General features: G+C 34.8%; 22 protein-coding genes across 35 annotated transcripts; 10 read left to right on the forward strand and 12 right to left on the reverse strand.

Moving 5' to 3' along the window:
* Positions 1 to 293: 293 nt before the first annotated feature.
* On the reverse strand, positions 294 to 17,012 carry LOC126746468 (guanylate cyclase 32E). Its single transcript, XM_050454746.1, has 22 exons — positions 16,944 to 17,012; positions 15,740 to 15,859; positions 15,416 to 15,678; positions 14,051 to 14,173; positions 13,811 to 13,997; positions 13,598 to 13,675; positions 11,536 to 11,810; positions 11,274 to 11,419; positions 11,006 to 11,150; positions 7,935 to 8,025; positions 7,707 to 7,876; positions 6,155 to 6,334; positions 5,997 to 6,101; positions 5,077 to 5,148; positions 4,802 to 4,979; positions 4,532 to 4,748; positions 4,355 to 4,483; positions 3,044 to 3,308; positions 2,889 to 2,987; positions 2,525 to 2,771; positions 2,071 to 2,474; positions 294 to 668 (listed from the first exon to the last, which is right to left on the reverse strand). Exons 2-22 carry the CDS (start codon positions 15,834 to 15,836, stop codon positions 393 to 395), a joined length of 3,747 nt encoding a protein of 1,248 aa, XP_050310703.1. The 5' UTR covers positions 15,837 to 15,859; positions 16,944 to 17,012; the 3' UTR covers positions 294 to 392.
* Positions 8,035 to 9,240, forward strand: LOC126746466 (uncharacterized). The gene is made up of 4 exons (XM_050454744.1): positions 8,035 to 8,191; positions 8,477 to 8,687; positions 8,738 to 8,842; positions 8,897 to 9,240. Exons 1-4 carry the CDS (start codon positions 8,141 to 8,143, stop codon positions 9,217 to 9,219), a joined length of 690 nt encoding a protein of 229 aa, XP_050310701.1. The 5' UTR covers positions 8,035 to 8,140; the 3' UTR covers positions 9,220 to 9,240.
* A 97-nt stretch (positions 17,013 to 17,109) lies between the features above and the next one.
* LOC126746467 (DNA polymerase epsilon subunit 4) lies at positions 17,110 to 17,864 on the reverse strand. The gene is made up of 2 exons (XM_050454745.1): positions 17,385 to 17,864; positions 17,110 to 17,327 (listed from the first exon to the last, which is right to left on the reverse strand). The coding sequence occupies exons 1-2, from the start codon at positions 17,640 to 17,642 to the stop codon at positions 17,187 to 17,189; spliced, it is 399 nt and encodes a 132-aa protein (XP_050310702.1). The 5' UTR covers positions 17,643 to 17,864; the 3' UTR covers positions 17,110 to 17,186.
* Positions 17,865 to 18,226: 362 nt separating this feature from the next.
* On the forward strand, positions 18,227 to 21,788 carry LOC126746457 (uncharacterized). Its single transcript, XM_050454717.1, has 6 exons — positions 18,227 to 19,446; positions 20,163 to 20,289; positions 20,346 to 20,576; positions 20,627 to 20,838; positions 20,893 to 21,096; positions 21,277 to 21,788. Exons 1-6 carry the CDS (start codon positions 18,372 to 18,374, stop codon positions 21,597 to 21,599), a joined length of 2,172 nt encoding a protein of 723 aa, XP_050310674.1. The 5' UTR covers positions 18,227 to 18,371; the 3' UTR covers positions 21,600 to 21,788.
* Positions 21,789 to 25,386: 3,598 nt separating this feature from the next.
* LOC126746116 (receptor-type guanylate cyclase Gyc76C-like) lies at positions 25,387 to 43,758 on the forward strand. Its single transcript, XM_050454221.1, has 21 exons — positions 25,387 to 25,962; positions 33,768 to 34,202; positions 34,261 to 34,458; positions 34,537 to 34,602; positions 34,704 to 34,944; positions 35,661 to 35,807; positions 35,871 to 36,076; positions 36,160 to 36,331; positions 36,391 to 36,569; positions 36,651 to 36,941; positions 36,996 to 37,262; positions 37,323 to 37,394; positions 37,459 to 37,627; positions 37,693 to 38,038; positions 39,328 to 39,468; positions 39,525 to 39,747; positions 39,804 to 39,948; positions 40,098 to 40,490; positions 40,915 to 41,139; positions 41,199 to 41,493; positions 41,562 to 43,758. Exons 2-21 carry the CDS (start codon positions 33,804 to 33,806, stop codon positions 41,752 to 41,754), a joined length of 4,368 nt encoding a protein of 1,455 aa, XP_050310178.1. The 5' UTR covers positions 25,387 to 25,962; positions 33,768 to 33,803; the 3' UTR covers positions 41,755 to 43,758.
* A 112-nt stretch (positions 43,759 to 43,870) lies between these two features.
* Positions 43,871 to 45,582, reverse strand: LOC126746118 (solute carrier family 25 member 35-like). 2 transcript variants are annotated; one of them, XM_050454224.1, is made up of 4 exons: positions 45,267 to 45,582; positions 44,502 to 44,999; positions 44,218 to 44,443; positions 43,871 to 44,161 (listed from the first exon to the last, which is right to left on the reverse strand). In XM_050454224.1, exons 2-4 carry the CDS (start codon positions 44,982 to 44,984, stop codon positions 43,962 to 43,964), a joined length of 909 nt encoding a protein of 302 aa, XP_050310181.1. In that variant the 5' UTR covers positions 44,985 to 44,999; positions 45,267 to 45,582; the 3' UTR covers positions 43,871 to 43,961. The 2 variants fall into 2 exon arrangements, with proteins under 2 accessions (XP_050310181.1, XP_050310180.1); XM_050454223.1 differs by having other exon boundaries at positions 44,502 to 45,014; positions 45,267 to 45,581.
* A 72-nt stretch (positions 45,583 to 45,654) lies between these two features.
* On the forward strand, positions 45,655 to 47,130 carry LOC126746119 (ras-related protein M-Ras-like). The gene is made up of 5 exons (XM_050454225.1): positions 45,655 to 45,821; positions 45,964 to 46,204; positions 46,255 to 46,408; positions 46,470 to 46,632; positions 46,684 to 47,130. Exons 2-5 carry the CDS (start codon positions 46,009 to 46,011, stop codon positions 46,774 to 46,776), a joined length of 606 nt encoding a protein of 201 aa, XP_050310182.1. The 5' UTR covers positions 45,655 to 45,821; positions 45,964 to 46,008; the 3' UTR covers positions 46,777 to 47,130.
* LOC126746117 (uncharacterized) lies at positions 47,122 to 48,368 on the reverse strand. Its single transcript, XM_050454222.1, has one exon. It carries the CDS (start codon positions 48,321 to 48,323, stop codon positions 47,139 to 47,141), a length of 1,185 nt encoding a protein of 394 aa, XP_050310179.1. The 5' UTR covers positions 48,324 to 48,368; the 3' UTR covers positions 47,122 to 47,138.
* A 469-nt stretch (positions 48,369 to 48,837) lies between these two features.
* Positions 48,838 to 54,845, reverse strand: LOC126746127 (ABC transporter G family member 23-like). 4 transcript variants are annotated; one of them, XM_050454239.1, is made up of 13 exons: positions 54,698 to 54,845; positions 54,025 to 54,127; positions 53,813 to 53,972; positions 52,878 to 53,014; positions 52,690 to 52,815; positions 52,541 to 52,634; positions 52,252 to 52,488; positions 50,375 to 50,490; positions 50,086 to 50,320; positions 49,643 to 50,004; positions 49,296 to 49,561; positions 49,150 to 49,236; positions 48,838 to 49,098 (listed from the first exon to the last, which is right to left on the reverse strand). In XM_050454239.1, the coding sequence occupies exons 2-13, from the start codon at positions 54,123 to 54,125 to the stop codon at positions 48,887 to 48,889; spliced, it is 2,133 nt and encodes a 710-aa protein (XP_050310196.1). In that variant the 5' UTR covers positions 54,126 to 54,127; positions 54,698 to 54,845; the 3' UTR covers positions 48,838 to 48,886. The 4 variants fall into 4 exon arrangements, with proteins under 4 accessions (XP_050310196.1, XP_050310195.1, XP_050310194.1 ...); XM_050454238.1 differs by having other exon boundaries at positions 54,025 to 54,131; positions 54,698 to 54,832; XM_050454237.1 differs by lacking the exon at positions 54,698 to 54,845 and adding an exon at positions 54,201 to 54,284 and having other exon boundaries at positions 54,025 to 54,131.
* LOC126746125 (uncharacterized) lies at positions 54,804 to 66,805 on the forward strand. Of its 3 annotated transcripts, none has more exons than XM_050454234.1 (11): positions 54,804 to 54,954; positions 56,058 to 56,233; positions 57,847 to 58,038; positions 58,093 to 58,215; positions 58,268 to 58,384; positions 58,438 to 58,632; positions 60,036 to 60,296; positions 60,353 to 60,598; positions 62,498 to 62,778; positions 62,834 to 63,103; positions 65,513 to 66,805. In XM_050454234.1, exons 1-11 carry the CDS (start codon positions 54,941 to 54,943, stop codon positions 65,939 to 65,941), a joined length of 2,304 nt encoding a protein of 767 aa, XP_050310191.1. In that variant the 5' UTR covers positions 54,804 to 54,940; the 3' UTR covers positions 65,942 to 66,805. The 3 variants fall into 3 exon arrangements, with proteins under 3 accessions (XP_050310191.1, XP_050310193.1, XP_050310192.1); XM_050454236.1 differs by lacking the exon at positions 54,804 to 54,954 and adding an exon at positions 54,990 to 55,285; XM_050454235.1 differs by lacking the exon at positions 54,804 to 54,954 and adding an exon at positions 54,991 to 55,289.
* A 52-nt stretch (positions 66,806 to 66,857) lies between these two features.
* Positions 66,858 to 81,259, reverse strand: LOC126746130 (G-protein coupled receptor dmsr-1-like). The gene is made up of 3 exons (XM_050454248.1): positions 75,491 to 81,259; positions 68,476 to 68,725; positions 66,858 to 66,998 (listed from the first exon to the last, which is right to left on the reverse strand). Exons 1-2 carry the CDS (start codon positions 76,440 to 76,442, stop codon positions 68,532 to 68,534), a joined length of 1,146 nt encoding a protein of 381 aa, XP_050310205.1. The 5' UTR covers positions 76,443 to 81,259; the 3' UTR covers positions 66,858 to 66,998; positions 68,476 to 68,531.
* Positions 81,260 to 84,148: 2,889 nt separating this feature from the next.
* Positions 84,149 to 95,432, reverse strand: LOC126746128 (fibroblast growth factor receptor 1). Of its 6 annotated transcripts, none has more exons than XM_050454247.1 (15): positions 95,252 to 95,432; positions 92,611 to 92,694; positions 92,440 to 92,544; positions 92,307 to 92,383; positions 92,100 to 92,253; positions 91,878 to 92,037; positions 91,640 to 91,812; positions 91,345 to 91,592; positions 89,526 to 89,673; positions 89,225 to 89,465; positions 89,077 to 89,169; positions 88,839 to 89,023; positions 88,627 to 88,783; positions 88,357 to 88,568; positions 84,149 to 84,446 (listed from the first exon to the last, which is right to left on the reverse strand). In XM_050454247.1, the coding sequence occupies exons 4-15, from the start codon at positions 92,361 to 92,363 to the stop codon at positions 84,193 to 84,195; spliced, it is 2,082 nt and encodes a 693-aa protein (XP_050310204.1). In that variant the 5' UTR covers positions 92,364 to 92,383; positions 92,440 to 92,544; positions 92,611 to 92,694; positions 95,252 to 95,432; the 3' UTR covers positions 84,149 to 84,192. The 6 variants fall into 6 exon arrangements, with proteins under 6 accessions (XP_050310204.1, XP_050310201.1, XP_050310203.1 ...); XM_050454244.1 differs by having other exon boundaries at positions 92,440 to 92,557; XM_050454246.1 differs by having other exon boundaries at positions 92,611 to 92,731.
* Positions 95,433 to 96,956: 1,524 nt separating this feature from the next.
* Positions 96,957 to 99,667, reverse strand: LOC126746154 (DDB1- and CUL4-associated factor 7). Its single transcript, XM_050454282.1, has 4 exons — positions 99,098 to 99,667; positions 98,638 to 99,039; positions 97,359 to 97,537; positions 96,957 to 97,295 (listed from the first exon to the last, which is right to left on the reverse strand). The coding sequence occupies exons 1-4, from the start codon at positions 99,379 to 99,381 to the stop codon at positions 97,120 to 97,122; spliced, it is 1,041 nt and encodes a 346-aa protein (XP_050310239.1). The 5' UTR covers positions 99,382 to 99,667; the 3' UTR covers positions 96,957 to 97,119.
* An 878-nt stretch (positions 99,668 to 100,545) lies between these two features.
* Positions 100,546 to 102,837, reverse strand: LOC126746291 (methionine--tRNA ligase, mitochondrial). Its single transcript, XM_050454466.1, has 7 exons — positions 102,453 to 102,837; positions 102,109 to 102,389; positions 101,822 to 102,053; positions 101,505 to 101,772; positions 101,237 to 101,448; positions 101,001 to 101,186; positions 100,546 to 100,949 (listed from the first exon to the last, which is right to left on the reverse strand). Exons 1-7 carry the CDS (start codon positions 102,544 to 102,546, stop codon positions 100,552 to 100,554), a joined length of 1,671 nt encoding a protein of 556 aa, XP_050310423.1. The 5' UTR covers positions 102,547 to 102,837; the 3' UTR covers positions 100,546 to 100,551.
* A 548-nt stretch (positions 102,838 to 103,385) lies between these two features.
* On the forward strand, positions 103,386 to 105,340 carry LOC126746292 (L-asparaginase-like). The gene is made up of 9 exons (XM_050454467.1): positions 103,386 to 103,837; positions 103,893 to 104,004; positions 104,061 to 104,172; positions 104,226 to 104,351; positions 104,408 to 104,618; positions 104,675 to 104,787; positions 104,841 to 105,026; positions 105,086 to 105,196; positions 105,250 to 105,340. Exons 1-9 carry the CDS (start codon positions 103,756 to 103,758, stop codon positions 105,289 to 105,291), a joined length of 1,095 nt encoding a protein of 364 aa, XP_050310424.1. The 5' UTR covers positions 103,386 to 103,755; the 3' UTR covers positions 105,292 to 105,340.
* A 36-nt stretch (positions 105,341 to 105,376) lies between these two features.
* On the forward strand, positions 105,377 to 107,047 carry LOC126746293 (glycoprotein-N-acetylgalactosamine 3-beta-galactosyltransferase 1-like). Its single transcript, XM_050454468.1, has 4 exons — positions 105,377 to 106,191; positions 106,244 to 106,413; positions 106,619 to 106,732; positions 106,790 to 107,047. The coding sequence occupies exons 1-4, from the start codon at positions 105,531 to 105,533 to the stop codon at positions 106,937 to 106,939; spliced, it is 1,095 nt and encodes a 364-aa protein (XP_050310425.1). The 5' UTR covers positions 105,377 to 105,530; the 3' UTR covers positions 106,940 to 107,047.
* Positions 107,044 to 113,082, reverse strand: LOC126746290 (uncharacterized). 2 transcript variants are annotated; one of them, XM_050454465.1, is made up of 12 exons: positions 112,805 to 113,082; positions 112,505 to 112,746; positions 112,249 to 112,448; positions 112,004 to 112,190; positions 111,763 to 111,927; positions 110,860 to 111,066; positions 110,609 to 110,728; positions 110,442 to 110,552; positions 110,280 to 110,384; positions 110,091 to 110,220; positions 109,858 to 110,030; positions 107,044 to 107,307 (listed from the first exon to the last, which is right to left on the reverse strand). In XM_050454465.1, exons 1-12 carry the CDS (start codon positions 113,044 to 113,046, stop codon positions 107,063 to 107,065), a joined length of 2,127 nt encoding a protein of 708 aa, XP_050310422.1. In that variant the 5' UTR covers positions 113,047 to 113,082; the 3' UTR covers positions 107,044 to 107,062. The 2 variants fall into 2 exon arrangements, with proteins under 2 accessions (XP_050310422.1, XP_050310420.1); XM_050454463.1 differs by having other exon boundaries at positions 110,280 to 110,390.
* Positions 113,083 to 114,479: 1,397 nt separating this feature from the next.
* On the forward strand, positions 114,480 to 175,117 carry LOC126746325 (dopamine receptor 1). Its single transcript, XM_050454523.1, has 8 exons — positions 114,480 to 114,681; positions 118,561 to 118,658; positions 167,735 to 167,807; positions 168,043 to 168,188; positions 168,505 to 168,668; positions 171,303 to 171,535; positions 173,045 to 173,274; positions 173,388 to 175,117. Exons 2-8 carry the CDS (start codon positions 118,587 to 118,589, stop codon positions 173,802 to 173,804), a joined length of 1,335 nt encoding a protein of 444 aa, XP_050310480.1. The 5' UTR covers positions 114,480 to 114,681; positions 118,561 to 118,586; the 3' UTR covers positions 173,805 to 175,117.
* LOC126746324 (facilitated trehalose transporter Tret1-2 homolog) lies at positions 150,100 to 152,153 on the forward strand. Its single transcript, XM_050454522.1, has 5 exons — positions 150,100 to 150,291; positions 150,425 to 150,557; positions 150,797 to 150,973; positions 151,029 to 151,308; positions 151,362 to 152,153. The coding sequence occupies exons 1-5, from the start codon at positions 150,238 to 150,240 to the stop codon at positions 152,131 to 152,133; spliced, it is 1,416 nt and encodes a 471-aa protein (XP_050310479.1). The 5' UTR covers positions 150,100 to 150,237; the 3' UTR covers positions 152,134 to 152,153.
* Positions 175,118 to 176,026: 909 nt separating the features above from the next.
* Positions 176,027 to 202,701, reverse strand: LOC126746084 (nuclear receptor-binding protein homolog). 2 transcript variants are annotated; one of them, XM_050454190.1, is made up of 10 exons: positions 202,094 to 202,701; positions 190,378 to 190,602; positions 187,721 to 187,851; positions 187,024 to 187,118; positions 186,222 to 186,305; positions 185,100 to 185,384; positions 182,792 to 182,951; positions 178,976 to 179,282; positions 178,769 to 178,909; positions 176,027 to 176,976 (listed from the first exon to the last, which is right to left on the reverse strand). In XM_050454190.1, the coding sequence occupies exons 1-10, from the start codon at positions 202,220 to 202,222 to the stop codon at positions 176,929 to 176,931; spliced, it is 1,605 nt and encodes a 534-aa protein (XP_050310147.1). In that variant the 5' UTR covers positions 202,223 to 202,701; the 3' UTR covers positions 176,027 to 176,928. The 2 variants fall into 2 exon arrangements, with proteins under 2 accessions (XP_050310147.1, XP_050310146.1); XM_050454189.1 differs by having other exon boundaries at positions 185,091 to 185,384.
* A 356-nt stretch (positions 202,702 to 203,057) lies between these two features.
* On the forward strand, positions 203,058 to 211,445 carry LOC126746087 (kelch-like protein 26). Its single transcript, XM_050454192.1, has 8 exons — positions 203,058 to 203,335; positions 208,995 to 209,481; positions 209,542 to 209,714; positions 209,773 to 209,988; positions 210,243 to 210,635; positions 210,696 to 210,910; positions 210,972 to 211,072; positions 211,130 to 211,445. Exons 2-8 carry the CDS (start codon positions 209,008 to 209,010, stop codon positions 211,397 to 211,399), a joined length of 1,842 nt encoding a protein of 613 aa, XP_050310149.1. The 5' UTR covers positions 203,058 to 203,335; positions 208,995 to 209,007; the 3' UTR covers positions 211,400 to 211,445.
* On the reverse strand, positions 203,864 to 208,709 carry LOC126746086 (IQ and ubiquitin-like domain-containing protein). The gene is made up of 8 exons (XM_050454191.1): positions 208,197 to 208,709; positions 207,874 to 208,037; positions 207,685 to 207,818; positions 207,454 to 207,631; positions 205,366 to 205,819; positions 205,134 to 205,308; positions 204,802 to 205,047; positions 203,864 to 204,717 (listed from the first exon to the last, which is right to left on the reverse strand). Exons 1-8 carry the CDS (start codon positions 208,636 to 208,638, stop codon positions 203,973 to 203,975), a joined length of 2,538 nt encoding a protein of 845 aa, XP_050310148.1. The 5' UTR covers positions 208,639 to 208,709; the 3' UTR covers positions 203,864 to 203,972.
* Positions 211,446 to 220,673: the final 9,228 nt, after the last annotated feature.

Here is a 220,673-nt window from a genome sequence, read left to right on the forward strand (position 1 = left end):
TGATGACGTTGTAAAGTGTCTTACGCCGATTAAAATGAGGCCAAACACTTTGGGGTTACCTCGTTTGGTTTCGGAGATATTTTAGTTCAAAGTGTACCATGTGCGTGTGAGCACCAGATTTCCCTGCATATCTCCGTTAGTATTAAAAATATCGAAAATCACTTAGGGACAAAAAATGTGCCAAATTACCGTGGCCACATAAAAGCTTAATAAAATTTTCCCCTAAAACGTATAGCGAGCAAGCTATCTTAAAATAAAGAATTTGGCGAAGGTACCAGGCAAAAAAAACAACGTTATAGAACTTCATTCATATATTTCCACTAACACAGTAACAAAAAAACTACCTCAAACTCATACACAGACAGTGTTGCCGCCTCATATATATATATAAATTAAACACAAGTTTCCACGTCTTGAGCCTCGGTAATCTTCAATAAGGGAGTGCACTCGGCCCCCCACTCGCCCTTACGAGGACTCACCGGAGCCGACAGCGTGGTCTGAATAATTCCGGGCACGTTGAGGTGACAACGTGGCAACGTCGGCACACTGTGGCAACACTGCTTCTGGTCGTCAGTCAGGACGGTCAGTTGGGACTGGGTCAGTGACGTCGCACAGTTCGCCAGGTTCTCTATGCACGGACAGGAGGTCGACGAGGGTTTAACAAACAGCTGGAAAAAGATAATTAATCTATAACTATTTGACGCAATTTGGGTACCTATCTGGTGTCAAAACTTTCATTGTTTTTTAGTTGAGTAAGCACTTTTATCTGGGATCATAGTTAAGTTCGTAACCGAACATCTCCTCATGCCCGGGTATTTTCTCCTGTCCGGAAACTTTTGCATTTTATGACGAAAAATTATAGAGAATTTTGTGCTGATTAAAATGAGTCCAAACACCATGCAGTTATCTCAATTAATTGCCAAGATATGATTGTTTTAATGTGAAAACCGGCTCGAAGGACCAAATGTTTTTCGCGAATATCTCCTAAATTTTAAGAGATAGCTATAGAGTGTTTGATATCAATATAATCGGGAAAAAAGGGTCTATTCATTTGTTTAAATAAAAAAATCATTTTCCAGGCATTTAAAATCGAGTCCAGGTACCTTAAGTTTAAAAAAATCCTTGGGCTGGATAGATAATTCCATGCTGATTTAAATAAACCCAAACACTATGCAGTTATCTTTATTAGTTCTCAAGATATTGGCACTTTAAGTGTAAGATCCGGCTCGAAGGACCAAATGTTTTTCGTGAATATCTTCTAAACTATTAGAAATAGTTATAGCGTGTTTGGTATCAATGTAATCGGGAAAAAATGCTCTATTTATTTGTTTATATAAAAATAATTTTTCTGATACTTACAATAGAGTCCACATACTTAACTCTAAAAAAATATTAGACTTATTTGCTAATTAAATAGAGAATTTCAAGCTGATTAAAATGAGCCCAAACACCATATAATTATCTGCATTAATTTCCAAGATATTGACCCATAAATTGCAAAATCCGGCTCGAAGGACCAAATGTATTCTGTGAATATCTCTCTAATTAATAGAGATACGAAGATTTTACTGAAGACAAAAAAAGTTTATTTTTAAATATCCTATCCAACCATGGTGCTTTTTTTTTAATTTTTGAAAAAAAAAATTTTAACCATTTTTTGACAAAAAAATTTTAAAATTTTAATAGACAATTTTACGCTAATTAAAATAAGCCCAAGCACTCCAGAGTTATCTTTGACCGTTCCCAAGATATCGCCATTAGAATCCAAAATCCGGCTCGAAGGACCAAATGTTTTTAGCGAATATCTCCTAAACTATTGGAAATTACTATAGAGTGTTTGGTATCAATAAAATCGGAAGAAAAATCTCTATTGATTTGTTTACTTAAAATTTATTTTCCAGACACTTAACCTCTTTATGCCTAATCGATAGTCGAGGGGTTACATTTTAAAACGTATTGTATATGAGGGCTCAAACAAAGTACAAATTGGCGAATGTGCAGGGCAAATCTTCAATCGCCAATAACACGAAATCCACCGAAGATATTTGAAAAATCCCTTCACTAACTTACCGCATCTAAGTTGGACCCCAAATACTCCCTACAAGGGCTACTGCGATCAACGATAGCCTCCAGGTACTGACCCATTTCACCCTCTCCCCCGTTGGCGAACCGTAATCTCTTAGGACTCTCGAAGGAGGAGCACCTAGGAATCGGACTTCGCACGTGTTTACTCTTCAATGAGCTCCTGGTGATCATGTAGTGACCGTTTTCGGTTAAAGTGCGCATGTGCCTGCCCCTCCGGATCTCCCGTAACTCCTTCCGGATTTTCCGGAAGTGCGCGTCTTCCCCTATGAGCCAATAAGTCAGCTGGCGGCCTTTGCCCTTCATGTCCACCATGCCGCGTTCCACCAGATGGTACCCGCCCATTTTCGTGAGCAAATCCTTGCACGTTTTACTGCAATGAATCTTCAGAGCTGCAATGAACTGCATTAGACTTTAAATGGGGTTTAATGGTACCACTTACGTAGTCCAGTGGACTCCATCCTGCTGGCGGTGTTGACTGTATCACCAAAAAGGCAGTACCGAGGCATCTTGTGCCCCACCACACCGGCGCACACCGGTCCAGAATGGATCCCGATGCGCAACATCAACTTGTGCCCCGGCCGGTGTCTTATGGTGAAATTTTTGACTTCGTGGAGCAGATGGAGGGACATGGTGGCCACCTCGGCGGCGTGTTGGTGATGGTCGGTGCGTATGGGCAACCCACTCACCTAAAAACACCCGGGAACTGTGATTCCTGCTGATTAAAATGAACCCAAACACTTTATGCATAGCTCTTATTGAGACTGAGTTATAAGGGTTTAAAGGATAAAGTTTTGTGGCCTTACCACCATATAAGCGTCCCCGATGGTCTCCACCTTATACACGTCATAATTCTCGATAATTGAGTCGAAACAGCTGTACAGATCATTCAAGAAATTCACCACCTAAATAAATCCAATCCAAGTAAATAAATAAATTAATGAATCAATTGTATATGTACTTGTAACGGGGTACTTTCGGCGGACATAGCGGTGAATCCCACGATGTCACTGAAATAAATCGTCACCAGTTCGAAAGACTCCGCCTCCACTTTGTTGCCCTTTTTCAGTTGATCTGCCACCGGTTTCGGGAGCATTTCGTACAAAAGGGCGTCAGTCTTCTTCTTCTCTTCTTGCAACTGATCGGTACGTTCGTCCACCAGCATCTCCAGGTTGTTCGCGTACTTTTCCATCATCGCCATCATGTTATCGAAGATGTTCGGTTTCCTGTTACGATAGAGAATTTCGCGCTGATTAAAATGAGCCCAAACACTTTGCGGTTATCTCTATTGGTTCTCGAGATATGAGGGTTTTTATGTGAAATCCGGCTCGAAGGACCAAATGTTATTTGCGAATATATTCTGAACTATTAGAGGTAGCTTAAAGTGTTTGGTGTCAATTTAATCGGGAGAAAAGGCTCTATTGATTTATTTTTATAAAAGTAATTTTTCAGGCACTTAAAGTAGAGTTCAGGTACTCAAGTTTAAAAAATATTTCGATTATTTGCCGACTAGATAGAAAATTTTATGCTGATTAAAATAAACCAAAACATCATATCGTTACCTGCAATAGTTTCCAAGATATCGCAGCTTAAAGTGCAAAATCCGGCTCGAAGGACCAAATGTTTTTCGCGAATATCTTCTAAAGTATTGAAGATAGATATAGGGTGTTTGATATTAATGGAATCGGAAGTGAAAGCTCTATTGACTTATGCAAAAAAAATTTGTTTTCCAGGCACTTGAAAAAAATTTTTTTTTTATTGTTCAGATTTTTAACTCGTTAGATGGAGAATTTTGTGCTGATTAAAATGAGCCCAAACACCTTGGAATTATCTTCAGTAGTTTCTAAGATATGAGGTTTCCAAGTGCAAAATCCGGCTCGAAGGACCAAATGTTTTTCGCGAATATCTCCTAAACTACGAGATATAGCTATATGATGTTTGGTATCAATTTAATCGGAAGAAAAAGCCCTATTGACCTGTCGACATAAAAATATTTTTTCAAGCACTTAGAATAAAGTCCCATTATTTAAATTTTAAAAAACCTTTCGATTATTGGCTAATTAAATAGGTAATTTCAAGCTGATTAAAATGAACCCAAACACCATATACTTATCTTTATTAGTTCCTAAGATATTGACACTTAAAAGTGCAATATCCGGCTCGAAGGACCAAATGTTTTTTCCAAATATCTCCGTAACCACTAAACTTACGCAAAATTTACAAGATACCAAAAACGCGTAATTTTTTACACTCTATATAACAGACCACTTACATCCCTTTTCTCAACGGTCTCAATTTGCCACGGACACTTTTAAAATCGGGTCGGTCTTCCGGTACCTCCGCCCAACACTCTTTAAGACACTCCTTGACGAAAGTGTTCTCCAGTTTGTCCAGGGGAGGCCTAAAAAATCCCTTAGAATGACCCTTAAGGGTGTGAAAAGGCACGTACCGAAAGGGTTGTTTTGGATCCTTGCAATAAACCACTCGATTTAAAACTTCCGCGGGGTTTAAACCCCCTTGTTCCCCCCACGGCCCTTGACGCACTTGAATCTCATACAAAATCATCCCGAAGGAGTAGACGTCGCCCTTTTGGGTGCCCAAAGGCTGGTCCTTTGTTAATAAGGATTCTTGGAGACGTAACAGTTCAGGAGCCCTATACAGCATTTCTACCAAAAAAAAATTGTAATATTTAAACATTTATGGTTACAAGGGACCTTACTGTAGCATTTGTCCCTAATTTTCGCGGGGTCGTTTACACAGTTTTCCCCCGCACCCCTTTTGAACTCCCTCAGTCCGTAGTCGCTTAGTTTCACCACCCAGCGGGAGTCGATCAAACAATTGCCAGTGTGCAACCCCCCGTGAAATCTTATCGGGGAGTCGTGCAAGTAAATCATCCCCTATAAAAACCGGGATATTTCGAGAAATGTATATAACGGAAAATGCGGACGATAAAACATGGAAATTTACGGGGGTTTCTTGTGTCGCGGCACTTACCCTCAAAATGTCCCCGACTAAGGAAGCCACAAACATATTATCCAGTTTCACGTCGTCGTTTTCCAGCACGTCCTGGAAAGTGAAGTTTTTTCAGTTTTAAAGGAAATTTATGTTTTAACAGTATAACAGGATAGGGAATTTTATGCTGATCAAAATAAACCCAAACACTATATAATTATCTTTATTGGTTCCCAAGATATTGGCTCTTAAAGTTCAAAATCCGGCTCGAAGGACCAAATGTTTTTCGCGAATATCTCCTGAACTATAAGAGATAGCTATAAGGTGTTTGGTATCAATATAATCAGAAAAAAAGGCTTCAATAATCTGTTGAAATATAAGTCATTTTCCAGGCACTAAAATAAAGTCCAGATATTTAAAATTTGAAAATTTTTTTGGGTATTTGCTTATTAGATAGAGAATTTGATGCTGATTAAAATGAACCCAAACACCATATAATTTTCTTTATTAGTTCTCAAGATATTGGCACTTAAAGTGCAAAATCCGGCTCGAAGGACCAAATGTTTTTCGCCTATATCTCCTGAACTATGAGAAATAGTTATAAGGTGCTTGGTATCAATATAATTGGAAGAAAAAGCTCCATTGATCTGTTGAAATAAAAGTCATCTTCCAGGCACTTAAGATAAAGTCCAGATATTTAAAATTTAAAAAAAAATGGGTTATTTGCTCATTGGATAGAGAATTTGATGCTGATTAAAATGAACCCAAACACCATATAATTTTCTTCATTAGTTCTCAAGATATTGGCACTTAAAGTGCAAGATCCGGCTCGAAGGACCAAATGTTTTTCGCGTATATCTCCTGAACTAACAGAGATAGCTATAGTGTGCTTGGTATCAATGTAATCGGAAGGAAAAGACCTATTGATCTCTATACATAAAAATAGTTTTTCAGTCACTTACTTTTAGACTGCCCCTGGTACAGTACTCCGTGACGATACAGATGTTGGGCGGGTCGGTACAGGCCCCGATAAAAGCGTTTAAATTATCATGTCTCAAGTCTCTCATCTAAAAACGAAATGTCAACGAAAATGCCTTTAAGTGATAAAAGGATTTTGGACCATTTTCAGTTCTTTTTTCATCTCCCTGGTAATGTCTATGGTTTTCTTATGGACCTTTTTGACGGCAAATGCTCGTCCCTTATAAATTCCGATTTGGGTGAAGATCGAGGTGTACCGGAAGTCCGCGTCCGGGTTCGAACTTAGGGACACCTGGCTGGTTCTTATAAATGGCTGAGAATTCTTAAAAAAATTAAAATTTAAGGCATTTCCGGCTAAACCGGACGCGAATGGTCAGTTTTAGATTCTATGCGAAATTCCAAGAATTTTGAGGGGTCACATGACCTAGTTTTGATGAACGGTTCTTGAGATATAGAGATTTTTCAGTTCTGAGGCATTTCCGGTTACACCGGAAGTAAATGACAACTTTTTTTGTTATTTTCATATTCTATGAAAAATTCCAAGAATTTTGAGGGGTCACATGACCTACTTTTGATGAACGGTTTTTGAGATATAACGATTTTTCAGTTTTGAGGCATTTCCGGTTACACCGGAAGTAAATGACAACTTTTTTTATTATTTTCATATTCTATGTAAAATTCCAAGAATTTTGAGGGGTCACATGACCTACTTTTGACGAAACGATATCTGTTCAACCAAAGTACGGCATGTGACCCCTCAAAATTCTTGGAATTTTACATAGAATATGAAAATAACAAAAAAAGTTGTCATTTACCTCCGGTGTAACCGGAAATGCCTTAAAACTGAAAAATCTCTATATCTCAAGAACCGTTCATCAAAAGTAGGTCATGTGACTCCTCAAAATTCTTGGAATTTTACATAGAATATGAAAATAACAAAAAAAGTTGTCATTTATTTCCGGTGTAACCGGAAATGCCTCAAAACCGAAAAATCTTTATATCTCAAGAACCGTTTTTCAAAAGTAGGTCATGAGACCCATCAAAATTCTTGAAATTTTACATAGAATATAAAAATAACAAAAAAAGTTGTCATTTACTTCCGGTGTAACCGGAAATGCCTCAAAACCGAAAAATCTTTATATCTCAAAAACCGTTCATCAAAAGTACGGCATATGACCCCTCAAAATTCTTGGAATTTTACATAGAATATGAAAATAACAAAAAAAGTTGTCATTTACTTCCGGTGTAACCGGAAATGCCTCAAAACCGAAAAATCTTTATATCTCAAGAACCGTTTTTCAAAAGTAGGTCATGAGACCCCTCAAAATTCTTGGAATTTTACATAGAATATAAAAATAACAAAAAAAGTTGTCATTTACTTCCGGTGTAACCGGAAATGCCTCAAAACCGAAAAATCTTTATATCTCAAAAACCGTTCATCAAAAGTACGGCATATGACCCCTCAAAATTCTTGGAATTTTATATAGAATATGAAAATAACAAAAAAAGTTGTCATTTACCACCGGTGTAACCGGAAATGCCTTAAAACTGAAAAATCTCTATATCTCAAGAACCGTTAATCAAAAGTAGGTCATGTGACCCCTCAAAATTCTTAGAATTTCTTGTAGAATCCAAAAATGAAATAATATACAGGGCCTTCCATTTAAAATAAAAAAGTTACAAGTTTCACTGACCCTATTTTTACCATTTTCCTCGTTAAACTTGATCTCCTTAAAGTCGATCTTCCACAGCAAACTGTCGAGCTCCTGTTCGTACCTCCAGTTGCGATACAACACCAAAGACACCAACAGGGTGACCAAAATTAGGCCACCCGCCACTCCACCGGTGATTTCCACTGTATAAGCTTCAAAGATATTATTAAAAAGTTGTTTTTAGTGAAGCGAAAACGTGGTGGTACTTACTAATGCATTTTTCGTTCCTAAATCCACACGACGGCACGGCGATGGGAGGATGTCCGGCCACCCAGTCGACGGTACCAGTGAAATGAATTATCTGAGCAAACAAATTAAATATGTTGATGCAATTATTAACACGTAATTAGTTATTAAAGCATTTTTTTGCCCACGTTGCTATGCCCGTGTAAATTATTCATCGTTAGAACGGCTACATGCCTCACTGTGCGTTACAAATGATTTCTGCGTCAATTTTTTTTATACTGGTAAGATTTTATTTTATTTTTTAAATTTGGCAACCCTGTAGGGTTCCACAGTGCCTACCGCGATGTAGGCAACAAAGAGCCGATTTCAATAAGCCCAAACACTTTATAGTTATCTCTTTCCGTTCCGAAGATATTCAATTTTTAAATAATTATTATACAGGGTGAGCAAAAAATGTGAGTAATTTTCAAAAGCGGATATCTCGAGAACGGTAAAAGATATCTATAAAGTGTTTGGTATTTTTGAAATCAGCACAATAAGGCCCACGTAACTGGGTGGTTTCTCAGGTAATTCCATACGCGGGATGCGATCCGGTGTTGCCAACGCGAGAGGAACAAGTCAACCTCCTCACGCAGGTCTATCAACTGCTCGAGCAACTTGGCAACAACTCCCATAAGGAGGCCGAGCTCATCGATAGGTCCGTAAAAATGGACATGGAAAAATACAGTAGAACTTCTCGGGTTTTAATAAGCGTTTCCCAAGAGTTGGCTCTGCTAAGTAAGACCTTCAATTGTTTCTTCAAAAAATTAATAAAAAATTTATGACAGAACTGACTTCCAAGGCCAACTCCGTATGCTCCATAGATGCCAAAGGCAAGATCGAAGACGTGTCTTACGACGCTTTTATCTCACTTAGTCAATGCACCGAAAGGGGTAAATAAATTCAATGATTTTTTTTTTAAGGAAAAATCGTCATTTTCTTTGCAGATTTAAGCGATTTAACCGAAAACAGCATAAACGTGACCGCGGTCATTCAATCGGCCATAAAATCGGGCAAAAGTCTCCTGGAAAAACTGGAACAGTGCAGCGAGAAACGCGGTCTGGGTGTGATCGCTTGCTACAAGAAAATCATCCAGTTTGACGTCGTACCTGTCAAGGAACACCTGTCAAAGGCCATCGAGGACCATGCCCAAGGACAACTGACAACCTTTGGTATTAACGAGCGGTTTTATTCGTGTGTGGATAAGGTTATGGACAGTTTTCGGGATAAACTGGATGCCAACATGGATGCTGGAATGAATTGTAATTGAATAATAGACGTTTTAATTATTCAGGGGTGTTTTATTGGAGTCGGAGTTGATGATACTGGAAAATTGAATGTGTCGTTGTTTTAATTGGGAAATAGTAGCTGAAAATGAGTTGTATGTGAATGAGTCTATTTTAATTTTTAAGAGAATTGTGATTTTTGAGTAAACCGTCAGTGGTACCAAAAATTTGATTGCACTATTAGATTTGTGAGGAAAAATTAGCTGAAAAAGAGTACCATGTCGATAGGTTTATTTTTATTTTTAAGAAAGTTGCGCTTTTTGGGTAAACCGTCAGTGGTACCAAAAATTTGATTGCATCATTAGATTTGTGAGGAAAAATTAGCTGAAAAAGAGTACCATGTCGATAGGTTTACTTTTATTTTTAAGAAAGTTGCGTTTTTTGGGTAAACCGTCAGTGGTACCAAAAATTTGATTACACCATTAGATTTGTGAGGAAAAATTAGCTGAAAAAGAGTACCATGTCGATGGGATTATTTGAATTATTAAAAAAGTTGTAATTTTTGGGTAAACCGTCAGTGGTACCAAAAATCTGATTTGATCATTAGATTTGTGAGGAAAAATTAGCTGAAAAAGAGTACCATGTCGATAGGTTTATTTTAATTATTAAGAAAATTGTAATTTTTGGGTAAACCGTCAGTGGTACCAAAAATTTGATTGCACTATTAGATTTGTGAGAAAAAATTAGCTGAAAAAGAGTACCATGTCGATAAGTTTATTTTAATTATTAAGAAAATTGTCATTTTTGAGTAAACCGTCAGTGGTACCAAAAATCTAATTTGACCATTAGATTTGTGAGGAAAAATTAGCTGAAAAAGAGTACCATGTCGATAAGTTTATTTTAATTATTAAGAAAATTGTCATTTTTGAGTAAACCGTCAGTGGTACCAAACATCTAATTTGACCATTAGATTTGTGAGGAAAAATTAGCTGAAAAAGAGTACCATGACGATAAGTTTATTTTAATTATTAAGAAAATTGTCATTTTTGAGTAAACCGTCAGTGGTACCAAAAATCTAATTTGACCATTAGATTTGTGAGGAAAAATTAGCTAAAAAAGAGTACCATGTCGATAGGTTTATTTTTATTTTTAAGAAAGTTGCGTTTTTTGGGTAAACCGTCAGTGGTACCAAAAATTTGATTGCACTATTAGATTTGTGAGAAAAAATTAGCTGAAAAAGAGTACCATGTCGATAAGTTTATTTTAATTAATAAGAAAATTGTCATTTTTGAGTAAACCGTCAGTGGTACCAAAAATCTAATTTGACCATTAGATTTGTGAGGAAAAATTAGCTGAAAAAGAGTACCATGTCGATAAGTTTATTTTAATTATTAAGAAAATTGTCATTTTTGAGTAAACCGTCAGTGGTACCAAAAATCTAATTTGAGCATTAGATTTGTGAGGAAAAATTAGCTGAAAAAGAGTACCATGTCGATAAGTTTATTTTAGTTATTAAGAAAATTGTCATTTTTGAGTAAACGGTCAGTGGTACCAAAAATCTAATTTGACCATTAGATTTGTGAGGAAAAATTAGCTAAAAAAGAGTACCATGTCGATAAGTTTATTTTAATTAATAATTAAATTGTCATTTTTGGGTAAACAATCAGTGGTACCAAAAATCTGATTTAACCATTAGATTTGGAAGAAAAAAAATAATTGGAAATGAATATCATATAAATAAGTTTATTTTAATTTTAACAAAAAATTTATAATTTTACATACACCCCAAACAAAACCCCTTTGAGCGTAATTGTACGGTCATCGACTTACCGGTAATCCCTTGTTTCCACTCAACCCGAAAACCCCGACCGGAAACAATCCGAACTCGTCCCTATTCTTATATTTCAACGGTTTCCTGGCAATTAGGGTGTAATTCCCTTCGGCATCCCCGTTCTCGTCCATATACACCAAGTAACTATTGAGAGAGTAAAAAGAAAATCTCATTTTATTACCCTCAAGTTAAGTGGGCGAAGATTTAATTTACCCCGCCGAGCAGAGAGGGTTCACTAAACCGTAAGGGGTAAGCGCTACTACTTACCCCATGGCGCTACGGTAATGCGTGGTCTTCATGGCGTTTATTATCGCCGTGCCGTTCCTCGGATTACCTCCGTTATCCATTACTTTTAGTAAGGCTTTCGAGTAGAGATGGACGGCGTCGTATAGGTAAGCCGCCTCGGCACGGATCTGGAAAAACTCCTTATAAGTCAATAAGTATTGGGTTTACAAGAAAAAGTTATTTTATATAATTTTTAAAGAATTCAATTCTCTATAAACGGCTTTTTGTTTCATGAAAATCCCACCAAGGGTTTGGGAGATATTAGCGTTTTTACCCCCCCAAAAAAGGCCAACGGGTTCGGATAATTAAACGGGGGGCGCTCCATGTACTCGTTGACTAAATTTGAAAAATTCTCAAACCCTATTGGGCTGGACGGCACTATTCCTATGTAGTTTCTATAAGCCCTTTGTGCTATTAGGTCGTTCGGTAGGTCAGAGTCCCTTAGCAACCCTCTAAGGTACTTGGAGGGGTTTTTCTGGTCGTACTGCTCTATGTCCACGCCTACCACGAAGTATTCACCTGGAAATTAAGATTTTTTGAGGTTGGAGTTGATGGTATCAAAAAACTGATTTGTTCATTGGCTTAGTTAGGAAAAAGTAGCTGAAAAAGAGTACCATGTCGATGGGGTTATTTTAATTTTCAAGAAAGTTGTGGTTTTTGGTTAAACTGTCAGTGGTACCAAAAATCTGATTTGACCATTGGATTTGTGAGGAAAAATTCGTTGAAAAAGAGTACCATCTCGATTAGTTTATTTTAATTTGTAAGAAAGTTGTGAATTTTGGGTAAACCGTCAGTGGTACCAAAAATTTGATTTGACCATTGGATTAGTGAGGAAAAATTAGCTGAAAAAGAGTATCATGTCGATAGGTTTATTTTAATTTGTCAAAAAAATGCGATTTTTGGGTAAACCGTTAGTGGTACCAAAAATCTGATTTGACCATTCGATTAGTGAGGAAAAATCAGCTGAAAAAGAGTACCATGTCGATAAGTTTATTTTAATTTGTCAAAAAAATGCGATTTTTGGGTAAACTGCCAGTGGTACCAAAAATTTGATTTGACCATTGGATTTGTGAGGAAAAATCAGCTGAAAAAGAGTACCATGTCGATAAGTTTATTTTAATTTTTCAAAAAAATGCGATTTTTGGGTAAACCGCCAGTGGTAACAAAAATCTGATTTGACCATTGGATTTGTGAGGAAAAATTAGCTGAAAAAGAGTATCATGTCGATAGGTTTATTTTAATTTTTCAAAAAAATGCGATTTTTGGGTAAACCGTTAGTGGTACCAAAAATCTGATTTGACCATTGGATTTGTGAGGAAAAATTAGCTGAAAAAGGGTATCATGTCGATAGGTTTATTTTAATTTGTCAAAAAAATGCGATTTTTGGGTAAACCGTTAGTGGTACCAAAAATCTGATTTGACCATTCGATTAGTGAGGAAAAATCAGCTGAAAAAGAGTACCATGTCGATAAGTTTATTTTAATTTTTCAAAAAAATGCGATTTTTGGGTAAACCGCCAGTGGTAACAAAAATCTGATTTGACCATTGGATTTGTGAGGAAAAATTAGCTGAAAAAGAGTATCATGTCGATAGGTTTATTTTAATTTTTCAAAAAAATGCGATTTTTGGGTAAACCGTTAGTGGTACCAAAAATCTGATTTGACCATTGGATTTGTGAGGAAAAATTAGCTGAAAAAGAGTATCATGTCGATAGGTTTATTTTAATTTGTCAAAAAAATGCGATTTTTGGGTAAACCGTTAGTGGTACCAAAAATCTGATTTGACCATTCGATTAGTGAGGAAAAATCAGCTGAAAAAGAGTACCATGTCGATAAGTTTATTTTAATTTGTCAAAAAAATGCGATTTTTGGGTAAACTGCCAGTGGTACCAAAAATTTGATTTGACCATTGGATTTGTGAGGAAAAATCAGCTGAAAAAGAGTACCATGTCGATAGGTTTATTTTAATTTTTCAAAAAAATGCGATTTTTGGGTAAACCGTTAGTGGTACCAAAAATCTGATTTGACCATTGGATTTGTGAGGAAAAATTAGCTGAAAAAGAGTATCATGTCGATAGGTTTATTTTAATTTTTCAAAAAAATGCGATTTTTGGGTAAACCGTTAGTGGTACCAAAAATCTAACTTGACCATTAGATTTGGGAGGAAAAATTACTTGAAAAAGACTATCATATCGATGGGTTTATTTCCATGAAAACAAAAATATTTTTACATTAAAAACGATATGTTTCGTAACTTTATCAGTACTCATCAAGAAACTATTGAATTATAATATAAAATCAACTCACCGGTCTGAAACAATCCCTTCTGTTCCATGGCGACCATCAGTCCCAAATGTTCGTAATAATGGCCCAGGACGACATAAACTGCAAAAGTTTCGAAAACTGCATTAAATCATGGAGACGGTCAACGACTCCTTTTACAACTTTTGAAACAATGAGAGTTTCGCCGTATGATCGATATGCAATTTTAAAGTTTTCGATTTTATTACACGAACTTACTCCTTGTGTCCCTGTAAGTTTCACCCACTAGGGCGGCAAAGGGGTTTTCCATATATCCGTGATGATACGGGGTTGTCCAGTATTTTATTGCGAATACTTCAATACCGGTTTTCGGTAAGGAATCGACGAGGATCTCCGCGATGTTGCCAAATTGGTACTCGGGGGATTTTAGGTATAAGATCACCACCTGAAAGGGTGAAAGTTTAAGGGCAGTTTTGCACCCTGAATAAAATGACTTACGTGCGTCCAGTTGAAGTTATTTAAAACTGATATAACCGATTTGGAAATTTGAGGATCGGGAGGTCTCGTCCTGGCGAAAGTTGGAAATTTCGATTTGTCTGAGGTGGCAGAGTGGGTACAAAACTACAATAAATTGATTATTTCTCAAAAGTGATTTTTGAGTATTGCATTCGCTTAATTGGACAAAAGTAGCTAAAAATGAGTTGTCACTCGATCAGTTTATTTTCAAGATTAAGAAAATTACTGATTTCTCAAAAACCGTTACTCAGAAGTTATTTCTGAGTACTGCATTCGCTTAGTTGGACAAAAGTAGCTGGAAATGAGTCGTCACTCGATCAGTTTATTTTCAAGATTAAGAAAATTACTGATTTCTCAGAAATCGTTACTCAGAAGTTATATCTGAGTACTGGATTCGCTTAGTTGGACTAAAGTAGCTTGAAATGAGTACTCACTCGATGGGTTTATTTTAAAAATTGAAAAAATTGCTGATTTCTCAGCAACCGTTGCTTAGAAGCTATTTCTGAGTAATGCATTGGCTTAGTTGGACAAAAGTAGCTAGAAATGAGTCGTTACTCGATCAGTTTATTTTCAAGACTAAGAAAATTACTGATTTCTCAGAAATTGTTATTCAGAAGTTATTTCTGAGTACTGCATTCGCTTAGTTGGACCAAAGTAGCTAGAAATGAGTACTCACTCGATAAGTTTATTTTCCAGATTAAGAAAATTACTGATTTCTCAGAAACCGTTACTCAGAAGTTATTTCTGAGTACTGCATTCGCTTAATTGGACAAAAGTAGCTAAAAATGAGCCGTCACTCGATCAGTTTATTTTCAAGACTAAGAAAATTACTGATTTCTCAAAAACCGTTACTCAGAAGTTATTTCTGAGTACTGCATTCGCTTAGTTGGACAAAAGTAGCTGGAAATGAGCCGTCACTCGATCAGTTTATTTTCAAGATTAAGAAAATTACTGATTTCTCAAAAACCGTTACTCAGAAGTTATTTCTGAGTACTGCATTCGCTTAGTTGGACAAAAGTAGCTGGAAATGAGTCGTCACTCGATCAGTTTATTTTCAAGATTAAGAAAATTAGTAATTTCTCAAAAACCGTTACTCAGAAGTTATTTCTGAGTACTGTATTCGCTTAGTTGGATAAAAATAGCTGGAAATGAGTCGTCACTCGATCAGTTTATTTTCAAGATTATGAAAATTAATGATTTCTCAAAAACCGTTACTCAGAAATTATTTCAGAGTATTGCATTGGCTTAGTTAGAAAAAAGTAGCTGGAAATGAGTCCCTACTCGATATCTTTATAATTAAACAAATTCCCAATAACTCAGAAACTATTATTATTTCATTACACTTACATAAGAAATCATGGGTACATTGAACGCGGCCGCCATAAAGGCCTCGTGCTCGCAAGTCTCTTGGGGTCCAATAAAAGCGGACACGTTTCGAGTCCATAAGTCGGCGGTTTTCTGGACACTGACGACCTCCTCGCCGTACGTTTCCGCTATGATAAAGTCCAGTTTGTGACCTCGTTTGCCGAAAAGTCCCGCGTTTATTTCCTCGACAGCTAAAGAAATGGCACCGGAGATAGTCAGGCCTGGGCGCGAATATTCTTTATCGCCTTGAGGGTGAAGGTAAACAAATATTATACAGGGTGATATATGGAGGAAATTCCGATTTACCGGGTCTCCTTTGGGATCCCGTTAAATATCCCAAGGTGAATGTGTCGCTGTTGGTTCTTGTAGCCAGCGTGGCGATCAGTAGTAAGAACTTTAGCATTGTAACTGGGATTTTCTCATTACCTGTTAATTTTATAGGAAAAATTGTAGAGAGTAAAAAGATGCGGAATTTTATTCTCTTTAAGAAAGATTTTTTTGTTTTTGCTGTGAAATGTAGTATAAGCGAGTTATTTGAATGACAAGTGATCGGTGCCGTGGAAAAAAAGTTTAATTTCGAATTTTCTTGCTACCTGTCACATTTACGTAAAAGATCATAGAGAGTAAAAAGATGCAGAGTTGTATTCCCTATAAGAAACCTTTATTGACTTTGCACTTACGAAAAATCCCTAAAGTTAAAAAGTAATTTTTCAATTTTGCCTTTTACATGCAATCGTTCCATTTTCCACCGCGGGTTTATTGATGATGTTCTTGCACCCGACGACCCATTTTACATACATACATCCCCTCCCGCCCAACCCGATATTAAATTTATTATACATATGCGCCGCATCCAGATGTAAAATCTGGATAAGGAGGGATTTGAACCAGAAAAGGAACCACCACCGGTGGTGGAAACCTACTGACCTAAATTGGGACTTTTAATTTTGTGAGGAGGAGGAGGAGGTTAATTTTTTAAAAGTGTATATTATTCAGTTCAACTTACTGATATGAACTGAATATTAAGCGGCTCATTACGACCCGGTTTAAAGTGGATTTTAGCGCCCGCATATATCTTTAATTATATAGTAAAAACTGGGTCTATGATAATTTAAAAAAAAAACTTCATTATTCATATATAGGGCATTTTATAGGGTGTATCTCTCCCTCGAGGGACCACAATCCATCAGGATAACGTCCATTAATCCTGGGATACATAAATTAATTCAGCCGGTAAATTATGTGTGGCTTTTAGAGGGAATTTATCCCCTCAGGGGCTCACTTATAAACCACATGTATTGCGAAGAGCTTTTTTTAATTTAGGGCATTGCCCCCCTCCCCACTTTCGAAAAAAAAAGGGTCAAAGTTCCAACTTTTCCCTCTGATTTATTACCCTTACAGTGGAATGTGAATTATCCCCTACAGCTCCGAAAATAGGGACAAAAGGGCAGATTTATGATTGCACAAAGGTCAACATAAAATTTAATAAAAATGTTGTAACAAAACTTACTTGGGACAGTCACAACATGTATTTCCACCGCGAAAATTCGCGCACTACTGTTTTTCCGACCGTTTTACTCGCTTTTCTATAGTTTTCGAGCATGCGCGCTCCCTACCATCTTTTTTTTTAAATCTCCCGCCAATTTTCCTTCATTCGAGTATATTCAACCAGTAATGCACATAACATTTTTTATAAAAATATTTATTTCTTTAAAAGCACCTTATAAACTAATTTACAAACAACAACACCATTTTATTCCAATGCCCCGTCCAAGAAACACAGCTGTGGCAAGGTCTCGATAACCACCTCGACATCATGTTTAGTAATGGTTTTCTTCTTAGTCACATCTAATTGTTTACCAGTCTCTTTTGCTAAGTATTCTATAAACATTTCCTACAAATAAATACCATTTAAAATCCTTTTAAGAAGGTAATTTCATGTGAAACTTACAGTGGCTTTAGCGACTAGGAACACTGCATCGTACTGCACCAGCTCGACATCTGGGTCCATTTTCATCATGTTCTTAATACGTGCAAACTGTAATTTTAAATGTTTCACCGGTTTTAGACCGGGAGACTGTTTTTCATGACCTAATTCTGCTTGGGGCTGCGCTAAAGTCTCTGGGTCACTCTCTATAGAAATGTCCTCGTTTGTTTCTTGCCCCAGCAGAGCCTCTTCTTGCGGCAAAATTAACTCCTCGGTATCCATTTTAGTTTAGACAACATTAACCATTTTATGATGTTTCTATGAAAATTGTATTAAGTTTGGAAAAATAATAATAGCATTATTCTCGGCTCGATACAATATAAACAATTTTTTTTTAGGTTATGACATAACCTAAAAACGACAAAGCAGTGTTGTCAGATGGGTCGCACACTTTCCCACTATAGAGCCTCAAGTTTCTTATTAAAAATTGGTTAAAAAAAAAATATCGCACGTAACTGTATTAAAATGCATGAAACTTTCGGTTTTTAGGCCATGTGTTTAAATAAGAACTTTTTTTATTTCGAAAGAAACGTATACATCCGTTTCTGTCTATCGCGTGGCTCCTTTATCTTGCGTCTTTGTCGCTCTCGAAGAGATTTTCGCTTGCATGACCCACCACTTGACTTTTCGATTCTTACTTTTATATATTATAATTATATTTTTTCCCTCCAAAAAACTGAATCCTAGCACCTAATACTTTATCACCCGATTTATTAAAAAAAAAAACCCTTAAATTTATTAAGACCTTCAATCTTCGGCAACACCGCATTAAACTGACATTGACATGTTATGACGTCTATCAGATTTGACAGCTCGCCTTTGACATTTCCCTACTGTGGATGCAGCAAAAAAAAAAAAAAAACTAATATTATTTAAAATCCTTTATTAGTTACAACTTACAATGCACTAACTCTACTTACCAATTAATCCAGTGCCAAAAACCTTGGGACAATGTCGGACGATAAGAAGCAAATACCCCCGGGGGGAGCTGATCCGGTGGTGATGGACCAACTGCTCGAAAACATCACCTCAGAGGTGCAAACCAACGATTTCGTGCCCCTGGGGGGCTTCGGGCCGCAGTCGAACCTCAACTGGGCCCCCCAGATGCCTTACTACAACTCACCTTATCAAGAGCAACCCTGCAGAACCGGCTACAGCACCATGTTTCAGTCGGTCCCTTTGTACCCCAAAGAGCACTATGGCAGCTTTAACATGAGGGCTCCCCCACTATACACGTTTCCCCAACAAGAGAGTTTGCATGCCCCTCCGCCCCACACGCAAATATTCGAGAATTTAGTGGGTAATTGGGCAGTGCCAAACAAGTCGGGTACATACAGTCCGTTTGGGAACAGTGACACCTTTAAGCAGAGCTTGTTTGAGTTTCACAGCGAAGAGCAGCAGCCCCACGAGGACTTGATATTTCCTGATAATGATAAGTTTAATTTCAATAAGGATTTGAAGAAATCGAGGCCCTTGGCAGAGGTGAAACCCATGCGTCCCAGTTACTCGGACGTTTTGGCCAAAAGTGTGCCACTGAAGTCACCGAAAAGCGAACCGAAAGAGTCCAAGGTAAAGAGGGATGCCAAAAGGAAATCCGACAAGAATAGTCGAGGCGGTATCACGCTAAACCGCAGCAACACCAATAACGAAATTAAGGAGATTCCCTCGGACAAGGGGCTTCCGAAAACCGATAAAAAACAGACAGTGAAAGTGAGCCAGTTGAACAGGAAATGGTCTTCCATGGACAATCTGTCGGCACATAAAAGTGAGGAACCGAAAAAGAAGAGGGAGGAGGCGAAAAATGTGGGAAAAAGCAAAAGTAAGGCAGCAAAAAGTGTCAGTTATGTGGCCGGAGAGGTTTCGGTGGCCTCGGCTAAAGTGGAACCGGTTAGTTCAGGGAAGAACTTGGCGGCTAAGAAAAGTAAGGTTAGTAGACAGCGGCCGAGTGATAATAATGGGGCGGGGGATAGATCTTCGTCTAAACGTGCATATAGAACAAAAAGGAAGGAGGATCAGCCTGCTTTAGGTAAGTTTTTCTATGTGTCTGTATTGATATTTATTTACAAGTAAATCTGTGTAAAATAATTGTTTACTATTGCAAATATTATAGATGATTTTGAACATATGGTATCTAGACTCTATTACTAATTCAATTTTTAAAAAATAATTATTAATTTTGATATTATATACGGGGGGTGTCCCAAAAGTATGGACACACCTGGGAAATATGGGTGCTAGAAAAAATCTTTAAATACAAATGTTTTGGGGACTCAATCGGTGCATCTGATGGTGACCTTAAGTAATCCCAAGAGGTCAAATAATAAGGATTTCCATTTGAAGAAATGAGGTCGACCTTCAAATGACCTTGAAAATGAGGTTCAACATCAGATCCAAGGTCACCATTGGGTTCCTCGTTAAGACTTACCTAGGGTATGACCTTTATTTGTTTTGATTTTTAAGAAGTCATTATTTGACCTCTCGGGATTACTTCAACCTCATACCCGGATATAAAATTTTTCGCTCTTTCAGAATCCGGTGTCAAAAATAGGGGTTCCCATTTAAAAAAATCGCTTTGACCTTCAAATAACCTTGAAGGTCACGCTCAAGGTCACCATTAGATGCACCGATGATTGATTTTTTCAAGTGCCCCATATTTCCCAAGATTTTTGGGTGTGTCCATACTTTTGAGACACCCCTTATATATGTATAAGTATAAAATGTGCAGTCGATAATGTATTGCAGCTTTAGCAGTGGAAAAGATCAAATCGTACACCGAGGAGTGGTGGAAGGTCTCCACCGTCTTCACTCGATGGCTGTTCCATTTGATCTCCGATGTGCTTAGCCTAAGTTTACATTTAGGGAGAGATTTGTAAGTGTGTCATGCTTTTGAGGTTATAATAACATGACTCGTCCTCTTGTTCTTAGTCTGGTAGTGTTGTGGTCGAACTTGTTGCTCGGTTGGAGCACATTCTTTGCTTCTTGCGAGGATCTTTTGAGGCAATGGCGCGTCTCCGCCTGGTTGTGGGAGAAAATCGAGGGCAAGTTTAAAAAGAGGAGCCGCAAACCGAAAATTGAGGAGGAAGCGAAGAATTTCTTGAACAACGGTCTGGACATTAACATTAGTATGCCCGCCACCGGGGAGGAAGCTATGAAAAGGTTTAGAGTCAATTGTTAGTGAGGGTTAAGGTTTATTGGGGCTCGTTTAGGTTGTTGGCGTGCAAAGGAAAAGACCCTTATAGCATCCTGGGGGTGACCCCCAAATGTACCGACGACGATATTAAGAAGTACTACAAAAGACAAGCGTTCCTGGTGCATCCGGATAAAAATAACCAACCGGGGGCAGAGGAGGCCTTCAAGATACTCGTGCATGCTTTCGATATGATTGGTACATCGGAGAGGCGCGCCACCTACGATCGCGGTAAGTAATTGTACTAGATTCAGTACAATTACAGAGGGACGAATTGGTTTTCAGGGGTTGCCGAGTCCGCTTTCGTTGTCCAGAACTTCAGTCAGATGGCGGAACTGTTGCAGCAATTACAGCAAAAAATGGAGATGAACGCGAACACGATTAGGTGCAGCGCGTGCGGAGATCGGCACAAGAGGGTGAAGGTCGATAGGCCCAGTTATGCCGCGCGTAATTGTAAATCTTGTAAGATTCATCATTCTGCAAGAGAAGGTAAGGAAAATTGTACTATTTGAAGGCCCTAATTTGTACAATTGTAGTCAAAAGACCCTTGGGCATGAGGCAATTCCTCCATTGAATAATCTTTAGTAGACCACTCTTACTTTTAGTACAATTTCAATGTAAAACTAGACAAATTGTATAATTTTAAGTACAATTAAAAAATTCCCACAGGCGACATCTGGGCGGAGGGGCGGTACCTGAACGTCCTGTGGCGGTACTACGCGTGCATGGAGGGTCACGTGTACGACATCAGCGAGTGGGCCGCGTGTCAAAAACAAACGCTGAAACATCTGAAACCGGACTCGCACCACGTGCAGTACCGGATCGCGTTGGGAAAACAGCAGCAGCAGCAACAAAATGGCGGAGGCACCAGGAAATCCGGTGCGAAGACGGAAGGGAGGCCCGACTTGGAGAATTTGTTGAACTCTTTGTACGGGGCGGGTGGTACTGAGGGTGGGGCGGCGGCCAAAAGGCGCAACAAGAGCAGGAAGTGATAGAGGGAGAGTTAAAAAAGGACCGCCGCAGTATTTTTTTGTAATAAAGTGAATTAAAAAATGTGCTTTTTTGTGCTTTATATGGTAGTTCTAAGGTACGTCTTGGCCTCTCATTGTTTTTTCGAATTATTTTTAATTTACTCGATTAGTTTTTTTTTAATATATATATATATATTTTTTTTTTTGTGACTATGTGTTTAATTTATCCCCATGTTCCCCTATTATGACTTTTGACTTATTTTCCCTATTATTTATTATTATCTTGCAAGGCATAGTAGAGAAATGCAGAGTAAAACAGGACAAATGTATGTCAAATTAATTATTCAAAAGGTTCCGAGGCTCCACAAGAAGCACTTTAGACCCCGATATCTCCACAACCATAATCGATCGATTAATACTGCTTAGATAGAAAACCTACACGAGCGCTTTTTATGCTTATCTTTGGCTCAACTCGAGAGGTTAAATCAGGAGTGAAATAATGTGCACACACATAGAATTGTATAGTACTCAGCTTTGAAACATATTGGCCCTGTTAATAAGACATGATATCACTGGCTGTCCACGCACTTAACATAGCAGCTTCTTCTTCTCGGAATCCATTCCTCACTCTTCATTTTCACAAAAACCATGTATTGCAATACCTATTTAGGAAAATACCATAACGTCAATGTGTATATCCGATTCAAAGTGTTTACTACTTATTTCCTAGTTCTTATTCACTGCTTTTTTAGAAAATTTCCTTCCTGTCAGAACACCTAAAAAAGAAATCACAGAACACTGCACTGACTACCTGAAAGAATTTTTGAGCAAATTAGAAGAGCCAATCAATTTTTTGACCCAAAAAAGAGAGTCAGTTTGGGTGTAAAAGACTTTCTAAGACAATAATTATTTAGGTGCAAAAGTTTGAGGTTAAGTTCCGATTCATATAATCGCGACGTTGCCGTATTTCATTGAAAACCCTTCAGAACAACGTTGCCGTGGCAACCCGACATGCTGAAACGGCAACACCGGACCCAATTGACAATTAAAACGTCAGTCTTACTGGAGACAACCCCACTGACTTGTGACATCTTTACCCGATTGTGACTAATCAAAAGTCATATTTTGTTTTTATTTGCTTATACTAAAAAAATAAAATGGAAAAAACATGCATATTAACTCGTACATATGTATTTGTATTATATCTAGTCATTATTAATTAACTTATTTACAATGAAAACCCATATTTATTTCAAGAGATAGGTTCAGCTTCTGTCTTTATAAGAGCTTATATTTTGTTTTTTATAATTTGTGGATATATATTATTTTATTGCAATTGTATAGATGGTTAAAAAATATATATGTTTATTTTTTATTTAGGTATGTTTGTTACATATTTCTTATCATGTTTTATACCTGCAACAATTCTATTTTTTACATAAAAAGTGTTATTAATACCATACTTACAGTTTGCAGTATTTCATTTAGAATATATTGTAACTTTTTTATGCATTTTAAAATCCTTTGTTAAATTTATTTTAATTCATCTTAAAATAAAACATTTAAAAAAAAAATTAGCTTTGTTTTTTTTTATTTAAAATTTTGTCCCATATCTATCGGGCCAATTTATAATTCTTGGTAAGTATCTACAGCTAAACATCTTAAATAAGCGATTTCTTAAAAACCAAATTTAAATTAAATAATATTTTAGTTGATGTGTTAATTCTTGATTAAAGTGATGAGGGATGTCTGAGATCCAATATTTTTATTTTTTCTCAACATTTAAAATTAACGATTTTAATTAAATGTGGGTATTTCTAAAATGATAAGCATATTGTTTTTTTTTTAAATAAAATAAAATTCTATTTAAATATATCTCATCACTTGTCAGTTAACGCATCAACTTTGTAATGCAACTGCAAATTACTTGAAATTTAAATATCAGGCAATAGATCAAGCTTAAATTTCCCGCCACATGCCACCCAAGATGGATGCCCCCGTCTTTGTCAACAACGTCAATAAAGCTGTCAACAGAATTTCTGTCTGTTAATTAGGCAACACACATTTCTCTATATTTGTGTTCTGTGACGTCAGTTTTGAATGTAAACAAACCAGCTTTTTCTCACAATAAAAAAACGCAACAATTTCATCGATTAATAAAAGAAAAACACGTTCACTATGTCACCGAATAAGCCCTCGTCCGTATTTAAGCCCTTTTGCTCGCCGATGCTACAAAAGACTCCGGTTAAAAATAATTCAACCACCCCAAATTCCGTTAGGCATAAATTGGACAAGGAGAATGTAAATAATGATACCCCTCAGAAGCCCCAGGAAGAGAATAAGTCAAGATACCACACGCCGTGTAGAAGAATCGGACTGGCGAGGCCTAAAAAGAAACTTCAAAGGCCATTAGAGAGTGATCCGATAAGTTTAGAAAATGATTCATCCGAGGCAAAACCTCTGGAAACATTAGAGGAGGCAACTGTCGATGGAAGTGAAGTGGTAGAGACTGAACCTCATACAGTGAGTCCTGTACACTCTACGTGTGGCTCTTTAGTGGCTGTAAATGACACCAAGTCGTCTCGGAACAAATCTGAAACAATTAATAGTGAAGGTTCTGCAAAAGAATGCAAACCCGAAGCTATCCAATTAGGCAGATTTACAACTGAAGAGTATTTAGCTGAATATAAAAAGGACCCAGTAAGCTTTGCCAAGAGTCTGAACGAGAACAATGATTCAGAAGATGATTTTGTGCCTTTGGCAGAAGTTAAAAATAAATGTAAAAAAAAGAAACGCAAAGAATATACCGCTATCTATTGTCCGGTGTCTAAAGTGAGCAAGAAGCTAACTGTTGTGCTCGATCGTGATGTTATAACCGCCACAGAATCCCACGAGAGTGATGAAGAGATGTTCAGTTGTTCCCCCGAAGACGAGAAGAAACAGAGACAAAATCTGCTGGATTTAGTGAAGAAAATCAAAGAGGAAATTGGGGAAAAGGAAAAACTGCTCGATCGGCTGCAATATTGCGCCATCTACAAGAAGAAGCACGACAAGGAAAAGCTGGAAGGGTGCACGGAAAAATGGCTCAAAGGGTGCAAAATCGGCTTGAAAGAACTGCTGGGGAAAATGCAAGAACTTGGTCCTATCGATATGGGCCAACTCGTTAAGAAGCTGGGAATACCCGAACATATTGTAAATAAATTGAATCTACTTTAATTATTTGTGTGTTATTTATTTTAAATTTCCCTCCCTATGCAGCAAGCAGTTCCCTCTATAAGAACTGATGTTTTTTTTTTCTTACATAATTGGAGAGAACTGTAGTAGTTTCATAGAGGGCGCCACTATGCTAAAATTTCGCAAATATCTTAGCGTAAATATTTGAAATTGGTTTAAAGAAGTCATTTCTACTTATGGGCTTGATCGATTGTCACTTTTCCAGGTAGCCGCTTAATTAATGATCACGGTAATATTATAGACAGCATAAATAATTGCAGGGTTGCCAGACTGTTTTATAAATAGTATCCTTCCATACGATCTTGGGTACGTTTACACGAGTTCGCATTAAATCCTGGTGTAAACGCGCTACAGTCCATATCAAAGCCAACTACAAATATGAGGAAGCAAAAGACAGCACAGAACACAAAGGGGAAAATACTTGGTCTGTTTTCTGTGAAAGACAGCTGATGTGGCTATAAGAGGAGTAGCAACAGTAAGTTGCAAATTAAAAAAAAAAATCATTACGTGTGTCGCCATCTTGGCAACGTCGCAAAACAAAAGAAAACCCAACAGAGGGACACATTCAACAGGCAGGCATCGTCACAATCGGATTTCTCGCACACAGACACACGTAGAGTCAGTTTCGGTGAACGTCGTCGGGGTTTTTTGGTTGGTGATCGACTCACACGTCGAAAGTTTCACGTAAATAAACTTTTACGTGTTGTGACGTGCGTTTGGGTTCGTGTGAGTGCTCGATACAACCCTCCTAGTTCAAAATAAGGGGGGTACCACCTATATAGATCCAATACGTTATTCTAATATATGTTATAAACAGTGTTCTTTGTTGTCGTCTATTTCTGCAACATCGTCGCGGTTTTAACGGAGGAGAGTGCGAGTGAGTGAGTGAGTGCGTTGGAGAGTTGTTTTTTCGTAAATTTCCTCGTTATCACCACAATATATAAGTGCAAATAATAAGAGCGATTAGTAGGATTATAAGCGAGCGAGTGCGCTATTTTTAGCCCGCGCTGGTTTTTTTGATCACGTGAATAAAACGCTCAAATTGCAACAATAAACAAGTGACGAGGATCAGCAGAGGACCGAAAGTAGCGGCAACGATGCGCGCCAATGCCAGGCACCATTTGTTTTTTCGGATTTTTTAATACACATGGTAAGAGTTGCTCTCTCGTACCCACTATGGTTTATTGTACATTTTGGGAATCTATGTGAAATTCCAAGAAATTTGAGGGGTCACATGCCCTACTTTGCTTCAAGGGTTTCTGAGATATGGGCAGTTGAACATCTTCAGGAGTTTCTACTTTTTTAGACTAGCAGGGTAAAAAACGACAATTTTTTATAATTAAAAACGGGTTTCACTTCGTTATTTGATTAATCGGGACCTACTTACTAATACAATGTTTCATTAGTTCAAAAATCATGGTCATGGGTCAAAATTTTTTAATTGAAGTAAATATGTCATTTGATAGAGCCGAAAAAGCTAAGAATAATAGTGAAAACCGTTTCTTTGTACATCAAGTAGCCTTGGCGCTATGACAGTTGAAAGTAAAAAAAATCGGAACTTTCAACTGTTTATATCGTCCAAACGGTTTGCGGAAAATATGGCATGTGACCCCTCAAATTTCTTGGATTTTCATGTAGAATCCAAATATGAAATTATATATAGGTGTCCCGTCTAAATTAACAAAGTTGTTGCTACTTTCATGCTTGATTTTAAGTCAAAGCACACTTGTGATACGTTTTTCTCCGCTCCTATGAGGAATGAAGCTATATGTTATAAGAGTTTTTTTCTTATCTTGACAAGAGGAACCGAAATGGTCCTGTACAGTTTTACTCACAGAGTGACAGGAATCAAGAAAAGGCTCGAAAAAGACCTTTAATGATTGATTTAAGCTCTCCTATGGGAGTAAGAGAATTTTGTCATTAGGCTTTTATGTTTGTTCTTACATTTTACACATATGGAAGAAAAAATTTTTGAAATCGGGTAATTTTTGCATTTTGAGTTATGGTTGATTTTAAGTAAAATTCAAAATTGAAAAATGTTTTTTTCCAGTTTTATGGAAAATAGACTTTTAAATTATTAAAGTTTATTTACATAATTCCAGTCAGAATTTTGTGTATATATAGTAATAAGAAATACGATTATATTTACCATCAAATAGGCCTTAAAAAGTTTCAACTGTTTATATTTTCAAAACGGTTTGAGCAAAGTATGGCATGTGACCCCTCAAATTTCATGGAATTTCAAGTAGAATTCAAAAATATAATAATATCCTATCTTAAGTGAAGCTCATTTTCAGTAATTATCTTCCTTTTTTTCTACTATTAAATTTTATTAATTCAATTTATCTCCTATGCATATCCTCAGTTGATCGTAGGCTACTCGTACAATGTAACGACTGATTTCCCTAAAAAACTCATTAAAACTTTATCTAATGGCGACCGTACCCAGCGCAAATCGTATGCAAATCGACCCATTCAGACGTTAGGTACAACATATAACATAAATTACATCCTAATGTGCCTTAAATAAATATACAAGTTTTCCGAAAGTTTATTTAGCAAAGGCGAACTAGGCTACACACGCCCGCGGTTATTTTCGATTTTAACCGGTCAGAAAATAGCGCAGCATGTTGAGATTTTATGCGAATTTCGTGTATGTTTATTTTATTACAGTGTTAGTTACTATAGAAATGAAAATGCTTATTAGAGCAAAAAGAGAGGGTTGAACGCGAGAGTATAATATGAACCCCTTGGGGTGAAACTAATGGATTTTCACGCGAGGGTTGACTCGTTGATTTGATTTTTAAAAGCAGGAGTTTCTGCTGCTAAACACCTGGGCCATGATAATGTAATTGTTTTATCTTAATACCATATTACCGTAATGGGTTTTTAAATACGGAGACGTACCGTCTAGTAGAATGTCACGCGTGTCAACGATAATGAGAGGGGAAAAAATCACATTAAAAAACAATCGAATCGATGGTGTGTTATTGAAAATAGTTTTTCCAAGATGGCGTCCCTGATTGACAGCTGTCACAGCTGTTCTTTTAACGAGGCCATCTTGATTTTTATTAAAGGATAAAGTGAACGTTTATGTTATTTTTAGAGCGGCCGGGCGTGTAGATAAACAAAATTCTTTTCTATAAATAGAATCATTGTTGGAAGGCGAGTTTAAATTATTTTATTTAACGTCGTAAATGGGCAATAAAAAAAAAATTCCCGTTATTATTATTTTTCTTCTTATATGTATGTATATAATGGGCCGTAAATAAGGAGAGAAAAAAAAATCCAATTAACCGCACGTTTACCTTATTATTACGCTTGTAATTACAGAAATCGGTCATAAATTCATATTTATTGATCAAACATCGTCTCGGTTTGTTTGATCCTGCTCAGGGGCACGCCCTTACGATTTGTTTATTCACATAGCAACCCATGGGATCACACAAATCAAGTTAACTGTGACCTGTCAGATTCCTGGAAGTTTGTTTTGTTGACACATGACGTCACTAAAAACCAACCTACATTAATGTCTTATTAATATAAGGTTTCGGTTTCATATGATTTTGCATAGGCATATTTGAAAAACATCAATATGGCTAATGTCATTTGTCAAACGTCAACGCATTTCACGTATGAAATGCAGTATTGCCAACTGTTTAACAATTCGGCTGTTAAAACCGAAAAATAAAACACCATAGTGGGTATTCTCCTATAGGGAAAACCTTAAAATTTTTGTAACTGTACAAAAAAAAATATAAATTTGAAATATTATACAAATACTATAGTACTCACTTCTAGCATACAGTTGGCAAAGAATTGAAAAGGGTGAACGTTATTACTAATTATTTTTGCCAAGTAACGTCATTGACGTATGTCAAACTAACAAATCACGTTGACAGAACACACTGACGTCCCTTGTCAAAGACAGTTAGTAGTAAGGAGTCGGTTAAACGTCAAATCAAAATAGTAAGGGGCGGAAATATAAGAACTCATTGACGGATGAGATTTGTTTGACTTGCACAAGAGAACGTTAAAAATTGTTCACTTTAAATTTTTAAAATTATAACATTAAAAATTAATTAAATTTAAATAACTAAAGAAGACGAATATCATGCTAACTTTGGGCATTATTACGCATCATAAAAAAAAAACCAACATGGCCGCCCTAATGCCATCCGTCAATCTATTCATACGTCATAACATTTGACGTGACAGTGTTGCCAACTGTTCAACAATTGTCATGAATAAAACCGATAGAAAAAAACAACCTTATATATGAAGGTATTCTCTTCTTGTGGTGAGCTAAAAATAGAACTGCTCTATTTTTAGAACGCGACTGGTGAATACCCAAAGGGCATTAGATCGGGGTGTCCACCCTCTTGACCCCCATTTAACCTTGAAATGTCTAAAAAAGGAACTATAATACCACCGTGCAGACGAATTTATTTTAAAACGAAAAAAAGCGTGTGTGTGTATGTACCTGTTCGACCGGTGTAGTACGTAAAAATGGCATCATCGGTTCTATTTTTAGCCACCGTCCGGGTATTTTTAATCATTATTATCTTCTGGTGGTCGCGTAACTGGTTACTACCACATACATATGTAGGGTTTTCTATGTTGTCTAGGGTTTGTTGATGGTAATGAAAAGTCCGGTGCGGGATTTTCAAAGTATTTAATAAAATAATTAAGAAAACTATTGCACAAAAGAGTTTGGAGTAGACTTTAACTGTTAACTGATATGGTAAATCGCGTTCACATCCCTATGTCGAGCGGCTTTAAAACACTTATAATAACTCGTCTCACGTCTTATAATAGAAAAGGAAAAGGATGCAGCCACGTCTTACTGATCCTGACCTTAACCCGTCTTTACGTCTTTTATACGTCTTTCCGTCTTAATGTTAGGGACACGCCCTACGTCTTTTAAGATTTTCCCGAAAACGCGTCTATTTCGGAACCTTCAAGAAGACTGTCCACCGATGTCCCCTTTCGTCATCGCCGATGTCACCGTTAAAGTAAAAACTGCCACCTAATCATAACACATCGATAAGGGGCGTTCACGGAGCCTGAATGAGATCATTGTTTATTGAAATGGATTTTGAAAGAAAAATAATATTATACGTATAAATTAAATAACTACGAACCTAAAACTAATTTATTCTACACATATTATATACCTTCACTCACCATTTTCATCATTGATAATATAATATACAACTTAACCTTATTGCGCGATTAACACGCGATACAGATCTCGTCAAATATTTGCTCATATACTCCACTCGACGTGTTTTAATAACGGGAGGGCAATTTCGGAGTTGAGTGGGCCCACTTGATGGCACCCTCAAAATGATTTTTTTTTTGTTAGTTCAAAGTGTCGTCAGTACAAAATCCACTTAAACGATCCATTGATAAAATTGAGTTTTATTCAATTGGCCCCCTACGACCGTTCGGTTCAACTCAAACCGGATTAAAATAACGTTTATTAAATTATTAGACGGCGAAATGTAATAATCATTTATTTATTGGGTCTCTCTCTCTCTCGCTCTCTTGAGGAAGTCACCGTCAACGAATTATGATTGTTTAATTTGCATTTTGATTTATTTATGTGACCGAGATGACGAATTACGTCCATTTATTTCGTTTCTTGTTGGGCCCTCCCCATGACAACTGACAAGAAATATTAGATGCTGTCACTTGTCAAATAGAACCAATAGTAGTAAGGGGTGCGTCAAACGTCAAAAAGACGTTAAATAGTAAGGGGGGCGGAACCGTGTCAATTATTCGCGATAAACCACCTCGAAACCGTCGTGCAATGATTTTATATTTAGTAATCTCGTTTCAACATCGCCATAGGTTGGTTCATGGTCAGGGTGCTTCTAAAAATAACACATTCCTTATATTACTTACTACATAATTGTGTATTATGGTTAAAGGAATTATAATTGTACTGTTTCTTGTACCGATATGTTTATTTCATAGACGACGGTTTTGGCTGCACTCCAAAAATCTCTCCGATTTTATTTATTTATCGAAAAGTGTTATTGCGTGCCCCTATTTATTTTATTACACCGGTTATAAATGATTTATTGGATTTATTGGCACGTAGGTATACCTGGTTTCAGCTGCTTCTCCAGCGCGATTAATAATAATAATAATAATAATGATGATTATTTTACAATTTATACAACAGCACACGGTTTTAAATTTAGAATTCGTAGTCGTAACACCACCGCTGCTGATAAGATAAACCGATGTGCAACAGCGCTTAATTATTAATGTTTGTTTTGTATTAAATACGCGTCTGGCAGCAGGGGGCGGGGGGGACAAAGACGTGAATTCGGACAATGTTGCCAAAAAGGTAAAAAATCCCAACGATTGAGACTACAAAATATTTTCACCCTTCTTAGCTCTTTATTTTATTAAAATTTTTTAACCTCAAAAATCAGAAGTTTAACTACCATTCCTCCAAAAAAAAAATTCAATCAAATACCAGAAATTTATTAATGGATCTTTATACTGATTGGCACCTCGTTTCCTTAAAATGCTGTTATTTATTTTAGCCGTTTTATATGTCTCTCTCTCTAAACTAAATGACGTAAATGTCAAGTGGGCCTTGCAGACGGCCATCTTGAAAACAAATGAAGACCAGCATAGTGTACGGAAGACATGTAAATTATAAATACTCTTATGCATGGCATTTGATGTAAACAATGATGACGTGGTTTTCACTCGGCGTTGCCAAGTTCCTCGACTACTTTATCAAAAATATAATTATTAAGGATGGCAAATGAATGATTTGGACTCTCTGGAAAAATTATTTTAAAATTTTCCAGGCAGTTGAAAATCGTTTTTTTTTTTTTTTAATAAACTGGTAATAAAATGCCTGGAACAGTAAAATTATACCCTCAACTGCCTGGAAAAATCTCCTCAATTGCTTGGAAAAATAACAGTAAAGTTAAAATGAAAATAATTACACTAAATCCCGATTATTTTTTTTTTATGTTAATAGGACCCACTGTATCGTAATTTTTGTCCAGTAAAATGCCATAGATCGGTCCACTGTGTCGCATGATTAAATCGATGTGACGTCACGATGACAAAGACGCCATTACCGTACGTAGACGTCAAAATCGACCATTTTCAGATGAAGTTTTAGGGTATAAAGGGGGCATTTTACTTTATGATACCTACATGAAAAAATAGTAAAAAACCTTAGGAAGAGATTAAAATCAATTCCAACCCGATTCCAATAAATTTTCGTATATAAAATTCAATTTTAAATAGGGTCTTTTTTGACGATAATAATCCACGTGTGTATTCGTTGCCATGGAAACGCGACCGCGGTCTGCTTGCTTGGGGAAGTCAGTGGCCTGCACACGGTACTTTTTTGGAAAAAAATTACTTTAAAGGTACTTGCAAAAAAGCTGAAATATTGAGACTTTACTATGTTGTAGTGAAATGAATGAGGCATTTGCCCAAGCGGTTTTGGTTCGTCTATGACGTACTGGGCGGGCACAATTAATTTCCAAAGTGAAAAAATATTCGAACCACTGGTTATAAACTGAAAAAATTGCAAAAACATCTTTATTGTTATTTTTTCGATAAAATGTGTTAAATACTTTTTTGTGTGGCTTTAAAGGGAGCATTTTTTGCAAAAATAAAAAACTCGAAATTTCCCATAGGTCTTGAGAAAATTGCCTTTTTTTAATTCACGTTTTTAATGATTTTTTCGTATTCTATGGGAAATACAACCAAAATTTTTTTTCTCATGATAACTCTTCTTATTTCAAACAACTTTTGTCTTGGTCATATTTGTCTCGGACCCATAGATTTTTAAAAAAATAATAAAAAGTGGATTTTTCGAAGTTAACTTTTTGTGGCTTTCATATAGGAAATAGAGACTTTTGCTATAAGACTTTTTTTATTATTTTTTTATGCTTAATATATAGGAAAAAAAAGAAGAATTTGGTCATACTTTCAAATGTCTCGAACCACTGGTTAAGTGTTGTCGAAAACCCTTCATGATTATTTTATACCAGGATTTCAAAAGGAATTGATTAAATTGTCCAGGCATTTAACACAATAATTATTCATTTTATTCCAGGATTTGCAACTAACCACTTGTATATTCTAGGAATAATTTCTGTGTTTATTCCAGGATTTTCTTCATTATTCCGATAGCTGGATAAGAGTGTCATTTTTGTATTGGTCCTTTTATCCTCCTCCTAGGATCCTGGACTTTTTAGGTCAAATCCAAGCAATTCTGACACTCCTGCAGCAATTTCCTGGACTTGAATTCAATGGTATCCTGTATAGGTCCTGTGTCGACTTCCTAATGTTGCAATTGTAGAGAAGCTTAATTCCAGGAATGAAATGAAAAGTAACTTTTTGTATTCCAAAGATTTAAGTCCAAGGAATAATTTTTCCAGGCACGGGACTCTCTCAATCAATCCTGGAATACAAAATGCCTTCAGATTTCAGGGAAGTCTTCCAGTGATTTCCTGGAATTTTTGCACTAATTTCCTGGACGTACTTCGTGTCGGAATTGTTGAGAATCTTAAATAAATAAACACGAATCTATTTTTATAGTTATTTTAATTTAAGCCAATAGTTTTAATGGGAAAAACTTATTACTATTTTGATAATAACATAACCTAGCCATTAACATTTAATAAGACATTGACATTACTGACAGACATTGCAGAACTCTTAGTTACCGACATGACAGAGTCAAATGATATGCCTTTGTCTTAAACTAGATGGCGCCACCTATATTTTGATACTTCAGAGAATCCCCTCGATTATTTTATTTGTTAATTGTTATGATTGTTGTATGATGAAAAACAAACTCAAATATCAATTAAAAAGAAAAAACGGCCTGGTCCTTAACCTACAGACCGATATGTAGCAAGCACCATAATTGTACTAAAAGTTGTACAATTTATTTTGTAGGTGTCGGAGGCTGTCTAGGGTAGGAGGAGGCCGGCCATGCGCCTCGGCCAGGCTTCTCTCCTAGTCACGCTGCTGTTGTGTCTGTCGCGCATCCCCTCCAACGCAGAATCGGTGCTGCCGCCCGTGAACGTCGACGACGATTGGTCGCGGCCGCCCCCGATCACCGCCCCCACCCCTTATTACGCGGGTCATTTGAACGGCACCGATTACCATGACCTCTATAACCTCATGGAGGACGAGGAGGAGGACAACCGGTTTTCTCCCTCGGCGGGAGGTTTCAAAAGGGAGAACCTCACCGTGGGCGACCTCAAGAAGGAGTCTCTCGATGACCACAAGGTGAAACTGGTGCTCGGGTACCTGACGGCGGTCAAGGGGGTGCTCAAAGAGCGACAGGGTCTGATGATCTCCGGAGCCATATCTATGGCCATCAAAGAGGTTAACACCATAAAATAACGAGCGAATTATGCAACCGTTTATACTGCGAACCTTCTAGATCAATCAAGACGAATCGATTCTGCCCAACGTGACGCTGGTGTTGCGTTGGAACGACACCAGGGGCGACACCGTCGTGGCCACCCGCGCTATGACCGACATGATCTGCGAGGGCGTGGCCGCCTTTTTCGGTCCAGAGGGCGCCTGCTACGTCGAGGCGATCGTCTCTCAGGCCCGAAACATCCCGATGATCAGTTACGTAAGTTGCTTTTTACAATAATAATAATAATAATAATAATAATGTACTAGATTTTGTACAATTAAAGTTTCTCTTCAGAAATGCTCGGATTACAAGGCGTCCGACGTGCCCACCTTTGCCAGAACGGAACCGCCCGACACCCAGGTAAATTTCATGTCCGCCAATAAAATTGTACAATCGCGTTGTACATTTCCGTTTTGGGTGTACCTTCAAATGTGTATTTTAGTCTCCTACGTGGATTTTAGGTGACCAAGTCGATCTTCTCGCTGCTGACTTACTACAACTGGCACAAGTTCTCCATCATTTACGAGGAACGGTGGGACACGGTCGCCCTTTCGCTGGAAAAACAGGCGGCCGCCCTTAACATGTCGGTGCAGCACAAAAAGAACGCGAGGGACAGGCACAGGTGCTGCGAGCAGAATTATAAGTGTTGTCACACGGGGTTTTGGTACGACTTCATTCAGAACTCGAAAAACAAAACTAGGAGTGAGTTTTTAATAATTGTACAATTTTTTTTATTACAGTACAATTATGATGTCTTTAAATATGAATAAAAAATCATTTAGAACTGGAAGAATAACACTAGGAGCGAATTTTTAACAATTGTACAAAATTTTGTACAATTATGTTTTTTTTAAATATGAATAAAAATCATTCAGAACTCAAAAAATAAAACCAGAAGTGAGTGTTTTGCAATTGTACAATACTTTGTACATTTTTTTATTACAGTACAATTATGTATTTTTTTTTTTAAATATGAATTAAAAAATCATTTAGTACTCGAAGAATAACACAGCGAATTTTTAACAAATGTACAAAATTTTGCACAATTATGTTTTTTTAAAAATATGAATGAAAATCACTCAGAACTCAAAAAATAAAACCAGAAGTGAGTTTTTTGCAATTGTACAATTTTTTATTACAGTACAATTATGTAATTTTTTTTAAATATGAATTAAAATATCATTTAGTACTCAAAGAATAACACAGCGAATTTTTAACAAATGTACAAAATTTTGTACAATTATGTTTTTTTAAAAATATGAATGAAAATCATTCAGAACTCAAAAAATAAAACCAGAAGTGAGTTTTTTGCAATTGTACAATACTTTGTACATTTTTTTATTATAGTACAATTATGTTATTTCTTAAATCTGAATAAAAAAAATGATTGTACAATAACATTTTCTTGTTTATTTCAGTTTACGTATTCCTGGGTACCCCATACTCCCTAATAGACTTCATGGACAACATGCAAAGGGCCCAACTGTTCGAAAACGGCGAATACATCGTCATATATGCCGACATGAACACCTATTTGAAAAAAGAGAGCCATCGGTACATTTTCAGTGAGTAATTGTACAATTGCCCAACCATTTGCCGTGTAATTTTTGTTGTACATTTCTTGCTAGAATTCGACGAGATTGAAAAGTATAAGAGTTGCAAAGAGTTTACTGATTACCAAAACTGGCGCAAGAGGGCCAAGTCGTTGTTCGTGGTGGTACCTACCGCCCCCTCGGATAATTATAAGAAATTTTCCGAAGATGTACGACAACATAACGAACTGGATCCCTTTGATTTTCACACTTTTCAATTGTTCGTCAACTATATGCCTGAAGTGAGTACTGTAATAATTGTACAATTGTTCATTTTTTTTTTAGTACAATTCTAAAAAATTTAATTGTACTTCTTTTTGTACAGTTCGTAAGCATTTACGCGGCCTACCTATACGACTCGGTAAAACTATACGCGTCCGCCCTGCACTATTTGTTGGCCCAGGAAACTGTACTAAATGAAAATGTCATACGGGAAATCGCTTCTAACGGTACCAAAATCATCGAGACCATCATCAAAATCAATCAGACCTACAGGAGTGAGTTTATTGAAAATTGTACAATATATTGTACAATTGTTTATTATATATTTTTTAAGGTGTTACGGGGGCGGTGATAAAACTAGACAAAAACGGCGACTCGGAGGGCAATTTTTCGGTGCTGGCGTACAAGGAGTCGGAGCAAGTGAGTTTCCCGGGGCCAAAGTACAATTTTTCATGTCCCTTTCTGATCGGTCCGGTGGGACAGTTTTACCAATCGGACGACGTGGATCTTCCGGTAAGTAAGTACAATTTTTGTTCCCTTTTTTAATTGTACAACAAATTGTACAATGCGGCAACAATACCCGAATGATTTCAGCAATACAAGATCAACCCGAATACGAAAATCTTATGGGCGGGAGGTGACAAACCGAGCGACGAGCCGAGTTGCGGGTTCGACAACGAGTTGTGCCAAAAAACGGACACGCACCGCAACAGCATCATCGCGGCCGGACTGTTGGCCATCACGTTGTTCTGCGCAAGCGTTGTCACCATGAGCATCTACCGCAAGTGGAAAATCGAGCAGGAAATCGAGGGTTTGCTGTGGAAAATCGACCGGGAGGACATCCACAACTACTTGGAACGAGATTTAGTGTCCAGTCCTAGTCGGGTAAGCACTTCAGGGAATTGTACAATTTTTAGTACAATTATTGTTTTTCCACAGTTAAGCTTATGCAGTGCCAGCGTCACTTCTTACGAGTCCCGAGGGGGTCTGCAGGTGTTTACCACCACGGCAACTTATAAAGGAGTAGTGGTACGCATTAAGGAACTGACCTTTTCCCGGAAAAAAGACATCTCCCGGGAGGTGATGAAGGAAATGCGACTTTTACGGGATTTAAGGCACGACAACGTCAATTCGTTCATCGGGGCATGCGTGCAACCGACCTCCTTACTACTAGTCACCGATTACTGCGCCAAAGGCAGCCTGTATGTATGTATTACCTCTCGATTATTCCTCCCCCCGGCCACCACTAATTCAGGTCATTTTAAGGATATTATAGAAAATGAGGACATCAAGCTGGACAAGATGTTCGTTGCCTCCCTGGTGCACGATCTCATCAAGGTAAGCCATGAGTAAAAAAAAAACAAAAGACGCCCCCTTCCGATCGTCGGTTGTTTCTTTCCAGGGCATGCTGTATTTGCACAATTCGTTGTTGGGTTGCCATGGCAACTTGAAGTCGTCGAACTGCGTGGTGACCAGCCGCTGGGTGCTACAAGTGACCGATTTCGGTCTTATTGACCTCCGCCATTACGCCACCCAAGACTATAGCGAGGAGGAGCATCAGATTTATCGAAGTAAGCCTCACTTAACACCGTTCCACTCGCACTCACTCATTGTACAATTGTTTTTTTTCCACAAGACCTCTTATGGAAGGCCCCCGAGCTTCTCAGGTATCCGGACATGTACCCCAGGGGGTCCCAGAAGGGGGATGTGTACGCCTTTGCCCTGATTTTATACGAGATATTGGGGCGCAGAGGTCCGTTCGGTCCGGTACATAACGAACCGAAAGACATCGTTTTATCGATCAAGGAACCGAAAGAGGGTCAACCGTTGGTCAGACCGGATGTGGATCTGCTCTACGACTCAGAAGTGGGATGCGACGGGTACGTGCTGGAGGTGATGCAGGAGTGCTGGGCCGAGAATCCGGATCACCGGCCGGATTTTGCCACTATTAGGACCAAATTGAAAGGCATGAAGGAGGGAAAGTGAGTGGCTTTTATGAGTTAAAATATGCATGAAGAGAGAGGTCTTGGAAAGTTATTACGGAAACGGTTTCTCTCTAGGTTAAGTGGTTTCGATTTTATAGGCGCTGAAACTTGAATAAGTGTCAATGTTTATTTGGAAATATCTTGAAAAGTATTTGACTGAAGTATGGCATGTGACCCCTCAAATTTCTCAGAATGACAGGTAGAATCCAAAAATGTAATAATATATAACATAATGAAATGTACAAAAATTTGTACAATTTTTAAGTAGCTGATATACATCTCATTGCATAGAGATTTTTTTCCTGATTTCAATGATACCACACACTATGGGGCTATTTCCAATCGTTTTCGAGATATTTGCATTTAAATTTGATATTTACATTTACAAAAAACCCTATATTTCATAAAGTAATAGAAATATCTTCATAGTGTTTGGGTTCATTTTAATTCTTATCAAATTCTCTATTAAAATTGTATAAAAATTAAAATGTACAAAATTTTGTACAATTTTGAAACTTTTGATATATAATTCATCAAATAGCAATTTTTTTTCTGATTTCAATGATACCCCACACTATAGGACTATCTTCAACCGTTTGCAAGTTATTTGCATTTAAAATTAATATTTTTATTCACAAAAATGCCTATATCTCCGAAACTAATAGAGATATCTTTATAGTGTTTAGGTTCTTTTTAATCGTTATTAAGTTCTGGATTTAAATGTTCAAAAAAATAAAATGTACTAAATTTAGTACAATAGAGGTTATTTTTTTCAATGCAACGAAACTATGGCGTGTGACCCCTCAAATTTCTCAGAATGACACGTAGAGTCCAAAAATGTAATAATATATAACAAATTGAAATGTACAAAAATTTATACAATTTTTAAGTAGCTGATATACTTTTCACTGCATAGAGATTTTTTTCCTGATTTCAATGATACCACACACTATGGGGCTATTTCCAACTGTTTTCAAGATATTTACATTTAAAATTAATATTTTTATTCACAAAAATGCCTATATCTCCGAAACTAATAGAGATATCTATATAGTTTTTAGGTTCTTTTTAATCGTTATCAAATTCTGGATTTAAATGTTCAAAAAAATAAAATGTACTAAATTTAGTACAATAGGGGTTATTTTTTTCAATGCAACAAAAATATGGCATGTGACCCCTTAAATTTCTTAGAATTTCACGTAGAATCCAAAAATATAATAATATATGAGGTGTCCCATTACCACTCTCTGAACTATTGCCTTTTGCATTAACAAGTTCTTCTATAGGAGTAAGAACATAATGGACCAAATGATGGACATGATGGTAACGTACGCCAATAATTTGGAGGAGCTCGTGAACGAGCGAACCCGACTGTTATACGAGGAAAAGAACAAAACCGAAGACTTACTGCACAGGATGTTACCAAAGTACAACTTATCACTGACATTATTTTAACCCTATCGTGACGTAAACGTATTTCCAGACCGGTCGCTGCAAGACTCACCAAAGGTTACGGGATCGAACCGGAATCCTTCGATCAAGTGACGATTTACTTCAGCGACATCGTGGGCTTCACCGCCATGTCCGCCGAGAGTACCCCACTGCAAGTCGTCGACTTTCTAAACGATCTTTATACAGTATTCGATAGGATTATCAAAGGTTATGACGTGTACAAGGTGGAAACCATCGGGGACGCCTATATGGTGGTAAGTTGATTTTATTTAAACACACTTGGCAACCCTGGAAATGAGTTTTTTGAAAGGTTTCAGGGTTGCCCATCAGGAACGGCGACAACCATGCCGGGCATATCGCTTCGATGGCCTTGGACCTACTGGCAGCTGTCAAGAAACATAGCGTACGTCACAGGCCGAATGAAACGTTAAAACTTCGCATAGGAATACATACCGGTAAAAAGGAATCTTCAAAATTATATATTTTTCTTAAATTATGCAAAAAAACAAATTGTACTAAATATAGTACAATTTTCTAAAATATGTACAAATTAAAAAAAATCGCATCAAATGTCGTACACTTTGTATTTTCGATAATTTCTTAGGTCCAGTGGTGGCGGGTGTGGTGGGGCTCACGATGCCCCGTTACTGTCTCTTCGGCGACACAGTGAACACCGCCTCCCGCATGGAGAGTAACGGGGAACCCCTGAAGATCCACATCAGCATGCAGTGCAAGGAGGCCTTGGAAAAATTGGGCGGCTACGTCATCGAGGGGCGGGGCATCGTCAACATGAAGGGCAAGGGGGCGGTCGAGACTTTTTGGCTGGTGGGGGCGAACGACGCCGCCATCAAACCGGTCGAGGTCGATTACAACGATTTGCCGCCGCTTTTCTGCGGGCCGCGACGCAGCCCGAAGTTGAACAACGAGTCGAGGCAACCCTCGATCGTCGGCGGACACGGCGGGTTGCATAGCAGGAGGCACTCGAGCGTGCCCCGGGGTAAGTTTCGAATTGTACTAAATTTTGTACAATTTTTTTTTTCAGTGAAAATTAAATATTTTGTTATGTGAGTTATTTGTATAAATAAATGGCGGCTCTCATATACCTCTTTGAGGTTATAAAGGGATTTTTTGGGAGGGTTGGATCTCCTGTGTCTTATATTCAGTTTAAAGACTTCATGACGATTAAAACGAGCCCAAACACTTTATAATTATCTCCGCTCGTTCACGAGATATGAGCATTTTTCTGATTTAATATACAGGGTGGACCAAAAAAGTTACAACTTTAAAAGCGAATATCTCAAAACCGGTTAGAGATAACCATAAAGTGTTTGGTATCATTTTAATCAGAAGAACGAGCTCTACCAAACTGGCTAGATAAAAGTCACTTACAGGGTGTTCAAAAAAAAATCATACTTTTTTAGAGCCTCACGGTACGTATGGAGGCTCTCGTTCGACGATAAACACCGCCTTCGGGAGTCAACTGATCGATGCCCCAGAGGAGGGTCGCTACAAGCCACGGCCCAGGCGAGTTTTGTCGAGTATCGCGAGCAGCTCAGACGAGCCGCACAAGAGTTGGGGGGTCCTGAACAAAATCCGGGAGTCCAAGTCGTTGGATCCGTTACCAGCAGCAAACGCTGCTACCACCGGTAAACGAGGATTAATTGAAAATTTAAATTTCCACGTGCAATATCGAATTCTTCGTTAGGTCGGACCAGTAAAAGCCCCCTGGATTTGATCGATTCGTTCTTGAAGGGCCGGAAACGGTCCGCCCAAAGCCTCATCGAGGACTGGGATAACCAGAAAGAGATCCAGATCATCGCCATCCCCAAGGACAAAATGGTGAACAACAATTTCCCAAACGGGAATTTGCTGAGTATGACCAGGGAGGAGCAGTTGGGATTCATCGAGGACGCGCAGGTGCCGCTCCTAAAGCCGCCCCTCGTCGTAAGACATCGGGGCGGCAGCGATTTTCTCGGCAGCGATTGCAGCAAACCGAAATTGTAAGCGAATTGTACTAAATTTTGTACAATTGTAATGTGGGGTGCGATCCGCTTTGTATATGTTTCAGGACTCATTCCCTGGACGCCCTCCCGACAAAAGAGTACAATTTGGTGCAGAAAAACTCGTTCAAGAAATTCTTGGCGGGCGTGGCGGGCATTTTTAACGGGAACAGCGTGAAGTCGAGCCACGCTTCGCTACGCAAGGGGGTCTTAAACGAGTACAATAACATTCAGCAACCGGATAGTGAGAGTATGGTTTAGGAATATCGATAGTTTATCGACATTTATGGCGGGTCTGTGATGTCGACCAAATTCTACTTAATTTTTAACGATACATATCCCTTTTGGCAATATTCAGTGGTGATCGGTCAGAATTGATGTCTCCCTAGGAAAAACACATTTGTACACGTTTGTACATACATAGGAAATTTGCAGAAAATTTGAAAATTTTTCATTTTAAAATTGTACAAGAATTAGTCCGTTTTAAAAAATTGTACAAAATTTTGTACAATTTATGTTTTTAAACATTTAAATTGAGAATTTGATAGCGACTAAAATAAACCTAAACACTATATAAATATCTTTATTAGTTTCCGAGATATGGGCATTTTACGAATAAAAATATCAAATTTATGTTCAAATATCTTGAAAATGATATTTGAATGAATTCAAATTGTTTATAGAGTAAAATGTCGATGAAATTCTCAAAAAATCACTCTCCGATCAGTTAATTAGCGCGCATTTCAAAATTGTACAAAATTTTGTACATTTTAGGTTTTTAAACATTTAAATTGAGAATTTGATGGCGATTAAAATGAACCTAAACACTATGTAAATATCTTTATTAGTTTCCGAGATATAGGCATTTTTACGAATAAAAATATCAATTTTATGTTCAAATATCTCGAAAATGGTATTTAAATGAATTCAAATTGTTTATAGAGTAAAATGTCGATGAAATTCTCAAAAAATCACTCTCCGATCAGTTAAATAGCGAGCATTGCAAAATTGTACAAAATTTTGTACATTTCAGGTTTTTAAACATTTAAATCGAGAATTTGATGGCGATTAAAATGAACCTAAACACTATGTAAATATCTTTATTAGTTTCCGAGATATAGGCATTTTTACGAATAAAAATATCAATTTTATATTCAAATATCTTGAAAATGGTATTTGAATGAATTCAAATTGTTTATAGAGTAAAATGTCGATGAAATTCTCAAAAAATCACGCTGCGATCAGTTAAATAACGAGCATTGCAAAATTGTACAAAATTTTGTACATTTCATGTTTTTAAACATTTAAATCGAGAATTTGATGGCGATTAAAATGAACCTAAACACTATATAAATATCTTTATTAGTTTCCGAGATATAGGCATTTTTATGAATTAAAATATCTATTTTAAATGAAAATAACTCAAAAACGGTTTGAGATAACCCTATAGTGCGGGGTATCATTGAAATCAGAAAAAAATTCCCTATACGATGAGGTAAGTGAATACATTTTTTGAGCGTTTTAAAATTGTACAAAATCTTGTACAATTCTATAAACAGCTGAATTTGATGTACAATTGTGTTTTCTTTGGGAGGACTAGAATTTAAATTAGAAAATATGTTTTTTGTAATTGAAAAATTCAAATTTTTATTTTATTACATACATATATTTTTACGCGTTAGTTTTTTGTTTGTCCGACCGATTTTGACGCTCCTCCCTATAAAATAGAGACGGGCACGCAATATCGGTATTTTGTACAATTAATTTTTTTCCAGTAATATGATCTGTACGGAGACTTTATTAACGAATTAACGGTTTAGTTTAAGAACGGACCAGTTTGTGTTTGAGGCTGTGAATATATAAAGTTTATTTTTGCAAAAATTCGCAAAAGTACGTTTAAAAAAAAACATAAGAGAAGTTATCAATATGTAAATAGGGCTCTAATAAATAAATAAATAAATAAATGCCATATATAACGCGCACCAGCATCTTTTTTAGTAGACGTGCCATCGTAACTTAAGTGACTGTGTAAGTTTTATCCCACGCATTGTGTATAAAAAATAAATAAACGATCAATTGTTTATCTTTATTTTAAACGACTAAATATTTTAACTTGTTTATATTTTGTTTATTTTCTTTTTTGTTATTGAAATTTTAGTTGGTTAATATATTTAGTTGTTATCAATATTATATTATTACTGTAAATTACATATTATAGATGTTATATGTTAGGTACTTGTTTCATAAATATACATATTTATTTTACAGATCTTTGGGTGTTTTTTTTATAATTGTACTAAATTTTGTACAATTTTTTATCGGTTCAACTGATTTTTCAGACAAATGAAATTTACTCAATTTGTTTAAAGTGTTTATAAATTGTACTAAATTTTGTACAATTTTTACATATTTTGGCTAGTAAGATAACTGTTTATTGGAATAGTAATTTACATGAAAAAAATCATTTGCTATCTGTTTTCAAAGTACAACAGCTTCCAGCCCTTTAAAATATCCCAAAACAATAAACAAAACATCGCATGTGGCGCCAACCGCATATAATTAGCTACCACGCCTTTGTACAACCCTAAAAAGCCCTCGGTCTTTAGTATTTTACCAAAACAATCGACTACGCCACTGTAGAGGACGCCTCGGCCATTCGCGTCGACCGCTAAAATAAAATAAAAAAATTGTACAAAATATTGTACATCTATTGCGATTACTTACCCTGGTTGAATAGACGCGTGGAAACCACATCGAACGGATTAATACAGACGGTTTGCACCAAACCGCTAAAAATACTGGCGACTAGCGATGTAAGTAACGGGGAGTTTTGCAATATGTCGATTTCTTTCAATTTGTCTTTGGATAAAGCGAAAGTGGTGAGTTGGGACGAGGAACCTGCTAAGGCACGCAACATTGTCCCGTTCACGCCTCTCCACAAGCCAAAAACCTTTTTAAAAAAAAAAATTGTACTAAAACACAAAATTGTACTAGACGCTAAAACTAACCCCATTCTGTTGATAAATGCTCCGGATAGCCCTGATTGCTCCTCTATGTCCGTGCTGGTGCCCCACCGCGATCTGCTCGGCCGCCTGCGATTGCAGCTGAGTCTTAATTAAGAAAAGGGGACTACCGACAAAAGCCCCCGCCGCACCCGCGAAAGCACTCGCCAGCGCACTTTTGTACAATATCGTCCTGCCGTGGGGGTCAGTCAGCAACCCTTCGTTCTCCATCGTCTGGTAAATCCCCAGTCGGACGAAATTCCGCGATCCGTGCAGGATCATCGCGACCCCCAGACCCTTTTGCAGCCCCGCGAGACCCTCGTTTTTGGCCACCACGTACGCCCCATGGAAAACGTTCTTGTAATGGACCGCGTGTTCGCCTTTCGCTTGTAATTCGCCTTGTAGCTGCATACGGGTTTTTAGGACGTCGAAGGGGTTGCTGAATATTGAGGCTCCGCTGGCCGCCAACCCCCCACACACGAAATCCATGATTTAAGTAATTTACTGGAAACACTTTTACTGGAATTTAAGCGGGAGAATAATTAAATGTATGATATCTGTGCTGTCATCTAGGGACGATTTAAGGGACTTGTGAGTTTAATTTAATTGCAATAGATGGCGACACTCGCGAGACAGGAAAATTTGTTGGCCACAGATGGCGCCAGTGATTTAAATCAAAATTTTGTTCTAAATAAAATTGCGTAAAGTCATGTGGTATTAAAGGAAACTCGTGAAATGATGCTAATTATTAATCAAATAATTCGTACTTACCGCGATTTAATTGACCGATTAGCTCTCTTCACATGCTGTCTAACCTAGGCCTTAGAATATGCGTTAATGCGTGAAATAAATTTGCAATAAAATAATCTCGCATTAGATCCGTAATCTCGGCTTTTAACATTGTCGCTTTTTATCTACGAAATTGTTTGTATAATAATTATTAGACGAATTGACGTGGTGCGATACGAATAAATTTAGACCACTGACGTCTTAGCAATGAACTTTACCGTAAACGCTCGTCATAGCTTTTATAGTATGGGATCATAAAGGATCTTGTTGTGCCAACTTAACACAAAAACGTTCTTCAAATTGAGTTATTTATAATTAATATAAAATCAATTTGTTTTATTTAAGAAAAAAAAAACCTAACCTTAATTTTTGACATAAGGTGATTGATGTGGCAACATGGCAAGAGGCTGTCAAATAACTGTCAACAACTTGTCAGTCATGTTTTCTCCCTAAACTTTTTCAATGTTTTTTTACTGAAAAATTGTTTATTTTCCCTTTTAAGCTCACCTAATAAAGCCTGAGATCAGTAATGAGCAGGTTCGTAGGCACTCAGTAAACCTCTATACTCACCCAACACCTTGCCACCCTATATAAAGAGTCCTCAGACACTCCTTCCTCATACATTATTTATAATTGTTTATAAGTCAGTGCTAAAGTTAGTCATTAAAGCTATTTTTAGCACATAAACCCCTCAAAAAGAATAATCAAACGAGAGGCCTATCTAATGAGAGCCATGACAAAACCCCCGACAGACAACTTGCCCACCGTCAAATTGGTGGTGGTAGGAGACGGTGGGGTGGGCAAAAGTGCCATCACGATACAGTTTTTCCAAAAACTCTTCGTTACCGACTATGACCCCACCATCGAGGACAGCTACATGCAACATGTCGAGGTCGATGGACAATGGTGCATGCTCGACGGTAAGAAAACTGTTCACCCGATTAACCGGTTTATGAGTGGGGATTTTTAGTGCTGGACACCGCCGGCCAAGAAGAGTTCAGCGCTATGCGTGAACAATATATGAGAAAAGGAGACGGGTTCCTTCTAGTTTATTCAGTAACTGACAAAAATAGTTACGAGAACATTATTCATTTTCACACACAGATCCTCAGGGTGAAAGACAGGTATTAGGGTAGTTTTTTGGAGCTGAAGGGGGTGCCTAATAGTGTTCTTTTCATCTATTAGAGATACATATCCCATGCTCCTCGTGGCCAATAAGGTGGACCTGGTGCATTTGCGGAAAGTGACCGAGGAGCAGGGCAGGGAGTTGGCCCACAAGCTGGGCATCCCTTATATCGAAACTAGTGCCAAGGATCCGCCTTTGAATATCGATGCCACTTTTCACGAGGTAGGTCTCATTTATGATACTTTTAAAAACGAGTGATAACTTTGATCACAGGTGGTGCGTATTGTGAGAAATCAACCGCAAAACGACAGCGAAAAGAGACGCAAAAACACCCTCCAAGGGTGCGCCAAGTGCACGATTATCTAATAATCTTTCATTGTGTATTACGTTAAGCTTTAATTTATTGTTGTCATTGTTTGGGCAATGATTTATGAGTGGAAAGTGTAACATTGTGCTGTTTTCTATATTTATATATATATGTTTAGTTTGCTATACAAATTTATGTGATTCTAGGCCTACTTTGTTTTCTGTACTGTGATAATCACATTTTTAATTGGCCATTAATTGAAAAGCTCAAATTTGTTTATTTAGGGCCTAATGTTTAGTGCTTTTTTTATTTATTATTATTATTATTATTGACATAAGCTCAATACAATTTACTTTTGTACTCATCGTTTAAACATTATTGTATATTGTTAATATATATATGTATGTATTTAATGGAAGTTTTATTTAAAATTAGCATACATGAACTTTAACTTATCGCAAATATCAAAGTCAAAAGTCCTTGAATTCTCTTTTAAGCAGTTTAGCACAACAATCCCTCTCTTGTAGGGCACATGTTTCAGTTCATTTAAAACAATTTCTTGATCAAGAATATGAAACGTTAAACCCAAAAGTTCTAAGACAACATTAAAACTATCGACACACTCTTGTCTCGCCTTATGCAAATAATGAAAAATTTGCAATAAATTTAAGAAAATTTCTTTAAACAACTCAGAGGACACCATCGAAACCCCCCCAGTACTAATAATCACATTAAAACTACTGATGCAATCACAAAAATCATCAGTCACCGGAAACAGATTAGTCTCCTCACTAAAATACTTTATAACCTCACTAAGCACATCTCTAATAACCTCACTATCACTTATACAACTGCAAACATCCTCTTTATGAAACTGTTGGGCATAAGCACAATAATTTGCCATCAAAACCAAAAACGTCTTAACGCCCGCCTTGCTCTCCTTATTATCCAAATCACTTGACAACAAAAACACTGTTTTAAAGCCTTCCATGGTGGCCATAACGAGCTCCACACTCAACTTAACCTCACTTAAATTAAACCCCTTGGTGACCCTCACTAAAGTCCTTATAGTTTGAGTAATCAGCTCCTCATTCTCCGAGTAGTTTAATATGAATATAAAACGGTTTTCATCCAGTAAATTCACTAAATGTGGAGCCCCATGGGCCAGAGCCTCCAGGAACCGCATCAGCTGCACTAAAACCGCCGAATCACTCGTTTCAAACTCCTTTAAGACCGTTTCTACCTCACTCTCACTGATGCTTTTATCGCAGTCTGCCAGTAAGGTGTTCGCCAATGTTCCTATAAGGATTTCAATGAGTCTAGCCTCCTCACATGCAGGCAAAACCTCACAAACAATTGAGGGGTATTTAACATCGAATAAGTACTCGCAAACGTCCTTTTCCACGGTCATGTCCCATAGGAAACACAAATCTTGCTCCAGGTCCTCGGTAAGTTCAAGTTTCGTTGATGTGAGGGTCATCAAGGTTTTTAAGACAAATGATTCACTGTATAGGGTATCGCCTATGGTGTCTCCTTTTAGTTTTTTTTTGGTTTCCTCGTCTAGGTCGGAGGCACTGACGTTGGCATTGAATATTTGGGAATCCATCGTTATTGTTTGTGTTTGAATGTAAAGTGTAAACAAACTAATAGGTTTGACAGATGTCAAGTATCATTACTGTCATCGTTTGACAGTTAGTCTTTGACAGCTGTCAAAGTGTAATAAATATCATTGTAAGGGTTGATTATTTTGTTGACTTTTGCTCCTTATTAATGCAATTAGCTAAACCTAACGTATGAAAGTAAACAAACTGATTTGACAATTTTCATTACTATAATGAAATGGTTGACGTGAATGTAAAGAAACTAATTTGACACCTGTCAAAGTGCCATTGCTGTTATCGGTTGGCGCCAATTTTAAACGTACGCATGTGAAAATTAAAAAAAAAAAAATTTATTACTCTATCGGTTGACAGTTGAGACCTGTACGTAAACAAACCGATTTGACAACTGTCAAAATGTCATTACTAAGGCAGTTGACACAAACCAAGTTGACAGCTGCCATGTGTCATTGTTGTCATCGATTGATAGTTAAGGAGAGGCGCGAAATTTAAACGAAGACATGTGAAAATATTAAAATATATTTAAATAAAAATTAAAAAACTATTTATTCTATCGTTTAAGTTTCATTAGCCAGACGCTGATGAGTCCCAACATAAAGATCCAGATCACAAGTACGCCCATCCCATGTAAAACCTGTGGATCCCACACTGGCCATCCTTTTTTAATGACGTTCCTTAAAGACTCGATGGCCAAAGTGAAGGGAAGACATTTGGCGAATATCCGTAGGCCTAAGGGCATCGCCTCTGTAGGCCAAATCAACCCTAAAACCCATTAATTTAAATACAACTAAATAAAATAAAATAAAGTCTTACCGCAAAGAAGCATCATAGGTAAGAACCCACCGGAAACCGAAATGTTCGCTTGAGAATGATCCTCGCATATCACAGACACCCAAAAGCCTGGAATAGAAAACTTCATTTGTTTCCTTACGTCACTTGTCACAGTTGTCAATGCTTACCATAAGCCATCCCGCAAATCCCACTCAAATAAGTCAAGAACGTGATAACCCCGAAATTCCCGACGAAACTGTACTGGTAACACCAGAACACCATGACGAGCACCTCAGCGGACTGCACCACCATAATTAACGCTTGCAAAATAAAATGCGTGAGGGTGATCTCCAGTGACGTCACTCCCGCGACAATCGAACGGTCCCACACCCCCTCCTTTCTGTCGGTGATGATAATTTGTGACGTCATCATCGAACCCATAAAGAATAACATCCTGGAACGAAATGTTTTGAGAAAGAGGGCGCTGACGTGACCGTCATTTGACAAGTGACAGTCATTTGTTTGGTTCGCTTACGTCACTAGGGTGCCGGGTATCATGTACACCGTATAAGATTCGTCCTCGTTGCCGTAAATGAAGTTTTGCCTCAAAGGTAAATTACCCAAACGTTCGGGCCAACCGCACTCCCTAAAAACCGCCTCTTGAAAATCGTAAAACAGTTCGTACAGTTTGTACTTTAAGGTAGCACCGGTTTGCCGATTGGACATGTCCAAATAGGCCTTGATCTCGCCGAAGTTCGCCATGTAGTTCTCTGCGTCTTTGCCCTTTTCCACCCTGTTTTCGTATGATTTCGTGAAGTTCTTGGCCATATACAACACCCCCAGTATCTCTCCGTGCTTGATGGCCTGAGTAGCTTCATCTAAACCATCGAACTTCACCTTAAAAAAGAGGCAACATGGCAACAAGGTAAAAAGGTGCCTTTTCAAGGTCGTCACGTACCAGCTGTGACGTCACTTTACCTTATGGATCATCGGATGTTCCAGATACTCCAAGAATCGACAGCTCATGTTACTAAAGTAACAATCACTGAAGTCGTGGATTTGGGTGGTGCCGTTCACGTTAAAGTCGGGACAGCGGGTCGTCATCGTTTCGTCATTGACGATTCCGAGTTTTAGACCCTTGACGTCACCCCCCACCCCGTTTAGGAAGCAGAGAGTTTGGAGCAGTGGGAATGTTATCAGGAAAACTATACCGCTAAAATTTGATTTTTTAGGGGTATAATAATTTTTTTGGAATTTAACGGCTTACGTGATGTTTCGATAAAACTGTTTCCAGTTTTTGTCCAATAAGGCTCGTATCCGGTGGGGCTCTATGCTGGTCTTGTCCTTTTTTATTTTGGTTTTTTTCTTTTCCTTGGTGAGTTCCTTAAATTTATTGGTAAACGGTTGTTAGTATTCAAATTTTAATTGCGTCAATCGATGTTTTTGAGTAAACGTTAAGTGATATCAAGATTCTGACTGCACCAGTCGATTTTTGAGAAAAAATTATTCAGAAAAGAGGTGCCACTTGACAGGTCTATCTTAAATACTGGGAAAGTTGCTTTTTTTGAGAGAACCGTTAACGATATCAAAATTTTAACTGCACCAGTCGGTTTTTTGGAAAAAAGTAGCAAGAAATGAGGTGTCACTCGATAAATTTATTTCCAATAATAAAAAAGTTGCGTTTTTTGAGAGAATGGTAAGTGATATCATAATTCTGATTGCACCAATCGATTTCTGAGAAAAAATTAGCTAGAAAAGAGGTGTCACTCGATAAATTTATTTCCAATAATAAGAAAGTTGCGTTTTTTGAGAGAATGGTAAGTGATATCAAAATTCTGATTGCACCAATCGATTTCTGAGAAAAAATTAGCTAGAAAAGAGGTGTCACTCGATAAATTTATTTCCAATAATAAGAAAGTTGCATTTTTTGAGAGAATGGTAAGTGATATCAAAATTCTGATTGCACCAATCGATTTTTGAGAAAAAATGAGCTAGAAAAGAGGTGTCACTCGATAAATTTATTTCCAATAATAAGAAAGTTGCGTTTTTTGAAAGAATGGTAAGTGATATCAAAATTCTGATTGCACCAATCGATTTTTGAGAAAAAATTAGCTAGAAAAGAGGGGTCACTCGATAAATTTATTTCCAATAATAAGAAAGTTGCGTTTTTTGAGAGAATGGTAAGTGATATCATAATTCTGATTGCACCAATCGATTTCTGAGAAAAAATTAGCCAGAAAAGAGGTGCCACTTGACAGGTCTATCTTAAATACTGGGAAAGTTGCTTTTTTTGAGAGAACCGTTAACGATATCAAAATTTTGACTACACCAGTCGATTTTTTGGAAAAAAGTAGCAAGAAATGAGGTGTCACTCGATAAATTTATTTCCAATAATAAGAAAGTTGCGTTTTTTGAGAGAATGGTAAGTGATATCAAAATTCTGATTGCACCAATCGATTTTTGAGAAAAAATTAGCTAGAAAAGAGGTGTCACTCGATAAATTTATTTCCAATAATAAGAAAGTTGCGTTTTTTGAGAGAATGGTAAGTGATATCAAAATTCTGATTGCACCAATCGATTTTTGAGAAAAAATTAGCTAGAAAAGAGGTGTCACTCGATAAATTTATTTTCAATAATAAGAAAGTTGCGTTTTTTGGGAGAATGGTAAGTGATATCATAATTCTGATTGCACCAATCGATTTCTGAGAAAAAATTAGCTAGAAAAGAGGTGTCACTCGATAAATTTATTTCCAATAATAAAAAAGTTGCATTTTTTGAGAGAATGGTAAGTGATATCAAAATTCTGATTGCACCAGTCGATTTTTGAGAAAAAATTAGCTAGAAAAGAGGTGTCACTCGATAAATTTATTTTCAATAATAAGAAAGTTGCGTTTTTTGAGAGAATGATAAGTGATATCAAAATTCTGATTGCACCAATCGATTTTTGAGAAAAAATGAGCTAGAAAAGAGGTGTCACTCGATAAATTTATTTCCAATAATAAGAAAGTTGCGTTTTTTGAGAGAATGGTAAGTGATATCATAATTCTGATTGCACCAATCGATTTCTGAGAAAAAATTAGCTAGAAAAGAGGTGTCACTCGACTAATTTATCTTCAATATTAAAAAAAGTTACTTAATACGTACGTCCTTGGAGCCATACGTCACCACATCCGAATTCGCTACAGAAGTAGTAGAAGAAGCCGATTCCAACGTGGTTCCGTTGGAACGATTGGCACCCTCTAGAGCGCTATTAATCCTGCCCTCCTCTTGATTACGGCTCAGGATCAAAAAGGCCTCCTCCAACGATTCCACTTGGAATAATTGGAGGAGCCTGGCAGGAGATTCTTCGGCGAGCAGTTTTCCACCACGCATCAATCCAATCTAAAATAATAAATTAAGAAAATTCCATTGAATAATGCAATGGAATGTTTACTTTGTCCGCCTGTTTGGCCTCCTCGATGTAATGGGTGGTGATTATCACCGCGGTTTTTTCAGTCTGGACGATTTCGACCAAATAGTTCCAGATTCTAAGCATTCATAAATTCAATTTTTTTTTTTAAGAAATGGGTAAAAACCAGTTACCTGTCTCTAAGCACTGGATCCACCCCCACAGTGGGCTCGTCCAGGATTAGGAGCTCGGGCATATGCACCATTGCTGCGGCAAAGGATACTCTACGTTGTTGCCCCCCGCTGCAGTTCTTTAAATACCTATTTTTCCAGATTTATTAGGTTTAATTCGTTTTTAAATAATTGAATGTCTTATGCTTTACCTGTCCTCTGGAGGAAGCTCTAGGAGTACGCTCAACTTTTTGAACCTCTCCAGGATCAGCTTGTCCTCCATATTGAGGATTCTCCCGAAATAAAAGACGGCGTCTTTAACGGTGAACTCGCCTACCAAAGCGATATCCTGTAAAGGTGTTTTAATAATAGGAAAATTGTAAAAAACTTTTTTTAGGAAAACGGCTTGTGATATCAAATGTTTTAGTGCACCAATCGAGTTTTGAGGGAAAAGTAGCTAGAAAAGAGGTGTCACTCGATATGTTTATTTTTCATTGTAAGAAAGTTGCTATTTTTAGGAGAACAGTTAGTGATATAGAAATTCTGACTGCAGCAATCGATTTTTGAAGAAAAATTAGCTAGAAAAGAGGTGTCACTCGATAGGTTTATTTTCAATAAAAAGAAAGTTGCTTTTTTTGAGAGAACGGTAGGTGATATCGAATTTTCGATTGCACCAATCGATTTTTGAGGAAAAAATAGCTAGAAAAGAGGTGTCACTCGATAAATTTATTTCTAATAATAAGAAAATTGCTTTTTTTGAGAGAACAATTAGTGATATCAAATTTCTGATTGCACCAATCGATTTTTGAGAAAAAATTAGCCAGAAAAGAGGTGTCACTCGATAAATTTATTTCCAATAATAAGCAAGTTGCTTTTTTTGAGAGAATGGTAAGTAATATCAAAATTCTGATTGCACCAATCGATTTTTGAGGAAAAAATAGCTAGAAAAGAGGTGTCACTCGATAAGTTTATTTCCAATAATAAGAAAGTTGCTTTTTTTGAGAGAACGGTTAGTGATATCAAATTTCCGATCGCACCAATAGATTTTTGAGTAAAAATTAGCTAGAAAAGAGGTGTCACTCGACAGGTCTATTTCCAATAATAAGAAAATTCCTTTTTTTCTATAGTTAACTTGGATGACTCTTACCTGGGGCATGTATCCCACCCTAGGCCCCGGCACTCCACTGCCTTTTTCGCCCGGGGTACCTCCCAACACCCAAATCTCCCCCGAGTGGTAACTTTTCCTGCCCACTATGCAACTTAGGAGGGTGGTTTTACCACATCCAGAGGCTCCCAATAGTCCATAACTAGAAAATTATTTTTTTTTAAATTGTGGTTTAATTTATGGAGGTTTCTTACATGGTTCCACGTTCCACAGTCATGGAGAGACCGTCCAGGATCCGTTTGTCTCTGTAGCTTTTCACCACGTCTCTGACGCACACTGCCGCCGATTTTGACATATCTGACTATAATTGATTTTACATTATTAGTTTAAAACAATGGACTAAAATCATGGTTTTAGTCGAATAGATTACCTCAATAATCGTATCAACTGAACGTATAAAAACGCAATTTATTATTATTAATGTTCCAGCTCTTTGCATAAACGAGAATGTAAGAGAGCGAGACCTTGAATTTTTTTTTTTTAATTTTTTTAATAAAAGCAACAAGTGCATGAGTTGCGGATTGTCTAATTAAAATTAATTATTATTGAAAAGCGGCGTGAAGGCATTTGATTGTTCATTTGTTTTATGGATTACTTTCATAAATTATGTCAATATATTAAAAAGTTTATTGGGGGGTAAAGTCTGCACTACATATTATTTAATTGAATTGATGGTTAATGACTTTTTTAGGAATATGTAATTTTTGAATTTATTGCTTATTTAAATTAAATGGGCAATTTGCATATAGATTTTAAAATGTCATAAGTATTTCGAGTCATATATTCATGAATTGACAACTTATAAAAATAAACAGGTGTCAAGAGACAAACCTCAATTTTCCTAATTAAGTACCACCTCAAACGTACCTAGAATGACCACCAGAACCTTTGTAACAACAAAAATTTCTCCGTAAAAAAGAAAAATCTCGATTTACAGACACACACACACACACACGCTGACAGAACCTTGTCTCTTGAACTTGGTGCTGCCGTCGTTGGTACTGATGGTGCTATCGATAATCTCCGGGCAGTACGTTAACTTTTACATTAAGAAAAAACCAGTTGCACCATCAAGCGGGATGTATCAACACGTATTGCAAGGAGGATTTTATGTTTGATTTAAGGTTAGTGGGTTACGTATTCGCATTAGATGGAAGGGACGGGGGTGTTATAGTGAAACAAATGACTCTTGTACGGTTTTTTCTCTTACCGAAGGGGTTCTTACAAGCAATTGTTTCTAATTGCCTGGTATGTTAAACAACCCTTATCGCACCTCACCCCGTATAGAGAAAATCAATATGACTTGCTGCACTGTTTTGATTGTGAGGACGCACGCGTCGTCGCGACGCCTCCGGGATTCCGGGAGACGCTTCCATATTAATCCGGACTGTTTCCTGACTGTTCTCTCTTGGAAAATCTGTTTATTTTGGTGCATTTTACTTGGATTAATTTGAAGTAGGTGAGTCAGTGCAGTGTTTTGTTTTTCTTTCTCACTCACAGTCTAAGAGATACTTCATTTGTTATTGTATCGCACCAGTATATTGAGTTGGGCATTCATAGCCTAAGCGAAGATTTCAGGATTTCCGTGTTTACTTATTTTATTCAATTCACCGTATAAACTTCCAAGTGTCTTCGAACTGTAATAATTTGTCGCTTTGAATGTGATTTTTACAGTAATATGTGCGAGTGAAATTTACAGTATAAGCTAGTGCCTGGAATAAATGAATGATTATTAACTGCCTGGAAGGAAGTAAAATTTACAATTTGAAGACTCATGTTCAAAGATCTGTCATCTTTTCAGACTTAGAAATGCATATCGAAGATGTGCAAGATTCCTCTTTTTTATCAGTTAAAAAGTTCACAATCTAAGCCACTGGTTAACCACTAATAGCATTATATTCTCGCCAAGAATGTGACAAAAATTTCCATTACAAAATTCCCAGTCAAAACGTCCTTCTACCTAACACAACCAATGGCAAAGTCCTTAGGCTGTGAATTCCTTAATTAAACGTTGCCTTTTAACGCTGACAAAACGAAAAATAATTTGGCCTTATGCCAGCAATATACATACACTTCAATATTGACCCTATTCCTATTTACCAGACTCTATTTATTTTGTTTTATCTTCTATCTAGTTTCAAGGTTACAGCATCTTCATTTGCCTATTATAGTAACCGATCCACAAAGACACTTTAACCACCTTAATTTTGTGGTTTTTTATTGGCAGACTTGAGAGGGAGGAGGGGGAAGAAATGTGGAGCGCCGTGGCGCCGGACGACGCCCGCGCCCCGACGCCCTCCGCCCGCGCCAAACACAGCGCCACCGTCCACGGGGAGCACGTGTACGTTCTGGGGGGACGTAACGGGAATTTGCCGCTGAAGGATTTTTGGAAATACAATTTAGGTGAGTCCTAACCTTGAAATAAGTTTTTCAAAAAATTATCCGAAATCTGTCGAGTTTATACTCGTTTTTAGGTAATCGGTTTTTTCGTAGTTTTAACCAGAACCTTACGATCGGAAATAACTTGTTTCCTCTTAGTTTTTGGGAAAATTGTGTAGAGTACTTTTTGGTTTGTATTTAAAAAAGGCACTCATTATAAAAATTAAAAAAAATTAATTTCCCATACTTATTGAGAAAATTGCAATTCTCTGATTGAAGGTTTTTCTTGATTTTCTCCCACTGTATGGAAGCTACAACTAAAATTTTTTTCGTACAGGTAGTCCTCGTTATTCCAAACAACTTTTATATAAATTATTTTTGTCTTAGACCCATAGTTTTTTTTATAAAAAATTAAGAAAGTTATTTTTAGTACATTTCCATCAGTAACATTTCTTAAGGATATTATATTTTTTACGGCTTTCCTATGGGAATTACAGACTTTTTTTATAAGACATTTTTCAATGCCCTTTCATGCTTAATATATAGCAAAAAAAAAAATTTGAATCGGAGCACTTTTAAAATTTTGAAATTTTCCCGCCAGTTTTGGTGTAAAAAACCAAAAAATGCCAATAACTTTTTTCCTATTAAATTCTGGAAAAAATGTGTAGAATACTTTTCGATTTATATTTAAAAAAGACACTCACTACAAAAATTAAAAAAATTAATTTTGCCATAGGTTTTGAGAAAATTGAGAATTTTTGATTAGACATTTTTCCGGATTTTCTCCCACTGTATGGAAAATAAAATGAAAATTTTTTTTTGTACCGGTACTCCTTATAATTCCAAACAACTTTTGTAAAAATATTTTTTTTCATAAGTCCATAGATTTTTTGTAAAAAAATAAAAAATTGGTTTTCTTATCTTAAAGAGATTAAAACTTTAAATATTTTTTACGGCTTTTCTATGGGAAATACACAATTTTCTCATAAGAATTTTTTTATCGCCTCTTCATACCCAATATATAGAAAAAAATATTTTTAAAATCGGACAACTTTAAAAAATTTTCAAATTTTCCAGTCAGTTTTGGTCCAAAAACCAAAAAATGCTAATAACTTTTTTCCTATTAAATTTTGGAAAAAATGTGTAGAATACATTTCGATTCGAATTTAAAAAATACACTCATTGCAAAAATAAAAATTCCAAAATCTTTCTTACTTTCTAAGAAAATTTGATTTTAAGTTTTTCCGGGTTTTCTCCCACTGTATCGAAAATATGGTCGAAATTTTTGTTTGTAAATATGCTCCTCATTAGTTCAAACAATTTTTGTATAAACCTTTTTGTGAAAAAATAAAAAGTCCTTGACATGTAAATACTCGAAAAATGAAGTCCCCTCGACATATACCCCATTATCCCTAAGGAATAAACGTTTCGATCATTTATATACAACCCTATGGTTTACTTCCATTTTCACTCCCTAGACCATAAAACTTTAATAAATAAATATGTCATGACGCTTACAGATGTAGGCCGGTGAGAGGTTACTAGAGTCATTTTTTATTTCCTCCAAAGAGCTGTAGCTCATACAAAATTTTAATACTCTTCTGAATGAAAGGTTCTATATATCTTTCCTCTACTAGTTACAGGTAAATGGCAACAGCTGAAACCTTCGGGTGACCTTCTACCGTGTCTCCAAGAGCACACCGCCGTACCCTACAAGGACAACATATTCGTCTTCGGTGGTGAGGTCAGTTTCTCCACCAGCACCGAAACCCCTTTGTGGGTCTACAATGTGAAAAGCAACAGTTGGAAGAAGGTTAAAACGAAAAAAGGTACTGATATAGACCCTCTTTTGCTCTACTCTGTTCTATTGGTGGATCATTTAGGTGTGACCACCCCTAAGGGACGTAGAGGACACACCGCCCTGATCCATAACGGTTCCATGCTGATTTACGGGGGTTATCAGGATCTACGGGGGTCCACTGGGGAACTGTGGGCCTTCCACTTTGGTAATAAACCACTTTTTGGAAAAAGGGGGTTGATTAAAGGGTTGATTTGCAGAAACCGAGTCGTGGCATTTGGTTTCTACCCCTCCCAGTAAGATGGGGGATCAGTTTCCTGCTCCTAGGCATAAGCATTCTGCTGTGGTGCACGGTGAGGCCATGTGGATCTACGGGGGTAATGGAGAATTTCATTGTTTTTGTGAGTTTAATTGTTTCGAACTGTTTTAGGAATGACCGACTTGCAGGAACGGGGTGACCTCTGGAAATGGGACTTTTACACTAAAACCTGGACGAATATAAAGACGAAATTGAATCCGGGACAGTTGCACAGTCACGCTTGCTGTAAATTGCCCTCGTCTATGGTTGTGTTCGGTGGGGAGAGGAGTGGGCAGTGCCTAAACGATTTATGGAAGTTTAATTTTGGTAACGCAGCTTTTGAGCCTAAATTATTATGAAAGAACTTTTTTAAAAATTATTATAAGTTGATCGATATGGTGTTCTTTTTCAGCTCATTTTTTCTCGCAAATCTAATGGTCAAATCAGATTTTTGGTACCACTGATGGTTTACTCAAAAATTATAATTTTCTTAAAAATTAAAATAAACCCGTCGTCATGGTACTTATTTTCAACTAATTTTTCCTCGCAAATCTAATGGTCAAATCAGATTTTTGGTACCACTCACAGTTTACCCAAAAATTACAATTTCTTTTAAAAATTAAAATAAATCCATCGACATGGTACTCATTTTCAACTAATTTTTCCTCGCAAATCTAATGGTGCAATCAGATTTTTGGTACCACTGATAGTTTTCCCAAAAATTACACTTTTCTTAAAAATTAAAATAAACCCATCGTCATGGTACTCATTTTCAACTAATTTTTCCTCGCAAATCTATTAACGCAATTAGATTTTTGGTACCACTGACGGTTTAGCCAAAAATTACGGTTTTATTACAAATTAAAATAAACCTATCGACATGATACTCTTTTTCAACTAATTTTTTCTCACAAATCTAATGGTGCAATCAGATTTTTGGTACCACTGACAGTTTACTCAAAAATGACACTTTTCTTAAAAATTAAAATAAACCCATCGACATGGTACTCATTTTCAACTAATTTTTCCTCACAAATCTAATGGTGCAATCAGATTTTTGGTACCACTGACAGTTTACCCAAAAATCACAATTTCTTTTAAAAATTAAAATAAACCCATCGATATGGTACTCATTTTCAACTAATTTTTCCTCACAAATCTAATGGTGCAATCAGATTTTTGGTACCACTGACAGTTTACTCAAAAATGACACTTTTCTTAAAAATTAAAATAAACCCATCGACATGGTACTCATTTTCAACTAATTTTTCCTCACAAATCTAATGGTGCAATCAGATTTTTGGTACCACTGACAGTTTACCCAAAAATCACAATTTCTTTTAAAAATTAAAATAAACCCATCGACATGGTACTCATTTTCAACTAATTTTTCCTCACAAATCTAATGGTGCAATCAGATTTTTGGTACCACTGACAGTTTACTCAAAAATGACACTTTTCTTAAAAATTAAAATAAACCCATCGACATGGTACTCATTTTCAACTAATTTTTCCTCACAAATCTAATGGTGCAATCAGATTTTTGGTACCACTGACAGTTTACCCAAAAATCACAATTTCTTTTAAAAATTAAAATAAACCCATCGACATGGTACTCATTTTCAACTAATTTTTCCCTGCTAATCCAATGCTTACATCAGTTTTTTGATCACTTTAACCATATTTCCAAAATCCCCTTATAACCTCACAAAACCCTTCTTTAACTTTAGATACAGAAAGTTGGGAGAAAATTGTAATATCCGGCCTAAAACCCCAGCCCAGATCAGAAAGTAAGGCCTTCATTGTATCAGAGCTGCTCCTCAAAGGATCCTCAAAGGCCTCCCTGGAAGAGAAATCGGTGAGGATCAGAGCGAGGACTTGCAATTCGGCTGACAGAGGTAACAGACATTCTTCCTACTTGCCGAACAATCGGGTGGCACCCTGCGAAAACACTTACGTCTTTGAACCGTCACATTTGAATTATACTGATGGTGAGTTAGGTTAAGTTAGAAACTTTCAAAAAAATGGGAATTTTACGGTTTTTTAGGGAGCAACTTGGCTCAGCAGTACTCCGAACCGAACCGTCCACAAAAGACCAGTTTTTTGCAGGAAATCTCGAAGTTATCGCAGTTGAACATCTCCAGGATGAACAACAAATGCAACTACACCATTTTGGCCAAAGGAAAAACCACCGATAGCACCGAGAGTTTGTTGAAACAACGAATAAGTCCTCAGCAGGAGATCAACACCTCTTTGGCGGGATCTACTGAATTGTCGGCCACCCCATCTAGAGGTGAGTTTGTTATTTTTTTTTTTTTATGCACAAAAGTACACTTAACACACACAAAAACACCGTTTACATGTTATGTAGGTCTAGCCTGTTTTATACGGTACAGAATAGGTAAACATTTTTTTATATGGTAGGTCGCTTTACTCTTGAGCCGTTCATGCTACATAAAAATTCTTTAAGAAAAATTTATAGAGAATTTAATTGTCTACGAGTCTTGTAGAATGGTTTTATGACGTAAGATGAGCAGAAAAGGAGATATTTGCAAAAAACTATGATGGGTATGCGATGGCCTTCAGGTCTGTTTTATATCTCAAAAATCGCTTGAGCAAAGTATTCTATGGAGAATTTATTTAAAAACTACTTGAGCTAGAAAGTTAAAATTTTCTGGAGATATAGTTTATGGTACTGGCTATAAGACTTAATAGTTTCAGACTTACAGACCTTATCAGTGAAAAGTTATTCAAGTCCAAACATTAATTTATGCAAAATTTTATTGTACCTGACTGTCAGTTATTAATTTTTTAATTAATAACTACTTAAGTTAGACAGTTGAAATTTTTTAACGAAATGCCCTCGGGTACTGTCTATAAGCTCTGAAAGTTTCCTAGTTATAAACTATATCAGTCAGAAGTTATTTCAGTCCAAACATCCAAGTGATGCAAAATTTAATTGTACTTGACTATCGGTTATTAATTTTTTAATTAAAAAGTATTTAAGCTAGAAAATTGAAATTTTCTTAAGAGATGGCCCCAAATACTGCGTACAAGATCTGAAAGTTTCATATTTATAGACCTCATCAGTTAAAAGTTCTTTAAGTTCAAACATCAAACTGATGAAAAATTTAATTATACTTGACAGTCAGCTATTATTTTTTTAATTAAGAACTACATGACCTAGGAAGTTACAATTTTCTGGAGAAATGGCCTCAAGCACTTCATATAAGTTGCAAAAGTTTCATTCATATAAACTTTATCAGTAAAGACTTATTTAAGTACAAGCAACACAGTAATGCAAAATTTAATTGTACTAGACTGTCAGTTATTAATTTTTTACTTAAAAACTACTCAAGCGAAAAAGCTCAAATTTTCTTGAAAGAAGGTCTTGAGTACTGTCTAAAAACTCTGAAAGTTTCGTACTTATAGACCTCACCAGTCAAAAGTTATTTACGTCCAAACATCAAACTAACGCAAAACTCCATTGTACTTGACTGTCCGTTATTGCAAAGCTCGTGCAGTCAAAAGTATTAAATATAGAAAACAAAATTCATTTAATTGTTTCAATTTTTCAAATTTAAGTTCTAAAGCAAATTTCAAAATTTTTGAAAAAAATACAAATTTTCAACTTTTTATATCTCAAAAACTGTTTGAGTGAAGTAGATCATGTGACCCTCAAATTTCTTGGAATTTCACGTAGAATCTAAAAATGCAATAATAATTAGGGTGTATTCTTCAAAATAACGGAGTTTAGGTCAAAATTTCAGTAAAAAGTCCGTTATTTTGAACGAGACACCCTATATTTGATTACATTTTTAAATTCTACGTGAAATTCCAAAAAATTTGAGGGGTCACATGACATACTTTGGACAAACGGTTTTCGAGATACAAACCATCTTATGTGGCTCCCTCTAGTGTTTGCTTAAAATACTTTAAATTAAAACGCCATCTAGCGCCTAATTTTGCAAGCTTCTCGGCTTTCCTCGGCTTCCCCCAACTTCATAATAAAAAAACTTTTTTAAAAATCATCAAAACCGCATCGATATGCCACTCGTTTTCATCTAATTTTCGCTAACTAAGCCATTAAGAATATTCATTTTACTGTACAACCTCAATGCTTTCTTTGACAAGCTTACATAAGCATCTCCTACTACAAAAGAACCACCTCCTAAACATCAAACCCTAATAGGTACCCTGGTTAAGTCAAAATCGGCCTACGCGATAAAAAAGAAGTACCACGACCACTCAAACTCCTCCGATGACGAGCAGAAAGAAACCACGCGAAAGAAACGGGTCGAGTTCGACAGTACCGTGAAGAAAATCCCCCGTGAGCCGATCTCGGTACCAAACTTCAGCGTGTTGACCCTGCCCACTCCCGTTTTGACCCCCGTAGAGGCCTCCAAGTTAGTTTACTTGACCGATGAGGAGACCGACATTGACCAGGTACTTCGGGAGAGAACCGTCGCTGAGGTAAGTAAGCGTCTTCAACTGTTTTTTTTGTGAGTTTTTATTAAGTGACCTTTAGGTGGTTCAAGATTTCCCTGATGGTGGTGGTGAGTACGAGAACCTACAGCCCCCGACGTCATTGAAAAGAGGCGACAGCTACAGTTCGCACTTGGGTTATGCGGATAATCCCTTGTATCAGGAATTGATCCAGGAGAAATCGGTGGAGAACGTGTCTTCCACATCGGACTATTGCAGTATTGAGACCGTGAACCGGTTGTCTTCCGCTAGTAGTTATAGTGTCAAAACTAACACGCCTCAGGAGGAGGTTTTGAAGAGTAAGGAGGCCATTGTGAGTAGTTTTGACAGTTGTAATAAGGTTATTGGGTGGGGAATTGAAAATGCGATTTTTTTTGTGTTTTGTGAAATTTTCGTATCTTTAATGGTTAAGGAGATATTTGCGAAAAAGGTTTTTTAACATGGTCCTCCGAGCCGGATTTTTTACGTTTTTTGTTAAATTAAGAAGGAAATTATATATAATTATTTTAATTTTAACATATTTATTGGATGGGGAATTAAAAATGTGATTTTTTTCGTCTTTTGGAAAATGTTTGTATTTTCAATAGTTTAGGAGATATTTGCAAAAAACGTTTTTTAACATGGTCCTCCGAGCCAGATTTTATGGGTTTTTTTGCCAATATCTTTTTAAAAAATGGAGATAATGGGATTTTTAGGTTTATTTTGTATAGCTGAGCGTGTTTTATCGAGTTAATTTTGAACAAATATATGATTTTCCATTCTCGTTTTCTCGAAAAATGTTGGTTCAACGTAGGTCGTGTGACCCCTCAAATTTCTTGGAATTTCACGTAGAATTTAGAAATGTAATAAAAATTAGGGTGTTTCATATAAAATAACGAAGTTCAGGTTAAAACTTAGTAAGAAAGTAGAGGAAAATTCGTTATTTTATATGGGACATCCTATATATTATTTGATATTTGGATTCTACGTGAAATTCCAAGAAATTTGAGGGGTCACATGGCATACTTTGCTCAAACGATTTTTGAGATATAAACAATTGAAAATCACTTGTTTTTTTTGACTTGTGTAGCAAAATTTATAGATATAGAGAAAAATATTTATTTTAATTTTTTGAATCTTAATTATGACATAAATTTTATTATTTTGAAAAAAAAAACCAAATTTTCAACTTTATATATCTCAAAAACGGCTTGTCTGAGGTGGGTCGTGTGACCCCTCAAATTTCTTGGAATTTCACGTAGACTTCAAATACGTAATAATAATTAGGGTGTGTTATATAAAATAACGGAGTTTTCGTCAAAATTCAGTTCGATAGAACAGGAAACACCGTTATTTCAAATGGGATGCATTATATTTTATTGCATTTTTGGATTCTACGTGAAATTCCATGAAATTTGAGGGGTCACATGACATACTTTGCTCAAATAGTTTTTGAGATATAAACAGTTGAAAAAAAAAATTTTTTTCAAAAATTTCGAAATTTATTTCAGACTTAGAACTGGAAAATTAAAATAAATGTGTGAAAACCATTTTCCTCTATATTTAATGGTTTTGTCTAGGCAGGCCTCGCAAGTCAAAAAACCAGGCGATTTTCAACTGTTTATATCTCAGAAACTATTTGAGCGAAGTATGTCATGTGACCCCTCAAATTTCTTGGAATTTCACGAAGAATCCAAATACGTAATAATAATTAGGGTGTGATATATAAAATAACGGAGTTTTCGTCAAAGTTCAATTCGACAGAACAGGAAACTCCGTTATTTTAAATGGGACCCCTTATATTTTATTACATTTTCGGATTCTACGTGAAATTCCAAGAAATTTGAGGGGTCACATGACATACTTTGCTCAAATAGTTTTTGAGATATAAACAGTTGAAAAAAATTTTTTTTTCCAAAAATTTCGAAATTTATTTCAGACTTAGAACTGGAAAATTAAAATAAATATGTGAAAACCATTTTCCTCTAGATTTAATGGTTTTGTCTAGACAGGCTTCGCAAGTCAAAAAACCAGGTGATTTTCAACTGTTTATATCTCAAAAACTATTTGAGCGAAGTATGTCATGTGACCCCTCAAATTTCTTGGAATTTCACGTAGAATCCAAATACGTAATAATAATTAGGGTGTGATATATAAAATAACGGAGTTTTCGTCAAAGTTCAATTCGACAGAACAGGAAACTCCGTTATTTTAAATGGGACCCCTTATATTTTATTACATTTTCGGATTCTACGTAAATTTCCAAGAAATTTGAAGGGTCACATGACATACTTCGCTCAAACGGTTTTGGAGATCTAGCCTCAACTGCCTGGAAAAAATGAAAATATTTTTCCAGGCTGTATAGCTGTCTTCTATAAACTCTATATAAAGTTGCACTCTTCAATTGCCTGGAAGAAATAAATACAATCTTCCAATTAATTGAGCTCTTGGTCAACTGGTCTCAATTGTTTCACAGAAATAAGAACATTCTTTTAAACAATTGAATAGAGGTCTAATATTCTTCTATAAGTTACTTGAATGCACCCAACTGCATAAATGTATTCTTACAAGCAACTGAGTTAGAGCCAGTTTCTCTATATCAATTGCTAAAGAGCCTCAACTGCCTGGAAGAATATTTTTACTTCTTCCAGGTAGTCGAATAGGGATCTGCTGGAATGCACTCAATTTCACTTCATGCATGCAGAAACTCCCGTTATAACCTCAAAAACTCCTTGTTCTCCAGAAGGACGGCATGTTCGGCTTCTGCAACCCCAACTACATCGGCCCCGCGGTAAAATCGATGCTGACGAACGAAGAAAAGAAGGCGATCAAGAAAATGCTCTTGAAGCCGACCGAAGAGGAGGAGGAGGTGCTTGAACTCTCCAGTTACAACGGGATCCTGGACGATAACACGAAAGTGATCTACAGACACTCGTCGAGATCGGTACGACCCTGGAACCTGCCGTTGTCGAGTAAAAGCAACAAAATCAGGGCGCACAGTGCGGGACGTGCGGAAAAAACGAAAATTAAAGCAGAGGAGCGTACTAAGGGTCACGAGGAGCGTATCGACCCTTTTGTACCCCTGTACGTTTACGTGGTGGGGGGTAAGGAGCAGGGTCACGTGACCGTGTTTCAACGCCCCCTCTCCATTTGGAGATTGAAGCTTTTTTGAGTCAAATCCCAAAATGATTTAAATCCCAGTGCCAAAATGTAGCAGTATTACGTGACTGAAATCCCCTCACCCTGTCCCTCCTGCTCTCGTTGAAGACTTAAAACTAGAATGTAGTTTGTACTTTTGTAGTTAGCTCAAATGGTTTGTAATAGGCGATTAGGCAACAAGATTTATAACGTCCATTGACAAAGAATTCCGTTCAAGGTTAAATAGTTTTCGGATCTAAGAATCTCAATTTTAATGAAGCTTATTTTGGAAATCATTAATGTCGCATTAAAGGGCCTCAAAAATAAATCGTTTTTCTATCACGAAGTTTTGTTGTATCTCAAATACTTCTTGAGTTATTTGCCTTTCATTGTTTGGTCCTTCGAGCCGATTGGCACCTTTAAACCCAAATATCTCTGTAATGAAAGGAGATAACTATAACGTGTTTGGGCTCGTTTTAATTGGCAGAAAAAACCCTTTTAATGAAATGTGATTTAAAAAAAATATATATGTTTGTGCAATAGTACCATATCATTAAAAATGTTTTTTTTTAGTAATTATTGTGTTAAAATGTGTCCTTGAAGTAATTTAAAACGTGAAACGAATGTCAAAATAAATTTAAACAAAAAAAAAAGGGAAAACAATTTATTGTATTTTTAAAAGTTTATTTTTTTAACAGTAGGTAGATGTCACCGCTGTAGTCGTCGTTTTAGTGAATAAAGATGTGGAAAAGAAATAAAACGACTTGTTCTTTTGGAAAATGTCTGTTTCTTTAATAGTTTAGGAGATATTTGCAAAAAACGTTTTTTAACATGGTCCTTCGAGCCGGATTTTATGGGTTATTTGTCAAAAATGAAGATTTTAGGTTTATTTTGTTCAGCATCGAGTTAATTTTAGACAAATATATGATTTTTCACTCTAATTAAATGACTTGTTCTATTTATTTATTTATTCATTTATTTACAATAATAAGTGAAAATATTTCAATAAAACGGGGCTCAAAAGGTTTTTTTGAAATATTTTTTTTGGCAACTCTTCAAAGTTTCTCACTCCTGTACATACGAAAATATTCCTGAAATAAAAAGAAAACCTGATTAATTATTACCCCCAAAGGAAGATGTTTGTGTGTAATTTACATATACGTGGGGGTAAATAGGGCTTTACTGAGGAAAGTCGTCTCTTTTTTTAATCAAAAGCTCATTAATCATTCATGTCATTCAAAAGAAGGAAATTCTTTGAAGTTTGGATGGAATATAAAAAAAACACTTTTTTGGATAAATTTCGCGATTCTTAAAGGAGCATCTTGTATGTTATTACATTGTTGGATTCTACGTAAAATTCCAAAAAAATTGATGTGTCACATGCCATACTTCCGATAAATAGCAATGGAGATATAAGGCATCAAAATTTTTTCCAAAAGGAATTTTCAATTGTTTATATCTCAAAAACCACTTGAGTAAAGTATGCCATGCGACCCCTCAAATTTCTTGGAATTTCACGTAGAATCCAAAAATGTAATAATCATAAGGATGTATGATAAAAATAACAAAGTTCAGGTTAAAATTTGATTCGAAAGTATAAGAAACTCGGTTATTTCAAATGAGACGCATTATATTTTATTGCATTTTTGGATTCTACGTGAAATTCCAAGAAATTTGAGGGGTCACATGACATACTTCGCTCAAATAGTTTTTGAGATATAAACAATTGAAAATCGCCTGGTTTTTGGACTTGCGAGGCCTGTCTAGACAAAACTATTAAATATAGAGGAAAATGGTTTTCACATATTTATTTTAATTTTCCAGTTCTAAGTCTGAAATAAATTTCGAAATTTTTGAAAAAAAAACAAATTTTCAACTGTTTATATCTCAAAAACTATTTGAGCGAAGTATGTCATGTGACCCCTCAAATTTCTTGGAATTTCACGTAGAATCCAAAAATATAATATTCAATAAGATGTATGATAAAAAATAACGAAGTTTAGGTCAAAATTTAAGTAAAAAATAGAAGAAACTTCCTTATTTTAAAAAAGACACCCAATGATTTTTTACATTTTTGAAATCTACAATAAATTCCAAGAAATTTAAGGGGTCACATGACATACTTCACTCAAACGGTTTTCGAAATAAAAACAATTGAAAATCACCTGTGACCAAATCTTTGAACCCCTATAACTCTATTACTATTTACCTAAAGTATAACATGTGACACATCAAATTTCTTAGAATTTCACATAGAATCCATATACTTATGCAACGTATGTACATCGTGTGTCACTAATTAAAAATGACTCGAAACCTGAACATATTTGAACAAAAAACAACATTATTAAATCAAATATGCAACACAAATGAAAATGCCCGGGCAAAAACCACTTAAACAACCAATATGTGCGTGCACAAACATATCGAACCCGGAAATCTAATTAAAACCCCTTTAATACAAAATAACATGAAAACCCCTCTACATATATTCGGGAAATTCAATCGTAAATTAATAAACCGCTTTTATAATACAATAAGCCTGAAATTCAATAATTATCGTTTTACCTTTTAACATTAAAAAATTTCGTTCGAAATTATCACGACCGTATCCAGAATAAAATTTACACCGCGGAAATTTGGGTTTTTTCCTGCGGCGGTTTCTCCATATGGAAATAAGGCGATCCGGCACTGAACTGGTTCAGGACCGGAACCAGGAAGATTTCCTTGAACGTTATCCGGAACTGTCGCGACATGGTGCAGTACAGGATGAAATTGATCCCGGAGTTGGTCAGGGCCAAAATGTCCATGAGGTCACCTGGAAATTACAAGAAAACTGTTTGAGTTAGGTGAAAAATTGTAGAGTGAACAAATGTGCGGAATTTATAGGGCTACAAAAAAGCTTAATAGGTTTTTTTGATTAAACTTATATAGAAAGAGTTATTTTAGTTTTTCCTGTAAAAAAGAAAGTACCATATTCCCTCTACATAATCATAGAGTTGAAAAACAGTTAAATTAATCAATTTTTTCCATAAAACATATACAGGGCGAGTTAATAAAATTTTACCTCATTAAAATGCTTCCCATTAATCCAGATGTGCAACTAATCGATGACCATTAAATCAAGGGATAAAATCGCTTGTTAAATTAATTTGCCTCATTAATTGATTTCACGGCGAATATAATAAATTCATCATGCAGATTTTCCTAATCAGTTTCCATTACTACAGAACGGTTCTAGAAAATTAATTTTAATAGTCATTTGTTTTTATATAAAAGGAAAATTTCGAGGTCGAGATCTTAATTAAATCGCTTCTCTCTATCTACAGCGTTCCAGCTTCGAAAATCTTATATAACAGGGTTTTATCCGGGGGGTTATAGTGTGGTTTGGTTTTCCTTGTGATAAGGTATGTAAGTATGCTTAAGTCATAAAAAATCAGTTTTATATGAGTTTTTGGGAGGGTGTTGATGAAATTAGGGATTTGTTGAAAATTAGTTGGAAAAGAGGTGTTACTCGAGGGGTTTACCTTTAATGGTAATAAGGAAATTGCTTTTTTGTAGCGAAAGGATTTGTGATATAAAAATTTTGAGTGCGTCAATTGATTTTTGATAAAAAATTAGCTAGAAAAGAGGTGTCACTCGATAAATTTATTTTCAATAATAAGAAAGTTGCCTTTTTTGAGAGAACGGTTTGTGATACTCAAATTCTGATTGCACCGATCAATTTTTGAGAAAAAATTAGCCAGAAAAGAGGTGTCACTCGATAAATTTATTTTCAATAATAAGAAAGTTGCTTTTTTTGAGAGAACGGTTTGTGATACTCAAATTCTGATTGCACCGATCGTTTTTTGAGAAAAAATTAGACAGAAAAGAGGTGTCACTCGATAAATTTACTTTCGAGAATAAGAAAGTTGCTTTTTTTGAGAGAACGGTTTGTGATACTAAAATTCTGACTGCACCAATCGATTTTTGGGAAAAAATTAGACAGAAAAGAGGTGTCACTCGATAAATTTATTTTCAATAATAAGAAAGTTGCTTTTTTTGAGAGAACGGTTTGTGATACTCAAATTCTGATTGCACCGATCGTTTTTTGAGAAAAAATTAGACAGAAAAGAGGTGTCACTCGATAAATTTATTTTCGAGAATAAGAAAGTTGCTTTTTTTGAGAGAACGGTTGGTGATACTCAAATTCTGATTGCACCGATCGTTTTTTGAGAAAAAATTAGACAGAAAAGAGGTGTCACTCGATAAATTTATTTTCAATAATAAGAAAGTTGCTTTTTTTGAGAGAACGGTTTGTGATACTCAAATTCTGATTGCACCGATCGTTTTTTGAGAAAAAATTAGACAGAAAAGAGGTGTCACTCGATAAATTTATTTTCAATAATAAGAAAGTTGCTTTTTTTGAGAGAACGGTTTGTGATACTCAAATTCTGATTGCACCGATCGTTTTTTGAGAAAAAATTAGACAGAAAAGAGGTGTCACTCGATAAATTTATTTTCGAGAATAAGAAAGTTGCTTTTTTTGAGAGAACGGTTGGTGATACTCAAATTCTGATTGCACTGATCGATTTTTGAGAAAAAATTAGACAGAAAAGAGGTGTCACTCGATAAATTTATTTTCAATAATAAGAAAGTTGCTTTTTTTGAGAGTACGGTTTGTGATACCAAAATTTTGACTGCACCAATCGATTTTTGAGAAAAAATTAGACAGAAAAGAGGTGTCACTCGATAAATTTATTTTCGAGAATAAGAAAGTTGCTTTTTTTGAGAGAACGGTTGGTGATACTCAAATTCTGATTGCACTGATCGATTTTTGAGAAAAAATTAGACAGAAAAGAGGTGTCACTCGATAAATTTATTTTCGATAATAAGAAAGTTGCCTTTTTTGAGAGAACGGTTTGAGATACTCAAATTCTGATTGCACCAATCGATTTTTGAGAAAAAATTAGACGGAAAAGAGGTGTCACTCGATAAATTTATTTTCAATAATAAGAAAGTTGCTTTTTTTGAGAGTACGGTTTGTGATACCAAAATTTTGACTGCACCAATCGATTTTTGAGAAAAAATTAGACAGAAAAGAGGTGTCACTCGATAAATTTATTTTCGATAATAAGAAAGTTGCCTTTTTTGAGAGAACGGTTTGAGATACTCAAATTCTGATTGCACCAATCGATTTTTGAGAAAAAATTAGACAGAAAAGAGGTGTCACTCGATAAATTTATTTTCAATAATAAGAAAGTTGCTTTTTTTGAGAGAACGGTTGGTGATATTAAAATTCTGACTGCACCAATGGATTTTTGAGAAAAAATTAGCTACATAAGAGGTGTCACTCAATAAGTTCGTTTCTAATAACAATAAAGTTGTTTTTTTTTTAAGAGAACCTAAAAGAGAATAAAAAAAAATATTTTATTAATCTAGAAAACAGGTGTCACTTGACAAAGTTACCTCGATTAATAAATAAGTTTTTTCCTTCCACCCCTAAAAAAAAAAACAATCAAATAATTTATTAATGATATTCTGCTAGAATAAATCGGTTGCATAAAAGTAACAAATTTCAAACATGAATTTTTCATATTTAAACCCCAGTTGGGCACATTTCCCTTTATGCAAAAATAGGGCGCGAACATTCCGCATGACATTAAATTTTCAACTGAAACTATTCGGGCAAACATCGAGTTATTTACATGAATAATTAATAATCCACATGCGAACGAACTTTTAAGGCGTTTAACTGAACTCCGACATACGTTCTATTTAATTTTATAAAGCCACATTAAAAGTTTGAAGTTCTACCGGGAACATTTTGTGGTATTAAGCGGATAGTTTCAATGGGGGATGGAAAAAGTTATTTTCGAAGGAAATTAGTGTTTATTGTTAAAGGTTGTTCAAGCGGGAAAAAAGGCCCCTAAGGCATAAAAGACTCTATTTGGGGTTTGTTAGGTACATATATTGACCTAAAGATTTTTTTCTATTAAAAGAAATGTTTCGTAAAAATTTAAAAGAAAAATTAGATTTCCTTTATAACAAAAAGAACTTTTTTAAAAATTCATCTAAGACCATTGAGTCTCTTTGACCAGTCTCTTTGACTGGTGCAATCAAAATTTTATTATTTCTAAGCCCCTTTCTAGAACAACTCACTATAAAAATTTATTGTCAATTATGTGATTGAAGTTTGGCAACATTGGGGTGAACTCAAGGTCGTTTTAATAAACTGGGGGCTATAGTAAACGAAACGTTGCCAGATTAATGATTGATTATCGAAATGTTTTATTTAAATTTGACTCACCCATTTGAAATGAATGTAGTGACTCGATAAATCTATTTTCAATGAAATTAACGTCATTGGATAATCGATTTAAAACCGAAGGGCGTTTTTAATATTTTTAAAATCCGCGAGTATAAATATAGATAATGAGAGAGAGAGAGAGAGTGAAAGGGGGATTTTTAATGGAAAATCGTGTTTATTTTAACCTTTTGCTGTGGCCATAAATATCCCATCCCAGGTTTAATTGCGATATTACGAGAGCCTAAAGAGGAATTAGAAAATTATTAATTGATATCATTGGCAATTAGAATTGTGTTATTTTTTTCCAAACTGGGGCACTCACATTTTCATATCTCATTGAATTTCCTCTTTAATATATAAAAATTCCTTGCATGTAATACTAAACTCGTTTCTCACATTATTATTCCAAGACGAAACAAGGCTTATGTAGCTCAACATAAACGTAATAGCGTTATGACTAGGTCCCAGTAAAAGCAAAAAAAAGAAACTTGAAAATCTCCACGTGGGCACTTGTTAAAGCGAAATTCGATTTCAAGAGCAATTTTACCTCCCAAAATTCTTATTATGTATTACGCACACACACACACACGAAACTCAGCTCTAGAGTCCTTGGAGGAAGCTCTTATAAATTATGAGGAAATTCATTAGGCGCCCACACGTCGTATTTTTGAAAAATGCCAATTTCCTTGCTCGCGGGTAAATTGAATTCTAAATTTAGTGCAAGAAAATAAAGACAAATTAGTGTCTTGTTTTTTCGATTAACAGTCATGGAAACTCTTGTAATTGTTTTCCTTTAAGGTCTGACAAGAATACTAACTAACACCGATATATATATACACTCTCGATTGTTTATATGCCCTGGGTACATACAAATTGGAGTCCAATTTGAATTTAGAACTGTCCCAATTTGGAGTTTAACTCAATATCTAGTGCGCACGTTAATTAGGAATCATGTTGTTAAGAGTTGATATGAAAACATATGTGTTTGTTTATCTAAAGGAAAATCAGTTTTTATCAAGGTTTATCTATATCTATTTTCTCACTATTTTTTCCAAACAATCAATGATGGTGAAGTGAATTTTTTCATATTATTAATGGCTCTGACAAAAAAGCTAACTCTTTTATTATTGGAGATAAACCCGTCAAGTGATACCTCTTTTCTATCTACTTTTTTCTCAAAATTTAATTGATGCGGTTAGAATTTTGGTATCACAAGCCATTCTCTCAAAAAAAGCAACATTCTTATTATTGAAAATAAATTTATCGAGTGACACCTCTTTTCTAGCTAATTTTTTTTCTCAAAAATCGATTGGTGCAGTCAGAATTTTGGTATCACAAACCGTTCTCTCAAAAAAAGCAACTTTCTTATTATTGAAAATAAATTTATCGAGTGACACCTCTTTTCTAGCTAATTTTTTCCCAAAAATCCATTGGTGCAAACAGAATTTCGATATCACAAACCGTTGTCTCAAATAAAGCAACTTTCTTATTATTGAAGATACATTTATCGAGTGACACCTCTTTTTTAGCTAATTTTTTCTCAAAAATCCATTGGTGCAATCAGAATTTTGGTATCACAACCCGTTCTCTCAAAAAAAGCAACTTTCTTATTATTGAAAATAAATTTATCGAGTGACACCTCTTTTCTAGCTAATTTTGTCTCAAAAATCCATTGGTGCAAACAGAATTTCAATATCAGAAATGGTTCTCTTAAAAAAAGCAACTTTCTTATTATTGAAAATAAATTTATCGAGTGACACCTCTTTTCTAGCTAATTTTGTCTCAAAAATCCATTGGTGCAAACAGAATTTCAATATCAGAAATGGTTCTCTTAAAAAAAGCAACTTTCTTATTATTGAAAATAAATTTATCGAGTGACACCTCTTTTCTGTCTAATTTTTTCCCAAAAATCGATTGGTGCAGTCAGAATTTTGGTATCACAAACCGTTCTCTCAAAAAAAGCAACTTTCTTATTATTGGAAATTAATTTATTGAGTGACACCTCTTTTTTAGCTAATTTTTTCCCAAAAATCGATTGGTGCAGTCAGAATTTTAGTATCACAAACCGTTCTCTCAAAAAAAGCAACTTTCTTATTATTGAAAATAAATTTATCGAGTGACACCTCTTTTCTAGCTAATTTTGTCTCAAAAATCCATTGGTGCAAACAGAATTTCAATATCAGAAATGGTTCTCTTAAAAAAAGCAACTTTCTTATTATTGAAAATAAATTTATCGAGTGACACCTCTTTTCTGTCTAATTTTTTCCCAAAAATCGATTGGTGCAGTCAGAATTTTGGTATCACAAACCGTTCTCTCAAAAAAAGCAACTTTCTTATTATTGGAAATTAATTTATTGAGTGACACCTCTTTTTTAGCTAATTTTTTCCCAAAAATCGATTGGTGCAGTCAGAATTTTGGTATCACAAACCATTCTCTCAAAAAAAGCAACTTTCTTATTATTGAAAATTAATTTATCGAGTGACACCTCTTTTCTGGCTAATTTTGTCTCAAAAATCCATTGGTGCAGTCAGAATTTCAATATCACAAACCATTCTCCTAAAAAATCAACTTTATGACTTTAAAAAATCTAACTAAAAAACACGGAAATACTATACCGGATTCAAAATGTTTGCTTTTAAATTACTCCTCTTTACTCCGATAACACGAATGTTCCATTTTAAATTTACTCCTCGTATTCACTCATAAATAAAAAAAAAACTGTTTATCATAATTTGCGGAATAACTACACGTGCCCATACAATTCGTTTTATTTCGAGAATAACGAGAGCGAACAAACAATTTTGGAAAATCGAGGATTGCCGGGGCACGAGGAATCTCCATAAATTCCATAAATGTTGGAGATTATCGACGGGAACGTGCACGATGGAACGTCGCTCATTTTTTCATTGTATGTAATCAAGTGAATATTGGTTCGATAAGTAATTGACATAAGAGTCTATCGGTGATTACGTTAGTTGCCTGTAAGGGCATAAAAACTTAGTTTTTCCAATTTTCTTGCTCACCTATGGGAAATAGAAAAAATTGTAATTAAGCTTTTATTTTTATCTTTTAGGGTTTTATATATAGGAAAAAAAATTTTTCGATTTAAGTCAGTTTTGCATTTTGAGTTATGGTGATTTTAGTAGCAACAATATCGTTTCCTCGCTCTCCTATAGGAAAACGAACTTTTTGTCATAATAATTTTCTCTTAATTTTCACATGCTTTATGCACAGAACCAAAAAATTTTTGAAATCCATCAATTGATGATTTTAAAAATTCTAAAAAAACTTACCTAAAGGTCTATAACACTCCTTCTCGAACTGTTGTCCCTTGGTGGCCATCAGCAAGCCCATGATAGCCTGCGGAAACTCCGTGATCAGGAACAGCATCAAAATGGCCACCAGCATGCCGGAAGTCCGGTCCGCTTGCCGATACTTCTCCAACTTCTTCTGCAGAAACGGTTTCACCTCCAAAACGTCCTCCATGGCTAAATTGGAGCTCAACAGAGTTTTCCTCCTCCTCTTCGTCTCCAGTAGGACCCCGATCAATTTCCTCGAGAGGTGCGTGAGGAGGATGCACGGCACCAGCTTGATCACCACCCCGTAGACCCAGAACGACATGTACTTGTAATCCTCGCTCACGTAATCGATGACATAAATTGTTTTTTTGGCGATGTCAGTGTGGTTCAGTAGATCTTTTTTGTTTAATATCCGACCATTGTGGTCGCACGTTTGATTATAAGGGACGATCTTGAGTGATAAGAAGAGCGGGGTGCAGACCACTGGACAGCACAAGTAAGTGATCACTATGGTGAGGAAGGTCCGTCTGATGTCACACCAGATTCTTGAGCTGTGATGGCTGGTGATGGCCATGTACCTCCATATGGCCAAAATCACCGTTAAGCAGCACGAAACGAAGTGAAACACTTGACTGAAGAGGGCGTGGAAGATGGTGAAACTCGCCCAGTTGTATGAGTAGTTGTCGATGTACTTTTTGCCCTCCACGTTGAGGTATCTATGGATGGTGAAGGGGATGTACTCAAGCATCACCAGCAGATCTGCTATCGCTAGTCCAGTGAGGATTAGGTTGGTGGGCCAACGCATTTCTTTAGTGGTTAACACGGAAATATTCAAAACGTTGGCTACGGACCCGAAGATGCACACCGAGAAACTTAAGGGGCCATGGATGAGTTCGTATTTTTTTGAGAAATCCGTCAAGTCACAGTATAGCGTTGAGGCGTTCATTGTTGCACCAGATTGGCTCGGCAAGGGGATTTACATGACTGTTAGAATGTGATTTTTGGCTTTGTCTGTTTTATAAAGTCAATAAAGGTCCGGGTTTTGTTTGGGATCAGAAAGGCTTTAGTCTCGGAGTCTTTTATGAGATTTTTATCACATTTCCATGTTTGATATTGAAATAACGGTTAGTGCCACGGAATTTTCGAGGTTATTTTTGAATTGCTGAGAAAAAATTATTTGAAAATGAGTACAATGACGATGGGTTTATTTTGATTTTTTGAAAAGGTTTTTTGGGTTTTGAGAGAACGGTTAGTGGTACCAAAAATCTGATTTTACCATTGAATTAGTTGGAAAAAATGAGTTGAAAATGAGTACCATGTCGATGGGTTTATTTTAATTTTCAAGAAACTTGTGATTTTTGAGTGAACCATCAGCGGTACCAAAAATTTGATTTTACCATTGAATTAGTTGGAAAAAATGAGTTGAAAATGAGTACCATGACAATGGGTTTATTTTAATTTTCAAGAAACTTGTGATTTTTGAGTGAACCATCAGCGGTACCAAAAATCTGATTTTACCATTGAATTAGTTGGAAAAAATGAGTTGAAAATGAGTACCATGACGATGGGTTTATTTTCATTTTCAAGAAACTTGTGATTTTTGAGTGAACCATCAGCGGTACTAAAAATCTGATTTTACCATTGAATTAGTTGGAAAAAATGAGTTATAAATGAGTACCATGTCGATGGGTTTATTTTAATTTTCAAGAAACTTGTGATTTTTAGTGAACCATCAGCGGTACCAAAAATTTAAGTACCATGACGACGGGTTTATTTTCATTTTCAAGAAACTTGTGATTTTTGAGTGAACCATCAGCGGTACTAAAAATCTGATTTTACCATTGAATTAGTTGGAAAAAATGAGTTGAAAATGAGTACCATGACGATGGGTTTTGTTTTAATTTTCAAGAAACTTGTGATTTTTGAGTGAACCATCAGCGGTACCAAAAATCTGATTTTACCATTGAATTAGTTGGAAAAAATGAGTTGAAAATGAGTACTATGTCGATGGGTTTATTTTAATTTTCAAGAAACTTGTGATTTTGGAGTAAACCATCAGCGGTACCAAAAATCTGATTTTACCATTGAATTAGTTGGAAAAAATGAGTTGAAAATGAGTACCATGACGATGTGTTTATTTTAATTTTCAAGAAACTTCTGATTTTTGAGTGAAACATCAGCGGTACCAAAAATCTGATTTTACTATTGAATTAGTTGGAAAAAATGAGTTGAAAATGAGTACCATGACGATGGGTTTTTTTCAAAAAACTTCTGATTTTTGAGTGAACCATCAGCGGTACCAAAAATCTGATTTTACCATTGAATTAGTTGGAAAAAATGAGTTGAAAATGAGTACCATGACGATGGGTTTATTTTAATTTTCAAGAAACTTGTGATTTTTGAGCGAACCATCAGCGGTACCAAAAATCTGATTTTACCATTGAATTAGTTGAAAAAAATGAGCTGAAAATGAGTACCATGTCGATGGGTTTATTTTCATTTTCAAGAAACTTGTGATTTTTGAGTGAACCATCAGCGGCACCAAAAATCTGATTTGACCATTAGAATTGTAAGGAAAAATTAACTAAAAAATAGTACCATGTCAATAGGTTTATTTATTTTAGTATATATAAAAACTTTTCTTGACATTAGGATAAGAGCAAAAAAGTAATTTTTGAATTTAACATGTTTTGAATTGAAGTTTCTGCTCTAAATATCAGTTTTATGCCAAAAGTCATAGAGACAAAAAAGATTTAAAATTTAATTCTTTACAAAAATGCCTCAATAACTTTTCCTCGTAAAACCAATAGTAACTGAGATTTTTTCATTTTTTATAGTCAACTTTGAGAAAAACAACTTTCTTCCTAAATTTCTTTCAAAACAATCACTTTTCACCTAAAATTCCTCTAAAACAACCATTTTTTAAGCAAAAACTGTAGACACCAAAAAGATTCAAAATATAACCCTCTACAAAAAAGCTCTCATCACTTTTTCAATAAAACCAACACAAACCACATAAAAACAAAAAAAATACTGTGACCTCTTCCTCTATAAAACTAAAAAAACCTTTTTGACCCGTCCCTGAGGGAAACTCCATTTCCAGGGTGAAACTTTATCAATAATAATCATTCGACCAGACACATCAAGAGCATAATAAAACTTATTTAAAAAAACAAAAACTTTAGTAGCGGGAAAAACTCTCCTCGCAGGCAACTTTGCGCGTATACGCGACGAGACCGCGGGGGAAACTTTGAGTTTTCCCTATCCAGTTGATAAACCACTGGAACAAGAAGTTTTCGGCGCAAGCGTCATTATTTGATAGTAAGCCACGTTTAGGATAATTAGCGTTTTTTTATGAGGTGCAGCTTTAGTGCTGAATATATTAAGAAGTAGTGGGTTTTGAAAAAAACTTATAGAGAGCAAAAATGTTGCCTCTAATTTTCTTAATCAAACACTTTTTAAAGCAAGGGTCTATCTGCGGTAGCAAGGAAGGTATTGAGGGTTTTGTGCAAAGGTCTTTGACTAGCGACCACTTTCCAATTCTTGATTCTTATCACAAAAACCAATGATTGCTCAAAAAAATTGTTAAGACATAAAATGTTCCTTAAACATGCCTCTGTTAAACACTTTTTAAATCAGGGAGGTACCTTTGATAGCAAGGGAGCTACAAAGAGAACTATTTTTCTTTCTAATTATTATTAGCTAACCCTCTCTGGCTTCATTAGTAAACATGACCAGGGATTTAATCTGTGATAAGTCAAGAAACCTGAAAAGAAACGAAACGAGTACGTTGCTACCCTACGACCGCCCCGTTTCGCTTTTTACGAGAAAAACACTCTTCCGTTGCTTATTCAAGACCCCACTGATTAACTTATTTACATTCAAAGGTTCACGTATGAACATTTTGAATTGCACCTTAGCTAATGGGTTTACTTAAGCTAATTGGGGTTCAAGCGGGCTATTAACTCATGTGTTAGTGATTTAGTCTTTTTTTTTTATGCTGGTTTTTTGATACTGAGCCAAGAGTTAAATATACGAAATTTTTTAGTTGCTGGGGCAAAATTAGTTGATTTTTTTTGGATTCTGAGGGAACCATCGATGGTACTGAAAATTTGATTACACCATTAGATTGCCCAGAAAAAATGAGCTGAAAATGAGTACCATGTCGATGACTATATTTTATTTTTTAAAAAAGTTTTTTGATCTCAAGTTAGAAATAAATTACAATTTTAAGTTTATCGTCGAGTTTTTCAGCAAAAATGTATTCATATTGGCCTGCCGACCTTAAATGTCCCATTAAATTCTCTTAAGCAAACGAACGTTATTTATTCAATCAATACATGAGCCCGAAACATGCAATAGGCGGTTTTTTTTTTAAACAAAGATCATATCTGCCATTTGCGTTTCACCTAACGAATATCGCGTGAGATTTTACACACAACAGACATTTTTTTTTTAAATAAACCTGGCAACCCCGACTTTTTAATAACCCCGCCCCGTGACCCTCAAGGTCAAACAGTTGAACCAATAGGAGCATCAAAAACACCAAAGCCACTCCCACTGAAGCGATGTTGCCTGTATTGGTTTAATCAGCTTCTCTAATTAATTAAATCGACGATTTTCTTGTAGACAGATAATTACCCTGCGGTAAGTGTTGTTGATTTTAGGGAAACGTGAAGCTTTTGTTCGAAAATTAATTAACTTCCTGATTGAGGAGGGCTGAGGGAGGGAGGCTGCCAGAACTCACTCTCGAGAGTTTAAAACTTTAATTACCAGTAGGGATTCAGATAAATTTAAAGTTTGGCCCCTAGTTATCTCGTTTGCTGTAAATTTTATGGAAAAAATTTATAAAGCTTTTACATAGAGCCGTCAAAGCTGCATCTTTTTTGCCTCTATGATTTTTCGCATAAAACTAACAGGAAACGAGAAAATTAAAAAAATTAATCAGACATATTTCAAATCTTCTTGCAATCATCTTAAGACGAGTAAATGGAATATATTTTCCAAAATAGCATCCACACAAAGAAAGATTGATAGTCGTTTTTCATTTATTTCAACTGCTGCCTCAACGAAATATTTTCACGAGAAAAACCCTCTCGCCCGGATTTTTAATGCGCCTTAAACGGAAAAATGAAGCGAAATTACGTTTTATTCCGGATTAAAATTAACTTTTTCATAGCAAAATAAAAAGAAACTGAAAAAGGGGATTTTTAACTTAAGCCTCCTCGTCCCCCTTTTTCTGCTCGAAGATAATAATTATGGAAATTATATCGAATTTTCCAGGACCAAATAAAACAGTTGCCGGTTTTTTTTACGAAAATCAGCGTGCGACATTCATGGGTGTATAGGAAATAAATTTCTGATTAAAATGAGCCCAAACACGATATAATTATCTTTTTTCATTGCGGAGATATTTGCATTCAAAGGTCAGAATATACAGGGTGTGTAAACAAATATTCCTCTTCTAATTTAAATATCTCGACAACGGTCAATAATAATTATATAGTGTGTGGTATTTTTGAAATCAGAATTAAATTCTCTATTAACGCCCGTTATTTATTATCCCACTTTAATTTGTAACTTTTTTTAGCACCCTGGAAGACCAATGGTTAGTCCATAATTAAATTGTAAATTTTTTTCTGATTAAAATGACCCCAAACACGACATCATTATCTCCTTTCATACCAGAGATATTCGCATTCAAAGATCAGAATATACAGGGTGTGTAAACAAATAGTCTTCTTCTAATTAAAATATTTCGAGAACGGTAAGATATAACCATATAGTGTGTGGTATTTTTGAATTCTGGATTAAATTCTCTATTAAGTCACATTATTTTTTATACCACTTTAATTTATGATTTTTTTTTTTAAAACCCTGATACACTAATGAGTAGTCGACAAATAAAAAGATAATTTTTTTCTGATCAAAATAAACCCAAACACGACATAATTATCTCATTCCATTGCAGAGATATTCGCATTTAAAAATTGGAATATACAGGGTGTGTCAACAAATATTCATCTTATAATTGAAATATTTCAAGAACAGTCAAATATACCTATATAGTGTGTGGTATTTTTGAAATCAGGATTAAATTCTCTATTACTTCCTAATATTTATTATACTACTTTAGTTTATAAAAAAAATTACAACCGTGGTAAAACGCTAATTAGTCAATATTTAAAAAAAATGATTTTTTTTTCTGATTATAATGAGCCCAAACACGACATAATTACCCTATTCCGTTGCCAAGATATTTGCATTCAAAGATCAGAGTATACAGGGTGTGTAAACTAATATTTCTCTTCTAACTGAGATATCTCAAGAACGGTCAATAATAGTTATATAGTGTGCGGTATTTTTGAATTCAGGATGAAATTTCCTATTAACTCTTTATATCTGTTTTCCCATTATAACTCATAACTTTTATTACTACCCTGGTAAACCGGTGGTTAGTCAACAATTAAAAAGCATATTTTTTTCTGATTAAAATGATCCCAAACACGACATCATTATCTCCTTCCATACCAAAGATATTCGCATTGAAAGATCAGAGTATACAGGGTGTGTAAACTAATATTTCTCTTCTAACTGACATATCTCAAGAACGGTCAATAATAGTTATATAGTGTATGGTATTTTTGAATTCAGGATTAAATTCTCTATTAATTCACATTATTTTTTATACCACTTTAATTTATGATTTTTTTTTAAGACCCTAATACACTGATCGGTATTCAAGAAATATAAAGGTGATATTTTTCTGATCAAAATAAACCGAAACACGACATAATTATCTCCTTCCATTGCAGAGATATTCGCTTTCAAAGATCAGCATATACAGGGTGTGTAAACAAATATTCCTCTTCTAATTGAAATATCTCGAGAACGGTCAATAATAAATATAAAGTGTGTGTTATTTTTGAATTCAGGATCAAATTTTCTATTACCTCTAGATATCTGTAAAAATACTTTGACTTATCAATTTTTGATAAACCCAGGTGGACCGATGAAAAGGTAATAATAAAATAGGTAATTTTTTTCTGATTATATTGAGCCCAAACACGACCTAATTATCTCATTCCATTGCAGAGATATTCGGATTCAAAGATCAGAGTATACAGGGTGTGTAAACTAATATTTATCTTTTAATTAAAATATTTCAAGAACGGTAAGATATAACCATATAGTGTGTGGTATTTTTGAATTCAGGATTAAATTCTCTATTAACTCACGTTTTTTTTATACCTCTTTAATTTATGATTTTTTTTTAAGACCCTGATACACTGATGGGTAGTCGACAAATAAAAAGGTAATTTTTTTCTGATCAAAATAAACCCAAACACGACCTAATTATCTCATTCCGTTGCAGAGATATTCGGATTCAAAGATCACAATATACAGGGTGTGTAAACAAATATACCTCTTCTAATTGAAATATCTCGAGAACGGTTAATAATAGTTATACAGTGTGTGGTATTTTTGAAATCAGGATTAAATTCTCTACAACTTCTTAATATCTATTATTTTATTTTAGTCCTTAAAATTTTTTATAACCATGGTAAGTCGCAGATTAAGTCAATAATTAAAAAATTATTTTTTTTCTGATTATATTGAGCCCAAACACGACCTAATTATCTCATTCCATTGCAGAGATATTCGCATTTAAAGATCAGAATATACAGGGTGTGTAAACTAATATTTCTCTTCTAATTGAAATATCTCGAGAACGGTCAATAATAAATATATAGTGTGTGGTATTTTTAAAATCAGGATTAAATTCTCTATAACCTCCTAATATCTATTATTCTATTTTAGTCCTTAAATTTTTTACAACCATGGTAAGCCGCAGATTAAGTCAATAATTAAAAAAATATTTTTTTTCTGATTAAAATGAGCCCAAACACGACATAATTACCTTATTCCGTTGCCAAGATATTTAGATTCAAAGTTCATAATATACAGGGTGTGTCAACAGATTTATTATCATTAAATCCAAATATCTCGAAGACGGTAAGAGATAAACATACAGAGTAATATATTTTTTTAATCGGCTTAAAATTATCTATCCACTGACCTAAAAACCAACAAAGAATTTTACCAGTATGCAAATGCATTAAATTTCCCCTGAAAGTTAAAAAGTGCAACATAAAACGTTCCGCACATTCAGAATTTATCTGCGGACGGAAAACCCGCCGGAGAACTTTGAAATATTTAAATTTCCAGTGGTGCTACAAAGAGGCTTTTGTGCGGCACCGAAAAGTGGATCAAAGTATATGACGGTCGTTGACGATCTGATTTATAAATTTGTTTCACCGGATAAAACCGGATTTCGAAATTTCAAATATACATACATACATATGTATATGTTCAGGCTCGGAAAAGGGCATCTCGATATACGTACTCAAAAATGCATAACAACGCGATCTGGTAATAGAGAAATGCAACGTATCTCTCCAATATGGACTTTGATATCAGCATATAAATGTGAACCAGAAAATTGAGTACGCAGTTCGACTGCCGCATTTTTTGATCATTAAAGTGCTCTTGTAAAAACCCTCTTCTATTGGCTTCTATTTGTTTTAGGTTGAAAGGTTCTCTCTCGCACTATTTTACACTTATAACAACAAATACAAAGAAACTTACCAATTCATTAAAGCTACTTTATTAATTACAAAATGATGCCTGTACGTCTATGCCTCCTCCAGCGCGGGTGGAAACACATACCCCGGTGAAATTTTACTGAAGTCCACGTAAGTTTTTCCGACGTTGTCAAGTCTACGGGCGATGTTGCCGAACGTGGGCCGTTTATCCGGATCCTTATGCCAACAATCCCGCATCAAATCGTACAGTTGATCCGTGCAGGTTTCCGGTCTTTCCAGGCGGTGACCTCGAACGATGTAGGAGATGACGTCCTCGTTACTGAGGTCATTGTAGGGAAAGGCGCCTGGAAAAATGAGTCGAGGGTGTGATGGTTGGTTGGAGAATTTTGTGCTGATTAAAATGATCCTAAACACTATATAGTTGTTTTTAATAGTGTGCGAGATATAGGAACTTAAAGTGCAAAATTCGGTTCGAAGGACCAAACATTTTTTTCTCAAAAATTATTTGTTTTTTCAAAAAACGCTGAAATAGGTGTCTAATAAAATTAATTGAAGAATAGGTGTACAAAATTTCAAAACCGTATCTTGAGTGGTTTTTGAGTTATGGCCATTTTTTGAATTTTTCAATAAAAAAAATCAGATTTTTCAGGAAAAAATTTTTTTCTCAAAAATTATTTTTTTTTCGAAAAAACGCTGAAATAGGTGTCTAATGAAATTTATTGAAGAATACATGTACAAAATTTCAAAACTTTATCTTGAGTAGTTTTTGAGTTATGGCCATTTTTTGAATTTTCCACTAAGAAGAATCGGATTTTTCAGAAAAAATTTTTTTTCGAAAAAACGCTGAAATAGGTGTCTAATGAAATTAATTGAAGAATAGGTGTACAAAATTTCAAAACTGTATCTTGAGTGGTTTTTGAGTTATGGCCATTTTTTGAATTTTTCAATAAGAAAAATCAGATTTTTCAAAAAAAATTTTTTTTTTCAAAAATTAAATTTTTTTCGAAAAAACGCTGAAATAGGTGTCTAATGAAATTAATTGAAGAATAGGTGTACAAAATTTCAAAACTGTATCTTGAGTGGTTTTTGAGTTATGGCCATTTTTTGAATTTTTCAATAAGAAAAATCAGATTTTTCAAAAAAAATTTTTTTTTTCAAAAATTAAATTTTTTTCGAAAAAACGCTGAAATAGGTGTCTAATGAAATTAATTGAAGAATAGGTGTACAAAATTTCAAAACTGTATCTTGAGTGGTTTTTGAGTTATGGCCATTTTTTGAATTTTTCAATAAAAAAAATCAGATTTTTCAGGAAAAAATTTTTTTCTCAAAAATTAATTTTTTTTTCGAAAAATGCTGAAATAGCTGTCTAATGAAATTAATTGAAGAATACATGTACAAAATTTCAAAACCGTATCTTGAGTGGTTTTTGAGTTATGACCATTTTTTGAATTTTTCAATAAGAAAAATCAGATTTTTTAAGAAAAAATTTTTTTTTTCAAAAATTAATTTTTTTTCGAAAAAACGCTGAAATAGGTGTCTAATGAAATTAATTGAAGAATACGTGTACAAAATTTCAAAACTGTATCTTGAGTAGTTTTTGAGTTATGGCCATTTTTTGAATTTTCCAATAAGAAAAATCGGATTTTTCAAAAAAAAATTATTTTCTCAAAAATTAAATTTTTTTCGAAAAAACGCTGAAATAGGTGTCTAATGAAATTAATTGAAGAATACGTGTACAAAATTTCAAAACTGTATCTGGAGTGGTTTTTGAGTTATGGCCATTTTTTGAATTTTTCAATAAAAAAAATCAGATTTTTCAGGAAAAATTTTTTTCTCAAAAATTTTTTTTTTTTCGAAAAAATGCTGAAATAGGTGTCTAATGAAATTAATTGAAGAATACATGTACAAAATTTCAAAACTGTATCTTGAGTAGTTTTTGAGTTATGGCCATTTTTTGAATTTTCCAATAAGAAAAATCGGATTTTTCAAAAAAAAATTATTTTCTCAAAAATTAAATTTTTTTCGAAAAAACGCTGAAATAGGTGTCTAATGAAATTAATTGAAGAATACGTGTACAAAATTTCAAAACTGTATCTGGAGTGGTTTTTGAGTTATGGCCATTTTTTGAATTTTCCAATAAGAAAAATCAGATTTTTCAGAAAAAATTTTTTTCTCAAAAATTAAAATTTTTTTCAAAAATCGCTGAAATAGGTGTCTAATGAAATTAATTGAAGAATACGTGTATAAAATTTCAAAACTGTATCTTGAGTGGTTTTTGAGTTATGGCCATTTTTTAAATTTTCCTGTAAAAAAAAATCAGATTTTTCAGAAAAATTTTTTTTTTCAAAAATTAAATTTTTTTCGAAAAAACGCTGAAATAGGTGTCTAATGAAATTAATTGAAGAATACATGTACAAAATTTCAAAACTGTATCTTGAGTGGATTTTGAGTTATGGCCATTTTTTGAATTTTCCTGTAAAAAAAAATCAGATTTTTCAGAAAAATTTTTTTTTTTCAAAAATTAAATTTTTTTCGAAAAAACGCTGAAATAGGTGTCTAATAAAATTAATTGAAGAATACATGTACAAAATTTCAAAACCGTATCTTGAGTGGATTTTGAGTTATGGCCATTTTTTGAATTTTTCACTATGAAAAATCAGATTTTTCAGAAAAATTTTATTTTTTCAAAAATTAAATTTTTTTCGAAAAAACGCTGAAATAGGTGTCTAATGAAATTAATTGAAGAATACGTGTGCAAATTTTCAAAAGTGTATTTTGAGTAGTTTTTGAGTTATGGTCATTTTTTGAATTTATTAATAAAAAAAATTCACTTTTTACAAAAAAAATGCATTTCTCAAAAACTTAATTTTTTTTTCAAAAAACGCTGAAATAGGTGTCTAATGAAATTAATTGAAGAATACGTGTACAAAATTTCAAAACTGTATCTTGAGTGGTTTTTGAGTTATGGCCATTTTTTGAATTTTCCAATAAGAAAAATCAGATTTTTCATAAAAAATTTTTTTTCTCAAAAATTAAATTTTTTTTCAAAAAACGCTGAAATAGGTGTCTAATGAAATTAATTGAAGAATACGTGTACAAAATTTCAAAACTGTATCTTGAGTGGTTTTTGAGTTATGGCCATTTTTTGAATTTTCCTGTAAAAAAAAATCAGATTTTTCAGAAAAAAATTTTTTTCTCAAAAATTAATTTTTTTTCGAAAAAACGCTGAAATAGGTGTCTAATGAAATTAATTGAAGAATACGTGTATAAAATTTCAAAACTGTATCTTGAGTGGTTTTTGAGTTATGGCCATTTTTTGAATTTTCCTGTAAAAAAAAATCAGATTTTTCAGAAAAATTTTTTTTTCTCAAAAATTAATTTTTTTTCGAAAAAACGCTGAAATAGGTGTCTAATGAAATTAATTGAAGAATACATGTACAAAATTTCAAAACGGTATCTTGAGTGGTTTTTGAGTTATGGCCATTTTTTGAATTTTCCAATAAGGAAAATCAGATTTTTAAGGAAAAAAAATTTTTTTTTAAAAATTAAATTTTTTTCGAAAAAACGCTGAAATAGGTGTCTAATGAAATTAATTGAAGAATACGTGTACAAAATTTCAAAACCGTATCTTGAGTGGTTTTTGAGTTATGGCCATTTTTTGAATTTTCCTGTAAAAAAAAATCAGATTTTTCAGAAAAATTTTTTTTTTTCAAAAATTAATTTTTTTTCGAAAAAACGCTGAAATAGGTGTCTAATGAAATTAATTGAAGAATACGTGTACAAAATTTCAAAACTGTATCTTGAGTAGTTTTTGAGTTATGGCCATTTTTTGAATTTTCCTGTAAAAAAAAATCAGATTTTTCAGAAAAAAATTTTTTTTTCAAAAATTAATTTTTTTTCGAAAAAACGCTGAAATAGGTGTCTAATGAAATTAATTGAAGAATACGTGTACAAAATTTCAAAACCGTATCTTGAGTGGTTTTTGAGTTATGGCCATTTTTTGGAATTTTAAAAAAAATTTTTTCTTAAAATTTATTGGATAAAAAATGAAATTCTGCGAAAAAAACACCATATCTGCAAATCTATATCTGCAAAAGTTTCCAAGACAATAGCATTCAAAGTGCAAAATCCGGCTCGAAGGACCACATGTTTTTCCCAAATATCTCCTAAACTATTGGAGAGAGCTATGGGGTGTTTGGTATTTTTATAATCAGTATTTAATTCCCTATAATACCTCAGACCCAAAATTCTTACCTAGACTGGCAATTTCCCATAAGACCACCCCGAAGGACCACACGTCCGTTTTGTTATCGCACTTCCGGCATTCGATCGCTTCGGGGGCCATCCACCTTAGCGGTTGCCGCTTCTTCGCCGTGTTCACGTAGACTCCTTTTCTGGCCATACCGAAATCCGAGATCTTCAACGTTTTCTCTTGATTGATCAGGATGTTCCTTGCAGCCAGATCTCTGGATAATGGGATACAAATAATATTAATACACCTTAGAAGGGACTTGATGAGGGCACCTGTGAGTGATATCCAGACTTTCCAGAAAAGCCATCCCGTTCGCTATTTGCAGGGCGAAATTATGTAAGTCCTTACTATCCAGGTTGGGCTTTATGGGGGGGTCATGGAAGTCTATCAAAGGAGTTGGAGGTTCAGTGTCCAGTGGGGTCATTAAAGCTAAAGAGAACATTACTATGGATCAACTCTACAAAGTCATCAGCCTTGAACTTACTTCCAGTGACAGATGGTAAGCCACTGGACGTACTGTTCAGTGACATTGGGGTGAGTGGCGATAGAGGAGGTGGAGGGGCCAATTTACGACCCTTTTTGTTGCACCGAAATGGTGACCCGGGGGTGCTGGGGGTGTCTGGGGTGATATAAGAGTTAGTCTCCGAAGAGCTGTACAGGCTGCCGTTCCTGGAAGAATCACTTTAACCAAAAGATCGAAGCTACAAATGACTGACTTATACCGATTGAAGTCCAGGTCGCTGTACTTCAACTGATTCTCGTTGGCAGGCGATGATATGGTCACTGAAGGCAAGTAGTTCTCGACCACCATGTTGCTGCAAGAAACAAATGAATCAAGAGAACCGTGAAGGGTCGGTTTAAGGGATTTACTCGGGAAAGAAGTGTCTGTGGTTGCTCCCTCTCTTTCTCTCCTCCCACTCGCTTCTTAAGTGCGACAAGTAGGACTTCAAGGAACCACACGGGACCAACTCCATCACCATCAAGTAGGGAGGCTCCAGGGTGGCGCAGGCCAACAGTTTAATGATATTCGGGTGCCCCCCGGAGTTTTCCACCCTCTTCATTGTGTCGATTTCGGTGAGAAAGTCGGCGATTTCTTCAGAGGGTGCGTTGTCTGGAATACCCCGTTTTAAAGACCCTACATCACTGTCTTGTTGTAATTATTAGGTATTACCGATGGGTTTTTTGACAGCAACCGACATTACACCGGCACGATCGAAGAGTTCCGCCCTGTATACTTTGCCGAAGGCACCCCCGCCGATTTCTTGTTTTAGGGCGATTCTGGTCTTCGGGATTTCGTAGTGGTCGAATTTATGGGAATTCTTGAAACATAAATTGGTTTTTCGGTTAACACCCTGTATATGGTGAGGATTTTTAAGGTATCGATAGCATGGTTGGATAGAAAATTTTACGCCGATTAAAATAAGCCCAAACACTATGTGGTTATCTTTTTTAGTTCTCGAAATATTTAAATTTGAAAAATTTAATATACAGGGTGTGCCAATAAGTATTACTTTTTTATTTAAAATAACTCGGAAACGGTTAAAGATAAATGCATGGTGTTTGGTATTTTTGAAATCTGTGTTGAATTTTCTATCAATTTTGATCATAAAATTATGCATTTAATTATGAAAATTTTTTATTAAGCCACTTGGGAAAATATTTGATCAATTTTTAAAAAGATAATTTGGTTCCAAATAAAATGAGCCCAAACACTGTAGGGGTACCTCGTTTCGTTCTCGAGATATTTGAATTTAAAGAATTTAATATACAGGGTGTGCCAATAAGTAATATTTTTTGATTTTAAATAACTGGAAAACGCTTATAGATAAATGCATAGTGTTTGGTATTATTGAAATCTGTATTGAATATCCTATCGGTTTTGATCATAAAATTATGCGTTTTATTATAGATTTTTTTTAAAAATCCTTTTAGCAAAATATATTATCAATATTCAAAAAGATAACTAATTTCCAAATAAAATGAGCCCAAACACTTTAGGGTTACCTCGTTTCGTTCTCGAGATATTCAAGTTTAAATATTTTAATATACAGGGTGTGTCAATAAGTATTATTTTTTTATTTAAAATAACTCGAAAACGGTTAAAGATACATGCATGGTGTTTGGTATTTTTGAAATCTGTGTTGAATTTCCTAATAGTTTTGATCATAAAATTATGCATTTAATTATGAAAATTTTTTATTAAGCCACTTGGGAAAATAATTGATCAATTTTTAAAAAGATAATTTGGTTCCAAATAAAATGAGCCCAAACACTATAAGGTTACCTCAATGTGGTCTCGAGATATTTGAGTTCAAAAATTTTAATATACAGGGTGTGTCACTAACTATTAATTTTTAACTTGAAATATCTCGAGAACGGTTAAAGATAAAACTAAAGTGTTTGGTATTTTTGAAGTCAGCGTGGAATTTCCTATCAGTTTTGATTATTTAAATGAGTACTTTACATTGGAATTTTTTTGATAAGCCTTGAAACAAAATATTCAAAAAGATAACTAATTTCCAAATAAAATGAGCCCAAACACTTTAGGGTTACCTCATTTCGTTCTCGCGATATTCAAGTTTAAATATTTTAATATACAGGGTGTGTCAATAAACATTATTTTTTCACTTAAAATAACTCGAAAACGGTTAAAGATAAATGCATGGTGTTTGGTATTTTTGAAATCTGTGTTGAATTTTCTATCAATTTTGATCATAAAATTATGCATTTTTTTTATAAGCCTTATAACAAAATACATGATCAATCCTTGAAAAGATATTTTTTTTCCAAATAAAATGAGCCCAAACACTATGAGGTTACCTCAATCTGTTCTCGAGATATTTGAGTTCAAACATTTTAATATACAGGGTGTGTCACCAACTATTAATTTTTAACCTGAAATATCTCGAGAACGGCTAAAGATAAATATATAGTGTTTGGTATTTTTGTAATCGGCATTAAATTTTCTATTAATTTCTGTTATTATTTACCACAATAAATTCTAACGGAGTATATTGGGTGTTAACGACTTCTTTTTTAGAACTTGCACTGGTAGGCTCACAAATGACCCTACTGTCCTGTAGTCCATTATTTGTATTAAACGGTAAATATTTCCTCAATTTTTCCAATATTTGCAATCTAATCTTCAATAATATAAAAGCGAGGACGAGACATATGGCACACAAAGTTCCAGAGTAAATTATGTACTGATTAACGAAGGCAGAACGTGGAGTTTGCACTAAAAAATTTTGTTTTTTTGAGAAATTCCTTATACAGTAATTTTACCTGAAATAACTGTGGAAAAATGAAAGTCGCAACTGTCCACGATTAAATCGACATAAATCAAGTAGGAATTGCCCTCGTGAAAATCGTTAAATTGCACCGTCAACTGGTCGCTTTCGAAGTGGATTTGTCCCACGGGTACCAGCGTTATTGTTTTGTTTGAGTTGATATTTGTACTACAAAAAAACAAAAGAAGCTTTTAATAAAAATCAACAATAAGAAGTTTTCTTTGCATACTTACTACCAAACCTTATCGAACACACCCTCCAAACTAATTAATCCGTTAAAACTATCAGTCTTCTTAAACTCTACACTGTAGAACTTATCTCTAATTAAATTTGCCCCGATTAGCTCATAGGGGGACTGCGTGACGTTGCAGGAGCAGACAAACTGCACACATTCTATATAAATAAAATTGAGTTCATTTATTTTATATTCCCGCCCCCTCTCCCTCTTTCTTCACCTGGAATGGTATAGTCAATTATTTGTTCAATAAGGCATATTTGATCGTAAACATTTGCCAAAGTGGTCAGTTCAAAGTTATAAAGGCATCCGTGCAATAAGGGCTCGGCCGGGTGGGTCAGTCGGTCCATATTGGGTTGTATCACGAAATTTTGCTTAAAGAGATTTAATCATTAAGTAACTTTAATTAATTATTAATTGATGGTACCTCGATAGGAATGTCTCTGTCCCCATATAGAGCTGTACAACTGGACTCTATGGACATATCAAAAGTTGAAAAGTTGGCTATAGAGGAAAGAAAAACAAAACAGTTGAAGAGCTTTTCAATTGTTTTTGCTTACCTTCAGGCTTATGCCAGGAAATGTTCAACCTGATGTAGCGGTGTTGGTCTATGAATGGTGCAATCGTGATTTCTTGAAATAGACCCGGTGCATTTGGACATTTTTCTATGGAAAATACCTTGAAAGGTACATGCAAATATACTGATATAGTAATTATGAGAGATTGCATACCTTTCCAAAAGAAAGCCAGAATATTAAGAAGAGGTTTGTCCACACATGCATTTTTGTCATTTTTTTGGTTTTAGGAAGTCCATCCTTTAAATGTGAAAAAGGAGGTAGATGTTGACCCACCCTGTATAAAATATTGGAAATATGTGATCCATTAGGATGTGGTTTTTAGGCTGATTACAAGAATACCACTCATCAAGGGTGTATATTTAATAGTTTGGGAGTTATTTAAGTTTGAAAGTTGAGAGTAGTCATTTATTATCATTTTCTCAAAATCTACTGGGAATATAGAAAATTTTCTTTTAGCATTGGAATCCTTATTAAAAATAGAACAAATTATGTAGAATAACATTTAGCTGTCAATCAAACAATAAAAGACTTATGGAGGTTTTTTTGAAAAGTAAAAAAATTTTTAGATGAAAAAAAAATTTTTGAATTTTTTTTTTTTTTTTGATAAATTGGTTTGTCGTTTAAAAAGCTTCAAAAAAGTCTTATCAAAGATTTTTGGAAAATGTACCAGAAAAAAGTTATACCCAATTTTCCCAAAAAAGATCCAAAGGGGTATCCATGGTAAACTGTTCATAATTTTAGTTTTTATTTTTTTTCTAGAAAACTATTAACTGAAGCAAAAAATTGTTTATATAAAAGTTGTTCGAAATGTCAATGCGCATCAGATGCAGTAAAAAAATTATTTCTAGCTCCAATAGTTTTCCAGAAAATCGGAAAAAACCTCTTAACAGTTTTTCCTCGTTTTCTCAAAAACTGTTAAAAATACAGAAATTTCTCTTTTAGCATTGTATTCATTATCAAAAACAAAACAAATCATAAAGAATAACATTTAACCGTAAATCCAAAAATAAAAGACTTATGGAGGTTTTTTTGAAAAGTAAAAAAATTTTTGGATGAAAAAATTTTTTTTGAAAAATTTAATTTTTTTTTTGATAAATTGGTTTATCGTTTAAGAAGCTTCAAAAAAGTCTCATAAAAGATTTTTGGAAAATGTACCAAAAAAAAGTTATACCCAATTTTCCCAAAAAAATCTTCCTTAAAAAATCCGAAGGGGTATCCATGGTAAAATGTTCATAATTTTAGTTTTTATTTTTTTTCTGGAAAACTATTAGTTGTAGCAAAAAATTGTTTAAATAAAAGTTGTTCGAAATGTCAATGCGCATCAGAGGCAGTAAAAAAATTATTTCTAGCTCCAATAGTTTTCCAGAAAATCGGAAAAAACCTCTTAACAGTTTTTCCTCGTTTTCTCAAAAACTGTTGAAAATATAGAAAATTTTCTTTTAGCGTTGTATTCACTATCAAAAACAAAACAAATCATAAAGAATAACATTTAACCGTAAATCCAAAAATAAAAGACTTATGGAGGTTTTTTTGAAAAGTAAAAAAAATTTTTAGGTGAAAAAAAAATTTTTGAGAAATTTAATTTTTTTTTATAAATTGATTCTTTGTTCAAAAAGTTTAAAAAAAGTCTTATAAAAGATTTTTGAAAAATGTACCAGAAAAAAGTTATACCCAATTTTCCCAAAAAAAGTCTTCCTTAAAAAATCCAAAGGGGGTATCCATGGTAAAATGTTCATAATTTTAGTTTTTATTTTTTTTCTGGAAAAATATTAATTAAAACAAAAAATTGTTTAAATAAAAGTTGTTCGAAATGTCAATGCGCATCAGATGCAGTAAAAAAATTATTTCTAACCCCAATAGTTTTCTAGAAAATTGGAAAAAACCTCTTAACAGTTTTTCCTCGTTTTCTCAAAAACTGTTGAAAATATAGAAAATTTTCTTTTAGCATTGTATTCAGTATGAAAAACAAAACAAATCATAAAGAATAACATTTAACCGTAAATCCAAAAATAAAAGACTTATGGAGGTTTTTTTGAAAAATTTTAGGTGAAAAATTAAAAAAAAAAATTTTTTGAAAAATTTTATTTTTTTTTTATAAATGGATTCTTTGTTCAAAAAGCTTCAAAAAAGTCTTATAAAAGTTTTTTGAAAAACGTACCAGAAAAAAGTTATACCCAATTTCCCCAAAAAAGTACCTATAGGAAAATGTTTATAATTTTAATTTTTTTCTGACAAAATTATTGGATGTAGAAAAAAATTATTGAAACAAAAGTTGTTTGGAATATCAAAGCGCATCAGAGGCAGTAAAAAAATTATTTCTAGCTCCAATAGTTTTCCAGAAAATCGGAAAAAACCTCTTAACAGTCAAAAAAAAAATAGAATTTCTCTATTATTTTCCCATTTATTATCAGTGTATCGTCTGCACTCTGTTTGCGATTAATTAACCTTTTTTTTATGATGAGGGCTTACCCGTTTTATTATCGACAAGCAGCCAATAAATTAATTAATTAATTAGTATTTTCGCACCGTATAGCTCTATATTGACACTCTATTTTAATACATATTATATCGGTATGACGGTCTGTTTACCTTAAGGTTAATAAAAAAATAATAATAATAATAATAATAGGGAATACATGTATGTATGTATATTGGTGCAGATAACATTAAATACGTATTAGTTTTAGGGGAGAAATAGTCCTATGCTGGACAAAGATATCAATTTTTTTATAAAGTCGACATTTTATAAGATTAACTGATAAAAAATAATCTTAGAAGGCGATGATAAAAATACCTGAACAACGTTTCATTTATTTATTAGATAATGAACGTTAAACAAGCGAAAGTTTCCACGTATAAAAACAAAAGAGCACCACGGAACAATTAGAAGGCGTCGCGACGTTTCGAAGTCGGCGGGCGTCGTCTTTAGCGCGTCGCGTCACCCGTTAAACTGAACGTGCATGGAATGTTGATGGTTACACGTATTAAGAAAAAAACAAACTGATAATCGATCTCTGATAATGGCAAAAGATTATTTTGTAATTTTAATAGATAACACTATAAATTCTAAATAAGTCTCCTATTTTTAAGTTTCCATCTCACTCTGTTGCAGAGATATAAGGCATGAGCCTGAAGAAAAACCGGGTTACTTTTAGAATGTAATATTTAAACAATATCCTTTAATAATGATGACCTAATATGTTATTTGCCTTAATATGGCATTTGATTACATCCCATAAAACATCTACAAAAAAAAAAACATTTCTTGACCGGACTATAGCGTGCCGTTAAAGAGGCGCGACCCCACTGTTATTCGCCATGCGTGTGAGCGAGAGGGCGATAGGGGCAACCGTCGTGACGTAACCGCGGAGTTTATAGTCCGGTCAAATTCGATAGTTAAGGAAACAATTACAAAGGGACTCGCTGTGCGTTTAAGTGAGAGGGAACATTGCAAATTCTCTTGTTAGGAGAAGAATGGAAATATTTGAGTAATTCCAGGCAGTTAGTTGAGTGATTTCTTGAATTTTTCCTAAAATTTTTAAGAGGTAAGAAAAAGACAGAAGCGGACTGTTAGGCATAATTCTCTCTGTCTCAAGTGCCTGGAAGAAATACATAATTATTGACCAATTCTAGGCAGTTGGTCGCGTTGTTTTTTTTTTTTTTTAATTCTTTTCTCTTAAACCCTTATCAAACACCTTATAACTATCCCATATGGTTTGGGAAATATTTAAGAAAAACATTTGGTCCTTCGAGCCAGATTCTGCACTTTAAGTCCTTATATCTTGGAAACTGTTCAAGGTAACCCTAAGGTGTTTGGGCCCATTTTAATCAGTATAAAATTCTCTATCCAACTGGTTTAAAATCCTAAAAATTAAAAAAATATTTTTTTTTAAGTGCTTGGAAAATGATTTTTATTTGCATAGGTCTATAGAGCCTTTGTTTCCGATTCCATTAATACCAAACACCCTACAGTTATCTCCAATAGTTCAGGAGATATTCACGAAAAACATTTGGTCCTTCGAGCCGGATTTTGCACTTTAAGCGCCAATATCTTGGGAACCAATTAAGATAATTGTATAGTGTTTGGGTTTATTTTGATCAGCATCAAATTCTCTATCCAACTGGTTTAAAATCCTAATAATTAAAAAAATATTTTTTTTTTAAGTGCTTGGAAAATAATTTTTATTTGCATAGGTCTATAGAGCTTTTGTGTCCGATTCCATTAATACCAAACACCCTACAGTTATTCCCAATAGTTCAGGAGATAATCACGAAAAACATTTGGTCCTTCGAGCCGGATTTTGCACTTAAGTCCTTATATCTTGGAAACCGTTCAAGATAACTCTAAGGTGTTTGGGCTCATTTTAATCAGTATAAAATTCTCTATCCAACTGGTTTAAAATCTTAATAATTAAAAAAATATTTTGTTTTTTAATTTGCCTGGAAAATAATTTTTATTTGCATAGGTCTATAGAATTAAATAAAGAAAACAAATGCCAAAGATTACTAATTATTTATTTATTTACAGTCTAAATGAAACAAACGAACGCAAACACCCTAAACATTAATAATTAAACCTAAAAACAAAAAAATGAATACGGATGAATTTTTACAATGCCTAACTCAACCACTCACTCACACACCCTCCACTCCCCCCCCCGTTTACACCCTCAAAATCTCCAAAGACTTATTATAACAGATGGCGATCCAGTCGGGTTGAGTGGCCCCCCACTGGATCTGGTTCACTTCGCCCTCGGCCGCCGTGTAGGCCAAAATGGGGTCCTCGATGGCCCTGGGCATCTGCTGAATGTCCCATATCAAGGCCTGATGATCGTCACCTATACAAAAACATTCGATTGTTTTCTAACCGTTGACACATCAATCAGGACTAAGCGAATTACCGGCGGTGCAAATGTGACAGCTCGAGTGTGGGGCCCACGCGATCCCGTTGACACAGGCCCGATGGTTATTTAAGCGAGCGACGGGGGTACAGGGCACCCGAACATCTAAAATTATCACCTCGCAAGAGTCCATCGCTATGGTGGCCAAATAGTTGGGGTCCTGTTTGTTCCAGGCCAGTCTTAATTTAAAGAAAAAATTTTTAAAGTTAGTACTCACTTCAAAATCCAATATCTCAAAAACTAATTGGAATGTTCTTATGAAATAAAAAGCATAATACTCCCTGGAATATTCTCGAAAAATAATGTTAAAGGTCTCAAGAGATTGAAGGAAAAGTTTAGGAAATATGGGTCATTTTAGGAAGTAATGACTAAAAGCCAAAAATGTTCCGCTAGGTGATCACTCACTTTTAAGAGCAATATCTCAAAAACTAATGAGAATATTCTTATGGAATAAAAAGCGTGATATTCCTTAGAAAATTCTCAAGAAATATTGTTTTAGGAATTAAAGAGATTAAAGCAAAAGTTTAGAAACTATGGATCATTTTAGGCAGTGATAACCAAAAAGCAAGATTGTCCTTAAAAGTGACCACTCACTTCAAAGTCCAGTATCTCAAAAACTAATTGGAATATTTTTATGAAATAAAAAGCACAATATTCCTTGGAATATTCCCTAGAAATGTTATTTTAGGTTTCAAGGGATTTAAGTGAAAGTTTAGAAGATATGGGTTATTTAAGTAGGTAGTAGTAACAAAAAAGGAAAAAGTAGTTCTTCAAGGAGACTACCCACTTTAAAGTCCAATATCTCAAAAACTAGTGAGAATATTCCTATGACATAAAAAGCATAATATTCCTTAGAATATTCTTTAGAAATATTGTCTTAACAAGAACTTTATCCAAGCACAAGTTTTGGAGATATTGATTATTTTATGAAATGGTTACCAAAAAAGCGAGACTGTTCTTCAAGGTGATCACTTACTACATAGTCCAATATCTTAAAAACTACTGGGATTATTCCCATGAAACAAAAAGCATAACTTACCTAAATAACCTCATTCGATCAAGAAAATGCCATATTTGTATCAATATTAACAAGAAAGACCTCTGTATAAGATTTAGTAATTAACAACCATAATGTTCTGTTATATGACCTGACATGTTAATGACGAAATTTAATTTAAGGGTTCACCTTTAACACTTTACAAATTATATAAGTTTAAAAATTAAATATGTTGATCAGTCCTGGTATACAGTTAAAATAAATGAAAATCAATTTTTTTACCTCAACAAAGGCGTATGCCCGGGATCCTCATAAATAATAGTCGAATGTTCCAAATGCCTCAAATCAAACATCCTGACCGAACCATCTGCCCCTACCGAAGCGAACATATCCCGTCCACCCCCAGCCCTCGAGAACGCTATATCGTAAACTTCCTTATCGTGAGCAATCAATTGAGTTTTCACATGCCCCGAGACATTTACCCTGCCCATAACCTGCCCAGTTTCCAGGCCCCATATGGTGCAAGTGGTGTCGATGGACGATGTGCCCACCAAATTGGGATCCACTTCGTTCCAATCGAAACTGGTCAATGGGGCACAAAAATCGGAGTTTTTATTGTTGTTTAGGACGCATTCGAGTCGGGTGTCTGGTTCCGAGGCTCGCCAGACCCTCAAATAGTCCCCGCTACAACAAAAGCCCTCAGATCAAAACCTCTTTGAGTGTTAAATAATGGTTTGCTTACCTTGTAGCCAATAAATCTGGAAAAATCCCTTTACTATCAGGGATCCACATGATTTTCGTCGTAGGATAGGGATGCTCGAAGGTGTTCTTGGCGACAAACTCACTGCTCTCTTCGTCCAAAGACACGATTTGCACTTTATTGTTGTACTCTTCGACGAAACTGCCCAAGGCCAAACGGAACCGTTTGTCTGGACGTACGGACCAGTTCATGCTGTATAAAGGCCACGGGGCCACGTATTTGTAGATTTCTTTCCGTTTTCCCGGAACTGTACCCGTGTGGGCCATTTTTCTTCAGTTAAAACACTCGATACACACACACACACACACAAAAGATCACACAATATTTAAGTTTTTAAGAATTATTCATAGTCACGACTATTGGAATTAATAAAGTTAAACGTTTCAAAGCTTAGGTTTAATTGAAATTTAATACAAAATATTTTTGTTTACACTTTATCGATTATTTTGACGTTTATGGTGAGATTCAAGATGGCCGCCCTGACAGATGATGACGTTTATATCGGATTTCATTTAAACAATCAAGAGAGTGCCGATGTTGCCGCTCGTATGCACGGTCTATAGTCTAGATAACCTGTGACGTCAGATTTGTGGTGTTTTGTTCTTGATTATTTAATGTTTGTTAATTGGAGGTTGTTTGTTATATGGAATAAATATTTAAAAAGAAAAACTGTTGAATTATTTCAAAACAAAGAAACTCTATTCCCAAGCATGCCGCATTTAACCCTATTTTTTGATATGTCAATGTCATTTGTCATTACTATTACGATAGACCAGTTAATACAGTTGATCAGCTAAATACTACAAGCTTGTCACTTTGTGATATATGAAATTTGAAAAACTTTTTCAGATTTCCTTCTTTTTTTATTAAATCTGTTGAAAGTCTATCAAAAAATTGTTTTTGATATGGGTGGCGCCTTCTAACGTTGGAACATGGAACTGCGCGTTTCCTTTGCGTTCACAGATTGGTGTAGCACAACCGTTTGTATGTCTGTCTTTTTCTCTATCGTCATAAGTATATGGGTCTCCTCTTTTATTTACAATTTCAAACGTAAAGTTGAATACCTCCTAAACGGTTTGAATTAGACTTATGGTGTTTGGTATTTTTATAATCAGAAAATTGATTCCTTTCTACTGGTGTAGATATTTTAAGAAAAAAATTAGAAATTAGGCACGTTGACTATTATTTATTATTTTCCAGGCACTTGATAAAGAAATTTGCTTGGAATTTTTTAAAATATTTAATTGCCTGAAAAAAAACTCGATCCAGTTTTTTTTTCCTAATTCACCCCAATCTAGATACCTGCTTGTGACGCAGAACGATGACGTCACAACTGCTCCTAATCAAACACTTCCTTAATTCCCTGTCATGAGTACGTGTAATAACGTCAAATCAAATCTATTTACAATTAATTATAAAAAAAAACAAAATTATTTTTAACCCTTTTGAGCCTTTTTTATTTTCTCCTCAGCTAATACAATCCTCTTAAACAAAACCGCCGACCCCGCCCCCAATTTCCTTCCAGAAAACTCCCGATTTTCCCAAGAAAACCTCCTGGAATCCTCGAACGTCCTCTCGCTCCTCAAAACACTCAATTTATCCAGTAAAGCCTCGCTGATATTCGGAGTGAGGGGTTGCAACAAGATGCCGCAGACCCTCAAACATTCCATGGCCAAGTGCAACGCCGCGTCGAGATCCTCTTTTGTTTCCGGACTCTTTTTTAGTTCCCACGGTTTTAGAGATTCGAAAAACAAGTTGGCCGAGTGCAGGGTGGCCACGATCGCGTCGGCGCATTTGTAGAAATTGTAATCGTCATAGTGGGCGGCGCAAACATCTTAAAAACAATTGACTACATTTATGTACCCGGCTTTAACCGTGCACTTACTAGGCAAATTTTCCAGATGTTTAATAAGCTGTTTGGTGACATCTAACCTGGAAATCTTATCGAAATTTATTCGCGGGAATTCTTGGTTGGGATTCAGAGATTTTCCGCAGCATCTGCTCAATAAGTTGCCTAAGGTGTCGGCCAATTCAGCATTTAACAGTCTCAAGACCTTGGTGTCATTATAATCTACAAAATGGGGTGAATGTCGATGATAAATGCAGCAATAAACGACTCACTTCCGTCGCTATGGTTCACCCCCTCACGCAACAAAAAGTACCTAAGCCCATCCCTGGTGTACACTTCTCCCTTTTCCATTGGATTCACCACGTTTCTTTTGGATTTTGACATTTTTTCATCATCGACAGTCCAGTGGGAGTGACACAGAATGCAGCGAGGAGGCTCCAGATCGGCAGCCATAAGAAAAGCTGGCCAATAAACTCCATGAAATCTATAATTAATTTTTTTCGTTCACATTTAACCCTCACCTCATTACATTACACTCACTTTAAAATATCTTTGCCGATTACTTGTAAATCAGGAGGCCACACTTTATTAAAATCCTCCTTACTACTGTGAGTGTACCCAGCCGCTGTAAGGTAATTCACCAAAGCATCTAGCCAAACATAAACTGTTTGATCCGGATCATTTGGCACCGGGATGCCCCAATGGACCCTGGATGATGGACGGGACACTGAGATGTCCTTCAAGGCATCACCAGAGTTAATGAGGTCCAGCAGGATTTTATGGAATTTTTGAGGAATCACTGCTCTTTCTAGAACATTCATTAGTAAGGAATGCTTTGAAAATATATGACAAAGTACCATTTTGCTTTAACCAATAAACTAAATCCTCTCTAAAACTGCTCAATTTGAAAATATAATTTGCCTCCTCACTCCACTCTACTGGGTGCCCACTTTCAGTGGAAACCAACAGTTTTCGTCCATCTTGTTCGACTTCCTTAAGCTGTGACTCGCTTAAAAAAGTCTCGTCTGAGACGCAATAGTACCCTTGATAAGTTGACTTGTATATTAGGCCCTTACTAGCTAATTTTTCCTTTAAAAAAAGGGGGCAAAATGCCTAAACACCTTTACACACTTTAAGGACTTACCCAAAACGCTTGCACAGTACTCTTGTGCCTAACCTCACTAGTCCTAATAAAATCGCTATATTCCACACTAAAATTATCTGCCAAATCCCTATATTCCCTAGAAATGGCGTCACAGTACCCGTTTAAGGTTGTCTTATGCATCTTGGCTGCCCGCTGAATCTTGGTGCCATGCTCATCAGTACCAGTGGAAAATATGATTTTTTGGTTATGGCTTTTTAGTTTTTGCCATCTCTGTGAAGCATCAGCTATCAAGGAACTGTAGAGGTGGCCAATATGGGGCTCTAATTGAGGAAAACACACACAAAATCACTATAATATCACTTGTGTATATTGGTAAAACTTACTGGCGTTCACATAATAAATCGGGGTAGTAAAGAAGGAAACTGTTTTAGTCGCTACACTATATTTTCTAGTGAAAATTAAACTTTTCGCACACATTTAGATAGTAGAAAGACAATATTATAGGCAGTTTTTATGTTGTTAAATTTATAGGTTAGATTTGTATTACTGTGACAAATGATGTGTGAGCGAAATTCAGAACGCAGCATTTGTTGTTTGTCAGCAAAAATGCCCGTATATCCGCATATTCCCGAGGGATTTCATTAATTTTTTGTCCAGGTGTTAAAACTGAGTAACAACATCGATTTATGGAGGTTACAAACCTGTTCAAATAAAAGTTTTTTTGTAATAATACTATTGAATGGTCACCAAACGTTTGAATGGTTATAATTTCCAAAACTCTTAAAAGATTTAAATGGCAATTTTTTATAATATAAATTATTAGCATCTAAACCGATTTGAGATAACTCCAAATCTCTGCAAACGATAGTTTTTGAATAAGAAATTATTGAATTTTGAGTGGGAAAACGGCATATGCAGCGTTCTCGATTTAGGCAAGGTTTAAATACATTGACAGATGACGTCACTGAATATGATTGTCACACTTGCTATAAAAAATGTTGCAAAACATTATATTTAAATTCAATTTCCGGTTAGAAATTATAGTTTTCGCACACATTTAGATACTAAAAAAGAATATTCAGTTATTTAAAAGCTATTTTTATAGGTTAGAATTGTTGCAGTGACAGATGATGTATATGTATGAATTTTTGAGAACGTAGCATATGTTGTTGGCTGGCAAAAATGCGACCATCTCCAGAAATTCCCAAGATATTTTACCCCAAAGATCTTTATCTCTATTTTATCCCAAGATATTTTCAATTTACTATATAAACGTCATATACTGCGTTCTCGATCCAATTAGGAGCGTTATCTTTACCATTGACAGATGACTTAATCGTAACACGGTTGCCATACATATTATACAGTTGTCACATTTTTTGAACTTGGCGCCAATTAATAAATAACCAATTTTGAACACTATTATTAAGTTCTAGGTTAACTATGACACTCTCAAACGATTTTTTTTTCAAATAAATAATAATATGCAAATTTTAATAATTATTGCAAAAATCAATAACGGCGCGTAGGCGCATTGCACGTGGCCACGCTCCGTTATCCTTACGCCCATATTAGCTGTAACTGCTGTAACCGCGTTTGCTATAAACACAAATCTGATTTATTGTCCAAAACAGCTTACCTGTTGCATAGTAAGTTCAACAAGTCTCCCTTAATCGATACTACGGCATGTCTGACCCAGCGGAGTTGCGAAAAGTGCTGGTTTTCTACACCGGAGGCACCATTGGCATGAAAAGAAACGACCATGGAGGTATGATAATATACGAGAACGGCAATAATTATTTAAATAATTAAATTTGTTACAGTATTGGTACCGGCTTCGGACGTGTTCGTCAAAAAAATCCGTTCGTGTCCCGAGCTACACGACCCGGAACTAGCCGAAGCTTATTGCGTAAGAGAGCACGAACTAATCACGAAGTACTTAAGAGTAAGTTTGGTTATGTGTGAACCCCGCTTAATTAAGGCAATTTTAGAATACCCAGTTGCCCCGGACCGATAACTTATCAAGTGAGAGAGTACCATCCGTTGTTGGACTCGAGCAACGTCAGCCCTAGGGAGTGGGTTATTATTGCCAAAAATATACAAGTAAGGCTTCTTATACACGTCATGAAAAGCGTAATAACGAACATTTTAAATAGGAAAATTACAATGAATTCGATGGTTTCGTGGTGTTGAATGGCACCGACACCCTGGCCTACACCTCCTCGATCCTCTCGTTCATGTTCAAGAACTTGGCTAAGCCAGTGGTGATCACCGGGGCACAAGTACGTACCAGAGCTGGAGCCCATTGATTTGTTGATGCCCGCCATTTTGTTTGTAGATCTCGATTTTTGAGGATCCCAGCGATGCCAAGATGAACATCTTGTCCTCTTTGACCTTCGCTGGATGCTCGGATATACCCGAGGTGTGCGTTTACTTTGGGAGTAAATTGATGAGAGGTAACCGGGTGCGGAAAGTTCACACTTCGCAGTTGGACGCGTTCGAGTCCCTTAATTATCCCGTATTGGCCGAGACTGGCATGCATAGCCGCAGTTAGTAAGCTTCACTAGCATATTAAAGCTCATTATTATATAAAATTCTTATGTAGTTCATCGCGGTAACACCTTACAGAAATCCGAACGAGGTCCTCTAATCATCCATAACAAGTTATGCGAAGCAGTTGGAGTTTTATTCATATTTCCCACGCTAACACGTACCCAGGTAGGGAAGCCGTTTTGTTTCTTTTCTGTCATTCACGTCACTTGTCTCTCAAGCTGCTGTCATTCTTGGAACCGACCTTGGAGGGTGTGGTCCTAGTAACCTACGGCTCAGGTAACATCCCCTCGCACCGCCAAGACCTCTTGGACGTGCTACGTAACGCCGTGGGAAGAGGAATCGTCGTTGTGAATGTGACTCAGTGTGCCCGAGGGCCCGTTAGTGTCAGTTATGAAACCGGAAGAGTAAGTCACATTCTATTATAAACCTCTTAAGATATTGTCGTTTTTTTTTTTTATGACAGTGTTTACAAGAAATTGGAGTCGTATCTGGGCATGATATCACTATAGAGGCCGCTTATGCTAAATTAGTGGTCGTGTGTGGTATGGTGAGGACCTCTGAGGAACGCACTGAGGTAATGCCAGTTTATTTAATGTGTTATACAGTTGTTTTCTTGTTGTTTTTTAGCTTATGAAGCAAGTTCTACGAGGCGAAATGACCCTTCTGTAATGTTCGAAAAATATTGTTTAGAATTAATATAAATCCATACTTAATGTAAGGTTTTTAATTATTTTTGCCTTTTTGAGGACTATAATTACATATAATCAAAAAATGACCTTACTTTAGAACGTTTGACAGCGCCGAGGTTTGTTATGCTGTCTAAAATGAGGTTAAGTTAACCATAACATAACCACACATTTTTATGTACCTATCATTTTTAATTGTTTATTACTTAAAATGTGAAAATTATGGCCCATTTCTATGAAAGAATCAGTTTTGTAGTGGGCCTCGCTATAGGCGTGGTCCTAGCATTCCATTTTCGACCCACTGTGGTGATAAACGAACCCTCCTCCACATACAAAACCTGGTTTTCCCAACAAAACTTAACAAGGAAATCGGTTAATTGGGACACTATAAGGTACACAAATGCAGCATTTGTCACCGAATCAGCTTTTTTACACAATAAAATCAAAATTCTTTGTATTATATTGGTGAAATCTGAGAGGAATTTTGTGTCGGCTAGTGCCACTTGGGCCAAAGGTTGTAACCGAGTTAAAGCGATTTACTTAGAAAGCAATCGTAAGCAAATGCCTCGAAAGGTGGACAAAAGAAAGTCCTCATGGTTTTTATTATGTAATAATCTACTCGAGGAAAACCAGTTTGATTGGACTTTAATAGTGCAAGACACCAGCTTCGTTATTATGGAGAACTTAAGGTTTTATGTGGCCCCACTCGATAAAGACGACAAACATTATTTGGGGCATGCGGTCAAGTTTTGGAGCACTATTTACAATAGTAAGGAGCCCGGGTACGTACTTAGCCGAGGGACTATTAAGGCTTTCAATAAATTCATGACTCGAGAAAAGTGTGAAGAGAACCGCTACTGGAATAAAGAAGATTATTATTTGGGTAAGTCTGAGGGGTCTATGGGTTATAGTGAATTAATAGTGATAGTTTGTAGGGCAGTACTTGGCCAATTTAAATGTAACCGTTGGACCAACCTATGACGATAAAGGCCTGACGACCTTTTACCCATACAGTTGGTACCAAGTGTTCTTTCCGGGGGGGAATTATTATCGGAATGCCATCTATAGGGTCAAATGTTGTAGTAAAAGGTCAATCGCTTTTAAGGTTAGTTATTTTTAAGTACTTTTAAAGGAATACTCCCTGTATGGGTTCAAAAATTTAATTAAAAGGTTAGGTTCTCTCGGTACATTTTAATCTAGTATGCCTTGATTATGACATGTATAGGCTTAAAATTCCAAGGATGCCCTTGACTGTGTTCTCACCTATTCCATGGCATGCTAGATTTAATGTGATATTCACTGTTTTTTAGGCTATCGATGGTGATAAAATGTATTTTTACAACTACATCTTATATAATTTACAAATCTTCACTGGTGGGGACAATGGTAATGTCCCATTTAAAGATGGAACTCCAGTGGATTTGGTAATTTTCATTACCAAGTTTTAGGGAATGTATTATATTTGTAATCATGTTTTTTAGGTGTGGAAGTCGTTCGTGCAAGGCCAAAATGTGTCTGTCAAGGATCAAATTGGTGCAGATCAGTATTATAAATTATGGGAGGGTCTCGTAAACGATCCGGATTCTTTTGCGAAAAATATGAAAAAAGAACATTCCTTTGATTATGATTAATTGCTACTTAAAACTTACGGCAACGTTCCTGTGATAAATCTTATGATGTTTAATGTTGTGACTATTTTTTATATAGATATTTTTTTTAAATAAAAAAAACCAAGTGAACATTTACTAATTTATTCACAACTTATGCCCTAACAAATCGTTCGTAGAAAAACTCCTTTTCTTAATCCTCCTTACGTCACGTCGACTCAAATTCAGTTCAGAATCAGAGTAGTACTTTATTGCCGCACTATCGTCTGCAAAACTCGCCCTTTTCACCATCGCATTTTTGGTGAAAATACATTTTCTGATGTTTTCTCTTAATGACGTACCTAATTCGATGAACATTTTCGTGGGAAAGCAGGAAATTTTTCCCTCAAGGTCTAAAAAAAAGAATTAACTAGTTATGTGTTATGAACTTACATAATTAGGTATATAAATATTATTATAAGGCTCTTATTATGGGGCTCTCCCGCAGTGGAGTTTTCGCACAAAATTTGGACCGATCGGACAAAAGTGTTTATAACTTTGATTGTATTTGGGTTAGAGAAACGATGTTTACCTTTTTATAATCTAAAAATATGAGGCTTTAATTTGATTATTTTCAAATTTTCATTTGTTTTTTTTGTGTAGGACTAGGAGGCCTTCAAAGTCAAAAAAAAATTTTTCTTCGATTTTGGTCAAGGGAATTCGATACAGGTCGCAACGGTTTCTTGAATATTATGAAATTAACAGATCGATTAAAATTAATGAGGACCTTATCTGTATAGTTTTTGGTTATTCTCAGCACATGGGAAGTATTTTTTTTTAACGCTCAAAGTTTCAGACATGTATGATATTCCAGCCCCTCTGACGGTTTAACGGTGTTTTTCCGGAAATAATGATTCACAGAAGATAGGTGCGCCTCATCGAGAACTACAATTTTTATTAAGGACTTTTTTTGAAAAAATGTTTTTTTTTGGGAAAAAAATCAAAAAAACCTCAAAAAATTGATTTTTTTTAGTTTTTTCTGTGTAAAATCTTTACGGTGCAAAATTTAAAAAAATTTCATTTAAATTAATTAAAGCTGCATTCTTTTCGAATAAAATGGCGTATAAAGTTTAACCGTATCATTTATACAGGATGAACAGTGCTCAATTGAAAATACCCTTTTTCACACTTTTTTTTTTCCAGCCTTAATAACTTTTTAGCGGCACCCGCTAGAACCAAATAGCTTATGGGCGGTTTGTAGCGTGTGATAAGCAGAATCCTTTGCAATTTCAACTGTACTTTTAAGTAAAACCATTTTTGAGTTATGAATTTTTTGACTTTGGAAATTAATTGTGCGTATCCGGTATGTGATAGAAAAACCAAAACCGATCGAGCAGATGCGCCATTCATTTTACTATGACATACTAAAATTTCATTTCTTCGCTATTTTTACAAGTACCCTAAAAGTAATTTTTTTTCAAAAAAGTCCTAAGTACGAAAAATCGCTAAAAATCTACCCACACAAGAGCGACGTTCGAGTCACCTATGACTGGTGTTATGGCCGGCGTCTCCATGGCAACGAAAACGGCGAAAAAAGACCCTTTTTATAATCGAAATTTAATTACTAAAACTAATTGAAATCGGTCCAGAATTGATGTTAAACTGTTCCTAAGGCTTTAAACTATTTTTCCATGTACAAATCATAAGGTAAAAACCTTTTTTTATACCCGAAATCATCCTCTGAAAATGGTCGATTTTGACAACATGGCGTCAACGTAGACGAATCGGCTCGGACTTGCTTCCTAATTTCATTGATAAAATGCTTAAAATAGCTCAGAACTTCCTGAAATTGGTATTGAATTATTCAAGAGACTCTGGAGAATCCGAATATGTGCATATCTCTTACCAAATCGGGTTCTTTTAGCCGTGATAATTCGGCAACGTTTGACGTTTTAGCATTTGCCGTGTATTATTATAATAATATTCATGCGACACAGTGGTCTATACAAGTCATTTTGCTAGACAAAAATTACAACACAGTGGGTCCTAATGATTAAAAAAAAATCTAATCGGGATTTAATGGGTATTATTATTTTACGTGGTAATTTTTCTTTTTTAGAACTCTTTTGGTGTTTGCCCGATTTGAATGAAATTTGGTATTTGGAGTTTATTTAAATATTAACACATACTTAGGTTCGAGCGGAGCTCTTATCACATCATGGTTCTGTGAAGCATGATACCCCAAAAACCGTAGACTCAGCTTGTAAGACATATAACGCGGTGAGTAGCGTTGTTGGAGCAACTGCCTCAACAATTTTCAATGGTTATTTCGACTTGGATTGTATTTAAAAAACTTTCTACTGATCAAAATTAAGGAAAATCTCTACTGGTCCCAACTGATCAAAGTAATGTTGTATTGTATGTCATACTTTACAAGAAAGTATCTTTTTGTAACATTAAAGGTTTTCCATAAATTTATTCAGAAAATTCTTTATTAAATATTAAAGTTATTTTTTTTGTCAATTTTATTAATACCCATCAATATATTTTTTTAATAAAAATGCAAAAAAAATGTAAAGAATAAAACGCATGCTTTACACCGCTCCCATAAGAGTCAATAGAAATTTTAGGGGTGATGCCATAGAAAATATTTGACTATCGCTCTCTGTGTCAATTAATATTATATATATTTTTTTAATTATCACGGATTTTTCTCTAATCAGGTGTAGGAGCCTCCAGATCAACAATTAATGAATAGACTTTTGAAAAAAATTGCCTTGGAAGTTGAGCATTTTTTTTTTCTAAAAATTTGATATCTTATGGACAAAATTGTCATATCTCTGCAACCAAGTGAGATAAAGACTTGTCTATTGGACCATAGATTCTTCTAAAAAAATCATTGACCACCTATTTCATTCACATTAATAACTGGGCGTGGTTAATCCGTGTATCACCATAGTTACCATTGTCATTAACGTCAAACGAAAACGACTCAACCGCTTTGCTCGACTCTCCACCATTGGACGAGTCGTAAGCGGGGGGCGGCGACTCTGGCATTCTGACAGGTGACGTCTGACAGCTACGACTAGTTCCCGCCAACGCTTGGTCATTACTAATCGAAACTTTCATTTGTTTGCTGTAATTTTTTTTTGTGAGTTTAATTAATCGCACTCTCTTAAAAGGCATTTTGGCTTACTTGGATCTTTTTCCGCAGTAAGTCATCCGTTTCAAGCATCTGAGTACGTCAGAGTATTCAGGTGGGGGTTCATAGTCCGGAGGCTCATCTGGGATAATTATCTCTTCCTCCATGTCGCTTACGCCTTCCTCTATGTAAGAAAGTTATGCATGAAACACCCTTAAATACTTTTGAAATTTTTATATATACCTAAAATGGCATGGATGGTGTCAATATGGTCCTGAATTTGCCTCTGGTGTCTCGCCCTGACGTTCACTCTATAAAGTAGCAGAGCCATGGCAAATATGATCCCTACTAAACCTGAAAAAACCACATTAACAAACAAATAATAACAAACGATTGTGTTGCAACCAAAAGTGCACAGCAGGAAGATGAACGTGGCAGCGGTCAGGTCGGCATAAGGAGTCGTCTTCGGGAACAAGAAGTTTGGAACTTTAGAAAATTCCCGATGATCTTTCGGATCTAAAATCGATTTTTATAATATAAAATTCCTCATTAATCGGAATTAGATTTCGTACCTTGAGAACACTCGTCCGGTTCGTCGCTGTTATCGCCGCAATTGTCGAAACCGTCGCAATTTAAAAGGGCCGAAATGCACCGACCGTTTTGGCACAGAAAGTCCAGACCAGAGAAACAATCTGGAACAAAGGGTCGAAAGTTCATGAGAGAGACGCAAGTGACCTTTATCACGAGACAATTTTACTGTTCGCTCATCGTAAAGAGGTAAAACTGTCTCGTGATTGAGGTTCCAACTATAGGACCAACTGACCTTTATAATTGAAGGCTGTATAGACAATGATAACCTTGGATTGAGGCTTGAAAAGGCCCTTCAAGGTTATGTAGAAGCCTTCTTGAATAAGGGTGACGTGCTCTTGGGTTTTGATGGTGTTCAAGTGACTTACTGGGTATTTCAAGGTTTCCACTACGGGGTCTTGGGAGGTTATTCCTTGGCGAAGGATCAGGTCCGTTCTACCAGCTAAAAATTATCTATTATTATTGTTAGTTACTTATTTTATTCGGTACTACTTTCAGTATATATCAATTTAATAAATACTCATTTTCATAAGCTCATTTATTGAAAAGAATAGACTTATTCACGTATTTAGAATAAATATTAACTTTTTTAAATACAATAATTTGCTTTAGGTATAATAAATTTTTGTATATACCAAAGAGCTGAGAATATAAAAAAATTGTATAATTAAGCAAATATATATTTTATTATTTATTTAATAATAATTGGCCTAAAAAGTGAAAGTCAAAAATTTTCCATGGTATCACTCCCAAATTTTCTATTGACTCTTATGGGAGCGGTACCTAACATGCATTTTTTTCTTTACATTTTTTGTGCATTTTTAATAATTATTATTTAATATAAAAAAATTTATCAGGTATCTATGAGTAAATATAATAAGAATTAAAAAAAAAATATTTTCAATATTATATAAGGAATAAAATTTTTTTTTCGAGTCTTTTCAATCAAAATTTCTCGAAAACCATTAATGCTACAAAAAAATGCTTAAGAGTTTTCTTGTAAAGCACCAAATGCTCTTTCATTCTTATTCTTAAGCATTTATTGCTAAACTGAACCGTAATTGAAATATAGCTCGTACAAACAACAAAAGTTCATAGATTTCCCTTATCCTCTATTGTAAGAGAATAAAACACTTACCAAAATCGGTAAAATTCACCACTTTAACGTACAAATGCGTCTTCCTATGCAAAAAGTTACAGGGGGTCTTCACTATCCAAATACAATCGTAAAACCTGATTCCTTCGGTCACCATTTCCATCATGGCGATACCACCTCCCAAATTATTCACTTGACCTCCACAATCTACATGAAAACAGTAGATTTAGGAATAAACTAAATGAGTCAATCTCGACTCATATATGATTATTTAGTTTAATACCTATATTGGGTATAGTGTCATCAGAATCATCTGCAAACGTGAACGAGTAAATGGCTTTAAAACCCAAATTGGAGTCACCGTTTGCATAAAATTTGAGGATCAACCTGGGACCGGAAGTTTTAATGATCGGGGGTCGGAAGATGTTTCCAGAAATGACGTAGAGACGTTGTCCGTTCCAGTCAAAAAACTGTTATTAAAAAAACATGTCATTAATTAAAGAGCCAATAATGTATATGTTAAATTACCTCCAAGATAGTGGAGTCGGCTATTAAAAAGTCGGTAAAAATCAAACTGATTTGACACGGTTGCTCAGAATGGCAGTCTATAACGTATTCTGCGCTCAGATCAGAGGGATACACACCAGGAAAGTATGGAGTAGTTAAAGTTTGATTAGCATAATTCAGTTTCCTCACGGTAGGATAACCATCAAAGACTATTTGGTTACCTGCAAAAAAAATCCTTAATTAAGTGACACAAAACTCATCAAAACCTCATAATTACGTTTAGCAAAAAACTCCAAAGTAAACCCGTGACCGTAGTCCCCCAAGAACGCAAAATCCACAGTAACAAACCGAGTTTTCGAATAATAACTCAACTGGGTCACATTGTTCTGGACAAACTTGCCACAGAACTGTTCCGAGGAGACGTCATCAAAGGGGGGTTCGTGCAGTTGAACATACTCGCATTGGCAGCGTGCGACAAGTGTTGTAGACTTGCCGCACGCCCTCGACACATTCAAGTATCTTAAAAAAAAAAAACGTTGACTACAATGTTGATTATATATTAGTTTTGAACACTTACTTGAACTTTAGATGTATGACGCATGAAGGGCATGTTATCAGTGCTATACTGCATTGTTTTGTACTGTCAGTAGCTCCGTGATTCGTATAATTGGCCAATAAATCCCCTGAGGTGCCATATTCGACGTAGACCTTTCGGGAATTAAATAAACTGCATATGTCTATGGACTTGTAGTCTTTCAAAAATGCCTTGGAAGTAGTGGATATTGAGAGTAAGCAGAAAATGGTTGTAAGAAGAGACATTTAATAAGTGAAATGAACAGGGAGAGACTGAGTGGGACGAGAATAAGCAGAGTGAAGCCTTAGGAGGGCTGACATTAATCCTGTTTAGTGCTTTAAAGGATTATTACGTTGTGACGTGGTTTAGTGAGATGTGGATGTTTACAGGGTGAACACTGTAACTAAATTAAAGAGTCCCTGAAGTCGGTTGCCATGGAAAGAAGTATTCGGTTAACATATACTTCCAAAAACCCTTTTAGCATAAATTGGATTATCCGGGCAATTTATTCCCTACCAAGCTGAAGAGTAACAATTATTTTTTTATTGTTGGGCGAAGAACCGCAAGGGAAATCTTTTACCGAATGACCCGAGAAGGGAAATCAACAAAATATACGGACAAAAGAAAAACCGTAGCTGAAAGTTTCCACATGTAAAAAACTATAGGGGGGGAGTTTTTGTTTCGGGTCCTAACTTAAGTGGAAATTAAAGGGCACTTCTTCATTGACGCTATAATAAGAAAACCGTCCGTCTTTTATATCCCTTGAGTTGTAAAACTTTAAAATAGGCAAATAATTTTTCCTTCCTGTCACCGCGAGGAAGTTCTTTATACCCTATAGGGCCAACGGGGTTTTTTTATTAATTAAATTAGCGAAGTTTTGTTTAGTTCACTATAGTTTTTAAGGGCAAAGGTTGCTAGCTTCTAGAATAATAAAATAATTATGAATTTACGCCTCAACGGCCTGGAATTCAAAAATAAATTGCCAAAATTACAGCCTGTAAAGACTACATACATACTAATTTACAGATTCAAGTTTGTAGTGCTCTAACTACGCTATCCTTAGGAGACACTTTTCAGTATTTAAATGAATATTCAGAAATATGACAATCTGGAAGAGGTCAACCTGGTTTGAAAGGCAACATTGTAACTTTTGGAAGTAAAGAAGAACAAACTTAATAAGGATTTCCAATATCCCTATGTAAGCTGGACACAACCATATCGATAAAAGAACTCTATTTCATCTGTTTTTCTTTCTGTCACTTTGTCTATATGTTACACTTGCTTAAATGTCCAGCTTTCCAGTCCATAGTATATAATTGAAAACCTTAAAGTTCACCAAGGCTCTTGAATAATTAATTAAACTCTGTGTCTGCTATTAGCATTTATTTTAAGCGATTTTCCAGGCACGCTTTTGACCATAAATTAGTATTTCTTGTTTAACTGCAATGATGATAAAATTAATGATAATCACGTTGTTTCCGATTCCCTTAATGGGACCTAAAGAGAGCTATTATCATTAAAATCCCTCCAATAAATGATAATTTGAGTACAGTACAATAATAATAATAAATGGGGTTGTGTGAATGTAAAAAGGAGTTGCGCCGCACGGGGCGTTCGTCGGAATCATCAGGTGCGACGGAGACGCCACAAGGCGCCGCCGCTAGTGCCGTCGCGACGCGCCAACTTCCAGCGTCGTTTTGCTCTCCTCTTCTACTTCTTCGCTCCGTCACTTTTACGGATTTTCGTCGAAAGTGCGGCCCTTGTGGAAAAAAGTTTTTTTTTTTCGCGTGAAAGTTTTACTGATCAGTTAATAATTTTTTTTTTGGTGAAGTTTTCGGGTTTCTTTGGTGAGTTTTGGACCGGATTGGGTCGTTTATAAGGTAAAGTTTGAGAGTTTCTTAACAATGACTTAGTTAAAAAAAAATCAGGTTTTAGGTTTTTGAGGGATTTTTTCAAAAAAGTTAGAAAATTGAAGTTTTTTTTTTATTAATTTTAATAAATATGTCTAGAGAGACTTATTTTCTAACCAGATACAAAAACTACCTAATTTTCATTAAAAAAAAAATTAATTAAATTAAAATATTAAATGGCCTAAAAAGCGAAAGTCAAACATTTTTTATGGTATCAACCCCGAAATTTCTATTGCTTCTTATGGGAGCGGTGTCCAACATGCGTTTTATTCTTTACACTTTTTTGAGTTTTTTATAATTATTATTTAATTAAAAATATATTTTGTGTTAATGGGGTGAATATTAATGGAATTTACAAAAAAAAAATTTATTATAAAAAAAATAAAAATTTTTTTTTCAAAAATTTTATTTTCAAACTTTTTTTGAAAAATGCTGAAATGATGTCAAATGACTTTATTACAAGAAACTATGGTCCAATTTTCAAGTCTCTATCTCACTTGGTTGCAATAATATGAGCATTTTGTCTCTAAGACATTGAATTTGTTAGAAAAAAAAAATACTCAACTTCCAAGGCAAATTTTTCCTTTATAAATTTTTTTCTGGAAAAATGCTGAAATAGGTATCCAATGATTTTATTAGAGGAATCTATGATCCAATTTTCAAGTCTCTATCTCACTTGGTTGCAAAGATATGAGCATTTCGTCTCTAAGAAATTGAATTTGTTAGAAAAAAAAATACTCAAATTCCAAGGCAAATTTCTCCTTTATAAATTTTTTTCTTGAAAAATGCTGAAACAAGTGTCCAATGATTTTATTAGAAGAATCTATGGTCCAATTTTCAAGTCTCTATCTCATTTAGGTGCAAAGATATGAGCATTTTGTCTCTAAGAAATTGAATTTGTTAGAAAAAAAAAATACTCAACTTCCAAGGCAAATTTTTCCTTTATAAATTTTTTTCTGGAAAAATGCTGAAATATGTATCCAATGATTTTATTAGAAGAATCTATGGTCCAATTTTCAAGTCGCTATCTCACTTGGTTACAAAGATATGAGCATTTTGTGTCTAAGGAATTGAATTTGTTAGAAAAAAAAATACTCAACTTTCAAGGCAAATTTTTCCTTTATAAATTTTTTTCTGGAAAAATGCTGAAATATGTATCCAATGATTTTATTAGAAGAATCTATGGTCCAATTTTCAAGTCTCTATCTCACTTGGTAGCAAAGATATGAGCATTTTGTCTCTAAGAAATTGAATTTGTTAGAAAAAAAAAATACTCAACTTCCAAGGCAAATTTTTCCTTTAAAAATTTTTTTCTGGAAAAATCCTGAAATAGGTATCCAATGATTTTATTAGAAGAATCTATGGTCCAATTTTCAAGTCTCTATCTCATTTAGGTGCAAAGATATGAGCATTTTGCCTCTAATAAATTGAATTTGTTAGAAAAAAAAAAAACTCAACTTCCAAGGCAAATTTTTCCTTTATAATTTTTTTTCTGGAAAAATGCTGAAATAGGTATTCAATGATTTTATTAGAAGAATCTATGGTCCAATTTTCAAGTCTCTATCTCACTTGGTTGCAAAGATATGAGCATTTTGTCTCTAAGAAATTGAATTTGTTGGAAAAAAAAAAACTCAACTTCCAAGGCAAATTTTTCCTTTATAAATTTTTTTCTGGAAAAATGCTAAAATAGGCATCCAATGATTTTATTAGAAGAATCTATGGTCCAATTTTCAAGTCGCTATCTCACTTGGTTGCAAAAATATGAGCACTTTGTCTCTAAGGAATTGAATTTGTTGGAAAAAAAAAAACTCAACTTCCAAGGCAGATTTTTCCTTTATAAATTTTTTTCTGGAAAAGTGCTGAAACAGGTATTCAATGATTTTATTAGAAGAATCTATGGTCCAATTTTCAAGTCTCTATCTCACTGGGTTGCAAAGATATGAGCATTTTGCCTCTAGGAAATTGAATTTGTAAGAAAAAAAATACTCAACTTCCAAATTAAATTTTTCCTTTATAAATTTTTTTCTGGAAAAATGCTGAAATAGGTATCCAATGATTTTATTAGAAGAATCCATAGTCCAATTTTTAACTTCCTATCTTTCTTAGGCGCGGATATATGACCATGTTGTTCCTTCATCAACTTCCAAGGTAAATTTATTCAAAGGACCTTCCAATAATTGCTGAACTGAAGAATCCCACATCTCAAGATATCATTAGAGAGAAGTCTGCAATAATTAAAAAAATTATAAAATATTAAATTATAATATTAATTATTGACGGAAAAAGCGAAAGTCAAACTTTTTTATGGTAATACCCCCAAAATTTCTATTGGTTTTTATGGGAGCGGTGCTATATATGTGTTTCATTCTTTACATTTGTAATAATTAATATTTAATAAAAAAATATATTATTTATTAATTAGTGAATATTAATAGAATTTACAATAAAAAATTATTTTAGTATTATATAAAGCATTTTTTTGAATATTTTAGTTTCCAATTTTTTTTTTAAGTAGTAAAAAACAAGTTTCCCTTAATTTAATTAAAAACACATCATCCATTTATCTCCAAAAGATTAAACAAAACTATCTATTTATTTTGATGCCTGATGATGCTCCGTTGTGACCGAAACACGTGTAGCGTATACAAATTTTATACATTTAATAATGCGATAACTAGAAGTTTGTTTTTTGTTTATTTACTTAGCTTTAATTCTTCATTAAAAAAATTCTTGTGCAGAAAGTTTTATTTTCCTTCTGCAAAAACCTGCACTCTTTGATCAAGAATAAAATTGAATTTCCCAAGCGACCATTTAATGCAATTTTCACGGATAATATTGTATGAAAACCCAATTTAAATAACCGATAGGGCGGCAACGTAAGGCCTTCATAAATTGTTGAAAAAATACGAATTATTAGGGCTCGCGTTGCCGGAATACTAATTATGTCCGATATTTGAACTGTAAAATTGGGAATTTGCGGCATGTATTGGGCGTTCCGGGTTCAATCGGGAATGTCGCAATAAATTACTCGCAATTTTTCACTGTGTCCACACACCTCTTACATGTTATTTTAAACCCGCCCTATTTGGTGCCGGTTTTTCCTCCTTTAAGGAAAACAATTGCTTCACTTTGCCCCGAAAACGGCTCCGTTAAGAAAACAGCCCTACGAGAAAGGCCCTTAAAAAGAAAATAATATCGTTTCCTTTTTTCCCCCGAGTGTATGGGATGTTTATGTTTATATTTAGTGTTTCCCGCTTCCTGAAATAGGAAAATCAAATCTTTTAAAAGGGAACACGGAGAAAAGCGGTTTTTGAACTTTATTGTTTTTAAAGCCTCTTTTATTTCGATAAGTATGTGTAATAAATCAAGGCAAATCTCGCTTCCATTTGTCATACTTTAGATGTAGAAAAACATGCTGGTGACGATACAATTAAGCGGACAAAATGGCCGTTTTCTTGTCCCGGTTATTAAATTCGTTTCGACGTCAAAGGGGGTGAATTGATCGTAGTGGTCAGGACAGGAGAAGCCCACCCTTAACCCGACTTCACATCAGATTAATAAATTTTGCATGACGAAACGCTTTGCTTAAAAGCCTTTTTATGTATATTGCAGCGTTCCCAGACTGACTACGCAAGCAATATATATCAAATTTAAATAAATAGTGTTATTAAATTAAAAAAAACTTGTTTTTTATCAACACAACTACTCTTACCAAATAAATTATAATTAAAGGAAATTTATTTGATAAAAGTGTGAAAATTGATGAATTAAAACCGATTATCGGACTTAAAAATCCGTTCTAGCAACAACGAAAGTAACACACGCTGAAATGGTCGTTTATTTTTCCAGATGGAGGATTAAAATGACTCGGAATAATGGAGTTCTACGCGAATGCGATTGCGGAGAATAACACGGAGGGTTCCGCCATGACGGACGGCGATTATGGGGTAAGCGAGATTAACGTTCATTAAATGGAAATTATATAATATAAGGTTTCGAACGTTTTTGCTCTATAAATCAGGTGAGGAAAATAACACACTGCTATACTTACTACAGGAATACTCTCTTATGTCAGAAACATAATTTTATTAGCAACAAACACAATAAGAATCAATTGCCTTTTCAAAGGATTCATAAATACTAGTTTTGACGGTTGTGAGAGATTTATCAGCAATGCTTTTTTTACTTTGAAACTGACATTTATTTAACATAAGTTACAGGTTAATCTAAAAGATTCATGCCTATTTGCCTAACTAGAGTATTTCTTAAAAATTAAGGAAATGGCTACTTTATGCAAAGAGCCTTTGCGTGGAGTGTGGTGGGTTTACTCAGGCTCCTATGGGATGTATGCTCTGCAGCAGCATTGAGGCGAAGAATGCTTGTAGCATGGTGTTTGGTTCTGTACCTAGCGGAGGGGGGACTTGTTGCGGTGGTGTGGGTGGTGCCCCAGGAAAACGAGCGATCCCGTCTGGCAGTTTTTGCCTTCAGGATCTGCTTGGGATTTCTAGGGCATCCCAGGTAGTTGGCTGTATGTGGGCCTCCACAGTTGGCACATGTGGCTTTGTGCACTCAGCGGTGGCGTGGAGTTGGCCACACTTCACGCGCTTGTGGACTGTCGTGCACCTGGCCTGGGCGTGTCCATGGAGCTGGCACCTGTTGCACTGTATTCTCCTGGACTTGTTTCTTTGGACTTCTACCCTCGTTTTCAACGGCAACGTTTATTCAATTACGATGGCTATCTCTTTGTTTACCTTCCGTAATGCTAGAAAAGGATGTCGCTATAGGAAAATGACCGTGCTAAAGTGAAAGCGATATATGGAATAAATTTTTTGGGGCTTAGTCACGCGTCTCGTTCTTTATCTCAATTTTTATTTAAAAAGTTATGTGCATTATTAGTATTATTTTGTGGCAACTTGTTCTATTATGTTCAACATACAAGTTGGCAACACTGTCTGTGAGTTTCGTGGTATGTCACTTGTCAATCAATTTTTAGGTTAGAAATGTCTCCTCATTCTATTATTTAATTATAAGTGTTTTTCTTGCCACAATATTAACCAATAAATAATATAAAACATTGATGATTTAATGGTCTGCACACTGGTTTTTACGTAGTACCATTTTGGATTAAATTCCTGGAAATTATGAAGGGTTTGCACATCAATTGCCTGTAATAGTAATAATTTAATTTAATACTCACATGGCCAACTGGGTGACCCAGTAAGGGGTCCAACAAACGATATAAACCACCACCACGCAGGACACCAAATTGGTCATCTTTTTATGGGACCTCTTCTTCTCCTTCGACTTGTTCTTCGGTCCCACCGTCTTCTAGAAGATCAAAATCAGCAGTAAAGGGATCGCGAAACTGCACACGAAAGTGTAAATGGTGAAAATGAAGGCGGGCCAAGAATCGGGCTCGTCCAGCGGTAGATCCATGTTGGTGCCGTTGGTACTGTTGCCTGTGACGAAAGTGTCAGCGTCCCCGCCCCAAATGATCACACACGACGATTTCTCATTTTGTCCGACGATTTCTTGGGCGTGTTCGATGATCGGGACCATCAGCAGGATGCTGCATTACCACGCGAAACAGGAAACGATCTTGGAGATGAAGGGGGTTCGCCAACTTTGTGCCGATATCGGATGACGGATATAGCGGTCAGCACTCATGATGCACAACAAGATGGAGCTAGTGAACTGGTTAATGCTTGTGGTGATCATGTAGGCCTTACACGCCCAATGTCCAAACACCCAGTGGCCATGTAAGACTGCGGGACTGGCCTGTACCGCAGCGGAAGCGGACGGCAAGGCGGACTCGAGAGCCTTTATCCGACTCTTGAGTGCCCTGGTCGTCTTGTGGAAGATCTGGCGGAGGGCGTTCATCTCCTGCTCGTGTTTCCTCTTTACGCTTCTCATCAGGACTTCGTAGAAGTATGTCAACGCCTTCTGGTTTGACGGGGTGGTCTGTAAAACGGCCAAATCCGCTTTTAGTTCAGCCTCGTCTTGTGGTGTTTCATCTTTCTCGTCCGTGTTACAGTTCTCCAACAGGAAGGAAGAATTTTCGTCAAGTTTGTGAGCCATGGTAGCCTCTATCGTCGGGTGGAAGGACAGCGGGGTCGGTCGCACTGGTGCACTCGGTTCAGTGAAACTCGTTCAGAGAATACTTCGACGTTAAGTGCAGGTGATCTGCTGCACTCAACTGAGGACGAACTCTGTATTATCAGCAACGCGGGAACCAATGCTTGGAGACAATACAGTGAAGTACTCTAAGTCAACGATAAATAAGTGAAAAATTTTGTTTGACTTATTGGCATTATATCGGTCACTCTTTAGTTAGTTGGATGATCATTCTATTAAAACTAATAACTATACAACAGTTATAATTAGTATGGGTTATATTAGTCTATACATACAGGAAAAATCTGCGTTCAAACTTTTAAATCTTAAACTTCCAAAGGTACTTTGTCTCCGAAATTTTAATTACTTTAATTTTAACATATTTTAATTCAGAACTAGAAGTTTTTGACAAAAATGCTGAAATTAATGTTCAATTATTTTAAGAGAAGAGTCTAGGTTCCAACGTTTAAAAATCATGATCTTCTTTTTCAGACAGCAAGATGTAATCGAATCAACGTTGAATATCCAAAACTTTCCGACGTTGATTTACGTTCATTCTTAAGTCAACCGTCAACGTTACAATGTCACAATTGAGAGAATCAACGTTGTATGCTGTTCTCAACCCTCAATTCAACGTTGAATAGATGTGACAGAATGTTTTGTTGTTCATCATCATGTTTTTTTTTTTACAATGGATATTCAACGTTGATTTTTGGTACACAGCAACGTCTGGATGGACAATCAATGACTTTTCTTTAATGTTGATTTAATTGTCCCTTTTCCTTGGATTCCAAGGCTGATATTATCATTTTTTAAAGTTTTTTGATAAAATACTGAAATACGTATCTAAATTTCTAAGTCTCTATCTCATTTTTTTACGGAAATATAAGCATTTTGTCCCTAAAATATTTAAATTTTCAGAAATTTTTTTTTTCAACTTTTAAGGCAAATTTCTTTAAATCAATTTTGAATAATTAATAATCTGAAGGATCCTATACCTGAAGATGTCATTAGAGAGAAATTGAATTAATATTGAAAAAAAATATATATTAAATTGACGCAAAAAGCGAAAGTCAACCATTTTGTATGGTAACACCCCCGAAATTTACCATTGCCTCTTATGGGAGCGGTGTTAAACATGTGTTTTATTTTTTACATTTTTTAATATATATTTATTTAATTAAAAAATATACTTTTATTAATTGGTAAATATTAGTAGAATTTACGATTTCTTATACTTTTATTAAAAAGTGCATTTAATTATGTTTTCAAAAATGTAAAAATTTTTTTATTTTTACAAATTAAAAACTAAACCAAAATTAAGACTTTCATGTTCATCTATTATATTCCAGGTGTGCTTGTACTAAAATATGCAATTCAATTTCTATTAATATACATTACGTTAAATGCTCATGTTCTGATTGTGCCTCTACCAAAAAGATCCCTTAAAAATAAAACATTAGACATATACACTCATAGTCCTTAAAAATTAAAAATTTATCAGCTCAACTTCCATTAATTGAACGAACTTAGATACTTGGATTATCAAAGGAGATTCCTCACTTATAGTCCAGGTGTACTACTAAAAACTTAATAATGTCCGTGAACTAAACTTCCAATAATTAACAAACAAAGATACTCTTGGATTTCATGTTTAGTCATGTCCAGGTTTATCAGTAGTAAGAAAATTTATTAATGGGATAACACACTGTACTGTGTGGACTTACATACTGTAATTATCCAAAAAAAAACTGTCCCTACAAATCATTCAGTGTCAGTGATTTATGGAACTATGACACTTTATAGAAAAAAAGTTCTTGCAAGATGGCGTATTAACTTTCGATCATTTGACTGCTTGGGAATATGGGAGATTGACGCATATTCTAATGTTGTAAACAAAAAAAAATGAATTTACGGTTTCCGAGAAATCCCAACTTAATAATTATGTTATTGCAAGAAAGGAAATTCTCCGTTTTATTTCAATTACGCGCGACTTCCTTTTTGCCGCTTCGACTCTCTGCCTCGGCACCAGATAAATTCAAAACGATTTATTTAACTTATATGCACCAGAGCGAGAAATCGCTGTGAATTTCTGTTTTTCTCCTCCTTTAAGACGATTAAGGACATTTTTCTTATATAGAGTAACAGTTGCGAACGAATCAAATCAAATTTTGATGCTTTTATCCATTTTAATCCGTTCTACCGGAGGTTTCCGGTCCGCCGACCGGAGACTACTACTCCGGGAAAATTTCTGCTCGACGTGCCGTCGCAAATATTTTAGAAAACCGGATTTCCTTAATGGTAAAGACTGTCACGAATCGCTCGTTTTTTTTTTTCATCTACTTCCTCCTGCAGCTTTTCCAGGATATTTGGGTTAATGGATTATATCGGGGTTAGGAGATTTTTCATTTTTATGGTTTAAGAGAATTTCATGTTTCAATTTAATTACTCTTGATGAACATTTATTAGGGAAAATATTTGGATTTTTCCAAAGAACAGGGAATTCAATCAGCAGCATGGATTTAAAAAAGAAAAAAACTCTTACTTAACCGTATCAATGAATTTCGGTACAGAAGAAAAAACCTGGGCAATTTACTGGTGTGGTGCAATCCCGAACCAGAATCCGAATTCAATTCCGAATTGCCAGACCGCCCCCCCGTTTTCCGACATTGTTGTCCGCAAATACACTTTAAATGAGAACGAACCGAACAAATTCCAAAGTTAATCTTTTATACGGTTTATTTTAAATTTCCATTCGGGTTTTCGATTACTAAAAAGACGACTTGAAAACGTTTGACAGTTGCAAACCAGCTCTCGGCTATAATAACAATTATCAAGAGCTTCATGGGAACATTTGAATGGTTTATTTTTCTATCCTGTACCGTAAAATGAGGTTAGTTTGGCAGGTTTGGACCTATTATTGGATATATATAACTCACAAACAAATTAAAATATTTTATATTTTCACTGTGCCTTGTGTACAAAATAGAGTAAATCACCTAATTATGGTTTTGTTTTATCGAGGTGGTATATATATATATATATATATACTCTCCGATATATATATACCCGGGGGGTCGGAATTAAAATCAACATTTGTGCAGTCTATGCAGACATAAAATTGATCTATACTTTCTTCGTTGCAAATTCCGCAAATCCATTTACACTGCTGACAGCACCAAATCCAATCAGGACCTTGGTAGTTTTTCCATTTTTTAAAGCAAATTGCACAATCACTTTTCTTTTTCTTGGCTCCCTTGGAGGCAATGCTTTGCTAGAAGCTGTTTGAAATATTATCAGTGCAAGATCGTCGCTATCTTCATCACTGGTTTCTATAATCATCTTTTGAGTTCTTGAGGGACCAGCCACTGGTTCTGCATCAAAGTTTTCATTATTTATTGGTTCCTCGGTTCGAAGTTGTTTTCTAGGTTCTACTTTCTTCCCACGTTTTCTAACAGTTTTTTCCTTATTAGAACCGCGTAAGTCCTGAAGGTTGACTCATTGTTTCTTGCAGCTCTTCAACATTTTCTGGAAGAGCCCCTGGAATCCTTTTCAAAATTTCTGAAGGGTCATATTATGAACGAAGCCCTGTAGCTCTAAAGCCTGATTTAAGGATGTTGCTCACATGTTCATTCACAGAATTCCACAGTCTTGTTAACAAGGTGGGGAAATATTCTTTAAATGGAGGCGCTGGACTTAGTTTCATTTCTTCATTTGTCCAAGATTTCCCGCCATTTTTCTTTCATGGGTGCGAAGACTGCATGCACATCTAATGGTTGCATTATATGCGCGCTATTTGGGGGGTAAAGGTGTCATATAATTGTTGTTCTGCTCGCATGCCTGGATTACTAAAGGAGAGAAATGAGAGGCTAAGTTATCTCCGATTACAACTTTTTTCCCAGGAGTGTTCATATCTTTAATTTTAGGCAGCAGATAATCGAAAAACCATTTCTCGAATCGAATCATAGCAAACCAACCACTAGATGTATTGGCATAATCCGTTCCTTGAGTCCAATTCGCGTACAAATTTCCAGATTTGTAAACAACCATTGGCGGCAAAAGCTCACCTGCGGCATTGCCGCATACCATAATCCTAACCGATGCTTTCGAATGTTGCTAGACCTGTTCAACGCGTTTTGTTCCCCTGGGGACCACCACCTTCTTAGCTCCAGGATCATCCTGAACGTTGGTCTCATCATAGTTGAAGACCCGTCGAGGATCTGCATCCATTAAAACGTCTTTGATATTCTCAAAAAACTCATTTATAGCATTTGATCCTACCGCTGCACGTGTTCGTTTGATATTCGCGGCTAAACGAACACTAAGGTTGTTTTTGGTGATAAAGTGTTCCAGAAAATCACTACCTGGAATATTGTCCTTGAATTCTTTAACAACACGACCTTTTTTTCTAAATATTTATGCAACACTTGTTGAATATCTGCTTTTGTAAAGGGAAAACCCCAATCACTCGCACTGTACTCAATGTCTTTGTCAACAAGTTCTCCTCCATGGGGGTAAACACGGTTGGGTGACCTAGGTGCCGTTCGTGGCTGCCCTTTAACGAAATTTTAAATTTTTTGCTTGCCTTTGCTTGCGAGGTACCACCCCTAATGGCGGCAAGTGCATTTTGTAAATCAGCTGTTGAATAATTGGCGTAGATACGCCCCCCCCTCACTTTTAATGTCTTGGCATTTTTACCTAATTTATACCTGCAACAAAAGAGAATCACTGTAAAAAAAAATAAATAAATAAGGAAGGGAATTTTAAAATATATATAGCAACCTGCCAAAGTAGGTTGAGGGTGCCAAAGTAACCCCGGTTTACAGTACTTCTTTAGAGTACCTTTGAAAAACGATTTGACCCTAAAATTACTACTTTTTTGCATTTCGGACCAAAGTACTAAATTAGTGTTTTTCAAAATATGCTCCGAATTCAAATGAACTTTTTGCTGCTTAAAGGCCATTCAAAAACTAGTAAAAAAGCTTAATGACGAAATTTTCCACGGTTTATAGGGCTGCCTTAAAATAAGGGAAAAAGAGGTTTTTACCAATTGTGATAAAATATAAAAAGAATTAACAAGAAAAGAATAAGGAATAAAAGAAACCATCAACAAATTGAATTGGAGCTATAGAAGCTGAGATATTAGTAAAGTAGCTGAGATAGTAGTATATATATGGAAAAAAACGAAAGAATTTTTCACTTTTTTCCAAGGTACTATTTTTTTTTCTAAATTGGTTACTAGGAAATTTTAGTGTGAAACTCATAATCTCCATTGAAAAATCCGATAAAAAAAAATTTGTATTTGGTTCAAAGTCGAAAGGGGAAACTCAGGAAAAACTTTGAAAAAACGTTTTTTTTTTCTAAATAAACCATAAGTCTCAATTAAAAGTTTTAGGGAATATTAGGAGGCATCTGTACGTAAAAACAAATCGATTCTAGTTATCATAGAATGGGAAAAAATTGAGAAAAAACGTTAAATCCTTACCCCCCCCCCACCCACCCCACACAACTTACCAGTAAGAAATTGTTATGAAAAAATCATTGTTTTCCTAAAATCTCAATCTTCCATGTAAATCCCGTGTCAATTTTTTTAAATGCCGAAATTTTCTCCATTTTATAAAAAGGATCCTATATTCTATAGTTTAATAAATATATCTTCACCATTTACAGTGGATAAAAAAATCGTTGAATAAATATATATTTAATGATAATAATATATGTTGTATTACTTGGGCGACTAGATTTTTTCCATGATTACAATCCACTGTAATACAATTTTTGTCTAGTAAAATACCATCTATTAGTCCACTGTGTTGCATGAAAACACGGTAAAATGTAAAATGACAAAACTTTGCGCAATTATCACGACTAAAAGTACATTATTTGGTAAAAAATATGTCTATATTCGAATTATCCAGGGTTTCTTGAATATTTCCATACTAATTCCCGGAAGTTTTCATCTATTTTAAGCAGATTATCAATGAAATTAGGAAGCGAGTCATGTCCTCATGATGACAAGGACGCCATTAAAATTGGTGACCGTAAACGTCAAACTTGACCGTTTTCAATCGATGTTTTAGAGTATTGAAGGGGCGTTTTACCTTATGATACCTACATGGAAAAATACTGGAGAGCATCGGGAAGAGATTAAAATCAATTCCGGGCCAATTCCAACAAGCTTTAGCATTTAAATTTCGATTTTAAAAATGGGCTTTTTTGACGACAATCCGCGTGTGTATTCGTTGTCTTGGAAACTCGGTCACAGCCTGCGTCATAGTTATAGTCAGTTTGCGGGGGTAGTTTTTAGCGATCAGTACTTAAAAACATTACTTTTAAGGTACTTGTAAAACTGGCGAAAAAATGAGATTTTAGTATGTCGTAGTGAAATAAATGACGTATTTTCCCGATTGGTTTTGGTTTATCTATGACATACAGGGCGCGCACAATTAAGTTCCAAAGTGAAAAAATGCTACAAACCGTTCATATCTTTACGGCCATATTTTCTTAGGTCATTATTTCCGCAAATAAATCGTTAAATTGTCAGAGGAGCAAGAATTTCACACATTCATTTCTGAAACTTTGGACGTTAAAAAAATACTTCTCGCATATTGACAATAACCAAAAACTATACAGTTCTAGTCAAACGTAAACTCGAATCGACCCAATAAATTTCATAGAATTCAAGAAACCTGTGCGACCTGCATCGAATTCCCTTTGTAAAAATCGAACAAAAAAATGCTTGACATTTAAGGCGTCCTTGTCCTAAACAAATAAGAATTTGTAAATAATCAAATTGTAGTCCCATATTCCTAGAGTATGTAAAGATAAACATCGTTTCTCTAGCCTAAATAAAACCAAAGTTATAAACACAGAACACGCTCTTATAATAAGTCTCGTTAAAATTGAAAAAACAAACAAAACACTCTGCACGGCTCACGCTTTCGCTGAAAAAGAAAGGAGAGAGCAATAAGGCCGAACTGTAAAAATCCCTTTTCGAGTGCAACTTCCTATTTAGAATGATAACAAAAGGAGGCATCAAGAGGCGGATTTCTTATTTTCTCCATTAAACCTGGTCGTGCGTCATCATACGGAAATCTCGTTTCCACTTGGACACAATGAAGTCGTTATCTTTCCACTTCAGGAAAAAATGACTTAAAACTGGTTATCGAGAAGAATGCTTTAATTTCCGGTGGTTGTGGTCGGTGGTGCCGGAAGTTAGTAGTCACTGACCTCAAAAGGGGGTTTGGGGGGGGGGGAAAAAGGGGTAGAATAAACCGGAATCGCGATTCTGGAAAAAGTCACGCGATCGCGATGGTTTTCAGCGCTCCGGCACGTTATTAAAAATTTTCGTTTTTTTTTTTGTATTTTTGTTGTTTATTATGCGGCGATTTCCCCCTATCGCTCTGTTGCTTATAAATCGCGTGATTCACGACTTCCTCGTTATTAATTTAATGAAAAAATTAAATCCTGATTGGGAGCACGTGACGTTATTGAAGAACTTACGCCTAGTTTGTGCAGGTTTTGAGACATTTTTGATTCTAGGCGCTGCATTTATAATCGAATCAACTTGAAAAAAATCAAGAGTAACAATACGGGTCATACTTATAACCTGCCTTAGAATAGGGTTTTTACAATAAAGCGTTTTTGGAAAAAAAATTAAAAAGATGGGTGCCAAAGTAGCCCCGTGTTTGGGGTTACATTGGCACCCAAACGGAAATGTGAATAAACATAATGTAGGCCCGTCCTGGGGTTACTTTGGCACCAAATTAGGCTTTTTTTTTAGTTTTTAAATAAAACATTCAATATTTTTAATGAAATTTCTATATTCTTAAACAAAACACTTAAAAATTAATAAGTTAAATAAAAACTAAGTCTACGGTTTTTGGGGTATCATGCTTCACAGAACCATGATGTGATAAGAGCTCCGCTCGAATCTAAGTATGTGTTAATATTTAAATAAACTCCAAATACCAAATTTCATTCAAATCGGGCAAATACCAAAATTACCACGTAAAATAATAATACCCATTAAATCCCGATTAGATTTTTTTTTTATCATTAGGACCCACTGTGTTGTAATTTTTGTCTAGCAAAATGACTTGTATAGACCACTGTGTCGCATGAATATTATAATAATACACGGCAAATACTAAAACGTCAAACGTTGCCGAATTATCACGGCTAAAAGAACCCGATTTGGTAAAAGGTATGAACATATTCGGATTCTCCAGAGTCTCTTGAATAATTCAATACCAATTTGAGGAAGTTCTGAGCTATTTTAAGCATTTTATCAATGAAATTAGGAAGCAAGTCCGAGCCGATTCGTCCACGTTGACGCCATGTTGTCAAAATCGCGCGTAGACGTCAAAATCGACAATTTTTAGAGGATGATTTCGGGTATAAAAAAAGGTTTTTACCTTATGATTTGTACATGGAAAAATAGTATAAAGCTTTAGAAACAAATTAACATCAATTCTGGACCGATTCCAATCGGTTTTAGTAATTAAATTTCGATTATAAAGAGGGGCTTTTTTCGCCGTTTTCGTTGCCATGGAGACGCCGGCCATAACACCGGTCATAGGTGACTCGAACGTTGCTCTTGTGTGGGTAGATTTTTAGCGATTTTTCGTACTTTTTTGAAAAAAAAAATACTTTTAGGGTACCTGTAAAATTAGCGAAAAAATTAAATTTTAGTATGTCATAGTAAAATGAATGGCGCATCTGCTCGATCGGTTTTGGTTTTTGTATCACATATTGGGTGCGCACAATTAATTTCCAAAGTCAAAAAATGTTAAAAAATTCATAACTCAAAAACGGTTTTACTTAGAAGTACGGTTGAAATTGCAAAGGATTCTGCTTATCACACGCTACAAACCGCCTATAAGCCATTAGGTTCTAGCGGGTGCCGCTAAAAAGTTATTAAGGCTGGAAAAAAAAAGTGTGAAAAAGGGTATTTTCAATTGAGCACTGTTCACCCTGTATAAATGATACGGTTATACTTTATACGCCATTTTATTCGAAAAGAATGCAGCTTTAATTAATCCAAATGAAATTTTTTAAAATTTTACACCAGGCAACATACTATAATTTTGCGACGCGGAAAATACCGAACTGTTTGAACAACTCTCGGACACTGAATATTAAAACTAGACAAACAAGCCTAATATAAACAAATACGCGCACGCTCTGCCAAAGTAGCTCCGTTTCACGGTATATTAGGAGTCAAATCTTAAATTTCTACCCAAAAAATGAGTGGTTTTGGAGTAATTTCTATTGAAATTATGACGAATGAGCCCCTAGTTTTTTACACATAAAACCTCTTTTAATGTTTTTTTAAAAGAATCACATTCGCGGTTAATTTTCCACGAAAATAAAGTAATTTCCCTCCTAATGAATGAAAAGTCCCAAAATGAAAGCTCCCTGTTTTTTTTTTGACGTTAATTGATTTCCTCCATGCTCGCTTTGAAGTTTCTTAAGATTTTCCCTAAAATCCATTATGAACTTTCCCGATGGGAAACTTTCGACTCGAAAGCCACCTTAACACGTTTTTACCAATTCACTTTGGCTCAAAGTAAATTCCCCAAAATAATTTTAAATTTTATTTCTGAATGCTTGTCAAATGGAAATGTTGCTTGAACTTGTTTGCCTGTACTGTAGATTTAATCATCCCACAATGTTAACAACTGATTTTGAAATATATCAACCTTTTATTTAATACTGTTTGAAACGAATATTTATTATTACTATATAGTGAGTATAGAAAGAAAGAAAGAAAATGTGCTATATTACGTAAGAATAATCTTGTGTACAAGCATCCTACAAGCTAAAAAAACAAAACAAAAATACAAAATTAAACACAAGAAGACAAAACTTTTTGAACACACTTGAATTAAAGATAATTAAATAAAACAATCAATTACTACTAAACCTATCATTAAAAAAGTCATGCCTTAGCCAATAAAAGCGTCTTTAATTCTCTTTTAAATTTCTTAACATCTGATATATGTCTAACACATAGAGGAACATGATTGTACATTTTTTTACTTATGTAAATTAATGAGTAGTACATCATTTACATGACGAGTCAAATGGCCAGTGTCAGAAGGTAGTTTGGGAATTTTGTGAATAAGAGCAGCTGTTTCTAAGATAAAGAGTGAAAAAAGAGTTAGGATTTTTTCAGAAATGAAGAGGGGTGTTGCGATTTATCAACGCGCCCTCGTATATACTTAATTTTTCTATACGATTGCCTTATATGGGTATTTCAGCCCGACTGTGTCGTGGCAAATTGGGCGATTTATCGCAATTTGGGCCACTTTTTTAGAAATGTTGCGACCATTTTTTGATTAAAATCGCAAGTCGCAAATTGGGCGATCAGGTAATTACAAAACTTAGATAAGCAATAATTTTTCTAAAAAACGAATCCGTTTGTAGACCGTTCGATAATAATTACTATGAGTTGTTCGTACATCCGCGACTATCTATCGCGAGTGTGGACCCGCTCTTACAACTTTTTGTTGACACTTTTCGCTCTTGTCAATACTGTCAATCAATACTTGACAATATGCGATTTCTTCGATTATTTATAAAAATAAAATTATTTATATAATGGGGAAATGGGCGAAATATGAAAAAAAAAAACACAAAAACGAATGGGAACAAGAACCTTTATTTCAAGGTAAGCAGGTAACCAGTTATCTATAGTTCAGTTCAGAGATCTATTAGAATCTTTGATCCGTGTGCCGGTGTTGCTTATATTGTCACATGACATGCATGTTTAAATCGCAAAATTTTATGTCGAAAGACTCATAAAGTAATATTCTAAGCGATATTTAATCATTTTATTAAATAAATAAATGTTTTAAGCATTTTTTAAAGAATTTATACAATATTTGATTCGTAAAATTTGACTACATGCGCCCACGTACTATTTTGTTAGACGTCTGACCTGAGTCACAGGCACTCAAGCGTGAAAAGTTGCACAGGTCCGGCCTTCTTGAGATTAGTTTCATTAAGTTAGAAATTAAAAGTTTTTAAAAGGGTGTTTTTGCCTTTGTTCTTCCATTAAAGAAGGAAACAGTTTCTCTGTTGCTGCTATGGATTTCAACTTCATCTCGCACATCAGCATATGGATACTAAAGCATTACATTATAATTATATTCTTTATTGTGTCGCTGAAGGGCATATATTGCTGTCGTTTTCTATAAACCCATTCAATTTTTTTACCCATAAACACTCTATTATTTAAATGTTATTTATGAAAAAACATTTGAATATTAAAATGTATCAATATCTTTTTGAAACGTAAGTTTATCTCTATCTAGCTCATAAAGGAGTATACTTTTATCTCATATAAATGTTGACAAATTATTATGTTTTTACAGGCACTCCTGAAATAAAAATTCCAATTACTTGACTCTTATAAAATGGATTTTAGTAAGTTCTTTAACAAAAACTAAAAAAGCCTTCAGAGTAGTACATAATTTCAAAATTAAATCAATAGAACCCTAAGATATTAGGGTACTAACCAGAAACAAATTATTTTGTCTTTTACGGCCACCCCTTGAATAAAAATGCAATTTTTTTGGCTCTTAATAAATGGATTCTAGTCATTTCTTCAAAAAAGAATAAAAAAAACTTTAAAGTAGTTCATAAATTAATAACGGGAAAATTTTGACTGTTAGAACTCAAGGTATAAGTAAGATGCCGATAAGAGACAAATTTTTTCCTTCTGGAATAAAATGACCATTTTCTTCCGACTTTTAGTTATTAAATTTTAGTTATTTTTATAGAAAAGACTAGGAAAGTCTTCAAAGTAGTTAATAAATCAATAATAACGAAATTTTTACTACCAGAATTCAAGATATTGGCGGGCCAATAAGAGACAAATTATTTTTTTTCTTACAGGCACTCAAAAAATCCAATTTTTTGACTTTTAGTAAATGAATTTCAAGCGTTTCTTAAAAACACTAAAAAAGCCTTTAGAGTAGTCCATAAATCAATAATTTCAAAATCTTGACTACTAGAACTCAAGATATTATTGTGTCAATAAGGGACAAATTATTTTATTTTTTACAGGCACTCCTGGAATGTAAATTAAATTGTCTTGACATTTAATGAATAAATTCCAATCATTTCTTCAGAAAAGAGATGGCCATAAATCAATAATTGAAAAAATATTAATTTTAAAATATTGGGGTGCCAATAAGGGACAAATGTTTTTTTTCGTACAGGCACTCCTGGGATGAAATTTCAATGTTCTGGGCTTTTAGCTAGTGGATTTTAGTCGTTTCTTTAAAAAAGACTAAAAAAACCTTCAGAATAATCCATAAATCAATAATTGCAAAATTTTGACATTTTCCTTCTTGAAAAAATTACTGTGGTTATTATTAAGTAAGAAAAAAATGTGACTTTTGTTGTAAATTTCTTCGTCAACAAAAATTCCTAGACAAACACGAAATTTGATCCTCAACTGCGACAACAGAGGGAAGTAAGCTGTAAAAAACAAAATTTTAGACTTATTTTCTTAATAAAAACAGTGTTTTTCTTACTATAGCAAAAAAAGGGTTTTTCCCAGAGAATGGTGAAAGAAGTAGTCTTTATTGTGTCATTGAAGGGCAAACAGGGGCAGTTATAATACTAAAACAAATCCACAAACACAAATAAAAAAACACACTTCCTCACAGTAAAAACTGTAAAAAATTTAGACGAATACAGGCCAAATTCTAAATTCACCACTTTCATAAAAGGGGAAAAAGGAAAACCAGCAAAACCCATCAAATAATAATGACCTCACCTATTAAAGGTGATAGACCCATCCTTAAAGATTTCTTTAAAAACACGTCAAAAGTAATACAAAAACAGCCCATAAATTTATCTGGGTACGGCCCCGTAATTCTCAAAATCAGTGGGATAGAGAGAGATACACAATCACTTGCACAGCCTAAAGTAGGAATCGCCAGAACGCAGATGTTTTATCTTTGTTTAATAGACTGGCTAAAAAGAGGTGACAAGTCTGTGAGTGCTGGGAGTGTTTAAAATATTTTGTAAGATGCTTGGATTTTAGTCCGCGGTCAATTTTTCTAAAGATGGACACTTTCGAAAGAAAAATAAAAAATAGTATAAAACATGGGGTTTTACGTATATTTAAAATGATTTCATAGATAAACGATATAAAATCTTACCATTTAAACATATATATCATGCGACAATAAATACGACATAGGCGCACGGACTAGTTAGTGCGGCATCTGCGACACATCAAAGATTCTAATAGATCTCTGAATTGGACTTTAACTAAAATTTAAAATAAAATAATCCTAAACAAATAAAAATGGTATAAGGGTTCTATCTCGGTTTTCGGCGGTTTTGTTTGTGCTCTCTTGCGGTGGTAAGGCAAATAGCAACTTTTAATTTTATTAATTATTGCTGGATCGGTGGGCAAATGTTTTTAGCCATGGTTTTCGTTTCTTAGTTTTAAGCCTCATTTTAGGAAAAGAACTAAATATATATTTTATAATATAAACATTTTTAGTGAGGTATTTGTAAAATTTTCAGCAATTTCGATGACCTTGAACCTCTAAAATGATGATTTATTATTAATTAATTAATTAATGGTCTTTTTTAACCGAGCGAACAACGATGATGACTACGGAATCCCATTAACGAAAGCACTTCGCTTTTAAAGTGAGGACGGCTCCCGCTTAATTAATAATCCGAGATAAGTAACTTAATTATGTTGTTTGCCTTTGGCTGGTACACTCCTCAATAAAAAAGAAAAACTTTTGTTTAAAGTGCTTTATTTCCAAAGAAATCGATTATTTTTTTTCTATCTCCCTCTTTGCGTATGTATACGCTTAATTTACTTCCTCCGTCACTCGAAATGTGAATGGGGTGAGGGAGGGAGGGAGGGAGGGAGCTGCTGATTCGATTACGTCAAGTGCGCTCACCGCATTAATCCGTAAGAAGAACCACTTCGTCTCACTAAATCGAGTTTGCTGGAAAGAGAGGAGAACAGGTACAGACCGAACAAAAAAAAATACATCGATTGATTGATTTATTAGTTTGGACACGGGCACTTTTACGAATAAAAAAAAACACAAAAACATATTTTTATTTCATTCGTGGACGTTCAATTTCGCAACGAAATTGCACAATTTTAAATTTAAATGAACATCGCGATGGTAAAAAAACACGAGCAAAAAAATAAATAAATAAATAAATAAATATACAACTAAATTCGTGTATGGTACGGTATTTTAAATATAAATTAAACGCTGACCGGCGGGATTATTTTCCGTATAATGCGATTTCATAGCGGTTTTAATTAATAATAACCCGTCTTTTTATATTTTTCCCTATAGAGATAACGAGCCATTTTATGCGGAATGTTTAACGAAACCTTGTTAAAGGCTTTCGAGATTTTATTATTATATATTTTTAAATTTAAGTGTTCAATATGGGTGTAATCAGTTGGAAAAATGTTTTATGACTGATTACTATTACTATGATTAACTATTATTTTTTGATAACAAATAAAAAATTAAAGAATTCACACTCTCGATCGCTCTATATAATAACTATATATTATGAAATGTATACATATAAGCCGTTCAGCATTAAAGTGGTCTAATTCCCTTAAAGTAGGAATTTAGAAAATTGATATTTTGCATCTAGATAAATTAAAAAATCATAATAAAATATTCTTTACTTTTTTGTACATATTTATAATAACCCTATACTAAAATTTCATATGTTAAACATTTTTACTGATTGATGATAGAACAAATCAATTGCTTGTGAACACACTTTATTTCATGACTCTAGCTCATATAGATCCAGAGATATCGAGTCTGGAATTCCAGGTCGACGTCCAAAGCCTCCACTGATACCAACAAAATTTCAAATGGATGTAATTCATCAACGATTTATCCGATTTTAAAGATTTTTAAAGCAATTGCTAGATAATTAAAAGTACTAAAACTCTTCTTTTAAGATGATTGTCCTAAATAAATTACCAAAAAAGATATGCGACTTTTTTGGCTCAGGCCGAGTGTCTCATGAGCCTTTTAGATAACATGATAAATATCTTTGTAGCAAATAGTCCTAGGGCCTTTAAGGTTATACTATGTATGATAGAACAAACTATTTGCTTGTGAACAAACTTTATTTCATGACTCTAGCTCACATAGATCCAGAAATATCGAGTCTGGAATTCCAGGTCGACGTCCAAAGCCTCCACTGACACCAACAAAATTTCAAATGGCTGTAACTCATCAACGGTTTATCCGATTTAAAAAATTTTTAAAGTATTTGCTAGATAATAAAAGGTACTAGAACACTTAATTTAAGATAATTATTCTAAAAAATTTACCAAAAAATATATGAGACTTTTTTGGCTCAAGCCGAGTGTCTCATGAACTGTCTAGACAGTATGATGAATATCTTTGTAGCAAATCGTCCTAGAGCTTTCAAGGTTATAACAAGTATGATAGAACAAATCAATTGCTTATGAATAAACTTTATTTCATGACTCTAGCTTATATAGATCCCGAAATATCTAGTCTGGAATTCCAGGTCGACGTCCAAAGCCTCCACTGACACCAAGAAAATTTCAAATGGCTGTAACTCATCAACGGTTTATCCGATTTTAAAAATTTTTAAAGTATTTGCTAGATAATAAAAGGTACTAGAACTCTTAATTTAAGATAATTATTCTAAAAAATTTACCAAATATGAGGCTTTTTTCGCTCAAGCCAAGTGTCTCATGAACTGTCTAGACAGTATGATGAATATCTTTGTAGCAAATCGTCCTAGAGCTTTCAAGGTTATAACAAGTATGATAGAACAAATCAATTGCTTATGAATAAACTTTTTTTCATGACTCTAGCTCATATAGATCCAGAGATATCGAGTCTGGAATTCCAGGTCGACGTCCAAAGCCTCCACTGACACCAACAAAATTTCAAATAGATGTAATTCATCAACGGTTTATCCGATTTTAAATATTTTGAAAGCATTTGCTAGATAATTAAAAGTACTAAAACTCTTCTTTTAAGATAATTATTCTAAAAAATTTACCAAAAAAGATATGAGACTTTTTTGGCTCAAGCCGAGTGTCTCATGAACTGTCTAGACAGTATGATGAATATCATTGTAGCAAATCGTCCTAGAGCTTTCAAGGTTATAACAAGTATGATAGAACAAATCAATTGCTTATGAATAAACTTTTTTTCATGACTCTAGCTCATATAGATCCAGAGATATCGAGTCTGGAATTCCAGGTCGACGTCCAAAGCCTCCACTGACACCAACAAAATTTCAAATAGATGTAATTCATCAACGGTTTATCCGATTTTAAATATTTTGAAAGCATTTGCTAGATAATTAAAAGTACTAAAACTCTTCTTTTAAGATAATTATTCTAAAAAATTTACCAAAAAAGATATGAGACTTTTTTGGCTCAGGCCGAGTGTCTCATGAACTGTCTAGACAGTATGATGAATATCTTTGTAGCAAATCGTCCTAGAGCTCTCAAGGTAATAATAAGTATTATAGAATAAATCATTTTCTTGTGAATAAACTTTGTTTCATGACTCTGGCTTATATAGATCCAAAGATATCGAGCCTGGAGTTCCAGGTCGACATTTAAAGCCTCCACTGGCACCAAGAAAATTTCAAATGAATGTAACTCATCAACGGTTTATCCGATTTTAAAAATTTTTAAAGTATTTGCTAGATAATAAAAGGTACTAGAACTCTTAATTTAAGATAATTATTCTAAAAAATTTACCAAAAAAGATATGAGACTTTTTTGGCTCAAGCCGAGTGTCTCATGAACTGTCTAGACAGTATGATGAATATCATTGTAGCAAATCGTCCTAGAGCTTTCAAGGTTATAACAAGTATAATAGAACAAATCAATTGCTTATGAATAAACTTTATTTCATGACTCTAGCTCATATAGATCCAGAGATATCGAGTCTGGAATTCCAGATCGACGGCCAAAGCCTCCACTGACACCAAGAAAATTTCAAATAGATGTAACTCATCAACGGTTTATCCGATTTTAAAGATTTTTAAAGCATTTGCTAGATAATTGTAAATAGTATAAATATTATATTAAGATAATTATCCTGGAAAATATACCAAAAAAGATATGAGACTTTCTTGGCTCAGGCCGAGTGTCTCATGAACCATCTAGACAATATGATGAATATCTTTGTAGCCTAACTATAGAGTATCTTACGTGGCTGTGCACTATGAACATTCAACTGTCTGAGATCAACATTAATTATTATTATTATTGTTGTGCTGTTCACCATGTGCACAAAGTACACGAACAATGGAAGTCTACTTTGGAGGCCTTCAATAATTCAGAGTCCGAACTTTCCGATAGTTCAAGAATTTCAAGTGGCACATCCTCTAATAAAATTGGCAATTCCTCCCTTAAAAACTGCAAATAATTTGCACCATTTAGTGCGTTGTTAAAAAAAAATGGGCCGATAATTCGACCTCCTAATATTCCTGCCCAACAATTTATAGACCAACGGCCTTGATGCTGGACTTCTCGCATCCAGTGCGGATTCGTTGGTGACCAGTAATGAATATTGTGGAGATTCACGCCTCCATTGCTGTGAAATGTAGCCTCATCTGTCCACAATATGTTTGAAAGCACCTGAGGATCCTCTGCAATCATACCCAAAAGTCAGTGACAATGGTCTAGCCTTCGGTCAAAATCTTATGCACTTAATTCTTGATGCAGGACTAATGGATGAAACCTGGAATAAGATGATGACTGCTGATTCAACAGAATAGACCAATCTGGTGCTTTTCGTGTAAAAATTAATTAATTTTACATTTAAAGCATCATCATCAAAAAATGAACTCTCCTTAAAAAAATTAAGTCTCATCGCGTATAGTGAAGATTAATATCCAAAAGATCACTTACCTGTACTCCTTAAGAATATTCTGAACAATAATTCGATTTACATGTGGGATATTTATGTGCCCAAAAAAAAACTGTATTACCATTTTCTCGAACCCCATATGTCCCCCGGGACTTGTAGGAATATGTTAAAACGTTTCGCAATTTTGATATCTCGGGCCACACATACGAATTCCACATATATATGTATAAATATAAAAAAGAGATCGTCGAATATCTAAAGTGGATTTTTTTTATACTTAGTCAAATAAATCAACTGCAAAAAAAACATCTCATTCCAATCTTAAGATCCAATTTAACCGAGTTAATTTCAACTAAAAATTAAAAGCAGAAAATGTTGTCGTGAAATCCGTTTAACCTGTTGCGGAATGATTCTGGCATCGCATATTGTGTGACTTTGCGGTCGTCGCAATTATTATTGCGGATCGCAACGTAATTGCAAATACAATCATTAATCAGGATTATTGTTTTTTTTTTCTCTATTTTAATTTAACTCAAATTAAAGAGCGTTAAAATGGTTTACCGAGTAGACGTAAATAAAAAAAAAAGCAACAATTGAACTACGTTAGCTTCTCCCACTTTCTAATCAAACTAAAAGGGTTCGTTTCTTATTAATTAACCCTTATACTAACCCGTGATAGTCTGCCCCCAAAGCTATTTTTAAACAGCCTTCATTAGCACTAAGTATAAACCGTAGAGTTCAGACAATAACCCAGATAAGAGCGGCAACATCATCATATTATCGATTGCCGTATAAAATCTGATAAACTTGTTTGTGGATTAAACGCACAAAAAAAGATACCGGAAGTAACTTTTTGTGGCCATAGGTGGTGGGAGGTGGAGCACAAATTGAAAAGCCGCACTATAATCAACTTCCGATCTGTTCGGTGGCGTTTTGGGCCTCGATAAATCATCGGGCCTCACCGAAATATTACGCAAAATGACCGGATTTATTAAAGTGCGTTTTTTGCACTCGATTTGTAGGTAATAAACGCTACTATAGTCAATCGTTTCTTGTCACATCCGGTTTCACCGGAAATTATAGCGGCTTTTTTGTGAATAGTTGATCCGTCATTAATTTGTGTCATAGGAAATTAAATTGTGAATACTATATTATTACCCTACATATGCACAATAACAGTATTTCATCCATACTATCTAGTCAAATGACGCTGTTTTTATACTAAATATTTTTTTTATAGTATTATATCAAATTTAAATAAGCAAACTGTGTTGTTAGAGTAAGGCCGAAACCACCTGTTATTCATGCATATTATTTTGAAAAACAATGATTTTTGAAAACAATTTCTTACTGGTAAATAGTGTGGGGTGGGTGGGGGGGTTAGGGGTAAGAGTCATAAAAAAATCTATAATTTTTGTATCTATACTTTTCTCATAAGATGGAGAACCACTAAGCTAAAAACGGTAATTTTCTCAATACTTATGGGATATTTTGGATTTTTTATTTTTACAATCGATACTCTTCTTAAATGTATAAAAAAAAATATTTTACAGATTTTTGCGAAAAACGAATAAAAATAAATTTATAAGCATTTTTTGTGTTTCTGACCAAACACACGATTTTAAACGCGTTCGACCGGACTAACGCGCCGCCTAGAAAGAAAGAGGTGACGCGCGCCGCGTAACGGAGTGAGACAGAAGATATAGGGGGGCCTCGCCGAATCACGTTATATTAGTCCGGTCGAAAAATGGTATAAAAAATTATTTATTACAAAATTATTTATGAGTGCCTGGAATAAAATTGAAATTTATTTTATATTATAATTAATGCCTGGAAAATATAAAAAACTGATTTAAATATGAGGAAAAACATTCTTGGACGATATGAAAAATTACTTAAACTGCCTGGAATAAAACTATAAATTATTTGTAAAAAGTCGGAAAAAAACCTGGACAAACATTTGGGATTCCTAGAAAACTGGAGATGCCTGGAATAAAATCTAAATTAATTTCAGAAACCTGGAAAATGAACTTCTTTTTAAATAGTTGATCCCTTATTTATATGCATTTTTTTTACCTTATTTCAAATTCATGAAACTATTAATTGTTAGTTGAGAAGAATTTTAAAAACATTAACAATAGACCATCATAGTTATCAAAACATAATTTTCTCTTAAAGCGATTAATTGGAAATTTCCAACGGCCATAAGCTAACCCGACCGATAAAACCCACTTCAGCATAAATAACAATCCGGAATTACAAATTGATCCCTAAACGGTCTCTCTCTCTCTCCCCCCTCCGGTTCAGTTTAGAATATAATATTGACGTGCCCGATTAGCTTAGAATGGGCTCTCTCTCTCTCTCTATAGTGTCTTAAATTTCAATATTTCAACGTTGAAAAAAACAGCTGAAAACAAAATAACGTTTCACTCTCGAATGTTTTTTTTTTTTTTAAACTGATGATGGCTTTCAACTTTCCACGTCGAAAACAGACGGTTCCCGCCCGATTTCCACTGGGAAATATTACGATTCGAGAAATAATGGTTGTTTTTTATGGAATGACAGCCGCATATATGGAAATCAATAAGGTCTAAAAGAATTGGATTATTTCGTGATTCTTTCTCATTAATCAATTGTCATTTATATAAAATAAGCACCTGGAGTGGAAGCGAAAAACCACTAAAGAGTATAAGAGGCTTACCAGTACATTCAGAAGTTATTGAACTTTAATAAGTAGTCTTAAGGAGCAAGTAATTAATTAAAATGGTTTAAATAAGAAACTCTGATATATGAGTCTCTCTTTCTCCACTCAATCTATTTAAATTCAAAAGGCTTGACATGTTTCAAACACACATGATATGTACATTTCCAGGGTTTTTAAAAGGAATTTACATAGTAGAGAAGGAAGTAACAGTTACAGGTTGAATTAATGAGAATCCTACTTGAGACGGCGTTAATAAGAAAAATCTTCAAAATTAAATTTCGAGAAAAAAAATTTTATTTCAAAAAGGTGATTTTTCTTAGTGGAACATTCAAAAAATTGGACAATAACTTTTGATCTATTGAAATTATAATAATGAAATAAACTTTATTTGGTTAAAAATGATTTGCTTTACAAAGTTAATTTTATTAATGAACACCGTTAACCTAATACAAGAGGAAGAATTGCAGTTGAGAAACCTAAAAATGGCATTCATCTTTATTATTAATCACCTACTATCAATAAGCTTTAGCGATGTCCTGATTTTATTAATGAGTCCTATGTTACTAGAGTTTCTCCGGAATTACTCCGATATACATATAGATAAGAATATCGGTGCGAGATAAGACATTCTGGGGTTGTAAATACGTGCCTCGAATTCCCTTAACTCAACTTGAAAAAAGGATTTTCCCTTGTCCTTTTAGGGAAGATTCAAACTGATCAGTGTATATAGTTGTCATATCATTTATTTGAAATTAAGTCCCCTCATAACGAGTTAAAGAGAAATTACCATCGTAAAGAGATCTCTCGATAAATTGAGTTCGAAAAGTTCCAAGGTTTTGTTGGGATAAAACACCGGCGGCTGTTTAGCATGCCCGATAAGGAAATTTAATGCTTTTTGTTCTACGATGGAGTAAACACACACACACACACACACGGTATTTTCCAGGAAGTTTCTCCATTTAAATCTGATTTAAAGTTTTCCCTTTAACACGATCAAGACAATTATTAAATTAGTTTTAATGAGTCAGTTGGATAGAACATAATCTTTTGCTCACGACTGTCGTAGGTTTTACATATACATATATCAAGGCATAATTGAATATACTCCCTTTAATAAATTTTAGTTGTATTTTAATTTAATTTAGGAAAAATTTAACTTTCACCCCAAACTCTCTAGGGAACGCTTAAAATTCCCAACTTTTATTGAAAAAATGTAAATTAATTCAAATTGCATTAAAAAAAAAAAACCCGGAACTTGATTTGCATCGCCCGAACTATAGAAGCGCATTTTTCTAATTTAAATAGGAGGATTAACATTACCACTCCCTATATAATTCCAATCTGCTTCAAGCTAATAACAAAAGAATTCTCATTCGCAGTTTTCTCTGTTCCGAAACACTCAAAGTTTCCTCGTGCGGAATACAAAGTTTCCCATAGAACAACACTCTTTATGGCTCGGCACTCCACTTTTAGCCATAAGGAACGCGTCCGGGATGTACATAGAATATTGATCAAAGAAAATATCATAACATGATAGGGTTAAAAATAAAATGAATCTCTATTGTGTAATTTTCTTTAACATCTATACAAAGGGTTTCACTAAGCCTGGATTTTTTAAAATTATAGAAATAAACGAATTAATTTATTAAAAAATAGACTTTTAAGGGTATTTATGTTATGAACTTCATGACTTAGCTTAGAGATAGTTTCAAGGTGTTTTACTATTAAAGGTGCGTCAGGTTTAGATAAAATACCAATTGTTTAAGGTAGGATTTTTTTAAATGTATAGGACACTATTGATGTTCATTGTTAAGTTGTTTAGTATAACAACAGAGGAAAATAACACTTTCCACATATGGGCGGTAAGGAATCTTTGACGCCAAAAGAGAATTTGATCTAATTAAACGAAGGGTTTTTAATTTTTAGAAAAAAAATTGAAAAATTAATTTTTCGAAAAAATTTAAAAAAAATTAAATTTCTATTTTCTATATAATATTAAAATAGTTTTTGTTTGTAAACTTTATTAATATTCATCCATTAATACATAAAACATTTTTTTTTATTAAATAATAATTATTAAAAGTGTAAAGAATAAAACGCGTGTTTAGCACCGCTCCCATAAGAGGCAATAGAAATTTCGGGGGTGTTACCATAAAAAATGTTTCACTTTCGCTTTTTGCGTCATTTAATATTAAATTTTAATAATATATTTTTTTTAATGAATGCGGATTTTTTTTCAATGACATCTTCAGGGTTTTTTAAAATATACATTAAGAATTTTTTTCATAAAAATGAGCTAGTTGCAATGGTAATTTAATGCGTTATATACCGACATAGTGACCCAATACCCAACAAAATAAAAAACTAATTAACTTTTAAAACAACATTTTTCAAACTTATTTTTTAATTCAATTTCTATGCCGCAATTTTCTGGACCTAAAAACGAAAACAAAACCCGACATTCTCTCGTAGCGCTTTTATTATCCTATCCAGTAATGTTCTCGTCTCGTGTCATTTTTAGCGTGATATAGGTCTTTGCTCATAAAATATTCATGTAGCTTCTTTTTTTGTCTTATTTCTGCTTTGTGGAGGAACAAAAAAATCAGCGGAGAAATATGAGGCATATACATACAACCTGCACCAACATACCAATATCTCACCTCATAAAAACATACAAAAGTCATTTATGCAGACCATAAACTAATTAAACAGCTTTCACAACTGAGTCTCTAAAGCCAAGATAAAATAGTGGGAGAGCTTAGCGATGCCCGAACGTGACGTATATTCTGTGGATTTGGTCGCGTATATCCTTAGGGAGATCCCCAGGAGAGACTTCCAACTGTGTTTCCGGGGATTTTCCAGCAGTAACATACGAGATGGGGCCGTTTCTATTTTTGTAAATTGATTATTTTTCCCGAGGATTAAGATCAAAAACTTTTACAGTAATTAATTTGGACCGGTGAAGGTATGTAACTGTAACTATTGGAAGTCAGCCAAGCGTGTTGTCTTACGAGGAAAACAATCGAAAACGTTTGACCCGAAGAGGGCAGAGAGAACAATTTAGTTAAGGGAACTTTGGGAGAATGGATCGGTAAATGTGCAGAGCAACTTCTACCCATTACGTCTATAATAAAATCCCCTTTAAAGGTAAAAACTGTGTAACCGTTCCCAGTAAACCTGCCTGAACAACTGAACACTAATCTCTTGTAAAAACAACATGAATGAAACTTTTAATAAGAGATTAAAACGAGGATCGATGAGAGGAGCGGAATTGTCATGCCGTGTCGAGGATACAGCAGCAGCAGCAAAATCTATTTTCGATAAACAGCCCGAGAGTCGGTTCAAGGGATGTCGGTCCTCCACCCTCCCTCTTCTCATCCCCCGGCTGTTCTACGCCACTGAGCAAATAATTTGCCCCCCTTTGGTGAAGCATTAATAAAGTGCCATACTGAGCGAAATATTTTACGGCGAGTCGGGTTTTCGGGTCGAACCGAATCTAGAGAGTGTTTTACTAAGTGTCGATCTAACAATATCGGCCAGACTATTCATGTTCCAATTCCGATAAGAAACTGTAACAGAAATTTCGCTTTATCTATAATCCTTGGTCGTGTATCCTTGCACCTTTCAGGAAACGCTTTAGACGAACGACTCGATACCAATAAAGTTGTCAGATATTCAAAACTGAATCCGAGAGCCTGGAAGAATTGAATTAATTTTATATATTACATGTTTATTTAATTAATAGATGAAAATAACTAATTATGAATTCGTCACAAAAATATGGATTTTAGTTAAATATCTGGTAGATACACGACTCATTAATCCGACGTGTCTAATGCAGATCTATGATGTAATGCGTTTAGAGTGTAACCGAGCGAATGACATGTAAATACCATCGATATTCAAATGAGAGAGAAATGCAAACACGTTTCACACACACAGAGACAGACACAGTAATTTACCTTCAATTGTCGCGATATTCGATTGTTTCGGCATCAAATCCTAAATAATAATGATATCGTTACTTAGCAGCAATGGCAGCGGCAACCTCCTTATCAATTCTGGTGCTAATTCCCTCGGTTTAGTAAACAAGAAGCTGGATCTAAGCCGCGATAGCTGAGCTTATTTGCTCATCTGTCCCCCGCGCTGATCCCTCAATTTACATCGAGTGCTGACTAAAGGAAAACTGCCGCAGCTAATTCAGACCTCAAGGACAATAATAATTCTGTGGGGGAGAAATTCTGGTTTTAAGCCATAAAAAATGTTTCATTTTTATGTCGTTTAAACGAAACTTTAATCGAATTTACATGCGGAAGACCTTCGAATAAATCACCTATATATACTTGGACAGTTTTACGTGATAAAATATTCGTTTAACGTTACATTAAACTTTATTATCCTTTTATAGTGGCTTCGCACTAAATTATATCCAGGGCTGGATTTCTCAAAGTAATTTTAAAACTTTTTAATAGTACCGTGATTGTCAAAAAATGACTGCGAATGAATTTAACTGAACTGCTTTCCCTTGGTTTGTTGATAGATAAAATGTATCCTTGTTGAATAAAAGTGATATATATACAAAAGGGACACCTGTGTTCCCCCCTAAAATATTCAAAAAGATAAAAGTTGCTTATTCTTAAATTTGTAGCGGTGGAGGAACTTTTTTAAAAAAAGGCCCTCTGGAAATTTATTTGATACGTCGCCGCTCGGATATAAATTTCCTTCCCCCTTTTCGAACCCATAACATAAAAGTTTTCGGGACTATTTATCACAATTTAAAAGAATGAAAAAAACCAGTGACATTACCTTAAACCCTATATATTTGACTGAAATTGCTCTAACAAGGGTTTTCCTCTTAATTAATGGCGTCGATTACAAATCCGTAACCCATACAAATCTGAATGGAGCCTACATATACATAGTTTGGGAGGTTAACCCTTTTCTCGCCACCTGATTTGATTATTATCCCAATTTCGACCCTCGTAAAGTGCCTTCCTGACCCTCGTTATCATTGACATTATTCGGCCATCAAACGGAGAATTTTATCGAGGTTTGGCCATTACATATACAAGACATAAATATATGTATAATTACTGACTAGTGTATTTTATATCTCTTATTTAAATCGCTTTTGAAAAAAATAATCACCTTATTATTCTGGTTACCGTCACACTTATTCTAATATATTTTAAAGCCTTCTATGTTGAAATAGTTAGTAATTAATTGCCATATTTCGCTTTTAACAATGATGCCACAGAATAGTAAATTGTAAAATGTTTGCAGAAAACTTATCATCTGATCCTTCTTAGCACTTCTTATATTAAAAAGTTTAGAATCAATTTTTTTTTGCTTAAATAATCCATGTTTTCTTGATCTGAAGACATCCAGCTCTTGTAATATTTGTAACTCCTACTGTCCTTTATTGTCTATAGTTAGGAGTCTAGGTTAAAGGAGTTAGAGGAGGTTAAAATTAGGTGGCTAAAACAGATTTTCATTTCTTCATTGTTGCAAGGGAATTTTCCTAAAAAAATTCAGATCTACAAGGCGATTTTTCCATTTGCATCAATGTGGTTTGGTTGGGTCGAGCGTCGCTCTGATGTGACCGGTAGAGACGAAACTTTCAGGGTATGTTGGAGACATTTCGGGCTTCTTGTGTATCAAATTTCTGGTTTTTAGGTTAAGTAGTTTTTGAATTATTGGGACTTTTATAGAAAAAGTGTCTAAGGCACTCCTCTGCAAAATTAATGATTAATAACGTTTGCCCGATGATGTCCAGAAAAGTCCATGAAAATTTCAGAATCGATTGTCAACATTCCAAGCATTCTGTGCACAAAATTTCCGATTTTTAGATTAAATACTTTTTGAGTTATTGGGACTCTTATAGGACAATTGCCTTGGAGCTCAGAACAACTCCCATTGCTCAATAATTGTTTAATAACTTTTGACTGATGAAGTCCAAAAGGATGAAACTCTTGGGGTGACTTGTCAACATTCGAAGTTTCCCGTATACAGTGAAAGCTCTAGAGAGTATAAATAACTGGGTATATAATCATGAGGAAAATGAAACAGAAACTCGCCATATTTTTAAAGTATGTATTTATGCTATATATCTATATGTATGTACACGCATACAAAAACATAAATGGTAGTTCCTCATATGAATTTATAGTTTTTGAACCTCTTAGTGAGTCCACCAGTTCCACTACTTCTTCTGAGTCGTTTGGACTACCATATTCAAGTTGGCCTGGGCTTTCTACATCAAAATTCGAAAAGTTGTCAATGGCATTTTCTCCTGTTGTTATGTTATTTTCTATAAGGCGAGGAAATCATCTACTTTCTGAGGGTCTGCTACTCCTAAATGTTTGGCATGTCCCAGTAACTAAGCAAGTGTCGCTAAGGGCAGATCGGCTTCAGCATCGCAATAATTTTGCTCAGCAAATTCTGAGCTACATCCATTTTTTCTGAATCCAGCTTTGCCCAAACAGTTCTTAATTGTAGAGGAATTTACTTTATCCCATGCTGTTTTTATAAAATATAAAGCTTCTAACACATTAAGAGACTTTGTAAGCTCAGATAAGCTTTGGACATTGTCAATTTTTGTTAAAATATGATTTGTTTTTGAAGGTAATAGACAATGGTACAGTGAAAACATCTTTTTGAACTTGCATTGAGTTGCATGAGTGTATAATAATTAATTACTATTTTGCTTAGTAACGTTACTGCTACATTATATAAATAAATAAAACACTATTTAATCTATATAATATCTATATAAGAACTATTTTTAAATCACAAAACATTTTACGATATCTACTAATAAACCACTTTTTAATGGTAAATTTTGCATTCTGTAGATCTTAAGCAAGAAGAAATCATTTTTTACAAATTTTCTATATAATATTTTTTTTTTCTAAAAAATATTAAAAATGCAAAAAAAAGTGTAAAGAATGAAATGCATGTGTAGCACCGCTCCCATAAGAGGCAATGATAAATTTCGGGGGTGTTACCATAAAAAATGTTTGACTTTCGCTTTCTGTCCCAATTAATAATAATATATATTCTTTTTAATTATTATGGATTTCTCCCTAATGACAACTTCAGGAATTGTTAAAATTAAGAAATATATACAATGAGATTTTTTTGACAGAATATTTTAGAATGAGAACTGAAAATATTAATTTCTACTCTTTTGCGTAAGTAGTTGTTAAGGAATTCTCTTATACTTCTTCCATTTAAACCGTAGATAAAATTCCAAAGTTAATCTATCAACTTTCTCCCTCAAAAATCAAATTACATCAGGAGCCGGTAGTAATTTACTTTAAGCGCTTGACGATATTTAAACTTTAATCAACCGGCTGCATTGTCGTATTAATTAAATCCATCAAGTTGCATTAAATAATTCGGGATGGCTCGGTTTTCTCGACTCAACTGGAATATTAAACCCGGGCGATAATATTATTTTCCCGAGGGTATTCCTTAGGGATCACCCTGCTCCCCATACCCCCAGATCGCTTCGTTATAAATATTTGTAATTATAATGGGAAGACGCTATAAGAATCGATCCAATAACCCAAGCGTATTTAACACTCTTAAAGGGGTCATTTTATATCATATTTCAAGTATTTTGGATACAAATGGAATTAATGTTTTTAAACAGTGCCTCACGCGTAATGCTGGTTTAAATATTCTAAAAACCCAATGAACTGATTTAATTATAGCGAAATTACTCGCTGATTGGTTTGTATCCATTCATTAATTACTAAATATCTGTTTAAAAGCGTATAATTTGATAAAAGTGTTAACCTGACCTAACCTCGAGGATAATTCAAACATTAATTTAAAATTCATGCAAATATTTGAACACTGTGAGGCTTCCGAGTTATGAATTTTTTAGGGCCAATTTAGCGCGCAGGGGTGGCAGGATTCATTTTATATTCATGGGGAACACTAAAAGGTATTAAGGCCTATCAAAGGGTGAACGATATTTATAAATACAACGTGGAAAAGTTCAAAACCACACTGAAAATAAGCCTCTTTGCGAACAGTTTATCTTTGACCCCCACGAGTAAAATTTCAAACAAAAGCAACAAAGTCCAGGACGTTTTGTTGGCAATGTATTATCATCAGGTGTAGATGTATGGATTTAAAAAAAAAAATGATTCGGTTTCCGTTTATTGGCCTATTTGGGAAAAGGTCGTGAAATATTGCATTGGACGTTAAGCTGCCCCCTGAACCATTATTAGGACGATTTTTCTTCTTTTCTTGTTAAAACATCTTAGAAGTCGAGTCAGTTATAGCACCAAAATGTGCTAAAACACCGGGAATTTTCCAGGAAAGTAGCTGCCACACAAAAATCTTTATACTAGAGAAAGTTTTGGGCTGGAGTTGCCCGGGGGTTTGATTTGAAGGCTGATTACTGCAGGAGAAACATACATTGTCCCGCTCGGAAACTTTGCTGTTTGTTAAAGTCTAGGCTATAGGATTTCTAGATAATAATTTATTAAGATAAAAGAAAATCACATCGTGATTTATTTACTCACATCCAAAAAAACCACTTGAAACATATGCTTCCAATACGATAATAATAGTTCCAACTCTCGTCACGATATTTACATAAGAATTAATGTTATTTTTGTTAAATTCTGATAAGGAATTTCGGTCTGTTTGATTAGCATATTATTCGATTTTAAGCCGCGGTGTGCACAACCGGATTTCGTTTCATTTACTCGTGTTTATATAATTATTAATTATCATTTAATTAGTGTATTATTTCCGGTTAGCTATGAAGCTCATAACGTAAATATGGCTCAAGATACTTCGAGTGCAAGTTCGATATTTGTTTTAAGAGCGAGACAGGTATGTAAAGACATACATATGTATATAACGAACACTTTTCCCATTTCTCTCTTTGTCATGACAAGTAACTTTACTGTTTCTCTAGTGTATCTAATTAAGGTTTGTGTAATTCCAATCAAAGTTTCCATTTTAGGCCCTTATAGCCTTAGGTCCGATCCTAATCACCATCAGCTTGGGCCTAGCAGAAGGCTATTCGGCAATACTACTGCCCCAATTAGAAAATGATCCTGCCTGGAATGTTGACACCAATATGGCTTCTTGGATAGGCAAGTTCACAACAGAATCCCTTACTGTTACTACATTTTCTAGATATTCCTTTTCTCTTTCTTTTTTCCCTTGTCCCATGAATCCCTCTCTTTGTTCATTCTAATGTTAATTTAGATCTCCTTTAATTTTGATATATACATGCTGTTACTATAGTAAGTTAAGTTTTTCTTATTTTTCTTTCAAAACATTAATTGTAGATTTTCCTGTAAACTGCTAAATAAATAAATAAATATTTTAGCGTCCATTGCTACCCTACCGATGTCAATAGGGTGCGTGCTAGGTGGTTGGCTAATGGAAACCATCGGCAGAAAATTATTACATTTAGCAACTTGCTTGCCCAATATTATCGGATGGTTGTTGATCGCCTTCTGTGAGAACAACATGGAATTGTTGCTCTTAGGAAGGTTTATTACTGGTAAGACGTTGTATTCAGTTATGCAATTAATGTCTTTTTCTTCCTATATATATAGGGATGTGCGTGGGCGTTTTAAGTCCAGTTCTAATAATTTACGTGGCGGAAACCTCTGATCCAGTTTTTCGTGGTTTTTTACTACCGAGTGTGTCCTTAGCGTTAAATTTTGGAATCGCCATATCCCATATCATGGGGACCTATTTGGATTGGGACATGGTCGCTTGGCTCGCCTGTTTTTATCCTACCGGATGTTTTCTCATTATGGTTTTCATGCCTGAGAGTCCCACTTACCTCATTAAGAAGGGGCGAGTTGAGAAAGCCCAGGAAGAATTCTTTTGGTAACCATTTTAACTGATTTAATCACTTATAAAATTCATCGCAATATTTGTAGGTTCCGAGGAGATACACTAAACTCCCGACAAGAGCTCGATACTATCATCAATAATCAGCAACAGCAACTAACTCTAACAATAAAAGAGCAACTGAAGATCGTGTTTGAACCAGAATTCTACAAACCCCTTCTGATTTTGTTGATCTTCTTTAGTACGATGCAATGGGCGGGCAATAATCCCGTGGCTTTCTACACCATCAACATCCTTCAAGAAGTCTTGAAAGGCTCAATAGTGGACGCCTACACCTCCATGCTCATCATGGACGGAGTAAGAATCTGTGCCTCCATCCTAGGCTGTTTTGGACAGCGGTTTCTCAAAAGAAGGCTCCTGATGGTGCTCAGCTGCTTGGGAACCATTATATCCTTAATTATCCTCAGCATATATCTGTATGCCATAGACCATTACAATTTTAAGCAAGATCTATCGCTGATACCAGTGATATCACTGGTGAGTTACGTACTGTTCATCAATGTCGGTCTCTTGCCGCTTCCTTACTCTATGAGCGGTGAACTATTCGGACAACGGTGCAGAGGACTGGGGAGCGGAATCGTCACTTTATTTAACATGATCTTGATGTTCGTGGTGGTGAAAATCACCCCCTGGATGTTTGATACTTGGAAGAGTTACGGCACTTTTGCACTATTCGCCATCAGTTGTTTGGTGGGCATGACCGTGCTGGTAGTGGTCTTACCGGAGACCAAGGACAAGCCTTTACATGTGATCGAAGAGGATTTTAGGCGGAAAAAAGTTACTGTACCACCTCGAATTTAATATATCTGTCTGTGATGGTTTTTTTAGATTTATTTGTTAAAAATTAATAGAAAAGTGAAACGAGTGTTTCCCGAAGAGAATTTTTAGCTCACTTTAAGGCCCGATTCCATTTCTATTATGTCATAATATAAAATGTTAGAAAGAAAAATATTCATAATTTATGACGGTTTTTATCTGACTGCTTGATACTCGTCTTTTTGTTGTTGTATATTGATAAACTCGTTAAAATAAAAAATTAAAAGCTCCCGCAAGTGTGAACTGACACGTTACGAGGATAATTTGCCGCAATATTGCACGCATCCTTATAAGTAATGGAACTTGTCCTCATTTTAAAATAAAAGACATATTTTCCGAGAACTAATTAGGTCACGTTCAAGGGATTTTAATAAACAATATGGTGTAATTTCCAAGTCTCGAAAATTTCCAGTTGTCAACGGCTCGAGTTAATTAAATAGGGTTCATTAACGACACACCATCAGGATTCGGGTTTAATTTCGTTCCGGAATATGAATGGTTTTGATATTTTATTATTGTTATTTCGCTTATATATGACTGTAAAATAAATAATTTATATTTTATTAAGTCACGAAAACGGGTTACGAAAGGATATAGTCCATCCAAAAATGCCACTTTACGTGTGCCATTTTAAAAGAGGTCTTATATACTAAAGGTGTAATTAATAGAGCGAAAAAACCAATAAAGCATAGCTGAATAAGCTTTCGACTCTATATAAAATTGATTATAAGGGATTGGGTTTTTTGATTTTTGAATATTGCTTAGCTTTTATGTGCATCTAAAAAAATCTGTTATAATATTTATCTTGGGTAGCATAAATGTTTACTTTGATGTCTCCATAAAAAAAAATCCAGAGGTGATAAATCCGGGAGTCTAACCGGTCATTTAATAAAAGATGTCTCTAATCTATTCAGTTTGTCAAAAAATGTTACATTTACTATATAATCTCTAAATTTGAAAAAATTCAAAAATGTTTGTGAGATTTTATAAATAAACATCTGTATTAATTAATCTAATTTTATTACTGACTTTAAAATTTAGAAAAATTAAAAAACCTTTTATGCATTAAAAAATTAATAAGAAAAAAAATTTGTCCAGTTTTTTCTATATACCAAACCACTGTACAGTGGCTCGCGCTTTTGTACGGGCATATGCCGCCAGTGGGTCAAACCTCCAAATTTAAAGGACAAAAATTCTATTGATTTGTTATTTTAATAAAAATTACAACTTTTTTTTAGGAATTTCTGGATCGTAATAATCAATTAACAGCTTTAAAAAAAAATTATTTGTTTGTTTTTTTTGTTATGCTATATAACCATTACAGCTATATAGAAGCCGATTTCAAAATTGGAAATTAATAGGCTGTATATGAGTGAACACGTTGAACTATCACGTTATTTTTTTTATTAATATACATTAATTATAAATCCTGAAATATAAAAAGCAGAAATAGACTTTTTAAATAAAGAAAATTATTATTCATCGTAATTGAGACGTTACGTAGCGCCGTGTCTTACTTCACCTTTCCTTCGTTCGTTAAAATTGGCAATAAAACAACTGTGCGTTTTCTTTAAATACCAATTTTTATAGATTTTATTAATCAAGTTCCTTTGATGATAATACTTTTATGGATCTAATTTGAGATACTAACTTTGAGTAAATACGATGTAGAAGAACGAAAAGAAGAAAATTATTAATTGTACCCAAATTGACCATCCAGCAAGAAGAAACAACAACAACGAACCGCCTCCAGAAGCCACAATAACTTATCTGATCATAAACAACTTTACGCTGACAATATGTTGCCCCAGTTTCGAATTTTATCTTTACCGGGTAAAGTTTTGTTCGCCGAACTTCTATACTGGGATGGAACACGATATTAAACCGAATTTCCAGCATAAATCCGGATTTTGTATGTGCGTGTGTCCCGGGCAGGTATAACATTATTGTTATTATTATTTAATACTTAATCCGACTAATTATTATTAGTATTAAACCAAAATCTGGGTTTAAGGCATTTAATAGTTAAATGACAAGACCTGCGAGGCTTCTTTTAAAAAAGATTTATTTTACTAATAAGACTAACTACGTTAATAGACTAACAGAATCACTCTCTCTTTTACTTACCTCGAATGCGCTTGACAAGACAAAATTAGGGAAACTTGAATTATTAGGATGGTATTAAAGAAAATGCAGTCTTGATAATACACCTACTTAGTTTATTTATGTAAAAAAAATAATGCTGTACTCAACCTGGAATTTACGAGGGGAAAGAGCACGGCCTCGATTTCAATTCCCTAAAAATCGAATCATGCTGAGTAATAAGTTCTGCCTTCGGTTACAAAAAAAAAATAGATAATTTATTTACTGTTTCTGTCTAATTCCTCATACATACTATTCATTTAAACTGAAGAGAGTTGGGTTAGTTATCCAGCCATCACTAGAAGGTACTGAGGTCCCATAAGGGAGGCTACTCAGTTATGAGTTGAATAGTTGAGTCACAGATAGATTGACAAATTCGCGAAACCTATATTTATTTATTTGTGGTATGATTTACGTCTGAATATTCACCCAGTCAGGGTTAAAATGTTAATTAGATTCAACAAGGCTCTACAATAAAATTATAAAATTATCTCAGTCGATCACTTTAAATATTCATTTTCTCTTCAGCATGAAATAATTTTCGATAAATACATGCATAAGTTATTTCCTTCTATTCACGCAAAATATTAAATTTATAAACATTAATAAAAATATATTTACACATTGTCAATAAAAAAAACATACTAATAAGTTTTAAATTTACTAACCTGTAGAAAATCTTCAGAAAACCACTTCAACACAAATTAAATACAATTCAATAATTTTTTTTAAAGTAGTTCTGCTCAAATCCTGTTATAACTGTAATCTAGATGGCCCAAATAAGACGCTGGTATACTTAGTTTGATTTCGAAAAAAATCAATTTTTGGTGAAAAAATTCGATACGGGGGAGTATACCCGAAAAATGAAAAAACTCAAACTTTGAAGGTCGATATCTCGGCTTCTATTATAGCTATCGGGAAAATTCCAACGGTTTTGTCTTAGTTTCGTCATTCTGAATCCAACGAGACCATCCGCAAGGTCGTAGCTCTTACGATAGCCGAGATATGGCATTTTTGATGCCAATTTTTGGCCTCAAAAACGGACGTCGAAAACGACTTTTTCACGATTTTCAAAGTGCTCTCATTCCCTTAGTTCTGCTCGGATCCTGTTATAACCCGGTGTTTTCGTAATCTAGGTGATCAGAATAAGACGCTGGTATACTTAGTTTGATTTCGAAAAAAATTAATTTTTGGTGAAAAAAATCGATACTAGAATCAACAGTAATCCTTAGTTGGCCCACAATAACACTTACAATTTAACCCATGTTAAAAATAATTCTACGCTCCTATTATAAATGTGTTTTAATTATAACTTAAGAAACCTAGACTTAGTGTCCTGAGGATGACTTAATATAAGTCGAAACGTCGACATTTAGGTAAACAGGTTTCTGTTTTATTTCTGACCCCACCCAACAACCCTTCGCAATATATGTGATTTATCACCAAAAAAATTTCTATAGCAAGTATGCTAAAACAACCCTTAAAGTTCCAAAGTCCATTTTAACGAATGCCCATAATTCAATGTCCCTACTTTGTTGTAGTAATTAAATTTGCATCAATTTAGCAAAAACTGTTTGGTTCCAGGTAAGTGAGTTATTCCAGAAGTATTGTTTTAGTTGTAGAAGTTTTAATTGAAAATATTTGTGCAATTCCAGAAAGGTTTTTGTTATTAGAAACATTCGACAATGATGAAAATAAATAAGTGGAAAAATATGGATACAATTTATGATGAAAATTAATATATTATTCACAATTTAATTCCATGCCGCAACTTTGCCAAATAAATTCCATATAAGTTTAAATTAAATGGTGCTCAATTAATTGCATTGCGGTTTGACAAATTAAAACTTTATTAATTGTTTCATCATTTAGTTGTTATTTATTATTGTTTTATTTTAATTAGAATAAATTGTTTTATATTTGGTGCATTTGCAACTGATTTTTTTTGGTTACGTGCTTATCTGATACATGATTAACTACTTAACCTACCTACGCCATCCCAATTTACAACTTTTGTAATAAACCCTTGCAAACTAATTTACAGTTAAGTAAGTACTTTGCTGCGAGAGTTATATGTATAACATAAGCGGCTTATGTCTTACCCCTTATTTAGTTAAAAGCAAATTCTATAACGAAAATATGAATCAGTTGGTCACATGAACCGTTTTAATTTAACGAATGTAAATGTTCAGTCGGCGAATGAGACATAAAAGCAAGGAAAAGTAAATTTACAATTCAGAATAGAACGTTCAAAGTTAGTTGTTTTCTCACATGACATTTCTGGCATTAACATATTTTAATGAGAAAATGGTAATAGGGCCCTTTTTTATTGACCTCAAGGGTGTATGCGCGGGTAAATTAAAAAAAAAAAACACTGTCGTGTCCTCTTATAAAAGGGCGTAAATCTCGTCGAGTCTAAAGGGTTCAAGTCCTGTTTGCAAAATAGCTCTTTCCCCCATTTAAGCCGAAATACATTTCTCGGCTTAGAATCCGAGACCCCATTAAATCGCCGGTATTATAGAAAACCTGCATGCAATTCAGAACTTAATAATATTGTGATTTCAATTTTCCGTGTGTTCGCACTTTTCCTCGTGTATGGTCCAATAATAACCCAGGAAGTATCTGCTGCAGAGCTTGTATGTCGTTGCTATGTGCTCAGTAGAACCTGGAGGCGCTGATTGCTATATTGGGTGACGATAGTGCTCTGGATGGTCTGGATTTTGGAACGGATGAAAGATGTCCTCTTGGTATTTGGGCGTATTAATCAGCATTTAATTGTGTAATAAATTTTGAAAAAACAAGATTATAAACAAAAAAAAATTAAAAGAAAAACACTGTAATTGGAAAGAATGCCAAAAAATACAAGTTTTTTGTCTTTTATAAAATTTCTATATCTCTAATGGTTATTAAGATATTTGTGATAAACATTTGGTCCTTCGAGCCGGATTTTGAGTTCAAATGGCGATATCTTCGGAACAAAATAAGATAACTTGATGGTGTTTGGGCTCATTAAACTCAGCGTAAAATCGTCTATTAAATTTTTTGACTAATTTCGAAAAATTAACAATAACTTGTTTAACAAAAAGATTTAATCATTTTACAATGGAGGGTCGGAAACTAGCGAAAACGACACGCATGAATATTTCGCCTTCGTGTGCGTGTAGTAAATATAAAACGATTTTCTGCCTCCCTAAGTTCCCCGCTTTATACTCGAATTAAAGGGAAGACGGTAAGCGACCCTTTTTCGACTAAATTAACCAATTTCCAGATGCTGATTTATCGTGTACTGTATATAGTGCGAACCGGAATTTCCAGAAATATATTCTTTGAAACTGATTTATAGTTGCAATAAAACAACTTCAACTATTTTTCAAACCCTCTTAAATTAAAATTTAATTATTTATACATAAAAAAAAATTAAAATTTGTTAATCCCATGCTCGTATTTTAAGCCGGGGGGAAAAGGGATTTCAACAGTAAAATAATTACGCCGCATTGCAGCTCTCGAGATCTTACAATTTTTCCAACACGGATTATGGCATTTTCAATTGTTCTCTTTTTAAACAAAATTTAAATCAACATTTTGTTTTAATTACTATTAGCAACACAAACATATTATAAAGAAACAACAGAATCGGGGACAAAACGTGACACATGCAGCTGCATCAGAGTGAGCCCCTTTTCACAAAGAAACAAAACATTTATATATAACAACAATAATAATAATTCATGATTTTATAGAAATCCAGGTTCAGTGGGGTCCATTTTACATTTTAATACGATTTTAGCACCAAAGTAGATTTGCGCTATTGTTTCTCGCTCCAGCGGTTACACTATTATTGTAATGAAACAACGCGCACAAATTTGTCAGTTAAATTACTATTTTTTGGACGTATTTAACGTGCGAATTACTTCCAATTTATTTAAAATCCTTTTCCATTAGATTAATTTTTCCGCATTGAAACATTAAAATACATTTTCATTATATCAATTTATTAATGAAAAAAAATCACTTTTTACAAAAAAAAATTCATTTCTTAAAAATTTAATTTTTTTTCAAAAAACGCTGAAATAGGTGTCTAATGAAATTAAATGAAAAATACGTGTGCAAATTTTCAAAAGTGTATTTTGAGTAGTTTTTGAGTTATGGTCATTTTTTGAATTTATTAATGAAAAAAATTCACTTTTTACACAAAAAAAATCATTTCTCAAAAACTTAATTTTTTTTCAAAAAACGCTGAAATAGGTGTCTAATGAAATTAAATGAAGAATACGTGTGGAAATTTTCAAAAGTGTATTTTGAGTAGTTTTTGAGTTATGGTCATTTTTTGAATTTATTAATGAAAAAAATTCACTTTTTACACAAAAAAAATCATTTCTCAAAAACTTAATTTTTTTTCAAAAAACGCTGAAATAGGTGTCTAATGAAATTAAATGAAGAATACGTGTGGAAATTTTCAAAAGTGTATTTTGAGTAGTTTTTGAGTTATGGTCATTTTTTGAATTTATTAATGAAAAAAATTCACTTTTTACACAAAAAAATTCATTTCTCAAAAACTTAATTTTTTTTCAAAAAACGCTGAAATAGGTGTCTAATGAAATTAAATGAAGAATACGTGTGCAAATTTTCAAAAGTGTATTTTGAGTAGTTTTTGAGTTATGGTCATTTTTTGAATTTTGAATTGAAAAAATTCATTTTTTACACAAAAAAATTCATTCCTCAAAAACTTAATTTTTTTTCAAAAAACGCTGAAATAGGTGTCTAATGAAATTAAATGAAGAATACGTGTGGAAATTTTCAAAAGTGTATTTTGAGTAGTTTTTGAGTTATGGTCATTTTTTGAATTTATTAATGAAAAAAATTCACTTTTTACACAAAAAAATTCATTTCTCAAAAACTTAATTTTTTTTCAAAAAACGCTGAAATAGGTGTCTAATGAAATTAAATGAAGAATACGTGTGCAAATTTTCAAAAGTGTATTTTAAGTAGTTTTTGAGTTATGGTCATTTTTTGAATTTATTAATGAAAAAAATTCACTTATTACACAGAAAAATTCATTCCTCAAAAACTTAATTTTTTTTCAAAAAATGCTGAAATAGGTGTCTAATAAAATTAAATGAAGAATATGTGTACAAATTTTCAAAAGTGTATTTTGAGTAGTTTTTGAGTTATGGTCATTTTTTGAATTTATTAATGAAAAAAATTCACTTTTTACACAAAAAAATTCATTTCTCAAAAACTTAATTTTTTTTCAAAAAACGCTGAAATAGGTGTCTAATGAAATTAAATGAAGAATACGTGTGCAAATTTTCAAAAGTGTATTTTAAGTAGTTTTTGAGTTATGGTCATTTTTTGAATTTATTAATGAAAAAAATTCACTTATTACACAGAAAAATTCATTCCTCAAAAACTTAATTTTTTTTCAAAAAATGCTGAAATAGGTGTCTAATAAAATTAAATGAAGAATATGTGTACAAATTTTCAAAAGTGTATTTTGAGTATTTTTTGAGTTATGGTCATTTTTTGAATTTTGAATTGAAAAAATTCATTTTTTACACAAAAAAATTCATTCCTCAAAAACTTAATTTTTTTTCAAAAAACGCTGAAATAGGTGTCTAATGAAATTAAATGAAGAATACGTGTGGAAATTTTCAAAAGTGTATTTTGAGTAGTTTTTGAGTTATGGTCATTTTTTGAATTTTGAATTGAAAAAATTCATTTTTTACACAAAAAAATTCATTCCTCAAAAACTTAATTTTTTTTCAAAAAACGCTGAAATAGGTGTCTAATGAAATTAAATGAAGAATACGTGTGGAAATTTTCAAAAGTGTATTTTGAGTAGTTTTTGAGTTATGGTCATTTTTTGAATTTTGAATTGAAAAAATTCATTTTTTACACAAAAAAATTCATTCCTCAAAAACTTAATTTTTTTTCAAAAAACGCTGAAATAGGTGTCTAATGAAATTAAATGAAGAATACGTGTGGAAATTTTCAAAAGTGTATTTTGAGTAGTTTTTGAGTTATGGTCATTTTTTGAATTTTGAATTGAAAAAATTCATTTTTTACACAAAAAAATTCATTCCTCAAAAACTTAATTTTTTTTCAAAAAACGCTGAAATAGGTGTCTAATGAAATTAAATGAAGAATACGTGTGGAAATTTTCAAAAGTGTATTTTGAGTAGTTTTTGAGTTATGGTCATTTTTTGAATTTATTAATGAAAAAAATTCACTTTTTACACAAAAAAATTCATTTCTCAAAAACTTAATTTTTTTTCAAAAAACGCTGAAATAGGTGTCTAATGAAATTAAATGAAGAATACGTGTGCAAATTTTCAAAAGTGTATTTTAAGTAGTTTTTGAGTTATGGTCATTTTTTGAATTTATTAATGAAAAAAATTCACTTATTACACAGAAAAATTCATTCCTCAAAAACTTAATTTTTTTTCAAAAAATGCTGAAATAGGTGTCTAATAAAATTAAATGAAGAATATGTGTACAAATTTTCAAAAGTGTATTTTGAGTATTTTTTGAGTTATGGTCATTTTTTGAATTTTTTATTGAAAAAATTCACTTTTTACACAAAAAATTTATTTTCTCAAAAATGTAATTTTTTTTCAAAAAACGCTGAAACAGGTGTCTAATGAAATTAAATGAGGAATACGTGTACAAATTTTCAAAAGTGTATTTTGAGTAGTTTTTGAGTTATGGTCATTTTTTGAATTTATTAATGAAAAAAATTCACTTTTTACACAAAAAAATTCATTTCTCAAAAACTTAATTTTTTTTCAAAAAACGCTGAAATAGGTGTCTAATGAAATTAAATGAAGAATACGTGTGCAAATTTTCAAAAGTGTATTTTAAGTAGTTTTTGAGTTATGGTCATTTTTTGAATTTATTAATGAAAAAAATTCACTTATTACACAGAAAAATTCATTCCTCAAAAACTTAATTTTTTTTCAAAAAATGCTGAAATAGGTGTCTAATAAAATTAAATGAAGAATATGTGTACAAATTTTCAAAAGTGTATTTTGAGTATTTTTTGAGTTATGGTCATTTTTTGAATTTTTTATTGAAAAAATTCACTTTTTACACAAAAAATTTATTTTCTCAAAAATGTAATTTTTTTTCAAAAAACGCTGAAACAGGTGTCTAATGAAATTAAATGAGGAATACGTGTACAAATTTTCAAAAGTGTATTTTGAGTAGTTTTTGAGTTATGGTCATTTTTTGAATTTATTAATGAAAAAAATTCACTTTTTACACAAAAAAATTCATTCCTCAAAAGCTTAATTTTTTTCATATTCGAAATTTTTTTTACATTTCCTTTTCGAAAACGAATATATAAAGGAAAAGCGAAATTTGTTAATTATCAAAGCATTTATGCCCTTGTGAGGTTAATTAAACATTGTTGATTTACTTTTTGTGCCTAAGGAGTTGATACAAAAGCCTTTTTAAAAAATATAAACAAAAGGGCATATTACTTTTTAAATATTTACAAAGGAAAATGAACTAGTGTAGTTCTTTTTATTTATTTTTTAGGATAAAAAGGCATTGTTCGACCAAGTGATGCTTGCTTTATATATAAGGTCAATAAAGGTGAAATTTGACTGCTATTTAAAAACCGACATTCTCGCAACGAATCTCGCCTTAAATCCATCACAGGAAGACACTCAAACTTTTGCCTCGGAGTAATAGAAAGAAACTTATCAGTGCAAAGCACGTCGCGTCGTAAGGATTTATGTACTGACATCTTGAATTGAAATGACGAAACAGTGGGCTGCCAAGGCAGTTGTGCATATAGGTCTCCTGATGGACCCGTCATGCCACACCGGGGGTTACCAGAGCCCAACGGCCTTAGAAACCGATAAGGCTCTCTGGTCTGAAGGACTTAAAGTACACTGAAAGTGTTACCCAATTACTTGAACCTGGCGTGCTAGCACTACATGGTCAACGGTTTCATTCTCCTCACAGCACCATCGGCATTCCGGGTTGTCCGCAATACCGATAGTATGGAGATGGCTTCTTAAGTGCCAGTGACAGGTCTTTTGACCGAATTTCGCGTCTTTTTAGGCGTAGTAGATTTTTGGTGAGACAGGCAGAGGACCCACCTATGTGCGCTTTGGCCTGTCTCATACCAAGGGACTCAGTCCATCTTCGGTGGGTCCACTTGTCCAGCAGACCCTTCATTGACGCGACCGCAACGCATTTGGCAATAATGCGCCAGAACCAACATTCGGTTTCAGGATCCCGTATATCAAATGTGCAGAATTTTTAATTCAGTATCATCAACCTGTGACATATTTGTATGCTCTAGTTTTGTCTCTGACAAACCAACAGTTACCATAATTCCTTTTCTCGTCCTCTTTTTCCTTGTTCCATGCATCCCTTTCTTTGTTCATTCTAATGTTAATTTACATCTTCTTTAATTTTGATATATACATGATATCACTATAGTCATTTAATACTTGTTTACACTTTCAAAACATTAATTGTAGATTTTCCTGTAACTGGGCTTTGCCTGTTGCAAATAAACTGCTAAATAAATAAATATTATGACAGCCAAATATGACGCACTTATTGAAACATCCTTTATCAAAACTACTCTGACTTTGACCGAATTGGAGGTAGGTGAACCTGAAAGCAATATCCCGCGATAACGACTGGACTGGAGAATTTCATTATTCAAATAAATTGAATAATTCCTTATAAACGGAATTGGGTGACATCCAACGGGCGGAATAAATATTTCCTAATAAATTGCACTTTGGATTCCATCAATATTGAAAAATTTCTTTTGATCCCGTATTAGGGACCTTCTGCAAGAATAACTAATTTGTCTAGGGGAGAAAATAGTTTCAATTTAATTCGACAAGAAACTATGGAATAATTTAAATGGATATACGGGACCCAGGGATTTTCCAAATGAAAATTAAGTAATTTTTCTTTAGACTCTACGTCAGCGCCTTTTTAATGGCAAAAGTACAGATAACGAACTAAAACGAGAGAAGAATAATTTTATAGCAGCAGCAGCTCACGACGTAAATGGGGGCTAATTTACGTTATTCGATTTAACCGTTCTCTTTCTCTTTTAACATTTGATTAACTCATAAAATGTTTTTTATCTTCTTAACTTTGACGCATAAAATTAACGTTCTATTGGAGAAAAACCCCGCGAAATCTCTTGATTTTATCACTATCGGTTCATCAAAAAATCAAGTTAAAAACTGGGATGCTTGATATAATTGCCAATTTAGACACATTTTTAAGCTCTCTCGACTAAAAGCTGATTAATTCGCTGTAGTGATTTTATGCGACAAATTAATTAAAAAAGATGAGGGTTATAACTTTTTCCAGATTAAAAAGACTGATGATTAATTATAATGAGATTTTGAATCAGGAAAATATCACGTTTCAGCCAAAACAAGCCCTAATCGAATTTCCGATGCAACATTTTTCAATAAATCACAAATAAATTCAGACGGCAGCTTTGTGTATAGAGAAATTTTCCATCCGGGTTTTAACGTTCATTATAATTCATACATTAAACTCTATTATAATGGAGAAACCGTTATGGCGTTTAATGGAATGTTTAGCCCTCGAATATATGGCGCTTTTGTGTAAATAGGGAGTAAAATGTGTAACATTCGCTTTATAGGAGGAATCACAATGGAAATTTGGCCGGGATCTGTATTATGATATTTTTGTGAAACCACGAAAATAAACAAATGAATCCCGATTTCGTGTCAGTAAAACTACACGACTTATGGATTTACCATCATGTGTTTAAAGCAACCGAACTAAATTAGATTTCATGGAGATGGAGCCTTTATGGTTCCGCTTTCAATTACTGAAAATGCGGCCCCGGCACGTGAAAAATAACCTAAAAGACTCTCAGAAAACTTTTTACTGAAAATTATTTTCCCCGATACATATAGGAGAGGAAAAAACCAATAAAGGATGCCACTGATAGTATATACAAAAGTTTATAACGAAATATTGAAAAAACTTCCATCATGTAATTGAATCGAAGATTTATTTTATAACGAGCCATAACGTCTCTTATTTAGATTAAAACTTTTAATTGAATTCTTATGTAAAACTTTTGTATAGTCGATATTTTATTAAAATGAACGGTCCGTTACGTATTATAACAATAACATATAACGCGTCAACATTAAATGAAAAATATGTAACAAATTTCCATTAAAACTACTTCAGTTTCGTTAAAAAATTCTTGGCATATATTTTTATCCCATTTTAAATATCCCTGATGACTTCATCAGAGAGAAATCTGTAATAATAAAAAAATATATGATTATTAAAATGTGACAATAATTGGCACAGAAAGCGAAAGTCGAACATTTTTTATGGTATCACCCCCAAAATTTCTATTGACTCTTATGGGAGCGGTGCCGCACATGCGTTTTATTCTTTACATTTCTTTTGCATTTTTAATAATTAATATTTAATAAAAGTGGTGCGGTGAGCATTAAAAAAGATTATAATAATTTTAATATTATTTTAAAAATGAAAAGAATTTCTTGGTCGTTGTCGTTATGTCGACGTAATTTAGACGTCTTTCAAGACTTTGACGTAAATTTTTAACGTCTTCCAGAAACTTAACGTAACTTTTTTGTTCAAAATGTTAAAGATTTTTTTCCATTTTATGAATTTGACGTAAATTTTTACGTCTTTCAAGACTTTGACGTAAATTTTTTACTTCTTCCAGAATCTTGACATATTTTTTTGTTCAAAATGAAAAAGAAAATATTTTATATTTCAGGAATTCGACGTAATTTTTTTTCGTTTTCCAGGAATTTGACGTAATTTCCTTGTTCAAAATGTAGGAAACATCTATTTGAATTTGCAAGAATTTGATGTAACACTTTACGTCTTCCAGGAATTTGACGTAACTTTTTTACTTTTTCCAGGAACTTGACGTAATTTTTTTGTTCAGAATGTTATGGAAATTTCTTTCTTTTCCATGAATTAGACGTAAATTTTTACGTCTTTCAAGACTTTGACGTAAATGTCATTCCTCTTCTAGAAACTTGACGTATTTTTTTTTTTGTTCAAAATGAAGAAGAAAATATTTTATATTCCAGGAATTTAACGTAATTTTTTACGTCTTCCAGGAAATTTGACGTAAAGTTTTTTCTTCTTGAAATTTGACGTAAATTAAGGTTCAGGTTTTAGTAGTAAATTTTCATTTCGTCCAGGAATTCCACGTAACTTTTTTACGCCTTCCAGGAATGCAATATTTTCTTGCCTTGTAGGACTTTAATTTAATTGTTAATATTTTTAAGGAATTTCATGTAATTTTCTATAAATTCAAATAATTTTTTTATAAAAATTGTATTATTTACCTCTTGGCCTGCGTTTAGAGAAATAAGCGGACCATCATTATCTCTTTCAACCTTAAAATACAAACACAAAAAGATTTTATTTGTCAGTTTTATAATCAAGTTACATTTTTGTGTTCTTATTTTATTATGACAAATAGGAGTGACTCTCGATTGAAACAACCGTTTGCCTGCACCATCAGTAAGCTGTAGTACAAGTGAGACAATCCTTTTAAAGACCTTAAACAACCATTTATATTTCAGTTGCAATACATTTCAAATATTTAAAATAATCAACGAGAAATTTTGATATTTTCGCTATGTAAGTTTGCCTTGTTGATCTCCTGGTAAATCTCTCGTTGTATTTTTCAAATTAATAAATATTCATGGAAGACTATTATAAATTAAATGCCTGGAATAAAACACAAAATTTATTTAATTACCACATACACACACAGATGTTCGGCCGATATAAAAACTATCGAATGCAACTTGTAACTGATAAATCCGTACAAATAAAAGTTTCCCTAATCGAAAGGGAGCAACAGAACAACCGCAACTTTTTTCATTTCTACTAATTTCTCGGGCGGGAAAGTTTTCGCAATTATCGCTGATTCCGCATTGTCACGTTTAAAACTTTTTCAATTTGATGATAACGTCGCGGTTAAGTTTGGTCCTAAGAATAAATGGTGGAAGCAGGCGTCTATTGATATCGACCGTTTATCCTTTATTATCTCGTAAAATTTTTATCGATGTCGCTTCGGTTTATCGTCCTTTAAGCAATAAAAAGCAACACATTACATTTTTTCACCTTGTAATTTGGTTGTGAAGCACCAAAGTTCATCTTATTTTTTTCTAGAGTCTCAATTTGAGTCTAGTAATATTACCATAAACGGCAACAAACTCATCTGATGGCTCTTGAAATTGCTTGAATAAAAAGAAAACCAGGGACTTAAAGATAAAATTGTTCTCCACCTTTTTTCCTCGCCTTAGGCCCGATTGTTTATTTAGGAAAAGCCTGCCCTCTAGACTCTAGATAAATAGAATAAAACCCTGATGTTTTTTAAAAGTTAATTACGTTCGTCCGCATCAAGAACAGATCGAGAACCGAATACCGGATTAACCCGAAACGACGATTTTCCATTAGCAGGGACACAAGATCGACTCTCCTCATCAGATTTTCTCAGATCTAACCGAATTCCATTATTCCGAACTGATTCTGGGAGTGGGAAAATATGAAATTTTAATTCCGGCTCTATTAATTGCTATTAAAAAAGCGTATGTGTGTTTATACGTTGTACATCTGCGGCACCCTTTTAGGTGCGATATTGGCTATTTCCCGTCAGAATGCATCGACGAAGCGTCGTTTGCAATACAAATTGAAATTAAAGGTGATTGAGTTGCCAGCCACTGTCACATGCCACGTATATATATACATACATGCATACATATGTACGTATGTTCTTGTAGCATTACAATATGTAATTATTCATGAAGTTGTTCAGGACATTTGATTGTGTAATGTCATTTTCATTAAAATCTATATTGTTGTGACAATTAGTTACTATTTCAGTAAATAAATCAATAAAACGCATTTGTTCGCAAGTGAGAAAAATATAGACATAAAAACTGTATGGTAATCGTTATAAATGACCTAAAGATCCTACAGAAAAAATTGAAAGGCAAATATTTAAAAAACATATAAATCATTTTTTTAATATATAAAAATTTATATTAAATTATAATAAAAATGCAAAAAAAGTGTAAAGAAAAAAACATGTTTGGCACTGCTCCCATAAGAGCCAATAGAAATTTTTGGGGTGTTACCATATAAAATATTTATTTTTACTTTATAAACTTTCGCTTTTTGCAGTAATTATTATTATAATTTAATATAGTTTTTTTTTCATTTTTTTCATCATTCATCTTTATGAATATTTAAAATGAGGAAAAATATATACTAAGAAATTTTTAATGAAAATTAAGTAGTTAAGAAATGGCGATTTTTTTGTATATGGTTGGAAAGTAATATTTTTTACATATACATAGATTAATATTTTCTCATTAATTGGTAGTAAATTAATTGTTTATTCAATTTTCAGCTCTTCTGCAATGATACCTTCGTGAGCACCATGGACGCTGACACCATGACCATGATGTTTAATCTTATTATCGGTAAGGAATAATTAGTAAAAAAGGACTTTGTACAGCATTCTAACAACAATTTGATTACTGATTCGACTTGATTTATTTTGACCTCCTCAGGGTGCCAAACAAGTTTAAAAGAGCAATATTATGTTCCATTTTTTGGGTTAAAAAGGATATTTAGAACTATTTTACATAATCCTGAGGATATCAATACAAATTGTCAGTGTATGTTCCGAATTAAGTCCAACCTACTTGCTTCCAGGTGTCTTCTTGTTCCTGCTAATATTCCTCTCCGTAGCCGGGAATATTCTGGTCTGTATAGCGATCTACACCGACCGGGGTCTACGACGTATCGGGAATTTATTCCTGGCCTCGTTGGCCATCGCCGATCTGTTTGTCGCCTCGTTGGTAACCCATATTTCCACTTTTTGCATGCTGCTACCAAGGTAGACACTTTTTTTTTGATAATTTTTGTTTGCATGGTTACGTAACGCGATTGTTGTTTTAAACATAAATCGTGATATAAATATTATAAATGATCGTTAACGACGTGCTGTCCCATACAACTTTCCTCCCCTCGTTCACCAAAAACCCATTAATCATCCCGCCTCTCTATAATTTCCGTGTGTGCTTGTTTAGAACTTTGAACTTTTCTGCTTACGTACAGTACGGACGCTTTAAATTAATTAATTTTAATGTCCTTTAGAAGTTTTCTTACTTTTAGGTGATGACTTTTGCCGGCGTAAATGACATTCTGGGCCACTGGATTTTTGGCAGTAAATTCTGCGACACCTGGATTGCTTTTGACGTCATGTGTTCCACTGCAAGCATATTGAACTTATGCGCGATCTCTTTAGATAGGTATATCCACATCAAAGATCCTTTAAGGTAAGGATCAATTTTCATCACCCTGTAAGCCCTGTAGTAACATGTACACAGCTCCATGTACCTAATTGATTTAATGAATCACTACATTCTCCGCGTAATTACTTTGATTCCGAGTTTATGGTTTGACCGTGTTAACAACCGGCCATGCTCCATTATGCTTACATATATATATATATATAGCCTTATATAGAATTGTTAAAACGTTAATTTTGCCTAAATTGACAAACTCCCGGGGGATTATTCCCTTTTTGGTGTATATGTAAACGCGTCGCCTCGCTTCCAGAAATCCAGTTATCCCGGAAAATACCTTAGCGACGTCGATGTTTATTTTTGGAATTAACACACGCCTAACGATTTTCTTTTAAATGCTGGGGGGGATTTGAATATATTATCTGGATTAGTAACAACAATTGTCTTAATTGGGGAACTAAAATGTTCCACCATCGCGTGAAACTTCAGTTAATAAATTGAAAGTTAGATTCCAGTAACAAGTTGAAGAGTGAAATATTGGCTGGTTTCAGGAAACTTTCAGAAAACTTTTAAGATTCGCACTTTGTATGAAACAGGAGGAGGAAAAGAAGAAGTTTCTAGTGAGAATAATATCTCGAGCCCTAGAGGCATTAAGTAATGAGTTATCCCTGCCAGTTTGTAAATGAATATCATGTTACTGGAAATAATATGTCTAATCAATACAAATGTTAAATTAAAATATCCAAAATAGACACAAGCCTGATGATGTTGATGCAGTTTCAATTGGCCCTCGAAATTTAATTAGTTTCAAGCTAAATGTCAATAAGAGACGATTAATCCTCGGCTAATTAGTCGTATTTTGTGTGAGTTTCATTTTACTAAGTGGATTACGCTGTATATGACGATCATAATAATCCTTCGAAATTGAATTTTCAATTTATTTAAATCAACAGACTTATTTACGAAAAAATGTACATGCCGGACGGTGAAAGACGATGAAAGTAAAAGTGGTGTCAAAGTCACTTGAATATGATTTTGAGATATGTTATACGAGGGCGGGTTAATAAGTCCGTGACTTTTAGAATTTCCTGCCCTTTAATGGAAATGGCAATTCTGCTCCTGTCAACAGAGAACTGTCAGTTGACGCCTGTCAAAATTTGAACAAGCTGCGTCATTTAGTTTGTGTTTGACAGCTGTTGATAGCAGACTACCACTCGTTTTGAGAAGAAAATGGAAAAAAGTGAATTTCGTGTGCTCATTAAGCATTATTTTTACGGAAAAAAACCAAGGCTAAGCTTGATAAATATTATGGGGACTCTGCACCATCCATTTCCATGGTAAACAAGTGGTTTACTGAATTTCGATGTGGCCGTACAAGCACGGAAGAGGCCGAACGTTCTGGACGCCCAGTCGAGGTCTCTACATCCGAAACAATAGAAAAAATTCACGATATGGTTTTAGCCGATCGGAGATTGAAAGTGAGAGAGATCGTGGAAGCCATAGACATATCACATGGTTCAGTAGTTTCAATTTTGAACGATCATTTGGGTATTAGAAAGCTGTCCGCAAGATGGGTGCCGCGTTTGCTCACAATCGACCACAAACGCAACCGTGTGACAATTTCCCAGGAGTGTTTGGCGTTATTCAACCGCAATATGGACGAATTTTTGCGTCTTTTTGTTACCGTGGACGAAACGTGGATCCACCACAACACGCCGGGGACCAAAGAGCAGTCAAAACAGTGGATTTCTCGGTGTGAATCGGCGCCCAAGAAGGCAAAGGTGGGTTTGTCAGCCAATAAAGTCATGACGACCGTTTTTTGGGATGCACGCAGTATAATCCACATTGACTATCTTCAAAAGGGGAAAACAATCAATGGAGAGTATTATACCAACTTATTGGATAGATTTAATGAGGAAATGAGAGAAAAAAGACCACATTTGGCCAAAATAAAAAAAATTTTTCACCAGGACAATGCAAGGGTCCAGACATGTGCAGTTTCCATGGCAAAAATCCATGAATTAGGTTACGAATTACTTCCTCATCCGCCCTATTCTCCAGATTTAGCCCCCAGTGACTATTTCCTATTCCCAAACTTATAGAAATGGCTCGGTGGAAAGAGATTTAACTCCAACGACGAAATCATCTTTCAAACAAATACCTCGACAAATCATATTTTTCCGAAGGGATAAAAAAATTGGAGAAACGTTGGAACGAAGTGTATAGAATTCAAAGGAGACTGTGTTGAAAAATAAAATAACTTTTTATATAAAAACCTGTCTTTTATCCAAAAAGTCGCGGACTTATTGACCCGCCCTCGTATGTATTATTGTCTAATAAATAAAATAACAACGAATTTACGGCTGGAATGAGTTTCCGAATAGAAATGGACCCGTTTCTTGGCCTCCTCGCTCCCCAGATTTAACGCCTCGCGATTTTTTTCAGCGGGGCTAATTGAAAGAGTTAGCGTATCATAATGGAGCAGTAACTACTCCGAAAGAAATTTTAATTTATTTAAGAGCGCATTAAGGAAAACATTTATATGAGTGACTTTTGGTCTATTAGCATCTTTTGACGAGTTTTACAAGGTATTAAAATAAATAATTCAAATTTGAGAGAAAGTTCCTTTAATTAATAAGACCAAATAAGGAATTTCTATTTCAGATATGGTAGATGGGTGACCAGACGAGTGGCTTTGGCGACAATCGCCACGATATGGCTTCTCGCGGGGCTGATCTCGTTCGTTCCGATTATGTTGGGCCTCCATCGGCCCTCGCATCCCTTTGTCATCGAATCGGGGGGCCACAACTACCCCACCTGCGCCCTCGATCTCACCCCCACGTACGCCGTCGTCTCCAGTTGCATCTCCTTTTACGTACCCTGCATTGTCATGTTGGGTAAGTCCTTCCTCTCTCTCTCTCTCAAAAATTCTACTTTACAACAGAGCAATTTGAACAATTTTATAGAGTATTTAATTAAAAAGGAAATTATACTCGATAATGAAGTGTGGATATCCGGAAACTGCCGCTTTTCAACAAAAAAACATTAATTAAATAGAGTTAATACTATTTGACACTAGTAAATACTTCGTTTAAAAACTGTATTAAATACTTTTTTCTTTTTAAATGCAATTCGACTCTGAGGTACAGAAACATATAAATTTAACGTAAATTTTTTATTTAACCCTCCAAGTGCAATTTGTCTGATAGATTTAAATCGCCGCGGTGGTAAATCCTGAAAGTCTGTTGCGACTGTAATGCACACTTTGCCTTTTCCTTGTTTGTCCCTTTATCCCTTTGGGATTTGTTGTTTGTTTATTTTCTCGTTTCTTTTTTATGGAAACTGGGTCGTCTGTAAGCCGAAAACTAATGATGGCGGTGTTACCAAGTAAAAAGTGTTGGGTTGTTGATCTACTAAAGTTATTATTATTATATAAGCTTTATTTGTTTGGTAATCATTTGCTCTACAAAGTTTGTACCATCAATTAACACCATAAACCTAAAATGACTTAAATCTTCTTTGGTAATTGACCTACAAGCATAATCAACATAAATAAACTTGAACACTAACTGATCATCTCTAACAAACTTTTTAAATTTTCTCAAAATGTGCACGTTAATCTTCAGGTTTTTGGTTGATAACTTTTGATCTACTGAAGTTACAATCATAAAATAAACGTTATTTTACTCTAGTATGTAAGTAGTATGTTATATGATAAAATTAATATTTTATGAATATTCCTTATATTTAAAATATAAAGAAATCATACTCTTTTTAATCTGGACTTCCTGGAATTTAAAAAACACTTTATATCCATAAATTTGCCAGATAAAAATTCGGATTTTTCCTTACATAAAGAAACGGACTTGAAGTTATGCATAAAAGTGCAGTTTCTCCTGGTTTATTATTCGGCAAGCAAAAATGTAGAATATGCGACTTTATGAAATATTCGAAGGGTATACAACATTGAAAGGTTTCATAGATTCTTTCACTAAAATTCCTGCTTTCTAAAATGATCGGTCATGCATTATTTAAGATTTTGATTATTTGTTACTTATTAAACTTATAGTAGAAATCCTTTGATAAAAAATAGAATATATTTAGTATAGTCCAAAAATTCAAAAAAAATTTTAATATATGATGCCGTCTAGTAATAATGAATCAACATTCAAATGCCTTATGTATACTTATACAATTTTATAAATCGATTAAAGTAACTTCATTTAATTATAAAATCAACTGACATAGTTAATAGCTTACTAAGCACTCAAACCTAAGTAAACCCAAAGGGACGTAACCCGAAAAATTGTCGACTTTAATAAACCCAAGGCAAACATTACTTCGGCTCCTCGAAATTGGTTTTCGCCCTACTAAATGAAAATGAATCTTAATTTTTCCGTATGCAGGTATTTACTGTAGACTCTACTGCTACGCCCAGAAACACGTGAAGAGCATCAGGGCTGTCACTAGACCCATCGAAATACCCAATTCTACATCCAAGAAAAAAACCATTAAACAAAAGAATAAGGCCCTGCATATTCATCTGCATAATCATCAGAGTTCACCGTATCACGTGAGTGATCACAAGGCGGCGATCACCGTCGGGATTATTATGGGGGTTTTTTTGATTTGTTGGGTAAGTGTAGATGAATAAACTAAAAATCTGTTAAGACTTTGACTTTCTTCATAATCATTCCTCAATAATTAGTCTAAGAAATAAGAGACTTTTGTACTTTTCCCCATATGCAGGTACCATTCTTCTGCATCAACATCGTGGCCGCCTTTTGCAAAACCTGCATCCCGGACATCACCTTCAAGATCCTGACCTGGTTGGGCTACTCCAATTCCGCCTTCAACCCGATCATCTACTCGATCTTCAACACGGAATTCCGGGAGGCGTTCAAACGGATCCTGACCGCCCGTTACCCGGAATGGTGCTGCGGTTGCGGTCGCTACCAATCGGTGTCCCTAAGGAATAACGAGAAATACGTCACCGATTACGGGATCACGAAAACCCTGGTGGTGAACACGCGACCGCGAAACGGGTCGTTTGGAGACTTTTTCGAGTCCAGTGAACATTTTAGCTGCGACGAGTCGGCAAGACAGACGAGGGTCAATTCCGCAGCAGACGTTTTGCAGGAGGGTGACGACGTCGCGGACATTTGACAGGAGTATGATCATTTGCAGGACACTATGGTGTAATCACTTTTAGGCAAGTTTGTTTTTTGTAGCAAAGGTTACTTTATTGGTGTCAAACATTGATGGTAGCTTTGGTGCCCTCCAGTTTCATTCCTCTTGGTTATACAGTTTCATTCCCCAGTAGTGATTTTTTTTTGTCTTCATTTTAAATAATGAGTTTTATTCTATACATTTTTTGATACGACTTACGGGTTAGCCAGAAAATCAATAAATTGAAAAAAAATGATATTTTATTAACTGATTTATTAATTGAAAAAGCAACTCATTTTGATATTATATATGAAAATTTAATGCAATTAAAGTATTTTAAAAAATAAAAAAGTTTAGTCCTAAAGAGGATTTGAACCTGCGACGCCTGCATGTACGGTTGGCTTAAAAATTTACATGAGACATGCAGGGGTCGCGGGTTCGAATCCCACCCATGACCTAAGTTTTTTAAATTTTTTTTTTCATTTTAATGTTTAAAAAAAACTTCTAAAATATAAAAATAATCAAATTTTAAATTTTGTTAATTTTTTAGACAAAAAAAGTGTATTTAATTTCTTTATATCAGTAGCAACAAAAAGTATTTTTCCCCTTTCTTGAGTAGACTGATTTTGTAAAAAATATATAAGCAATAAATAAAGTGTAATATATTCTAGGCTATATCACCATTATGGACCATTTTCCATTCAAAATACATTATATACAGTGACAAACCCCGACCATTTCACCCTTATACAGAAAAAACGCTTTTTATTCAAACCTTTATATGAATACTAAAATGATTAATGACTTTTTTTACTTACCTTACATATCGAAACCAATTTTTTCTCTTGAAACATCAATACATATTTCCATTACTACTGTGATGTTGCGTTGTCACATATCTGTTACTGTGTAAATAGTATTCCATAATTTTTGTAAATACTTTTAATAAAGAAAAGCCATAAAACGCTTCTGATCCGACTTAATGTACAAATAGATTCTCTATACATACGGCCTAGAATCTAAAATGTACATAAATAATATATAATGACAGGGTCGCGAGTGTGAACATATAATAATTAGAATATATGAAACAGCAAATAAACATATCTTCTTGTAAATAATAATAATTTCTCATCATTGTCTGGTAGCTCAAAGATTATAAATAAATGTGTCAATCCCTATTTGTTATAAAACGATATTTTATACCCTTGCTAGTGTACGTTTAGTTTATATAAGTAAAGTGGTCACCTTGAAGACTGTAAATAGCGTAAAAAGAATATAATATATAATATCATCATCTTGAATTTTAACTCTGATTTGATGGTGTTTTATTTCAAAAAACTCCCCTTTTTAATATAGATTGCGAAATTAACGAAAAGTTAATTGCTCTGGAAATCGAAAACCGATCGAGAATAATAATTTAAAAAGTGATTTTCTCCCTCCGGATAAATGATTGACGAGTTTCCGTTTCGTTTTTGTTTTTCTGGAAAATTTTTAATTGCTCCAGGACCTTCTTTGCCCCACAGGTGTGTCTGTTAATCGGGGAATTTAGTGGAAAATTATAAAAAAAACCTTTATCAGTGTGGGTAAGAATTTTTGCTTAAAAAAAATTGAAGTATTATAGAGAATTAAATGCTGATTATAAACATCTCATAGCTATCTTCAATAGCTTAGAAGATATTTGCGAAAAACATTTGGTCCTTCGAGCCGGATTTTGCACTTTAAATCCCATTATCTTAGAAACGGTTGCAGATAACTATATAGTGTTTGAAGTCGTTTTAATAAGAATTTAATTTTCTGTTCAATGAGTTTCGAGATTTTTTTTCAATGTGATTTTTTTTAGCGCAAATTCCAAACAAATGGTCGTATTTAATAATTAATATTCAAAATCCGGTTTTAAAAATTTGTATACAATTAATTTTATTAGACACCTATTTAAGCGTTTTTTGAAAAAAAAAATTACAAAGTGCATATTATGATTTAAATTAGTCAAATTGCACTCATACTGAATCAATAATATCCTTCCGTCCATTGTATGTTTTTAAATGCGAATTTCAAAGGGACAAAACCAGCACAGAGGTCCCGTTTAATTTATCCGAAACTTCATTCAAATGATTCCATTAAATTCGTCATTAATTTTTTTTGTGTTTATTATGATACGAACTCAATTTAAATAATTTAACTGTGATTGAAAAGGGTTGGCAATAAAACAAGCCAAATATAATAAATAATAATTATGTATTACATCTTTATGCTACAGGTTTTTTTCCAATAAAAAATTTAATATCTACATTTTCAGACAAAAAAAAATTATAATAATAGTAGTAGTAGTAGTTTCTATGTACAAGAAGTATTGAAAATAAAAAGCAGCGTTAGCAGCAGCAGCAGTAGCAGCATTAAATTTTTGATAACGTAACGCCAAAAGTAATAAAAACACTTTAATGCTTAATTCCTAATTCACAATATTCATGTGTGTAGTGGTAGTATACTTCTGAAGCGTTTTGTTTTGTTTTGTTTTTTTTATGATTATTACAACATCTCTTTCTCTCGTTAACGTAACACTTATACATAAATAATAATATACTTAAAATTAAATATTACTTTTGATTTGACCTTATCAAAATGTTTAAAAACCGCCCTCGGGTGGGTCCCTCCTCTATTTGGTTCGAATTAAGTTCTTTTTTAAATCAACAATGATTATTAAACATATAGGCCACATCAAACGTTTACAACATTTTAAACTGACTTTCACTCGTTGTACTCTCCGTTAGGCGGATGTTTTTTTTTTTTAAATACAAAAAAAAATCGGATGTGTGGTTTACGTATTTGTTGACACTAAAAAAGACGATATAATGGCACCTTTTTACACTTCGTGATGTAATTTAACAAAAAAAAAAATTCTGTCCTCGACTATCCAATCACAGATCAAACAAGTGGTCACGACATATGACTAGCGCAATGTCCAAACAAGAAGAATGAATGAATGAATATTATCACAAGCCACCATATTATGGCATAATTTCAATTATTGGTGCATAATTGACTCCTCCTCCATAATTTGGCTCTCGGATGTTCAAAAAAGTTTTTTGTTCAGGAAAACTTCTTCGGTGGTGTTCGATTACTAACTAGTCGAGTGCATCGGCACTTGGGTCGAAGATAATGGTGGAAGCTAAAGCAGGAAACTGCTTAGTACAGTAAGTTTGTCAAAAAAAAAAGGAAAGAAAAATACCATTAGATGGCGTCAAAGTATCCAGAAAAATGTTTTTCCGAACTTTTTTTCAAGTCATTTGTAACTTTATTCCAGGCATTACAAGTAATTTTTTAAACTGTCCAAGAATATTTTTTCGAACCGTTTTCCAGATTTTTTGATCTGTTCCATGTGTTAATTAATAAAAAATACATTTTAATTTTATGCCAAGCACTTCTAAATAATTTTGTATTAAATATTTTTTTGTATCATTTTTCGACCGGACTAACATAACGTAATTCCGTGAGGCTCCCTTATATCTTCTGTCTCACTCCGTTGCGCGGCACTCATCATCTCTTTCTTTCTAGGCGGCGCGTTAGTCCGCTCGTAAAAGTTCGAAATCGTGCGTTTACGTTTACCTTGCTTTCCAGAAATAATATAGGGTTTTTTTCACGTTTTACTCAAAAAAACCTTAATATTATATAAGAAAAATATAATAGGACATCAAAACTATACTAAGAAAATTGTCTTCAAAAATCATTGTTTTTCAATATAATACGCATGACTAACTTGGTTGGTTTTGTCGTTAATATCCAATCTAATGACACTTTTGTTTATTTAATTTTGATATAAGTATATGTATGTATTTTAATAAATATTTAATACAAAAATAGTGCTATTAGATTCGATATTTTGGACGAAAAACGGTGATTTTTCAAAAGTATTTCTTACTGAGAAAATGTTTGGGGTGGGTGGGGGGATTGGAAGGGTTGTTTTGATGAAAAACAATGTTTTTACTTGGGTGTAATCAAACGATAATTCTAAGCTTTTAAAGTTCTGATTTTTTTTATGTCTTCTAGGAAATTCAAATAATTTTTCATGTTCCCATTAATCACAATTTAAATCAAAATTGTGTGGAATAATAGAAGCTATTAACAGATAAAGAAATTTTGATTTTATTTACCATACTAGAGAAGCTCTAAAATAAAAAGGGCAATTTTTTCAACATGTATGGAAATTTTTCTATTTTTTATTTTTACAATCGATACTCTTCTTAAATATATAAAAAATAGTATTTTACAAGTTTTTCCAAAAAACGATAAAAAAAAGAGCTATAAGCCTTTTTTTATGTTTGTGATCACATGCACAATTTCAAACACTTTCGACCGGACTAATGCGCCGTCTAGAATGAGAGAGAGAATGCACGCCTTGTAACGGAGTGAGACGGAACATATAAGGAGGCCTCGCAAGCCACGTTATATTAGTCCGGTCGAAAAATGGTTAAAAAAAAGTATTTAATAAAAGATTATTTAGGAGTGCCTGGAATAAAATTAAAATTTATTTTATATTAATTAACACCTGGAACAGATCAAAAAATCTGGAAAACGGTTCGAAAAAATATTCTTGGACAGTTTAAAAAATTACTTGTAATGCCTGGAATAAAATTACAAATGACTTGAAGAGAGCCTGAAAAAAATGTGGAATACTACTTTGACGCCATCTACTTTTTATACTTTTCATCGCAACACGTTGATCTAATAATGACACAACAATTTTTTTATCTTCACAAATTTTCCCAAAAAACCTGCCATCTTCGAGATAAATGAAAAACGTTTTGAGTTTTTTCAAAAATACGCCACCCGGCTGTTTTACATTTTTGAACTGAAGATTTCCGCAAAAAAAAAAGCTGAAACTATGATATTTTTCTTTCCTTTTTTTCTTCGAATTTTAACAAATTTGTACTAAAAAAAAATATATTTCATTAGAAACTTACCATAGTAGTTGCGGTGGGTGCGATACTACTTATGGAATCTTGCATTGTGGCGGTACAGTTCATTTTATGCACGGGACTGCTGTGCCCCGACGTACTCTGCAAGGACTCTTCTATTAACGCGGCTATTTTATCACGATCCACCTGAAAACCAAACAAAAAAACAACCATTAGCCAACAGATGAATCTCAACGATTCTCCCACTCTTACTTCATTCACAAAACCGTAATGGACCAACTCCTGCGCCAACACTTTGGGATTATCACCGGGAGATATACAACTGGTCAGTTGCCTATTCATCTTATCATCCATACGTAACACAATAGTCAACAGTAGATCACAGCTCTCTTCTTTGGACTTAACATCACACATCATATTAATTATTTTCCTAGTTTCTACGTCAGTCGGTTCCGGGGTGACGGATTTTACGGATTCCGCCATTTCCGGGGATATGGCCCGGGAACGGGCCAACGGCGGCTGCTTAGCCCCGAACGCCGTTAACGGATAAATACCATTTCTGGAACGACAATTTTTAACTAAACACAAACTGAAGTAACTAGAATCAAAGTTAAAACAACTAAAGAGACAAAAAATCATTAATAAAAAAGGCTAGAAAAGGCTTTAAAGTTTGAAAAAAATCAAGAGTATGTGGCCCAAGGGTTAATTTTAATATAAACGGAGTAAATGTATTTGATGTTCTTAAAAAAATGAAAAGGAAGAGAAGAAAAATTATGGGTTCAACTGCATGTTAGTAATTAATAAATAATTTCTTCCAGGCATTTGATGTCCTTGAACAAGAAGAAGAAGAAGAAGAAGAAGAAGATCTTATTTCTTTAATTTCCTGAAAAAGTTAACAACAACGGGGAGGATTGTGGTACCGCAGCGTTTTCTGATTTGTCAAAAGCCTTTGACTGTATTAACCACAGAATACTGGTGAATAAATTAGAGGCATATGGATTAAGAGGAGGGTTTTGGCCCCAAGGCCCAAATAAAATGAAAACTAGCATAGGTTTACTCCAAGGATCAGTGTTGGGACCTCTCTTATTTTTGATCACGTTTTAATTGATGACCATTTCACCATTTTTCTAGACCATACTACTGATATATATTTATATAAGGCAAAAAGGTGGTGTGAGGCTGATAAGCTGTAATTAATAATACTACTTAAAAATTAGCCCCTATAATCCCTATAATTCAGTGAAAAAATTTTGAAAATCGGTCAATTATTCCCCAAGATATAAGGATTTAAAGATTTAGTGATAAATGGCGAAAGCGCCGGTTAAGTAAATTTTGAAAACCCTATAACTTCCGTAGTTTTATAGATATTTAGAAAAATCTTTTTTTGCACAATAAAGCTAAATGTCGAGCGTCTTAACAAGTAACGATTTGAAAAATTGGCTAAGTAAATTTTAACCCTTACAACTATTTGGTCTTTTCTTCTTCTGTCTAGATGCTCTGAATTTTAATTTTACAAGAAAAAATTGGAAAAAATTCTCAAATATCACGCATTCATCGAAGAACATTAATGCGGTTTGTGACACCTACATCACCGTTGGATACCGACCAAAAGAAAAGCCCAGACGATTTTATTTATATATAAAATCACCAAAAGTAAACAGATTTAATTTTCAAATTATGACTATATAGAAAAACTTGAAAAAATGATTTGGAATTTACATTACTTAAATGAAAATACCTATCAACCACCATACTACCGATTTAAAACCACCACGAAAACAAGTTACACTGACGCACTGACTAACCGACTGCCAACTAAAAACCAAATTATTCTTTTTTTGTGACATAAAGTGAATCACTTTTGGGAATTATACACTGCTCATAAAAATTTTATTTATTTTTTATATCGAATGCGCTTCCAATGTTATGATATAAATTGAATATATTGTAACGAAATTCGGGAACACACTTTTATTGTCAACGTCAAAAACACTATCGCCTTGACTGTCATTTAATTGTTCCCAAGGTAAAAACTGACTAAACAATTAAAAACTGAATGAATTGTCACGAGACGCGTCCTTTTTAAAACCCGATAATTAGAATTATCTTCATTGTTTTTGCCCAAAGAGAACAATAATTTTTAGGAGAATACTGACAGTCAAAGCAAGCAAGTATACAAACTTTAGAAAATTAGAACTACAGAGATTTACAATAATATAACTTAAATTGGGGCCAAAATGGGGCTCTCGAACAAGATGAACTACTTAAAAACTAAACAGTATAGATAAAAATGATAAACCAAACGTAAGTAGAACCCTATGAATCAACTTTAACTACAGAATACTAATAAAATTGTTCAAAAACTAGCAGAATAAATAACGCATTTACATTTTCATAAAAATATTTAATAGTGCCTTATTATGGAAAACGAAGAACTGGTTAATGCCATTTAGGTATATTTGGCCATATTCGATATCCTTCTATTAACACTCGAATTTTGGTTAAGCAGTGTAAAAACAAATCCCGCAAATATTAGACAAAATGGGATTGAGAAAAGTCACTTTATTATTTGGTTAACGCTGATGTCATCCTGCTGTCACCTGGTCGAGTTATTTATAGTATAAGAGAGTCATGCATTTATCTACCCAAAAATTTTTTGTTTTTTACACTCGAGTTTTGTAACACTTGATAAAAAAATAAGCGAGATTAGGATTTTTATAGGCTGTGAATATTCAATACACTAAAGTAAAGCAGATATGATTATCAGAAACATTTCCTACCTTTAATTAGAACTTTTAAATGGAACTGAGCCAATTTTGCTCTCATTTTTTTTGGCATGTGTGTCACTTTTAAAATATGTTGATCAACAAACACCTTTGTTCTACATGGCTTTAAGCAAAAAAAAATATTATTATTTAGAATGTTCCAATAAGCCACTTCATAATGTTATCATTTACGTCAATAAATTCAATTAATTAAATGATTATAAGTGTTTTGTTATATTTAAAGGTGTTTTTATTTAATCAAATTATGTTAAGGGTTATTTTTGTCATAAAAAAAAATAAAAAAAGTTTTGCCTCGGATGGGATTTGAATCCTGCACGTCCAAGTAGCTTAAGGGATTTCATTGAAAAAGTAGAGGTCGCGGGTTCAAATCCTGCCTAGAGAAAACTTTTTTTTTTAATTTTATTGGAAAAATTCGATTTTATTATATAAAAATGAGTAAATTTAAAATTGATAAGTTAATAAAACATACATGGCAAGTAGTTTGAGATGCAACCCCACAGTGGACACCATTTGATTTTGCCTCGAATCGTACATGATCATGATTGCGAAATAATAATAATTGTTTTAATTTAAACTGGTGACGACGCACAACACGAAACGTTTTTCTAAAATTATAATTTCCGAAAAGTTTTTCTCGGATAGACTGGTCGGAGCCTACTGACTGACTGTCTGATAAACCGCTTTGTATATTTATAAAGTGTCGCTACTACGGGGATTTCGTTCTTATCTTATCGTCCATTTTCTGTTTCTGTGGAAATGTACTACTTATAGCGATTATTGATTTAAATATCTGTTTTTCATTAAATTTATGGTATAATCAACAAACTTGCTTATAGGTGAAAATAATGTTGTTTCTAATAGAAGTAGCCTATAGAACAGAAGAAATCGTTCATTATCGCCTAGAGTAAGACTTGGTCATTATCAATTTTATTACATAATTCATAGACACATCAGCATTTTCTAATTTCCAATTATTATTATTCAATTTATCAGGTTATCACTATAACAGACATAAATATGAATAATTAAATAAAAAAAATATAATCAAAGTTCAGACAGTGATCAAGGAGCCGGGTCAACTCGATAAATACTCTTTTTGTTTTCTTCATAATTATAAAATTAATGTTCACGTCTTACACTAATTGTTTGTTCTAAATTTAATAATGATCAACTTGAGCTATTTACTGACGTAAACAACACTATTTTCGACACTGTAAAAGTAAAAAAAGCTCGCGAAAAATTATTTTTTCGGGTCAGACGTCATGAATTTAAATTGACTTACTTGACGTCTTCGACGAACTTCTCCAGTTTCTCGTTGACGGGCACGTCCGTCATCTTCATTTGGACACTTTCGCCGTTTCTTCTACGGATTTCCGCCACGATCACTTCCGGTCCGTACCACCGTTGCATCAGTTCGTCCGTTATCGTCTCGGATATGTTTGCTATATATAGGACAAACATTCAACTTAACATTCTACTTTTTTCCCAAATTATATCATTAGTAATTGGACAAACAGAATACCAGAAATATGTACAAAAAATGTTTCGACAACTGATTTAGGATTTAGTGCATCTGATTCAATATCTAAACGGGGATTCTGACCCTGCAAAATGGAGAACGGTATATACAACATCCATCTCTAACACCAGTACCATAAGTCGTCTATATTGGAGAATTATCCAAGATCCATTGAACAGGAATAAATGAACAAAGAAGAAGAACAGTCAGGGTTTTGAGCAGCAATAAAGAAGTCGTAGAAAAGAGGTCAAATATTAACTAAGAACATCATCTTATGTACATAGACCTCCAAAAAGCCTATGATACAGTGTCTGTCAAACAGTTCTGGAAAGTTTTAGACGAAACAAACCTTAGTTACTATATTACAAAAGCTCTCAAAAACCTGTACTTGAATTTATTAAAGAATTTTCCGATAGATAAAGTTTTATGCCAAGGCACAAGTGTATCACTAACATTGTTTAAGATCTGTGTACCATAAGTTCTGTGCCGATAGAATAGAAAGTGTAACTTTGGAGAGATTTGTTTTTATACTCTAAAATTTGCTGAAGTTCAAGCTATCATAGAGCATACATACAAGAACTGGGGACTGGAAATCAGTACACAGAAAACGAAATTTTCTAATAAGAGTAGAACATCCAAATAGATTTAGATGAACTACGTTTACACGTATCTTGGGGTGGAGTTTGACTTGTCTAGAAAAACGATAGAGACATAAAGAAGAATAAGACGAACGATTTTTTTAGTCAGTTTTTGGTTTTGGTACGTTTATTCAACTGTAGAATTTTCTGCAAAAACATTGTTTTTCATCAACAACACCTTACCTTGGGAGGTTAATTATTTAATAAATTTAATTTTTCTTTTAAGGCAATTATTTTATGCAATAAAAGTGTTTTTCATTAACCTTACCCTTACGCCCCCCATACTGCTTACCAGTAAGAAATTCTTCTGCAAAATTTCTGTTTTTCAGTTCATTTAACAAAAAGCGAAAGTCAAACATTCTTTATGGTAACACCCCCAAAAATTCTATTGCCTCTTATGGGGTTGGTACTAAACATGCGTTTTATTCTTTACAATCTTTTTGCATTTTTAAAGATTAATATTTAATAAAAACATATATCTTGTATTCATTTGTGTAAAAAAAATTAAAAAAAATATTTTTATTATTATATAATAAATAAAAATTGTGTTTTTTTTTAAAGAGAAATACTTTTCAACCGTATACACAAAAATTGCTATTGCAACCACTTAATTTTCGTCAAAGAATTATTATTTTTCTCTTTATTTTAAATATTCCTGAAGATGTAATTAGAAAGAAATACGCAATAATTAAAAAAGAAGAATTAAATTATATTATTAATTAGCGCAGAAAGCGAAAGTCAACCATTTTTTATGGTAACACCCCCAAAATTTCTATTGCCTTTTATAGAGACGGTACTAAACATGCGTTTTATTCTTTGCAATTTTAATAATTATTATTTAATAAAAATATATATTTTGTATTTATGGAGGACAGTTTACAAAAAAAAAATAATATATAAAGAACAAAAACTGTTTTTTTAACTTGATAATAGTCTACAGGTGTTTTTTTTTTGTACATTTTCCACTTAAATAAAAACTCGTTATTAAAGTGGAAAATGATAAGTCCTATTGTGTGTATATTCTTATCCATAGACAAAAAAAATTCATTTGCAGATAAGCACTATTATCTTATTTGCACTGGGATCAAGACTCTCTCCGACATATTATTGTGTTTTAAGGATACAATTGTTGCCTATTTTTGGTATTTAGGTAATTATTGAGTAATTGAGTCAAGTACAAATTATCTTCAAACAAACCAGAAATACTGGTTCAAAGCAATCAACTGAAATAGATAAATTCAAATAAATATATGCCTCGTGACGATTATACCGTTGGCACACAACGCATTCGATCCAGTTTCCTGTTCAACTAAAACAAACTTTCAGGTGCATTCACCAATGAGTCAAGAGAAACCTAAATAAATGATTCGACTGTTTCTATGATCTAATGATAAAAAAACAAAACAAAATCATGGATGACTTACATAATTTACCTGAATTCCTAACCAGAACGTGTGCGGCCAACAGTTTCAAACTGTGAACCTCAAACAACAACGGATGAAACAACAATTCCCTGGCGGTGCTACGCGCCCCCGGATCCTTCCTGAGACATTTCTCGATAAAGTCCCTCTGGCCCTCGTCCTCCAGAAGGTCGAGCGTCTGTCTCACGTTCTCCTCCGTCACTTTTTTACCGGAATCCCCGTTTCCGACGATTTCCAGGGCGGCCATCTCCAGGGCGCACATTCCGAACGCGTAGATGTCCAAAGCCGGACTTATTGCTACATAAGAATGTGATTCATTTCTCTTTATTACGTAATTATTGTGAGTATATAATAGAGAATATGATGAAGTTTGTGTACAACGTGTTTCGCATTATAATTTGAAAACATGACAACATAGCTATGCTTGCCATTTCAACCACTTGATTTTCATTAAAAAAAATCATAGTATATATTTTTCCCCATTTCAAGTAACTCTGAAGATGTCATTGGAAAGAAATCCGCAATGATGAAAAAAAAATGTTTTGTAAAAATTTAATATTAATTGGCGCAAAAAGTGAAAGTCAAACGCTCTTTATGGTAACACCCCCAAAAATTTTATAGACTCTTATGGGAGCGGTACCTAACATGCGTTTTATTCTTTACATTTTATTTGCATTTTTAATAATTATTTATTTATAAAAAAAAAATATTTTTCTTGAAAATTTTATACAAATGTCTTTTTCCAATTTTTAATTCCATTTATGTGTAAATTACGTAATTTTAATTATGTTTACGTTGTTTTAGCTTTGGAGTCAACAATATTTAAAACCAATCTTTATAATGATTTAATAATCCGGATCGGCTCAGATTTAATTGATCCGTATTATCGCGACACTACTGTATGTTATTTTATAGTTATGACCCTTCAAACGGCACTTTTACTATGTTTAATATACAAAAAAACACATTTTTCAATTTTTTTGTATATACGGCGTTTCTGCTAGACACGGCAGAATAGTTATGCACATCTGTTCAGTTTTCCTCGATTATGTTCATGGGTTTCTCAAGTAAATGATTCATAATAATATGAACTGACTTATAAGGGGGAGCGGTTTTTTAATAGTAGAGACTCACCGGGATGCTCGGGAGCGATGAAATGCATATTTTTGAAGTCGTCCTGGCACGTCTTCACGTGATGATTTATGGAATCGGGCGCCACTAAAGGAAAAACAGAGAAAAGTCACAGGTTAACATAATCCGGAGGAAAAGCTACGGGGGGGCGCCGAATGGGAGGGCAGTAGACGCACGCTGGACGTCCAACCATCCTCTACGAATTCCCAACATTCAACAATTTTAACTAATAACCCGTAATGCAACGGCAAACATCAATCAAAACAATATGGACTAGTATAATAGAGAACGGTTAAGGCTCGGACCGGAAGCGATCGCTTTACAATCGAGAGAGACGCCATTGTCGCGCGTCGTTAGCGTGTGTAAGCGACAAAAACCGCGCTTACAGCGGCGACACGCGCGACCATGACACGAATTAACTTAAGGGTAGCGGATCGCTTGAACAATCGCCGCCCTGTAGGCGCCCATCTGAGAGAAGGGCGGGCATAACGGTTTAAACACCCCAAACAACATTTAACAATTTCGGATACCAACATCAGGGTAAAAAAAACTGGTTGCCCACCCCAAAATCAATTGAACGCGTAACATCTCGCGCCATCCACTGCCTGCATCATCACAATAATCATTAACAACATCAACATCGAGGCTCCCATCCAGCTTCAAGTTCACCTTTCAAATGAAATATTAATAATAATAATAATAATAATAATTACCAAATGGGTCTTTTCCACAACAAGATTTATTATTAACGATTGATTTTTGTATCTTTTTTGTTTGTTTGTTTGTTTGTGATTTTAGTGATTACCTGAGCCGATCTTGACGAGCCCGTTGTGTTGTATAAATATGGTATCACAGGTCAGATTGCCATGGATGATGGGCGGTGAACAGGAATGCAAGTAACTGTAAAGAAAATAACAGACTGATGGATTCATAGAACGATTCTACACTGTTGGGTCGAATTTTTGATGGTTGTTTGTTTGTTCGCTTGCCGCCGACTGAGACACACCGTGAGTGAGAGAGAGAGAGAGAGATCGCTGAAAACTTTTTATTTTTTTTTTGATAAAAGTACAGAGAAGCACCAAATATTAAAAATATATATATATATCGTCGTGACAAGATATTCATCGGTTAAATGCTTATGTGACAGTACCCTTTGAGGAACCTCTAAAGAATATCCGTCTGATTCACGCACCTCTTTCGAACCCGAAAAAAAACATTTGGCACCCTCGATTGCGGGAGACAACATTATTCTCACTTACCTTTAAGTAGACCTACAAGAAATAAACTATATATATACAAAATCCACAATAAGGTAACACATATACTTACTTAGGGCTTATTGTGGATAATAACAACAAACTTAAATCTATACCATTCTATACATTTGTTAAAAAAAGAGCCTTAAAATTAACTTACGAACTAAGAAATGGAGAACGAGGGCGGCAAAGTGTAGTCACAATTACGTTGGCGGTAAGTGAGCATTGACGGATGGAAGGGCTTACCTTAGGGCTGAGAGGATCTGGGTGCACCAGCGACGCCACGCTTGCAACGGCAGCCGTTTCACGTTGCGTTTGGTACGTTTGAGGAACTGCTTCAGGGACCCGGAGGACATGTATTCGGTTATGAATATCACCTGCAACGAAATTCATTCCGTTACGAAACATTTGTCACAGCAAATCTTCCAGGGATTGAGTATAGAGGTATCAATCGAGAGTATAAAATTATAAAGAAGGTTTTTAGCATTCATATTACGAAATTTCAAATGATTATAGTAGTGTAAGTGCGAAGTTGCTAACTACCTCTCTGTAGTGATGTGCCATTTCAGTAAAAATGGATTGTAAGTCAATACTAGAAAAATTGACAAGGAATCTGGAGTGCCTAGATTATTCTTCTAAGTACCCTCAGAGCTCTTCCAGGCAATTGAGGGAAATCTAAATCCCTTTCTTTAGGCTCTTCCATTTCAAATAATTTAATAGTCAAGGGATCTGAGCTACTTGAAGTACTCAGAATAATCTTCTAAGTACTCTAAAAACTCTTCCAGGCAATTGGAGATAATCTGAGTCAATCTAGGACTCAGTTTTTTAGGTCTAAGCTATTTGGAGCTCCTGGAATAATCTTTTTAGTATTCCGAAAGCATATATACATAATATGATAAGATTATCTAAGATGAAGAATCAGTAATTACTATACAGCGACTTTTTCTATAATAAAACCTTAACTTCGTCAAAGAACCATTCTACCAAAAAGCTATAAAATCCATTTTTGAAGAATGATTCATTGATGTAAAGAACAATTGTTTGTAAATAACATGAAAACTGTTAAAGTTAGAATGAAAATTGTAGAGTTCAAAATTATAGAGAATTTAATTTTTAATAAAAAAGGATTTAATGAAATTTTTTTTGCAGATGGCTCTTTTTAAGTTAAATTACTGTAACGGGATTACATAGCAGTTTTTCCTAATTTTCTTGAAAGTGGTTAATTTTAAGAGAAAAGTTGTAGAGAGACATTTTGTTTAGAACTAAATTTCCTTCAATTTTGATTTCTACAGGTTTTTTTGTAACCTTAGCGGTTTTTAAGATATTCTGGAAAAACTACCTTAACCTTGTCAAGAGGGTCATTCTACAAAAAAATATCCAATTAGTTTTTTGATTAAAATCAAATTTTCTTTAATTTTGGCCCCAGTTTAAAAAAAAAAAATAATAAAATTGTAAATCTGTAAGAAAAAAAATATTTTGTTGTTTATCATTTATTCCAAAATCATCTTATTATAACCAGTTGTCACCCTGTATCAATTCATTTCTCATATTAAAAATTTACTGATTAAACCTTTCAACTCCTTCTATAATTTTATTAAACCTTAAAATGAGGACCAGTGCGTTCTTCTTGAAAATACCCCTTTACCGATTAATGAAATAGAAGCTACATAAAAATGTATAATATACAGAAATTAATTTATTATCCAACAGATGGCGATAGTCCTCAATGGAAAAGCCGCGCATTCACCAACATGTAAAGAAACAAAATAAACGCGGGCAAAACCACACGAGGCCGCCATTCGTAACAGGAGCACAGAAAATGAAGAAAGTGGAAACGTTAAAGATTAAAACTGGAATGCATTGGCCATACTTATAAGGGTTGCCAAGTATTAAAGCAAAAATAGGAGGCTCGATTGGTCAAAAAAGGTCCGAATGGATTCATTATTCTCGCAGAACTTGAGGTGCTTTATAGGCTCGTTATGATTTATATAAAACAAGTTTTTTTTAAACTTTTAGCTATACGCTAAGTCAAACGAAAATCCACTCAGTTGGCAACACTGGCCACGGGCCAGCTACCTAGCCCACTGACTCGTTAAGTTCAAGACCTTAACGTTCAAATAACAAGCGTGCAGAAGTGATTGGGTGAAAACATTCGTTTGAATTTACGACAGTAGATGTCGCCACGGGTAGAGTGGATGCAAAAAGTAACGAAGAAAATCGCATACGGACGAGAACTGGTGGGAGGGGGGGATATTGATTAAGGCGAGTGAGTGAGCGAGAGATGCCGTGCCACCACGAAATTTTTGGCAAAAATCGAGATGAAGAAAATGGCAGACCTGCTGCTTGCTTGCAGCTCGGGGCGTCGACCAAGTTCGGGAAAAACCTCGTAACTTCGTCGATTCGTATCGGGAGAACAGAAAAGTGAACTGGGTGCAGTCGATGTTGAATCTTGAGTCAAGTCAAGTGGAGGGAGGTTCTACTCGCAACCTCAAGTTAAACCTCGAATTTACCAAAAGTTAACCGGAGAGCAGCAATCGAAGATGCATTTTGATCAACTCTCGGCACCCCAACTAACAAAACAAAACAAACCTGATCGACTCGAAATCGGTCGAATTGATTCGATTGTGTATCAGGAGCGCATCATTTCAAAGAGGTAACAGGCAGCGTTTCCTTTCGGTTGGTTTGTTTGCTGCACTATTTTACGTCGTCATTGTTCGGTGGAACGGAATTCAACCGTCAGTTAATAGGAGCATACGAACGTAAGGAGGTGAGAGAATGCATAATATTTAGTCATGGGATTCTTGAAACTGTGACACATAATAATAGAGTGGCGTCGCGTCGGTCGGAGGTTGATTCACATAAAGCATCGAATATCATTGGGAATTATATTATGAACATCTTACCCTGGGTTTGTCGTTATGCGTGTCCGTCCAGTACCGATGGAACTTGACGATGTTCGGATGATCCAGCTGCGTCAAATTCTCGAAAATCATCTGGATCTTCTCCTCCTGATTCTTGAAGTTCTTCCGTTCCGAGAATTGGACTTCGTTCCAGACCACCTCCACGCCCTCCTCGGTGTCCATGGCCAAGAAGGCGCAATCGATTCCCGGCACATCTCGCTGTTCCACCTGAAACAATTCAACAACATTTTTCTCTTAAAAAGAAACCCCTTTTTTGAAGTAAAACTTCTTTACGCACACACTTGAGTTGGGGAGTAAGCTAACAAATGCGTTACGAAAGTGTGATCGAGCGAGGCGAACGGTAGTTGAAAAGCATATTTGAATTAGTGAAGATAGAAAGAGAGTTACGATTCAAATATTACTGTACAAACAAGATAGAGTATATAGATACATAAATTATTTAATTATACAAATGAATGGAGCTACAGAAGTTTTACTTCAGTGGTATGGTCTCAAGTGCACTCAATTTTGTTCATGCATCAGTGTTTTTGCTGAAAAATAATTGACGAATTAACTTGCAATCTTCTCGGATCCTTTAGCGACAAATCTCTTTATAATCATAAGAAGTTTTAAGTAAATTACTCTTGATGTGAATTGCTTCTGAATTTTTAAAGTTTAAATAAAATAAATTGTTATTGCAAAAATCCGGTTTTTCATTAACACGACCCTTAGGCCCCCACCAACCCCAAATAGTTTATCTAAAAAGAAATTGTTCTGCAAAAACAGTGTAATCATTACATCTTCCAACGCATTACTTTAATTTTAACTAACTCTCAAAGTTCAATAAATAATGACTTTTATTAGCTATAAAAAAAGAATCATTGCTTCGCAAACAAAGATCTTATTCAACTCTAATTGCCCATTCATTAACATTACGAAAAACAACATGAATACCGTTAATCTAGTGTGTACATTTTTCCCGATCAATCGATCAACAATAACCTTAAGCTAAAGGTGCCTTTTTAGTAGATGTCCAAGAAACGCTATCTATAATAACGCATGTAGGGCGTAAAGCATCAATAATTCTTCGAAAGTCACATAAATCTAAAGAGAAAAGCGAGCAATTGTTAGTTGGTCTTTATTTAGACATTAAAGTGCCCCATGGCTTCACATGGCTCTGCTCGGCCGGTGATAATTTTATTGTTTAAGTTTGATTAGTTGAAGAAGGAAAGTCGTTAGCAGCGGCGTACCATACATAACCTCTAAATAACTGATTAAAATATTAAGAAAAAACAAATTATTACGAACGAGTTTTGAATTCGATAAGCTATTATCAAATGAAACAGAACGTGCCTAAAATCACGTAGGCCCAAATGGTTGACAAAAAGAGTCAGCTGTCGGCCCGATTAAGAATGCATTCAATTTATTTTACATTAGGAAGGCGTTGCACACGAATTTCAGTTCGGTGAATCACGATAGACATTTCACCTTACTCATTAGTAGAAAATATGGAATTGAAAGTATTCTATGAATATTTAAGAAAAACAGTTAATTAGTCAGGGTTTTTTATTTATAAGCTATAAGGTAATAAAGTGTTCTCATGAAAAACTGATTATGATATTTGCACATTTATAATATCCGCTTAAAAGATAACCCTATAAGTGCAGACCATAAATTTTTAATATGGATAGCAACAAGTTAAGCTCACACAATCAACACAGTGTTTATTATACTGTGGCTGTTGCGGCGAGCAATTAAGACACACAGTTTTTCTTTTTTAGGAAAACTATTTATCCTAAACATACAAACTAAAAACTAGCAAAGATTAAAAATTCGTCAAGTCGAGTAAATTAGGCGTGAAGAAGTGAGTGACCGTTGACGGCCCTGACGTTGACAGTTCTTTCCGGTGTCAGTCCAGATCCAAACTCTTAAATGGCAACAAATGCCTGAAAATTGACATAAATATCCTCAACTGCCTGGAATAATTAATTCTTGTCTTCAATACATTAAAATGACAATAAATTACTGTGGCACCATCTCTTGACATTGGACAAATACTGGTTCGGAGAATAGGTAAGTTCCTACTATGCCCAAGAAGAGTAGTGTCATCAGCAAAAGATCCTTAAATACAAAAGGTCAGCTCATTGATACCAAGATAAGAAACAAGAGATGATGAAGAACAGATGCTTGGGGCACACTTGATTTGACATCAATTTGACAAAATTAATGTTAATCACTGTTCAAATTTCCGGAACCGCATTTCTTCTGGAACTGTGAACTGGTTGAACATGTTTGTGGCGGATGGTTGCAACATGCGCATCCGCCACAATACTATACTCTTACAGCACTGGATTTTAGACCTTTAAAGTCACAGTTTATTATATTCCAGGAGTTTAAAGTCAGCTGTTATTTTGTGATTTTTTAAAACTTTCAATGAATTTAAAATGATTTTTCCATGAATCATGTGTTGTGTGGAATAAAGAGAGCTATTTATTGATGGGTGAAAAAATTTTGGTTTTATTTACCATATAGGTGGAGAACCTCTAAACTAAAAATTGTAAATTTTTCAACATGTATGGGAAATTTTGGATTTTTTATTTCTACACTCGATGCTCCCTTTAAATATATATAAAAAAGTATTGTACACATTTTTCCGAAAAACGAATAAGAAAAAAGTTAAAAGCATTTTTTATGTTTCTGATCAAATGCGCTATTTCTAGCACTTTCTACCGGACTAATGCGCCGCTTAGAAAGAAAGAGGTGAAGCACGCCGCGTAACAGAGTGAGACAGAAAATATAGGAGAGCCTCGCCGGAGTACGTTATGTTAGTCCGGTCAAAAAATGATACAAAAAAAATATTTAATAAAAATATTGAAAAATTATTTAGGAGTGCCTGGAATAAAAATGAAATTTAAAAAAACGTCTAAATCAGTTTGAAAATTCAAAAATAAATTCTTGGACGGCTTAAAAAATTTCTCGAAATGCCTGAAATACAATGACAAATAACTTGAAAGGAGTCGGAAAAAAAATCATTTGGCATTCACGGAAAACTTAATAAATGACAGCAGGTGCGTTTAATAAAACCTAAATTGATTTGAAGAGCCTAAAAATTAATTAAGACATTTGAAAAAACATCTTCGAAAGGCATAATAAATGCCTGGAATTAAATTAATAATAACTTGGAATCATGCCGAATAAACCTGGAAGATGATTTCAGATTTCTTTAGAAAAACGAGCAATGACTCTTATATTGATTAAAAGGAAGGCGTCGCACACAAAGTTCGTGTCATTGAATCAGGATAGATATTTAAGATAGTATTGGTGCATTCATTGACAGAAAATGTGGAATTTAAAGTATTTACGTTCTTCTTCTTTTTACATTCGTATTTTGTTTATATAATTCATCAGCAAAAACCGAATTATTTTCTAAAATATTTACAGGACATCCATGAGCAGTTTTACAAATTTGATGTATCCCAGATCTACTTTGTTATTGACCCATGTCAATTTTTTTTTTAATTATGTCTGATGTATAATCATATATAATACTTAATGTTCTATGAAAAAAGCTTCCAAGGATTAATTTATGCATGGCGTTATTTTTAGCATGGACTAGTCAATGAAATACATACATGTGAAATGACGTAAAACGATTTTATCTAGAAAAAACGGTCTCGGTTAATTTAGCTAAATTTTGGCAATAGCTTTTAAATTTAAAGATTAATTGATGAGTTTATTTATAGATTCTAAAAGCATCATTGTAATCTGAAGTTATTGAAGTATTTAGATTCAGGGTTTTAAAACACATCATACAAAAATATATACAAAAGGCATTGAATATATGCCAGTAACCTTCAATAATTATTTGCACTGAAAAAAGTATTCAAGGATTGTTTGCTTCTGACGCCTGAAATACATCCTAGACATCTACTACTACTAATAATATTGAAGGAATTCACCGTTTATAGTCGATCATGTGCGTGCGTGTGTGTGTATGTCTAACCGGTATATCCGATCCCCAGAAACAGAAGGTCATAGTTCTTGCAGCAGCAGCAGTAGCAGCTAAATCTAAAAATAGCCAAGTCGTTTGGTAGAGGCACATCGTCATCCTCAAGGATCGACTTGAAAATCGCGTCGTCGCGGAATGTTGTAACAAGTTTATTCTTTGAATAGTTTTAGTTGAGAAAAGTCAAAATTATTCATCATTGAAAAACGATGGACTCAAGGCTATTTTTTAAAAGTTTATATTTGACAAACATCATTTAAATTCTGCATCATCCGCAAACATTATTCGATTAGTAAATTTTAAAAATACATAGTCCAATCTAAGAGAAATGTGTGTGGTATGGTAATATGAGTATTAAACAGCCAATTATCGCAAATTGTTTTTATCTTGATTGATTATAGTAGTTTAAGTTTGCCTGCCTTTCATTCATAAATCTATAACAAAACGCGAACCTTGTATTTTTGTCATGGTTTAGTTTCAATGTAAAGGTCGTCGCATTTCAAGGCCGAACCTGTCAGGGGGCGTCGCGACGTTTGTTAACTAACGGCGCTTCCCTGGCTATTCTCCAAATCGGTTATGAATACGAATTGTGTGTGTGTCGATGTATGTACTCAAATCAACAGACAAATACTTTCTGTTGTTTATTCTATTATAAGAAAGAGTGAAGCCATATAATAAAAATAATAAATCCGTTTAATTCGGCTAGACGGATTCGAGACGGAAACATTAGAAAAACATGACCCAGTCTCGTAATTTAACATTGGAGTTTTGTTCTCTATATTTTGAAGGCCACATATAGGAAACCGCTCTTTGATTCGTTTATTTTCGGGCCTTCTTATGCTCTCTTTAAAAGTAAATGAGTCATATATATTATATAACATACAAGAATCATCTAAATAGAAAAAAGTGCTTTGACGTAACATATATATTAAAATTGTAAGTGCTATACTTATGTACATCAGTATGATAATAATACGTAATATCATCGGATTTATTTGTATAGTTGGATCGCGCCCAGGCGCCGTCCGACCTCCGAAAATAAAACGGTTCGCGCTATTTAAAACACACAAAAAGAGCAGACCAGCACTAAATGCGTTCAGCACTTTTGGCACCGACAGATGAAATTGTGCACTTTCCGGCTTATCAAGTAAAAAAAAAAACACATAATATCGAGATACCGATATATGTATAGGAAACGAGAGAATGACTTTGACTTTGATCTGGTACATAATAATAATGCCGCTGCTACTAACTTGAACCTTGAGATTCCGGTGAATGGCTCCTCGTCGAGATGTTGTTGCAACCGATCCTGATTCATTTATCACGAATTATTTCCTTTGGTGTGAATTTATTGTCGATACAACAGAATTGAACGTACACATATGTATATATATACTGATGGTCTTGAACTGCATCCTAAATGCGTAGAAAGCATTGTTTGTTGATTAAATTTAAATGCGACGCAGGTGCTCCCATTAAGTATTAAATTTTATTTTGAAATTTTTATTAAACAAAGAAAATACCTCATATGCACATCAACGTTTTTATACATACATATATATGTATAATATGATTCACATGTATACAAGAACTTGTCATATAATATACATTTTACAATGACTTGAAGGCACCAGTTGCTTTGACTGTTAAATTAGGTATAAGTACGTGATTGCGATAATTCGATGGAAAATGGTTTGTGTAGATAATATAATAGTGGTATAGACACAAAAAGTGATAACCTTGGGGTTTGGAGGTCAGTACTACGTCGCGTTCGTTGAACTTATTCCATCAAGTTTTAATTTATCGATAAAATTTAATATAATAGATCAAATAATTATGATTCCTTGGATTTACTTAATGTGAGACGGAACTTGTCACATTTCTAAACTATAAGCAGTTCTGCTATATACAAGGTGTCCGGAAGCTAGATGCAATCCTTTAAGGGGGTGATAGCTGACTTAATTTCAAACATTTTAAGCTAAATATGTGTAGGTCAAAATTGTTTATGGCAATTTTTGCATTTTTCTCAAGAAATTCCAAAATTTCACACTTAAACGGTAATAGAGCGCAAGTTACAATTAGTATCGGAGTTTCAAAGTTTATTTTGTTTTGTCTAATGTGTATTAATACAAAATACGATCAATTCCAAGTTTCTGTGTAAACTTATAGAGAAAATAGAGACTTTGAAACGCCCTTTATTTTAAGATATCACTCATGCCGATGCCTGGCCAATTCTCAGAATTGTGGCCTCTTTTGTGTGGCAGGTTATGTATTAGACTGAGACCTCTCATAAGCCTACTAAGCATTAGAGCCCCGATTGTGGGGTTATTTTAGGTTTTAATGTTAAATAAAACACAATTTTGTTTAAACTATTTATTGTTCATGTTCAAAATGCAATCCATTATTTCTAATACAGGCACGAGCCCTTTTTGTTACTTCGGTGGCGGTCATATCTTCTTTCATCCTGTCAAATGCTTCATTTATTTTGCGAATCAACTCTTTTCTTGTTCTTATTTCGGTGGTGTATACAAGCTCCTTTGCCCGGCCCCATATGAAAAAATCCAACGGAGTTAGGTCAGGCGATCGGGGAGGCCAAGGAAAGGTTCCGCCTCTACCGATCCAACCGTCCGGAAAACAGTCGTCTAAGTAATTCCTGACAGCCAAGGACCAATGCGCTGGACAACCTTATTGGTCTTTCTCGTTCCAATGATCCAGCTTCCTCTAGAAGAACGGGGATATAATTTTGTAGAAAAACTAAATAGTTGGCACCATTTAAATTCTTTGGTAGAAAATGTGGTCCAATAAAAGTCCTGCCTATTACTCCGGCCTACACATTGACCGAAAATCTGTTCTGAAATGATTTTTGTTTTTTTCAGTGCGGATTTGCATCTTTGGCAGCCCATTCGTGGAGGTTGTGGAAGTTGGTAATACTCTCCCTTCTTAAGAATAACGGGTCCTCGATGTCCGTGTTCAATAAAAAGCGGCAGAACTGAATTCGTGTTGCAGGGTCTTCTTCTTGTAAGCCCTGCACCCCCGTAACATGAAAGGGATACTATCTATACTATCTATGTTTCTTCATGGTCGTCCACACCTTCCATCTAGAAAGGCCAAGGTCTTCAGCTACTTTTCTGACGCTTGCAGTAGGGTCTGCGTTAAGTTTCTGGTTTGTCGATAAGACGAATCTCTTCTGTATAGAATCCATCAGGCTTAAACTATGCTTGGGTGCAGAGCTCCAGACATGCGAGCAATACTCGAGGGAAGGGCGTATTTGAGCCTTATAAAGAGTCAGCAGCTGTTCTGGTGTATACAGTTTTTTCGTTTTGAAAAGCACTCTGAGTTTTTTGGAAGCCGCCCTGGCGACCTCGGCAACGTGGTCATGCCAGGACACACTGTTGGTGACCTCGACTCCTAGAAGATGTAAAGATGATTTCATTGGCCATGTTTTCCCTGTCATAACCAGCTTCGGGCCACCAAGGTTAATCTTCATCGTAAATACTGCAGCCTGCGTTTTTTTAGCGTTAAAATTGACCAGATTGTTACCGCCCCACTCCAAGATTGCTTTTACTTGTTGCTGCCTAAGATTCTGAGAACTTGCGGCTGTCGTTGGTTTGGCGGACTTAAATGTGGAAATAAGTGTGCTATCGTCCGCAAACTATAGTTGGATTGACAGCAAATCGTTGATCTATATCAAGAAAAGGGTGGGGGATAGAATGCACCCTTGAGGGACTCCAGCGTTAATGTTAAATTTGTCGGAGAGGTAAGCTTGCCCTAGAAGTGCAATTATGGCCCAATTTACCCCAGATTGTCTTTCCTTTTAGGCATGTTTCTCAAAAAACTCCTCACTTCAAAAACTAATGGGACTATTGTCAAGAATCAAAAAGCATTATAATTAGAAGAGCATTGTTAACAAATGCTGTTAATATTTCATATCAATTCAATAGAGAAATTTTTGATTTAATTATTGCTGATAATTAATTTAAACCGTTTACGCGTAAAACACGTTCTAGAATTAATAAATCACGAGCGTGATGATCGAAATAACGTTTCTTTTTTTTTAGTAATAATTAATAAGCATATAGCATCGCTATAATTAATGGTAACAATTTTTTTTTTATTATTATCATTCATCCTACTGATATGCATCTTAAATGCCTTTGTAAAGCTCTTGCAACAAATTATTTACTTAAAAGTGACGGCAGTTATCTCCGCATTAAGCTCCCTCAGTTATATTTTTAGCCATCAACACAACAATGCTTTAAATAAATAATCATCATTTGTTATCGTTTTAGTGATGGTTTGTTCTCCGATTATCGTCTGTTTTACTTCAAGGCTAAGTTATTATGTATTGTACCCCGATGGTCGAGGTGTTCCTTATAGTGTTCCCTAGTATAATTGATATAAGCTTTCAGGCCTTAAATCATGCTTTCTCCTTCCAATAATTTAGATTCGAATAGATCCTAAACAAATAAAGTTTGGAATTCTTCCGTTATTCTGTTTTCTTCGTTACATTCTTGGGTTAAAAATTGCTGGCAAATTTATGATTATTCTAACAGTTATAGAGTAGGAATGCGTGGGCCAAAAGCAACATTATTTTCACCTACACAAATGCCGTAACTCCCCAGAGATACGTTAATCTTTATTAAAGTAAGCCTCGCCCTAAAGGGTACCAGAAGACAACTTGGATCAAGTCGACAAAGGTCGAGGTTGGCCATAACTTAATTGAAAATGTGGATTAACTCTAATTATTATAACTCGTTTTCTCACTTTAATTACATCGGCGCCAGACGAATGCCAGACACACAGACACACACGTTACATTATACCGTTCTAATTCATCGCTCCTGTCTCTCTTTCTCTCTTGCTCCTTCACATTTCCGCAACTATTAAGAAATGTGAAGTGTGCCCGTAAAACTGGACACATTCCCGAGATAAGAATTTTTAGAAATCAACGCAGTCTAGAGTTCAGTGAACGCTATAGTAAGCAACAGTCACTTCCAATAGTCAATCTGATGCTTATATGTAATTATAAATTGCAGATATATTAATAATATCCGCATTGAATAAGGATCTGAAGTAGTTCGCCTTGCTTGACTCTGGGCGATTGTCTTTCTGAATAATAATCATCTCTTCCGTGTCCGTATCCTATATATATAGTTTGAATCAAATTTTACTTCTTTTATAATAAACGTTGCCAAAATACATAAAATGAACGAACTGCTTGTTGCTCTGGCATCCTAAACGTAAAATATTGCTATATTATGAAAGAAAATACAGGGTCGGATTGAACGTCATTGAATAAGACAAAACAAACCTAATTAAACATCCAATTTATACACGTCTCTTGATTGCTTAAAAATCGTGCTGTTTACATCACTTGCAATATCGAAACGAAAACATAATTTTATTTTATAAATTTGGTTTCACTTACAGCACCGACCTTGGATAATTACTATATTTTCGTTTGCGTAAAAATAGAATTTTACTGCAGGAAAAAAAACCGGGTGATTGTTACGTAAATATGCATCGAACTTGTTTATGTCTGGATTTAAGATAAAATTCGATTAAATTAAATTGATAGATTCATTGTCAATTATAACTTATTCATCAAAAAAGTATTAATTGTAATTTCCGTTGTTACCGGCAATAAAACTCGCATACAATTAATTATAATAAAATTATTCAGTGTTCGTGCAGACGGTGAATCACCCGAGGAATTTCTCGTTGCGTTGGTTGCGACCTCAATTATAACCATTTTTTTCGTTGTTTTTGGTCTATACACAATCGGTATTAATTAATGTATAATGTAATTGTAAAATATGAGTCATCGCGTGAAAGATTTCGATGCTGTTAGAAGGAGAACAAAACTCCGTTTAAGCAACCTTATCGCGGGCACTACCGATAAGAAATTCAATGATTACATTTGTTTGGGTTATGAGAGGTTATGGACATAAAATATGACAATTTTCCAGAAATTTGATTCTGTTTAATAAATTTTATTCTAGGCGCCTCACATCACTTCTCGTTCACATCGTTTTAACTCATGTATAATTCAATTCCAGGCCTTTCAAAGATATTTTAATTTTTTTTTATATTTTCAAGGCTTTTGAATTTAATTTAGAATTTATTCCAGGCATCTCAAGTAATTTTTTATGCCATCCAATAATCTTCTCTCGGATATCATTTTTCGACCGGACTAACATAACGTAATTCGGCAAGGCCCCCCCATATGTTCTGTCTCACTCCATTACAAGGCGCGCATCACCTCTTTCATTCTAGGAGGCGCATTAGTCCGGTCGAAAGTGTTTGAAATTGTGCGTTTGGTCAGAAGTTAGGCTTATAACTTTTGTTTCATTCGTTTTAAAGAAAGAAGTAGAACCTTTTTAAAGAATATTCCTCTAAATATCATGCTTTTTGTTTCATGAGAATATTCACATTAATTAAGCAGATAAGTTTAAAGTGAATGGTCACTACCCTATGTACCCTATTTCCAGAAATAACAGTTTTGAACCCAAAACAAAACTTCGTAGTCAAAGTGCGTGAAATTCTTGGAATACTATTAGTTTACCTGTAAGTGTCTGGATTAGGCTTAAGAATACTTAGGACACTCTTCCAGGCAGTCACAGTGCTTCAAATTCCAAGACTATTCACTCAAATTTTCCTCAAATACCTGGAGCCTTAAGGGATAAGACCATTGCCAACTTCATGCAATCTGGAAATGTACCCAATGTCCAAGTTGTATTATTTGACTCAACCAGGGCACACAAATGCAATATGTTATCAGAAATTGCAGAACAATTTCTATTTTTCAAAGAGTACACATTTTTTTCAATTCATTGAGGTTAGTTGGAAGGAAAAAAGAAGGAGGTTTGGATTAAAGTATTTCTAATGTAAGCACTAGGATTTTGGGTCAGATTTACGTTCCATGAAAGAGTCTGGGGTTATTACGATGACCAGGAGATATGTCAACAAGAGCCTAAATTAAATGATTTACTTTGCTTACTGTGATTGAGTGATATGTAGTGTGATACTTTTCACTAAACTTAAGATACAACTTGTTATATTTTTACGGATATTGTTAATATTTTTGTATGTCATTGTTATTAATAAATAGACAAAAATCAGTCTATAAAACACCCCTAACAGCATCACTACTCCCCTGTATTATAACATATGAATCAAATAAGTAGACAATTGACTTATCTAAAAGTAAAATTGAGGTTGATAGGGATTAATGTACCTGCATTTAATTCAGACTTTATATATAATATGAATTTAAATCTAAAGACATTGGTTAATTGGTTATTATGTCTCCTTATCTGGTCTCCTTTAATTTCACGAATTTTTATCGGTCGAACGAGGCGCCAGGCAGCAACAATACACAATCATCATCATCATATAAATAATCGATATATGTGACGTCACAATTCGGTTCGAGGGACAGGACATGCGGATCAAGATAGGTTCTTAGGCGAAATTTGTTGCCTATAAGGTTACCCGAACAGCACCTGCTGCTGTTGCCGTCCCTTTTTATCGCGTTGACTTTGACCGTCAGTTAGAAAAGGAGAGCGTAACCAGAAAGGGTGGAAGTATTAAGAGAGAGAGAGAGAAAGGTCAATTTTTATATCCTGATGGTAAAATGTCTGGACATGCCGGGATGATGAGCTTATCATTAAAATGTAATATTATTATTATTATTATTAATTAATTTTGTACCTCTTCACGTCGCTTCAACCATCTGCCGCAAGGACTCTCCTCGAGGATTTCGCTCTCGTCTTCGGAGTCTTCTCCACTTTCCCGGGGCGACTTGTGCTCCTGCTCGTTATTTATCAAATTTCCTGACATTATGTGAATGTACCTAAACTAACTCTATCACGGAACAACACTAGGGCTTGCGAATAACGAATTATTATCTGGGTACAACACTGGTTTTCCATCAGAGCATTATAATAGTCCTTCCGCATACACACACTGTTTTACATCCACTTAAGGTTTAACACTCGATTTATTAAGAATTATTAGTGAATTAGTCTTTAAGCATTATGATTATTATAAACTAGCAACAAACTAGAGAGAAAATATTATGATAGGAAACGAGCCACGCCGTTAACACTGATGAGGGTAAAAGAAAAAACAATTCACTCTTACTAATTTAACTGAACAAGAGAACCGAAAGGAATCACATATAAAAACTCGCTAAAACAGTGATCGAATCCCGTTTAATAACGATAACTATCGAAAAACCAACTGAACGTAATAATTTTCTCTCCTTAAGTTCGCCTCCCGATTTCGGAACAAATTCGCCTTCTGTCAAGTGCGACACTGACAGCACGGCAGACATGCGGCGCATGCTAAACGTCAACGATTTTTAAATTTGACAGGAACGCTATAATGCCGCCATCTGTGGACCACGACCGTTACACTTTAATTAGGGGACTACTTTATCGGCCTGAGGTATTATCTCACCCTTGACCGTAAATTTTGTTCACACATAATAATACTGATAGGTTTTTTTTAATTAATAATGTTTCAACTATGGGGCCTCCTTAATAATCTTGACAAAAAACAATTAACTTAACGGTTTTTAAGGGCTGCCATCTGTCAGACTCATAATGCATCATATATATCACTACACCCTCTATGAGCAGTATTGCCAGATAATTTTTTGACAATTATTTTTCAGCTTATTTGACGTTCGGTGATTATATTTTGATTTTCGAATTAAATCAAAATATTGTGTATTTTAATTTAAATCGACGAATTCTATGCTTCAATAGTATTTTTTACAACCATTTATCACTATAATTCCCGTTATTGGATATGTCATAGATTTTTAAGAAAAACCTCATCCTAATTGACCTTACAAAAGAGAAAGTTTCTGTTTGAAGAACTACATGCATTAATTTCTTTATTATATTAAATTGAATTGATGTAAACCCTAAGATTATTAAAAAGCAGGTAAGTTTTTCTAACCCACTGTTTTATTTGTTACTAGATATATATAATAAGATAAGATAAATCGGGAGAAAAAAACTGGGAGACTATAAGTAACTAACTTAGTAAAAAAATCTAATTACACATACATATATAAAACTTAGAAACTATAAAAATACTAACAAACAAAATATCGATATTGATTAGGCAGGAATGACTTTCAACATGTTGTCGTTGACACAATATTCATATTTTATTTTATTAAAAGAGCACTTACATATAAGTCTTGATAGCATGAGCCGAGTGATCCCCAAGTCATTGTAATCATAGAGCAGAAATTTCTCAAAAAATTTATAGTTACATGAAATGAGTCTTTAAGCTTTTTCAATTCAACACTATTTAAATCATCTTCCTAACTAACATGGTAAACAAGTTACAGCCAAGTTTGTTAGTTGCAACTGTTCGACACCATTTTGGGATAATTTTATCTATATCTCGGGAACCAATAAGGATAATTAAATAGTGTTTGAGTTTGTGTTAATCAGAATTAAATTCTTTATAGCAAATATATTTAAACTTCATCCTTTCACATTTTTAATTATTAAAAGATATACAAGAAATTTAAAGAAAAAAAATATTACTACACTATAACTCCAAAGGATCATTCAACTTCTTCTTGCCGATCAATTTTCTTTTCTTCCAAAAAGGTCCCAATCAATTTGGTCAAGTTCTCTTTTAAGTGTGCTTCATCAAGCTTCTTGGGTTCAGGAAAATCTGTTGATTTAGTGAATTTTGCATCTTTTTTCATTTGTTCTAAGGAGGTCTTATGTGCGACATTAAACTCTTGTGCCAAAGTTGCATAAAACTCTTTGTCAGCCAATAGAGGTACTGAAGGAAAATCTTGGACGTTTGTTAAACCCTTAGGGTTCTCATTAGTCAATATGGTTTTGTCAACAGATTTAGCACCTTCTGCCCTTGGGAAATCTGTTTCAGAAGTTAACCGTTTAATCATATAAATGTCTTCTTCAGTGCTAGTTGTGAATTCTACTTCAGGTAAGTCTTGGGGATGAGTAGATTTGCTTTGTGGTGTTGGAGAAATAAAGAAAGATTTTTCAGAGTTTGGTTCACTAATGACATCGATATCGCATTCATGCATATTGGGTCTATTATAGAAATCAGATGTTTCATCTAACTTGGGATCCCCTTTTGCAAACTCAGTGAAATGGATGTCATACTCAGTAAGATGTTTAAAATGCTTCCTGGCTAGGGCGTGTTTGTTGAATATATGATTGATGAATTCTTTTTCATAAGCATCTTCCAAGAGACTGAGTCTGAGGTGGGCCTTGGCTTCATCCAGAGTCAGTAAGATGCAATTCCAGGGAGACCAATCCAGGTCCTGTTTCCATCTGAAAATAAATGTATTATGTATGCAACAACAAAATTCCCATGGCGTCTTCTTAATATTTAAATAAAAACTTTTGAGTATTTACCTGACCAATCGCAACTGATAAACGTCATTACATTCCGACAAAGCCGAATGCCCGTGCCAAATATAGGTAACAATAAAGTGGATATCTCTGTCTTGCAAAATAAAGGCAATCGAAGATTTTCCATGGTGTAACCTCTCGTAATTCCTGATTTGCCTTAAGATGAACTTATGCGGTGCCAAATCGATCCATGGTTCATCAGCTTTGTCCAACCATTTGCAACTGGTACAAGTTTTCATGTTTTCTACCCTAAAAATTGGATTTACTGTACATAGCTTAGATACAAAAAATTTAATAAAGAATCTTATTCATTCCAAATAACACTATGGCAATACCTGGCATGTATGGTAAAACTTTCTATAGGCTTCAGTTTCTGACAACTCGGACAATAGATGAGATTCTTGGTCATGTGCTTCTTGGCGGTTTTCTTCATGTGATCTGTCACCCCCTCGTTGCATTCTTGTTGCTTAAAATGATGCAAAACTTCAAGTTCTATTCTCTTATGTAAACCTACAAATATGAAATCCTTTAATTGATCTGTTTGTGACAAAATTAATTAATTATTACCGCTAATATAAGTAGTTGACATTCCCCGGGCCATAAGTTCACACGCCCGATCAACTAGCGAGATAATTTGCTGACTCTCTGCACACTGATGCGTCTTCAAGTAATCTTTTAGGTTTGCGTAAATTTCGAACCTCCCTTCTTTTGAGACTTGATTTTTATCGCATAACTGCTTGAAAAGTTCGAAATATTCTCGACCCTTTTGGGCCTCCAAGGTGTCCATCGAGATGTGGATGTGCTTGTAGTCGCTGTCCCACTCGATCGGGCTGCCGATGTTTTTGAAAAAATCGATCACTTTTTTGATTTCATAGTCCTTTTTGACCTTGGCCCTTAGTCGCTCTATGGATTGAAGGATTTCGATCTCTTTTTCCAGGAGCAAGTAGAATTCCGCTATTTTGGCTGCTCCGCAGGACATTGACGTTATGCGTTGAATTTCTGACTGTTTCCAACGGTCTACCTATAAGTACAGTTTTAAAAATTAATAACATTAAAGTATAACGTCGCCGTCCCATCAGACTAAAACCTTTTTTTTTGTGGAATATTTGACATTTTTTCCAGGCTTCACGCCTTAATATAAAATGAAATTCAATTTTATTACAGGCACTCCTAAAAGTGTCTGATGTCACTGTCGAAAGTGTTTGAAATCGTACGTTTATGTTTATGTTTATTTAGCGAGGCATCTTGCTTTTGAAAAATAAAATCGGGTTTTTTTGACGTTTTACTCGAAAACCTTAAGGTTATGTGAGAAAAGTGTAGATACAAAAACTATACATTTTTCACTGATAATTTATTTAAAAAGCATTTTTTTCTCATGCAATTAGTTTCTACAAAAAAGAAGGTTTTTCATTAATGTAGAAAAGATATATTCAATATTTAAATGTGATATTTATATACAGGGTGAGTTTTTTAAAGTGTTACAATGTAATATGTCAAAAACGGCTGCAATTTTTTTTTTGACATTTTGACAGGATTTGTAATTGTAATTGTTTCGGTAGTTGTATTAGCTGTTGCTAGCATAATGTGAAGACAATTATTAGAAACAGTGTAACTTTTAAAAGGTAAAGCAGAAATCTCCTTAAAGCAATAGTCATTAATTTCAGTTAAAGCATACATACACATCACTCTTTGATTCAAGCCTCTATCTTTAATAGCTAAAAAGTTACAACACATTTTGGAAAGTTTCTGAAGCATAAAAATGTCAAAAAACTTAAATTTCGGATTTTCTCAAAAACCCTTGATTTCTCAAAAAATTTCACTCTTATCTAAAAGAACCTTCGTCCTTGGGCTTATATACCACCCTTTGATTCAAGCTGCTTTCTTCAATAACAAAAAAGTTATCCCAAATTTTGGAAATTGCCTGAAATGTAAAAAGTGACAAAAAACTTAAATGTACAATTTTCTCAAAAACTGTTGATTTCTCAAAAAATTTCATTCTTCCATAAAATTTACTAAACATTTCATTTTACATGTCACTTTTTGATTCAAGTCTCTATCTTCAATAGCAAACAACTTATCCCATATTATATAAGTTTCAGAAACATAAAAAAGGGCATCGATTTGCATTCAGCACCTCAGGTTTGTTTCTGTACAATTTGAATTAAATAAATATATGCCAATAAACCAAACATCTCTCTACATATTAAGATCCCTGTTTTACCCAGCAAAAAGAAGAAACCTGCTTCACCTACTACAAGTACCACCCGACCCTCTCCGCACTAATCTAATGGTGTGTTTCTCTGTTAATGCACTTTTATGATAAAATAATGAAGTACTAGTTTAATAAATAAAATGAAAATATGTATGTACCGCTAGTAGAAGAAACAGTGGTACTGCTACTAGTTTCGCTTGTTTCTGTTGTAATACTTGACATAACAGTAGAAATAGAAGTGGTCGTACTTGGAGCGGCACTATGGTTGTAACTGTTGCAATAAAAAGCCCCAAAAGCCCCACTGACGGTGGGACAACAGGAAATCGGTAGGGTGTAAGGGTCACTTTGATTCAATTGTCCTTTCCAGTCGTCGTAGCTGTCCACTCCGCAACAATCAAACTGGATTATAACAAAAACCATCCTAACTTTTCAAGGTAACTCACCATGTTATAAAGCATAGCGAAATCCTCAGATTTTAACGGGAACACTTTGCTCACGAGATCTTTTTTCCTTCTTTCCTCGTTTTCTTTACGTTCCTTTTCGTCCCGTAACTTCTCCATTAGAATCCTCTTCTGAAATTCCTCGTGTAACACTTTCAGTCTTGTTTTTATTTGCCACGCTCTGCAATACACTGTTTATTACTTTAGTGAGAGAAAACACACGCTAACTCTTACCTGAAATATCTCTGAATAGTTCTCACTTTTCCCTCCACATCCAGTCGTTTCTCTCTTTCATCGGCGGTTTCGTATGGACCCGCCGTTAAAATTTTATCACAAATATTGGGAATGTAGTGTGATCTGGTGGCCACCTGAAACAACAATGTTGAACAATTCTTTATTGATTTTTTTAAAATTCATATTTGCCTGTGTGGCTCTGGAATACTCCCTCTCAGTTTTCCTATTTCGCGTAAAATATGTTTGGGTATCCCTGTGGTTCTTCTTTTCTGGAGGAACGTGCGGTTTTGGAGGTCCGGTTTGCGTATATCCATGATGGTACTGGACCCCAGTGTTAACATCTCTGTATCCACCTATTTTTAAATTGATTAATAAAGAAAATACTTCCTTAGAAGGCCTGTTACTACTTTACATCCTAATGTTTTAGCCGAGTGTTATAATCGAGATCAAACTTGATAAAAATAGGTTTTTTCATAAATTGAATCAATTTTAACAAACGACAAGCTGTTTACCTAAATAAGGCTTTTCAATTGCTTTATTCTCGATCTCTACCACCACTTGAGAAATGTCGTTGCCATTCTCTACTTTGACCGTTAAAATATCTGGAACGGTGAGATCCTTATAAGCGTTCTCTATCGGAATTCGGGTCCTTCTGTCGACACTTTGCAATTTAAATTCTAAAATGCCGAATTTATCGGGTTTGAATTGTTTCAGTCTGGCCTCGTCGGGAATCACTTCTTCCTTGTACAGTAAACTGATTACGTCCTTGGTGCATCCAAACAAATCCGACAGCTGTAACTTTATCACTCCGATATTGTAAAATTGTGGGAAAGATTGAGTGAACACTTTGGAGTCGGGGGTGTAGAATTTTACGGTGATTTTTTGAAGGACTTCCTCCTGCCCGGTCGCTCCTTTTTCCAAGAATCCGAAATCTAAATTGGCCTCTAGCGACATTATTATTATTATTATTACGGTTGTCAAACTTTGACAGAACTAGGTTTAGTACGCGGATTTCGGGTTGAAGCAGGAGTATGTGAGAATTATTAAAAAAACACCCAAGTTAAACTGAATAAAATGTTATTTAACTGTAACCAGGTAACCGAATAAAATGATTGATTTTCTGGAAACTATATAGGAATTTTCCGTGGTACAAAGTTGCACGGAGGATATCGTTTTAAAAATACTGAAATTTACTTATATTTGCGCCATTCTTCCTACTTTATCTAGACGATCTAATAATTTATAACGACACTTTAATTTAAATTACTGTTAGTTTACATTGTGGGTTTTGCAAAAATATTTTCTTTCAGTTGACTTTTAATAATGACCCGAACAAAAGAAACTAAACTACTAAACACCGTCAACTACCAAGATGACTCGCACAAAACCATCCTCCTACACGGTCTGCACGCCTTATGGCGAAAGAGTCAACTGTTGGACATCACCCTGGTGGTCGAGGGAACCGTTTTTCGAGCTCACAAAGTGGTCCTCTCGGCTTGTAGCGACTATTTCAGGGCAATGTTCACCGATAACATGCTCGAATCCAGACAAACTGAGGTCCATTTGCACGGGATCAGTGCCAAAGGGTTTGGACAACTGTTAGAATACGCATACACCACCCGTTTGGCATTGAACTTGGCAAATGTACAGGACGTCCTCGCCGCCTCCTCTCATTTGCAAATTCTCAATTGTATCGTCACATGCTCTACCTACTTACAGTCACAAATCGATTTGGATAATTGTGTGGATATGGCCACCATTGCCGAAACGTATTCGTTAAAAGAGCTCAGGATTAAGGTGAGATTACGAATAGACTCCTGTAATTAAACAGCATAATTATGTTGTAGCATGCGTTAGGTTTATAGGTTTATGAGTGGGCACCTGTTAGAATTCTCGAAAACTCAGGGGTTCTACCGGTTAAGTCTTATGCAATTAGAAAATTTACTCACTCTTGACTTTCCGGTGGACTGTTCGGAAGCCGAGGTGTTCCGAATAGTGTTGACTTGGTTCTTTCACGTGGACAATCACGAGTAGGTGAAGCCGACTGTTACTAAAATGTCCACATTTTTTTATTGATTTTTTCCGCAGATTTAACGGTCGCATCAACTACGCCGTTCATATAATGAAATACGTGCATTTTAATGAAATCTCTAAAAGGAAACTGGACGGCATTTTAAACAAGTTTTTCCAGGATCGTCCCAAATATCCCTGGCAAGTTTTAGAAGAAATAATTGGTCGGGAGTATTTTTTGCAAACTAGTGGCCACCTCGGTTCACTATCATTGGGAGCTTTGTTAAATTCTAGGTAGGTATTTATATTAAGAGACCCTGAACTTACTCTGTTTGTCCTGTATTTATTTTTAAATATCGAGTGTCTATTGGAAAAACTTCCAGCCCTTAACATTTTTCTTTTTTTGTCCAGAGATTTCCGAATAATCACGCGTCCCCTATTTTTCATATTTTCAATTGCAAGCAAGATATTGAGCGTGGGAAATTTTCAAATTGACACCCTCTACGGTTATTAGATAGGTAGGCAGTAGGGTTCTGGGTTCTTTTCAGGGGGATGGAACAAGCGATATTAAAAATAGGCGGATTCGGCACCTCCGGCGTGACCAACGAAATCACTTATTGTTTCTCGTGGCAAAAGAAATGGATGCACCTGACCTCGATTCCGCACGTAGAGCAGTGCAACTACGGGACCGCGGTCTACAGTAACGAGCTCTACATCGTCGGCGGCTGTTTCAATCAGTCTCTGCAAGAATACATTCACCCGTTCGGTTTCAAATATAATCCGAGGTTCAACAAGTGGTCGACGATCTCTCCGATGAAATTCGAGAGGTGTCGCTTTAGCTTGAACGCGGTCGGAGGCCTTTTGTATGCGGTGGGGGGGATTAGTGAGGAGGAACCGTACGGCCAATACGAGTCGAAAACGTGCGAATGTTATAATCCTACGTGAGGCTCACTCGGGTCGGTTCTCCAGAAATATTTTCATTGAAGTTATGTCACTTGTAGGAGAGACGTTTGGTATCCAATTGCGAACCTCCCGATGGGTGTGAGTCAACATGCCGGTGCATCAGTAGAGGATGCTTTTCTGTATATAAGTGGAGGAATAGATCCGTACAACAGGTGCGTCTCGAATGTCTTTTGTTTCGATGTGGAATTCAAAACGTGGATGACGTGCGCCCCTATGCTTCAGCCCAGAGCAGATCATGTGATGGTAGCCGTAGGTCAGTTTTCAGGATTGCCTTCATCAACACTTCTTTTAATAATTATCTAATTCATTATTAGGCAAATGTTTATACGTATGTGGCGGGTGGACGTCAGATGACACTAACCGAGTCCTATTAGACACCATTGAACGTTATAATCCGGAAGAAAATGCTTGGGAGGTGATAATTTATTTTAAATGGTTTGAACCCAATGCTTTCACCTAATTGCGGTTTTAGGTAGTAACAAAAATCCCGACGCCCCGGTACCATGCGGGAATCTCATTGGTCGATGACCGGAAAATATACTTTGTCGGCGGTTTCCAGAGCGACACCATGATCGACAAAGAAACCGCCAACATCGAATACTACGATATCGAAAATGAAAAGTGGACAACCGAGAGCAAATATCCCCAGGATATTTGGGAGCACACGATCGTGACGCTTTGCATACCCAAGTGCAGAGATGACATGGAAATCATTTCGTCCTCTGCTAATTCCTTCACATAATATTTACGTTGTTTATAATTTACGGTAATAAAGTATTTTTCTACAACATTGTTTCTTTCTCCAACTAAATATCCCATCCCAAGAGCATTCCCATTTTTTTTTTCGACTCAAAAGCTAAAAATGGTTGCTTGGGTTGGGTTGGGTTAGGATTCCCTTCCAACTTGGTATTTTCGTGATCAAGGTGACCCAAATAAGACGCTGGTATACTTAGTTTGACTTCGAAAAAAATCAATTTTTGGTGAAAAAAATCGATACGGGGGGTATACCTGAAAAAACCCAAACTTTGAAGGTCGATATCTCGGCTTCTATGGGAGCTATCGGGAAAGTTCCAACGGTTTTGTCTTAGTTTCGTCATTCTGAATCCAACGAGACCATCCGCAAGGTCGTAGCTCTTACGATAGCCGAGATATAGCATTTTTGATGCCCATTTTTGGCCTCAAAAACGGACGTCGAAAACGACTTTTTCAGGATTTTCAAAGTGCTCTCATTCCCTTAGTTCTGCTCGGATCCTGTTATAACCCGGTGTTTTCGTAATCTAGGTGACCCAAATAACACGCTGGTATACTTAGTTTGATTTCGAAAAAAATCAATTTTTGATGAAAAAATTCGATACGGGGGGGTATACCCGAAAAATGAAAAAAGCCAAACTTTGAAGGTCGATATCTCGGCCTCTATGGGAGCTATCGGGAAAATTCCAACGGTTTTGTCTTAGTTTCGTCATTCTAAATCCAACGAGACCATCCGCAAGGTCGTAGCTCTTACGATAGCCGAGATATGGCATTTTTGATGCCCATTTTTGGCCTCAAAAACGGACGTCGAAAACGACTTTTTCAGGATTTTCAAAGTGCTCTCATTCCCTTAGTTCTGCTCGGATCCTGTTATAACCCGGTGTTTTCGTAATCAAGGTGACCCAAGTAACACGCTGGTATACTTAGTTTGATTTCGAAAAAAATCAATTTTTGGTGAAAAAATTCGATACGGGGGGGTATACCCGAAAAATGAAAAAAGCCAAACTTTGAAGGTCGATATCTCGGCCTCTATGGGAGCTATCGGGAAAATTCCAACGGTTTTGTCTTAGTTTCGTCATTCTAAATCCAACGAGACCATCCGCAAGGTCGTAGCTCTTACGATAGCCGAGATATGGCATTTTTGATGCCCATTTTTGGCCTCAAAAACGGACGTCGAAAACGACTTTTTCAGGATTTTCAAAGTGCTCTCATTCCCTTAGTTCTGCTCGGATCCTGTTATAACCCGGTGTTTTCGTAATCTAGGTGACCCAAATAACACGCTGGTATACTTAGTTTGATTTCGAAAAAAATCAATTTTTGGTGAAAAACTTCGATACGGGGGGGTATACCCGAAAAATGAAAAAAGCCAAACTTTGAAGGTCGATATCTCGGCCTCTATGGGAGCTATCGGGAAAATTCCAACGGTTTTGTCTTAGTTTCGTCATTCTAAATCCAACGAGACCATCCGCAAGGTCGTAGCTCCTACGATAGCCGAGATATGGCATTTTTGATGCCCATTTTTGGCCTCAAAAACGGACGTCGAAAACGACTTTTTCAGGATTTTCAAAGTGCTCTCATTCCCTTAGTTCTGCTCGGATCCTGTTATAACCCGGTGTTTTCGTAATCTAGGTGACCCAAATAACACGCTGGTATACTTAGTTTGATTTCGAAAAAAATCAATTTTTGGTGAAAAAATTCGATACGGGGGGGTATACCCGAAAAATGAAAAAAGCCAAACTTTGAAGGTCGATATCTCGGCCTCTATGGGAGCTATCGGGAAAATTCCAACGGTTTTGTCTTAGTTTCGTCATTCTAAATCCAACGAGACCATCCGCAAGGTCGTAGCTCTTACGATAGCCGAGATATGGCATTTTTGATGCCCATTTTTGGCCTCAAAAACGGACGTCGAAAACGACTTTTTCAGGATTTTCAAAGTGCTCTCATTCCCTTAGTTCTGCTCGGATCCTGTTATAACCCGGTGTTTTCGTAATCTAGGTGACCCAAATAACACGCTGGTATACTTAGTTTGATTTCGAAAAAAATCAATTTTTGGTGAAAAAATTCGATACGGGGGGGTATACCCGAAAAATGAAAAAAGCCAAACTTTGAAGGTCGATATCTCGGCCTCTATGGGAGCTATCGGGAAAATTCCAACGGTTTTGTCTTAGTTTCGTCATTCTAAATCCAACGAGACCATCCGCAAGGTCGTAGCTCTTACGATAGCCGAGATATGGCATTTTTGATGCCCATTTTTGGCCTCAAAAACGGACGTCAAAAACGACTTTTTCAGGATTTTCAAAGTGCTCTCATTCCCTTAGTTCTGCTCGGATCCTGTTATAACCCGGTGTTTTCGTAATCTAGGTGACCCAAGTAACACGCTGGTATACTTAGTTTGATTTCGAAAAAAATCAATTTTTGGTGAAAAAATTCGATACGGGGGGGTATACCCGAAAAATGAAAAAAGCCAAACTTTGAAGGTCGATATCTCGGCCTCTATGGGAGCTATCGGGAAAATTCCAACGGTTTTGTCTTAGTTTCGTCATTCTAAATCGAACGAGACCATCCGCAAGGTCGTAGCTCTTACGATAGCCGAGATATGGCATTTTTGATGCCCATTTTTGGCCTCAAAAACGGACGTCGAAAACGACTTTTTCAGGATTTTCAAAGTGCTCTCATTCCCTTAGTTCTGCTCGGATCCTGTTATAACCCGGTGTTTTCGTAATCTAGGTGACCCAAATAACACGCTGGTATACTTAGTTTGATTTCGAAAAAAATCAATTTTTGGTGAAAAACTTCGATACGGGGGGGTATACCCGAAAAATGAAAAAAGCCAAACTTTGAAGGTCGATATCTCGGCCTCTATGGGAGCTATCGGGAAAATTCCAACGGTTTTGTCTTAGTTTCGTCATTCTAAATCCAACGAGACCATCCGCAAGGTCGTAGCTCCTACGATAGCCGAGATATGGCATTTTTGATGCCCATTTTTGGCCTCAAAAACGGACGTCGAAAACGACTTTTTCAGGATTTTCAAAGTGCTCTCATTCCCTTAGTTCTGCTCGGATCCTGTTATAACCCGGTGTTTTCGTAATCTAGGTGACCCAAATAACACGCTGGTATACTTAGTTTGATTTCGAAAAAAATCAATTTTTGGTGAAAAAATTCGATACGGGGGGGTATACCCGAAAAATGAAAAAAGCCAAACTTTGAAGGTCGATATCTCGGCCTCTATGGGAGCTATCGGGAAAATTCCAACGGTTTTGTCTTAGTTTCGTCATTCTAAATCCAACGAGACCATCCGCAAGGTCGTAGCTCTTACGATAGCCGAGATATGGCATTTTTGATGCCCATTTTTGGCCTCAAAAACGGACGTCGAAAACGACTTTTTCAGGATTTTCAAAGTGCTCTCATTCCCTTAGTTCTGCTCGGATCCTGTTATAACCCGGTGTTTTCGTAATCTAGGTGACCCAAATAACACGCTGGTATACTTAGTTTGATTTCGAAAAAAATCAATTTTTGGTGAAAAAATTCGATACGGGGGGGTATACCCGAAAAATGAAAAAAGCCAAACTTTGAAGGTCGATATCTCGGCCTCTATGGGAGCTATCGGGAAAATTCCAACGGTTTTGTCTTAGTTTCGTCATTCTAAATCCAACGAGACCATCCGCAAGGTCGTAGCTCTTACGATAGCCGAGATATGGCATTTTTGATGCCCATTTTTGGCCTCAAAAACGGACGTCGAAAACGACTTTTTCAGGATTTTCAAAGTGCTCTCATTCCCTTAGTTCTGCTCGGATCCTGTTATAACCCGGTGTTTTCGTAATCTAGGTGACCCAAATAACACGCTGGTATACTTAGTTTGATTTCGAAAAAAATCAATTTTTGGTGAAAAAATTCGATACGGGGGGGTATACCCGAAAAATGAAAAAAGCCAAACTTTGAAGGTCGATATCTCGGCCTCTATGGGAGCTATCGGGAAAATTCCAACGGTTTTGTCTTAGTTTCGTCATTCTAAATCCAACGAGACCATCCGCAAGGTCGTAGCTCTTACGATAGCCGAGATATGGCATTTTTGATGCCCATTTTTGGCCTCAAAAACGGACGTCAAAAACGACTTTTTCAGGATTTTCAAAGTGCTCTCATTCCCTTAGTTCTGCTCGGATCCTGTTATAACCCGGTGTTTTCGTAATCTAGGTGACCCAAATAACACGCTGGTATACTTAGTTTGATTTCGAAAAAAATAAATTTTTGGTGAAAAAATTCGATACGGGGGGGTATACCCGAAAAATGAAAAAAGCCAAACTTTGAAGGTCGATATCTCGGCCTCTATGGGAGCTATCGGGAAAATTCCAACGGTTTTGTCTTAGTTTCGTCATTCTAAATCGAACGAGACCATCCGCAAGGTCGTAGCTCTTACGATAGCCGAGATATGGCATTTTTGATGCCCATTTTTGGCCTCAAAAACGGACGTCGAAAACGACTTTTTCAGGATTTTCAAAGTGCTCTCATTCCCTTAGTTCTGCTCGGATCCTGTTATAACCCGGTGTTTTCGTAATCTAGGTGACCCAAATAACACGCTGGTATACTTAGTTTGATTTCGAAAAAAATAAATTTTTGGTGAAAAAATTCGATACGGGGGGGTATACCCGAAAAATGAAAAAACCCAAACTTTGAAGGTCGATATCTCGGCCTCTATGGGAGCTATCGGGAAAATTCCAACGGTTTTGTCTTAGTTTCGTCATTCTAAATCCAACGAGACCATCCGCAAGGTCGTAGCTCCTACGATAGCCGAGATATGGCATTTTTGATGCCCATTTTTGGCCTCAAAAACGGACGTCGAAAACGACTTTTTCAGGATTTTCAAAGTGCTCTCATTCCCTTAGTTCTGCTCGGATCCTGTTATAACCCGGTGTTTTCGTAATCTAGGTGACCCAAGTAACACGCTGGTATACTTAGTTTGATTTCGAAAAAAATCAATTTTTGGTGAAAAAATTCGATACGGGGGGGTATACCCGAAAAATGAAAAAAGCCAAACTTTGAAGGTCGATATCTCGGCCTCTATGGGAGCTATCGGGAAAATTCCAACGGTTTTGTCTTAGTTTCGTCATTCTAAATCCAACGAGACCATCCGCAAGGTCGTAGCTCCTACGATAGCCGAGATATGGCATTTTTGATGCCCATTTTTGGCCTCAAAAACGGACGTCGAAAACGACTTTTTCAGGATTTTCAAAGTGCTCTCATTCCCTTAGTTCTGCTCGGATCCTGTTATAACCCGGTGTTTTCGTAATCTAGGTGACCCAAGTAACACGCTGGTATACTTAGTTTGATTTCGAAAAAAATCAATTTTTGGTGAAAAAATTCGATACGGGGGGGTATACCCGAAAAATGAAAAAAGCCAAACTTTGAAGGTCGATATCTCGGCCTCTATGGGAGCTATCGGGAAAATTCCAACGGTTTTGTCTTAGTTTCGTCATTCTAAATCCAACGAGACCATCCGCAAGGTCGTAGCTCTTACGATAGCCGAGATATGGCATTTTTGATGCCCATTTTTGGCCTCAAAAACGGACGTCGAAAACGACTTTTTCAGGATTTTCAAAGTGCTCTCATTCCCTTAGTTCTGCTCGGATCCTGTTATAACCCGGTGTTTTCGTAATCTAGGTGACCCAAATAACACGCTGGTATACTTAGTTTGATTTCGAAAAAAATCAATTTTTGGTGAAAAAATTCGATACGGGGGGGTATACCCGAAAAATGAAAAAAGCCAAACTTTGAAGGTCGATATCTCGGCCTCTATGGGAGCTATCGGGAAAATTCCAACGGTTTTGTCTTAGTTTCGTCATTCTAAATCCAACGAGACCATCCGCAAGGTCGTAGCTCTTACGATAGCCGAGATATGGCATTTTTGATGCCCATTTTTGGCCTCAAAAACGGACGTCGAAAACGACTTTTTCAGGATTTTCAAAGTGCTCTCATTCCCTTAGTTCTGCTCGGATCCTGTTATAACCCGGTGTTTTCGTAATCTAGGTGACCCAAATAACACGCTGGTATACTTAGTTTGATTTCGAAAAAAATCAATTTTTGGTGAAAAAATTCGATACGGGGGGGTATACCCGAAAAATGAAAAAAGCCAAACTTTGAAGGTCGATATCTCGGCCTCAATGGGAGCTATCGGGAAAATTCCAACGGTTTTGTCTTAGTTTCGTCATTCTAAATCCAACGAGACCATCCGCAAGGTCGTAGCTCTTACGATAGCCGAGATATGGCATTTTTGATGCCCATTTTTGGCCTCAAAAACGGACGTCGAAAACGACTTTTTCAGGATTTTCAAAGTGCTCTCATTCCCTTAGTTCTGCTCGGATCCTGTTATAACCCGGTGTTTTCGTAATCTAGGTGACCCAAATAACACGCTGGTATACTTAGTTTGATTTCGAAAAAAATCAATTTTTGGTGAAAAAATTCGATACGGGGGGGTATACCCGAAAAATGAAAAAAGCCAAACTTTGAAGGTCGATATCTCGGCCTCTATGGGAGCTATCGGGAAAATTCCAACGGTTTTGTCTTAGTTTCGTCATTCTAAATCCAACGAGACCATCCGCAAGGTCGTAGCTCTTACGATAGCCGAGATATGGCATTTTTGATGCCCATTTTTGGCCTCAAAAACGGACGTCGAAAACGACTTTTTCAGGATTTTCAAAGTGCTCTCATTCCCTTAGTTCTGCTCGGATCCTGTTATAACCCGGTGTTTTCGTAATCTAGGTGACCCAAATAACACGCTGGTATACTTAGTTTGATTTCGAAAAAAATCAATTTTTGGTGCAAAAATTCGATACGGGGGGGTATACCCGAAAAATGAAAAAAGCCAAACTTTGAAGGTCGATATCTCGGCCTCAATGGGAGCTATCGGGAAAATTCCAACGGTTTTGTCTTAGTTTCGTCATTCTAAATCCAACGAGACCATCCGCAAGGTCGTAGCTCTTACGATAGCCGAGATATGGCATTTTTGATGCCCATTTTTGGCCTCAAAAACGGACGTCGAAAACGACTTTTTCAGCATTTTCAAAGTGCTCTCATTCCCTTAGTTCTGCTCGGATCCTGTTATAACCCGGTGTTTTCGTAATCTAGGTGACCCAAATAACACGCTGGTATACTTAGTTTGATTTCGAAAAAAATCAATTTTTGGTGAAAAAATTCGATACGGGGGGGGAAAACCCGAAAAATGAAAAAAGCCAAACTTTGAAGGTCGATATATCGGCCTCTATGGGAGCTATCGGGAAAATTCCAACGGTTTTGTCTTAGTTTCGTCATTCTAAATCCAACGAGACCATCCGCAAGGTCGTAGCTCTTACGATAGCCGAGATATGGCATTTTTGATGCCCATTTTTGGCCTCAAAAACGGACGTCGAAAACGACTTTTTTCAGCATTTTCAAAGTGCTCTCATTCCCTTAGTTCTGCTCGGATCCTGTTATAACCCGGTGTTTTCGTAATCAAGGTGACCCAAATAACACGCTGGTATACTTAGTTTGATTTCGAAAAAAATCAATTTTTGGTGAAAAAATTCGATACGGGGGGGGTATACCCGAAAAATGAAAAAAGCCAAACTTTGAAGGTCGATATCTCGGCCTCAATGGGAGCTATCGGGAAAATTCCAACGGTTTTGTCTTAGTTTCGTCATTCTAAATCCAACGAGACCATCCGCAAGGTCGTAGCTCTTACGATAGCCGAGATATGGCATTTTTGATGCCCATTTTTTGGCCTCAAAAACGGACGTCGAAAAACGACTTTTTCAGGATTTTCAAAGTGCTCTCATTCCCTTAGTTCTGCTCGGATCCTGTTATAACCCGGTGTTTTCGTAATCTAGGTGACCCAAATAACACGCTGGTATACTTAGTTTGATTTCGAAAAAAAATCAATTTTTGGTGAAAAAATTCGATACGGGGGGGTATACCCGAAAAAATGAAAAAACCCAAACTTTGAAGGTCGATATCTCGGCCCTCTATGGGAGCTATCGGGAAAATTCCAACGGTTTTGTCTTAGTTTCGTCATTCTAAATCCAACGAGACCATCTGCAAGGTCGTAGCTCTTACGATAGCCGAGATATGGCATTTTTTGATGCCCATTTTTGGCCTCAAAAAACGGACGTCGAAAACGACTTTTTCAGGATTTTCAAAGTGCTCTCATTCCCTTAGTTCTGCTCGGATCCTGTTATAACCCGGTGTTTTCGTAATCTAGGTGACCCAAATAACACGCTGGTATACTTAGGTTTGATTTCGAAAAAAATCAATTTTTGGTGAAAAAATTCGATACGGGGGGGGTATACCCGAAAAATGAAAAATGCCAAATTTTGAAGGTCGATATCTCGGCCCTCTATGGGAGCTATCGGGAAAATTCCAACGGTTTTGTCTTAGTTTCGTCATTCTAAATCCAACGAGACCATCCGCAAGGTCGTAGCTCTTACGATAGCCGAGATATGGCATTTTTGATGCCCATTTTTGGCCTCAAAAACGGACGTCGAAAACGACTTTTTCAGGATTTTCAAAGTGCTCTCATTCCCTTAGTTCTGCTCGGATCCTGTTATAACCCGGTGTTTTCGTAATCTAGGTGGCCCAAATAACACGCTGGTATACTTAGTTTGATTTCGAAAAAAATCAATTTTTGGTGAAAAAATTCGATACGGGGGGGGTATACCCGAAAAATGAAAAAAGCCAAACTTTGAAGGTCGATATCTCGGCCTCTATGGGAGCTATCGGGAAAATTCCAACGGTTTTTGTCTTAGTTTCGTCATTCTAAATCCAACGAGACCATCCGCAAGGTCGTAGCTCTTACGATAGCCGAGATATGGCATTTTTGATGCCCATTTTTGGCCTCAAAAACGGACGTCGAAAACGACTTTTTCAGGATTTTCAAAGTGCTCTCATTCCCTTAGTTCTGCTCGGATCCTGTTATAACCCGGTGTTTTCGTAATCTAGGTGACCCAAATAACACGCTGGTATACTTAGTTTGATTTCGAAAAAAATCAATTTTTGGTGAAAAAATTCGATACGGGGGGGTATACCCGAAAAATGAAAAAAGCCAAACTTTGAAGGTCGATATCTCGGCCTCTATGGGAGCTATCGGGAAAATTCCAACGGTTTTGTCTTAGTTTCGTCATTCTAAATCAACGAGACCATCCGCAAGGTCGTAGCTCCTACGATAGCCGAGATATGGCATTTTTTGATGCCCATTTTTTGGCCTCAAAAACGGACGTCGAAAAAACTCTCACGAGATGTGT

Source organism: Anthonomus grandis, chromosome 17 (assembly GCF_022605725.1).
Source record: "Anthonomus grandis grandis chromosome 17, icAntGran1.3, whole genome shotgun sequence".
In the NCBI taxonomy this organism is placed as follows: Eukaryota; Metazoa; Arthropoda; class Insecta; order Coleoptera; family Curculionidae; genus Anthonomus; species Anthonomus grandis.

Excerpts from the sequence above, each read along its gene's own strand:
- LOC126746466 (XM_050454744.1), top strand. The coding sequence starts at position 8,141 with ATGCCTCACTGTGCGTTACAAATGATTTCTGCGTCAATTTTTTTTATA. Across the intron at positions 8,192-8,476 it reads CGTCAATTTTTTTTATACTG|GTAATTCCATACGCGGGATG; the intron begins GTAAGATTTTAT and ends GTGGTTTCTCAG. Across the intron at positions 8,688-8,737 it reads CCAAGAGTTGGCTCTGCTAA|AACTGACTTCCAAGGCCAAC; the intron begins GTAAGACCTTCA and ends AATTTATGACAG.
- LOC126746468 (XM_050454746.1), bottom strand. The coding sequence starts at position 15,836 with ATGCTAAAGTTCTTACTACTGATCGCCACGCTGGCTACAAGAACCAAC. Across the intron at positions 15,679-15,739 it reads GGGATCCCAAAGGAGACCCG|GCGATAAAGAATATTCGCGC; the intron begins GTAAATCGGAAT and ends TTCACCCTCAAG. Across the intron at positions 6,335-7,706 it reads AGGAAAATGGTAAAAATAGG|AATTCTCAGCCATTTATAAG; the intron begins GTCAGTGAAACT and ends AATTTTTTTAAG.
- LOC126746467 (XM_050454745.1), bottom strand. The coding sequence starts at position 17,642 with ATGGATACCGAGGAGTTAATTTTGCCGCAAGAAGAGGCTCTGCTGGGG. Across the intron at positions 17,328-17,384 it reads TCCTAGTCGCTAAAGCCACT|GAAATGTTTATAGAATACTT; the intron begins GTAAGTTTCACA and ends ATTTATTTGTAG.
- LOC126746457 (XM_050454717.1), top strand. The coding sequence starts at position 18,372 with ATGTCGGACGATAAGAAGCAAATACCCCCGGGGGGAGCTGATCCGGTG. Across the intron at positions 20,290-20,345 it reads TTACATTTAGGGAGAGATTT|TCTGGTAGTGTTGTGGTCGA; the intron begins GTAAGTGTGTCA and ends TCTTGTTCTTAG. Across the intron at positions 20,839-20,892 it reads GCGCGCCACCTACGATCGCG|GGGTTGCCGAGTCCGCTTTC; the intron begins GTAAGTAATTGT and ends ATTGGTTTTCAG.
- LOC126746116 (XM_050454221.1), top strand. The coding sequence starts at position 33,804 with ATGCGCCTCGGCCAGGCTTCTCTCCTAGTCACGCTGCTGTTGTGTCTG. Across the intron at positions 34,603-34,703 it reads CGGAACCGCCCGACACCCAG|GTGACCAAGTCGATCTTCTC; the intron begins GTAAATTTCATG and ends CGTGGATTTTAG. Across the intron at positions 36,077-36,159 it reads TCGTCAACTATATGCCTGAA|TTCGTAAGCATTTACGCGGC; the intron begins GTGAGTACTGTA and ends CTTTTTGTACAG.
- LOC126746118 (XM_050454224.1), bottom strand. The coding sequence starts at position 44,984 with ATGGATTTCGTGTGTGGGGGGTTGGCGGCCAGCGGAGCCTCAATATTC. Across the intron at positions 44,444-44,501 it reads GCATTTATCAACAGAATGGG|GTTTTTGGCTTGTGGAGAGG; the intron begins GTTAGTTTTAGC and ends TTTTTTAAAAAG. Across the intron at positions 44,162-44,217 it reads CACGCGTCTATTCAACCAGG|CGGTCGACGCGAATGGCCGA; the intron begins GTAAGTAATCGC and ends ATTTTATTTTAG.
- LOC126746119 (XM_050454225.1), top strand. The coding sequence starts at position 46,009 with ATGAGAGCCATGACAAAACCCCCGACAGACAACTTGCCCACCGTCAAA. Across the intron at positions 46,409-46,469 it reads ATCCTCAGGGTGAAAGACAG|AGATACATATCCCATGCTCC; the intron begins GTATTAGGGTAG and ends TTCATCTATTAG. Across the intron at positions 46,633-46,683 it reads TCGATGCCACTTTTCACGAG|GTGGTGCGTATTGTGAGAAA; the intron begins GTAGGTCTCATT and ends CTTTGATCACAG.
- LOC126746117 (XM_050454222.1), bottom strand. The coding sequence starts at position 48,323 with ATGGATTCCCAAATATTCAATGCCAACGTCAGTGCCTCCGACCTAGAC.
- LOC126746127 (XM_050454237.1), bottom strand. The coding sequence starts at position 54,269 with ATGCAAAGAGCTGGAACATTAATAATAATAAATTGCGTTTTTATACGT. Across the intron at positions 54,132-54,200 it reads CAGTTGATACGATTATTGAG|TCAGATATGTCAAAATCGGC; the intron begins GTAATCTATTCG and ends AATCAATTATAG. Across the intron at positions 50,491-52,251 it reads TGACGTATGGCTCCAAGGAC|GAACTCACCAAGGAAAAGAA; the intron begins GTACGTATTAAG and ends AATAAATTTAAG.
- LOC126746125 (XM_050454234.1), top strand. Across the intron at positions 58,385-58,437 it reads GGCCATGTGGATCTACGGGG|GAATGACCGACTTGCAGGAA; the intron begins GTAATGGAGAAT and ends GAACTGTTTTAG. Across the intron at positions 60,297-60,352 it reads ACATTTGAATTATACTGATG|GGAGCAACTTGGCTCAGCAG; the intron begins GTGAGTTAGGTT and ends ACGGTTTTTTAG.
- LOC126746130 (XM_050454248.1), bottom strand. The coding sequence starts at position 76,442 with ATGAACGCCTCAACGCTATACTGTGACTTGACGGATTTCTCAAAAAAA. Across the intron at positions 68,726-75,490 it reads GGAGTGTTATAGACCTTTAG|GTGACCTCATGGACATTTTG; the intron begins GTAAGTTTTTTT and ends TGTAATTTCCAG.
- LOC126746128 (XM_050454244.1), bottom strand. The coding sequence starts at position 92,670 with ATGACAAAAATGCATGTGTGGACAAACCTCTTCTTAATATTCTGGCTT. Across the intron at positions 91,593-91,639 it reads TTTTTCCACAGTTATTTCAG|TGCAAACTCCACGTTCTGCC; the intron begins GTAAAATTACTG and ends AAAATTTTTTAG. Across the intron at positions 88,784-88,838 it reads CTTACCATCTGTCACTGGAA|CTTTAATGACCCCACTGGAC; the intron begins GTAAGTTCAAGG and ends TGTTCTCTTTAG.
- LOC126746154 (XM_050454282.1), bottom strand. The coding sequence starts at position 99,381 with ATGGCCCACACGGGTACAGTTCCGGGAAAACGGAAAGAAATCTACAAA. Across the intron at positions 99,040-99,097 it reads CCAGATTTATTGGCTACAAG|CGGGGACTATTTGAGGGTCT; the intron begins GTAAGCAAACCA and ends CTTTTGTTGTAG. Across the intron at positions 97,296-97,358 it reads CTGTCACATTTGCACCGCCG|GTGACGATCATCAGGCCTTG; the intron begins GTAATTCGCTTA and ends GTTTTTGTATAG.
- LOC126746291 (XM_050454466.1), bottom strand. The coding sequence starts at position 102,546 with ATGTGTGCGAAAAGTTTAATTTTCACTAGAAAATATAGTGTAGCGACT. Across the intron at positions 101,773-101,821 it reads TTATTGGTTAAAGCAAAATG|AAAGAGCAGTGATTCCTCAA; the intron begins GTACTTTGTCAT and ends TGAATGTTCTAG. Across the intron at positions 101,187-101,236 it reads GGTGAACCATAGCGACGGAA|ATTATAATGACACCAAGGTC; the intron begins GTGAGTCGTTTA and ends CCCATTTTGTAG.
- LOC126746292 (XM_050454467.1), top strand. The coding sequence starts at position 103,756 with ATGTCTGACCCAGCGGAGTTGCGAAAAGTGCTGGTTTTCTACACCGGA. Across the intron at positions 104,173-104,225 it reads TTATTGCCAAAAATATACAA|GAAAATTACAATGAATTCGA; the intron begins GTAAGGCTTCTT and ends CATTTTAAATAG. Across the intron at positions 105,027-105,085 it reads TCAGTTATGAAACCGGAAGA|TGTTTACAAGAAATTGGAGT; the intron begins GTAAGTCACATT and ends TTTTTATGACAG.
- LOC126746293 (XM_050454468.1), top strand. The coding sequence starts at position 105,531 with ATGGCCCATTTCTATGAAAGAATCAGTTTTGTAGTGGGCCTCGCTATA. Across the intron at positions 106,414-106,618 it reads AAAGGTCAATCGCTTTTAAG|GCTATCGATGGTGATAAAAT; the intron begins GTTAGTTATTTT and ends ACTGTTTTTTAG. Across the intron at positions 106,733-106,789 it reads ATGGAACTCCAGTGGATTTG|GTGTGGAAGTCGTTCGTGCA; the intron begins GTAATTTTCATT and ends CATGTTTTTTAG.
- LOC126746290 (XM_050454463.1), bottom strand. The coding sequence starts at position 113,046 with ATGTCTCTTCTTACAACCATTTTCTGCTTACTCTCAATATCCACTACT. Across the intron at positions 112,747-112,804 it reads GTCATACATCTAAAGTTCAA|ATACTTGAATGTGTCGAGGG; the intron begins GTAAGTGTTCAA and ends TTTTTTTTTAAG. Across the intron at positions 110,031-110,090 it reads TACTGCGGAAAAAGATCCAA|CAAACAAATGAAAGTTTCGA; the intron begins GTAAGCCAAAAT and ends AAAAAATTACAG.
- LOC126746325 (XM_050454523.1), top strand. The coding sequence starts at position 118,587 with ATGGAGTTCTACGCGAATGCGATTGCGGAGAATAACACGGAGGGTTCC. Across the intron at positions 167,808-168,042 it reads GATGTTTAATCTTATTATCG|GTGTCTTCTTGTTCCTGCTA; the intron begins GTAAGGAATAAT and ends ACTTGCTTCCAG. Across the intron at positions 173,275-173,387 it reads GGGTTTTTTTGATTTGTTGG|GTACCATTCTTCTGCATCAA; the intron begins GTAAGTGTAGAT and ends CCCCATATGCAG.
- LOC126746324 (XM_050454522.1), top strand. The coding sequence starts at position 150,238 with ATGGCTCAAGATACTTCGAGTGCAAGTTCGATATTTGTTTTAAGAGCG. Across the intron at positions 150,292-150,424 it reads TTGTTTTAAGAGCGAGACAG|GCCCTTATAGCCTTAGGTCC; the intron begins GTATGTAAAGAC and ends TTTCCATTTTAG. Across the intron at positions 150,558-150,796 it reads CAATATGGCTTCTTGGATAG|CGTCCATTGCTACCCTACCG; the intron begins GCAAGTTCACAA and ends TAAATATTTTAG.
- LOC126746084 (XM_050454189.1), bottom strand. The coding sequence starts at position 202,222 with ATGTCAGGAAATTTGATAAATAACGAGCAGGAGCACAAGTCGCCCCGG. Across the intron at positions 186,306-187,023 it reads GCTCGTCAAGATCGGCTCAG|TGGCGCCCGATTCCATAAAT; the intron begins GTAATCACTAAA and ends TTTTTCCTTTAG. Across the intron at positions 178,910-178,975 it reads ATTACGGTTTTGTGAATGAA|GTGGATCGTGATAAAATAGC; the intron begins GTAAGAGTGGGA and ends TTTGGTTTTCAG.
- LOC126746086 (XM_050454191.1), bottom strand. The coding sequence starts at position 208,638 with ATGTCGCTAGAGGCCAATTTAGATTTCGGATTCTTGGAAAAAGGAGCG. Across the intron at positions 208,038-208,196 it reads AATTGAAAAGCCTTATTTAG|GTGGATACAGAGATGTTAAC; the intron begins GTAAACAGCTTG and ends ATTTAAAAATAG. Across the intron at positions 205,309-205,365 it reads GTCAACTACTTATATTAGCG|GTTTACATAAGAGAATAGAA; the intron begins GTAATAATTAAT and ends TCATATTTGTAG.
- LOC126746087 (XM_050454192.1), top strand. The coding sequence starts at position 209,008 with ATGACCCGAACAAAAGAAACTAAACTACTAAACACCGTCAACTACCAA. Across the intron at positions 209,989-210,242 it reads GGAGCTTTGTTAAATTCTAG|GGGGATGGAACAAGCGATAT; the intron begins GTAGGTATTTAT and ends GGTTCTTTTCAG. Across the intron at positions 210,636-210,695 it reads TGCGAATGTTATAATCCTAC|GAGAGACGTTTGGTATCCAA; the intron begins GTGAGGCTCACT and ends TGTCACTTGTAG.